The 288,358-nt window shown below is 41.4% G+C and overlaps 4 protein-coding genes and 1 long non-coding RNA gene across 18 annotated transcripts in view; 1 reads left to right on the forward strand and 4 right to left on the reverse strand.

The window, feature by feature from the left end:
* Positions 1-27,498: 27,498 nt before the first annotated feature.
* LOC147148624 (multiple C2 and transmembrane domain-containing protein 2-like) lies at positions 27,499-82,170 on the reverse strand. Of its 6 annotated transcripts, XM_086028689.1 has the most exons (25): positions 82,134-82,170; positions 80,422-80,585; positions 80,033-80,108; positions 79,019-79,936; positions 77,082-77,141; positions 76,855-76,960; positions 74,093-74,235; positions 73,912-73,988; positions 73,035-73,149; positions 72,930-72,953; positions 67,927-68,097; positions 67,188-67,318; positions 66,910-67,096; positions 65,714-65,807; positions 65,538-65,640; positions 65,359-65,461; positions 64,910-65,011; positions 64,757-64,831; positions 64,123-64,242; positions 42,791-42,910; positions 40,705-40,746; positions 35,616-35,725; positions 35,428-35,537; positions 33,156-33,253; positions 27,499-28,421 (listed from the first exon to the last, which is right to left on the reverse strand). In XM_086028689.1, the coding sequence occupies exons 3-25, from the start codon at positions 80,057-80,059 to the stop codon at positions 28,362-28,364; spliced, it is 3,096 nt and encodes a 1,031-aa protein (XP_085884815.1). In that variant the 5' UTR covers positions 80,060-80,108; positions 80,422-80,585; positions 82,134-82,170; the 3' UTR covers positions 27,499-28,361. The 6 variants fall into 6 exon arrangements, 5 of the variants coding, with proteins under 5 accessions (XP_085884815.1, XP_085884817.1, XP_085884816.1 ...); XM_086028691.1 differs by lacking the exon at positions 80,033-80,108; XM_086028690.1 differs by lacking the exons at positions 80,422-80,585; positions 82,134-82,170 and adding an exon at positions 80,290-80,378 and having other exon boundaries at positions 67,927-68,094.
* Positions 82,171-84,340: 2,170 nt separating this feature from the next.
* On the reverse strand, positions 84,341-211,249 carry mef2aa (myocyte enhancer factor 2aa). 8 transcript variants are annotated; one of them, XM_086027635.1, is made up of 10 exons: positions 211,181-211,249; positions 211,043-211,108; positions 146,603-146,867; positions 135,448-135,651; positions 113,083-113,217; positions 110,634-110,850; positions 96,636-96,820; positions 88,686-88,815; positions 88,461-88,584; positions 84,341-86,722 (listed from the first exon to the last, which is right to left on the reverse strand). In XM_086027635.1, exons 3-10 carry the CDS (start codon positions 146,654-146,656, stop codon positions 86,338-86,340), a joined length of 1,434 nt encoding a protein of 477 aa, XP_085883761.1. In that variant the 5' UTR covers positions 146,657-146,867; positions 211,043-211,108; positions 211,181-211,249; the 3' UTR covers positions 84,341-86,337. The 8 variants fall into 8 exon arrangements, with proteins under 8 accessions (XP_085883761.1, XP_085883766.1, XP_085883764.1 ...); XM_086027640.1 differs by lacking the exons at positions 211,043-211,108; positions 211,181-211,249 and adding exons at positions 113,287-113,418; positions 174,958-175,123; XM_086027638.1 differs by lacking the exons at positions 211,043-211,108; positions 211,181-211,249 and adding an exon at positions 174,958-175,123 and having other exon boundaries at positions 84,341-86,719.
* On the forward strand, positions 155,948-158,308 carry LOC147148626 (uncharacterized). The gene is made up of 3 exons (XR_015086577.1): positions 155,948-156,060; positions 158,107-158,167; positions 158,249-158,308. It is a non-coding gene; the product is annotated as an uncharacterized LOC147148626 (long non-coding RNA).
* Positions 211,250-221,520: 10,271 nt separating the features above from the next.
* synm (synemin, intermediate filament protein) lies at positions 221,521-230,510 on the reverse strand. Of its 2 annotated transcripts, none has more exons than XM_086029094.1 (5): positions 229,913-230,510; positions 228,143-228,463; positions 227,012-227,136; positions 225,598-225,677; positions 221,521-225,521 (listed from the first exon to the last, which is right to left on the reverse strand). In XM_086029094.1, the coding sequence occupies exons 1-5, from the start codon at positions 230,390-230,392 to the stop codon at positions 223,648-223,650; spliced, it is 2,880 nt and encodes a 959-aa protein (XP_085885220.1). In that variant the 5' UTR covers positions 230,393-230,510; the 3' UTR covers positions 221,521-223,647. The 2 variants fall into 2 exon arrangements, with proteins under 2 accessions (XP_085885220.1, XP_085885221.1); XM_086029095.1 differs by lacking the exon at positions 229,913-230,510 and adding an exon at positions 229,305-229,382.
* A 4,892-nt stretch (positions 230,511-235,402) lies between these two features.
* igf1ra (insulin-like growth factor 1a receptor) overlaps positions 235,403-288,358 on the reverse strand; it is a 106,185-nt gene continuing 53,229 nt past the window's right edge. Inside the window, exons 3-21 of the mRNA XM_086027687.1 lie at positions 266,988-267,288; positions 266,241-266,377; positions 265,360-265,504; positions 261,872-262,080; positions 261,676-261,802; positions 260,927-261,162; positions 260,191-260,358; positions 258,921-259,128; positions 253,667-253,953; positions 253,453-253,595; positions 252,138-252,303; positions 251,958-252,060; positions 251,804-251,874; positions 251,499-251,728; positions 249,087-249,191; positions 248,842-249,001; positions 248,576-248,705; positions 244,832-244,966; positions 235,403-238,602 (exon numbers count right to left, since the gene is read on the reverse strand). Coding sequence (XP_085883813.1) covers positions 238,107-238,602; positions 244,832-244,966; positions 248,576-248,705; positions 248,842-249,001; positions 249,087-249,191; positions 251,499-251,728; positions 251,804-251,874; positions 251,958-252,060; positions 252,138-252,303; positions 253,453-253,595; positions 253,667-253,953; positions 258,921-259,128; positions 260,191-260,358; positions 260,927-261,162; positions 261,676-261,802; positions 261,872-262,080; positions 265,360-265,504; positions 266,241-266,377; positions 266,988-267,288 — 3,557 coding nt within the window. The 3' untranslated portion in view covers positions 235,403-238,106. The remainder of the gene's footprint in view (positions 238,603-244,831; positions 244,967-248,575; positions 248,706-248,841; positions 249,002-249,086; positions 249,192-251,498; positions 251,729-251,803; positions 251,875-251,957; positions 252,061-252,137; positions 252,304-253,452; positions 253,596-253,666; positions 253,954-258,920; positions 259,129-260,190; positions 260,359-260,926; positions 261,163-261,675; positions 261,803-261,871; positions 262,081-265,359; positions 265,505-266,240; positions 266,378-266,987; positions 267,289-288,358) is intronic.

Genomic DNA, 288,358 nt, shown 5'->3' on the forward strand with positions numbered 1-288,358 from the left:
TTGTCAGACACAGATCAATGCGCGGCAGCGCTCACTCAGACGCAGCCGCTGCCCCTGCCTGCCTGCAAGGGCAAATACACTATCTTGAGGGGGGTCATTGATACGCCTTGGATGCCAATGGCGTTGGCTCGTCGTCTTAAATGGAGCTTCCTAACATTGCTGTGCGGCGGGCTGCGTGTTGACTGGCCACCAGTCCGGGTGGGACATCGCCTCTCACCCAAAGTGAGTTGGGACTATTAGGCCCAGCTCATCCACCCACACACGCGCTATAGAAAGTGGATGGATCGATTATCTGTGGACATGACAGTGGTATTGGAATTAGTCTCCTCTCCATGTACACTGTGTGAGTGTAATGCTAATAGATGAGTTCTAATATCGAAGTAAAAGTGTCGAGGGTGAAAGTCACAATGAAGATCTGCATAATTTGCTAAAAGCTGCCAAGATTCAGAGAGGAAAACAATCAACATGACTTCTGTCTGCACTAAATGAAAGTGCGTCATTATTGTGGAGCTGAACTCCGCTTCAGCCGCAAAGCAGCACTGCGGACAATCATTTATTTATGAAGTGGCCCGTGACTTGAGAGCTCTTGAACTCGGATCCATGAATCTCCTGAGAGGTTTACTGTGCATGCTGTAACAGAACTGATGTGCGTTTAACACAGTGGAGGTCACCAACTTGCTGTTAATAATACTCATTTGCTACATTTACTTTGCAATGTGCAATTTGGCTTTAATGGCTGAACAGAGAATCACACTAATGTAGGGTTTGGCAGACTTCAAACATTGACTGTATAGTGCTTGCCCTCATTAGGTTTGCGGTTGAACTACAACTGCCTTTGGGCGAGAGGCGAGGGACTATCTTGGGTCACAGAAAATTTGCAACAGTGTCATATACTGTAAAGTCTAGATAAAGTCTGTTTTTCAACTTGACATAACCCAAGTTTGCATGCTGAAATTTGTAAGTCAAAATATGCCACTACATTAGCACAGCATTTAAGTCATAATTTAAAACAAATATATGGATTAAACCATCCATCCATTTTCTATAGTACTTGTATAGGCACACTTCATTCAGGATGCATTTGGGCTTGAGTCTATCGCATTCAACTCTGAGCAAGATGCAACATACACCCTGGACTGGTCACCAGCCAATCAAGGGCACATATCGTTGGCATCGGGCTAAAACCTCCTATATCACAATTTGGTAAATGTAATACTTTTTCGCATATCTATACTATTGTTCAGTCCATATGTCTGCCATACTAAAGGGTTAAAAATGACTTGCACTCGTTGATGATGTCATGTTAAGGGTTGAACAAACATGCCATTTTGGGAGTCTCCTGAAAAGTGCAGATTTTGCTGCTGGTACCAGGACGTCAAGACCCGACACCAGCGATATAGAAAAACAACCATTCACGCTCCTATTCGCACACAATTCCACACAGGAAGGCCGGAACAGAGCGTTGAACCCCAAACATCTGGAATGTCAGGAAAACGCGACAATCACTAGAGCACCTGCATGTTACCCCGGAAAGGAACCAAATAAATTCTTGTGCAGTGTCAAAGTACACTTTGAATGTGACATACAAACTCTGGTTCAAAAACAGTTCAATATCATTTCAAACTCATCTTACAACAACATGTATCGAAGACTCTCCATAAATTTCACTACCAACCCAGACTAAACGTAAGATCCTCACAAAATACAAAGCTTGTCTCTCAGTGAAGATGTCTCACTTCACAATATATACTGTCTTGAACTTGCGCCATCTTTGGGCATTTCAGAAAGAGCACAAAAAATGTGAATACCTGGAGACTGGTTCCGTAAAAAACAGCACAAATAGTTGAATTTGTGACTAGTGAACCGTAAATATGAAGGTGATGACCGCATTTGTGAATGGCCTCAAATTTTAAGAGCAGGCCATGTGTCACCAAGTGTAGGCAACAGGAACCTTCAAGGAGGCAGAGTCAAAGCACAGTTGACACGAGGAGAGCATCTGTCAGCACCCGTCATCACCCGACCATGTTGTTGACATGATTGGCAGCGCCGGTCGCTCATCACGGCTCAAAGCACTCTGTGGCGGGAAGGAGTGTAACTTGGGCCCTATTGTTTAACAGCTCCCAAAGGCAGGAGGACACAGAAATTATTCTGAAGAGCAGGAGGCACACGCTGGAAGGTGACCTTTAACTGCACTTCCTTAGCTGAATCTCATCCAATTAGAGGACTGTATATTTTCCCTAATAGCGGCTGATGAGGCCGGGCGTATGAGCCGGCACGCCCGGCCGGCGTTGCTATGCAGCGAGATGGCTGCTTAGCGGCGGAGGAGCGCTGGGGAATAAGTGAGCAGAGAGCTTTAATTTGATAGGGTTAGAATCCTGCAGGCTCCGGGGTCGCGGGTCACCAGGAGCTCGCCTCGCGCCCAATATGAAGAAATCACAAGTAAATTGCTTACATCTGCCGCCGGTGGCTGCGACGGCTGTGATTGGATCCCCGGAGGTGAGGCGCTATCTGACGTGGGGCTTCTGCAGAAGTGGGGGCCGAGGCGCAACACTGCCTTGTAATTGGAGTAATTGGGAATTAATTGTGTGAATGCTTGGAGAACATTCACACATATGTTATTGTGAACCTAAGTTCTTTATATTTATTGTTATTCTCCCCACTTTTTGGTCCTGAGACCACATTTCTGAACCGATTTAACGTTAAAACGTTTCGCTCATTTGGAACAACCATGTTACTACTTTTCACATTCAAAACATCCACTTTTCCCATAATCCCATATTTTTCCACAATATTTTAAACATATTCACCACAAATTTTCAAATGATTAAAGTCATTCTATTTTCTACAAGAAAAAGAAATCCATTGAAATTTATGGAGAAATTTAACAGGCAGCATGAGGGAGTGTTGGTACCTCATTTTCCTCGCAGTCGCGAGGTCTTGGGTTTAAATATTGACATAATTTTTAACTCTTAGAATCATGTGTTTATTATCGTTTTGACGAAACAATCACTTTTACAAGCACGTATATCCTGGTCATGACGCGCTCAGTCGTGCCCCCTGGAAAGTTAGAGAAAAGAAAAATCAGCCGCCATCACCAGTTTCACCGATCCAACACGAAATTGTTTGGACATGTTTGTCATAAAAGGACACACAAAAAAGTTTCAAGGACCCATTCTTGAATTTGAACAGGAAGTTGACATTTTGGTTTGAATCATCCATTCTGGCCAAATTCCAGGCGGTCTTGTACTTTGATGAATTCCTATTAGGGGATTCACACACATAATCCCCATTAAATATATGTGTATGTTTCTATGGAAATATTCCCAAATTAATGAACACATTTAATGAAATGCCAATTTCTCAGCCATTTCAAATCCTTCTACACTAAACAATGCAGAATTTCACATTGTCATTCATGAAAATTCCAAATTAAAGGCACATTTTTACAAATGTACCTCTAACTGATAAATCCAATCTTTTCTTTCTTTATTTTTTAAATCCACATTTTATATTGGAAAACAATTTCTCAACTGATTCAAACCATTCCAATGTCGAAATGTTCAGTTCACTCACAACTATTTTCATGTCAAAAATTTTTCTATTGTTCAAAATTAATAAACCCCATTCAAATAATGGTGAGAAAATTACCAAATAATGGTGATTGTTTTTTTTTTTTTTATATATATATAGAATAAGTCTATACAGTCATAATTCAGCTCGTTTTTTTCCCCAAAGTTTTACATTCAACATTTCTAACTAATTGTACGGCGTTTCAGTTCAGCGTCAGCTGTTCGGCATTCACTTTTTTCTACAGAGATCGGGCTTCCTTGTTCATTTTGAAAATACTTTGAGGGAGGACACACACAAGCCGTTGTGTTGCAATCCCGACAAGCAGCTCCAAAGTCTCCCCGATGAAGCCCGAGCTGACAAATGAGGTGCAACAAAAGCGCCACGTAAAAATGACTATCCATCAAAAATGTCCCCAGTCTGGAACACTGGCAATAATACAGCCAATGAATAATCTTATATCAGGTCAAAGTTGGAGACGCTCCATATTGCATCCTCCGCATTCCCATCCGGCATGAAGCACCTTGTTTGTCTTCTATTCATTGTGATTATACCTCAGCCATTTTGCCCACACCTTCCTCATCCTCGGCTGGCCGGCTGGCGTTGGGACACGGTCCAACGTAAAATGGGCCAGGCTGTGAATTATCGCAAAAGCTCTGGCACATGACACCTCATTGCAAGGTCTTTGTCACCAATTATGTGTCTATTAAGAAACAGTCAATCAGTCAATGTGCAAATAGGCAGGCCTCGGAGGGCCGCCGCTATTGACGGGATGCTGTCAATAGTCCATCTGATATGATTTAGCCCGGGAGAAACTGTTTGCGCCACACACATCCCTTTGCTTATTGACCAATAATTACTTTAACAAGCCTTTTTAATGGACGTGTATTATTATTCACATTGGATTTGCAGTTTGTCAACCATTTGTGTTGCACTTCATCAGCAGTACACTGGTTTACTTTCTGTCCTTGTTATGTAATGTTTTGTCTGCTGGCCACATTTGACTACAGCACACCACAAATTGGATGTCTGGCTGGCTAATTTGATTCCTCCCCACCCAAAATACCCTGAAAGGAAATCCCTGTTAGCCGCTTCTAATGATGGACGCTAATGTTGTGATTTCAGCGTGTTGGTGCTGCGCCTCAGCCCAGCATCCCCTGTTAATCAAAACAGCTACTGTTGCATTCTGTTACCATTTAACGCTTAAATGATTGTAAAATGCTGTTATGTTCGCATGATGTGCAGCAAAATAATTGTTGTACAGCCTCAAAAAAGATGAGAAAGGTTCTTAAGCATACTTAAGCATATGGAACTCTTTAAGTGGACATATTGTGTAAAATTGACTTTTTAATTGCCTGTATCCAAAAACAGTAGTTGGGTCTCCGGAGTGCCTGCCTAACCCTTCAAGAGTGAAATTACACAAGCAAGTAAATATTGTGTGAGCTGCCTAGTTCCCACAATGTGTTAGTAAGTGAGCTGTTCTGAATTTTGCCAAATTGTGAAGTCAAAACTCTTTACTTTAGCAGCAATTATATTGCTTTTTTGATATAACACATAATAGTCACAAATGTTAAATCATCAAGCTGTATCCTGGCAATTTAGCATCACCCATCTGTCTAGGATACCTGCTTGCGTTTGGGGCTCATCAGTAACAACCTTCCGATTTCAACTTTGTCAAAGTACCAGCCGAGGATTTCATCCGAAATGGTTGCTTTACACCAAAAACAGTCAACATTCTGCAATTTTGTGCACGGGTCTTTTTCATAGGTCCTCTTATGATAGGCACACCCACCCAATTTCATGTCCATCAGGTGTTTTCCCCCCTAACTTTCCAGGGGGCTGCTACTGAGTGACTTTTGGCATGTCATATTATACTTTCACCATATACACATCAGGGGCGGAGCCATGGGTGGGCCTGGGTGTGCACAAGCCCACCCAGATTGACAGACTGCCCACCCAGTGAGATTCATGACAAATTATATATTTTTTCCATTTTTAGTAAATTATTATTAAATTATTTTTATTTTTTTATTTTTTTTTATTTCATTGATTAAGAATGGCATAATTGTGGTTGTCTAAGGAAGATCTGAACTTCATATTATTCAGTTCGTCATTTTATTTGAATATACGATGTGTCGGGACATGAGGATTGTGCTCAGTGAGAGAAATGTTCAGGCCCACCCTGATTTTTCCAGGCCCACCCATTAGCCACGTTCTGGCTCCGCCCTTCATACACATGCTTGGTAAAATTGGTGGTGTGTTGCCTGATTTGATCTTGGACTTTATTCTTGTAAAATGACAAGATATAAACCCATTACTGTGACTTTTTCCTCCTTGAAAATAGGCAGTGTTTTCTTTTCTGTGATATCCAGCGGTACACAAAAACAAATACAACCAATTTCCAGAAAAGTCCCTTGAACCAAGAAGTTATGAGAACCACTGACTTACATAGCATCTTCTAGCCGTCCTTCCGCTGGGGAATTGTTTAAAGACCAACAGGGATTATCTTAATTAGTCAAGGATATTGATGCCTTCTTTCTCGACAGTGCAGAAACAACAAAAGAAATTGCGCTAAAACGACAAATTAGCTTTGAATATCAACCTCCCTGGAGGGTTTCTTACTTTTTCTGATATGACTTGTGTGGGGAAAAGCAGCAAAAAAATCAGAAAGCCATTCCTGAGATCCAGCTGAGGTGGCTCACCGAGCTTTGCCGTAAACGTGGTCCCGTGCTAAATGGGAAGATCCGAGGGTCAGTCAGGGTTAGGCCGTCTTTCCTCAACAGGAAATGAGCTTCTGGTGGGCTCTGTTCCCAAGGTAATGAGTATGACAACGTGTGTATTTGTTTATTCTTAGCTAATGTTGTTATAATAACGGGATAAATTATTAAAGACAAGTGTGTCAAGTCCCAAAGACCATTGGTGCAACTTCACTATGTTGCAAGGGGAAACTAACCATTCTCTGTCCCCCAACTGAGGCACTGAAGCATCCTTTGGAGGCTGCATTTGAAGGAGAAGCCATCAGGTAATCCCACTTCAGAGTCTCCTTTGCATAATTCTATTATTTATTTTTTTGCCAGTTGCAATGTGTCCCAATTGAGTCACTTTGGAGGCTGAATCTAAAGGCAGATGAGTTATAAAGCCATGCAAAGGCTGTCCCAACTGAAAAGGTCCTTCAAACGTAACATTACTTTCCATGTTTTTTTTCACAATGCATTGTTTGTGTCTCAATTGAGGGGTTGCATCCTTTGAACAGTGTAAACTGGGATTCATCCATGAAGAGAACACCTCTCCAACATGCCAGACACTATCGAATGTGAGCATTTACCCACTCAAGTCGGCTACGACGATGAACTGGAGTCAGGTAGAGGCCCCAATGAGGACGTCGAGCATGCAGATGAGCTTCTTTGAAACGTTTTCTGACAGTTTGTGCAGAAATTCTATGGTTATGCACGCCGATTGTTTCAGCAGGTGTCCGAGTGGCTGGTGTGGTTATACGTGGTCTGTGGTTGTGAGGCTGGTTGGATGTACTTCCAAATTCTCTGAAACGCCGATGGAGACGGCTTATGGTAGAGAAATGAACATTCAATACATGAGCAATACGTCACATCGTGACCCAGAAGAGGGTCAACATAGAAGCGCTCTCGCAGACGACTCCTGTTAGTATTGCTTGTTTCTGCCCGTTTATCTCAGAAAAAAAAAAGTATAATATATATACTGTCGTTTTACCTTTCGTATCCTGAAATTTCTTTCGTAACAAGAGGCAATATTTTCCTGTTAAGGTGTTTCGTAACTTTCGAAAAATTTCGTATGAAGAGACGTTCGTAAGCAGAGGTACCACTGTATATATATATACACATATACATAGATACACATGCATACACACAGCACACGCAGGCAAACACACACACACACACACACACACCCACACACACGCACACACAGCAGCCTGCATCCAGAAATCAGGGAAGCAAAGGCATCAAATGAATACTTACTTGCATGCAGCTAACTCCAACCCAGACATTTTGATCACGTCATCCCCTCTGGAAAATTGCAATTAAGTTCTGAGAGATAAAACATGCCAACTACTCTGCATTTCAAGGCTTGATTGGCCTATCAGCGAGGCAGCGCGCCGCCATGGTTTTTCATCACTGTTAATTGATCCTTTCTTTAATTAACGTCGAAAGGAAAGCCCGTATCTTGTGCGCCTCGTGTCTGTCTGCCATAACACAATAAAGGCCCTCTTCCTCGCACCCTCGTCCCTCCGCTGGCTGGCCGGCGGCCAAATGGACTATTTATGGCTCGGCGATCTCACCACGACGAGTTCAATGGCCGGCTTCGTTAACGCCACTTTTCGCTGGCAAATTCTCATTTGCATGAGGTGGAGCCTTGCTTTTAATATGCATGTGAAGGTTAGTGGTAGGGCCAAGCCGCTCTTTCTAATACTATTGCTCAGACTATTGTTCCTCTGGCTCCTCCTTGTCCCCCCAATGTCAAAAACACTGACACTTTTTCCCTCTGATTCAATTACGGTCTCTTTTTCTTTTTTCTTTAACATTTCCGTCGCCCTCTCTATGGTCTCTTGCCTGAATTTTTATACAACAATGGATTCACATTCTAATTCAACACTAAAAAGCACACATTTTATACTAAACTCTGTTTAGGATGATTGTTTCCGATTGGGGTTCATCTGGGCCAATTCCCAAGTAGGAGTTAAGCATAAAGATTTTTGCTTTGTCATAAGAAGACAAATTGCCCACATGTTGGGGCATTTCTTGTACTTAAACTGTTTTTTTTTTTTGCATAAATATTTGAGCGTGTCTAAAGCTTGCTTGTACCTCAAATCTTGGCTTGTGACCCTGTGGAAGAAAAAAAACAACGACCAAAGGAAGCCTTGAAACGTGTTGATTATTATTAAGCAGCGACTTTCAATTTAGTGCATTCCTGGTTTATTCCCATGTCAAATTCCAACTTCAAAAGGCCGCAGAATTTTGCTAGCCTGTTAAAAAGTAACTTCAAGCAAGGTGTTGGTAGTCTCCGCATCGTGGGAGTTACCACGCCAGAATTTTCTTTGTTGAAGTTCCCTGGGTGTGGTCTTCAAAGACTTACTTTTTAATACTTGCTTTCCTCCCCTTTTTTTTTTTAGAGTATTCTAGTAGTTAGCCTGCTATTCTGACAACTCTACCTGCAGTAATGGCCGCCTCCAGGAAGTGTGAAGCTGGGTCTTAACACTTGGCCTTTTTCACTGAGCGTATGTGCAGTTGCCATTGGAGCGTAAAGTGTGTTTTTCTTTTTCCTCCCTTCCTCAACAGAAAGGCTGCAGAGAAATGAACATGTGAGTATCTGTTTCTGTCTAATTAAATCCACTGAACAGCCCTCAAGCGTCCTCACACGCGTTCTGTGGGTGCACACTGCCACCTATTGACAAAAAAACAACAACATCCACTCCGTCCTCTCTAGGCCATCTTAGTGCCTTGATTGCCGCTAACTGCTGATGGTGGCATCAGTCACGGCGTGCCAGGATAAAACAACTCTTTTAAGATCACATATCTCTTTTGAAGGCTTCTTTATTACTATTTGTACAACATGCCGGGGCCGCCTCTAATGGCCGCAAATCAGCCAAGCCGGGGGCGTAAATGCAAGCAAGCAAGCAAGCGCCGGCGCTCTTATGTGTTATCATTGCTGCGAGGTGTGTTTTGTGCAAAAGGCCTCCTCATTTGCGGTCGCTTGGTTGGTGTTGTTGCTTTTGGAGAACAAAGCCAAGAAGCAGAAGTGGTGTGGCTGGAGGAGCAATTTTTGTCCATCAAGGGGGCTTGTTGAAGAGTTCAATTATTTGTCTTGTGAAGTATTCCAAGGATGTGGTCAGCTCATCAGCGACAAGATGACGAAGTGTTCACCGCATGGACTTGAAGGGAGGAAGTTCTTTTGTGGAGGATAAGATGAATTATAATAACTCTGTTTATCATGAAGGATATGTTAGGTGAAAATGTACAATAGAGGAAGACCATAATACAGTTTATTTATAGTTTTGACCTTCCCACACACTTTAAAGACATTTAAAGTTATTAAAACACAATTGTTAAAGTATCCTATAGTGTCTGGTCTACCACTTACAGTTCTCCAAATAAGAGGCAGATTGTGCTTGCTTCAAACCGTTTATGAGTTGAAGTTTACTGTAAAGCACACATAAAACAAAATAATTATATACGTTTGAACACCAAAACATCCAACAAAACCATATAATATCCTCTAATGACCATATGAAGCTTAATGCTGACAAATAAGGTGCAAAAATCATAGATGGGTATTTAGCATCGATGTTCCAGTAATTCTAAACAACTGCTACTTTAACACTTTAACACACATGGGGCAGCAACGAATAGAAATAGAGCTTACAATAATATTCACAGTTGTGCGTATACTCTGTTCTGTGGGAACAACAACTACGACTGAAGCATAGAGTAGTTGGGGACCTTCTCTGCCTCTTCCTGTGCATTAGGCTGCATCTCTTCCAGTAGAGCTTGGTGCTGCTTGGCAGTTTGTGGCACAATGAAAACACTGAAAGTACACAGCTATAAATTTGGACTTGCTTGTATACTGTTAAAATGCTAACTTACTATGTTGTAGCCATGTTTCAGTGTAATGTGTATGCGTGCATATGCGTGTGTGTATACAAAATAAAATAACGATAATTGTATACTCCATTCAGATTTTTTGTATTATTCTCTTTTATCAGGGTCATAGGTTGCATGTATTTGCCATTTATCATTTGCACTTTTTTTGTCTTAAAACAACTAAAAACGAAATGCAATAATGACACACTCATGGTGGGATACAACTAAGATTATAAGTATTTGTTGCAATGCGAGTCCAAAGTGTGGATCTTACATCACATCTTTTCACGTTATAGCTATTAACTAGCAAATCTAACATATATAATAAGAAGCTTCATAGACAAACCCTGTATACTGGGCATCATCCTTTCTCTGCACCTTACAATGGAAGCCACGCAATCTGGCTACAATCAAAAGATGGTGATTGCTTCTGATTGGCTCTGAGGAGCATTTTACAGTCTACCAGCCTCAGATTATAGGAAAAGGGGGGCCTCCACATCCCCTCATTGCCCACCATAATTTGAGCCACACACATTGGAGGCAAGGAAAAGAAAGAATTGAGATCCAGCGGAGTTAAAGTGGCTGTTAAAAGTGAAATCCATCACCAGTTTGTCTAAAAACGGATCACTTTCAGAACTCCTGATAATGCCCATCCATTTCTGGCAGTCAAACAGACTCTGGAGAAGTGACTGATTTTACGGCCAACTCAATCTTCAAGAAAGCGTGTGTAGCTTTAAAGCCGCGGAGCTCCAGTGTGCGCATGTTAACACCATTAAATCACCTCAAATGTCTCCATGATTCAATCTTTCCCACAGCCGACGACAAGCCAATTGGATTTCCCCAAAGTGCCTGTCCATTTCCTGTCTCTGTGCGACGACTAGTCGCCCAGCTGTGTGTGTGGGGGATTGGAGTAACCACTTGCTATCTTCCCCCATATCACGTTTGGGGTAAAGCCCATGGAACACAATGATTTGTTAAGGATAAGACAAATGCTACAATGAAAACAAAAGTTTGAATCAAAATATTTGCCAAGTAATTTTTTCTTGAAAAGTCAGTCGCCAGAAGCCAGTGTCACTCGCAACATGAAATTTGGTTGGCATGTCTATCAAGTGTAGACACCCCCAAAAAGTCTCAAAAACCCATGCCCGAAAAGAAACAGGAAGTCTGCCATATTGGTTTAAAGTGACCATTATGGGGCGTTTTTGTCCATTTCTAGGAACCTTCATAGATGAGGTGATGTGGGCAGTAGAGGGTGACAGCAGAGTGAATTTTCATTTCCGTCCCATTCCACTCCAAAACAAGAAATTCTGTACCATCCCGTCCCATAGTGAAAAAAACCCCAAAAAAACATCCTGTCCCGTCCCGGTGAAAACGACTCCCACAAAAAAAGAAAAAAAAACTCCTGTCTCGTCCCAGTGAAAACGACTCCCACAAACAAAAGAAAAGTTTTATTTATGCTATACCATCTCAATCCCGTGATTAAAGGTAAAGTTGACTCCCATCCCGTGGGTCCCGTGAATTCCGTGGGATTTCTGAAAAAAATGTCAGCCTCTAGTGGGTGGACCAAGGGAGCAAAGTTTGATGAGTCACCATAATACACAAATGAGTAGCGCGCCCTGGATTTTCTTTGGGGAAAATTCAACCCCGAATGCCAGTTTCATTTTGCAACATGAAAACTTGGTATGCATGTCAAGTCCCAATGGTATCATTTGTCTTTTCCCTTGTCTCCCCCGAAGCCACTAACACTTACTGTAGCAACATAAAATTTGGTAAACATATCTATCAAGAGGAGACCCACAAAAAAGTCCAAAGAATCCATGCTTGAATGCATACAGGAAGTCTGCCATTTTATTTTGAAGCAGTTTCGGTAGCCCCAATTGCCAGTCCAGGCCTGGCCATGCTTGGAAAGACACAGGAAGTCTACCTTTTTGATTGGAAGCAGTGATTTTAGGCTCATTTTGGACATTTCAGGCATCAAACAAAAACAAACGTGTCTTTGAGATTTTGTCCAACTGCTGCCATGGACAACACTTTGTTTGCGTGTGTCAGTGTGAGTGAGCAGAACATAGTGACAAAGTTTGATGACTTTGACTTGCTGTAAAACATGAAACTCTCATAATTCAACTCCACAAGGTCATCCATCTCTTGACCAAAGTTGTGTGATGAAGCTCAACTGCAATTTTAGGTGCTTTCCCATCCTCTAAACTCAAGCACATTTCATTTGGGGTTGCGGGCATTGCCACCCAAAATTAGCTTTCTCGAAAATGCAACCACCAAAGTCAATGTCACTCATCAACAACAAATTTGAGAGGCACGTTTATCAGTAGTCACAAAAAAATAATTCTTAAGAAGCAATTCCTGGACAGACAGAACTTGGCACTTTGGTTTGACGTGGTCATTTTAAAGACATTTCCAGGCCTCCTTCACAAAAACCTCCTATTTTGTCCAATTCTTATCAAATTTGCAACTTGTATAGTAGACAGGTGGTGGTGGATGCTAAGTTACACTCTTGAAAACACAAAACTTCAATAATTCCATGAGGTATTTTTTATTTTTTTTCAATCTGAGGCTGGTGCTGCATAGATTCTGAATCGACTGACCAGAACGAGATCTGAGGTGCACCACCCGGGGGCGTTGCTATGGAGGATTTTATATCGACCGACTGGGCCAGGTCCTGAGGAAGAACCGCTTTCCTGAAGGCAACGACGACCTGTGGCGCTTCATTTTATTGAATGGACTTCTTAAGCTGTTTTAACTAATGTTGTACAGTATTATGTGATACACTTTGCCCACTCTACAGCCATTGCAGCCTCGTTATCCAGGAAGGGGGATCCTCCATATGTGCTCCCTTCTCTCGAGGCTTCGGAATGTTAAAATGTTGCTTAAAACACACCTGTATGGTTAATAAAGGTTTTATGGTGGCTACTGTTACACATTGCTTATTACATTACATGAACTAGTATGTGACGGAATAGTATCTGACGGAAGTGGCTTCATAGTAATCTTTTGACACATTTTCATTCCAATTCTTCAAGGTTGGATATTTTGGGATGGCTTTCTTCTTTTGTCACAAGGATATCTTTGTCGGCGGCCCATTCTGGCCTAAAAATTTTGGGGGTGGTGCACCCAGATGAGACCGTGGCCTTGTGGAAGGCTGTCAGTGGCACTCTATTGCATGGCGGCTCTTAGCGGCCATGACTCCAATGACCTGCTTTCCAGCTCTCTGCTGAATAGCTGCTGGCACCTCTCCCTGGCCTGTCGACTAGATGAGACACAAGTTTAAAGAGATAGCCCCCCCCTCCTTTCTCTCACCCCCGCCCCAGTACCATTACATTTTGTCCTTGATTATGTTATTATCCTCCGTGTGATGCCTGTGTGTGGCTATTGGAGAAAAATCACACAAATAAAATAAAATAGCTCCTTTTCTGTCTTTTTGATTTCCCTTTACACAACCCTTCCGAAGGCACACTCTGAAAAATGTGATGAAAGTGATGATGGAACAATTATGTATTGTGAGGATTTGTGGAATAAGATGGCTTTGGGCTCAAAAGTTAACCAAAGGTTTTTGGGTTTGGGTTTAGTTTTAGACTTTGCCCTTTGGCGTAACAATCCCATCAGTTGTGTGAATAAAATAAATATAACGGTTTAGGGAGAGTGAGGGGTTTAGGGGTTGAAGATAGTGTTAGGGTGTAGGTTTTAGGGCAGGGGTCACCAACTCGGGTCCTCGAGGGCACCAGTCCTGCAGGTTTTCAATCTCTCCCTGCTGTAACACACCTGATTCAAATGATCAGCTCATCAGCAAGCTCTTGAGAAGCCTGATAACAATCCTGATCATTTTAATAGGTGTGTTACAGCAGGAAGAGATTGAAAACCTGCAGGACAGGTGCCCTCGAGGACCGGAGTTGGTGACCCCTGGTTTAGTGTTTGTCGTTCATGCATGTTTGTTTTAATCATTTGTGTGAAAAAGGGTTAGGGTTTATGTATTAGTGTATTAGTATTAGGATTAGGTTTAGTCTTTGGTGCACTTTGTTTGTAATTGGGTTAGGTCTAGTGCTAGGGTTAGAAATTGGGATTCCAGTTAAGCTTTAGTGCGTGCTTGTGGTAACGGTATTGTTTAGGGTTAGCGAGTATGGGTAATGATAGGAATAGGTTTGGATTAGGGGAGTTCAGATTAGGGTTGGGCCTTGAGTAAGGTTAAGGTTAGGGGTTCGGGTAAGACTCATTAAAGTTTGTTGTAACATGGTTACCAGAGATAGACATTCTGTCCCAGGGACAGAACGGTCCATCCGCCGTCCCGGACGGACACCCATTTTGTGGACGGAGGGTGAGAAGTTTTTTTTTTTTAAAACGCCATTTTGTGAATGGACGGACGGAGGACGAGAAGTTTTTTTTTTTTTTTTTAAAGGGATGGACTAAGCAAGGACGGAAGTGGGTTTTCATCTATCCCTGTAATCGTCCCTTAACCTGGTCAAGTACTGATTGACGTGTTGTGTTGGGTTCTTTTAAAAAGCAAGACCACTGTTCTCTTTTGCGATACCACCTTTATTAAGTGCCTGCACAACACGTGAGCGTTTCCTGCAGTAACGTTGCACAGGCATTGTCTGCCCTCAAGTGGTTCATGTCATACCATGGATTACGACACAGGACAACCATTTTAGTGACGAGGAAAAATGTAGATAGCAATTTTGTTTTGTTAAAATTTAGTCCATACAATACCTTATCCCTGTGCATGCAAAGTACACTTAAAGCTATGACCAAGAAGTGGAAGTCTTACGCTTTCCTCCTAAACTAACATTGCATTATTTTCCAATTTATTTTTTCAAAATAACGCAATAAAAAATATTCTTCTTATTTTTAAATATTCTCAAGACACAAATGTCACACCAAGACCAAAAAACAAAGGATGAGCAAAACACAGATTAGTTTGTTTTACACCACTCTAATCAGTTATGGGATTAAAGACAAAAACTTGGCAGCTGGGTAATGCTTCTATCGCTCCAACAGACAGACTGGACCAGGTTTGCTACCTACTTAATCCTCATCATATTTAAACGGTATTTGGCATAAACACACTGAAGGGAATAGCCAACTCTCGATTGGCAAGCCTTGTCAGAAGCCCCTCAGTAAATTCCCGGCACGAAAGAAAAACCTTCAGTGTCCTCTTCAGAACCACCACCACATCATCATCGCCATCATCTCAAAAAAGCGTTTCAAGGTGAGTGATTATTACATTATTATTATTATAGTGGGGCTCATCTGTTGTAGACAGTGGCGGTCATGAGAGACACGTGTGCCCATCAGCTTGGGGGTATGGGCAGGGTTGGGGTGGAACCAAGCAATCTAATTGACACAAAGACCCTCTGTTCGGTCCAGTGCCGACATTGCAGTCATTAAGTGAACCATTTGAAGGGTGACATCACAGCCAGTACCAGTGGATTACCTTTGTGTGGGGAAAACTTGAGTATGTACTGGTTGGTGTTAGCATGAAACAAAGGTGGGGGAAAGTCAGAATACCGGTGCCGGTCATAAGACTTAAGTCTTAAGGCCCTGATAGACCAAACCGACGTCGGAGGACGTGAAGCGTCGTGGCCTCTGAATGCGCTGTTTGGTGTAGTGGCCACCGTCATGACGTCGTAACCCGTCTGTAAGCGTCTTGGGAGCGGTTACGCATGTTGAATCGGCGTCGCCAGTCGTGACATTTGGTCACTCTGACTGGCTGTTAGCTAGCAAATCAGCACCAAGGGGAAGTGACAAATGCGGAAAAACAGTGAGCACGCCTCTGCTGCCTTAATCTACTTACAAGTACAAGATCAAGGGTTGACAATTTAAGTATTTGACAATACCGTGTCAAGAACGTGATGGTTTACTTTGCGTGGGAGTTCAACGTGAGCGAAGAATATAGCTGAATGCATTGTTTACGTTTTTATAATCCGGCCAACAGCTTTCCGGTTGGATTTTTCTAACCATGGAAATAGTGACTACCGCCGCCGATGGAATGGAAGGGTATTACATCTTATGCATGCGCAGAAGGTACTTTAATGGTCAGCGTCGCTGTCTGTCGTTGCGGTGTATTCCTCCAGCGTGATGTGCCGACAGCGGCCGGACGCCACAGGGGGTAAGCGTTGGTCACAGTTGGCCAGCGTCTTTTCGGTCTATCTGGATCTTTAACTTCCAACTTTCAAGCATGTACAGAACCAAAAATCAAGCAAGTTGACCACTGTAAATTTAGCCACTAATTTTCTTTAGTTATGTAATGGTTTTACTTTATGTAGCGCTTTTCTACTTACAAGGTTTCAATGAGCTTTAACACAGTCTCCTCATTCACTTAGTAATGACACAGCATCAGGAGCAACTATGTCTGCGTGTGTGCGGGTCTATTATTTATTTATTTATTTATTTTTTTCTTTATCTGTCTGCGTGTCTGCTTGTGAAGTGGTAGACATTCTGTCAGTACCGACGGTCAGTCCGTCACTGACAAGACACCCGTTTTGCTGGAAAATGATGACTGATGGTCCGGTGGAATTTACTGACGCGCCCACCACTGCTGTTACACTTGTAAAGAGTTTTTTTTACTGACGGTCCAAAAATAGCAGTGACAAACTGTAATTTTGTGATGACGCTAGCGTGATTAAAAGTACTATGACGGAGTGACGGACTGGGTCGACTTTAGATAATGAGGGATTGACGGTGATGGATAAGTGGCCACAACTGCTAGATGACTTTTCGACCTTCCTTCTTCCAGCTAAGGACCATGCTGTAATACTGAAAAAAAAGACATTTAAAACTAACCCCCAAAGGCTAATGCATTAAATGAATTGTTAAAGCCAAAACGGAAGGACATTTTAGCTCGAATACTAGTTCGTTTTGTAAAAGTATAATGAAGTCTCAGTCTTTTTTTTAAGCATTTTCGTGTTTAATTTACTATGTAGACAAAAATGTTTTTCCAATTTTAGTGTTCGTTATTTCATTTTCGTTAACACAAATAACCTTGCCCCTGAGATGGATATAATCAGAATAGTGTTGAGACTAGTGGGGCCGCATAGAACATATTATTGTCAAGACATTTTTGGATTTGACTTTCTCTTTAAGAGTTAAGAATGGCAAAGATCCCACTTGAAGGCGCAGGCACCAAATGCACTGCCCGCTCCTGCCTTTCAAATTTTAAAACATCAGTAAACATGCCTCTCGCTTTCACTTTTATCATGCTTGGCAGAGGTACAGTAATTGCACATTCAAAGAGGCGGGTTTCACTAAATGAGAGCGTGTGGCTCCGGTGGCCACCGGGTCAGCTAGCAGGCGGGAATGAGACGAAGCAGAGCACAAAAGAGCGCCGACGTAACATGTGGGCCGCATTAGAAAAGGTAACCGTGGCAGTCCTTGGGAAAAAACGCCTTTGAGGGCGCGGGAGGCCGAGGAGCGGCGGCAGGTTAGTGTGTCAGCGGGGAGTCCACGTATGAGAATGATTAGAGGAGCAGGTGCCGCTTTTAGCACTGCTCAATGCACCCTCATTAATCTTACATTGTCATAAGGCATTACAGCAGATGATACTTTACGAGCGTGTCACATTCCTCCTCCTCGTGTGTGTGCGTGCTTTGTTTCATATGGAGAATATTTGGAGCGTCATTACCATTATGGAGCGGTCCTTCATTACAGCCTTGAATGTGCACAGAGAAGAAAGAAGGGGCCTCTTAATCACTCTAAGTGGATTACCTCACCTCACCCATGACATCATGCTACATATTACATACATCATGTATATTGTTTGACATTATCATAGCGGAACAATCATCTGGCCTGCAGATTTAAACGTGAAAGGATCAAGAGGAGCTTCGCAAAGTAACAAATAAAATAGACAAAAGAGAGGCTACTAATTTGGACAAGCGACGGGTTTCGTCGGACATCGTCAGGGTTTTTAGTTAGTTAGTTAGTAAGCCAATTCACTTCGTTTTACACTTGGATGAAAGTTAACAAACAGCAGGTTGGACAAGTGGTTTGCACGTCTGCCTAACAGTTCTGAGATTCAGGTTAGAATCTCGGTTGTGTGGAGTTTGTATGTTCTACCCTTGCTTGTATGGGCATTCTCCAGGTACGTAATCTACTGCATGCACCACATGAACGTATCAGATGCACTCGCTGACATTATGATGAAGTGCTGCTTCCATGAGTGAAAATAAAATCCACACTTTTATTTTCGTCATGGGTGCTGCCTTTTTTTCCTCACCCATGCACTTTCTGTGCAATCTGCACTCATCATTGGCCGTGCAGCAGAGGGGTGGGGGGGGTAGGGGGGCGTGAACAGTGGCTCATTTGCATGATTTCGGACCACTATTAAAACAGGCTGATTTCAGCGAGGGCTGAATATTGGTGAAGTCTCGTGTAATTCTTGATCCTTTGGGTATTTTGACGAAAGCACGTGACCGACATTTGAAGACACATTGTTGAAAACGGTGCCGAGAATTTAAAATATTTGTTTAAGAAAATCTGGACTCAGTTTTGGCCCCACACTACTGATTCAAGATCGCATCAATCCGATTCCACTCTAAAAGGATAAAAATGAAAAAATAAAGTTCAAAGTGTGTTACAATTACTGATCCTTGTGGTATTTTGATGAAAAGTGTCGTTTGATATTTGCTCCTTGGAGCATTTTGACAAAAAGCATTTTATTAAGATATCGGGCAACTGTCTGAAACTGTGAAAAAAAAAAATAAATCACAACATGCCTTGTTTTATCAGTATTTTGATGAGGCTTACAATAGTTCAGTTTATTTTGTGAAGCTGTGTAAACTTTCAACACTTACATAATGTGCTTCTCCCAAACTTTTGACCGAGCGAAACTCTCCACTGTGAGTGGGTGGCGTCGCCTCAGTAATGATTTACAAACAATAAGTGGAGAAATGAACAAATCAATAAATCACACTCTCTCTAGATATTTGCAAGGCAACCTTATTTGTATTTCTTTCTTTCTTTTTTATTTTACCTTTTTTTCTTCATCTAAGGTGTTTTATTTGTTGATTTTTTTTCTTCCCTGGCCTCTGCCAGGCAGGAGCCAAGGAATCCCAAATTATCCAGGGGGTTCGGGGGCGCCATGCTCCCTGAGCCCTGAGCCCCACAGTGGAGGTAACGTATTCAATGGCCCGCGGCGAGTGGAGGAGAGCGGGCGGCCCCGCTGCATACTGATGGCGGCCAGAGGAGCCTCGTAATTGGAGCTGCCGAGTAGAGGGGAGAGGAGGGCAAGCGCGCTGAGATGATTGCTTTGTTTTCTGGCTTCCTGTCGGCGCGCCTCAAAACTCCTCCCCCCTCCCACATCACCTCCCCCATTACTCACCCCCTCCTCCCTACTTTGCTCCAAGTAGCACCATGGAGAAATTGAATAGAGATGCGCGCTAATTGGTCTCTTGCTGCTTGCTTAAAGGACCATAGCCATTCTTTTTCATTTGCCTATTGTAGTGTTTCACAATCTTTATTGAGGCAAAGAAAAATCTCACAGTACACCACCAAACAAAAATGTATATCCAGTAAACGACCTTTTATCGTGGGAGATAAAACCGATAAATACGGAGAAACCATATAAACCATTTTTAAAATGTATAGTTTTACCCCACCTACGCTTTACACTTATCAAAAGGCACTTAGACTTATTTGGACACATTTTTTATATTCCCAAGCACCTTTTCTTCATCCTCTTGTTCTCAAAGTATTCTCTCAAAAAGAGGCACTTTCTGCTTGCTTGAAGCTGTCTATTACTCCCAGATGAAGTGTACTGTGAAACTCACACATAAAAAAGAGAATTGTCTATACAAACATGAAAATGTTCAACGAAACCAAATCATTTTGTAAGCCAGCTCGCTTAATGCTAACATACAATGCGCCTAGCCATAGATGGGCTAGAAGAAATTAGCATCGATGTCGTGGTGATTACGAACCTTCAAACAACTGCTACCTTAACGCACATGAAGCAGCAACATATACAAGCAGAGTAGACAACAATACTCACAGGCATATATTCTCTTCATTGTGGGAATGACAATTGCTATAGCCTCATTTTGGACCTTCTCTGTCTCTACTCCCTGCCGTTAACTACACTACATCTCTAACAGTGGACGCTACTACACTGAAGGCGCGTGACTCGACCTCGGACTTAGCTGTATACCGTCAAAAGCAAAAGACTCGAAGTTGTCCAAAGGTGAGAATATGATTGTGTTGGTCTCGATTCAAATCGGTGAATAGGGAAGTCCTGCATTCCCATACCCATTGTGGCTTTTCACATCGAGCAAATTGGATGCATTGGGACATCAGTGAAAATTGCTTTTAACAGAGATGGGGGACTCGAGTCACATGGCTTGCATCGAGTCATACTCGAGTTGTTATTTTTAGGACTTGCGACTTGCTTGTCAAAAACATGGGAATGACTTTACTTGACTTGGGACTTGGTATATAAGTGACTCGGCTTGACTTAAGGCCTAGATAGACCAACCCGACGTTGGCCAACTGTGACCGACGCCTACCCCGCCTAGTGGCGTAAAAACGCTGGAAAAATATACCGCAACGACAGACAGCGAAGCTGACCATTAAAGTAACTTCTGTGCATGCATTAGATGTAATGCACCAATTCAAGGATGACAGTTTTGATGAAAACTGGAAAAAGAGAATAAGCAACATGCACATTTTGTGCTCAAAGATGAGAGAGACAACATCTACAAGTTTAGTTTCATCTGTCCGACGTACATAAAAATCCAAAAAAAGCATTAGATTGGACACCACGAACACTTGAAACGATACCGTTTAAAACCTCTTAAAGTGAGGACGGCCCACCGAGGGCCCCTCAGTCATCCGTCAAAAACAAATTGCTGATGCACGTCGTCAGCTGAGTACATGTGTGAACATGTGATACATCTTTTAAAAGCTGTGTTTCTGGAGATTTTAATGGTGCCTAACATTTTACAATGCAATCATATCTGCAGAAATGAGTGAGCATTTATGGTAGACAATCGGAGATCAAAGAACAAAATGGCAACGTCATAATCCACACACGGAAATGTCCAACTCCATCAAACATGGTCCCATTACGTCGTGACTGACGCATTGGATAGCCAATAAAATTCCCCAAACGACTATATGGGGTGTGTCATACAAATTCTTTTGGAATAAAAAAAAAAAAAAAAAAAAACTAATTGCGTAACGTCTTTCTTTCGTGCCTCGTTCTCCTTTGATCTGTGCGTAACACGACTGTGCATCGCGAAGATTCCTTTGATGTTGTTTGGTTTTTTTTGCGTGTAAACCTGGCAAAACAACAGCAAAAAAAAAAAAAAAAAAAAGAACTACACCATAGTAGCATAAAAAAAAGCATAGCAGCCTTTTTTCCACAAGTATTCACACAGGTCACCTAAATGGGTGCACAGGTACCTGTTGGGTGCAATGCTCATTTTTTTGGATTATTGTCAAATTTGAGCTGGAACTTGGGGAGACCTCAAGCTTTGATCCTGTAGTGTTTTCAAGTCCCAATCAACATTCTAAATTCATTTTCAAGGCAGATTTTGTGAAATGAAATTAGACGAAAATAAGATTCACCTTTTTTTTTCTGTTTTCAAACATCCATAGTTCAGTGACAGGAGCACTTACACAGATTCTGACTGTTTGGGAGAGAAATTCAAAATGATATCTTCAAAAAGAGACCAGAACTATGCTGATACTCCAAATGGTTCAAGAACAGCTACAAATTTACTTTTGGTGCACCTTTTTTAGGCGTTTTTGGCAAAGTTGCCAAAAAGTTGCCCGCTGCTTAATGGGTTAAAACAGCGTTCATTTAAGCATGGACATCGATACGTAGAGTGATAACATAGAGTCTTTAAATAGAGTCCATGCATTGTAATTTTCTATTCTAGAGTGTATCAGCCATATTTGATGTGGCAGCACCCCTCTAAAATAATGCACGTCAACTTCACTCAACTTCAAAAAGCAGAGCTGGGCATTCTGTCCCAGGGACGGAACGGTCCCGGACACCAGACATTCCAATAGCTTCTTCCCTCTTGTCATCAATTCCCTAAAACAGTTGACTCAAAATCCCATAGTGGCACCTTGCAAATGTTTGCCAATTGTATTCCTGTGTGGCAGTATTGTAGCTTCAGCTCTGTAAATATTTGTATAACTGTTATTGATCAATATTCCACAGCACCAGACACTTTAAGGTGTTCAAAGACTTTCTGCATGAACCACGTTACCCTGACAATATGCATGTTTTTGGGAATGTGGGAGGAATCCTGACCCCCCAGGAACTAAGGACCATGGTGCCCAATCGCAGAGCAAGTTGGATTGATTTCTTAGCGGAAATGAACCCAACCTCCTCCATGTAGAAACTTCCCGCTGATCCGGGGGTTGACGGGACTGTTTTGCCAAGTTGTTCAACAAGGGGTTATTTTTAATCACTGCCTCACATGCAAATATGGAAAAATATACAAACCACCCCCGGCTGTGAATTACAAATGTGTCTTGTACAACTAATAACAATAATGTACTTTTAGTCTTTTGCGTAAATCAGGTCCCGACTGTCATGTTTGTGCTTCCTTCCTGCTGCTGAGCTGTTAATTCCGCCCAGTGCGCTCCTTCCTTGGGACCTGGCATATCCATATTCATCTGCAGCCTATAGAGGTGTCAAATGGAGGCGCCCTAATTGTGTCCTTGATGAAACCTATTAATATTGAACGCTTGTGCACGGCGAGACAAAAAGCGGATGTGTTCACATCTCTAATGATACCTGATTCCCTCGGGCTGTGTGGCCAGACTCACCGCCGCTGCCGCCGATTCATCACGCCCCAAAAAAAAAAAATATATATATATATATATATATATATATATATATATATATGGCTCTGTTTCCGTGAATCACGTTGTGTTATGTCACTCTGTAATAATGAGAGAGAGAACCAGAGCTGGGAAGCGCAACTAGTTCAATATTGTACTTAAAGAGGAAAGTTAACCCAAAATATTTCTTGACAATAATTTGTCCTATGAGCCTCCACTCGTCCAAAGCCTCATTAAAGCGGAAGTCAACCCAAACATATTTTTTTCAACAATATGTTCTATGCAGGCCCACCGCGCGGCATTCTGATTAATATTGTGTTTGTGGAATATAAGTTAAGCAGAAAAGCCACCCCTTTTTAGCCATCTCAGGGGGCGGCCAGTTTGTCACGTCTGTCTAATTGAATTTTCAGTGGACAGAAGTGACAAAATGGATGCCCCCAGAGATGGCTAAAAACTATATTCCAAAAACACAATATTTATCAGAATGCCTTGTTTTAATTAGTGAGCCTGTATAGAACATATTCTTGAAAAAAAATATTTGGGTTGACTTCCACATTTAATATTGCATTTGTGAAATTTGAGTTATTTCACCTTCTTTCTGAAGCTGAGCCATGATTGGTTGTTACCTGATTGGTTGTTGCCCTGAGCAACTGTAAAACGGGTGGATTTTGCTGCTTAACTCACATTCCACAAACACAATATTAATCAGAATGCCGTGTTTAGACTAGAGGCGCATAGAACATAATATTGTAAAGAAAATTTGGGGGTTGTCTCCCGCTTTAAGGAAACCTTTCAGTTGCCTGTACTTTACTTGAGTATACTTAGTACATTTACTCACTATGCTTGAAAACAGATTACATAATTTGTATTCTCTTGATTTTAGGAGTTGAATCACTACTTCTAGAAGATATATATATATATATATATATATATATATATATATATGTATATATATATATATATATATATATATATATATATATATATATATATATATATATATATATATATATATATATATATATTTTTTTTTTTTTACACAGGTATCTGTACTTCTTTTAAGTCTCAAGTGTGAGTACTTTTGCTAGGTCTGGTCTTTGCATTGTTTTCTGACAGCCAGTATTAGGAAGATAATCACGTTCACATGCAGCGGCAGTTGCTGTTTTAATTCTACCGTGCTGACAAGTGCCTCCCATGCGACCTCGTCTTTAAGTGAGCCACTTATGGTCCTCAGATGTCATGGCCGGCAAACCTCTGATCCCGGATCCGACGCTGCCGGGACCGCGGGCGCCATCCCAGCTGTTGTCTTCATTTGAATGCGCTAGGAATAATATTAAAGCAGATTCGGTTGAATTTATTAATGAGCGGGGCCCTCAGAGAGGTGCTTTTAAAGGCCAATGATTTCATGCGGGCACTTAAAGGCCATCGTCGTCTTGGAAGAATTATGGTGTCGTAACACCGCTGTAAACTGCTATTAGTCACCATTTTCCCCTTTTTGTTACCTCTGCTTGGCTCTATTCCCACTGTGAGTGTACCAGACACAAAATGCTACAGCTGCCAATGACAACCCATATAAAAAAAAAAATCTGCTAATAATGCTCACTTTAGATTGACACTCTCAGAGAGACAATCATGAATAGAATTTTAGTTCTAAACGTTATGTGGCAGATCAAATTGAGCCATCAACCCATTTACTGCAGCTGTGGTTCTAAAAATGGTGTCCGCAAGACGTAACCTGGGGGGTCTGCAAACTAATTAGCAATACATTGTCATTCTTTTAAGTGCATACCTACATATGGCCACCGGCACCTGAATAAAACAAACATAATAAATAAAAGACTCCTCACATGCACTCCTGCTATACATACACACACACACACATATTAAAGGCAAAGTTGTTAAACCGCACTTTTCAAACAACACGGAAATATATTTGAACACAAAATAGTGATTTGCAAGCATATAATGTGTAGAAAATACCAGCCATATTGTAGTGTCTGTGGACATAAATGTGCCTTTAGGCGGCGGGGCCTGGTGGGGCGGCATGTGACGAGTCTGCGTGTGTGGGCGTGAGCTGTGGCCGCCAGCAGCTTCTACAAGAGTGTGTGTGTCGTGTTTTACGGCTCTCCCAGTGCTCAATTGGCGGTAAGGTGCATCGTGACTGTGATTCTCCTTTCCCACTTGCAGGGGCATTCATGTCAGTAAACATACTGTAAAAACTCCATAAACATTGGAACCGCGATATAGCTGGGGAACATTGCAAACCCTCGACTAGTCATCAGTCAATCAGTGGGCACGTATTGACAGACAAGCCTTCAAGTCAACGTTTATCACTTTGTCCTACTGCGACAACGATGGACACGCAACCATGACTAAGGATGTGCCTCCGAGACTAGCGGCCCATTCAAATGAAGACATTTTCCAAGCAACACAAGAGGCCTTCTCTCTCTCTCTCTCTCTATCACTAGTTTGATGCCCGCCCTGGGGCTCAACATCAGAGGAACGTCTGCATGGAGAGGAAAACAGGTTGTATGAGGGTCCACACACACACACACACTGACACACACACAGAGTGCCTGTGGTGCTGCCTGAAGGACTGCCATGGAAACAAGCAGTGTGACAGGCTCTGGGGGTGTGTGTGTGTGTGTGTGAGAGGGGGGTGGTCCGCAACAGCTGCAGGCGCTTCCTTTTTTGACAGCCAGATGAAGACATCACTGCCACACCATGAACAACAACTACTGGGGAGTTTTAAACTATGGTTCTCAAAATTGGGCCCCCAGACCCCTGGGGTGCACAAGATAATTTGCAACAAATGATTTTGCATTATTTTTAAAAAGTGCATATCTTCATGGGGACAGGTGTGCAAAAACAAACAAGATAAACCAATTGAAAAAAATGCTCCTGTTGTTGTCATATTTATGAAAAAAATATAATGACATTGATGCCCTGCCTGTGCCTCTGATCAAATTCACCAAAATCGCTTTAGACCAGAGGTCTACCAACTGCGCCGGACTTAAACCTGGTCCCAGCATGTGTATAGTTTAGATGAAAATGAAGTTGTTGTTTTTTTTAATTCATATGTTTAAATATGACTTCCATATCAGATTGTTTGTTTCTTGAAAAAAAATACACCTGTAACATTGGAACCGTTTCTCTCTCGGCTTTGAATTTGTGATCAGGATATTTTAGAATTCCTATGGCACACATGGTAGTTAGGTTTAATTGGTATTAGCATTATGAGGGGGTGCTTGGAAAATATTCCTCCAAAAAACAGACACAAACATACACACATACTCACACGAACAATATTAGTGATCGGGCCCTATTAACTGCTGTGTGGTTCAAATGTTCATTAGCAAGCGTGTATCCAGGGACCAACTCTGAATTCTTGGAGCATATTGCATTCTGGGACTCCATCTTTCCCTTTGGGAGAAAACACATTGATAAATAATTCTCTAAATAAAATGGCATGTCTTCACAGTCTAAGAGCGCCAGTGCGTGCAACAACTGCCGTAACCCTGCTGTCACACTCTTCTTTTATGATCCGTTGGGAGGAGGCAATTGAGTCCCTAATAACCTCAGTGATGCACACTGCACACATCTGACAGCTTTGGAAGCACAACAACTAATTCACATTGTGAACTGTTATCATGTGGCAGCAACCATGTGAGCCATTTGTAACCAATTTAGGTAATATATGCTGGAGTTAGCCCACGCTATTTCGCGGTTCACATACAGTATTGGGCAAAAGTCGTGGGATACCACAAGCTTTATTTTTATGATTTTTTTTCAGAGTAGTCAGTGTGATTTCTAATACATGTACTACAACATCGAGTAGTCTTGGCCCGCATTGATTTTTTTTTTAACAAAAATTTCAAGCTGATCAACCCTCAAAGTATTTGAGTACTATCTCAAATTGGTTACTACTCTTGGGGGACACATCTTGGGGTATTCCGCCAGTGATGTGATGGTACACCCAAAGCCCAGCACGACCAAAACCAGCCCCCTCGGGCTTGTGCAGAGCCACCACCTGAAGGCGAGTTTTGTGCGCCAGTGTGTTTGTGTGGGGGGATTTAGCTAGTCAGAAGCTCCGGGGTCACCTCCACACCTCCCTCTCACTTTTGAAACGGAGCCCTGGTGGCAGTTCCTGGGAGAGCCAAGTGATGTCTCTATCAGCCTGTCAAAAAAAGAGATAGCCCGAGGCTCCATCGGGGTCCCCCCGAGCCAATCAAAGTCTTCACATAGCACAGATGGATGCTCTTTCACCACTGGGCTACTGCTGAGGAGTGTGTGGGGGGGGCGCAGTCCCATCAGAACCCCCCCACCCCCCAGCCAGCAGATAAAAACAAACACCCCCCCAAACCTCAGATCAGCTCTGACTATGTTTATTTTATATTGTCAGCGATTTTTTTTCCCCTTCTGCAATGAAATACAGCAGTGGTTCCCAAACTTTACTGAGCCAAGGCACATATTTTGCATAAGAAAAATCTCACAGTACAAAAGAAAATTGTCACAAAAAGTGTATGTACTGAAATAATGTGGATCTCATCTCAATTTATTAAAAAATACTCATTGACTGCATGTCAACAGGTGGTTACACAGATTAATGTGTGTGCCATTTAGTGGAAGAGTACTAAATTGTTCTTTCTGCCTGTCATTATACATCGCTGGTATACTGTAGATGGAGAAAGATGCATTATCTGTGATGTAAAAATAATTTTTCAGGCAACTTAAACTAAATCAAAAAAATAAAAGCCGCACAATAGGCAATCTTTTGCAGTACAGCGGTTGGGAATCACTGAAATTTTTGACAGACTGTAAGAGATTTTTTTTATAAATAGTAGAGCACGATATGAAAAGTTAGTTGTAGAGATTGAATAAACTGACAGCACTGATACGACATCCTTACCAAAAAAGGACAGCAGTGCAAAAACATAGATCCGCCCCTCCAACTCCATAAGTCTGACGCTCTTTGGCTTTTAATGATATTAGCGCCCGGATCAAGAGGAATATATTGCCATAGTTTGTTTTCCATAAATTGTTAAGTCCGGTATTAACTGTGGCTTGGGGCAAAGATCTGACCAAAACAAATAATAGAGGCTTTCTGAGGTAAGCCACATTCCTCCTCTAAACTACATCTAAAGACGAAGGCATTGCTTTTTTCTTTTCTTTTTTTTTTTTTTTTTTTTACCTCCCGGCTGGTGATTGACGGGGCCGTGAGCTGGCCTCCTCCTCTTCCTCCTCCTGCTGTCAGCCGGGAAGGCAAACATTACGAGTCAGAGGGCGACGTGGGGGGCGAAGGGTGCCGAGTCGGGGCGCTACGGTGGAGCTCGGGTGGCACCGGTGCGTTGTTTGTCAGGCAGACTGGGTCGGACCCCTGCTCTCTTACTTCTTCTTGCGTGGCAGGTTGTGGCTGGTGGGCGCTCTCAGTGCGCTGTAGTGCACCTGCAAAAACAACCGGGAGTTTTTTAGCGGCATGCGGGTAATCCGAGCTCAGCCGAGCGCACGGTAATGGCTCCCCTGAGGAGAAGTCAGTGCAGTGGGGAGAAAAAGCAAGACGGACTCGCAATGTAATGAATCATTTTTTTAAACACGAGAGCAGAGGGGATTAATCACGCACAGGAAGGATTTCAGGAATCAAGGGTTTTGTACTAGCGCCTCATTTTGCACCCAAATCACAATATTAGAAGCAGAAATCAACAGCTGAGATGACCTGCAAAGCTACTGAAACTTACTGCACATCCCTTAAGAAAACTAAACTCCAAAGTCCAAGTCTAAGGAAAACATTTAAGGTGAAAGCAGTGATAAACAGGCCCTCGCAGCCTCTTTTTCTCTTTGAAAAGATCATCAAACTTTGACGCCGAGCTCCGCCCACATTCGAGAGCAGAGGAAAAAAAGCTTGGCCCATGTATCTCAGATATCTGCTTTTGATTGGCCAACTTCTTGTTCCATTTCATGCATGGGTCCTTGAGACTTTTTTGTGCGTCCACTCATGTCCACGCAATTTCATGTAGATTAATGAAACTGGTGGGGGGCTTAATTTTTTGTTTTCTTTTTCATGGTGAATCATTAAAATGATCATGAACTTTGACGCAGTGTTCTGTACACATTTTATGGCATAGGTAAAACATAAATACAAAGTGTCACAATTTAGCTTACCCCTCTGTCTGGGATATGTTTTCAAATAGAGCTCATTCGGGCAAATTCCCTAGTCGGAGTTGGTTGAAGTGAGAGCCCTGGAATTTGCCTGGAAAGCCTGCTTTAGGCAAGCCGAGGCAAAATTACTAAATGAACATACAGTGCAAGAAAATGATTTTGGAAAATTGATTTGGGTAGGGGCGGCACGGTGGTCGACTGGTTAGCACGTCCGCCTCACAGCTCAGAGGTCGTAGGTTCGATCCCGGCTCCGGCCTCCCTGTGTGGAGTTTGCATGTTCTCCCCGTGCCTGCGTGGGTTTTCTCCGGGTACTCCGGTTTCCTCCCACATTCCAAAAACATGCAGGGTAAGTTGATTGGACTGTCTAAATTGCCCCTAGGTATGATTGTGAGTGCGGATGATTGTCTTTGTGTGCCATGCGATTGGATGGCAACCAATTCAGGGTGTCGCCTGCCTACTGCCCCAAGACAGCTGGGATAGGCTCGAGCACGCTCCGCGACCCTTGTGAGGAGAAGCGGTATAGATAATGGATGGATGGGTTTAGGTAGGTAGGTCAACTTTATGTCAATCGTCCTACACCACAACATTTTAGAATACAGACAGAAATACAAATGAACATAAAAAAAACCTTTAAATGCTTTAAATGACCTCAATCATAAATATGGGGAGAAAAAAAGTATAGCTTTTAACCTGGAATTAAAAACATTCACACATGGGATTGAATTCATTTAGCATAACAGGTGCTGCTTCACCATGTTTGCTTTGAACTCTAGGCTCGACTAATTAAACCCAAATGGTCAACTTCTTGACCAATTGTGGGCATGGCTCCTTGAGACTTCTTCACATATGTTTTGACAGATATGTCCACCCACTTTTGTGTCAGTGAATCTGGTGTCTGGGACTGTTATTTCTGACTTTCCAGGGAGGGCTACCTGACCACTTAACTTAACTTAAGGCCCAAATGATGAAAGACTGCTTAGGTTCATAATTTTCCATTAATTCTTCATATGAAATTTTATTGTGTAAGAGAGCCATTGATTTTGGGCCATTCAAAAAACAACCAAGCATGTGTACCCTGGTGCCAATGCATGGATTTTTGGAGTCTCAAAGACGACCCCCCAAAAACGCACTCGGTCGCACCATTTGGGTTTGAAGCAGCTAATTTGGGCAAATTCCAGGGATTGACCCACTACGGCTAGAAAATTCATCCTACGGAGCCCAGATCGGTAGCAGGTATCCATCATAGATGGGCAATGCTAAATTGAGTTGAGGGATGTTTTGTCAATGGCATGTAATATCGACAAAGCGTTGGTGAAAGTTTGATCAACATTACGAGGATACGACTTGAAAAACGAAACTCCGCAGACAGCAGTTTCACCAATCGACATGAAACTAAATAGAAATATCTATCATGAAAAGATGCACAGAAAAGTCTCAAGGACCCATGAAATTGAACCAGAAGTTTTATGTTTTGCTTTGAAACAGGCATTTTGGGCAAATTCCAGGACTCATACTTTGTTGAACTCATCCAAATAAGCCCTAAGGTATCCTAGACAGATGGGCAAATTTAAACGTTTAGAGGAGCATGGTGTTAATGTTTGATGATCACTATGAAAGTCGGCCATTTAAGGTGAATTTCAGGGCTTGTTTTATGACCAAGTTCTCCAAGTGAAGTCCCCCAAATGAGCCCTAATTAGACAAGTATCCTAGACAGGCTCTGTTAAATTGCAAAGGTATTTTTTTTTTCCCACAGCCATCTAATGTCAAAGTTTGAAGATCATTTCAAAGATTTGCAGTGAAAAGGGGGTCTGTCTTTGATGGCTGCAGCTTTAATTATGTTTAAGTTTCCTGGACAAAAGACTTCCGGAAGTAGGGAAGGACATTCAGAAGTCTGGCATTTTTTACTGATGTTTTAAAAACATTTCTATGAATCCTTGGCTATGAAAATTGTTTGATTTGGTGAAAACATGTTTAAATGTAGCATCTTCTTCGGTTCGGTACACATGTCAAATTACCCAAGACTCACACAAGTCTTCAGCATCCCATCTTTCTGAAATATCTAAAATCATTCTTTTCTTGACACTCAGGAGATGTGTTGCGCTGGTGCACGTTTTTTAAGTGATCACGGGGTGTCGTCAAGAAGAGAGAGCAAAAAAACGTGCTAAAAAGTTGCTTTTGAAGTCCTGCGGCAGGCAGGCGCTCAAACAAGGCGGCAAATCTGTTGAGTAAAAAGGTAAGGAAACGTTATGCTAATTAGCCGGGCGGGCCACTATTAGAAACAGGAGATGGGAGTGTGGGAACAAAGTGGCAGCCTGGTGCATCACAACATGAAACTGCGCTCAGAACTGACAGATGCTTCTCATTTCTGCCTTGTCAGAAGTCTCGCGTTTGAGGACGACTTTGTAGATTTGCGCGGCCGCTAATTGCCAAGTCACATTTGCAAGAAGGACAGGAGTCCGTTTGCAGCCTTTGTGGTGTTTTTTGTTGCTTCCGACAATTGTTCCAAGTCAACAAAAACAAAATATGCGCTTTCTTACATGGGGTCTCTTGGGTATATGATGTTAAGGTTATTTCAATCCCCCCAAAGCAAAAATAAAAGGCACATGGGATGAATCTTAAGAAATGATGGAGCAATTTCCAACATGTACTTTCTCTCCAAAAAGTATTGTTTCCTTGTGTGTGCTATTTCAAAGCTGAAAAAAATGTTGTGTCCCGACGGGGGAGGAAGACGGACAAAAGGAGCCGGAATCAAAACAGCATCCGCCACCGTGTTTTGCCAACTCGGCCGTCCAAATCTCAAACGAGACAGGCTCCGGCGACATCACAGACGAGTTGGCCATGTTGTTGCTGCGGGAGGACATCAAGGGTGAGAGAGTCTCGCCTAGATCCGCACTGTCAGGATTTTTTTCCCCCAGGGTTCGGCAAAGGGGTGAGCTACCTGGGAGATGAAGGGATCGACGCGGCACTTCATTTCCTAGCAGAGCTCGATTCTTTTACGAAAGCTCTGCAATGACGACGCCAATGATGCATCAGCCGAGGCTAACATGTCGTCACGCAACACATTCATTGATCTCCGGCACCCTCCAGCAGAGGCAGTGGTGGGAAGTAACGAAGTACAGATACTTTGTTCCAGTACTAATGTAGGTTTTTCAGTTGTCTTTACCTGAGTATTTCTTTTTCTGATAACTTTATTCAACCTCTGCGGATTGATGGCAGGACCATAAAAAAAGACGCTAACAGAGAGGGGTCAAGTCAACTGCGCTTCTTGCTTCTTGATTGATGGATTGAGAATTTACGACCGAGACCGAATGCCATGAGGGTGTAAAGCAAGGCATTAGAGAAGCAAGATATTCACCACCCATGGTGCAATTAAATAGAATTAAAAAGTAGTTTGATGTCATTGTCTACAAGAAATGACTCCTGGCGAATGTGTTGCATTGTAGCAGTCTGAAAAACAAGAGCTTCTGGCATTTAGCAATTATTAGTGTAATCTGCAAAAACACTTCTACTTTTTTCAGTTATCATTAGCAATTCATGAACAAAAATCAAATTGGCCCAAGAAGTTACAATTTCCTAACGGCTGACTATGCTATTATTTTGTTAAACATCATTTGCCCTGAATTCAAAATAACAGATGCTGATCCTTTCGAGGCACTAGCTCTTCACCATGGTGCTCCACATCTCCAATTTTTTGCTGTACTTTCTTCTCTCGCCATAACTCAGCAGGGGGCGCTTGCTTGTTATTTAGGCAGCTTAATGAAGCCTTAACCATGTGTTCGCCCCCTGGTGGTTGGTTAAAGACTGTTTAAGAACCACTCCTTGACCAGACCTGACACATCCGAACATCTCCTCATTCAGGATAATTGGGCCAAGGGGCAGCTTTAAAAAGGCGTCGGCCCATTAATAATCAAACAAAATGAGAAGATGCATTTCCGGCACGCTTGGGAATTAGCATCGAGCAAATAAAGCAAATGTCTTGTGGGAATCCGGTCCCTATTTGTATGCAAAAATAAGGCCTTTTACCTTCTGATCATCAGACGGCATCCGCTTGAGGAAATCCAGCAGCTCATTATTGTCAATTGCATACGGGTTGCGCAGCTTCTTGGTGAATTTGTGAACACCTGTGAAAAAGAAGAACGCTTTCATCAATGGATGACCAACATGTTTTGCACTGCACATGGTCTTGGGGTTAATCCCAGGAACACAAGTTCAGTATGTACAATACAATAACAACATACAACAAATAAACTAATGTACAACAGAGTAATGCCCAGCAGTCTTTATCAAAGTAACACTTCTTTTTACACTTTTTGTACTGTAAACATTACTATGGCTGCGTTAAAAAAAAAAAGATTAATCGAATCAAATCGATTTTCCTTTTCATTGCTTGATATTGATTCATAAAACCATAAATTGATCCTTTTAATCCATATTTTTCCCATAAAATCATGTGACTTCTTGCATCACATGAGATCTCCTCACTAAGAGAGAGTAGCTTATCAAAACATGGCGGGGACACTGAAATCCACGCCAACAAGCCTGAAGGCAGATGTCTGGAAGTTTGGGGGTTTTAAAAAACACAAAGATAGCAATGAACTTTCTTTATGAGAGAGTCACAGGAAATCCTTAACTGAGTTGAAAGTCAATCAAAGTGAATCGTGAATGGTAAATCGAATCGAATCGGGCCCTTAGGAATCAAATAAAATCGATTTGGAAATCTGAATTGATACCCAGCCCTAAACAGTACCCATCACACACTGACCTCCTAAAGTGGGATACACACATACCAACATTTGGTCCTAATCTGACCGAATGAAAGGGGCCACAATTCCTCACCCCCTATCAAATGAAAGTCAGTCAAGACCCATCGGATGTTTCTAAAGATTGTCCTGAGTGAGTATTCTGTGGTGTGGTGTATGTGAAGAGTGATTTATCCTCCCTGATCTACTCAGAAAACAGCCGGGGCTGGAAAGCAACTCCATTGTATTGAGTAAACACCATATAGACAAAAAACTTCATTAACTGGTTAATAAATTAAAAATTCAACCCTTAATCTTTATGATTGATTTCAACCATCCATCCATCCATTCATCCACCCCTCCAATTTCTATAGTGCTTGTACAGTGCTTAAAAGTTTAAACCATAGATACCGTATACGGCACCACTGCGCCTTAAGTGCATGTGAACAGACTAGCTGTAACATACCTGCTCTCTGACATTCAAATATGTGAGTCTCTCAATTGAGTGTTGCAACATCCATAATACTTCTTTCACACCAATTACCACTCTCCAATTAGCCAGGGCTTTGGTGTCATTTTATTGCATCTCAGAGTGGTACAGAAAGAGCACAAAAACACACAAATGAAATGTGTACGATTTCAGTGGATAGCTAAGGGTTGGTTACGCGTAAAAACACACACACGATTCATAAATAGTGAAGAGTGATTAGAAGAGGGTTCACTTCTTCATTGCTTCATTTTGGAAGGACGAGTCACCTTCTGCTTACTTTCAAGCGCAACTCTGCCAGACGCTACGCACAAATGAGTGAGAAACACATCTCAGCAATCTGGTAATGGGACTATTATATTGGCAGCTAGCGAGTGCCTCACCTCAATGTGCAGACAAAGAACCCCAGGACCTAAATATGTGCACGCAACTTGAAAGGCTTGCCTTGAAACCACAGGGATGGAGGTTAACAGGGGAGCCAGAGAAGCATCTCCGTCTGTGTGTTTTTGTTTGATACGATGGGATTTTGGTATTGATTGCGTCGAAGGCTGCGTGGAAACAGAATGCGGCTGTGGGCTGGCGAGCTGGTGGAGGAGAGCCCGTGGAGGGCAACGTATTTCCCTGACCACTGAGATGACGGTCTGCGCTGTATAGCCACACTAGATAATGAGAGGCCTGCAGACCGCCTAAGGATATGCTGTGTTATATACAGCTCTGCAGCTCTCCTTTGTGTTCCCTACAAACCCGGGGCCTTTGCCTGCAGTGGGCTGCACCATGGCAGCCCACACGGCGCCCAGCGCACCTTTGGAGATGTCTGATCTAGTAGCATGTGCAGCGGTGTATGGGAGAGATCTTGAAAGGACTTCACTTCATTAAATGATGGGTATCAAGTTAGGTTGGGCAGTGAAATCTAACACAGCGGTTCTCAAACTGGGGGTGCCCACGAGCCGGAGCTCGGGGTTCCACAAAATAATTAGCAACAATGTTGTTTCACTGTTGCTCAACAGTTCGGCCTTGGTTGTGTGACATTTTCCATTTGATTTTTGCATAACAACGTGAATGCACTTACCCCATATGAGGACTATGTAGCGCAGTGGGATGAAATACAATAGCGAAGTGGCTACGAAGAGTACCAGGCAGGCCAGACACGACATGAACGGAACAGACCAGTTGAACAAGCTGCAAAAGAAGAACAATAGTATCAAAATCCATTCAAAACATTTCCAACAAAAGTGGTACGAAAATGGACTCGTTTACTTCTTTGTCCGCTCCCCGATGTTTGCGAGTTCTTCCAAAATGTTCTGGACGGTCAACACGACTTCCTGCACCATGTGTATCTTGTCCATCAAACCCTTTTTTCCAGGTTCCTTAAAAAAAACAACAACAAATGCACTGATGAGGTCAACTGTTTGGTCATTGGGCCACTTAGACAAAGACCAAAGTATGTCTAGTGAGCTATTATGTGTGATTTGTCTATTGAATGGACATAATGAGAAAAACAAAGTCCATTTGAGACCGTGCTTTTCAAGATCAGACGTGCTGAGGGAAATGTGACTGGATGCCAGACACGAACACACAAACACAAAAGGTGTTCTCAAATTTTGAGTGTGCTATACAATTCAATCCAATTTAATACATTACCAATCAAGACTCCCGGTTAGATGAAAAGTAGTGAAAATGATCAGCTGCAATCAGGCTCCACTCGAAGTTCCATTGTAGCGGCCTGAGTGGGGCACATTCCAAAATATAGAAATCTCTCCATCTTGGTCCAATAACCCGGAGTATGTCTACACTTCCACCATATGAGAAATGCTTTACCCTTTGTCGAGGCGTTATTTATGTTTAACGCACTGACATAATAATTGAGTGTGGCAATGTAGTAAGTCAACATTTGTGAGGTAGAGGGGGCCCGGGGGGATAAGGGGATGGAGGGTTTGTCTTTTTGATCACATCAAGACACGAAATGGAGGACGCGTGAGAAGCCTTCCAGAGGGAGAGGAGTGCGTCAAGATAACGCCGCCTAAAGAGGCCTGAAAAGGCTCACATCAAAAGGAGGATATAATGACAGGAATGATGACAGAGCGGAGGGAGGAGGAGCGCAGTTGCCACGGAGGCTGGAGGATGTCTGCCGTATATGTTTATGATACCAGACAAGCGCATTGACGTGGTCCAGGCGGGACGCCGCTATCACGGTTCGCCGAGGCCGCCCATGGGAGCGCGGCGTCTGCAAGCGGGGAGAGAAGGGAGCGACTCCCCGTTGTCAGGCCCACAGGAAGAGAGCCATTCCCACACTAGCACGTCCTCCCCCACCGGCCGTCGGATCCTGGCTCCGCACTGGAAGCTCGCCGCCGGCCAAAAAAGGCAGAAGCATGGCAAATATGCTTTAGTTGAGAGGAGCATCTCACGCTCTCATCAAGGGGACTATCAGTGTTTGTACTTAAGAGTTCAGTTTGGTACAGTATGCCCTTTTGAATTGTGAGGGGAACCAAACCACTACAGTGAACCCCTGTCTATCGTGTGGAATATATTCAAGACCAACTTGCAGTAGATGAAAACCCTGTGAATCATCATAATTGTGTTAATGAAAACATACAAAATGCTGTGAATGAATTCTCCGGTAAATGAAAGCTGTTCACAAGAAAATAAAAATCACCTTGTGCACGTATTGTGGTAATATTATCATATATTCTATATTCATTATCTTACAAAATATTTTTTATTGATTGATCAGTTAGCGTGGCTTCCCCTTGTCACGTGTTTCGTTACTCCTTGACCTCATTTAGGAGTAGCTAATTCCCCGTTACGGACGCAACGGTTAGTAGCTTAGAAGAGCATATCTTCAGCGGCGAAGTTTTACACTTTATGGGCAGGAAGGAGCCCGCAGCAATAAAACTGTGCCAATCACACAAAATACTGCAACCATACACAAACACACACACACACACACACACACACACACACATGCCCACACACCCCCACACACGCACACACACCCCCCCCCCCCCCACACACACACACACACACACACACATCACATTCAAATGTTACCAATCCCACTGTGGCATTAATAAAGTCTTCTTCTTTTGCACCGAGGAACAGAGAATTGTTAAAGCGGCTCAAACAAGTACAGCTATAATGTATGGAAGTATATATACCGTGTGTAACTAGAAATCATAATACAACTATGGCAGGCGGGAATGGAGAGCAAAAGTGTTAGCTTTCATATGTGAAAGAAAGAAAACAGACAAATAGATGCCCTCTGAAGTATAAATAAATAGGCGGCTCTCTGAAGATTATCATTATTCATTTCCTTTCACGTTAAAAAAAAAAAAAATGGTGAAATGTTCCATCTCCTTGGTGACAAGACATACTTTACATTTCTTTCTTCCTTCAAATTTAAATAAAACAATTTGAAATGGACTGCACAAATCCGAAATGTCTACTGATTAGAAGAAGCTGCTAAAAGCACTCATATCAGCTCAAATTGTGGGAAAAAAAAAACCTTGTGATTATGGACAACTAATTTGATCCCCTGAACAAAAGTAAACATAAGACATTTGTGATGATGGGAGGAAAGCTCATTTGGAGTCCGATTAATTAGAATAAGCGGGGGAAAAGTAGGACACTTGTCAAAGATGAGGCACAACGGTATCAAAAGTACTCACAACTGTGTACGTGAGTAGAAGTAAATATACTATGTAAAAAATTGACTGGTTTAAATCATTTCACTATCTTCGACTGTCAAATATACGCAAATGCCAAATCTGAATGTTTTCTCTCTTTTATTGGTGGTCGTACATTGACAACGAAAAAAAAAAAAATCGCCATGTATGTACGGAGTAAAAGTAAAGGCATCAGAAAAATAAATACTCAAGTAAAGTACAGATACCTGAAGCGCATTAACAAATTTCTTCCCACCACTGAGCAGCACATACAAGCAGATTAATAAAGATCAAATGTGTTCAGAAAGCAGTTATTGTCGCATCGCGTGCTGCAGATAATAGCATGGACAGTCCGGTGCATTCAAGAAGAACCGGCGGTGACTCTCGGCTGAAACATGGAGCAACCGAGCAACCCCCCCGGCCCAGTCTAGCACCCCAACAACCACCAGCTCTGCCCCCCTTTTTAACTCCCCTCTGGGAGCGAGTGCAGCCCCGGACCAGCTCGCAGCCCGTTTCATCTTCCCCTGTTTAGTTCTATTGGAGATCTGTGGACTGCTTTTGCCTCTCCTGTTTCTTTGTGTTATGATTAAATAGCGTCTGTGTGCACAACTGATACCTAAGGCCAAAGGGAAGTCACTTTGCCCACACATAATTTGTAAGCTGTTTCGTCCCACCCCCGAGGACAGATTTGTTCACAGGCCGAGGGTCTGTTGTGTATTATCCTGCTGTAACACTGCGTCGCCTTTCGTCTCTTTTTAACATCAGGCCGTAGCATTCCCGCGGTTCACATATTTCCCTCCTCGGGGGGAAGAAGGGGGAATAAAAAACATATTTTGGGTGGTAATCGCAACCTCCTTACGCGGGGCGGAGGGGGCTTTCTTCGCACGTTAGCAGAAAGGCTTTGAAGCCGTCAAACTTAAAACTGATCACTCTTTAACCCCAAATATTTTAAAGGCAGACTTTGATAGGAGGTGTAAAGCGACACGGGCTTGATCTCGCCGAGCGATATCGCGCTCAAGTGACAGCGCAGACCATAACACCACTTTCAAATAAGCCACTTTAAATTAAAGCTGACAGCTTAAAACAAACACGGGCCGCTGCTTAATTAGTAAATGAAAGGAGATATTTCATTTTTCCCCTCTCGCAGTGTGCGAAAGGGCTTAGGAAGGCTCACGGAGAAGGAAAAAAAAAAACATTTCAGAGAGCTTTAAGATGAGAGGGAGACGCTCGCATCGGAGTTTCTTCGACTAAACTACAAAGACCTTGATCATAAGCGGAGGTTCAAGGTGAAGACAAATGTAATAAATATCCCCTGAAACGTGGCTATTACATTAATTACACTGCGTCAATCCAGTCACACAGCTATAAAAAACAATTTTTAGTGCTATTTTCTGTTAACTCGTGTGTGTGCGTGTGTGTTTGCAGACATATCATGAGAGTTTCATCATCCTTGCAGACAGGATGTGCTGGTGTATATGTTTTTTTTCTCTTTTCTCCCTCGTAGCCCGCGGTCATCACAAAAGAATATATTGAGCGCATTATGGATATGAATGCCGGGCTTAGACGCGCAGCACAAGGGTCATCGCTCGCAGGCTTTGCGCTGGGCCCGCACTTCATTGCCATAAAGCAATAATGCGCATCGCTGTTAACTGTCCCTTCCTTACACCAAACGGGGGGATGAGTGTAATTGAATGTGGTATTCGGTGGCATGGGGAGAAGTCAAATTTTTCAGGCTCCTTAAACATTTCCTGTTGTTTTAGTTTTCCTGCAGACAGTAATAAAGATGCTTTATGATTTTTCTCACCAAGTGAACAAGTGAAAGTGGCTCGTAAGCCCTTTGGGCAAAAACGCAAGTTTTTACAGCTACTTTGGGAGTAAATATCACCCGCTACTATTCCATTTAGACAGTAATGACACAAGAGATCTAAATCAATCCACAAAAGGCACTTCACGAGGCTGGAAAATGTGAATATATGTGTTAGAAAAAGGGTAGCAGGACCCTTGTGGATTTATTTAAGAGACGTTGAATACCGCAAGGTATGCTTGGTAATGCCATTTATAGCGGCTATGAAAGGAAAGATTTCTGATAGTTGATAACGTGAACAGGCAGCATGTTGGAGGAGTGGTTGGGTCGTGTGCCTAACAGTCCACCTTTGTCTAGCGCTTGTATGGCTTTTCTCAGATTTCCTCCCAAAATCTAACTATACATCTTATGAATGCCGAGCATGAACTTGACAACCGCGAATAAATTGCAGTCAGCGTCTCACACCCGCTCACCACAAATCACCCTCGCACACATACCAACTCGCTGTAACGGAAAAACTGCAACCTCGAGTGTTCCTATGGGCGGCATTGTTGGCAGGGTTAGCCCAATTCGTTGACTGCAGTCATGCATTTTGTCAACAAAGACTCTTCACACTTCGCTTTTTAGGCACAGGTGCGTATTACTGTAAACACAATATATTTAGACTGTATATGACGTAATGGTACATCTTAGCAGTGGCTAGAAACTGAATGAAACTTTTCATATCAACATATTTTGATGTGTCTTAATGTTTCCTCAAACCACAGACAGTCATCGTTCAAGGTAAACATTAAAAGATGCGCCTATTTATAAAACCTCGAGACGTACCACCAAAACACATTATCCCGTAAAAATGTTTGAGTGAGACGAGATAAAATACCTTCTCGTCGTCCTCTTCATCCTCACCCATGCTCATGTTCACCTGGGAGAAAATGAAAGGGCAGAGAGAGAGATTCAAGTGAATGGGGCATTTGTGGGACGGGAGCATTTTTAACAAACACCTCGTAATGAAATTTCCTTTGAGTAGATTCACCCCTATTGGGAGAGGCTTGTTTCCATAGAGACGGCATCATGAGGTGACCTGACACAAAAGGGAGAGGTGAAAGAGAGCCTTCTCCACGCGAGCACTGTCACACCAAAGCAATCTCATTTCTCCGCAATGTGAGCGCACAAAAAAAAAAAAAACAGGAGGTTGGGGGAAAAAAACATTTAATTTGGATGTTGTTGCCGATATCACTTTATATCAAGTCATCCCTGACCCTGCTGTGACATTGCCTTAGAACAGCGCTTTTGTCATGCCAGCCGCAGGGTTACGAGAAGGTCTCGGCAACTGGATGTGGAGGGTGAGCTCGGACTTTAACATTGCCCAGGGATGCAACCTTTGCCTGCAACCACAAACACACTCACTGCTGAGGGGGCGCCACTTTGGGGAGGACGTGTGAGCAGGCCAGGCTTCTGGCAGGGGTGGGAGTCGGAAGTGTGAACAGCATTAACCTTCAGAGGCATGTGTAGGGCAAACATTAAGCCCACAGTTGTAGACAGGGTGGAGGATGCTAGCTTACCCACTTACACGATTGTGGAAAACGGATAGATGGATGTTTTGTGGTTGTTTTCATTTTTGTTGCGTTTGTGCATATATGCTCCCAAAACGCTACAAACAACGCACGTTTTGTGCTTTTTTTGTTTAAAAACATTTCAGGAAATGTTGTTTGTGATTTGTAGCATGTCTACTTGGTTGATATGAACACTTCAAAGCCTTGGACTAACTAGGAAATGTATTCTACGTTATCAGTATTGGGCTACAGTGATAAGGAAAAGTGCGCCAATGCAGTAAAACGCGGTTCGATCACTTTTCAGTTTGCGCGATTGCGCGTGCTCATTGAGGGACCACTGCCAACAGCTGGCCGATGGCGGATACACACATACTGTACACACGTACTGTACACACGTACAGTACATACTTGCGCTTGAATGGAATGAGGGTAAAAGTGATGACAAGTGTCCATTTCATGCTTAGTGATGACATTTATTCAACCAATGTGCAAATTCACGGCTTCAGTTATTACGTTTTTTATTTGTTTGTTTTTAAATAAATGACACTAGTTTCAATATATTGTGTATCTTGGTAAAAGGTGTGTGGTTAACTGTTTTTTTTTTCAAAAGCTGACCATTATTTGTGTGAATGCACAGTTCTAAATTTGGTCGCAGTGTACGAACAAATTCAAGTACAAACATATTGAGAAATCACAGATTTGTGAATCATTTGTGTGTAGGCACGATTTAAGCACACATTTCTGCATATGCACGTATTTTGGTTCATGATCTTACTACATGATAAAGAATTTCCTAATCAGTTTTGTTGCATCGTTGTTGAAATTGGCAGGGAAAATGTTTCTGTAGAGTAATGAGTTCATTTCTGAGCAGATAATTTCTTTCTCCAAACTGTAGCCTCTGAATGACTCTGTCAAGGTTTTTCTTCTCATCAGCCGAGAAAACCAGAATTTTAAAATATATATATTTTTTTGTGACAACTTCTGCTTGCTGTGTCATTTACAGGTTATATAAAAATGGCCTCTCCTGTCTCAACATAAATCTGAACATTGATGACACATTTCTATAAGGTTTCAATGTGCATAATATTTTCTTTTTGTGCTTTCTCTCCATCTGTCGACTTTGTCTAACACCCTGTGGGCTTAATTTGAACTTGTTGCACTCCATTTTTCTGTTTGGAATTGCCGACAACCCACACACAAGACTGACACTTTCCCTACCCACACTTTAACTATAATTCAAGTAAATTATGTCAAACTGCCCACTTTTCGAATTGTACGCCAGCACTGAGGGATACTGCTGGTGTTAAGCCTAAAGACAGACTTGTAATAATATGTAAATGACAGATTGTGTAGGTTTCAATGTCTTCACAGTGCAGGGTTACTTATGCAAAGTGCAATGTCAATTTCACTCACCAGGTCCTGGTAGGAGCCGCCATTTCTGGCACGGAGCTGAAGGTAGTTCCAGCTGATGAGCAGTAGCAGGAAGAGGGGAAGCATGAAGAGCTCCCAGTGCCATACTGTCACCAGAAAGATCTGAGGAGACGGGACAGGACAGATGAAATGTGATACAGCTCAAGCAACCTCAAAATCCCCATGTGGCCGTAACCGAAACAAAATCCCAAATTGATTTAAGCACATTTGAAATCTCTCATAAAAGCGCTACAGACTGTAAAGCCTTTTGAGAGTTTGGCAACAGATTATGTCTAAAAATTCAAGAGACAACTTTTTAATACGGTCAAATCCTATTTATACACACGGCGATAGCGCTGTGTTGGCATTGAGCACTCGTGCTGAACAGAAAGTATGACGGATAGACGCGGTATGCCGTCTTTTTTAACCAGCGCGTCAAATCCTCTTAGAGTCGGAGACGGCGAGAAGCTCTGACGAGGCACATATGGCAACCGGAGGAGCATTTGCAGCATTTACCCCTTCGGCTGCGATGATACTGACCCCCGGTAGAAATAAGGCGGATCATGCTGAATGCGTAATCCCTTATAATTCTGTAAAGGAGTAATGCACGAAACGGGACTGCATTTCACAGCGGAGTGCTAATTGGATGGTTGCTTTTAAAGCCACTTAGCAGCAGTCTAATGAGTCTGCTTACAAGTCAAATGATGGGGAATGTGTGAAAACGATTTTACCAGCCGCTTGACAAGAAGGAGGTGGGGAAAAAATGTCCCTGATATTAAGTTGAAGTCCATATAAGCTTGACTACACCATGTATCTGTATTCATTTCCGATTCTTTTGTTAAATGGGTATAGGCATACTGACAAATGCGACCTTCAGTCAGATGAAACTCAGGAAATGCTTGATTGTCAGATTTCACCAATCGTGAAAAAAAAATACAGTTGGCGACCCAAACGAATGAAAACAGCACAAACTGACGAGCTGCAACCGAAAAAATTCTTACACTGCTGAACAAACTACTTCCTTTTTAATAACCTGGAACTGTAAGTGCAGTCTGAGGCTCACTACTTGAGTTTTGTGTTCAATGCACCGATTGTGCCGTAAACCTTTTTGTTTGCCTCTCCCAAAATCCATCAATTTTCTATAGTGCTTGTCCTGATTAGGGCCACTGATGAGATGGAGTCTATCCCAGCTATCTTTGTGAGAGGTGGGACGTATCCTTGACTGATCAACACTGAATCTCAGGGCACATATAGACAACTAGGCATGGGCCGATTACCGGTTTGACGGTTTACCATGGTTTTAAAAAGTCATGGTTTCAATAACCACTAATACTGTCTGTCATCGGTTATGAGCTGAGGGGATTTCTGAACATGGCACAATATGATTGGCTGCTTGCAGAGTTAAATAACGAGCCACATTTTTGAAGTGAATTGCCTCCAATTAACTTTTTTTTTTCTCCTTCTCGGCAAGCAGGGACGGCAGGGGTGAGCAGTTATGCACGGAGGAGCAGGCAGTGAGCAAGACAAAAGAGACACTGCAAACATGGATGCATTTTTGCTTATTTGCACTTTTGCGTATTGTCTTAAAAAAAAGATGGTGCCGGCGGGCACAAGTTGCCCCTAGGACAACATGAGTAGCCAACAGAGACATTCTAAAAATAGCTCAGCAGTGTGGGGCAATGTGACTTACTGAGAAGAATTAAAATTTTCATAACTCTTCTGATGAAACATTGACTTACAATTGGTTGAATGGTACCTTTGTCATGGCCTGAGTGGGTCTGTATCGCTTTTTACTGGCAATAGGCAACTTTGAGGAGGAAACCATAAACCCTGCCACACAAAAAAAACTACAAATATGCTATACGGCATATGTCACTACATCATCAACATTCATCCTAAACACAGCCACTGGAAACAGAAATACAATTCAGTCCAACTGCAGGCGAGCGAGAGCTCAGGATTCCATGAGAGTACACTATGTGCTGCGCCACTGGCGCTCATGGGAAATGTGATTGACTTCACTCAAAACACTGCCACTTTTGTCCACATGCTGCCGCCATAATCAATGAAAACTTAAGGTTACACAGTGTTGCTTTAAAGCTTAAAATGGTACATATTCTTAATATAACACATATTACATATCTTGCTGGAAAACAGAATATAAAGTGCTCAATCAGGAAAAAAAATGCTGTTTTTATTTACCTAAATATAACATTTAAAAAAACATTCTGGAGCTGATATGTTAATGATGTGATACCACTGTATTTTTGGTCACAGTTACCCTTCCATTAGAATCTACCCATGCCTATAAAAAATCAAGCATGCCACTCACATTCATACTTTTGAAATTTTGAGTCTTCGAGGATTCCTAACATGAATGCTTTGGGAGTGTGAGCCCATAGAAAAAAATGCTTTTAGGAAAATAGGTGTAAAAAAATTGTCTTACTTTTTAGGGAGAATACTTCAACTACTTAAACCTATTTTATTTGCTAGCAATGACAGCTACAACCTGTACCCACGCTAGGCCTAGCGCTTTAAAGCTAGAAAATAACAACAGGCTCAAAAGAGCTGCAGGCTGCTTGGAGAGTGAACAATATGTTTGCGTTAAAGCCCGAGACAGGACGTGAAACACAGAGAAAGCGAGAAACGGCTTGGGGCCTCGGTATGGCGAGGCCCCGCAAACAACAGACTGCTTGTGTCACAGTCACCATGCGCGGCGCGTGTACATGTGGATTCCCGGGGGCCAGTCTACCTAGTGCCGCACCAGAACTCAGGGAACAGTGAGTAAATCAGACAAACGCCCCAGAGCCTCTCCACTGCACCACTTAGTATCCTTTGACAGAGCAGTAGGTGAGCTGAGACGACTACAATAAAGAAGAGGTATTCGCAGGGGGATCGGGACTGAGCCCTGCTGCAAATGATGAAAAAAACGTAAGCAATTAAGACCACCCGAAAAAACTTTGTAATTACCTGTTCGTTTAAACCAGATTGTAAATGTGTGGTATAGTGGTTGACCCACATGGTGCCAGTCTGTCCCTCGTTGGCGATAGCCGATTGGCATCGACAACGTAATTTTCACGTCACACGCAGGCGCCGCACAAGCAGACACGCTGCCTAATAAAGAAAAAATATCAAATAAAAACAACAAACACACACACACGCACAGTGTGGTGATTGGTGAAATAAAAACAAAATGGGGTGCATGTCATTGCATCTGTGGGACCGAAAGGTATACAACACTGTTTTATTTTTTATTTGTTTAGCTTGCGTGTCAGGAGTGGGGCACCCGTGTGTGGCGTGGTACCAGTAAAGTCCATTCTCAATGCCGTTTGGCTAACTCGGACCATCCGGGCAATTCTGAAATATAGATGGGAACTCATAGACTGACTAAATCATAGACGAATGCCCGACTCTGCTGTTTCCCATTATGTGTTAGCATTAAGCAAGTGCACGTCAAGGCAGTTATGTGGCTGTTTTAAATAGGCCTATGCAATGTGTAATTCTCTTGTGCTACTGGTTGTGAACTAAGCTGAGTTGAGTTCACTGCCACCACACAGTGCTCGTATCTTAATTTTTTGCTCTCAAGTCAAATAAAAAAAATTGTCTGAATGGCGGATCATATCTTGGAAAACTCATGTCTTGTTACTCATATCTCAGGGCACCATGTATAAGGTGCATTTGCAAATAGGCAGGGGGTTTCTGTACAACAAGTTTCACAAATAGACAATATGTGCCAAAACGTTATTCTTTTAATAGCTCATTTGCATTACAGCGACAAACTAGCACATGCGGGGGGTAAAGATAAAAAAAAAAGGTAAACAATGAATATACATGGTGGCTAGGTTATGAATAACCTGCATCATGTGTTGTCACCTCAGCTCCCGTGAGACACTTCCAGAGCAATGCTCATCCCCTCACCCCCCGAGGAATTCAGTGGCTGGCCGACTGGTAGCTTGTCATATTCCCTCCATATTCCCATTATAGAAATAAAAAGGGAAAAGGGGAGGAAGGGAAAAGTGACACGAGCCCAGCAGGAATGTCGCACCTCCTTGCTCCCGCCTGGCGAAAGCTGCCGCATTAACCACTAAAAGTCTAATTGCTCGGCCTCCGTCTTCTCGCGCGAGTCAACAGAGGAGGCCAATTCATTTCCGCCCAAAGGGGGAAGAGAATCTGTCACAGGTATTCATAATCGCCCACTAATGCAAATTTCTGCTCACCGCGTTCCGGCTCAGCAGACAAGATAAAAGTCTACAGGAAGACAATGCCTGGTGTCAGGAGAAAAGTGAGCGCCTAAATGAGGGTAGAAACCAAAACTGTCAGACATAGCTCCTCCATTCCTCCCTCACCGGTGTGTTCTGCCTTTACAAGCTTTCTTTGGGATGAAAAGTAAAACATCTGGGTGGTAAAAAAAAAGAAAAGAAAAGGCAGAAAAAAAAACTTCACTCAGGTGCTGTCGTCGTCAAGTATCCCAAAGTAATGAGCAGAGGCAGGAGTGTACTTTACCAGTTTCAATGTCTCCTCACATCCTCTAGAGTAACCCCCCCACCCCCACACTAGAAAGGAGACGAGACTAATTCACCCAACTAAGTGGCTTGTGTTTTATTAGCAAGCGGCTGAGTGATTAAAGGACACGTTGGACAAAGTGCAACTGTAAATCTGTATAAAAATAATCCGCATTTTAATTGCCGTCAAAGACGAGCGGAGGCGCTTTTCTAGTTCTCCTGCCCCACCTTCCTTCCATCAACAAATTACATGCAGTGAGGAAACCACAACCTTCTGAAACATATCAAATGCGTTAAGCGCAATAGACAAAACAAAGCAAGGCGATGACAAACAATGTAGTTGAGCACACGGCACAAATGGCTAACACAGGCATGTATTTAAATATGGCCCGCGGGCCACGCATGACCCGCTTCTTCTTCTTATTCGGCCCACCATAATTATAAACAAATAACAGATTATATAAACTTTATTAGTCCCATAAAGGGGAATTCTGAGTTAGGGTTAGTGTTAAATAACATTTGAAAAAAAAGAATCAATTACTGTATTATTATATTATTATTCAAATACACTTGTCCATTTACATATCGGAAATAATTAGCTAAATAGATTTTCATGTAGTTTATTAAATTAGTCTTAATTATTTATAATTAAATTAATTATTAATTATACAACTGATAAATGTACATCAATTATAAATATTTTACACCCGCAATTAATTTATATTTTTTATTTAGGTTTTTAACCTCATCTACAAGTGACCTCACATGTCTACCGGTATTAAAAATCAAATATGGTCCTTCAGCACAAAAATTTGGTCCTTAAGCACAAAAATTTGGACTAACAAGTGCCTTGTATTTGAACAAGCATAAATATTTATGAAAGAGCATCTCTACCAGTTCGCTGAAAAATAGCTGCATGATTCAAGGCGGGGGGCTCGGGGAGGAGACAAAACAATTAGCGTTTAGAAGAGTATTAACTGTAAATATGATGGAAATGCACTCTCCTAAGCCACCTGTAAGTGATGGGAAAAGAGGACAAGCCTGGGCAAGCAACTCTACCAGTGGGGTTAAGAACAGCCTGACAGAGTTGTTTTATGGCGCCATTAATATTATTCCACTAAATGTAGCACACAGACCCCCCAAACCACCACCCTTTGCTTGGCTGCACGAAATTGGGCATATTATAATAAAGCACTCAGAGATTAAAAGTGTGAATAAAACAACTTCAAGCTGAGCAAGCACGGTAGCTCCAGTGCCACCCAGGCTCTCCCGGGAGGGAGTGTGGGGGATAAAAGATCAACAATAGGGACAAAGAAATCCCGCAAAAGAGTTTCTGACATCCTGTAAATGGATTAACAAGGGGAAGAGGCGGGAGGGTGGTAACTAGCTTAACCACGCTAGTCGAGTGACTGGCAAGCGTAGCAGCAGATTGGCAAATGCTTCCCTTTACAAGATGGACACCATAATACTTCGACTGTGAACCCCCACCTATTCACGGTCTGCTATTTACAAATTTACATATTCATCTTCCATTTGCTATTCTCACTAATCACTAATTTATGCACGAAGATGCGACAGGAATGCGCCAAAATCCTGACAAATAGGAAAGTAGTAAGTGGTGACAGATATATATATATATATATATATATATATATATATATATATATATATATATGCATATATACTGTAGTTAAAGTGATACATCTCAACTGCAAAACAAACATATTTGTATGTCTGGGAGGACCTAAGTTTAGCCTGGGTCGTTACTGGAAGTTCCAGAGATGACGTTGCATTGTTTCTAAATTAAATCAATGAGCCATTCATTTATGAGGGTAATGTTATAGGATTCATTTTAAAAGCAACTACCTTGAAAACTACTGTCTTGCCCAATGAAATTGAAAAGTTTAGGTTCTGAAATTTCTGGGTCTGATTTCATAAGCGTTCAATATGTGCACCGCCTGTGACGTGGCTCATGCCAAATCAGTGGTTAAGCTCTTGCCAAACAGAATACTCTTGCTGTAGTATGTCTTCTGTAACATTATCCAGTGCGGAAGTCATTCTCTGCCTGAGTTCATCAATGCTAGCAGGAAGAGTGAACGGGGCATAGACCAGATCAAGTAAGACATTAAATATAACATCTTGATCTGTTTCTGCATATTCTGTAAAAAAAAAAAAAAATGAGGTTAGTTCAGATAGATTTGCCCAAATTATTGGCCTGCGAAATTATGTCAATTTTTTGGGGTACACCCAGTATAGAAAACTGTTTTGGGATCATATGTGGTGGTGTATTTATGGTTTAAACCATTAATATAGGCAGAAGGTGTCGAACTCATTTTTGCTGAGGGTCACATCGTACATGTAGTTATGGTTTCCTCGTGAGGGTGCTTAAGTCTGTGTACCCAAATAAATGTATGATTGGATCATTACATATATACAACAGAAAAACTGTTTGTTTTTGTACATTATAACATTCCTTTTTAAAGATGGACTAGTAATAAAAATATGTGCAATGTCTCAACGTTTTTAAACGTGAAGACAATTGGCAATTTCAATATTTTAGCAAGAAACATTAAGTCAATACACATAATTTGCTTTCATGGGCCCCATAAAATAATATGGCAGGCCAGATCTGGTATTGTTTGATAACTGTGACGTAGACGCATTACAAACAATTTTGAATGAATTAAACATGAATTATTTATTATTTACTTAAATAAAAACTATACGAATTTGTAAAATAAAACATGTTATATTTTATGTAATAGTGGTTGATTATAACTTATAATATAACATTTAAAAATGGCAATGAAGCAGTATGTTATTATTAAAAGTATTTTACATCAATGCGCGCGCCATGTACATTTAAAAGGAACTGCAAGAAGATCTCCACTTGTGTTAAGTTGGCCGCTGTGAAGCGGGCACTTGGACACCGCCTTCTACCCCCGATCATGCATCCATGTGATCACCCCCCAGTGACCCATAGTTGTGTCGCAGTCGGGGAGGTGCTTTAAAAAATAAATTTAAGATGATAATAATAATAATTTAAATCAATTTATTTTTACAATGACTCAGAGGAATTGATGCGCACTGTTGTCATATTCATGAATGAAATACACTGACATCCACCACACACATCCCCCTGCCTGCGCCTTGATCAAATCCACCAAATTCATCATACCACCTGCACCACAACTTAGACCTGTTTTCACCTGGTCTAAAGTCTTGACTACTTTTTTGTCACCAAATTGTCTGGTGTGCCTGAGACCTATAATAGAAAACGCCAGGGCTGGGCACTTAACCCTTTTTTGCCGGCCGTGGCCCTCCACCCTTGACCTGGGTACCCTTCCGGCCGCGACCCCCCGCCCTTATTAATAAACATTGTCGGCCCCCGCCCCGTTCCGCACTTCGGCCCCCCCCCAAAAAAAAGTGAAGCCGCGGGAGAGATGCTAACGGCAGAAGCTTTTTAAGGATCATTAGCTTGCTAATTTACTATTCGAACCTGCTGTGGACATGCTTCAAAATGCGCCACTAGTACTTTACTATTTACCCAACTGCATGTGTTTACTTTCATTGCCAGCCCCGGCGTTGGTTTTGTCGTATTGTATAATTATTTGGGTCCAATGGACGGCCAGAAGTCGCAGTCAACAAGTTACTTATTTTCCACACTTCCCTTTGTTCACGGCCTTCAAAATAAAATTGGCTGTCACTTATATAGCGCTTTTCTACCTTGGGTACTCAAGCATACCAGCAAACCACTGTACACAGCAGGTTTGCTACGGCGTATTTCCGGAAGTAGAAGACGCCAGAAGAAGTGCATGAACTCCACCTTGATGTCATACTTGAGTGCTGCGCACAGCTTAATATACTCCCGGACACAAGTTGTTTTGAAACAGTTACGTTCCAAGTGGGGAGGGCATCGCTTCAAAAAGACAGCGACAACAATGGATATCGTACCTGCTAGAACCATAAAGGACCGAGATGACTAGACTATGCATTTAATTTTATTGCCAAACTAGTTTGCTTTTGCAGCAGCAACGAGCTGCGTGCTGCATCCTCTCTCTCCTCTCCGTGTGGGAAACTGCATGTCATTGCAACGTGTGACATAATGGACCGATCAGAGCAGCATTCCTGATGTGTGCGTGGCATGTGTTTCAGACCTGTCGCCAACAGCACAATGCGTCAGTCACGTGAATCAATGCGGCAGTTGCCGCTCACGCCAACGCGGGAGTAGAAAAAATCCTAAAAAGAAGCCTTTCACCGAGTAGGCTGAGATGAAATTTGAGATGAAACTACAAACACATGAGGGCCGATGAGTGGGCCGAACTAAAATCCACTTCCGGCCATGCTTAGTCCAGCCATTTTTTTTAATTTGTCACCGCCGGCCCACCCGCCCCAAAATGGGCATCCGGCCGGGCAGGAGGGTCCGGCCCAGGGACGGACTGCCCAGCTCTGGAATACGCCCTCGGTCCACCCTCGGAACGCCCGGCGAGGCATAACATGCTCTGCCAAATTCCCAAACACGGAAAACTAGCCCTGGCACAAAAATGAAGATGTGCCGTTTTGTTATTTTAATTTGCCTGTTTCAAAAACCAATATGGCTCTTGTGCTCAAAACTTTACCCACTCCTTGCGGCTTTAACCATGTTTGAAAATGCAATAGAACACTATAGATAATGTTTAAAGGATCCATTTGTTTCTGCCTTGTGTGTAATTGTAAGGTAATGTAATGTAAATGTAATGTAATTAACATGATCAGAAAAGTCCGACAAATCCAAAAGGCACACGCACGCGTCGCTGGTCTTGAAATTGAGGGCCGGCCGCTGCGAAGAATCAGGGTTCTCAAGCAGCAGTAAACGCAGAGCAATGAGACATGTAATGTGTGTTGAGCTTGGGCCAGTGCGGGGACAGGCTTTCAGGGGTCGGGGGGGGTCTGGGAAGTGTAGAGGGAGGGGGTGTCGGCAGGCAGGCGGAGGGAGCGCAGATAAGATTTCTCTTCGGGGCACACAGAGAGTGTGTGTGTGTGGGCAGCCGCGGCGCTCTGAGCAAATCATTTCTGAATAAATATTTCACATACGCTCAGCTCAAGTCGTATCGACTGAGGAGAAGGAAGAGGAGGTGGAGGAGTAAAGGGAAACATATAGTAGAGAGACTGCTTGGTGAGAGTATAAAAAGGGAGGGAAAAATATTTTCAGGTAGAGGTCAGTTGCACTTAGAGTGCAATTCCATTTACAAGAAATGAATGGACTTGTGTGTGAAGTGAAGGTTGGCTTTCAGCAAATTGCTTGTACCAGTTCGCGTTAAAACAAAATTTACAAAGGGTGTTTGGCGCTGCATAGTCACAAACATCACACACAGGTAGCACTCACTGCCTGGCTCACTCGACCTGTCCTGTCCTATTTGCTACTCGTAGTGTCCTTTCCTCACTGTCGCAGCAAGAAAAGGCAAACAACCACCACGCTATTTGACTCAGCAGTGGAACAAGACAATTCGCTACTTGTCACGTCCCTTCCTCACACAGTGTAGGACTGCCTTCCAAGTCCATATACATAGTAAATAAAATACAACTTCCGATTTTTATGCCGTTGTTGTTCTGTCTGACTGCGTTTCCCCAAAATACAAATCTCAATACACATTTAAGTAACCAGGCCTCACAACCAATTTTGGTTGGTATGGTGAATCCCATACCTTGCAAATGACTAAGGCCCGGCTGATTAATTGGCAAGTTGGCCGATGATGGCCGATTGTTTTACGCTTAATGTACCCAAACCGTTTACAATGATACACAGATAAACATGATCTCACATTATACATCGTAGGAAATAATAGCATATCATAACTTTGATTCCTTCAATATGTATAGCTATATTAATTATATACAGTCATTGGATCGGTCTGTGAATTGATTAGTCATAAACTTTTTTACAAGCAATGCTTGGGTCAGCATTGCAACTCATGGAGGAATTGAACAGATGTAACTTGTAACTATTTTGCACACAAACTAAAGTCAGGGACTGGTTAAAAGCAAACAAACAAAAACATAGTAGACCATTAACCAAACATAAATGTGACAGGCATGGACATACATTCAACAAACAACTGGTAACACAAACACACACACTTATGATAAGGATAAACATCCTTATGATGTCAATAATTAAATGCATTTCACCATTCAATGCATTCTGGAACCGAGTGGTTTTACAGTGATTAGCATAACAATGACACAATAGGCCGACATTAAAGCTAGTATGGGGAAAGTGTTGCCGTGCTCCAAGTTAATGCCTTGTCTCGAAAACCAAAATATCAATGACGCATGTTCTGTGTTGACAGCACACGCTTTGGCGTTGATAAAAAAGTACGCTTCATGAAAAGCGGTTGAGAAATGAGCAAGTCATGATTTATTTTCAATGGAAATGTTTTGCCTTTGGTGGTTATGTTGTAGCCACTAATGTCACTGAGCTTATCATGGCATTTGCAGCCCCCGTGCTTTTGTAACAAGATAATAGCTTGCTGATCAGTGATGCGATAGGAAGGGTCACGAGCATTCACATTAGCATTAGCCGTTAGCTTAGTTACACCACTGATCAGCGTAGGTGAAAGCCTTCAATCACCGCAAAGAGCTTCACATTGGGGTGGGGGGGTGTTGTGTCACTGTCTGCACCAGACATTTGGGTTTGGTCGGAGTAATATCCTCAACAATCAGTCTTCTATTTCTTTTTTTTTTTTCACTTTGTGCTCACCACACTGTGCTACAGTTTTCATTTGACATGATGCCAGATTTCTTCTTGGTTTCTTTTCTCTTCTTCTTTCCAAATCATTTATGTCATTAAGTCATGCCCCCCAGTGTACAAACTGAGACATCAGAGAATATTCAAATATCACATTCATTGTTTTATTATCCTTGGAAGAAAGTAATGCTGTATTGTCTTTCATTGCGAATTCAGACAATATATTACTCTGACAAACAAAATGATGGAGGTTTGCACAAATATATTTACCGTATATAAACCCTCATGCTGCTAAGGCTGCATTGTACGAGCTTCAGGTAGTGTTGGTTTTGGCGGCCTGTTTTAGTTTTAGTCTAGTCTTTGTGTCAAACTGTCATTTTAGTTTTTATTAGTCTCATCAAGTTTTATTCGACTGAAAGTCTGAGCATTTTAGTCTTATTCTTATTTTAGTCAGAATTGTCCATGACAGTTTTACTGTAGTTTTAGTTTATGAAAACTGATGACATTTTCGTCTAGTTTTAGTCAAAGATAACTGATGACATTTTAGCTGAGGTGGAAAATTCAGGTCCAGAAAGTGAAAACGCTGGCAGGTAAATGAGCTTATTCACCTGCCGCTTGAGTGGAAGCACCTGCAGCTTAAGCCAAGCTGTGGCAAGGCATTTACTTTCTGAACCTGTGCATTTTAGTCTAGTCTAGTCTCGTTTTGGTCAAAGAAAACTGGTGACATTTTAGTCCAGTTGTAGTCAAAGAAAATTGTATTTTTTATCTTTTTTCAGTTATGCAATTATATTTAAAGAGGAAGTCAACCCAAAAGTTTTCTTAACAATATGTTCGATGCAGCCCCACTAGTCTATAAACAGCATTCTGATTGATATTGTGTTTGTGGAATATGAGTTTAGTACTAAAATCCACAGCAAGTGACAAAATAGCTGCCCCCTGAGATGGCTAAAAACAGGTGGATTTTGCATCACAATGCCACAAACAAACACACAATCTCACACACCCACTTCACACGCACACACGTTAACCCAGGGGTCACCAAGTCCGGTCCTCAAGGGCACCTATCCTGCATGTTTTCCATCTCTCCCCTCTGCAACACAACTGACTGAAATGATCAGATCATCAGCAAGCTTTTCAGAAGCCTGATAACCATACAGATCATTTGAAACACGTGTGTTGCATCAGGGAGAGATGGAAAACATGCAGGATAGGTGCCCTTGAGGACCGGACTTGGTGACCCCTGCGTTAACCCATGTTTCACTCTGTCGTAACAAATACTCAGACACGTTGTCTCATCAGTAGTTTGGGTGGGTTTACGGCAAGGGTGTTCAATCCCGGTCCTCAAGAGCCAGCCTGTTTTCCATCTCTCCATGCCTGGCACACACCTGATTTAAACAATCCGCTCATCACCGAGCTTTGCACAAGCCTGATAACGATTGTGATCATTTGTATCAAGTGTGTTCAGGTAGACAGATGGAAAACAGGCTGGATAGGGGCTCTTGCATGTCACGCAACAAAACGTAATCGTCAATGAGAGGGGAAGCGGATATCCAGAATGTCCATCTTCTGATCCAAACAATATATCGCTCATCGGGACTGAAGAAAGGATATGGTGACTGAAGCAGTCTCATTTTGGTTAACAGAAATGAAAAGACATTTTAGCATAGTTTTTATTTTGGAAACCAGTCTCATTTTTCTTTGTCAACAATATTGCACTATAGATTTAGTTATCGTTATCGTCACGTGACCAGCATTTTTGTCGTGTCTCGACTCATTGACAAAGATATTTTGTCCTAATTTTCGTTGATAGAGCAACACCAGCTGCAGATTATCAGTTTTTGCGATTGGCAATGAAAGGCACTCATCGACATATGACGATCAAATAATTTTCCATGGAAAATGGCCGATCACGATCGGTTGCCAATCGATCGCAGCACTACTAATTTATACCAAGGTAACAGTTGGATTAAACGATGGTTGATTGGTCATGTCTGGAGAGTGAGACACAAGCATGATCAGCATACCATCTCAGATGCTACATTAATGTAGCAACAGAGCTACCACAATACCCCGCATTCCAGATAGATATTAACGATAGAGAGTTATATTATACAATAGACGATTTTGAATATCGCGCTATACTACATATGGTTTGTATGGTATAGCTCTAGGTCCAAGTGAATTTAGCATGCAAAATTTACACTCCGGAACATTTTAAAATTATCTTAACTTAATCTCTAACCATTTTTAAAACTCTCTTGTTGCACATCAAAATTGTTCTGGCATGAAGAGGCATACAGATCCACTACACTGCATGATTGACTGAGAAAAAAAGGAACAAAATTTAGCCGTGATCAGTCATTGTCACTTACTTCAGGGCAATTAAAAATAAACCAAAACTAAACCAATTTGTCCGACTTATACAGAGAGATAAGAAAATGCTTATAAGGATGTCTGCACAGTCTCTTCATCGACAAGCAAAGCATTAGCATGTGCTCCCAAGGGCCAGATCTGGACGTCATCCCCCCAGCCCTCACCCTCCCTGCCTGTCTGACACATGCCAGGGCCACAGCAGCACCAGTGCGAGGGGGGCTGGTCAGCAGGGGGGCCCGTAGTGCCTGTCAGCGGCGGCCATACTGACCTCACACTCGGGCGCTGGCCACTAGTGTTTAATCCGTGTCGGGTGCGTTAACACTGAGCGACCTCCTGGGTGACAGATCTGCCATGTGAGCCTTTTCCCCCTACCCAAAGGGTGGGGGTGGGAGAATGGCATGGACTCGCTGTCAGCTCCACTCACACATACGTTAACACACCAGGGCATAGAGCCCCTTCCTTTCCTTCCCTTACTGGGGCGAAAGGTGGGTCAGCGCCTCAAGTGCCTGGGGTGAGATGTCCACCGTGGCAAAGTAAGGTGGCGAGTAAGTCATTAAAATACGACACACACGGTGGGGTTAAACACAGAGCATTCCTCTGTGAGAGTCGACTTGTAATAAATATTTGAGGGGAAAAAAAAACTAGCGAGAGAAGCTCATGCTAAATTCTAATCTACTTATAAAATTAATCATTCACCGGATAAATAAACACGCTGCTCACATGGGTTGGAAACTCACAGACAATATTTATAACGGCCTATATACAACCACATGTATTGCAGAGGAGAGGTTTCAGAGCAACGGGCAAAAGGTGAAAAATCAAGCGATATTGCGAGACCAAATATATATTTTGTTAAGAGGCTTCCGCTTACAAATGCTTTGGACACATTTAAACGTCTTCACACACGCACACACATTTGGTGACATAGTTTGTTTGGTCACATGCTGTGAGCTTTTTCGAATGTAAAATGTGTGCCTTGGATCTATAAAGGTTGGGAATCACTGGTGCGAGTAACCACCTGGCGCCACTAAGTGAGGATATGCGGTGTATTGAGACTGATTTAATACGATGGATGGCACTTTTAGAAGCCAGCAACAAGTGAAATGTGAATGCTCATCATTTTCACAGCCCTAATGAACAAAACAGTTGCTCTAATAAAGCGGCTGTGTTTCAAGGTTGCACATGGCATTCATTCCACCTCAAGAGCTGTTGCCTGACACCGTGGTTGTAATCTCGCCTTAAATCGGCAAGTGCTGCCGGCGTATTGTTTAATAATTAATAAATTACGGACTCCAATTTCCGTGAGTGCACACACTTCATCGTCACGGCCGTCGTCGTTTTTGTTCCCGCTAGACGCGCTCCCACCGCACAGGCTGTGAGAACTCCCACAGCTCGGGGGGAGCTAGAGAGCATAACCCCCACGGGAGTGAAGAGCGGCGCTCCTTTTGAGGCCTCCAACTTTTTTTTTTTTTTTTTGTCACCCCCACCACAAAGGAGAGAGAAAACAGATGCAAAGCAGAAACAAGGAGACGATTAACAGCCGAGCTGAGCCGCTGGACTCCCAAAGCCTCCACTTTTCAGGGACGGGTGTTGACAAGAACAATTACCACTGAGTCTGATTGCGTCTTTGATCTGGGGTGTTCTGGTAACTGGCCGCCGCTGCCAAGGGTTCTGCACAGGTGGTCACCCAAGACCCCCGGCAGGCCCGAGCTGAACCCTGCCCTCGCCTCGCCGTCGATTATATCGGCAGTTACCAGAGGTGGCAAAAGTACTCGCACTCTGTATTTAAACAGAAGTACAGATTCTTGTGTAAATAAAAAGGACTCTGGTAAATGTGGAATTACTGACTCAACTCCTTTACTTAAGTGAAAGTAAAAAATACAGAGTTCTGAAATGTACATAAGGACAAAAGGAAAAATGTAGTTTTCCTGTTAGTTACTGTATATACGAGGGGTCGGTAACCTATTACACTCAAAGAGCCATTTCGACCTGGTTTCCAGGGAAAAGGAAACATTGAGAGCCGCAAACACTTTTTGACATGTAAAATGAAGATATATGTATACATGTGTGTGTGTACTATCGCCATAAAAATCAACTTTATGCTTCATGTTTCAAGTGGGATAAAATTAAAGTCAAATATAAAGTCATTACGGTTACTCAAAACAACTGCAGAGTCGCTGTCAGCACTGATTCCTCCGCCCGCGCAGAGCGCATTTTGGGCTCCTGACGTCAATGTCGGATGCATGCGACCTGGAGGTTCAGACTGCGGTCGCATTGAAAAAAAGCATTGAAAAAAAGCATTGAAAAAAAATCCGATAGGTATCCAATATGGGACCACGTATGAAAGTGGCCAAAAACGTTGAGTTACTGAGAAGGCATGATGCATGTTTTTGAGACAAATAACATGAACTTCAATCGGTCACTTTATTTTTATTTTCCCAAGCCACGCAGAGCCGCAACATAAGGATGAAAGAGCCGCATGCTGCTCTGGAGCCGCGGGTTGCCGACCCCTGGAATATACTGTACAATACCTGTTTTACAACAACAACCTAAAGAGTAACCTTTTATGTCGGTTATTGTTTTTTCTTTTTTTTTCTTTTCTTTTTTTTGCTGTGGTCTTTTTTTTGTTTTTAAAGGGCTGGCTAGCTTTGGTACAAATTTTAAGGTATCAAAACGATATGTTCTTAAAGCTTTGCTAACATTGACAAGTAACTAACAAAAAAATGCACATTTAGCTAATGATAACTAAAAATATCACCGCATCTGTATATGTGTTTTCGGATTAGCATACAGCACCAATCATTCTTGGATCTGACAACATCAAACCTTTCTCTTCTATAAGGGTATGCATGGGGAATATCTTGCTTCTCCGAATCTGCAGTGTCGTCACTGTTAATGATTCACATTTGTCCATGTTGCTGCTGTCCCTGTTTTTTCCACCTTGTAAGTCTAAACAGTCTCAATCAATCAGTGAATGACTTTGCCTCTCTCTATTTCAGTCTATTATTTATAAACCGTGTCGTCATGCACTGAGGTTGAAAAAAGTAACAAGCCTATTTTGACAAAGGAGTAGACCATGCAGATATCTTTTTTCAAAAGTAGACAGTAAAAGTAAAAAGCTGTCAGAAAAAAAAAACAAGTACAGTAACCTGAAAATTGTTAATTACAGTAACTAGTTACTTGTACTTCCCGCCACTGGTGGTCGTGGCTGCCAAATGCATTTATGACTGCGCTACATCAAATATTCATCAAATGCCAACTTTACAGGGTGTGACGTGAGCCAATCAGCATTTCACAGGCCATCAAAAAAGCGGCTGGCAGGGTCAAAAAGAGAACCCACTCGAGCTATATACAGGTTTCCCAAGCAGCGCTCACGTTGAAATATTAATTCTCCTTAAATACTTTAAGCAGTTCTAATGACAGCGAGGCTCCGAATCAGCTTTCAAGTGCAAATGATCCCTTTTCTCTTTAACTCTCAATCAAAAGTTGAACTTCTGAAGATGATTAATTTGCCTGGCTAATATGTGCTAATTTAAGATTTCTATTCCAACTTGTCTTTTCCGCTGCTCACAAAAGTAGGATCTCACAAATAACTTGTTCCCCAAGTAAAAGATTCTGTGGAGGGGGGAAGTGTCAGATGGCTCTCACTCGCTGTCCAGCAGTGCTATAGCGCCATCTAAAGGCCGTATATTGGCGTGCAGCAAAGAACTCCGCGTGACCCCTCTTGGTGGATGTATAGCATATTCATCTGGCTCTGCGTCTTAGCAGGGAAAAGAACATCTAAAGGAGGTTATTTTATGAAGATATTTAGCTGTTGTCAAAGTCTTGAAAAGCTCCAATCCGAAGCTCATTACAGCAGCACAAACAAACAGAGTTGGAGAGGGGGGGTTTCTTGTTTGTATTTGCGTCCACTTGTGAAAATGTTTAACTTCCAAAATGTGTCTTTTTTTTTTTTTACAGCGTGACATGATTTTTTTTTGTGTAATTTGCGAGAAACTTAATACACAACATCCGCAGTGCTGTGGTGGCAAACTCAATTAGACTTTTTTTACTACTTCCAACATTCAGCGGCATCATAAGGATTGAAAAAATGATTGAGGCTAAGTCAATTCCACACTGAGGTATTCTGACTGAGATTCAAACAGGAGCTCTTGACTGTGAGGCAGACGAGCTAACACTGTAGTGCTGCTGGACGGGTCTACAAATCACTTTTTTTTTTCAAATGCTTGTGTTTTACCTACAAAACACCCAAAAAATAGGAAAAATGTATCACCTTTTCATTTCAGTGTAGGATTTAACAAACTGTCTTAAAATTAGCATTCAAAGGTGACTAAAACATCTGACAACTGATTAATTAAGATGTAGTGTCAGTTAATATTGTTATGAGAAATACTTCTAGGCCAAATGTACAAAACAATCAAATGAAGAATAGTAAATCACCAGTAATTGAGTATGTCATTTTGTACTGTGTGACCACATACTGCGCACATATTGCGCAAATTAATTTACTAGTGCAAAACGCATGAAATGGCATATGTCAGTCCCATTGTAAACCAGGGTCACCCTCTATTTGGATTTTTATTGTGGTACAGATGTGGAAGGGACAGGAAGATAGCTGTTTGAAGCTCGAGCTACTAGTCTCCTCCGTAAACAAATACAGCACAGTCCTCTGTTAACCCAGATTTGTACGCAAGACGTAACATGCCATAAGTAACGAACACAAACACATCAGTTAAGTCCTATTTACATTAAATATTGGTATGAAAAACGTGTATGACATAAATACGGAACAATCAAAAGAAAAACAGTAAGTATGTCAGTAAGTGAGCATGCCTTCGTATTAACAACTTCAACATTCATGCTAATGCAATGTTCCCACCCAAAATGTTCCTTTTCCCATCCTCTTTGTGTACTAGGAGTGATCCGTCATGCAATAATTTGAATACCTTATACACACCACACCACATGCCAATGAGGTGCTTCATAATGCATACATGCATCTACATAAACAGGATAAAAATGGAGGCTGCATGCTGCGCCGAGGTCAGAAAATTGGCCTGTGGGACTGAGTGATATAATAGCTAAGTATTTCTGGTAAAGCACTAGGCGAGCAACATCCCCGCGGTCCCAGCAGAGGCCGCGGCGGCGGTAATGCATTACAGGATGTATGTGGTGTAAAAAGGCTCACGCCGGTCCACCCGACTTGATAAATAATGTATTGTAATGTATATTGAAGTTGCGGCGCAAACTGCAGCGTTTCCTACCGGCGTACCCTGAGAAGCAGACACTAGTGGTATAATTATGCACATCGCAGAGCCAAGCAGAGGCAATCTGTCAATGTCGGAATCAGTTACCTTATTACCACTGCCTAAAGATATAAAGATAGGAGTGGGAGCCGCTTTCATTAGAGCGCACGGGCGGCGTACTACAGCGGAGATGGCTCCAAACGCTAACCTAATTGCAGATGATGACTGGGAGGAGGGGTCGCTATAGAGAGGCTGGCCTCCGAGTAGGCAGGAGCATGGTACACCGAGGCCCACTCGTTAGCCTTTGGAGCTAAGGCGGTCATTTTCTGTTAGATGTTTGTGCAATGGCAATGCGTGTAATGTAATGTATCTACGTATGTTGGGAGTGCAGAATCGCGTGAAGCCCGCTCTTCGAGAGCGACACCCGGAAGTGTTTGAACATGTATGGGAATGTTTAGCCGGCTGATGAGGATTAAATTAAACTGTTAAGAAATTACTCAATAAAGCCCATCATGGTAGTGTATCAACGCGTTTGACGCTTCTTCGCTATTGGCCTCTGACACCGTCGTAGCATAAAGTGAGTTTGCAAACTTGGATGTTGGAGCGGAGAGACGAACCCTCCCAGGTTAGCTTGGCGGCAGCTAGCTCGTAGGATAGAACATGGGTGGATGTTACCAAAAGTGAAAAATCACCCTGGGTCCTGCCACTGGCCAGTGTGCGGCGAGGAATCCTAGAGGGTAAAGTGAGTTATTTTAAACTAAAAAGGAAAACCTTTCCGTAGCGTGACACGGCAGCGTTAGTGTCATTATACACTCCGATGTGTTTTCAAAAAAGTGAATATGGTTCCGTAATGTGCTTTGGACAACATATGGTCTACTATTTAGCATTGTGATCAAATTGCGGCTTTTTCATGTTTTGGACCATTCGTGTTTTTCGTCAGAAGAACAATTAGTAAACCATTCGAGTTTGCTTAAGCAGTAAATGAATAACAAAAGTGAATTTTGGGTGCGAGCCAAGGCTCTAGTGTTGAGTGTTTTTCTAACATGTCTCACAAGTCATTCACCACAATAAAAATGACAAGGAGAAGAACAGTGGCAATGTACAGTTACCAGATAAGCAAACAACTAGCTTGTCTTGTATTGGTTCTCCTATTATTGCACTGCAAAAATTCCCCCGTCGTGGTAGCCAGCCATTGGCCCAGGGCAAGAAGGCTGCCTGGCCGCCGAGGACTGCCTCTCCAGCGGCAGTGAAAGCGTGCACTTCGCTCAGAAAGAACCGGAGAGCTCACACTCAGACAAATTTGGCAAAGTGCAGAAAATGATCAAGTTGAGGGATTTATTTATTGAGGTATCTATTAGGTTTTTCAGGTATTATGCTGTCTTTTGGTGATTCTGTTTTCGGCCTGGGTTTCCCTGTTTTCGGTTACGGCCAAGAATTGTCATGCTGGTGCCTCTCTAATCATATGTGATGTGCTTTTGTGGTCATCTGGAGACACTCATGCTGATTTTTGCTGATTGTGTGGGGTCTGTCACATTTGAAAAATCAGTTAAGATGTCACAAATTGGTACACAGTATGCATACCCTGCCTTAAAAGAATCTACAGTAAATCTACCACCTGATTAAAGTTGCATGTCCCAAAACTAGTATAACTTCCATACCTTCTTGTTTTGGTCTTTTCTCTGACCCGTCACCTGTGAGCCTGCACATCTCCACTGGCAAACATTTTCCTCAATACTGCCTCCCACTCTTCTTACGACCGCCTGCATTATTCTCTACCTTCCTATGTATCTGTGCCTCCCCGTGCCTGTCTGTGCGTCTTGCGATTCCAAGCGAGGCTGGGATACGTAGGTCTACAGCCTAAGGGCGAATCACTCCTTGCGATCAGCGTGAAGGGCTTCACAGGATACGCCAGGTACGAGTTGCATGTCATCCTGAGACGGCGCAGACGGAAAGAAAGGTGGCGAAAGGCTAGCTCTTCACTACACGCCCCGTCTGTGACCGCCTCCTCACCCTGACGAGTGTGCGCTCTTAATCATGACATTACAGCGTGCTGCTCTGAGGGGGATTCATGGGGGCGATTTGAGATTATTTTAGCTTAGGACCTCAGATCACGTCGCCTCATTAAAAACAGCTAAACAGAGACATTTAAAACGCTGGCTCACATCTGGGAGGCAGGCCGTCACTCCTCCACGTGATCCTCCACCGTGATCCCTCCTTACACCGTCCCTTGGGTTGGGAGGCTTTGCTCACAAGTCAGACGCACAAACGGCCCAAACTTCGACTCTAAAGTCATCAGAATTGAAGGAAAGCCATGTGGGGTTTGATTGAAGGATAAAGCGCATACACATGGGACCAAGACAAAAGGGAGTTGTTCTTCATGGGGGGAAAAAAAAAAGGGCAAGCGAGACCAATGATTCTCCCCAATAGGACAAATATGTCTTACCTCGAGGCACAAAGGCAATTCATTAACGTGAGGTTATGGCTTACCAGAAAGGCTATGAGGCTCCGTTGCGTGCTCTCCCATTGAAAACAGCTCTTAATGTACCGCAACGTGTACAGAACTGCTGTGCTGATTTTTCGAACCCTATAGATATTGTGGGCAAGAACCTTTATGGGGAAGAATTGCAACAAAACAACAGTTAGTATCATGGGATACAGGAGACACAATGTTTTTGTTATTTATTTTGTTTTGTTTTTGTGTTTATGACTGAAATGAAGCTTTATCACAGGAGTGGACTAACTTATAATTTACCGCATTCACTTAAAATCGTCAGGTCATTTTGTCGCTGAGGTAAAAAAACAAAAACTGTTCAAAGGTGTGTGTGAAATATCTGCAGTTAACGTTAATAATAAGTCTGTAAATCAGAAGCACTTTTAATTATATAAGTTATAAATAATTGAATTATAACTCATTAACCACTTAGTTGATCAAATTAATATATTAAATATAAATATAAAAGTGTTAATTAAAAACATTATTTATCATATCATTTACAATGAACCAGTCAATCAGAAAAAATATACAAAAAATAAATACAATTTTAGGAAAATGTTCAGTGGGCCGAATTAATTATTTATTTGCCCACCCCTGCTTCCTAATAACAGACTACTATTGTGATACCTTTTTCGAGAACTTTAAATTTTCTTCTGTAAACTTTTCTTCCTTTGGTTGGAAACTTCTAATACCAGCTCGAACCTAGCAGAAGACAGATGAAACTATTATTTCCATACTTCAAACTATATGGTGCATCTTTCAAGATGATTTTCTGCTTACTTTATTATATATAACCTCTAACACAAGTGTGATCGTTCCTTTGGCTGGGCCACTCAAGTCCTCTTTCTTCAAGTAGAGACAAATCTGCTGCTCATTTTGAACCTTTGAACACAGTCAGACATTATGCAAAACTGACTTGAATTGCTTGTATATAAAAACAGTAGCTGCATAGTAACTGATGATTTTGCGTTTGGTGATGAAGTGCTGCCACCATGAGAGAAAATAAAATCCTTGCTTTTACAGTCTCAGGGACTCGCATTGCACTTTGCAGTTTGCAGTCAGGGCTCAACAAGTGGCCCCTCCCTCAGTTGGCATGCACGCAGTAAACAGGCAATACAGTAGACATTTTTTGGGTTTTAAACGTGGTGAGAAAATGCACAATAGTCTCCTTTAAAGAACGTAAAAATGCAGGACAGAAATGTAGTGGCCTACACGCCTCACAAACTTACAGTCAGTAATGGAATGGCCACTTTGCCCAGAAAGCCTGGCGCTTTATCTCCATTTTCATCCATGATGGTCAGCTCCACCACGTCATGAATGTCCTTAACCGGGCTGCAGCATGACAGCAGAACATATGCTGTCATATAAACTATGAGGGGGGGAAAAAATATGCCATTGACCTTCTTACAATGTGATTGCTTTGTTCCACTCCGGATTGACGCTCTTGTAGATGGTGTGAGTTTGAAGTTCGCTATTTCCCATTGCAATCACACAATAGGGGTTGCTTTTCCCTGCAAATGGTGAAGCTGTGTTAATAATTATGATATCAAATCATTGTGAAAAAGTGGCATGGTGAATGGTTACTATTGATGTCTGCAGCGGGAAGATCATTTGCTTTTAAAACCTTGACTTGGAGGAAACCAATTTCTCCCGTGCATTTATACAAGTTACGAAGGCTCTGCAGGATAAAAACAGGGGGAAAGAAAAGACACTCAATTAGGGATGGACTACATCCACTTCGATCAAAGTGAGCAAACATAATGATAAATCCTTAACCTCAGCTTTTGGTGTAAATACAGTTGCTACAGTTTCAAACTATTGTAACAAACGTGAGTGATGTCATGCACATTGTGAGCGCCACAGCTATTTTCAGTGGAGAAGAATTTTTTGTTAAGTTACTTATGATTGTAGTAAAATCATTATGAATGTATGTGTACATTGTTTTGTTACAACTGCGACTGTTGTGAAAGCACGAAAGTAAAGTTGAGTTGAGGGTGAATAGTGTGTCAATTTCTTTGTCCCACTTGAGACTTGCAAGAGCATTTTTATATATTTAATGTATTTTTATGACAGTTTGCTTTTTTTCTTTCGACTCTGTGCTGCAAATTCCAAAAGTAGTCGCCGGGTTGTCATGGTTACACAAGTCATACATGGCTTTGGCCCAGCAGTAGAGTGGAGGTGAGTCCATCCATCCATCCATCCATTATCTATACTGCTTATCCTCACAAGGGTCGCGGGCGTGCTGGAGCCTATCCCAGCTGTCTTCGGGCAGTAGGCGGGAGACACCCTGAATTGGTTGCCAGCCAAGAGACAAACAAACATCTGCACTCACAATCACACCTAAGGGCAATTTAGAGTGTCCAATCAACCTACCATGCATGTTTTTGGAATGTGGGAGGAAACCGGAGTACCCGGAGAAAACCCACGCAGTCACGGGGAGAACACGCAAACTCCACACAGGTAGGCCGGAGCCGGGATCGAACCCACAACCTCTGAACTGTGAGGCGGACGCGCTAACCAGTTGACCAGCGTGCCGCCCTGGAGGTGAGTCTTCTTCTCAAAATGTGCCTGTGGGCGTGGTATAAATTTTGCTGGAATGTGATATAACAGTGGGGCTAATTTGCATAATACCGCCCATTTTCAAGCAACCTGTATTTTCTCCTGCTTAGCACTAAAACTCTGGGCATTTTGATTAAATAAATGCACAGTGTGTCTGACATCTCAATTGCAATGCACATCCCGAAATGTCCTGTTATATTTCTGCAAAGGCTAATACTTACAAATTTCCCCACCACAGCGTCTCTCTCGTCAGGCTTCTCCAAAGGAGCGGTCTCGATGTCGGAGACTGAGACTCCCCAGCAGGGTAGCAGGGTAACCAAAAACACCAGCCTGCCCTTTCCTGGATCCAGCATCTGAGTATAGAGCTGCCTCTCATTAAACACAAGGTTGGATAGGTCAACCTCAAACCTGCGACACACAAAAAGGGGAAAATGGTTCCACTGGGAAGGTAAAGGGCTGTGCTATGGGAAGCTAACATTACCTAGCAGGAAGTACTCACATTCCCCACGATTCCTCACCCTTCCTGCCTCTCTTTAAATGCACCTCCACCTGCAGAGGTTCCTGGTTATCTGCGAACTGATTGAAGTCAAACCGCTCTCTCCACTGGGGATTGGCTTGAATGCAGAGGTTCTGAGGAGCAATAACGACAGACTCATCCCTTGCACGCAGACATTTACTTTTAACGCCTTATCAAACCGAGCAGTGCCTGCATGGCGGGTGGATTAAGTCATCATGCAGGACAACCAGCAGAGAAAACAAGGTGCTCGTGCGCCGTCGTTTGCGTGCGCTCGTACACTCGAGTAGCCACGCTGGGATTGTAAACACTGACAGCTCCAATTAGAATGGGCTTTGTTGGGCAAACAAACAAACAAGTGGTGAGGGACGGCTGAGAGGTTTACAAAGAAATGACACGACAGGAGCGAGACGCTGCCGACTCGCCGGGTTGGGGAGGGTGGGAGGAAAAACAAGTCCAGGTAGATGAACAGAGGCGTGCTGCGTATGCAAATGAAAGAGACAACGGAGCTCGGCAGCTCCGAGTGAGTGGCAGACTGGCCCGCTCTAATGAGCTGCCTGTGCCATGGCCCAGTGAGCCAAGGTGGAGGTGAGTCACAGACGAGTACCCGCTGCGGCGAAGAAGCCCCCACCCACCGTAAAAGAAAAGACTTTAAGTAAAAAGAGTGTGTCACGAAGAGACCGGAGAGCGTGAGAAACCGGGGAGGTTTTTTTGAAAGTCTAACCTTGCTTTTGTACTTCTGATCGCCCAGACGAAAGCGGACATAGATGTCGCCTCGGCCGTACTGCGGCAGATCCTGGCCCTCCACCAGGGTGATGGCGAGAGCCCCCGTCCACAAGCGGCTCTTGAGCTGACTCTTCTGCATCTCAGATGAGCTTGGGTACTGCGTAGCCTTCTGTGCAATGCAGAAGTTTTGTTATCACCATAGGTGAGAAGATGGCGATTTTTTTTCAGGTATTCATTTTGCTGCCGACTATTTTTACTCCTTGCAATTAAAAGCATGCCTGTACTTTTCTACCCTTTATGTTTTATTCGGATAGATGCTTTTCCAACCTCAGAGAATGATGACACAACGCAAAAAAGACAAGTCAAGCGCAGTTGAGTTACTGAAAAATGTAGGGACAGTAGCAACATGGAGGAAGGTGGACCAGGAAGCAACAACATATTGGGAGAAGCATGATATTCCCATTCCATGGCCTTATTAAGGAAAATTATTTGAGGTTGCAAGCTATAAGAATGGCTCATGACAAATGCATTGTCTTGTGCCAGCCTAAAACCCCAAAATTGTCCACCTAATTTGAAAAAGAACAAAAAGTTATATTTTTCCAGTGGTTATCATTAGATAATTTAGCATTTTTTGTTAGCTTGTTTTGTTTTGTTTTGTTGGTGCAGGGCAACGGGAATTTAGCGGTCTGGTGATTTTATTCCTCTAAATACAAGCACCATACAGGTTAATAAAAGAGTGAAACTAATATATGCACACGGAGAAGTTTTTCTTTTGTTTTTGCTGTGCCAAGTTATTAAAACAAGTATTGTGTATATAATGGACAGTAAACATTTATTTGAATTTCTCACTTTGTACATTTTATTCTCTACTTTTTAACTTTTGTTTAAGTAAATATATTGAATCAGTACTTCTACTTTTAGTAAGGTATTTTTCTTTAACACAATGTACTTCTACTAATGTACAGAGTGTGTTTTCCCACCCCTGGTTATAACCTTGGTTTTGGTGGTGTCTAAGCTAGTTTTTTTGTGAGATGTCAGCACAAAAAAGATAAAGACACAAACATCATATGGAAAAACACACATGCACAGTAAATACCTACTATTCAGAAATGTATCTATTCACGTTTCTTTTTTCTTGTGGAGCCTATGCTCAGCTATTCACCAAAAAACTCACCTATTCGCACATTTTGTGCTCTTTCTGAAACAGCCTGGGAAATCACAATATGCTGCCAAAGCTCTGGCTAATAAGAAAGTACAAATTGGTGTCAAAGAAATATAATGAGGGTATACATTCCCAAGGTCTTTGCATGACAGGGAAGAGCAAAGTTTAGCCTGGGTTGTTAGTGGAAATACAGTGCCTTTGCCATGTGTCTGTACAACACTTGCAGCGCATATTTTCAAGATCAAATAATCTGTAAGCCATTCATTTTTAAGGGCAAAGTAAGATGAGTTTTAAATACTATTCAACTGTTTTGGGATTGTGGTGTATTTAAGGTTGAAACTAAATAAATGAGTTTAGTGATAGACTGATACATTCTAACTTCATAAACCAAGGATCCCCTGTATGCTATTTAAACTGCTAATGTGGTTAAATAAGTAAAAATGTACACTATACGACTGAATAATGGCGCGTTATGTCCAGCGAGTTATTTTATACAATTCTACGGTAGTTAAGAATCTTAAAACATTGTTGGCGCGTGTAAGTGTTACACAGTGATGATAGTTTGATGTTCCATCAAAATTGTTACAAATTGGCGGTCGAGGAGGGTCCCGGAAGGAAATTATATTCCATCTTTAAGTTTCTTCTGTACGTGCAAATTGTGCACGCTCCCCACCGTGTAAGTGTTTCCACCTCAGCCTGACACTTCGTCACGTTTCGCAGAGCGTTTTAAAAGTAAGACAAGGCTTTACACTATGCAACACATCTCTGTTGGAGTACATTAGCACATCTCTTTTTTGACAGGCAAGGCTGGCAAAGAGAGAGAGAGGAAAGAGAGCAGGACGACAGCGAGCAGCCAGATGTCCCGGGCTGTGACAGTCCCACTCATCACTGGCTTCCAGGCTGAGTGTTGGGAGTCAGGACACTTGGCACGCTGTACCGGAGACAGCAGGCGGCAGTGAGTAATGATGCACAGCGAGTGCGCATACAGCTCTCTCATCAGCATATTATGCAAAAAATGCAGCATGTATGGCCCACAATACAGCGTGTTCGTATGTGGGTACATCCTTGAGATTCATATACGCAACGGTCACAACATTAGGTACACTTAATGAGATTTAGTGGCATAAATGTAGCCTTTACAAAGAAAATAATACTCAATTTTGAAAGGGTTTATTTAACATTTACTGTGATTTAGTTGGAGTATATTTTTCATTAATGTAGAATAACCATAATATTATTTTTGGTGGTTTTTTTTTTCTTTTTTATCCTCAGCGTTACATTGATTTACAGCATCTCATTAAAGTCAGTGAACAGTTTGTATTACAGTGTAAAGTTCCAATCCCCTCACAATAACCCAACACACAGCCATTAGTGTTTAAACCACTGGCAACAAATGTGAGTACACCCTCATGTGAAACACACGCACACACAAACGTATCTCCACCCCTACGAGGATCTGTTAGACTCTCTCTTACAGCCCAGGCTAAACGTAGCTGCTGCTCCACATTCTGTACAAAGCTTGTCTCTGAATGAAGATGTATCACTTGAAATACTTCCTTGGACCAGCTGTACTACTTCCCTATTAAGGGCTCTGGCATTACTTCCTGGCATCTTAGGGTGTTTTCAGCGAAGAATGGAGGATATCATCCCAAAAAAAAGCAAATAGGCGAAGTTGTGAATAGTAAACTGATTTGTGCAGGGGGTGACTGTTAAACAATCCAATGGAAAAACTTGGAACACACATATGTCTGCCCTTGTTATTCGACAGTGGTTCTGTAGGAGTGTGGGTGGGGTTAGCTGTCACTCATTTTCATCATACAGGACCAACACCTCAAACCGAGCATTTTGCAACGCTTAGAAAAATGGGGTTTAAAGCGTTCTGTTAATTCTTGAGCCTTTGGGTATTTTCATGAAAGAAGATGTGTTATTAAGACACCTGGGTTCTCAATAGAGAAAAAAAACATGATATGTCTACTTTAACATATGTTCTCACGCTTTGCATTAGTCAACATGTCAGAAATTGAGGACAAGCTCTGCAAATGGACTCTTCCCACTGGGCACCACAGAGGGAGTAAGACAGAGCGGCCTTGATACGTTTCCCTGTTTAGAGTTCCCGCGAGGCTGCTCAGTGATAGCACGGTGCTGTAAAAACACAAACAGGAGAGAGGTTGCGCCAGGCCGACGGTAATTAAAGAGCCGGACCGCCATGCGCTCAAACCTCTTTGATTGTGCGGCTTCTCTGGCTGCAAACAAAATCTCCCCCCGCCGCTCCAGCCCCTCCTGCCCCGCTACGGAGGTTACAACCTGCTTTGCCACCCAATCCGGAGGGGATCAAAGCTCATCTCGGGGACCTGAATTAACACGGAATACCGCAGGCGAGGCCCTATAAATATCATCTCTCTTCAAAAGGAGAAAGAACAGAGGGAGTAGAACGGCGATAGAAAACAGGCCTCAGCCAAGTCGTCCCAAGTGTTTATCTTGGCCACGTTTCTATCTCAGCGGCCAATAAAACAATTCCACTTAACTGTAAGTGGCCCCCGAAGAGAATCTATTCCTGGTCCTAAAAAGGGCCGCGCGATGGCTTCCATATGGCGAGACAGCATGGGGACAGGCGCAACGAGCTCAGACCCGGGTCCATTTGGCCGCCGCCGCGCCACTGTCCGTCCACAGCTGCGATATTACTCCCTAACATCTGGGTTATTGCCCACTTTGCCTGGGAATTATCAGCCATGCCGATCTTAGGCATGTTGCTCTGGCAGCGTGCCGCCTTTGACGCCAGAGCCTCCCTACACGTTTGGAAACAGAGTTTTTACTCCCATCTCCGTGGTGGCAACACACGCAACACTGAAAATATGTTTCTGTTCAATTTACTCAATTTTATTTCTTCATCTAGATACAGACACATTTTTAAGAAGACTATACATCTACTAAATAAATGTATCTGGATCCACATGATTTTATTTTGTGCAACCACTTGACGAAATAATAGCGAGTAAATTCAACACACCGTTTTTTTTCAGTGCAGGGAGAAAAATCACATTTACAAAGACAAAGGCGGAGTGGAGCTGTAGAAGCTTGCGATTCAGCACTTCCAGGATAGGTGTTAAACACAGTAAGATATTGTCAAAAATGATATGAGGGAGGTGGGGACAGTGCGCGGGCGGTGGGGGTAGGGGGTGGGGGTGGTGGGGTTGGCATTGTTACATTGTCAAATTAGCACTATGACTTAGGCAGCGGAAAGCCGTGCAGAGTCCCATCACACATTTTCCATCTCCCTTTGAGTACCTTTAACCATCTGTAGTGCATGAAAATGGCTTCATTCCTTTGTCATCTCATTTCAAATTGAGATTGTCTGCTGGACCATCAAGAGACGGAACAGTGGCAGATGTAGAGACTGCATAGGTGTGAATAAAACCCACTCGATGTAGTGCTAGTCAGTCCCAAACAGGCACACAACTGTTTCAACACTGAATCTAATTACGGCAGCAGTATACCGAAAGCCACTTGAGAGGCGATGCAACTTTGTTTACTACAAAACGCAATTACCATCGTATAATATTCATTTAAGAGTCCCTTTCAGGAAAACATGTGGTCAATTCTATTATTTTGGTTTGGATCAGAATCTCATATTGTCCCTTTCTGCTGATAAACGACAGGCAGTGCAAATAGTACGGCACGCTGTGAAACCACCACAGTGGTGCTGAAACCAAGGTTAGAACACAAAAGTCCACAGTCCATCCACCTTGTTCTTTGTTGCTCTATAGCACAGTGAGCTACTGCCCCCTAGTGTTTTCATCAGAAACTCCCATCAAGTTGAAGCCTCACGTTGTAAATCTTACCTTTGTCTTTTTGGCTGGCCATCTCTGCACAAAGAAAACATAGACAAGAGTCAACACAACACCGTTTGAATTGCTGGGCATACTTTTCATACCACAAATACTCACCCAGTTTCGTTTGATGGTGGCGTCTCGAAACATTAGGCACACGTCCACGGAGATGACTCCCATGTCGTCTTCTTTGCTTTTAGGATCAGTGAGGGGCAACTCCAATTCATAAGTTCTACAGAGAAGGGTGATATCTGATTTTCTATTGCTCCCACATCCCTAGAAAACTTGCTGTCTATGCTGTCAAACCCATTTAACAATTTGCAGTAAAATCTCATTGTATGACAAAATCAGTGAATTCAAACTAAATTGAAGGGAGAAAGGTATTTTGAACTACATCTACAATGAGATGATCTGTTTTTCCCCTCATATATGTGTTGAAATTGTGCAGTCAAACAGGAAGCATGTAGTTTTCACAGGAGGTCATTTTATTACCTTTACTTGGACAAGTGTATTGCAAGAAATTATAATATGCTGGAAAGTGTCTTTCATTTAATTTAATTAATTTTTTTTTTTTTTACAAATTCCTACCTAATTTCTATATCAAAATAATATCTTTTTTGAGATGGTCAACTGGGTGATTTCGTTGGTTGTAAGCTATTGCAATCAAGATATTTAATTTCCCTATACACAGTACATTTAATGCCACTTCTTGAATTGAATTCAGAATTAAATGAACTTTTCAACAAAATTCACATCTATTGGGCTCCACCCATATGTGCTCCACTAGATTTTAAAACAGCAAAGCCATATATAACATATAGCAAGCGGTGGCTGCGAAAAGTATGGTTTATGTCTGTGGCGCTAAAGCTGTCAAATAACATTGATGGGGAGTTTTTATGAAATACTTTTTGCTGTAAAACGCATTTTATTGCCTGCACCTGTCTTATATTGTTTTCATAATCCACAACACAGATGTAAAAGGGACGCCACTCACTTGTAAAGTTCGAAATTCTTCAGCGGAATGGTGCAAGAACCCATGAAGTCATCAGTGGTCAGATTTTTATCATAGACCTGTAACGAAATCGAGTAGACAAATTGATCATTTGATCGTGTTTTTCCCGTGTGATATCATGTATTTCCATACAAATCAAAGGTTTGCGGACAACTCTGCCTACCCGGACATCCACAATATGCTCTCTGTCTCGCAGGGGATAGGAAAAGAACTCATTCCACCTGGGATTCAAGTTTTTATAAACCACTTTGCTCTTGTAGAACTGCTTCCCTTCCAGTTTGAATTTCACATAGGGGTCGCTCGTACCTTCAAAGCACAATGGGTACATATTAGCATAATGTATCGCACCGTAGAGGTCGTCGAATTGTCTGATAGAAGAACACACACATGCACTGATTCCAGAGAAGGAGGAGAAGGAAAAAGAGGAGGAGGTGTACCACACACACTGCCGTGTAGCCGTTTAATTGTGAAAGAGCAAAACGCTCACCAGCCCGAGACAAGCAGAAAGCGAAAATCTCGAAGCAACCAGTGTTAATCTCCCAGGCCTGTTAATAAAGTCTGGTCTGAGGGTATGCGACTTCTTTGTTTCTGCAATTGCGGGGGGAAAAAAAAATGAAAGCCATTTCCATGCCTTCATTTGTGTAGGGGTGGGGGATAAAGGGGTGCTGGAAAGAGCCTGCAGGGATGCTTGAATCACATGACAAAGGCCCTGTGGGGATGGGCTGTCAGGCCTGTCAGCTCCCTACTCCAAATGAACATCTCGCAAAAGGCAGGCAGGACCCACAGCAGCTCCACCCTGCCAGCCTGTGACAGGGAAACCTCCAGGCAACTTGACAGGAGGAGAATGTGGCAGCTCGCGAGGAGAAAAGCTCTGGCACAAGCGAGGACGGTGACGATGGAAATTAATAGGGGGAGGTTGGATGGGGGGCAAAACCCAAAGAGTGCGAGAGGGGGCTGGTGGCGTGGGTCCTTTTCAGAATATGTAATGACAATGTATGCCCTTGGTGAGCCTTTGGCACACCGCTGATTGTTGGGCAAACAGGGTTGAAGCACGGAACGTGTGTGGGTTGCATCATCACGGGGCCATCTTGTCAGTGAGGAGGGCATCATGGCGCCCTTTGCTATCACATTGAGATGTGGAACTCCGATACAGTGAATGGCAGGCGATACGCTCCAGATCCACATGCAAAATTGCAATGTAGAAAGACCGTATTTAAAAAATGTATGTATTTAAACAGTTTTACCCCTGTCAAGTTTGAAAACACTTATAACACAAATGTATTCAAACATACTTCTTAAACATATTCAAACATAAACAACAAAAATCGCAAGCATGATTTGAATATAATACTGTCAAGTGGGCAACTAGCGGCCCGCGGGCTGCCGTATTTAACCCACCCCAGCCCCGCTCCTCAATTTTTGTTTCCAACTCAACAAATGTTGATAAAAATCCAATATATGTTTAAGACAAAAACAGGGAAAATGTGTGGGGGGGAGTAAAAATCCAGGAAAAAAATGGGAAAAATCCAAAATATGTAAATATATTTTTAAAAAAGATCAAATAATCTGCAGGTGCCGAACTGAAAATATGCAGGGGATCGACTGTAGCTTTATCTTGTAATATGATATGATGATATGCAGGACAAACATCATACCTCAATAATATTAAAATATCGAGTAAGTTAATATTTGAGAAAGAAAACATTTGTTCTTGCACTTAATGTTAGTTTGCTGTTCATAAATTTTGTTCCGTCCTTGAATTGTATTTTTTATGCAAGAGGGCCCTTTGCAGTATACTGTACCCATAACAAACAATCACTTAGGAAAACTACAGAGGTGCAAACAATGATCCACAATTTAACAGGGTAACACTGTACTGCATACAGTACAGTACATAACCGGTCAACCCCGTTTTTTCATGGACACTGGGTGGTATATTCCCGCTTATTCAAGAATTTTTGGGGTTAGAAAAAAAGATTACATCCATCTCGGCATATATGCAAATCGCTCGTCCACAACGCTGCCTAAACAAGCTTTCTTTTGTTTTTAATTTTGTCAAGCCCTTACATATTACATGTTTTGGCCCTGTAACTTAATCTATATTGTAGTATTTTCAAATTATGAATCCTGTGCTGTAAAAGCTGCTAATTTTATTTGTGATTATGGGTGGTTTCAGCATGACGGATGAATGAGAAATTCCAAAGATTGTAAACATGATTTAGTTGGTCCGTAAACAAGTAACACATGCATGCAAGTTTTCAGATAGTTGGCAATTATATTTAAAACCACTGGATGTCACTGCTTTCACTACATCAATTTTACAATAGCGATGGGGAAGAGGTCACTAGGCTCACCTGGAAGTACAATTCAGATTTAGATGTGTGCCTCCTGCTGGTTTTTCATTGATGAGAAATTGAACTAAATTGATTCAGCACTTCATTTCAAACACCAAAATAACACAAAGCACAAAAACATGAATGTTTGATTAATTTCAGACAGTCAATTGCCAGTGGGCGTGGATGTGAGCCCGACTGGACGATCTGTCTTGATGTGTCAACATTGGAATTGACAGATGACCAAACAGGACTAGCATTGACTTGTGAATACAGTTTCCACCTCTGTCAATCTGAATTTGTGGAGTTTCAATATTCCGGTGAACTAATTTCTTTATCATTCTTTGTTCTCTCATACTGGTCTGACAGCATGCTTCTCAAGTGTGCTGACTGCACACGACCATAACCTATGACAGGAGACAGCCACTTCCCACCTTGCTTTCAAACACTTTTGACACACTTTGAAAAGGGCCCAATTGGCCAAAAACAAAGCAGTGAAACTAAAAGTAGTATGACAGGTGTTGAGCCATCAAGATCTAGTTAGGTCAGGTTGTGAATCATCCAAATGTTTAATTAAGTAGTCTTCACCTACCTCGTTTGTCTCGGATGACCAGGTTTTGTCCGTATTTCAAACTGATGCAAAGCAGGTACCTCTGGAGCGGGACTGGGACATGGACGTCCGACGATGATGTCGAAAACTGCCCGCAACACCATTCACATTTATTTATATTATTTTATATTACATATATTATTTGTCTACATATCATATCAAGTGATTTGAAAACTTCATTATGGCAAAGCAGACAGGTGGGCACCTACTGAGGTTTCCAATGGGTCAGGAAGAATTTCCTCAAAGAATTCACATGGTTCACTGGACATCTGTATAGGGGATACAAACATCTAAGAAGTTAATGAACTGAATGCAATGTGAGATGATGTTTTCTGCATTCTAAGATTGCGGCCCTCTAAGCCATGGACCATTTAGTGGGACTCTCCCGTTGGTCCAGATTTGAGTTGGTTGTCCGTTTACAGCTTTACGGACATGCGTTTTCAGGTTCTGAACGGCTCGCAATGAACTAGATTGCGTAATGGTGTAAGAGTACGCGGTCACATGGCACAAGAAGGCATGTTCAGTAACTGCTGTACATACTAGTTGTGATTGTTTTACATTCATGGCCTACAAAGTTTTCATCCAAATATGTACTTATGACTTACTTATGATTGGAAACAAATTTGGCATGGAACTCCACCATAAACCGAGCACTACTGTATGCTTTTTGACTATTTGGGACAGGGGTGTCCAAACTTTTTGCAAAGAGGGCCAGATTTAGTGAGGTGAAAAACGACCATACAGATTCCAGTTGCTTTTATTTTTTACGGCGTTTGTTACCAGTCACCTTGTCATAGTTTGCATGGATTTGTGATATTTAATTTCTTGAAAATAGTCTCTTAGATAACTAGACAGACACAGTTGTTTTGTAATTAAGTGAAAGAAATGTGCCAATTTCCACTTGTCCTGGAAGCAAGTCTCTATTTTCAAAATGCGCTGGAAAAGGGCCCCACAAAGGTCAAGTGGCGAGGAGTTCACTCTGACGCCTAACACGATAGAGTGGTGTGTTTGGAGAAGCGCAGCACGCTCAGAGTGCATTTCTGAAATCACGCAAGAGTGCTGCCATCTTCAGGTGAAATATAAAATAGCTTTTACCACGTGTGTATTTTCTACTGTGGTCAACAGCACTGACACACATTATTAATTTTATGTCAGAGGCTGCGGGCCGGTAGAAATTTGAGCACAGACTGCATTTGGGCCCCGGGCCGGACTTTGAACATGCCTGATTTAGGGCGACCGTAATTCTTGCATGTTTAATGAGCCACATTAAGTTTGTCGCATTGCTGTCCATTCACATATACAAACAATGCAAACCACGGATATCACTGTGTCTGCAGGTACTAAAACAGCCAACTGAAATAACGCAGCCACAAATGTCAATAACCAATAACAATAAAATTACACACAAAGACAGTTTAGCTGACATGGGATGATACAGGTAACCTCAACATTACTCCAGTGGTCGCCATTTGCATACTTTTGGGTGAGGCGCCTCTAATGTAACACATTTCGACCATATTTAATGGGCAATGCTTTCGCTGCAGGTTACTTTAAACGCATCTACTTTTTTGTGGCATTTGTGACGGACAGTTTGAGTATATGTCTGATTGGCCTGATTGCAGTTTTATCCACATTTGGAAGAGGACTGATCCCGATCCTGATGTAGGGAAAATATACAGCCAAACCCCAGGTGGTTACTTAACTTGACAAGAATCACAGACTTGTTTTATTAGGTTGCGCCAACACAACACACACAAAAGTATACACCGCCGAGGAATAAAGTGCATGGGATTAAGTGAAATGAAAGCACAAAAGAAAACATTAGCATCAGCATGCCAAGAACTACTTAACAAGTGCATCTCAGAGCCTGCTATTTGCAACATGCTTTTGAAGAGCAAATCAAAGCCCACTCGCGATTGATGCAACCCTGCTACGTAAGATTTGGCCACCACTCTGAATTTTATGTTCGACACCTCTTCAAACTATCTAGGTGGCCATGCAACCCCAAAACTAACTTCTACTGATCTTGGACTAAACTGGAGCAAAAGGGTTTATTTTTCAGTCCGTATTATCCCTGTTGTTGTCATTGACACTAGGAGTAGTCACTGATTTCTCAACTGCATCTACGAATGTATATCAGACTGACCTCAATTTCCTCCTGAGTGCCCCCTTCCAGTGAAGATTCCTCAATGCTGTTGTCATTTGTGATGGAGGAAAGCACAACATCCGGGTCCACTCCCTCCAATTCCTTCAACCACGGCATGGCCACCTGGTCCCCGGCGGACCAACAATGCTCGTTGCCACAGTCAGCGCTGTCAAGAGGTTTGCCGAGAGAATCCAACGTCACAGACATTTCTCTGTGTTCTGAAAGGATCCCTTTTCCAGACGGTGGCCTGTCCTGCTTGAAGTGCGCAGCCTTTGCATGTGCGTTGACGTTTGCTTGTTCTCCCATTGAGTTCGCTCTGGCCAGCGCTTCAGTGATTAGCGCCCTGTCTGCCGAGATGTCCTCGGGCAGCCAACATCGTTCAGAGCTCATAGCATAATTCGCCATTGGTGAATTGGCTGGTGCTTTGGTAAAAACGGATCGTGGCATTGGGTTAGGGTCAAAGTTTAACATAGGTCCTTTGCTCTTGGCTTGCCTTTCAGCGGGTGTGTTTGCTTTCTTTTCTATGCTTGGAATTACCGCATTATCAACTTCCTCATTGGGATTTAGCAAGTTAATTGGGGAAGTAGTTCTATTGGAGCCTAATTCTGCGGGAACCCTGACACTAATATGGTTGTTGAAGGAAGTCGAGCCATCCGGGATGGAGCCGCTCGCGACAGAATCGCTATCGCTCAATCCAAAAAACGTAGCCTCAGACGTTTTTGGCAAGGCACTCTTCAGAGGAAAATCTTCATCCTGCTTGGGACTCAGGTCTGGTACAGATATACTGCGCCTGATGCCTACTTTTTTCTTTTGCTTGTCTGCTGCCTTCTTACCCGGCTTCATCAGATTGACCAGCTTTGTTTTCATGCGAATATTGTCCATTAACTTCTTTTTCTTGACCTCCATTTTGAGTGATTCCTTGGAAAAGAAAGAGTAGACATCACTGACTTGAAATGTGCACATACCAAAGAAAACGCAGTGTTGAATGGTGACGACCAGGTAAAAGTGACTCACATGGTATCTTAAGCTTGAAAGAAACATTCTAACAATTTATATGGACCAATAAAAGCCACTGGAGCTGTATTCTACCCTGAAACAAAGTGAAACTACAATGTAAAGCAGCAGCCAAAGTCATAGCATAATTAATATACACATCATTAATAAAGTATTTAGTTTAATTAGAAACAGAAACATAGTCATGATAAATCTTAAGCATTATCTCAAGGCCAACATATTAATGACAGTCAGAATAGATTTCTTCACAAACTTACTCCACTAGTGGACTGATGTTAAAAACAAGCTATCTGTTCTGTCAAATCTCGTCCCAAAATCCAAGTTTTCAATGAGGCAGTGCTACCACATTATGTCTTTGATTTCAAAGGAGGACGTGCGTCAAAACGTACCAGTCGGAGGTCGGTCATTGGTGGGAGTGGCCCTGCTGGCTGAAACTGGCCATACCTGTCCTACGAGGTGAGTTTCAACACCTGTAAGAATGCAACTGTTGCATTTCAGAGCCGAGCCGTAAAAAGGTACCTCCCAAAGGTTACGAGGTGTGATGAAATGATCCCTGAAATGATGTCACAAATCAGCTTCGGGACTGGGGTCGATCTTCACTATCCAACAGGACATCACGGAAATACAAATATACTCATCCAGAATTAAATAGTTGCATCTTAAAACATTTATAAACTGTTAGGCAATCTTTCTAAGAAGATTTTAACATTCTTAACTATACTACATTTGAGAAAACATTTTTGGTTGAAATAGCCATATTGTGCTGAGCATGCAGGGCACCGATACATCTCAAAGGTGAGGTGAACAAGGTGGGTCTCACATTTATGTAAATATTTAAATTATTTTTATGGGACAACATTGAAGAAATGACACTTTGCTTCATTGCAAAGACATCCGTGTACAGATGGCATAACAGTGTAAATTTACTGTCCCTCATAAGGATCAGCAAAATTGAGTGGTAATGTCATCAGAATAAAGTCATATTTTTATGTAATAGAAAAAAATAATAATAATTACAAGAGTAAAGACACATTTTGTTGGGCTTAAAAATTATAATCCTATGAGAAAAATGTTTATGTACTCATTATTTGTGTTTGCAAAGTATAATAGTATGTCTTTCCACTTCCACACAAAAAGTGAATGTGAAAGACCCGGTGTTGTTCAACTGTGTCTCTCCCTATTCTACGCCGGCAGTAGATTGGAGACTGTATGACAACAGATGCGTTTTGAGTCTGGGCCCAAGCTTGTTCAATATTTGCCCAAGTCTTAACGGAGGATCAGGACCACACGAAAGAACCCCAGCTTGGCTCCCGGTTGAAAGGCGGGATTTGGGAGGATTGGAACAGGGCAAGCCCCTCCGGCAGGTGGCCCGTAGCCCCTCCACGCACAACTCAAACAAGGCACAAAGCCCACTTGGTTACTCTACACATGCACACTGGAGCAGTTCCCGCCTGCTGCACAGCTGGTCCGAGGGACGGCGAGCCGCGAACACTCACCTGATAGCATGAAATAGAAGATTTGACATGATAAATACACAAAGGATCTGTATAAACCCCCTTATTCCAATGCTTTGTATGTTCAAACTTATTGGCGCATAACTGCAAGCAACATAGTGCAGTTTAGGTTCCAGGTTAAAGCTTAAACCAAACTGTCGATTTGTTTCCATCTTGAAAAGAACTACACGCATACAGGTAATCATTTTCTATAGCACATTTACCTCACAAAATTACTTCTATAAAATCATTCAAATTATGACCAGTAATTCTACTTTGACAACGAAATTAAATTGTAATTGTATTTTAGCACTGTCCAATGAATATGTACAAATTGTTTAATTAGCTGTTCACTGTCTACTACGTATATTACTGTGGTTATACAGTATCTGCTAGTGTTCTGGAATATAGTACTTTTAAGTACTTCAACTTAATTAACATTGTGCTCATGGTGGCTGTATCCCTGTTAAATTTAGAACAATTGTCGCAGTGATAGTTTAGTAAAATCATAAATTGAGTGGTTTGCATTTCGATTAAAAAAAAAAAAGAAGATAAAGCAGTTGCTTTTATTTTACCCTACGTGACTGCTCGTTGCCTTTCTTACTCACCGTCAAAAAGAGTAAAATTATTCATGGTCGCACCTGTAGACCGGGTGGTGAACTACAAGAAGTTTAACCTTTTATCTTGACCATTCCTTTCTTCTTCCACATCGCAAAAGTGGTGCAAATTATTTGTGGTGTAACAGCGCCACTAGCAGGCCGGTTACTGAAAGTACAACAATATGACAGGAAGGCCTTCTTTCTGTGGGTCAAACCATTAGGTACACCTGTACAGAACAATCGAATACCAGACGTTCACAAATCTATCAAAATGTTGGTAATTCATTTAATCAATGTAATCATTTAAACAATTAATAAATCATTAAATAAATGATTCTTTCATTTGGGTGTAATTTGCATTGGTTACTGGCAAACAAATGGGTATTATTTTTAAAAGCAGATGTTGTAAACACATTGAAGATTTTTTTTGTTTTAGTAGCTCAAGTACATTTTAATTTTCCTCAGACCAATAATTCTTAGACCACATTAAATGAATATAGAGCATTTTAAAGAAAAATGTCACTTTCATTGCAGTACTGAAACAAATGATTCTCACTTATTGAAATGCACCTATAGCTTAGAGAAAAGCATTAGAATGGGGCTCTTATTGACTATGTACACAATACTAACGTTTGTGCATTTATGTGCTTGAATATTCAAAATACATATAAAAAATCTTAACGGATGCAGTATCATGAGTTCACACATAGTGCTTCAGGCCAATAGATGCATTTAATGGGCAAGTCAAAGATGAATTAGACACTACGTCCAGACTGAACATACACTGATGTGTTTAATCAAGTTTGTTACTCCGTGTGTGTGTGTGTGTGTTTGTGTGTGCGCTTCTTCACAACAAGAGAACAAATGCCATGTCAGCGTTTGTCATTTTTTATATATACTGTATATACACAGAAAGAGAAAAATAACCTAAATGACACATTAAAAGCCAATATATGTACTTTTCTGAAAATACAAATTTTGTACAACAAATATCTAATAGCATAGTATTTGAATTGTTCAATAAAAACTTCACTTGAATATTTTTTTTTTCTTTAAAGAATGAAAATAAAACAAAACAGTTTAACTTAACATTTTTTTCCTCTCTTTTTTTGGGGGGGACAACAAATAACTTCATCATTGGCAACAAAGTCCAGCTTGTGCCGCCAAAACGGTCCGAGAAGTCAAACCGAGAAAACAGCTTTTTACTGAATAAGTCAACTAATTGGGACTACAAACACTGAGCAAACACACACATTTGTGTTTTTTTAATATATATGTATATATATATATATATAAAAGCCAGCAAGCAAAGCAAAGTGTGATTCCTTTCACATTCGTCATCCAGAGAGGAGGAAGAGTGTATCACTGTGTATTGGCCGTGCGCTTTTTTTTCTTCTTCTGAGGTGTGATTTTACTGAGTGGTGTTGTATTTCTTTGGGATAAGGCATTTCCTACATGTGCATATAGATACTAGAAAATTCCCTGATAAGAGTACAATGGCATGAAGTGCTAAAAAAAAAACTTGTGCTATGTTTGGAGTCCCTTTGTTATTGCTAGTTTCGCCTGCTATGTACTGTTTTAACCTCCCACGGGGAACTAATGACTTTACTTAATGCAATGAACAGCATCATTGGAAATTTGTGATATAAATAAATATCTAAATTACCACGACATATATATCAAAGTGTCTGGCCGTTGCAACCACATATTATTTTGACGTAGTAGTTTTGATTAATTGTTGGCTTTGCCAGTGGTGTTAACAGGATGCCAGGTGTGGGTGGGCATTAGTCTTAGCTGGGGGGGGGGGGGGGGGCAAAAAAGTGCTACAATGCTCAAGTAAGTCGAAATCCAGCGTAGGGCTACTGCACCTTAAACATGTTTTGTTTTCTCCTTAATTGAGATAACTTTTGTTGTATTTGGGCTAAACAAATAAAAGTTGATTTGATTTTATTTGACTTAGAAAATAACTGAACAGTAGGGACATGCAGGCGACAATGTTTTTTTTTTGTTTGTTTTGTTTTGTGTTTTAAGGTGAAAGAGATTGTAACAACACAAACAAAGGTTAAAACTTAGAACACAAACATAACTGAACAGTATGGACATGCAGGTGACAATGTTTTCTTTTTTGTTTTGGGTTCTGCCATCAGAACGACATCCAATTATCTTTGGGTGGGCAGAGCGTGTCCATCCATGGGTGGGCACTGCCTGCCCCTGACCCCCCCCCCCCCCCCCCCCCCCCTCGGTAACACCCTTGGGCTTTGCACTTGTATAGCTGTTAAAGATGTTAAAATGTTGCTTAAAACATAGCCTGTACAGGTAACAAACAATTAGGATGGCGACAGTCAAATTAATTGAGTTTACGTAATTTTATATGTGGAAATTTGAATTGTGTTGGCCTTTGGAGGTTCCACTTATACCATTACGTGGGTTTATGTGTAATTGTGTATTAAATCATATTATACAGCAGTGGCACCTACGAGGCTAACAGTCTGCCTGTGGGCCCTCCTTATGCATTGACATCATACTATAATGTGAATCATATGTGGCGTGTGAGCTTCAAAACTGCATAGATCACCGCGGGGCTGTGTACTGAGGACTGAAGCGAGAAGCACACGGCCAATGCACAGCGATGCCTCCTGAGAGTCGCTCGATCGTTTGCCCAGGATGTTGATGCCGAGTCACAAGTGTGCTGATAGAGGTGAAACGAGTCGAGGCTGTGGCACAGGATCCGTTTGTAATGACATCAAAGCCACTGTGAGGCAATTAATTATTTGTTCACTCCAAATACTCTGTATCGATGTCATTGACATGCAGTGACAGGCGGAGCGATTAAATGCTCTTCCACTAGATGGTAGCAGAAAACAATTAACCTGTGTATCCACCTGTTGTCGTTCATACATCAGAATAATAGCTTTGTGTTCAAGTAAACAAGCCCAGGTTTCACACTAAGTCCATTTGTAAGTAAAGTAAGATCATCATTATTCATGTATGTATAGGTTTTGTAACATTTTTTGTTTATGGTCTGCCATGATATATTCGTAATGTGTGCCTTGGCTTGATAAAAGTTGGAAAACTCTAGCTGAGATGGTAAGTCAAAGTGCGATTGACAAATTTATGATAATGAACAATCTCATTAGCCACTAAAAGATCAGAATTAAAATACGGAGCAGCACGTGATCACCTTTTAGGTTGTAAATTGCAATAAACTTGGTGCTCATCCACAAAAATATGGCGATTTTTTTTTTCAGTACACACTCCAGCGAAAAACAAAATTAAAGTGGCTATTTACACAATAAAAGCAAAGGTTTTGCCTGAACAAATTTGAACGAATACGACAACACAGTTAACAACTGAGTGTAACCGAAACGCAAAAGACAAGCTTTGGTTTGTGATGACAATTGGGCAAGTTGATCTTCATTGTACACTTAACCTACCAATTTCCTACTCTTAACTTTAAAGGAGACATAATATGCATTTCCACACCAAAGATTAAGAATATCAGCAAACATTTCTTTTTAAGAATAATGTTTGAAGATGTGTTTGAAATGACATGAAAAGGTTTTGGAATACAGTTTGGAGTATGTTTAAATTTCAAACTATCAATATTTTCACTTATTACAACATTTTGGGAGGTTTTCATTTTCAGGGCTCGGTCCTTCCCCTCTTTGAATAGCGTGAAGGATTACTGCTCAAGCAATTCAAAAGTCTGTCTTTGTCGAAAAAAAGAAACGCACTTAACGAATAAGAAGACAAGATGAACATTATTGCATTGCATTAATTCAAAAGTCTGTTTCCGATAATATGTCCCCTTTAACAGTTACATGAACACCCCAGCATTTTTGCAACCGATTACTTCATTTGATATTCTTCCTCCACTCCATATTTTCAACATCAATAAATTAGAGGCCACTTGACATAACTACATATACGCGAGTGTGTGTTTGTGTGTTTACAGCATGATTCTAAAAAAATGTGGCCATCAGCCTGCTCTGATTGTTTGCGAGCACAACAGCGACACAGCAACGACATAATATAATTGTCAGATGACTACAAACAATCTATTGTAACGTGTGTTTGTCTCTGAATGCCTCTCTGTTCCCGCCTGACAGTCAGTACCTGCTTCATTGACAAACTGAACCCGGAGTTGTTGAATAATGATATCATAAGCTAGAAGGACCCTTTGCTCTTGCCTGCTCCACACCCGCCGGCCGCTCTATGTCACCCACGCGTCCATGCGCAGGCGCTTGACCGATGGGCTTTCCCTGTCGCCGGCCGCCGGCGCTCTGCCCAGGCCGAGGGGCGAGTGGAAGTCCGCCCGGTGGTCCTCGCGGTCGCTGCCGTCGTAGGAGCTGCAGGAGGAGCTGAGGCTGTCGGCGGGCGAGCGTCCCAGACCCTCCTGTTGCCGGCCGGGGCCCTGCTGCTGCTGCTGCTGCTGCTGCTGCTGCTGCTGCTGGGGGTGCGGCGGCGGCTGCTGGGGTGGGAAGCCGGAGGGGGTGACTCGCTCTCGCGGTGGCGAAATGGGTTCCGACTTAATGCTGATGCTCTGGCTCGTGCTGATGGAGAGGTTGGAGCCCTGAGGTAGGTGCCCTCCGCCGCTGCTGGGAGGGGCAACATGTTAACAACATGCAACAGTGGTCTTTCAGGACTTGTTTACATACAACAGATATACATGTCCGAAAGTGCATTGGCAACTCTGGCTCTCCTTGCCCACATGCGAGGGCATTACGTTACCTTAATTACTTTTTTTTTGTATTCACGGTATGGCTGAAAGATTAATTGCATTTGCAATGTAATCACAATTTGCGAAAATGAGATTACGTAATCGCAAAGGCTGCAGTTTAAATGGTCATTACTTTATTGACAGCGGAGGGGGTAGGGGGATTCACCGAACGCTAAGCTAACACTGCCGCAGTCACAGGATGCTTGATCCTTTTCACCTCGCATGGTTAAAACATCCCGCGTGTGGGGAAAAAAACCTCACCGTGTATGTGTGTTGTCTATTTTGGGATGTTTTGGCTGCTGTCGGAGCACGTGAGTGTGTGGCTGATTGAGCCACGACAAATAAAAACCCTTCCGTGCAAAGTTGTCAAGCGGTCAAATATTAAGAGGATGAATTCGGCCGTATGTCCCGTAATAAAAGACAGACGAAAATATTTTAAATGATGAGACGCCGCCGAAGTGGTAATGCCCGCTGGCGTCATAAGTAGGCATTATCTTACATTTCCTTCTGGGCGGCTTGTGTGATGTTACTAAATGGAGATCGGGTCAGCTTTAATTTTATATCTGTATGTTTTATCAATCCGTCTATATGTTAAGTTGAGTGAGTGATTTAAGATGTGCATTCCACGTTTACATATCACTTTTCATGAAATTAAGTGACGTGTAGAAGTGGTAGAGCCACTGGTTTATTGTTTTTCAGTCTATATAAGAAGTTGAGTGATTAACAAATGCAGTCCATGTTTCTTGAAACAAAGTGATATGTAGGAAGTGGCAAAAGTACTTACTTGTTTACATTATTGTTTTAATCTGCACTTGAGTTTGTGCCTTTACAGTATAGTATCAGTATAGAATGTACTTACTGTATGTTTACACCACACGTGTGGCAGAATTCTGTTGCCATGGTGCACGCTTACCAAACTGCACATCTAAATATTTAGTACCAATACACATCTCTAATTTTAGTAGATGAACTGTCTTTTATATTAAATTAATGCTTCATTTGCATTTACCTCAGTATACTATAATGCACAACAGATCTGATATTGTTTGTTGTAATAAAGATTAATTGATGAAAAATACATAAAAAGTAACTTGAAAAAAAAATCGCATCTCATATCGCAATCACAATTATTTGTAAAAAAAATTGCAATTAGATTATTTTCCATAGCCGCTCAGCCCTACTTCACATATACATATAAACACAAGCAGCATCTTATATTAAGTTATGGCTCGCAAGCAGTGATTCATAACGCAAGAAACTCACAAAGTAGGGCATTTGTAAGTCATGATACCACTGTATTCATTATATTTGGGGGATTTTAACTATATTCAATGAATATGATAACATTATTGAGTTTATAACATCCATGAATGTGGACTTTTAATAGAGACACACACTTCCAAGAAACAGTAAATGGGGACAATTTTCCGGCATGCCTTGAATAGGGGGAAATGCCACCATCTAGTGGACTAATACACAAATTAAACATTTACATCCAAATCTGAATGCCCAGTCCACATAGAATTTGGGATTTTATCAAATGTTGGAAGACACATGTGCCTGAATAATCTCAAATGCTGATGTTTGTACTCTTTGTTGGGTAGAGAGTTACTCACACCAAAGAATTAAGCGCCGCTTGGCCCAGTTGATGCTGTTGCCATGCTGACATGGAGCCCAGCGAGAGCCCAGGAGAGCTGAAGCCCTGCAGGGAGGAGAGTTCTGCACTGCTCAGGGAATACTCTGCAAAAACAACAAACACAAGTAGAAACTCCTTAATCATGAACATGAAAGAACAGCCATCCAACACAGTCCAAGTGAGACTTCCGGAGGGCCAGGCTTACCAGCAGGGTTGTAGGAGGTGGGCATGCCCGAGTAGACCAGGCCTTGTGGAGGTAAACTGGGTGTGGTGACAGAAACCACTGGAGTGGCCAGTGGCTGGGTCGACTGGGAGCTGCTTATCCTTTGAGTGTTCTGCAAGGAGAAAAACAACACAGAAATATAGTACAGTAGGGGCGCAGTAGTAGTATGCGGCATGCATGCCTTTCTCTAGGGTGACTGTTTTCATTGCTGATTGTGTGTTTTAAAAAACACTGAAATTAGATGTGGATCACTAAATATTACATTTACATTTTTCCAAACAATATATCAGCCTCATATGATGTAAGATGTTATTATCATTATTGTTATTATTATTATTATTATTATTATTATATTTTATTCATTGTCATTTCATTCTACAATATCAAAAATTAAACATTTATATTATCATTAGAAGGCGGCACGGTGGTCGACTGGTTAGCACGTCCGCCTCACAGTTCAGAGGTCGTGGGTTCGAGCCCGGCTCCGGCCTCCCTGTGTGGAGTTTGCATGTTCTCCCCGTGCCTGCGTGGGTTTTCTCCGGGTACTCCGGTTTCCTCCCACATTCCAAAAACATGCATGGTAAGTTGATTGGATACTCTAAATTGCCCCTAGGTGTGATTGTGAGTGCGGATGTTTGTCTCTGTGTGCCCTGCGATTGGCTGGCAACCAATTCAGGGTGTCCCCCGCCTACTGCCCAAAGACAGCTGGGATAGGCTCCAGCACGCCCCGCGACCCTTGTGAGGATAAGCGGTACAGATAATGGATGGATGGATGGATATTATCATTAGATGTAGTTATAATTGTGTTCCATTTATTATAAGTCGGTATATCATGCACTTGTATTTATTTATTAATAAATGTGATTCTAATTAAAATAATATTAAGGATTACAAATATACTGTATAATACATTTATCTGAACAGTAATAATACACAATATATCTCCAATAACAATAACAATGATACCAATAATAATAAAGTCAAGGGAGGAAAAAAAAAAAACCTAAATGCCCCTTTCCAAAACAAATAATGTCACGTTTATGAAATTATTCATAAAAATAACAGTAAGTAATTGTAGTCATAGAAAATATATGTATATATAATAACTATTGGGTTGAATTATGCAACTACTGGCATGCTGTCATTCAACTCTCAATGGATGTAATATCTGCTACCACACGATGGTGCTCTAGACATCTGGTTTGGTATGTTTATGGCCTAGCACACGTCACCCAACTTTTTTTGTTTAAAATGTCATGCATTGAAGTGCAATACGCAAGGGACACTGATGAAATTATTGGCATGGAATCGTGTAATATCCAACTTTGGCTATATTTTAATGCAATGTCGTATAATCCACAACAAAAAACACAGCATACTGCAGCCATACGGCAACAATCAAAAGCAAACGTGATGGCCAATCTAATGTAACAAACGTGTGCAACGGCCATAATATCATCATCATCATCATCATCATCATCATCATGCTGACAGCTTCCTTGCTTTATTCCAGCACTCGGAGGCCAAATGCCTTCAACACGTATCTGACACAATGATCTCAATCCAGATGATGTCACTTTATCTTCCTGATGAAAAAAATAATCTGTTCTGAAAATGCTACACAAAAACACAAACAGAAACAAGCGCACAACAGTCCTTCACAATCCTTCCGGGTGTGGAGTGGCCTATGTGAATGCAGAGGAGCCATTTGAACAGGCTGAGGCCATTTTCAAAAGCCAAAACATGTAGTGAGAATATGGCTTCTTTCTCAGTGGCTTACTAATATAGAGTACACACTAGGGGTGGGAACGATAGTAGTCTTTTCGATGCGTCGTGCATTTTATTAAAATGATGAAATAAAAAATATGTGCAGGCGATTACGTGCGTTGGTACGTCAGACATCTGGAGCGGCGCAATCCTCGTTAAAAGCATCGGTTTGGAGACATTCCGTTTCTTTATTAAGTGTGAGACGTTGATAAAAATATTTCGGGAACCCAACAAAGATGACACGTTACCACCCAGAGTTCATGCTGCGACCCGTCGGAGATGGTAACAGCCGATTTACTCTGTCAGGTGCTCTCGCAACTCTCCCACCAAACTCCGAAAGATTAAAAAAAAATTACCAAATCCATTGCAGAGTACATTGCATCAGATTTGCGCCCGAATCGGTTGTGGAAGGAAGGGGCTTTTGCAGCCCTGTTGCAGACACTGTATATAAAATTCCCGTCGCGCAGTAAAATAACACCAGAGCATGTAGATTATTTCTTTCCTCACACAAAAACCTAGAATATGCACACCTTCTGCAAGATTAACAGTTTAAAGTATGTTATTTATTGTTACAAAATATGATGCGTTATATTTCGAATGATAAAAATGTTCTGTTTGATGGCAATTTCTCAAGGCTTAATGTTAGTGTTAATTACACCACTCACAGTAAACTGTGGAACGAGCTCGAACTTTTTATTGCTCTTAACAGAGAAAATACACAGTACAGTACTTCTACCAGTCATATCGCTACAGCACCGCGTTGCCTTTTTCTTTCTTCGGTAGTCTCGTCCTCTTTTGTTTTTGTCCGCCCAGGGACATTCTTGCTCTCTGGTTCACTTCGCCAACAGTCATTTTTCACACAATGTTCAACACTGACCTCTGCTGTAATGCACAATATCACGTCCAACATAAACTACATGTGAAATAAAGGTCACCAATTGAAATATCATCCATCCATCCATTATCTAAACCGCTTTATCCTCACGAGGGTCGCGGGGGTGCTCTCTTCGGGCAGTAGTACACCCTGAACTGGTTGCCAGCAAATCGCAGGGCAAATTGCAGTAGCATTTAAAAGAAAATATACTACACCGGGCACTACATTAGGTTAAATAAAGGCAGTGTTCATTGCTAAGTTACACAGTAATGTCAATCAGACGATGCATATTGCACTTAAAATATTAAAATACAGGTTACGCTGAATCAGATTAAGTTCAAATATGCTGTGATCATTTTTTTGTTATAGGAGAAGTTACAGACATTTGTTACAACAAATGCTGCCATTGGCACTTTTAGAAATTTGTGTTGACACACACGTAAACAAGGTTGCCTTGCTACTTTAATAAAAGTTAAAGAGTGATAAATCCTTACTCTTCCTTGAGTTATGCAATTGTTTTTTTAAAAAAACTTACCAGTGTTTTAGATTAAATATAAAATGTAAGCCATTGTAGTGATGCATCGGAATCGAATCGAATCGTAGGAATCGGATCGAATCGCGGGCCTCTGAATCGGAATCGGATCGAATCGTGAGGTACCCATAGATTCCCACCCCTAGTACACACATTGATAGCCAGTCTGATTTTGAGCATTTTCACCCCATCCAAACAATGACAGTAAAGGCCTGATTGTCAAATGTCTGATTCCTAACTATTTACTATAGTATTATTTCAAAATAACTATTTTCAAAATTCATGACTAAACATGCAGTGGCACAGTGGCCTGCTAGCATGTTTGTCGTGCCAAAGAAACAAATGTAACAGGAGGCTTAAAGAGCCTCTATGAAAGAAAGGATGGGGAAAAAACAGTGGTACAACCATACCTGCTTGTCTCAACTTTCGTCCAGTTTGGTATTTCCTTTTGAGGAGGAAAATATTCTGTAAGAGTCTTCTGTGAGTCAAAGTCTTGGTACTACAACATACTTTTTTGGGAGGGGGAGGACACTGGTGATTGTCTGTGGAAATGGTATGTGTGCGGTGCACTCTAGACCAGTAAGCAAACACACTTGCAGATTTTTTCTTGGGCATATGTTTCTCACTAACAAAAGCAAAAAAACACATTCAGCTGTCGAAAATGTGTTTAAACTGCTTAAAAACATCTTCAGTCCGAGCACTATGCCTCAAAGTCAGCCAGTTGCCCAAGCAAAACTCATCAAATCCATTTCCGCGTCCTCCTCCGACTGCCCTCAACAAAACCAAAGGATTGGAGGATAATGAACGCAATAGTTGAGAAAAGTGCTGCAGCACTCATTTTGTTTGTCACGACACCGCCGAAACAAAAAGCGCCAGATGTGCATCTTGACTTCACACGCGTGGCCACAACAATGGAGCAATGTGTGAATGGCTTGCGAGGGTGTAAGAGTTGCAAAGTTGTTTGGAGGCCCGCAACAAAGAAGACAAGCGACAGCACAGATTGCAAAAAGACAGCAAACAAAGTGTTCCAGCCAATATTCCTTCACCTCTATCCTTTACATACCACAGTGGAAATGCTCAAATAGGTGTTTCTGCGTTGATAGGCCACTTGAACAGACACGTTGTCCACTCAACGTGTCCATGCTGATGAAGCCCTCCCCGAGAGGTAATGTCCAATAACTAGGGATGTCCCAATCACGCTTTTTTGGCACCCGCGTCCGAGTCTTTGGTTTTAAGTGTCTGCCGATACTGAGACCCAATCAAATACCTCAACAATAGAGTACATGAACGTGTATATGTTATATGTTGTTATATGTATTTATATTATATGGACCATTCCAGCAAATATGTGTTATTTGTTCTATACATTTTATACAAGTCTACCATAAAATGTACATAAACAGTCAAGGACTAAGAGGGAGATTACCATTTTAAAATGTTTCATATCTGTTCATTTTGAACTAAAATTGCCAGTACAACAGTGATACTGGAATTTGTCCACTGTACAATACACGTTTTGTAGACAAGCAAAACAAAGAGACAACTTTGGGAGGAAAATCCCAAAGTTGTTGTTGTTGTTGTTCTCTTTCTGCTCAAAACGCAGAACGAAACCATCCCTAGCTATTGCCCAAAAACCCTTTACAACCCAAGTGCAGACTCTGATAATGTAACTTTGACACATGTGTGGGCCAGATTGTTTAGTCCACAATAAAGTGCCGACTTAAGTAGGGAACAGGTGGTTCCTACAACTGCACTGCACCCTTCCCTGACACAAGCATTTATTCAAATAAAAGCCACCTCTGAAATAGACACGTTCAAATAAATGTCAGGTACTTGCTGAAGATGCTTTGAACTCTTATTTGAGGAAATGCTACTTGTACTCACACTGTACTGTGCCCACTCCATTTCTCCTTTGACCGGGCCGGGACTGCCTTAATAAAGGCACTCAATCAATAGCATGCGTAAGACGCGACAAGGGCGACAAGATATTATCTGGCTCACACCCTGGCCCCCCTGATTAAGTCTTCATCTACACTCTGTCATGCCAAGATGTGATTAATTTAATACCATTACGGTCTAATGACAGGCTGTCTGCAGACCAGCCACAGCCGCCAACCTCTGAAAAGCTTGTGAGCGTCTGAAAGGCTCAGACACGACCGAATAGCCTACTTCTTAAAACACAACCTAACTCACTCCAGTTTGGAACACAGGGGCTACGTGCTAATATGTGTGTGACTAACAGAACATCTAAAGTCAATTAAACTCCAACCCTAATAGATCATTCTTAAAATGAATGCATGTACTTGAGTATTAGGTGGGATTCACACTGCATGGTTCAAGTGCCAATTCATTTTTTTTGTTCAAGTGGAATATGTCAAGGTAGCATAAAGTGCAAAAACCCATTTGATATCATTACATTGGAATCAGGCCTCTTCCAAATATGATTAAAAATCTGCAAAGTATCACATAGCTGCCAAAGCGACTGATTGATCATATAAACTGAATTTGAGAAGGGTCCAAAGTTAAATTAACAAAAAACAAATTGCAGAGGGTGGCCACTGGTCAGTTGAGAAACGTATACTTTCATTTAATAGGGGAAAGAGTCAATCCAGGCCAACTAACACTATGTAACCACTATGGCGTTTATACAGCAGAACCCTGGTTTTGTATGCGCTAGTTTATGATGATTATGATTGACTTTTCAACAAGTTTTTTTTAAACCAAATTTTGCCTGTTCCTAAAAAAAAAGTGTTACTCATCCATTTATTTCTTGGAATCGATGCGCCATGCCACATGCTTGTGGCTGGCTTTGTTTCTCGTTAAGTGAGCATTATCCAGCATGTTCATCCGAAGCATTTCGTTAATTGTGTAAAAATTGCTCAACCAATGGCAAAGCAGAGATGTGAGCTTTCTCTCAGGCAACTTTGGCATAACACATCTTTTCAGAAGTCACGGCTTCAACATAAAAGGGCCATAAAAAGTGGGGTGGAACTGTGTTATTATACTGACGTGCATTTATTTCAAAGCCACACTTTTGACAGTATGTGTTACCGGAATGTTTCCTCAATTTGCCCAGGTGTGGTGGAGCAGACCGGGAGGATTGTTTATTGCTTTGAGTTATTAAGAAATGCTTGAATCGTGGAATACACCTTGACATCTTTTAGGGATGTCACGATATCCAAATGTCAAAATACGATAATATCACGATATGAACCTCGTGATACGATGATTATCACGACCTTGTGGAGAGGTTGGCGATATATGAAAAGCTCACGATATTGTAAAAAAAAAAAAAATCACAATATTCTGTTTTTGTACATAACATGATTCACAAAGAAATAGGCTTGGCCAGTCATGCGCTCCTATTGGCTCAGCTCAGCAGCGCAAAGTATCATGGTCTATGTACTTCACAATGCTGTGTTCAGCTAAAGATGTTGAAAAATATTTGCTGGTATGACTGATTTATGGGGCCTTTTATTAGATGGAGCATAGTTTTGTTCATGTGAGCAATAATCTGTTTAATTTCTGTTTAATTTGGTTGTGTTGTGTGTGTATGGTTTCTATAGAACATAAAATACAAATACAAATAAAATATACATGAGCAGTTGTAAACGTCCCTTCACAAAACAGGCATAAAATTATACTGCACAAATAACCTAACTACCAGAGGGTGCTGGAACTGCACAAATGGAAAACAACTTGGACTTTTAAACAGATCGTGACATGGCAACAACGATATCGTGGCAAATTTAATATCGCGACATCACACTATTGCCAATATTGTGACATCCCTACCATCTGTTGGATCCCTTTTTATAATATTCGAGAGAAAGTTCAAGAGTGCCAACCATTTGATAAATATGAGAAGCATAATAGAATTTAAGAAAGAATTGTCAGCAAAATACAAATTTGTCCCCCCCTCTCCTCTCTTGTCTTCCATGTGCCATCAAGTCTTCACTCAAGGTATAAATGATGTTAAAACCTCATTCATCCACACCATTAATCATTTACAATTATTTGATGCTCTTTTCTGCATAAGTATTTTTTGTTGTGTTTTGTGAATGTAAACTTTGCCACATATGGATATATGGCACTTGAAATGTATATGCCAATAGCGAGTCAACATAATTGGATACAGACATTAAATGGGGTATTGGGCACTTGGACCTGAAGTGTAAATCCAGAATAAAACAGAGTCAAGTGTAGCCCCAGGTGTTCCATGTGGTCAAGGTGCGCCCCATCTTCATTATCAGGATTAGATAAAGCCTGGTGTTTAGCTGTGAATAACTGATTAAGCGTTATAGCACTCCAGCAGCACAGCTTCTCGATGGGGATCTTTCGGACAAAAACAGCTCTGCTAAAATCTCCTAAAGGTCTGAAAATCTAATACAAAACACAAAACAAAGTGTGACAAACCTGTTAATCAATGAAATCAGAGATCGCACAAGACCCCAGATGCCGAAGCACAGAAATGGTGAAAGACATGCCATACTAAGCGCATCAAATGCACGTTAAAAATACAACAATGGATAAGAATCAGGTTACGACAATGCTGAGTTTTCATTTTTGGCTTCCAACAAGCCATTGCCATTGGTCCGTGGCAACATGTACGCCTGTAGCCCAGAAGAACTTCACAAACTCAGATAACTGGCAGAAAGTCTCAGGGCTTGTCTGGAGCTGTAATAGCACCATACTTTAGTCCATGTGGTGCATATTAAATTTAGTCCGTGTGGTGCATATTAAGGGTCCATCTACTCACCAGCGGGGGCATCATCCCTTTGCTCGACGGAGGGATGACAACCCTCAGGTCTGGCTTGCGGACTCCCATTCCCATGCTCCCTCCGGGAGGTGGCGGTGACTTGGTAGGCATGACTTTACCCAGGCCGTTGCCGCTGGGTGCACAGAGGAGGCCCGGGGAGCCCCTGGGGTTGGTGAAGCCATTCCCTGCAGAGGCAAACACAGCAACAGCAACACATCGTCAAACAGCACAAAGCGTGACCGACAACCATCGTCGTCATCAAGGCGAGCGTGCGGCCCGCCTTGTTTTTTTTTCCATGTGGCGGTAAGTGTTTTCAACCCTCTGGGAAGTTTTAATGGACGTGGATAATTATCCCGAACAGTTACAAAAATAAAATGTCCATTTCAAAATTGATGAGCCTTTTATGTTTTAGTGTGAATGATTACATTAAGTGGCTTCTTTTTGCAACTGGAGACACGGGGCAGTTTCCGAGCAAATGTACCGTGACCGCTTAAAAGAAATAGCTGAAACCATTACGGCCGGATAAAAACAATTAAAAGAAAAAGACAATGAACACGCACACGCTGGACTCTCACTGTGGCGCTCACACATTTACTTTTGAACACATTTACTAAATGAATACAATTACCTGAGTAATATACTGCAAAGTTAGCCTTGCCAAAGTATTGTAAAACACAGTTGTTATCTAAAATAGAAAATGCACATTTACATCTATAACATCCATGTTAACAGACTAAAAAACTGAGGTTTGGGTTACTTTTTGGCATGGTCTTACAGGCGTGCAGCTGTACTCGAATACCGTTTATTACTCTAAATCCCTCCGGAATATAAATTGCATCATTAAAAAAATGCAAAACCGAGAGCTCGTACTCGTGCTCAAAATGCCCATTCCCTAATCGCGTTGACGGCAGCAAACACGTTTAGGTTGGATTCTAAACTTGTGCTTTTAACGACGGAACCCGCCCCCCGGGAATAAAAAAAAACAAGAGGAAGAAACAGACCAAGATGATGCCACCTCTTAAGGCAACGAAATGTACTTCTTCCCCATCTAGTCGCCAGTTAAGCATATGAAATGTGCCACCATATGGGGCTTACTATTTGCAGACCCAAACGGCGCAATAACTGACCAGGATTCTACCATTAGACACAATGTGGCATGGGATTCTAGATAGGGTAAGCCATTTTAAACTAAAGAGAGTAAACCTTTCCGTAGTTAGAGGTAGACATTTCAAAGTCAAGCCGTACTCTTTTGCAGCCATCAACACGATTAGGCAACAGGGATTTTGGGTGCCAGTCTGCGCTCAAATTTTAAAATATACAAGTCACCCCTCAGTCTAAGTCGCAGGAATAGCCAAACTATGAAAAAAAGTGTGATTTCTAGTCCGGGAAATACGGTAGATGTAACTTTTTAAAGTCACTGAGTGAAGCTACACTATTACATAAAACTAAGGGGGAAGAGAGAATGAATGGTATCTGGCACTGCATCAACAGATCAGTAACACTTCACCAAGTCGCTGACTTTTGGCTTCTATTGTGTGCGGCGTGACCAAGTGTGTGTGTGTCCGCAACCAGGAGGCTCTTTTGCGTTAGGAACATAATGGAACAATAGCCGCACGATAAGGACTGGGCGACAATTCCCGCTCAAATAAACAGTTATGAAGACCACAATGGTATCTCACAGCTGAATCAACAGTACGTACACAAGCAGCTGTCAGCTGGGACTTTGATCACGTAAGAACTGACTGCAGAGTTAAACTGCCGTGTAGATGGCCCTGAGAAATAGCCACGCTCTGACAAGCGGTGAAAACAAGCATTTCAAAGCAATGAGCGGCGCTACTACAGACACTTGGTTATTCAATTATTGGACTGTCAACAATAAAACTGCACGAGTGCTACAAGATAAGAATCGGTAGGGTGTTGACATATTACAGTAAATAGCACTTATGTATATATATGTGCCACTTGGCTGTTGCTTTTTATGGTTTTTTTTTTGTTTTAAATTTTCAAGTCCAGTAGTAGTCCAGGGAGTAATATTAACTCACCTGCAGAGCAAGGGAGCAAAGCCCAAAAATTCTTATAACACACCAAAACACAAAATTTTAAGATTATATCACAGCCATCTAAATATAATTAAAGACAGCGGTACTTTGAGATACGAGTGCTGGGTGTTTCTAGCTATAAGCCGTAGAGACAATAAAAAAAACACTTGAAGCTGAATTTCCGCAAATTATTTGGGAAGAATACTCTTTTTCAATGGCTGAGCTATAGTCCTTGTCCCCTATTTCCCCTCCTGAGTTTAAGATAATGAGCAATTGTTAACATGATGTGTTTTATGTCTTTATAATAGTGTATGTTCACTTTTTTCTACAGCATATTGCATTTTTTTTTTAACTGACAAAAAATAAGGTAAGTATAATGTAGTATTGGGGTTGGAATGGATTCATTGCATTCCACTTAATTTCAATGGGAAAGATTTCCTCCATTTATTAATGTTTCAGGTTAAAAACGGGCTCACAAAGCCAATTAAGTTTGGAACTTGAAGTTCCACTATATCAGGGATGGGCAATTGGTGGTCCATGAACAGATAATTCCTCAATACCATTCAAATTTTGAGTGAGTTTTTTTTTTTTTAATGTAAAAATGTTCTTGCACTTAATGCTGTTCAGCAGTTTTGTTCCATCCTTGAATGGTAATTTTTATGCAAGTGAGCCCTTTGCATTGGAAAAAAAAATCACAGTATGTGGTTATTTTATTTGTTAGATTCAAACCCTTTGTTGTTGGGTTAGGACAGTGGATCTTTTATACATGCATTGAAAAATGTATTATCACAAGTGAAATATTAAATACGCACAGATTTCATCCATTTGTAAAAATAGCATTTTGATCATGCAACTGCTTAGGAAGTGTGTGATCATATGTGGCCCGCTCCAGCATTTAATGTTGCCTATCCCTGCATGATAGCAGTATATATATACTTTTTGTTACAGTATGAAAAAGTGTTTATTTAATTTTGTTACAAATAGTGATGCCTAAATCAAAATTATTCATGTCAAAATATATGTGAGGTGAAACTGTGGCTTAATAATCAACTTTTTATTTTTCAAATTGCAATAATTTGTTGAAATACAACAATGCTCTAGTTGCAACATTTCAAGTATAAAGTTGTCATACTACAATTAAAAAAAGGTGTATGATCGGAAGTTTCATTCTATCTTGCGGCATCTTGAGTCAGACAGGTTGGGTGTTACTGTTTCAACTTGAATAACCTGAAGCCACCATTAAACAGACAATTGTTTTTGACGCTGCCATGGACGCGCTGGCATTCTACTTGAAACCGGCAAAGACTCGTATGCACCTTCGTCATGAAGACAGATGGCAATGATTTGCATTTGGCACGGCTGCCCTCCTTCCTTCTGGACAACTCTCAACAAGCTCTTTATTTTCATTTGAAAGGCCCTAAATTGTTTAGCATTAAATTGTGACCAACTTCTTATAATATTTAAATATTTCACTATTAGTGTTTCTATTTAGGGATTTAAACTCCTTATTTGATAGGAGAATAAATGCTATGCTGTGCAATCCCATTAAGTTATTATGTGCACAGTGCATATGCTGTGGATGAAAAGTGAGACAGTCAATGTAATGTTAGCATCTCCACATTCCTGGTATTTATTTCAATATGAATGAAAATTAAGTAGCACTGCCGTTGTTCACCACAGGCCAGAGGGACACTCCTTGACAAATTAGCAGGTGAATTTAGACACAAATCAACATTCCATGATGACTTTATCATTACATACATAGTATTTGCAACATTAGTGAGAATAAGTGGTTTACAAGATCGCTGGATGCATATAGTAAGGTGATCTCTTTACTGCGTCAGGTTTGCCAAACAACTAGATTAGGTCCGCATTTTACCAAGATCACCACATGTGAAGTAGTTTGCTGAGTGGTGTAAGATTATCTGTTCTTGCTAAAATACTGACATACTTAATGATTTTCACTGATTAAAAAAATATGAAGGAAAACAGATTCCATTGTGTCAGAAACTATAGGGGACGTACAGTGTTAATTATTCTGTGCTTCCCAATCAAATTCGAAGCCGACAGTTGATTTGTGTGTTTTTTCGAAAATGAGATGGTGTGTCCTTCCCATACAACAAATTAAGTCATAAGACTCCAAACATTTTAATTTTACGAGGAAGAAAACCCACAACATTTTCAAGAATAAAGTGGGAATGCATAAACAGGCTGGATTTACACAGCATAGCTCAAGTGACATAAATCATGATATTTTGCTCTTAAGTGGCACAATAAGGATCGGGATTGGAATGGTCGTAGCACCGTGAACGGGAATTAAAAACAAATGGAATCAGATATGGTCAGATCAGAATAACGTCTCTTTCAAATGTGACTAAATATCCCAATATGTGTTGGTTATCTGACAATGTGAGTGCAGTGTAAACACCCCATAACACTAATAATGAACAGCGGCAAAATAGCGAAAGGATAGATAATTAAATATTGTGTAAATACGCTACATTTGAATTGTGTTCATTATTGAATAAGCAAAATAATTGCCAGCGGCCCATGGCGTAATGTGTCAGCCAAGACCAATTGAACGCTTTTAATACTGGTATTATTTATGTCTTAGTGTTTACATTCATGCTGTCACTGCTCGGTGTTGACTCTTGTGGAGTTACAGTAAATGCAGTTTCAGTGTGTCAACACAGCCATAACATATATTTGTCATCATGTACATCATCATACTCGGACCTATAGGGTAAATCATGGTTTCACTGTGTTACGTTTGTCTACGCAACCACCCCCCACCCAACCACCGAAAAAAAAAAAAAAAATCACTCAACTTCACTTTTGCTTCCATAAAACCCAAACTACAAAAGATGCTCTACAGCCTTAATCTGCGGATTCACCACAACTTGAATTTGACTAGGACTGGGGTGCAGTTTGGGGTGCAATCGTATGCATTGTTGAGCTCCGTTATTGAATGGCACTCTGGGGCATTGATCTAAAATTAGACAGGAGCAACAGCAGATGGTTATTTAGAGAACAAAAGAGAGGGAAATATATTTGTTCCCCGACATTACGCACGACACCTTGTGAGACAACACTGTGTAAGAAAAGCTTGTCCCAGTAATTAAATGAGTCACCAATTCTCCAAACAAGGAAGCTACTTGAAAGTGGACATTAGTCCAAGAAAAACATATTGATGGTGAGAAGGGACAACCATTAGGCACCACAACAGCTGCCCTTTGGTAAAGGATTTTGCTGTGGTTATAAAGTGAATCCCTCCCTTGTCGTAGTTCGCTATTCACAAATTCAACTATTTTCTGTGAAACGTATACTCGGTTATTTGTTGCCAAACTCAACTAATCACAAACTTTGGTGCTCTTTCCATGATGCCCTAAGATACAAAAAGATGGCCCTACCTAATCGTAAAGTAGTGACTGGTGTAATAGTATATAGTAATAATTTCGAACGAGAGTATGTTGGGGAGGGGCTAAGCGCAGGCCAGTTAGCTTTTTGGGAAGATTACATTATATATTATAAAGATTACATGCCATTAAAACTTCAGCCATGTTTGGAAGGACACCAACTAATTAATTGATATATAATAATAATAAATAATTAATATCGAGTAAAGCTTGGTTCCTTTACCCCGTGAATAGAGGGGTTTACTGCATTGCAACTTGTGAAAAGGGACAGCAAAGGTCAGGAAAGGTCCTTTGACAAAATTTTCTTTTTAAAAAAAGTTCTTGGCGACCCCAAACTTTTGAACGGTAGTGTAAATGGCACCTTTAGAAGAAAAAAAAAAGTTACAGAGAAAGAAAAACAAGACTCCCATAAAAAAGACATACAGGTTAAATATAACACTTAATGTAAAAGTCCTATACTCAGGTCTAGGTTACAATAAGACAATCATAATTTTTTTTTTTTTTTAAAAACAACAAAAAAAGGTATACAGATTAAAGTAACGGTATGCGCAGGTTAAACTCGTTTACTTTAGTTTTTTAATCAGGAAAAACGTTTTTGGGTTAAAAAAAAAAAAAAAAAAATGAAAAGTTGGGCACGTTAAAATAAGAGTACTGTAAAAATAGGACAAGTTGCATAGGTTAAAATAAGTGTAAAGTCCCCGAATTCTGCAGGGTAAAAATTAGACAACTTTAGAAAACATCCAAAAATGCAGTGGTGAAAATAAAATAACCTTCAAAGTCCCTAACATTGCACAAGACAAATTAAGACGACAGTAAAAACACCCAAAGTCACGGCAAACAGAAGAAAATTCGAACAGGCTAAAAATCAGGCTACAACAAAAGCATCAAAAGCCGTACAATAGTTCCTGCCACCCTAACCTCTCCACTCATCTCATTAACTTGGTGGGGAAAGCCGCATCGGCTGTGTGCACATGTACTTAACCAATGGCGTGACTGTAATACTGGTTTATACAGTGGCTAATTAGCCTCTTATCACACTTGTTTGATAGCTGTAAATTGAATTTATCCTGAGGTTGGTCAGTATCCTGGAACAAATAACTTCTGGACCTTTTAATTTTTTTCACTACATAATCTTATCTGTACAAACTGAGTTTAAGGTGCTGAGTGGCCCTTATGCCGAGCTGAGTGGCAGGGAAAGAGTTAAAAGCCCACCTGCCAGCGCTCCTCACACAGCACATTGCAGCCATGACAGGCTGTCCGGTCATTGTGTACTGAGGACTTAGAGGGATATCGTGGCCTGAATACCTCCAGGGTTATGCTGGTCTGGGCATCTTATGGGCCCTGGCCAGCCTTATAAGGCCTGTGAGGGTAGATGCACCTGTCAACACAGGGAAGGAAACACCATGGGGGGATTCAGCCTGGGGGTGGGGGGTGTTTTTAAAGGAAAATGCTGCGTTTATTAACCATGTCCAAACACTCACGCATGTGAACAACAAGCACATCACAGCAGGCCCTGAGTTTGCAGTGACTATATAGCCAAGCAGAAAAGCCCGACCCCCAATCCAATGCTGAGTTGTCTTGAACCAATCACAGATGGATCAGAAAAGCATCCAAGCTCAAGTGCTAAGCAGGAGGTCCAGTGGGCAGAGCTACAGAGAGCACATAAATCTCGTCGGAAAGGACTTACCCGCTGGGCCGGAGCCCACGCCGCTTGGCAAGGGGAGCGCTGCGCTATCAAGCAGGCCACCTAATGAGATGCGCAGAGTGATATGATTAAGCATCTGCACAGCTTGTGCACATGCACACACACACACACACACATACATACACATAAAAGAGCAGCACACATGTCAAGGGTTCTGGATAAGACATGAAAATCATGTCGTGTAGATTTATCTTCACAGTCTGTAAAAGGCAAGGTCTCTCATATCAGCGTCTGAGGTGAAGGGGACAGTTTTGGAAAACATCAAGCGGTGTTGAGGAAGGTTTAAAGGAGACAGTATTAGGATTTATAATAGTTCCCAGGTGCCTTAATATGAATAATATGTCTATTTTGCTAAAATACCACAAGGATTTAGAATTATAGCAGACTTTACAACAAGTTTGTAGTCCACTGAGCATTTATACTATTAATACTATCCTGTGTTGTATTCTAAAGAAGGTGGCAGTAATGCACCAAAAGTATATGCCAACCACCAAAAGAAAGTAGAAGCAGAAATGGAAGCAGAGGAGAAGAACTAGAAGATGAAGAACTGTTGTCATTGTAACTATTGGGTAACGTAACTCTGCTGCCGCAACACGCATTTACTATTTACAGCACTAAACACAATAACCGACCAGGATTATACCTTTGGCCACAATGCGATGCATGATTTTAGTTAATGTAAGCCATTTTACTAAAACGATTAACTTTTCCGTAGTTAGACATAGTTAGAAACTGATGTTTTGTTCAACCGGAAATCGTCTGCTGCCATCAACAAAGTTTGGAAATTCACTCTGACAGCCTGACATCACTCAGAGTATGTGTGTTCAGAGAGGCAGAGTGTCCGCCCCTCCCATTAATTTCTGAACGCAGTCTGTTATAAAGCAATCAGGAGCTCATAGCTGAACTGTTTTCCATCTGTACTGCCTGACACACTGGGCGCCGGTACTCCTTTTTAAAGGCACTCTGAATAACGGTATGAGTTTCCCAACGGTCAGAGTAAAGCAACGTGTGCTCTGAGAATATTTCCGAAAAAATTCACGATTAGGGAACGGGACCTCGGGAACGTATTTGTGCTCCAATGTTCTTGGTCTTTGCAAAAACGTCTACATTTCCGATTTTCTTCTGTCAAGATGGGGTGCTGAGTGTACATTACTGAGGAATAAAATTAACTTTTTTGATTTTGGCAAGTGGCTGCGATGACACAGAAAGTGAAAAATTTCAAGGGTTCTGAATACTTTCCGTACACACTGTAAACTCTCCTTTGTATGGCTTTTTAGCTTATGTAGTGTTCAAACCTCCAAGCAAATTGAAACAAGTGCTTCATAAATTCTGGGAACTGTGTCATAGAGAGCAACTTGTGCTTGCCAAGTTCAGTCCCCGTTGGAAAATTCCTGTTTGATGTTTGCATGGAGGGAACTGAAATACCACTGAAGATGTGAAGCCTTGCTCAAATGATGCCAAACATATGAGGCAGAATGACCAAGCAAAAAAAATCCCAGATAAATCAGCATATGAGCTCACAAGATAAGAGTGTTTTGCTGTGTATTTGTGCTGGTGTTGCTGTTTTGTTCTTGTTGTTTTTTTTAGTGGGGGTGCCATTACATTGAATTAAAAATATTAAAATGTCCTGTGTTAAACTTCATAATTTTTTATGCTCAGATTTTTTTTCCCCTCCCATTTTGAAAGTGAACTTGGTTGGCAACACTACTCAACGTTTTTTCCCTCAAACTTATTTGCGTCAAATTGCATGCGTGAGATGCACTTAGATGGTATCTCGCTTGCTGAATGTAATCTGTTCAATCGCCGCGTTTGGACAACTCCTTTATCATACTCGCAACACCATGCCCATATTTGGAAGTACTGCCATAGCAGCCAACCAGGAAGTAAAAAGTGAGGCTTTTCCCACTGGTTTACAAAATGTATATTTCATTGTTACAAAAGAAAATCCAGTCTTTGCTCATTTGAAAAAGGAAAAGCAAGAAGAGACAAGATGGATCTTTCAGTGTTGATACAGTAAATGCACTTTTTTTTTTATCAAGGCTTCCTCCATTGTCCTCATGCCACCAAAATAGCAGTAAATCGCTTTCCAGCCCCTCTCCTATAGGAAACGCTTTCTGACATCACGACGGTGCCACCATAAAGTAGAATATGTTTCAATCCGAGGACATTAGCCGTCATGTCCGAGCACGTGCAGCGCCACCCAACACACCATATACACAATGAATGGGCCAGATATAGCGCCTCCATAGTGGCGAATGCTTTAACTGCAGTGAAAATATGTTACTGCCGCAGGGGAACATCAATCGCGCTGCGTTGAGCAATATCAATTGCTCTGGCTGGAGGCGGGCACAAATCAGCTGGAGGTGGCCACCTTGGAATTTTGAACGCAGGAAAAACCCTGATACTGTACATTAAACAAGTTGACTATCTTTAATTTTTTCACAATCAAACACTTTTTAAGCCATTTATTTTTAAGGGTAATGTTATTTTAGCGGGACACAACCTGGACTTGCCTCCAGTCAACTACGGGGCACATAGACAAACAACCACTCACACTCACATTCACACCTATGAGTTGAAGCCAGGACCTCTTGACTGTGACGTAGACGTGTTAACTAGTCCACCATGCCGCCCTCTGTTTTCCAGTATAAAAGTCATCTCTTGTCGTGACTGACAAACACATGCTGAAAAGTAAATACCAGGGCAGATTTCCAAAATGGATTTGATTTGCTCCACAAAGGCCTGCTTCAATTCGATTCCTGATTCATCATTCACTTTGATTGATTTATATTCAGTTAAAGATTTCATGATGTTGCAATTTTACTTTCATATGGAAGACATTCTCAGAAGAAGCAATCAGTCCCTCCAGGATTTCATGACGTTGCAATCGCAACTATTAATGCAAAATCAAGAAAATCCAGCAAAATCGCACTTTCCCGCAACTTTGTTTAAACACTGCAACTTTGCAGCAACAACTACGTTTTAAAAATGAATATTTCCCGTACGTTCGGGGGTAATTTTGTCTGACTCCATGGGAGCCCTACTGGAAATGGAGGGGGAGCCGAATTTACGAAGAACAAAACCCCTACGTCACATCCTGTTTCAGACGATAAGCAGCGTTGATGGCAAAGAGATGTAGTGCGGGGAAAACACGAAGCATTTACTAACCAAAAACATGGCATAGGAGCATGCAAACTAATATCTGGACCTCCTGCACGAAAGCAGTGGTAAACTACTTTATTCTAAATGCAGTGAAATAATACATTATAGAAGAACGTCATCCATCGACTAGCAGTTTCACGACTGTATCGTTCCAATTACACCTGAAAACTTTGAAACTTTGAAATCCTCATGGAGGCGATGGAAGCGAGGCCTGTCTGAAGCGCAGAAGGAATTAAGGTGAGAAATGTAGTTATACTAAATGTGTATGTGAATAACGCGTTAAGCCTAGAGTTGGGCAATATGCTGACGTAAATCAATCGCTAAACCTGTCTTTAAATGTGTTAGTTGAAGTTTAATCATCAGACAAATTTGAAATACTGTATGTGCAAAATTATCAACTGAGGTATCACTAACACCCTTGTGTACAAAATGTTACTTGTGTACAAAATGTTACTTTATCATAATCACACTAAAAATGATTGTAAATGTACTATTACACGTTTTCACATGCTCCTAACAACATGAACAAATTGTTTTGAAAATTTGATATATTGCCCATCTGTATTTATTTCACAGAACAGGCTGATGATGTGAGATTACACTTTATCAAGGCACGCAGTTGGGGAAAAAAAATGACAAATGCTGAAAGTTTTTGCTTTCTTGTCAGATCTGTGAAGCTATCACCATCCCACTGTCTGTTAGTGACCACCCAGTTATGAGAAGATCCCAGAGAGAGAAGTCATCAATGGAGGAGCCATTCTGGTTTATCATCAGCTTAAAAAAATATTTAGCTGCAGTCTACCAGAAAGAAGAAGCACTGAGGAGCCACATTGAGAAAAAAGACTGTTGCCGTCATCAAAAAATGGAAACTGAGGCACTCAAAGTAGTTTGGATTAAAAGGCCTTTATTTTAACATGGCCAGTTGGAGATAATGCCTACGCGTTTCAGCCTTGGTAGGCCTTCTTCAGGGCAGGCTGACTTGACTGTTGCCGTCATATTTGATTCAACTCCAGATGCAGATAGATGTGTGCTAAATATTCTTTTTCAATACAAAATTAACTGTTGCTTTTTCAAACAACCTTTGTAAAAAATCCACTTAAACTTCGTCGGAAAGGTTTGCCTAATTGTAAACAATTGTAAACAAATGAGATTTTGAGCAAAAAAAAAAAAAGGTTCAACTTTTCTCGCAACTTTTAGGAAAAATGCCCACGAAATCAGGCATTTTAGAATGCAACAATCATAAAAAATGCCTGCGAAATCCTAGAGGTACTGAGCAATGCTGCAAATAGTAGAAACTGCTTGTTCTAACTTTGTGCATCAGTAAATATTTGAATATTTACATTAAGAATTGAACTCAATACATTTAAATTAATCATGTACATTTTATTGAATATGACTTGATCAAAGCATCCGTCCATCCATCCATCATCTATATCGCTTATCCTCACAAGGGTCGCGGGCGTACTGGAGCCTATCCCAGCTGTCTTCGGGCAGTAGGCGGGGGACACCCTGAATTGGTTGCCAGCCAATCACACGACTTGATCAAAACAATAAATAATAATTTAAATCAATTCCAACCATAGGACAGGCTGTGTAAATAAAGTGGCAAAAACACACTGTAAACTCATGACATCTACATCCCTGTGACTGTCTCACAAAGTTTCAGTTCATTGCAGTCTTTGTGTTTTTTAAAACCCCAAAACTTCCAGACATCTGCCTTCAGGCTTGTTGGCACTGATTTCAGTGCTTCTGCCATGTTGTTTTGATACGCTACTCTCGCTTGGTGGTGAGATCTCACGTGATTTAAGAAGTCACATGATTTTTTACGGGAAAAGACCTATTAAAAGGACTGATTTAAGGTTTTAGGAATTGATATATTGCGCGATGAAAAGGAAAATAAATTCCATTCGCTTAATCGATTTTTTAAACCTAGACCTAGTCCATCCTTCCATTATCGATGCCGCTTATCCTCACAAGGGTCGCGGGGCGTGCTGGAGCCTATCCCAGCTGTCTTCCGGCAATAGGCGGGGGACACCCTGAATTGGTTGCCAGCCAATCTCAGGGCACACAGAGACAAACAAACATCCGCACTCCTAGACCAAGTAAATACTGTTATTGTTTTTAAAATGTCTTCGAACCTGGGAGGCATAGTTGCTAACCACTAGTTCATCCTGTAACATCACAATTAGTATAAATATAGGATCTCTCACAGACACATTTTCAGAAATGGGCAGACAACAAAAGAGTCACGTGATTGTTTAATACTGTATCTCTTTTGATGGGTGGGCAGGCGCTCTACAAGCAATTAAAAAGTGCAGTGGTACCTCTACTTACGAACGTATCTTTATACGAAATTTTCAAGTTATGAAATGCCTGAACAGGAAAATATTGCCTCTTGTTATGAAAGAAATTTCAGGATACGAAAGTCAAAAATACAGTATGGGCTGCTACTCGCAGCTCCAGAGTTTCTTGAACGCAACATACTCATAGCTGCTTTACCACTTCTAAAACAGGTACCCCATTCAAGTTTACAGATAGCAAGGGTAGGATTCTGTCCGAAGGTTTCACTTGCAGGGAGCCATCAATCACGCACTTTGAAAATAAAGCATTTATCTTAAAAGTTTTATGAATGTGGGTGAGGACTTTTCACAAGAGTTGAAACAAACTCAAATCGCGGCACATCGAATCCCACGCCGGCAGCATTAAACTAAAATGACACGGTGGGGAAAAAAAAGCGTTATGTGAACTGGAAGGACAAGGCGTCAGACACTTGAAGTCACGGCGGAACGAGGCATTTCACACCTTACTGCATGTACTCGTATCATATGCAGTGTGGCCAAAGCCATCTGGAACCACAAAATCGCAGCAGTCATCCCAGAACCAGAAGACACCTTGTTTTTTTTTTTTGTTTTTTTGGTTTTTCAGTAAAGGTTACAAAAAAAACAATAGTCATTGTAAACTCAGTCATAAATATCAGATTTACATAGAAAATCCATTTTTACTCAACCCTATCCCCAATTAATCTGGGTGCCATGAACCAAATTACCACTTTCCTATTAAACTCCACAACAAACTCCATCTTTACAGATGCTGTGTAACTTCACATTCTTTGGGCCTAGAAAACCAGGTTTTATTTTTTTTTTCTGCCCAGTCTTCCCAATTACATCTGAGTCAACGTTGAAATCAACATTTTTGCTTCCAACTCCAAAGCCAATTTCCGCTTTTCAGATGGAACATCTGCTTACAGTACTTGGGACTAGAAAATCAGATGATACTGTCGTGCTGTATTTTTTCCCTAATCTTCAGAATTATTTCCAGGTCAATGCTGAAATCAGCACTTTCTTTTTAAACATCACACAAGATTTCAGGTTTACAGTTGCCACCTATCATTCTTTGTGACGAGAAAATCAGGTTGTTCTTCGTTTGTATTTAATGTAATTTTTAATTAATATGAAGACATGTGGTATATATGGTTACCTGGCATTATGATTGTGAAGGCGGTGTGTGGAAAAAGAAAAACAAGAAATCTCTCCCGTAAGTGGTCCCTGGATGCAAAGAGTTTAAGAACCCCTCTTAGATACATAAAAGTGGTTCAACAAAACCAACAAAAGTTTCACCATTGAACGAGACACTTTGATCAGCCAGGTTTTTAACGGGCCGGCGTCCACCAATTCACCTGTGCTGGTGGGCCTCTGGGGGCCTCCGCTGGAGCCCATATTCCTATGCAAGGAGGCCTGCGGAGGAGACAGCATCCCGTTGTCGCAGAGGGAGGCTGCGGCGGCCGCTAAGCTCTGACTGCCAAGAGCCACGCCTCCCGGCTGGTACATGACATTGGGGTTGGACACGGGCACGGCCACATGCATGGAGAAGTTCTGCTGAGGCAACGCCGTGGGCTGCGAGTGGGACACCAACACACACATCCAGATAATTACACACAAACACAATCCAAGGTCTGATGATTATGATCAGTGGTTGTCATGGTATTAGCAACTGAGAACTACCCCTTGAGGGTTTGTTTTAATAAAAAGGCACTGATTCATAAAACAGCCTGGCATACATGTGACAGTAACAATAGACAGAAACAATCATTTCCAATTAATGTGTAGTCAAGGAATGTTCAAAAATGTATTTGACAATAATTGGCGATACACCAAAACAGTTGTCAGACATTCGGTCAAGCCCTGAATGATTCATCCGCTAGCCACTACCTGAGAAGTGAATTTTTATTTCTTAAATTTTTCCTTCCCATCCCCACTTTTTTTTTCCCATTTCCAATGCTTTTACCAATGATCTTTTTCAACAATTTTGAGGATTTTTTTTCACTATGAAATTAAAACAAAAGTTGACCAGACAACAATAAAAACTCAAACTTGTGCAGGTCAAAATTATAGTACTCCAAAAATATTTGCATAGATTGAAATATGATTTCTGTAAAAGCCCCCAAAACTGTGCAGACGAATAAAGGGTTGCGGGGGTTTAAAAAAGAAAAAAAAAGAAAAAAAGACAACCCTTAAAATCACCAAAGTTTGCATAGGGGAAAAGTAAACTTACTGTAAGAAAACAAAAAGTTGCACATCTTAAACTAAGAATATCATAAAATCCCCAAAGCTAAACATCTTACAGTGTTTTGCCTATTTCTTGTGGTATTTCCCCCCAAAAAAGACACTAGAAATTCACATTAACTCATCATTTGTCCAGCGTATGAATCACTTTGGGCGATAAACACACTTCATAGTAGATGAAATTTCAGTGCTAAACTAAACAGACAAATCTTGGAAGAAAAAAATCAACATGCATTCAGGTGATCACTTTGACATTGCAGCGGTCAGCACAACAAGCGCACATTTTGCCTTTTAAAGCATCTGTGCGTTCATTTGTCAACATGGATTGTGACAGCTACAAGAATGGTAACGCACTTAATGACCATGTGCTGACTGCAAAGCGGCAATGACAATGGCACATGTCAGTGATTAAAAAAAAAAAAAAATCATTACAGCCTTCATCAAATGGGTCAGTCGGTGCATTATTGTGACTTTTGTTAATGGCAAAGTGGTGATCTTCATATCAGGAACAAAGAATATAGTGAAAGCACATGTGATAAGATCACAGTCACTATCAGTTATATGATATTGTAGATCTCAGTTACGTTATGTTGCTAAGACAATTCGGGAGCTGATGTTTAACCCTCTTGTTGTGTTTGTTTCATTGCCGCTCAACAAAACTGTTCATGGGTTAATGTGATCCGCTGTCACTCAAGAAAACTGTTCATGGGTCGGTGTGACCCGCTGTACGTTTTACCATCATAAAAGTAAGTCAATATACATTATATACTGTAAAATTGCTAGCTTTTTGGCACATGAATACAGGAAACCCCCAGAAATCCAATCAATGAGTTTTAAATAACCTTTCATACTTAACTATGAAATAAAATATCGATACCTATGTATGCTGTGTGTGTTTGCAAAATAATAATAACAAAAAAACCCAAATACAAAATATTTTTTTGCCACTACTCAACTATCATCAATTTTGTTATACAATTTTTAGGAAACACTCATTATAAGTGATTCTGGGAGCATCACTGAGAAAGACTAGTACGTAAACTCGCCTAAAGTTGAGCAGGTTGCTAGTTGGTCAAGAAAAAAATAAAACTACTACGTAGTAAAAATGCTCCAGAATAATTTTGTGTTTTATATTCTAAATATGTTTTCTAAAATTATGTTTACAAAAAAAAAAGGGGCGGGGGGGATGCAGTCAAATCAGCCTGCAACAGAACAGGAGGGTTTTACAATGAAAATGCACTTTCACATTTACATTATGTGATAAACACCACCCTCATGTATCGAATGCAGCTTAATGTTTAAAACATGACAACAAATATGACGTGATCTGATCAAGGTGCTCTGCAAATCATTAGCAGCACAAATTAATACAACAATCCAGAAGTGGAGGTGTTATTCTTTATAAAAAGCAAACTTCTGAAAGAGATTTGGGGCAGGTTAACGAAAAGAGAATAAAGTTAAATGAACAAAAAAAAAAAAAAAAAAAGAAAATATAAAGAGAGAAAATCCTTTGTGGCACACAAAGCCAAGCAAAAAAATGTCTTTTTCTTTTACAGTACTTACGATTTTATGATTTCTCATCATATTATCAAACTCCTCATTAATTTTTTTATACTTTTCTTCAGTATGAGGAGTGAGGACATACGAGGCATCGGGGTCCGGGCTATCGCAACCTCGGTGTTCTTTCTTGTTTAGCGCCTGCAGTGAACATCGACATAGAGACAGCCATCAACACAAAACAGCAGGGGACAGGAGGAAAGTACTTACACCGCAGCGCTTGTACATTAAATCGCTCTCTTCGCTTAGTTTGCCGAAATGGTCGTCGGTGAGGGGGCTGTGCCCAAAACAGTCGTCGGGATCTGGGCTAGCACAGTCATTATGGCCTTTGTTTCTTAATTTCTGAAAGGAAGATGCACAATTGGGAAATAAAAACAACATAAAACAAGTCATGTCTGTCGCTTTGCAGAACAACAGAGTGAACAGTGTTACATGGGCAGCTAAAAAACCATGCTAAGCTAATTGCAGTTGATGGCTTTGTGGAGGGAAAATGTCACCCTATCCCAAATATATGCCAAATTTCTTCGATGAAAAACAAAAACATTTGGAAGATGGAGGGGGGGAAACGAGACCATACTATGCTCCTGTACGCGAGGGGCATAGTATTGGGTTTAAAAAAAAAAAAAAAAAAAAAATCACCAAACAGCAACACAAAACAAAACAAACTAGTGGTTAGCCAGTATGCCTCCCAGGTTCGAAATCGAACACTTGTACGTAGGATGGAGGGCGGTGGGGTGGGACATAACAGGCCAGGCATATTGACAAGTGACAATGTGTGATTGGTGAAACCATCCATCCATCCATCCATTCATTATCGATACCGCTTATCCTCACAAGGGTTGATTGGTGAAACCTTTTTTTCTTTTATTAAGAATGTAGGACTCCTAAAATTAGCTTTAACTCCAAATCTAAGAAATCCACAAATTTTGTTTTCTGCATGTCCTGCCCTCCTCACTTTGACCCACATGTTTCCTCCTTTTCTTTGACAATGGGGTTAGTTTTCTTATTATATTTCACTTATCAGAAGTGCAAGCCCTTGTTTGAGAGGATCTTACAAAAGAGTGTTTTCCCACTATTTAACTCACCATGGTAGGCTCTTTATCCCTGCTACAGTGCAGCTGTGAAGCAGTCACAGTGCTTCCATTTTTCCACATTTTATGTTACAGCTTAATTCCAAAATGGATTATTTCCATTCTTTGCTTCAAAATTATACACACAAAACCCCATTATGACAACATAAAAGTTATTGATATTTTTGCAAATGTACTAATCTGATGCGAATACTGGGGGTTCACTTAACATATTTCTTTTTTTCAATTGATTTGCAAAAAACACAACACATTTACATCGTTATAGAAAAAGTGAAGTACTCTGAATACTTTCCGAATGCACTGCAAATGCTGCAAAAGATTAGCAGTGGTTAAATTGTGTTGCGAATATAAGCGAAGCAGTCTCACAACAGAGTCAAAATAAAAAAAATAATAAAAAAACGCACGTGCTGCACTGCTCCTCATTACCGCAGCGCTAACAAGGCAGGCTGACAGCATGTGACAGCTTGTGATACGGCGGCGGACGCACATCAAAACATGATTTATGGCCGCCTCTCAAGGTTCCTCTATCGGGCGGCTGCAGGCCCATAGCGGCGAGCCGTTCGTGCCAGGCGGGCTGCCGGGGTGGTGGGAGGCGAGGATGTAGGCCTCGTGCATGTACAGGAAGGTTGCTGACTCCTGCACGTACCGGGGTCACGGTGAGACCACCCTTACACACACTAATGAGACCTCACTCTCGGCTTCTTGTCTTTATCACCCGACAAAATGATGAAACAACTAGGCCGTGCGTGCGTGTGCATGCGTGTAAATGTGTGTGTGAGAGACATGCAGGCGGAATAAGAGTGAGTGTTGTTTTGGGTGAGAAGGTGCAAGTTTGGTGCGAGATCAACGGGGAGGAGCGTCAGCGCACTTGACGGAAACGTGACAGCAGGCCTCATCCGTGCAGACCACGCAGCTAACCTCCACGGCGCTCGCCAAAACCTCACTTTTTACAAGCGTTTCCGAAAACGCTGAGACACAGCTTGATGGGATTACTGCAAAATATTGCTCCAAAATCTTTCTCCCTGGCTCTCACGTTTACCTGACAGAAAAAGGCTTTCAAAAGGGCACCTTTGCAAAAAACAATCTGTAAAATCCACTTGAAACCTGCAATGCAAAATGTACATTGCTATATCAATAGATGCAAACTTTCATTGACTGATTCATTTAAAGGAGTTTCTGTCCAAAAAGTGGAGAAAATTAGATTCCCGCACAGTCGGCATCGAGAACACCATTTTCGTGTCACACGCAAGAGCCACACAAGCAGACATGCCGCCAAATAAAGAAAAATATCCAATAAAAACAACACACACACACGCACAGCGTAGTGATCAGTGAAAAAAAAAAATGGGGCACATGTTGCATCTTTGGGACCTAAAGGTATACAACTTTTTTTTTTTCTTTGTTTGGCAGCGTGTAGACAGACATAAGCAGGGGTGCCCATTACGTCGATCACGATCGACCGGTCGATCGCAAAGGCATTGTGGGTAGATTGCCAGCCTATCATCCGTCCACACTACTGTTTTGCTACATTCAGCTACGTTCACACCAACTGCGTTGGGAGCGTTTCTGGCGGCGCGTTTGAATTGGAGTCAATGTAATTCGCGCGGGTTCACTCGGCGGCTTTTTTTTTTTTTACGGTTCTTGAACTTTACCAAGACAGGAATATTGTTAGCATTAGCATAGTGTGCAAAAAAGTTGACTTGTTTTATACGCCGAATGGAGCAAATGGGCGGATTGTTGTTGCCGCAAATCTGCTTTAGGCTGGCTATCGGCAGCTACTGTCCGGACTATGCGTCCCTGGCTGATTCCATTCAGTGCAAGTCATCAGAGTAAGGTAATTACAAAACAGTTTTTTTGTTGTATTGTGCTATATAGGTTGATGCAGTCATGCAAGGTACACCAGCATATACAGTACATATAAAAATAATTCTCACTATATTTAAATAAAATAAATAAATAATGTGTTTTGCATTTTTAGTAGGTGGTAGATAATTTTGACTCGGTCATGTCATAAGTAGCTCTCAGGCTGAAAAAGTGTGGGCACCCCTGGCCTAAAGCATAGACCCTTGCCCAGCTCTGGTTTACACCATCCATATACATACCCTGTTGGTGTGTGAGGTGTCTAAGCCTGAATTTCATGGACAAGTTGGGCAAGACCCTGTTCCACGCCTACCCATTGTGTAGTGTACTTGACGAATAACTGTAACCCCCTAACTTCAAAAAGTTCTTGACTAAAATACTGCTGTAACACTAACTATAACCTCCCACCATTATGTTCAGAGTGTTTGATGCTAAAAGTGACTGCTTTAACCTTTAACCCCATAACCCCTAACCCTGATTCCCTAACATTAACATTTCTGAACATAAATTGGCGGCTACAAACCTAACCCGCTAACCGCCAAAACCCAACCCCAATTCTAACCCAAACCTTAACTTCCGAAGGGAATGGGCCAAAACTGCATGATAACCCCAACCCTGAACCTCCTGGCCCTTAACGTAACTTCTGAACGTTCTGGGCTAAGGCCGACAGCTATAACCCTAACCCTCATAAGTCCCTCCACTCTGACCAAAAAAACAAGCCGAAGCATAAAGCCCCCACTCTCACCTGACTTTGTTGGGGGCACAGCGTTCTTCTGCTGTTGTGTTTGTTTCTGTTCATCCTTGGTTTCCACCCACCATAAGACACCCATTTGAGGTCTACTGAACTCAAGAGCTACTGCAGATACAATAGATAGGTTGGACCGGGATGTTCCCAATCCCACCCAGTTCTTCCCGACTAGAGAGGCCACAATGAGAACAACAGACAAGCGGCCCGCATAATGACTGGGTCTCACTGAACCGCACAAGCAATAAGACCAGTATGGTACAAAAGCGGTGACATTCCACTGGTTCTAAGACAACGCCTTGCTGCTTCATTTCCTGTTTACCGAGCAAGCGCTCTTTATAGTCAGCCCTCCTTTAAAGGCCTGTGTGTTTTTCTGGCCTTCCACCATGCACTTTCTTCTACCGCCTGCCAAATAGTCTGATGTGAACCTGCACATTTAAAACTCCATCCTACTCATTATGGGAATATCTTGGTTGTGCTGGTCCGTGCTCCTCTTTCACAACAGCATTCTGCACACACCCACAGGCCTGAGTCCTGTAGGGAGGGCTTCACAGCAGAGGAACAAGATAGAAGGACAACCAGTTGTGCACAGACATTCAATATAAATCATGGTAATACATATTATCTTTTAAAAGGCTATATATAAAGGCGTGATTCAGGGTACTGCATATGCAAGACAGCTGCTGTGCATTAGTTCATCAATGAATGAGTTCCAGTCAACTCTGCTGAGGCATCCTCATGCATGTGAGTGACTGACGGCTGCAGGGAAGGTTGTGGGTGGGGTGGTGAGCGTGCCTGTAAATCTTTGCCGAATGACTTGGCATGTTCTGCATGTCACGCAGTGACCGCCCACAGTTCGCAGTAAATGGATCACTAAAGCAGCACATGGACAAACAGATGTCTCACCGTCAAACACCTGTTAGAACCTGGCACCCCTTCCAGCCACCACCACCGCCAATGCCGCCCAATCTAAGTCAGCTGTGCAGAGACATGACCATTTAAGGAGCAACTTGCAGCACCCAAAGGCTATCTGCGCAGCACCCAAAGGCTATCTGAGAACGAAAAATGAACTGAATCTTACACGCAAAAGTTGTCTATCACCACCAAAACATAACCAGACAAAACACAACTGTTTATAAACCTATACACAAAAGGGCGATATAATCCAAATTTGTATGTCAGCCAGTCCTCCCTCAAGCCTCTCCAGTCGGTCCAAAATACTGCTCGCTCGCCTCTTAACTGGAGCATGCGAGGAACAAATAACTACAAATTTGGCCTCCCTTCACTGGCTCCCGCACATTTTACAGTTCATTTTAAGATTATTTTATTTGTCTTTAAATCTTTAAATGGTCTTATCCCATCATACCGCTCCTCCACTTCCACATAGTACCTGCCCGGTGCCTCAGGTCAGCGGACCAGACGCTACTGGAAGTATCCAGGACTAAGTGGAGCCTCAGAGGGGATCAAGCTTTTTCCGGTGCAGTCCCTCCCTCTGGAATGACCTTCCGTAAAACGTTAGGCAAGCCCCCTCTTTCTCCATCTTTCAAACTCGCCTTCAAACACATTTTCACTCTTTGCCGACTCAGCATGAAACTCTGCATAGTTTTAGTGGTTTATTGTGTTTACAGTTCTTGTGTTATTAAATTAACTAGTTTTAAGTATTAAAACTAGAATTAGTATTTTAGTAATTACTAATATTTACTGGTATTAGTTTCAACTTTGTTATGTCTGATTGTCATATGTCTGATTTTTACTTGATATGCAGCTATGTTTTTAAAGTGCTCTTTAAATATCTGAGTAATAAGTCGTAATGCACTGGGCAGTAGGAAAGGCAGTAGGAAACTCATAGAACTTTCACTAAATATTTGTATGAAAAACACTTCTCACGACTATCAAACAATGAATTGAAAAACAGTATGTAGGGTAGTCACTGAGCATGCATGCCTTCTTTTGCTCCCTCTGCTTTGCAGATGCCATATCATCTACCACAACACATGGTGGTCTCGGTCATTGTAAAGCACAAGTTTGTGACACCAATTGCTAATATAACTACAGGGAGCCCTTGACTTGACTGGCTACATAACCCGTATTTGGAGTCGGAAATGTGCAGTACAATAATCTACACTACCACAGTGGTAAAATCAAATTATTGTACAGAAAATATTTGTATCAAAAACTCTTCTGTAAATATGTAACAATTAAATAAACACCAAGATTTACTGTGCCTTCTTCTGTCATATGATCACATATTCTAGCATATTCCTTTCCATTACAAAAAGACCATGAAATGGTTCAGGCCAAAACAGCAGAAATTATGTTCATTTTACGACATTATTTCTTGAGACCTTTTAGTGGATCTCCTCATGATGGATGTGCCTACCAAATGTCATTTTGCTCAGTAAAGCTGACATTGGAGGCTGAATTTTTGAAAGTTTCCAGGGGCTACAGCCAGCAGTAAAACAAGAACAGCAGTACAACAGCATACAACAGTACACCCGCCTATTCCTTGAGAGGAGTACTTAAAGAACATTTCACTTAGATGCTCTTCCTTCCTTCATGACGAGAGCTTTTATCACTGTAACTTATTCATGTACTGTACAATGCTAGAACTGCACTGAAGGAATGGGGAGAAGAGGCATATATGCAGTAGTGGTGGGGTGATAAAAGGTGATGATAAAGGCCAGAGAGGTACGGTCCAGGTTTACATATTCTTTTCATGAAACAAAAGTTGAACTGCCAATGCCACAGATTTTTTTTGCATTCTTAAGTTAACAATTCTAATTGAAACAGATAAATGGTCTTTAATATTAATTCATGGCTCATTTAGTCTTTATTTTAGTGCACGGCTAACCAAAAACGTTATGTATAATCCATCCATCCATTATCTATACCGCTTATCCTCACAAGGGTCGCGGGGAGTGTTGGAGCCTATCCCAGCAGTCTTCGGACAATAGGCGGGTGACACCCTGAATTGGTTGCCAGCCAATCGCAGGGCACACAGAGACAAACAAACATCCGCACTCACAGTCACACCTAGGGGCAATTTAAGTGTCCAATTAACCTACCAAGCATGTTTTTGGAATGTGGGAGGAAACCGGAGTACCCGGAGAAAACCCACGCAGGCACGGGGAGAACATGTAAACTCTAAACACGGATGCCGGGGCCGGGATCGAACCCACGACCTCTGAACTGTGAGGCGGACGTGCTAACCAGTCGACCACTGTGCCGCCTTTATGTGTAATAATAATTTTTTTAAAATAATAATCCCCCCCCAAAAAAGCAATCGCATATTAAATTGCAATCGCAATATTGAGGGGAACAAAACTATATTATTTTAGATTAGATTAGATTATTTTTCAAAATCATTCTGACCTACTTTTTGGTGTTTCAGGATTCTGGAATGGAAAATCAAGTTACAAGATAGGTCATGGAACAAATTAAGCTTGTAAGTCAAGGTACCACGGAAAAAAGGCAAGCATCCTTTGTGTTAGATGCGACCACAATCTTTCCGCCTTGGCGGAGGTCTGCGCTCTAGTGATAGCCTTTTTATTTCACTGTGTGTTTCAAGCATGTTCTTACAAACACTGGCTGATGTTCTACAGCCTTTAACCCAGCAGTGCCGTGAATTGGCCCCTGGCACCGGGACTCGCAAAGGTAGCATGCTAATCCTCATGACATCACCATTGTGTCGGGGCGGTTCCGTCTAATGGGCTTATCAAAGGGCTCCTTTGAATGCAAAGGCACTTGGAAATCAGCAGCTCGGGAGGCAGCTGATAGAGGAGACTTTTATCTTGCCAAGGAACATTGCCATGCTTATATAACACCTTAAGAGACTTTCACCAGAACCGCCTTCCAAATTCCCCTAGCGGCGCTGTGGTCCTCACTTTAGGGGAAGAAAACAAAAGATTTCTTTGTATCTTTTTTGGGGGTTCTTCGGGCCACCGCATTATAAAGGCCAACCTTAAAAATGTTTGGCTATTACACAACAACAACAACATTGCCAGACACATCTCGTTCAATCTCACGGTGTTTATGAATGACTGCGTGGACTGATATCAGGATATGGATTCATATTCTTCCTTTTGACTCGCTCAATTGTCTCAGTCGTTAGTGTCTGGCAAGAGCTAAGGGAGGGGCCAAGTTCGAAGCGCAAAAGTTTAAATTTCATTTGGACGCAACAAATGATGACTCAAAAAATTCAATGAGACATGCTTGCCATCTATTTTGGCCTTATATTTGGACACAAAGATGATCCACAAGCCTAGGCGATATTCAGGGATCACTATTCACCAACTTTTTTTTTGTGGGGTGGGGGCATATTTGCACCTCTTCACGAAAAAACTCAACTATTCATATGTTTATGTGCTTTCTTTACCCTCTTAACTTGCTAGCAAGCAAATCCCTGACTAAAGAGGGAGAGTAGTAATAGGTGTCAAGGAAGTATTTGAACTACAGTACAGTATTTGAAGTGATACATCTTGACTGTCCTAAGATGTTTGCATGGAATGGGGGGGTTAGGGTTAGTTTAAAAATTGCATCAAAATGTTTGGGGGTCATAATTTGTTGTTTACAATTGTATTTGATTATTAATTTAAATGATTCATGTAGATTATTACAAAGTATTGTTAGGGAACCGTCTAACACTCCGGGGGGTTTTCTTTATTTGCGGCAGGGCTATCTGCCACGTTTAGCAGGGGTTTACTGTACCTGGATTTGATCGACAGGATTGACAATTAAAATGCAACTGATTTGATTGTGGACTGCGAGAGGATACAGCTGTTCTGAGACTGTGATGACTGATGCAACAAAGCTATTAGCTCCCGCAGCCGCCGAAAGTACCGTAATCATCGGCCCGCGTGTGTGAGACGGGAGGGAATTCAGCTGCAAATGAATGAAAGACACACCAATGTCATCAGGAGAATGAGATCACGGACTGAGCCAAATAGAAATTATGACAAGGTTTAGTTCCTACAGCAGCAACATAACCCGAACTCGCAGCAAGTCGGAACATGCTGCTGTCTACCACGACCGCTTATACCGTAGTTAAGTCATAATTACAGAAAACATCTATATGGCTAGGCCAAGAGTATAAAACAAATGAAAACAGGCAGTATGGCAGTAACCGAGTGTGCCGCGTGACCTCACATCTCTACGCTAGTTCGTGACCTCGACATGTCATAATTACAGTAAGTATTTGTATAAAAACATTTCAAGGTCACGAATATTAAACAAGTAAAGGAAAATACATATGTGCAGTGCCCAGTGACTGGCTGGCGACCAGTTCGGGGTGTAGTCTGCCTTGGCCCGTTGACGGCTGGGATAGGCTCCAGCACCTCCCCGCGACCCTGTATAGGATAAGTGGTTTGGGAGATGATGATGACATATGGGCAGCAATAACTTCTTGTGTTACATGTCTATGTAGTTTTACACAATGTACTGCCATTAACCTCAAAGTGGCGTAATGTTAAGTTGGGAACGGCAACGGGAATTCAAAACAGCAACATTTATCATTTCAATTTCATTTTCCTCCATCTTCCCTCCGCTGGTCATTGAGTGGATCATTAGCTGCCAGGCCCCTTGAAACCATACCCCCCGCCCCGAACTTCAATCCCTGCTGGCCTCTAAAATATTCATAAGGACAATTAGGAGTTCCGATTAAGTGAATACAGTAAGCCAGTGTTGGGCAGCAGATAGGGCAGGAAATGCCAGCAGGACGTCTGTTCTGCAACACTCTACACCCTGACCGCAGACCCGAGTCCTCATCAATCTGAGGCAACCTCCGTTTTCTGGCCCCGGTTGGTCCAGATTGTTGCGACGGGGGATAGGTGGCATGGCGCCAGCCATCCCAGCAGGCTTTGCTCCGTCCTCGCCCCTGGGCAGGAGGAGGTTGGCTGCACAGTGGGAACACCAGGAGGAGGGGGGCACAAGGGCGAGCAGGCTGTTGCTAACTCAAAAGAGACCACTGTGTATTTCAGCCCCTCATTGAAGGTCGTAGAAGAACACAAGGGTGGACCTCAGGGCTTGTGGTTTAATGATCTTTTAACAGCTTCGCTAACATCGCTCCCACCCGACTAGATCCAATCAAATTAGGTCAGCTCGATCTTGACCTATTTCATGTGGTTCATAACACACAGGTTTACGACTGGAGACACACTGCTTCCAGTTAAGTTCAAGACCCCACAGTGCTGTTGTGGCTCACGGGTTAATTGTGTAGCACGTGTCCTGTGTTTCTGCTCTGTAAACAATACTGAACCACACACATCCATCCATCCATCCTTTGTCTATACCGCCACATCCTGATCAGGGTTGTGATGCGACTGGAACCTATCCCAGCTGACAGAGGGTGACAGGTGGGGTACACCCTGGAATGGTGGCCTGTCATTCACAGTACTGACACATACAAAACATCACCTAACCACCACCAAGTTCCCGTCTGCATATTTAAATGACCCACATGGAGCCAGTCTGTCCGAATCAGCCAAACGGCGTCGAGAACGGACTTAATATGTACCACATCACAAGCAAGATTATGTTCTCAACGACAATTGGCGCCAACGAGGGAAGGACTGGGACCATGTAGGTTGTTTAAATATGCAGACGGGAATTTGGTGGTAGTTTGGTGATGCCCAGCTCTGCAAAACAGAAGCACCAAAACCAGTCATTGAACTGTAGTTTGGGGATCCATAAAATAATTTGCAATAAATAATGTTGTTTTTCAAAAGGTGCATACCTATGGTACATATGGAGACCAATGTGTGGGAAATTCTTCATACAACTATTAGAATTCATTTTATTACTGAAATAAACGTCCATCCATTATCCCAACTGCTTATCCTCACAAGGGCCAATTTTAAATATTTTACATACATATTATACCTTTTTTTTTTAGAAAAAAAATTGTCCTGGATTAGAATGTTTGTTTCATGGAAATCAGTTATCGTCAGCCTCTTAAAATAATCAGCTGCATCCTTAGTTAAACAGATCATTCAATTTTACCCCTGAAATGAAATTATTAATACATATAGGATCATCAGAATGTGGTTCAGTTTTAAATGTTTTCTGAAAAAACTGAAAAAATGAATTGAGATATTATTTTAAGGGGGTGACGTTATATAGTACTTCCATCATTATGCAGTATAAAGTAACCTATGTAAAATAAACTGACATAAACTGGATTTTTTTTTAAATAACCATTCAGTGAAATGTGCAGAGAGATAAGAGTGATATTAGTTCCATATTTGGAAACAAAATAGATCCTCCATAAAGCATTAGCGTCACTGCTAACTAATGTTTAGAAGGGGGAAAAAAAGACACTCAGATTTGTGCATCCTTTCATTCTGTGCTCTGCAAAGAGACCCTCTGTGTGAAATGAGACATATGCAACATCATTGACAGTGTGCAAAAGAAGCACTGACGTCAATGATGCATGATGTGTGCCAAAAGCAGAACTCTCTTGGCAGTAACCTGGTAACAAGCATCGTAATATAGGCTGAGACATAACACCTGGTGAGGCACTACTGGGTGAAAAAAATGAAAGTTCTGCAATTGCAAGTAGGAGATGCATTTGCTTCTTTTACACACCGCTTTGTGAGATAACCAGAAGAACAATCCAATGACTGTCTCATTGCCCTCAGATAACTACATTGGAGGCTGATGCATTCTTTTTTTTCACTAAAAGCTCAATGGCAAAGCAGTCCCAATTAAAAATGACATTAGAAAAAAATTGGCTCACGATAGAATCATAAGGGCGGCACGGTGGTCGACTGGTTAGCACGTCCGCCTCACAGTTCAGAGGTCGTGGGTTCGATCCCGGGGACGGCCTCCCTGTGTGGAGTTTGCATGTTCTCCCCGTGCCTGCGTGGGTTTTCTCCGGGTACTCCGGTTTCCTCCCACATTCCAAAAACATGCATGGTAGGTTAATTGGACACTCTAAATTGCCCCTAGGTGTGATTGTGAGAGCGGTTGTTTGTCTCTGTGTGCCCTGCGATTGGCTGGCAACCAGTTCAGGGTGTCCCCCGCCTACTGCCCAAAGACAGCTGGGATAGGCTCCAGCACGCCCCGCGACCCTTGTGAGGAGAAGCGGTACAGATAATGGATGGATGGATAGAATCATAAGCAAAGCAAAGTGAAAACACACCAGATGTAAGACAGTCATCATCAACCTTTTTTAATTACCAGATTTTCCGGACTATAAGTCCATCCGGAGTACAAGTCGCACTAGCCATAAAATGCATAATAAAGAAGAAAAAAACATATAAGTCGCGCTGGAGTCTTCTTTTTGTTTTGATTGTTGACTGCCAATTGAAAATGGAAAGAGATGATGAATGGATTATTGGCGATAAAGTTGGAATTTTGCTCTTGTTACACATTACCAATCACTATTGACCAAAAGATGAATTGGAAATATCAGTGTTTCATTAAGACAAAAGTATATTTTTGTTTTAAATGATGTTATTGTTTTAAATTGTTTGCTAAATTTGCAATGGGATACTTTTTGACGTAGAGGATATTCTCTTATTGCCGTGACGTGAGATTGAGGCTGGAAGTCCAGGTTCCGAATGCCTGTTTATTGCCTACATACATAATTACAGTAAATATTTGTAATTAAAAACAACTCTTGGTCATGAATATAAAACAATCCAATGAAAAACTGTAAATATGGTGGTAATTCAGCAGCTTTTCATGTACCCTGCAAGTTATGTCATTGCACGCCGGACGTTAACTGAAAATGTCCTATCAGAACCCTCATGAATCGAGGTAAGACAGAACAGCACCATGTTTGATGGCTGTTAAATTTCAGTCAAAACTTTTTTTTCCCGGAAAATAAGTCTGAACCTACACTTAACACAGTAGTAAAGTTCTATTTGCAGTAAATTAGTATGAACAACACCCCAGGTCATATATATAAAATACTCAAATGAAAAACAGTTATCACGCCAGTAACATGACCACATATTCTTACGTCGTTGTAAAAACTAATTGCTTGCCCTTCGTGAACTCAAACTCAGGACCTAATATACTTGTCTCCCCTTTGAAAGAAGCATCTTTCAGTCTTCTGGTGGAAATGACAACAGTGGGGTTACATATGACAATTTTAGACTGTTTTTTTATGAACTGCTTTCTGATTGGCCATTTACAAATGGCCCCCTGAATCTCTGTCATGTTCATTCAAACAACTTGATTTCAATGCATCAACAAAACACATTATCAAGTGCATGTAAAAAAGAACAGTTTCTAAATGTTTGTAAGGGTCCCTTTCTACTCTTTTCAATGTAATTCTCACTCATTGTTTTTCATTTCCACCCTGCCCTTTCATTTTTCTTCCTGCGCTCACCCACCTCAACCGCCCCCATTTCCGTAGAGCCACCAGCACGAGGATAATTGATCAATCACACTAATTGAAGAGTCCGGACAGCTAGCCCGCCATAGCAGATGTGCCAATTTGCATTCATTAAGATAGAAATGAGCCTTAATCACTCTAGCGCTCAGGTTTTGATTGACAAGTTGAACCCCCGCCCACCACCATGTCCCCTACCTCCAACCCTCACGATGCTCATTCAGTAGCATGAGATGGTTGGTCAAATACATTTTTTTTTACAATCTCACAATTACAGTATACATAGAATGTTGTGTTTATTTCTATGCTGACAATGTTGAATTGGCATTAGTATTAAACTTGCCTTAAGTGCATTAATGCCATCATTGTGAAAAAAAAAGAAGCATGTTTTCATTTCCATCCAAAACAAAATAATAAATAATAATTTATCCATCCATCCATTATCCGAGCCGCTTATCCTTACGATGGTTGCGGGTGTGCTGTAGTCCATCCATCTTTGGGCAGTAGGCTAATAACTGAATAATTTAATAAAAATAAGTGAATCTAAATAAATCACAATATCATATGGTAGAAAAGTTCACATATTTCAACTCAAAAAGGCAAAGTCATATGCTGATTCATTAAAATAGTCATTCTGAAGGTAATTTCCAACATAATTCCTACATAAAATCAATGTCATTATTTTCTTTTGTAATACTCTAATTTCTTGAAATAGTTAATTGTGTGCGTGTGTTTTGTAGCTGTAAGCTATTGTCAAAAAATTGGACAAACTAAAATCATAAAATATTTCACTTTGTGTGGAACAAATCTTTGTATAGAGTTTCACTTTTTCAATTAATCTACCTTCCAATAATTTTCAATTTTATATTTTATTTTAAAAAATACCAGATTTGGATATACATGTATTTCATAGAGCAGTAACAGTTCATAATATATAGATTACTAACTATGGTAACAAATTTCAATTTCCAAGGCAAAATGAAATATATTCCATACTACTTTAAGTAATTTTAAGTCAACCCAAACATTTTTTTTAAGAATATGTTCTATGCTGGCCCACTAGTGGAAACATAGCATTATGATTAATATTGTGTTTCTAGAATATGCGTTAAGCAACAAAATCCACTCGTTTTTAGTCATCTCTGGGGGCGGCCATTTTATCACTTCTGTCGACTGAAAAGGACATCACACACCCTCAGGGCTCAGATAACGAGCAATCATAGCTCAGCTTCAGAAAACAGGTGAGCCGGGATTGGTCGTTATCTGAGCCCTGAGGGTCTCTGATGTCATTTTCAGTCGACAGAGGTGACAAAATGGCCGCCCCCTGATGCTAAAAATGAGAGGACTTTGCTGCTTAACTCATATTTCATATTAATCATATTGCCTTGTTTCAACTAGTGGGCCTGCATAGAACATATTGTTGACAAAAAAATATGTTTGGGTTGACTTCCCCTTTAAGCAAACTGAGTCCACTATTCATGTTTGTATTGGATAATTATAGATCTTAAATGTTATGAATGTAGTAAGTAACACAAATAAATAAAAGAGGCTCTGTGCTTGCAAAGACAAAGTATGGCTGACATTCTGTAACGGTCAGAATTTACATTTTGTGTTGAATGACTTATCACATGACTTATGACAAGTCCATTTAGAACAAAAAAAAATAGTTGATAGCAATCGTGATATGAAAGCTAATGGAAGCTGCCTGATAATTATATGCTCATTTCCTCTTACTGTAGAGGTCATGTGAGAGGGAGGCTCTTCTTTCATGAAAAGAGAAGGAATTGTCCATTTTCCCCCAAGGAACAATGGCCAGCTCTATTTATTATGAAGGAAGATAAGCCAAATTTCCCTATGAATGATCGCTGCGTGTTTACGTTCACAATTCATCAGGATAGAAGACATGAAAGCGCGCCATGAAATGCAAAAATCTTTGAATAACAGTGAAAGCCATTCATTTGTCCCAGCAGATTATTTGACATTTTACTCATGGTGGGTTAAGGTCCATCCACTATTGCCTAATTTCTATGTGATTAAAGTTGATGCTGACTATGTGTGCCTGCAAATTGTTTTACTTCTAAGATGCAACATGTACTTTGATAGCTTTGAGAGACTTCTGAACAAACAAAGTGAAGTTTGCAGCGCAATTTAAAAGGTTTCCCCTTTACACAGGCGTCCCTCTGTGTCCACCATCACGGTGTGAGGTTAGAAGTGGAGCAAGGGCAAAATCTCATTAGCTCCACACAGGGAGAGATAGAGCAAGATAGGGGAGGCAGAGTGAATATTATTAGATTAATCTAATGACTAACTGCAGCATTTTCATTTGTGGCATAAAAAGAATTCAATAAGAAACACAATTGGGGCAGCGGCGTTAAAAACTGTCATGGGGGCTTTCCTGCTTTAGGGACAACACGAGGCAAAGAATAGCCTCACACAAAATATTTCTTCCAAGAAAACTACGTACCTACTTAAAAACATTCAAAGAACTAGTTCCACCAAAAAATGTCCTTGTAGGTCTGTAAATTTGTATCATTTAGGCAGCATTCCTTAAAATCCAACATGACTTTAGAAACAACTGCCTCACCTCGGGCTGGCACAATTTCCAAAACCGTTGTCAATAAAGGCTTTTGTTTTTCCATTTACAAAAGCCAGTTAAGATTCTACCACCAGGCCCCAATATCCAAAGGAGACATTGACAAAAAGGGCTTCTTAATTTGTTTTATACAAATTGGTTCTCTGGAGTGCCTGTCCACACATCAAATTAAAAATACGAAACCAAGAAAAAATGTTCGCAGCTATTTCCCAAAATGTCTGTGAGTAGCGCCATTCTGTGAGTAGCGCCATTCTGAATTTTGACAGAATGTGACTTAACAGTGCAGCTAATTTACATAATAACTGCCTCTGTACCAAGCCGCTATGCGATTGCAATGGGCAGCTAGGCTCCAAGATCTGCCATTGTCAGAAGGACAGCCATACAGGAATATGCCTAAATTGGCCAGTAGTGGATTTGCGCAAGTGTCATTCATTTGTGGTCTGGAAACATGAACAAGGGGTTTGCCAACTAAAAACAGTATTTAAGATTCTATCATGAGGCCCAAAAGCCAAATACTATTAAACCAAACATACAAAATTGACTTTTAAATTGCTTTTAAACAAATAGTTGGGGATCTGAAGAGCCGAAAATGAAGTTGTGAGCAAGCCAATCTGAATTTTGCCAGACTGTGATGTCACAGTGCAGTTTATTTCGACCCACAACAAGTCTCTCTGCCCATGACTTGGTAGCTGGACTGGGATAAAATCTGGCATTTTCAAGCAATGGCTAGACAACAGAGGGTCAAAGGCCAAGCAGAGCTGCAGTGTCGGAAGCGTAGATTAGCATTAGCTAACAGCATTAGAAGCATTTGCTTCTGGTAAGCGGCAAATACTCGAATTGGCACAAGAGATCATTCTGAGACTTGCTGATGAAGTGCTGCTTCCGCGAGTGAAACTACATTAATATCTTAACTTCTGCTTTTTTGATTACACTATGGGCTATGAGTAGAAGCCTCTCATCTGATCACAACACCCAAGCTCCGCCCTCTGTCATCATGGTAGGGAAAGTCGCTCTCTGTCATCATGGTAGGGAAAGTCGCAAACAGCAGGCCGAGTTAAAAAAAAATACACAAACAAAAAAAAAAACAATCACAACCTAAGAGCCCGCCTGTAGTCCAGACTTGTTGGCCAAAATAAGAGTCTCATTACTCATTCAGGGAAGATAAAAAGCTGAAAGTCTGGACGACTGCTGTACAACTGATATCAATCAAGAATGAAAGGAATTTTCCTTTGTACTGTATTCCTTCAAAAATAGGTCAAAACGCTGTAGTTCTGCATCCCAGTTCTATCTTTGCTTGTAGTTTGGTGAACGTAAAGATGGAGATTTTCCTCTGGAGTGCCTGTCAAGAGTACGACTGACGCACATGAAAGTGCCCATCCATTATCACCCACAAACTCACACGCAAAGGAAAAATCTGCTTCGCTTTGGATTGCGAGCCAAGTCTGAGACAAAGTCCACAGTCCTCCACAGGGTTATCAAACTGTGTTCCAGACTCACATCCATCCATCTGTGGGAAACATGGAGACATGTTCTCCCACTTTGTACAGTTATCTGCAGATGCTACTATTAAGTAGGAATGTGACCTTTTTGATTGGGTTTCTCACTAAAGGCTGATTATTCCTGTTAAAAGTTGGGAGACTACGAGGATCACATTGACCCGGCAGCCTACTTGCTGTGGACAAACAGGCACATGATTGTTAACACGGCAAAAGTCTGCTTTAACGCAATAAAAAAAGATTTAGATTAAGTGTCCAGGAAAATTGCCCTCATGTGAGGCTCATTTCTCTTGACAAACAGGGAATTTGGATTCATATCGTAATTGCAAGTGGGGAGCCTATCTAAACGGCTTAAAAGGCTTAAGTTTGGATGCTGTAGATGAATGTGCGAGAGGAGTGAATTTCAACAGTCGATCGGCCACCTTTGACAGGGACGAGTGAAAGGAAGTTGTGTGTGGTGACGCTCTGAAGTGGAATGGCTAGGTTATTTCTGCTCTGCTTCTTCACTTCTGAACGCTGAGTGTGTAGCCGGTAGGCAGATGGGAGGATAGGGGAGGGTTTGATTTGTCCCGGACAACGCTGCCTTGTTGTCGCCTTTTGTGCAGCGGGGAGAAGCTTCCTTGAGAATAGCCAGAAGGGCTGCAATCAGCTATTTGCTTGTGCATGTGGTGTACTTGAGAAATCGCGGTGTGATGATTGACTTGGACCTGGATTATAAAAATGCCCCAAAAGCTGTGATTTGCCCACTTATTACCACTCAAAGAACCAAAGACTCAAAGACCTTCTGTACAAATGAGATGAGCTGACGCATTCATTTTCAGTAGATTGGACTATTGTGGTTTTTACTGAACAAAACTCAATCTGACAGTTACAACTGGTCCAGAAGGTTGCTGCTCGGGTTCTTACTGGTACCCGGAACTAGTCCACATAAAACTGGACCTGAAAGCTTTACAATGACTTTCTGTAAGTCAAAGAATAGATCTTAAGATCTTACTATCAGTATCATTATTAGGCTTCTGCAAAGCTTGCTGATGAACTGATCATTTGAATCAGATGTGTTGGAGGAGGGAGACATCTAAAACCGGCTGGATTGGGGCTCTGGAGGCCTAAACATGGGCACCACCAGTCTACGGTATTGGAGCTAAATAAATACCCTTTTAGTTCCCTATGAGACTTCCAGACACCTGATAATTAATTAATTGAGTGCAAGATTACTTGAGTGTTTTCAGAGCCGGAATAAAACGTCACACAGCATTTATTTTCTATGCCCCTCAATTTTGGAACACACTTTGCAAACCGCAAATTTCTACTCAGTTTGAGTAGATGGTATATTCAAATCTGGCCTGAAACCATTATTGTTCGCTTCTGCTTTTTCTAAAAAATCTAAATGTTATTTATTGTTTTATCAACATGCTTCAATGATGTGATTTTTCATTTTTCTGTTTTTCGTCATTTTACTATTTTTGTTTTATTTTTGTCCAATTATGCGGCTTTTATGTTGGGATTTTATCTTAATTCCCATGTTTTCATTTAATCTTGTACTACTTTTCTGCCTCTGGAAAGCACGATGAATTTGCCTTGTGAATAATGGCTTGCCTTGCCTTACACCGTTATATTGACACAAACAAACCTCGATGGACCACAAATATGTAAAACAAAAGCTGTGGTTGGATCTGATCAAATTTTGGTCTTTAACCAAAATCTAGCCAAGCGATGGAGAAGAAATCCGAGGGTACCCTGATGTAAGTAAGGCATGCATCCATTTATTTTTTATACAGGTGAGCCCTAGCCTTTTTGCTACAGGGCCCCCAATGAAACAGTGACTGCACGAGTCTACTGGCTTGCCAGAGAGCACTCTGCTGCAGCTCTGCCAAGCAGGTAATTCACAAGCAGCGGCATGAATAAAAGATAATGGGCCACAGCTGACTCTTCTGTGCTAATGTAATGTCTCTAATTTCACAGAGTAAAAGCCTTTCATGAGGTGCAACAGGCCACAGATTTCCTCCGTTAGAACACTGATAACTGCTAACTGGCTAAAGAGAATTATTACAGTGATGCATTCTGCATTTTTGACAAGGGAAAAACCCAGTATGTCTATTTTGTCAGTCGTGACATGACGTTTCGAGGTTACGAATGGCATGCAAAGAACTCGTATGTGCATCAGCATAATGTGACCTCACGGCACAAGAGGCATGCTAAGTTAACGCCATACTGGATTGTTTTACACCTATGGGCTATAGGTAGAGGTTGGCGGTACAGCGGTATAAATGGTATAAGTAGTGTGCTGTCCAAATTTGGCCCAAGGTAGAGATTTTCATCATACCTGTATATCACAAGATGTTATGACGTCAATGAAATGAGCATTTGTCAACAATCTAGTAATTTTCAATTGTTTATTGATTTTGTTGCTTTTGTATAAAATACACCTGTTTTCTATTAATTTTTTGCATTTTTATATTTTATATTATTTAAGAAAAGTGAGGGGAAAAGGCAAAGCAGTGTTTTGCACTACAGTAATGTTTCATTCAAATTCCATTTTAATGTTTCACACTGTTTTTAATTATGTTTTTCAATAATTATAGTTTTACACAATAAATCTTTTGGAACTAGCATTCTTGAATATTGTATGTTTATAGTTAAGAAAACTTCCAGCTACAATGCCTTTTCTATGAACATTATGGTACCCATTCAGCAGAGGTGGGAATTTTAAGTTTGCCGGTCAGCAGCCTGGGTACCTGTCCGTCATCCGTCAATCTGTCTATTTTTCAAGCCGAACCAAACTGTTATCGTCTGCCGGTCAGTCTGTCATGTTATTTTACCTGTGCTTCCGTCAGTAAACATCAGGTGCAACAGATGAAAAATCCATCCATCCATCCATCCATCCATCCATCCATCCATCCATCCGTTATCTGAACCAATTTGATTAAAATGGTAAATGGAGTGCACTGTGTATATCATGTGTCGGCTTGTTGCTCACAGCTTTACACTCACATAACATTTGCGATTTCACACAACCTACAATTATCTGCCAATGTATTGAACTGTAAGTGGGGGGCCTGCTGCTGCTTTAACCCAAATGTTTTACATTTTAAAGTTTTGCTTCCGTTAACCAGAGTCCCGTGTCACAATGTTGCCAAAGGTACAATCCTAGTGGATTAAAATGCTTCCTAGTCCTTGAGCAAACCGAAATAAAGTAAACATTACAAAAAAAGAATGTTTTTTTCCGTTGAATTTGTCTTCTTCTTCTGTCCTTTAGCGCTTGGCAACACATTTTGGTAACAACTGCTATCTTCTGAAATGGAGTGAAGGGGGCTGCAAAATATCCTGCCACAACCTCCTAACCCTAATCTCCACAAAAGGAAAAATAGAAATGTAAACCCAAACTCACAAGAGGTTCTCTGTAAAACTGTCTCTTTATTCAAAGTCACTTTATTACCCATTCGATCATTGTTGTTGGTCTCAGCCTGACTAACACATGATTCTCTCTTTGGTGCATATCGCCAATTGCTGTACATATACAGTCAATGCAGTCTGGGTCGCGTTTCCATCTCTTGTCAGCAAAACGGGTGTTCCTCAATGATGCACTGTGAGGTCCGTTCGGACTTCACCAGGTTAGTGATGATTAAACAGAGAGACAAAAATACACTTCCGTCTGTGCTTAGTCTTTTTCTTATGTGTCGCTTCTATCGTTTAATGTCAGCAGAACGGGCAGACAGAATGTCCACCTCTGCCATTCAGAAACAGTTAACATTTAAATCTACACACCATGGCAATATATACCATTATACCGTCTATGGTTTCAATTATACTGCAATATGAATTTTAGGCCATATCGCCTAGCCCTAGCTTGAAGTATTTTTCATACATATATATATATACATATATTTACTGTAATTATGAAATAACAACTGTGTTAGCGTCCGCTGATAGTGTAATGGTACACACGCCTGAGTTGTGTGCGGGCAGCGTGGGATCGATTCCCGCTCAGTGACAGTGTCTATGTGTGCCCTGCGACTGGCTGGCGACCAGTTCGGGGTGTAGTCTGCCTTCGCCCATTGACGGCTGGGACAGGCTCCAGCAACTCCCCGCGACCCTATATAGGATAAGCGGTTTGGAAGATGACATGACATGACATGACAACTGTGTTAGCGAAGCATAACGATAAAACTCAGCATGTTCTAACCAGCACAAATTACCATCTTTCTTGCATGATGTTATGAGTCAAATGCCTCTTTTGGGCCACTTTAGGACTGTATTCCATCCATCCATTTTCTATTGCGCTTGCCGTCATTCGGATCGCAGGGGAGCTGAAGCCTGACCCAACTGAGTTGGGCAAGAGGCAGGGTACACCTTGGACTGGTCACCAGTAAATCACAGGGAACATATAGATGCCTATGGAGTCACACTCAAAATTCACACCTTATGGCAAGTAAGTGTCTTTAATGACGCTAAAAATCATATCTTTGAAATGTGTGAAGGAGATGGGAGTACCCAGAAACTCCAAACAGTAAGGTCAAAGCTGAATTTCAAACCCTATTCTCAGAAGAGTTAAGCAGAAATGCTAACCACTAGGGTGAACTGGTGTATTTTTCCTGAAAATGTATGTCAAATTCCCAATTGTTGCAGTTCCACCCGGTCATCATCTTGTTAAAGAAGGCCTAGAATAAGATCTAACCATGATTAATGTCATTTAGCTCACTGTTTAGCCTTTTGGTAGACCATTCTCTGTGCTCGCATAACACTGCGGTCCTGCCATTTGTGGGGCACACAGTCGCTGCCAGAACCTTTTTAAAAGCATGATGAGCAAACGCTGAATTTCTAGGGTACTTAACAGCAACTAAAAACTCAGGCTGAGGACATGTCAGCAACAACAGTGACGGTATCTTTCGGGAAACAGGATCCTCATAGTGGTCAGATAGGTTTCCTCCACCAGTTAGTGGACATGAACTTATCAGGCAGTGCAGACTTCATGTGACCTATACTGAAAAAAAGAAACCTTCACATATGCCTCATGTCTAAAGAATTAGCAAAGCACTGTTTTCTGGATAATGGGTGATAATGAGGGGATATTCCAAGGCCTTGAACCCAGAACAAAAATAATTATTCCATGTTAAAAGAGATTTTCTGCTTTTTTTACAGCTACGTGAGCAAAAGAATCGATGGGAATGAGTGGAGATGCATGGCTGGGTTTTTTTTCCGCACGTGAGGTCTGTTAACGCACAGACAAAAAAAAAAAAAAAAACGCTCACCTCCACAATGTCGGAGTTGGTTCTGCTCTCGTGGGGCTCATTGTACTCAGTGTACTTGAGCAGCACTTTGTCCATGTCCGTGCTGGCATACTGGAACAGCTTGTTGGAGCTGTTGAAAATGATGAGGGCTATCTCACAGTCGCACAGCACGCTCAGCTCGTAGGCCTTCTTCATCAAGCCGAACTTCCTCTTTGTGAAAGTAACCTGATGGAGAAACAACAAAATAACCGTTGGTTGCAGAGGATTTTACAAAACACATAACTCAAATACAACAATACTGTTAAAGTTGAGAGAGGCTCAAAAGCAAATAGGATTGATACAGTTTGATCTTATAAGCATACAGTGAGAGTATTCACAGTGCTTCAATTTATCCAGTTTGTTGTTGCAACCTTATTCCCAAACTGATTAAATTACAAACCGAAGACCCCCTATAGTGGGGAACCTCGAAGGTCCATTCAGATGGTTGTAGAATTCTGAATTGAACCAAATTCCAACCACCTTCATAGCATTCCTCATTTCACTAATGAGTATCCAAGAACTGCCCCTCAACCTATGTTTTTCTTTTTCTTGGGATTTTTTATGATAGCTATTCAAAATGAATCAGCCTCACCAAGGACAGTAAGGTGAAGAAGAATCGAAAATAGAAGAAGGCAAATAATACCCATAACGGAAGTTGTATTAAATAGGTGAACTCCCATTAAAAGTCTGGAGCAATCTTAACATAATAACAGTTTTGATGAGTGATGTGACAGGCAACAAGCTATGTTGTCCACTAGAAGTTATGGCATTGGTCCAAAATGTCTAGTTAAGAGGTCAGGGAAAGACGCGCAAGTCAGCGAGCTGAGTCAGAAGCATCCATACATTACTGTAGCCACTGTCTCCATATACGGAAAGCTATCTGTGTAGCGCAGCACAAGCCTTGTAACTTGAGCCCTCGGATGGGACATCAGGTCATACATCACTCCAGCTGGTAATGTAACCCCCCCACCCTAAGCCCCGTGCAAAAAAAAAATGCCCCCCAAGCAAAGTGACTATGTCCTGAATGTCTGCAGTTCTGTTTCCGTGGCGCACACATGTCATTTTGTTAGACCGCCTTTCTACACTGTGCTATCACTCACATCACAAAAACACACAAATTCTCTAGTTGTAAAGTCTGTTCCTGAGGGGCAATGGGGGAACATACATAAAATAACTTTTCAGTAGGGCTTGACCAATATGGTTTTTTTTAGGGTGATTCTGATACTTGGCAGGAAAAAATGTGTAGCTCAATGCAGCAGAAACTTCGCTAAACAAATTTTGGATTAAAACTACTATCTTCTAATAGAGGGAGTGGAGTTTTTTTAAACATTTAGTTGCGCAACTGAAATTTTGCAAAATAAATGCTTTTCCTCTCCCTTAAGCTTAAACACTGCAAAACTAAAGAAAGATATGACCACTACTGCAGGCTGAAACAGGCTTATTTCAACTAGAAAAATAGGGTGGAAACTGTACTGTTGGTCCTTTAAGTAGCATGTCACAGATTTATTCTTGAGGCCCCCGGTAAACTGTTTTGAATTGTATGGAAAAGACGTGCCTCATTTGAAAATATTTACATATCAATATAGCATGTTTTCTTTCCGTAGTGTTTCTGCAATTCGGTCTTTGCGAATGTCACCCCGATGATGGCCTCAAAGCGGATTACCATATGAAGGCAGACAAGTGGACATGCGCAGAGACCAGCATCAGGACACTTTCCACCTGCTGAGAGCACCTTGCACTCCAAACCAGCTCCACTGAGAGCTCTGCACTCGCTCATCTGCCCGTCTGCGTGTCTGTTTGTTTGCTTAACGTAGCGGAACGTGCATATAGGGGAGGGTAGGGTAGTTCACATGAAGGGAGAAACTATTAACAAATTGTCCGCTCTTAGCAGATGAATACGGGGCTTTGAGCCACAGAGAGAAGCATCTGTTTTTCTGCGTGTTAAAATGCCGAAGCAAAGGGACTTCGTTCCACCTGGATGAGTGGCAGAGTGGCAGAGTGCTGAGTGCACGGCTTCTGAGCCAGTCACTTCACTTGCTCCTTGCCACAGACTGACACCACAATAATCTAACACTGCCGTAATAGAAGGTCTTCTAGAGTACATTGGTACCAGTTGTGTACTTACACTCTTCAGTAGCAGTCACCAACGCGATGGGACATTATTTTCTAGCAAAGTTGTAGAAGTGATCTAAAGTGTGGCATATTTGTTTCCTAATAATTGTAAGAAATCATTAACATGATTGGTGTCTTCACAAATGAATATAATTAATAAAAAAGGTTATTTCAGCACATCAGTTATTTCAGAAGTGTTTATCAAATTGGTAGCCAGAGCTAGGCATCATCTAGCCGTCACAAAGTTCCCGTCTGCACATTTAGCCAACCCGCGTGGTCCCAGTCAGTCTGAGTCAGCCAAACAGTATCGAGAACGGACTTAAACACAACCACGTAACACGCAGGTGACACACAGCCAAATAAATAAAAATTAAAAAATAAAACTGTGTTGTATACATTTTGATCCCACAGACGCAATGACATGTGCCCCATGTTGTTTTTATTTCACCGATCACCACGCTGTGCATGTGAGTGTGTCTTTGTTGTTTTGATTTGATATTTTTTCTTTATTTGGTGATGTGTCTACTTGTGCGACACCTGCATGTAAAGTGTACAGTAAGTACTCGTCGCCGATGAGGGACAAACTGGGATCACGTGGGTCGGCTAAATATGCAGACAGGAACTTTGTGACAGTTAGGCGATTCCCAGCTGTGCTGGTAGCCCTTCGCATTAATCAATATCCAAGAAGTAGCTCTCGCTTTTCAAAAAAGTTGGTGAGCCCTGCTCTACAGTGCACTTCAGCTAATAAACGATGGAGGTTGCCGCTTGAAAATTGCTATTTTTACGCACTGTCAAGGGTTGCATTTTTTCTGCAATGCAACCATTTATTTTTAAGCGTAATGTTGTAAGAAGCACGTCCGCCTCACAGTTCAGAGGTCGTGGGTTCGATCCCCGGCTCCGGCCTCCCTTTGTGGAGTTTTCATATCCTCCCCGTGCCTGCATGGGTTTTCTTCGGGTACTCCGGTTTCCTCCCACATTCCAAAAACATGCATGGTAAGTTGATTAGACACTCTAAATTGCCCCTAGGTGTGATTGTAAGTGCGGATGTTTGTTTGTCTCTGTGTGCCCTGCGATTGGCTGGCAACTGATTCGGAGTGTCCCTCACCTACTGGCCAAAGACTGCTGGGATAGGCTCCAACACGCCCGCGACCCCTGTGAGGATAAGCGGTATGGATAACGGATGGATGTTGTAAGATGTGCTTGAAATTATATCAAAGTGCTTTGGGATCACAATATGTGATATATGTATAGTTTAAACTATTAGAAACATTTATATTGTTGGCATCAATGACTGGGATTGTCACTATTCAAGAAAGGATAGAATAGCTAGGGCCGACTTTATCTATTGCTGAAGGTGGTGTGTGGTTCTGACCACATGACAACCCTAAATGTTTAAATGCATCGTATCTATTTATACATAAAAACAAACAATTAAAACCTTTACTATGGCATCTGGATGGAGACTGTGGGAAGAAACACACACAAATATCCGAGGGGTAAATGGGAAGCACAACAAGTAAAACACATGCACAAACACAAACACAATGTGAGTGTTTTATGCTGCGATAGCCACAGCATTATCTGCTGAGGACTATTTAGTCTCCTAATATGTGGATGGATGCGGTGGATGGATGGATCATGGATCTTATATTCTGTACCTCTACACTACACTTTCGGCAGGAATGTTGAGTTTTCAGATATGTTGAGGTTTGCCAAAAGGAAATTTGTCAAAATAATCAACACAGACTCCAATCCCTGATGCTCAGCCTTTCATATTTAAATATAATCAATCAAGGATTTAGTCACATTCCCATCACTATGTGCACTACATATAGGTACAACAAAGCCACCAAACACACACAGTTGATGTGTCAGTCAAAGGGTCTATCAATGTCATTCCTCAGGCAGAGGCACCAAACAAGACAAACAAGACATCTGGGGCTGTGATTGCAGCTGTGACTGAGCCATGGTTGAAGACACCTGAGTTGCTAACCTTCGAGGGGTGAGGAGCTGGAGGCCTTATTAGAACCTCATGTCAACCCTGATGGGAGACATTTGGATTGAGATGCAGAGAAGAGAGAAGAAAAGAGAAGAGGAGAGAAGAGAAGAAAAGAGAAAAGACGAGAGAAGAAAAGAGAAGAAAAGAGAAGAAAAGAGAAGACGAGAGAAGAAAAGAGAAGAAAAGAGAAGACGAGAGAAGAAAAGAGAAGAAAAGAAAAGAAGAAAAGAAAAGAAAAGAGAAGAGAAGAGAAGAGAGAAGAAAAGAAAAGAAAAGAGAAGAGAAGAAAAGAAAAGAAAAGAGAAGAGAAGAGAAGAGAAGAGAAGAGAAGAGAAGAGAAGAGAAGAAAGGAGAAGAGAAGAGAAGAGAAGAGAAGAGAAGAGAAGAGAAGAGAAGAGAAGAGAAGAGAAGAGAAGAGAAGAGAAGAGAAGAGAAGAGACAAAGGGAGGTCTAGCACCAGCTGGCAGAGTGACCTTGGCCCTCTGGCTGCTGTAGTGCACAGTCCACCGTGGCTGTCGGTCTGGATCATCTCTGCTGGAGACAGTAACAAGCCCCCAGGATCACCATGTGGACAAATGAAGGTGTAAAGGTCTTGTCCTGGGTGGGAATGACCTTGAAAGGGTATCCTCAACTGATCTTGAAAGGAGATGAATGCCATGTCATGCCAATTTGCAAATTACAGATCCATGATGAGAATGTTACATGGTTACATACAGAATGTGACATGATACAAGACAAATAAGAGTCAATACATGGCAAATGCACCTGGAGTAAATACAACTTGAACTTTGAGATTTTCTCAAATTTAAGTTAGAGCCAAAAAAACATGTGGTCATCTGTTGCGCCATGACAGTTTTCATTCTGGATTACCACCGCGCTTTTTCGCCGCTTTGCCACCACGCGTTCTGATTGGCTACACGTCACTGTCAACCGGCTGTGTTCTGGTTTGTCCTCGGGGCACAGCACACACGATGTGAAGTCGGGCCCAAAACAATCCAACATGTTGAATATCCCCGATTTGAGATCGGACATCCGAGAGAGCGGCCGAGATCAGGCTACGCACACCAGACACGGCAGGATAATCTGCTAAGATTATTTTTGGAGCCATTACAAAAATTGGCCCGACCTACAATTGTCGGGGGGGTTGGGATTCGTGGCTAAAATCGGGCCCATTATCTTGCCGTGTGAACCAGGCTTTAGGTTGTAGACCATAAACTACTCAAATGTGACGATCAGCCTTTGCCAAAGTGAACCTTGAGACCAATAACAGGACAAACCAAAGGCCACCTCTTCATAAACTTGCAGTGCATTTGTGCCCAAGCCAGACAGAAAATGAGACTGGCATTTCCCAAACTTTGGTTTGAGACCAAAAAAGAGGGTAACGTGAATACGACCTTTCACAAATTTTGGTCCAGGTCGAATAGCAAAATCAGGTTTTCCTGAACTTTGCTTTGAGACAACGAAAAATAGCTCAACGACCTCAAAGACCAACAAACAGGAAGAACAGCAAATATAGGTTAAAGATCAAAAATGGGAACACCAGCCTTTGCCAAACTTGGATTTTGGAGCCACAAACATATAAAACAGAAATACCTACAATTACTGTTTAGCATCTTGGCACAATTCTTCCAATATGGAACAAGTTAACAGTACTGCCTCTACTGACATTTGTTCTATTTACCAGTCAAAAAGGTCACATTCACGATCACCGTGAAGGAGAAGAATCAAGCATTGCCGATGCTGCTGGACGGTCATTATGTAGCATTGATTGGCAATCAGTGTGACAATCTGGCTTGATGAGTGGTGCTTTGCTGCATGCTGGAATATCACGCATCAATAGAAGACAAGATATCCAATGCATCCTACCATATCCGTTGTGTATGACAAGACGTCTAGGCCTCAAAGACTTCAAGGTAGACAAAGTACTTTTACTTTTTTATTACACACACAGTGATGATGACGTATGCTGCCATGGAAGGGAGCAGGTATCTTGTTTAAGGAACAGGGCTGATCAAACCTGCAACTTTCACTCTGCCTTGTCATGTGTTCACATCAATGAAACCAAGCCTGTCTAATGACGGCAATTACAAATCTTAGTTTGAGCCACATGCCGCAACATCCTGTATACCGGCATTGCCATCGCGCCATACAGCACAACATGGGACTGACTTTGAAACGGCATCCTGAACTGAGATGACGACGAGGTCAAGCCCACTTAAAGATTACAGATGGTGCCTAACACAATAATTCCTAATCACATCAGTACAGGCTAAAAGCTAAAAGCTAAATGTTGCTGTATTTACAACAATTTCAATTTTAAATCAGCCTTTCTGAAATGCAGGCTCGAGAGAAAAACGTGAAAACCAGCCTCGATCAAACTTACAAGTCAAACAGTATATTCAGTAGGGCTGGGAAAAAATATCATACCGGGATGTATCGTGATACTTTTTTATGCCTATACCAAGTACCGATACGTTGATCAGTATCCTCTACAGCACTATACGTATGGATACGTTGATACGTTGATAAGTATCAATACTTCTTACTGTTATGTTATGTTATGTTTTGCACGTTCTATAACATACTTTTGGAACATTTGAGGTCCTTAAAGTTGAGCTTTGTGAATGGAGTGTTATTTCACAGACAATACCAGAAGACCTACTTGAAATATGGATTTACGGCGACAAGTGATTCCTACGCAGGAAGGAAGCCCGTTCTGCACAACAATATGTGCAGTCAATGCAGACTTCAAAACTGATTTGTCAACAATTGTAAGTGCCTTGAGAGCATCATACTTGGTGGCTAACCGCTTTGCTCAGGCTAAAAAGTCATTCAATATTGATGAAAAAAAAACTGTGGATTTGCGAAGTAGGTGGAGCTGGTATCATCGGAGTCGCCGCCACCATTACACAAATACTGATCCCATACATCAAAATAACAAATATCTAACTAACGGGTTATACTGCATTATGGGTGTTTTTAAATAATGTATCATGCCGTAATATGATCACAACAGCACTATACTTGCACAAACAGCAACAACAGAGCAACAACAAAAGCCAAGCATTCTCTCTACTGTGTGGAAACAACGACTAAGGTCTATCTCTTCCAGTAGGCCTCAATGTTGCCTTGCCTGTATAATGTAATATCCAGCCAACATAACGATTGCTTGAAAATTTGCGAGATAGCAGGCGTGTGAATAATGAATCATGACACAGTGGGGTTCACAATTGGCAAGTCAAGGCAAGGCAGCTTAACTTATATAGCGCCTTTCCTTTAAGTTAACTCAATGTGCCTTGCATAATTAAAAGTACAACATTTAAAAGCATTTACAAATGAGTTAAAGACACTTAAAAGCCAAGTAAAGAAGTACAAAGTAGCTTATTAAAAAAGAATACAGTGCAATGGTTGTTCGCTTGTATAGCACTTTTCCAGCTATTAAGACACTCAAAGCACTTCACACTGAGTTCACATTCACCTACTGATCGCACAACATCAGTAGCAACTGGGGTTCAGTATCTTGCTCAAGGACACAAGGGCTGGGTATCGAACCCACAACCTCTGGGTTGGGAAACAACCACTCAACCACTGAACCATGCCACCCACAAATAACAAAATAAGAATAAAAAGATTGTGGAAAAAATTGTAAAAATCCTTTAAAACTCTTAGCTATGGGGAAAAAAAGTACAGTTTTCAACCTGGATTTAAAAGCATACTGACCTAACTGGCCCCCACACAGCCTGAGCTACGATGCTGTATATCACATGTGTCAAACTCAAGGCCCGGGGGCCAGATCTGCCCCGCGGCATAATTTTATGTGGCCCGTGAATCATGTATGTTGACTTGACATGTTTCTTTCACTTTTTACACTACATACAAGATATTGCAAACATTTGTTACCATTTGCTCCTTAACAATAAATTGAAAAAGAGATGAAGAAACAATTAACTGGCTTCAGATTTCAAAACTAGCTATCCATCAATTTGTTGTTGCGATAATATAAGGCGATCACATCTTTCTATGGGTTCATGGTCACAACGGCCCTCCCAAGGGACACCATACCTATGATGTGGCCCACTACCTATGATGTGGCCCAAAACAAAAATCAGTTTGACAACCCTGCTGTATATAGATATAGAAATACAATATAGATATGGAAACTGGACAGGCGACCAATACAGACTGCAGTCCACCATTTGAGTCAGCGGGGATAAACTCCCAACTATAGCTAAGATATGTAATTATTGTACTTTATAGAATATAAGGCACTATTTTTTTTCCATGCGTTGAAATCTGCAGATTTAAATGTGATTTATGAATTTTTACTTGCCGCCTATAAAATTCCCAGATAGTCTTGTCGCATATAAGCAATTAAATTACCGTATTTTACGGACTATAAGTCGCGTTTTTTTTTCTTTCATAGTTTGGCCGGTGGGCGACTTATACTCTGGAGCGACTTATGTGTGAAATTCTTAACACATTATATCGTATGCTTTTCCTTTTCAAGGTCAGCAAACAATACACCAAACAACTACAGGAGGGCATTCAAAGGCTGCAAATAAACCTGCCTTACATATTGACTTTACAACGGGCAGAATAACGACTTATACTCCAGTGCGACTTATATATGTTTTTCCTCCGTATTATACATTTTATGGATGGTGCGACTTGTATTCCAGAGTGACATATAGTCCGGAAAATACGGTACCAAACACATCACAGTGGACCAATTAAATTACCAAACACATCACAGTGGACCAATGATACTGTCCTGGTCCTCAAACTAAATATTCAGATCAGTCATTTGCAGGGATGGGCATTCCGTTCCAGGGACAAAACGGTCCGTCCTGGACCGGACACCCATTTTGTGGACGGACAGACGGAGGATGAGAAGTCTTTTGAAAAGGATGGACTAAGCAATGACGGAATTTGGTTTTCGCCTGACCCTCTATTCATCCATAATCAAGTCAAGTACCGACTTACTTACCGTGTTGGGTTCTTTTAAAAAAGCAAAACCACTGTTCTCTTCTGCGATACCCTGGAGCCCCCCTTTATTAACTGACTGCACAACACTTCATGTGCGCTCCCTGCAGTGGATCCTGACATTAGAATAGAATAGAATAGAATAGAATAGAATAGAATAGAATAGACTAAAGATGCATTTTCTTTATATATAGTGACTTGGGTACAGTCCAGGGTGTCTACCTTTTGCCAACAGTCACTTTAGTGAGATCCCAGCTTGCTTGCGACCCATAGCAGGAAGAATTGATCAATAACCAACCTCCAAGTTCCTTGTTCTTAAATTTAAACTAGTGCGCCTCTAAGAATTACTGAGCTCTGCGGCTACAACGGATCTGAGTAGCCGAGAAGGATGCTGCGCTCCCCGCTGACCCGCCCTGCAAAATGAGAGGGTGCTGCGGTGCCGCGGCCGCTCCTAATTGCTACCAAACACATTACAGAGAATGGAGGTGGAACGGGGTTAAGGGGAGGGGGGGGATTGGCAGCCCTACTGCCAATGCCTGGGAAATGGGGTGGAGGGGTTTGACTACCACTGCTGCCCAGCACTTCTGCTGCCTCAACAATTCTTCTGGCTGAAATTGCAGGGTGGCAGGGGAAGCGCGTCTGTAAATATGACAAAGAAATGTCTCGGTCCTCGTTGAGCTGGATGAGACTTGAGGGAGGAACGTCTCTCTACATCAATGCAAACAAAGACAGATGCCGGACTCTGGATGGAAGTAAAGGCACAAGGGAAACCTGGGATGTACTGTAGGTAGGTAGGGAAAGGCATTTTGATGACAGAGACACTTTGGAAATCATATCATCAATGTACCATGTACATTAAGAGCACTGAGTGCAGACCTTCCTAATATATATCATATATACATATATATTTACATTTTGTCTACTTTGATAAAGAAGAAATTTACTTCTTAATATTCCGTATAAACACTACAAACTATAACCTAATTTTGTGACAGTTGACAGCGAATGAGTTTTCTACTCTGTTATTTATTTATGTATTTTATGTGAAATTTAAATTAGGCCGTTCAACATACTGGCTATCGGGCCACGGCACTGCCTCCTGCCCCAAATCAGCTTGGGTAAACTTCAATGGATCAGAACAGTGCCCAAGTTTGCACATACAGTGATCCCTCGCTATATTGCGGTTCACCTTTCGTGCATTCCCTACAACATGGATTTTGTTACAGTGCTATTTTGTATGCTGTTTTTTACAGCGTACGAACCCGTATTGTGTCATAATTGACTGCCTGCATTTTTTACAGTGACCAATTTGAATATATCTCTCCCTTACCATGTCTCATGTTGTTCATTAAAATTAAATTTGTTACGTCAAAAATTTGTCATCGTTATTTGTATGAAACTGAATATGTATTTTATACATATTTCCTCCAGATGTTTGTTTCCTGTTGTGATCATTTATTATCATTTATTAACATTGTTCATGGGTCAGTGTGACCTGCTCTAAAAAAAATCTCAAAAAATGTGAATGGTGATGTTTACAACCTTAAAAAATACAGCATAAAAACTGTAAAAAAAAAAAGACGTTTCCTACTTCGCGGGTTATTTTTTTAAATGTGACCCCCGCAATAAGCGAGGCACCACTGTACAGCAAATTTTGATCAAAATCAAAAGTAAGAATCAAACATGCACTGTTTTTGTTTTTGAGCAGCATGCGTGTTAGTAGTTAGCATGTCTACCTCACAGACAGGAGATCCGGGTTGCATTCTCTATTGGAACACCTCCCAGGCAATATTAACACTGCATTGTATTATTATCCATCGGTCCATTTTCTATAGTGCTTTTCCTCATTAGGGTCACACCTTTGTACCATTTCAGGTCTTCAATGTCGATATTAAGTCTTCAAGCACAAGAATAACATTGCAACTTCATACAGAAAGGCCAACCCAGATATTCAAAACCCGAATCTCAGCGTTTTGAGTCAGATGTTCAAACCAATAGTGCACGGCGGCGCCCAAATAACAAATTTAGTTTTTGAACATGTACCTGTCTGTTCCTTTCATCCATTATCCTGGTGATCTGTATCTTCTTCCGCCCCATGGCTCCTTGTCCTTTTTCCCGTCTCTCTGACACTTCACGGACAATATTCGACAATCGAAAACACACATACACACACGCATACACACACACACACACACACCCTCTTCACGTCCACCGCCCTTCTAGCACATTGTGCAAGTCCTTCTTCTGGTATGCGCACTTTCACTGGTCTCCACGCACCATATGCTCTTCAGCAGTCACCCGGCACAATCTACAAAAAAAAAAAAGACGACCATAGCGAGTGAGCAAGAGAGAGAGAGGGAACACAGTTAACATGACACTCGGTAATGTCTCCTTAGGCACTTCAAAGCACAACTGTCTTCTGTTCTCAATGTCATTCCGAGTATGAAACCCACATGTCCGGGGCCTTATCTCCTCATGTGAGCCGCAGCTGAAGTCAATGAAAGACAGCCTGTGACAGCGGGGCACATTAACAGACTATTACATCACAGTTTAAAAAAAAAATGTTGTTGATAAGATGACACGACTGATTGCTGCTTTGTCCAGCGCGTTTAGCTGCACGTTCGATCATTTTTAACTTCTTATTTATTTTACTTTCTGTTTACTCCAACTTGCAAACCACAGTAGAGAAGGGAAAGCTGGACTATGATTGGCTGCTGTCACGCATATTTCCACCACGTCTGACTGCTCACTGATGCTCACCGTAATATCACAATTCTTGATCATGTAATCACCGAGCCCTCTGAAAGGTAATCGACAGAGTTGGGGGGATTTTGGGGCTGATGTATATGCTTCACAAAAAAAATATAGCCATATATTACATATGACACAGTCACACTGTCTGAATTGGTTTGATGTTTTACAATGTTTATCCATTAACTCTTAGTAAGAATGTAAACATACAATTATTTAAAGTTTTAACCACGTCCACAGAAAAGCATTTCTGCTTGCAAACAGAGAGAGTTGACATCGTATTGACCTTCCCAAGCTGACCACCATGGCAACTTTGTTCTCAAGATGATTAAGACAGCGCCCAGTCCCAGGCTAACGCCGGTACAAGTCTCCTGGGCTGCAAGGGGGAACACGGGGTGAAAAAGTTGGGAGTATATGTTCACAGTATAAATATATATTCCCACATGAGCGTGTAACCTGGCCACTGTTCCCTTGGGAACATGCATGTCCGTCCGAACTGCCTCCCTAAAAGAAGAATTATAGCCCCTGTCCTGGAGCCAGATCAATCACTTAGTTTGAGCAGTGAAAAAATGTCTGAACAACTACATTCCCCCTTACGGGTGCCAAAAAACTGTGACAATTAGATGCAGTTAGTAGTTGTGAAGAAAGCAAGCCAAAGGAAGAATTGGCAGTGTCAATGAAAATGACCACTTCCCAGTGGCACGCAGTCATTATGGCTTACAGATGAACTGAAATTATGGTGTCTGGCTTTCTGGACGGGGCAAACCTGACTGAGTTCACCCAGCTAAGGAGTCACAAACGCCTGCATAAGCCAGGATAGCAAAATGTGTTAACTTGATTTTGATCTCGAGCCAGTTTACTCAAAATTGTACAGAGTAGCATGCTACAAGCTCTTCGGGTTCCTCGGTTTATGACAGAGTTTTGTTCCTATTGCAGCAACATAATCAAAATATGTACACGAGTCAGAACTCACTTATAGTCTTTTAATAGGCTATGCTAAAGCAGTAATGAATTCAATATTACAGTAAGCATTTGCAGTTGCATTCAGGTTCCTCATTTATTGAACAGCAGAGCTGGGCAGTCCGTGCCGGGGCCGGCCCGGTCGGACCCTCCGGCCCGGCCGGATGCCCATTTTTGGGGCGTGGGGTGGGGGTTGACAAATTTTAAAAAAGGAATGGACTAAGCATGGAGTGGATTTTACTCCGGCCCACTAATCGGCCCTCATACATGCGACGTGGCCGCGAGGCGGCCAAATTTCATCTCAGGGTTTCTTTTTAGGCTTCTTTCTACTCCCGCATCGGCGCGAGCGACAACTGCCGCATTGATTTACGTGACCTACGCATCGTGCAGTTGGCGACAGGTCTGCAACACATGCCACGCACACATCAGGAATTGTTGCTGCGCTAATCTGTCCATTATGTCACATGTTGCAATGACATACAGTTTCCCCCAGAGGAGAGGATGCACCACGCAGCTTGTTGCTGCTGCAAAGCAAACTAGTTTGGCAGCGGCGTGGGTGTTATGTCACGAATGTGTGTGTAAAGAAGCTATTCACCACGTTCCTCCTTAGCCACCACCTTCCAGATCGTTTTGCAAATTAACTGCATCATCTCGGTCCCTTTATGGTTGTAGCAGGCACAATATCCATTGTTGTCGCTGTCTTTTTGAAGCGACGCCCCCCCGACTTGTAATGTAACTGTTTCAAAACAAATTGTCTCCACGAGTATAGTCAAGCTGCGCGCAGCACTCAAGGATGACGCTGGCACATCAAGGTGGAGTTCATGCACTTCTTCTGGCGTCTTCCCTACTTCCGGAAATACGCCATAGCAAACCTGCTGTGTAGTGGTTTGCTGGTATGCTTTTATTTTGAAGGCCAGGAAGTGTGAAGGAGGGGAAGTGTGGAAAATAAGTAACTTGTTGAATACTTGCAGACTTGTCGTCTGTTGGACCCAAATAATTATACAATACGACAAAACCAACCCCAGGGCTCGCAATGGAAGTAAGCACACGCAGCTGGGTAAGTACTAGTGGCGCGTTTGAGCATGTTTGAAGCGTGTCCACAGCGGGTTTGAATAGTAAATTAGCCAGCTAATGGTCTTTAAATAAACCTCTTCCGTTAGCATCTCCCCCGCGGTGGCGTCATGCACTTTTTGTTTTTGTTTTGTTTTTTCTGGGGGCGGGGGGCAGAATGGGGCGGGGGGTGATAATTGTTATGAATAAGGGCGGGGGGTCGAGGCCGAAAGGGTACCCAGGTCAAGGATGGAGAGTCGCGGTCGGACCTGCAAAAAAGGGTCAAGTGCCCAGCTCTGTTGAACAGCTATTTCAAGTAACCACAAAAACAAAAAAAAATTGCTATCAAATGTTTCTCTGGTTTTCCGTTTTACCATGTACAGTGACCTTTTCATAGTAATCCAACTGAATACACACATTTGCAAGTCGTCAGTATTCTACAAATACTGGCACCTTTTTCACACATAATCCTCCTAAATAAAATATCCATATCCGAGCATTAGGGATAGTGAAACAGCAAAATTAATGATCACTTAATCAATGTTCTAAACAATTTACTAAACCCCTATTTATGCCAATGATGTTAAATGGACTTAACAGACGCTTCAGGTTCTGTGCCCAAGAGCCATCTTTAGCTTTAGCTTTGGACTAAGTTTTGCTCAGTGTATGCAATAAATTGAGAGTGTTGCACACCTGCTGCCTGAATTCCCTCTCAGCTTGTCATTTCACATCTGTGTAAGAGAAATGTCATGGCAGCGTCCATTATTCCTCCAGTCTTGAGCTGCCCTGCTGTGACAGCCGGGATAATGATGTGCACATGCTTGCACACTCGATTTGCAGGTATCACTATTCTTGCATTTGGCATTTGCCTTGATTACCTTGATCAGCCACCGGGGATAATGATTGGTTAATTGAGTAATCCATAAGAACAGCTCGCAAACCCAAATAGCTCAATTTGAGAGGTCGATGGACTATTTGATTCCAAAAAGATTTGTTTGTGACAGCCCAAATAGAAACGGAATTCTGTCATAAAGCAAGACCCAATCTAGCGGCTTTTCTTTCATGAAACAAGAAAAGAAAATAGGTTACATCACTAGGTGTCGCTGTAAGTATCTTTAGAATGACTAATACCATAATACATAATAATTAGATTTACAGACATGGCATCTGTTCCAAGAGTTTCAAGGGGAAGTGTAGTGTTTTGAAACAATTTGGGATACGTTGCCACGGTTGGAACAATACTCCATCGTAAACAGCAGACCCCCTGTTCTGAGAAGTGGCACAGTTTGAGTCGGATATTTGGGATTAGTACCAAACAGTATTGCTTGGTGGGAACGGGGCTATAGCAACAGATTGATCTAAAAAAATGTGTATGGAGGTGTGGGTAGGGGCAAAGTTTGAAGCCATTCCTGGGAGAGGAAATCATAAGAAGTGTAGCCAGAGAGCCTGGCTCACGTTACAGCAGGAATTCCAACTGCTTATCCTCACAATCCAATTGCAGGCCTCGAGTAGACAAGATTCCACTTCCTGCCCGTCCACTTCCTGTTATTCTTCTGCACGTCTGCATGTTCTCTGCGGTCAAAGGCGAAAGCTGGAGAGAAGGAAAGGGAGGGACCACCTCGGGGACTCCCTTCCCATCTGAGCACCATTGTGATGATTAGTGCGAGACTAAACAACCACAGAGGGACTCATCTCTGGTGGCTACTCTTTGTGGGCTTATTATGCTTACTGGAAGGTTCATTAAACAGGCTCGATGACGTGCACAAGCTTACAATTGGTCGGTGGAGAGCTTTCCCTCATTTTTTACTTTCCAAAGCACTCATCTGGTTGGTTATATAAGAATGAGTCACAGGTACACATTAGCATTGTGCTGGAGGATGAACTATCCATCCAAATGTTTTCTATTCCTCTTTGGTAGGTGTGCGGGAGCCTATCCCACCCACAAATATGGGCAATTTAGAGTCTTCAATGAACCCAACAGCATGCGCAGTACCTGGACAAAACCCATTAGAGATTGAAACGTAGCTCTCAAGACACTGAGCCAGACATAAGATCCACTACTGGTTGCCATTCAGCAATAGGAATTTGGGATTTAAATTTTCTTTTTTTTTTTTTACAACCCCAAAGAATTTTTCAAGAAACACTGACAACCATTTGATATACATTTTCCACCCAAAAAAGAGGGGAGGGGGTCGGGTGGCTGATGGAGGGGAAATATCCTGGAAAAATGGGGAAAAATCCCAAGTATGAAAAAATACTGAAAAAAAAAATGTGCGAATATGGCAATCCGCAGGTACCAAACTGTGAATATGCAGGAGTCGACTGTAGTTTTAAGTTGTAATGTCAGCAATCACCACTAGTTGGCAGACGTCTTAGTTGAGCTTACAGTGGGTTTTAAACTGCAAAATATTACGTATTGGAATGATATGCAGAACAAATATCGTACCTCAATAATAACATTTGCAGGATCTTCTTTTTGTGACAGAAGTGACAAAATGAGTTCTTGCACTTAATTCTGTCTTATTGTTCAGTAGTTTTGTGCCCTCTTTTAATGGTGATTGTTATGCAGGGGAGCCCGTTGCACAGGAGAAATAAATGACAGCATGTGGTTATTTTTTTTGTAGTTTGCTTTAAACCCTTTGTTGTTGTTAGGATAGTGTTTTTTTTTCCATCAATGTATTATCAAATATGAAATATATTAAGAGCATGTATTATGCATGTATGCGCATATTTTGTCCATATTCAAAATATTATTTTGGTCATGCATCTGGTTAGAAAGTGTGTGGTTCTATGTGGCCCCCCAGTAGTACTGATGACAGCATTTAAATCGCCCATCCCTGGTATAGACATAGAAACACTCACACTCCCAATCACACTGAATGACAGTTTAGTGTTCATGAACCTAACGTGCATGTTTATGGGATCTAAGACAGAATACCTGGAGAAAACCCACAGAAGGAGGGGAAGAACATGCAAATTCCACACAGGAAGGCCGGACTTGAACGCAGAACCTAATAATGTTGCAGACGTGCTCAGCAGTAGGCCACCATGCTACTTCTATACACAACAATCCAAGTGGTGACTGTGACAGTGTCAACACTGTTTAGGTAGCATCAAAACAAAAGTTAAATCCCAATTTCAACAATTTGTTTCAATGACACCCATGTGGTAGGAAACAAGCAATCACCTCAGCCCCCCATCACCACCAGCTTGCTCTTGGCTTTCATCAGGAGTTGTTGTACCTCTAAATGCGGCTGTTGGCCTAAGGCGATCAGAGGCAAGCCAGCCCTTTCACGCCACACATCAGCCGACCTCTTTGAGGCCCTGTCTACACACACGTAGCCGGGGTTTATGAAAACGCCGGCTATAAGCCTGCGGTTAGCCCTATCATCCACACGTCCCCGGAGTTTTTTCAGTGAAAACGCAAAACTCAGTGGAGATTTGCAGATATCTCCGGATATCTCCGATCCGCGTTTTCCTGTGGACGCTTACACCTGGAGAGTTACGTCGTCACCGTGCGATAACAATGCTTTGACGTCATTGCGCGACTTGTGTTTTCATGCGAGCCAACATGGATTCTCGCGGCGCTGCGTTGGTTATTGCCATTCTCGATGCGTTTTTTGCTTACTTATTTGTCCGCAACCAACCACTGCTTCTCGTTGAAAGGTTTAAAAGCAATTCCGACCTCTCGTCGGTTCTCCCGAACGAGTTTACCGCCGTGTTTTTGGTTTCGTAGAAGTAACGACAAAGGACGGAAGTTCCTTCTGAATGGACAGTATTTGGTTAACTACTGCCACCCAGAGGCTTCGCGTGCATTTGAAAACGCACTTCCGCGGTTTCGTGTGGATGCGTTTTTTTTAATGTGTATTCTAACGCTATGTGTAGACAAGGCCTTTTACTCACCACCTACCACCCAACCCCAACACACACACACAAACACATATTTTTGTGATCTTATCTCCCTCTCCTGTGGTGAAAAGGCAGGATTGTGGCCCTTGCAGCATCACTAGTGTTAATGTCTCCTGATGATAATCTGGTGTCGGGGCTGATCCTTCGACAACAAACAACCTCTCCCCGTGCTTCTTTTCAGATGTGATTTCACTCTTTGTCGAGTTCCCTGCATTCTCATTTCAAAGGGCTAATGCTATATCACAACAGTTTCCATAGCAACTAATGAGACGTAATTAATAAACATCATTGTGGTAGTGCAAAGAGCAAAAACGAGTGAAAAGGGAAGCGTTGTCAGAAAAATATAGAAGTGTAGGAAGTAGAGCTGGCAAAAGGCCTTGAAATAAAACCTCCGATTTTCTTCACAAAGATCGCATTTCCCAGAATAATTGTAAAATTGAAAAATGTTGTAATTGTGAAACACTCAGCAGTAGAAGGAAGGATGAGCAGTGGTTCATTTGCATGAGGCAGGACTGCCCCCTCAAAATAGGCTGATTGCAGCTACAAATATTGGGAGTAAAGCACACTATCCCTTTAGTAGTATGACGTAAGCATTTTTTCACCGACACCGGGAAATTATATATATTCTATAAATGGTATAAACTGATAGGAACAATAGCACAATACAGGTTTTCCCTGCTATTTAATGGGCCGAAGAGATATGCAGTTTATAGCAACTGTTGTGAGTTTTTACAGTTAACTTACTGTAATGCCCTGACATGGGACGTGGGAAAGCAGACACAATCACTGATGCACTTTTCAGCAGTTTATCGAACGCCATGATAACGGTAAAACATGAACACAATGAGCACCCTCATGCAGGAGCTGCTGTTGGCCACAGCTCACCCCCGAGACACTCACACGTAGTCTCGCTGACATCACACACCGCCCCAACCAGCACATTAGGCACAGACAGTATCTAACACAGAGACACTCCCTTGCTTAGAGTATTTTCTATACATTTTGTGCTTGCAATTTTTTGTTTGTTCAAAAGTAGGTTTGAATGAGTTTAAATGTTTTTTGTTGTTGTTTTTTAAATAATGCCTCAGTAGATCGCTGGTTAGTCTGGAACGTATAAACGGGAGTTTGTGGTATGTCTCTAAATTCAAAAACAATTTTAATAGGATAAAAAAAAGAGGAGGTAAAACCGACTCTGAACACTGGAAACTTGAAAGTGATACAGAAGGTCGTGGCATATATTCCTTGCCTTACTCGATAAAGTAATATATATCCTCCCCACGCGATGAGTCAGATTGATCTTAAAAGAGAAATCAATCAAATGGCATATAAAAATTTATAGTTGAAAAGGAGAGCGTGACCTAAACTAGCACAAAAGCCCAAACGGCAGCCGAGCAGGCAGCGAGTGGTTAATCTGCCACCATGACAACGGCAGCTCGGCCCAACTCTCCAATGACCCAGCTGTAATCCCTCACTGAATCAATGCAAGTTCAAACAATCCTTCATGCTGCTCGCACCTTGCGCGAGCTGGGGAATGGCGAGACGGGAAGCTACTTATCACCTCCCGAATGACATCAAAAGAAAGTGAAGCCCCCAAAGGACGTGAGACAAAATGTTTCACCGGTGGCCAATTGACAACGCTGTCTGAAAACCACGCAGATCTCCGCATCATTTACAAAAAAAATCGGAAAATAATGACATCGACTAACAACCAAATAGGACATACTGTAGTACGCTGACAGCGCTAGTACACAGACACCTCCATCTCACTCTCGCGCAACTGTCAGGAGAAGGGAGGACTCTGCAAGGTGACTTTGACCGAGTGCCCTGGGGTTTCACGAGAAGACGACACTACATTAATTTCATGTCTCTTTTTTAAGTGACTTAGTACCACGAAGTAGCGTATTGGGGGAAAAAATGAAAGACGCGCCGGTTTGAAGTCAAAGGCAAGGCAAGGCAGTTTTATTTATATAGTCATTTCATACACAAGACAACTCAATGTGTATCAACCATTGATATACAGAATATATTTGAGAGAATATATCAACCAAATTAACAAGCAATTACATGAAAATACATTTTTATAAAGCATCCTGCACAAGGATATGCATTGTGTTTAAAGTTAACATTCAGTTACCACAAAATGTCACCGCTATAGTGCCTGTATTTGCAAATTTTATGCTAAAACCCCACTAAGAATACCAAAATCTGACATGGTAAAACAAATTCTGAGATGGACATTGAGTTGTTCAATGTGTATCATCAAGTTTAGTGCTTAAAAAAGAGAAGAAAAATATAAATCCTGTAGAATATTGTAGAATGTCATTACCTTTATATTGTAAGGTGTTGGTCCGTTCCAAAAAAAAAAAGAAAAATCTGAGTTGAAAAGAGATAATACTGGCTGAGTAATTAAAAGTCCTATAATGTCTATTATTCATTCATATATTTATGTATGTATTATTAAGAAGAAAACGAAAACTTTTCTGGTACACTTCTTGTGTTTGATAGCAAGTGTTTTGAGAAAATGAGATTCACAAACTTGCATGTGGAAAAGATGGCTTGACTGTGTTAACGTGAGGGAGGGTGGTAGAGGGAAAACCAGACTAAAGGCAGCATCCCGCACCCATGCCATCCTACCTCAGAGGTAGTGTGTGTGGCGGCGTGGTAATATAATTACTGCTGGGACACTTCTATTCCCAATGATCCATTTGCGTCAGTCAGGTTCTCGTGGCCCCAGCCAATGAATGCATTCTCAGTTTCTCAAGGATAAAGAGATGACCCTCTCCTAACGGTGGTATCCATTTCATGTGGAAGAAGCTCCTCTCATTCTCGAGGTAAATCCCTTGATGGAAACTTTTACCCAACTACCAAATGACAACTTCTTTGATGCGAGGGTAGAAGTGATGATTTATGGCTCATTAAAAATGAATGCAAATGAGAAGTCAGACACATAGCACAGCTTGTATAGTTCCCCAGCTGCCCCACTTTCTGCCTCGTTTTTAGCACTGCACAAAGCCAAGCGTCTGGTTTTCCTCAAAACAAATGCCGGATCATCTCGAATCTCTTTAAGTCACAGGTCAACACAAAACTCTTCGGTCTATAACGATGACTATATGCGCCGTCTGTCGCAGGATCGCAGTCATTTTAACTCTCCCGAGTTGGATCTGTGAATCCATTCAAAGAACCCAAACATAAATTATCAAGCACGTCGCCGGTTCCCCGTAGTTAATCAGCATATCCGCACCCAAAGTAGATGTCACCTTTCACAACTCAGCGACAAAAATAAGACGGTGGTGCCAGTAGGTTGCTGTCAATACCTGTACTATAGGACACCTAATAGCAATGTGTCAGTGGCATCTGTAAAGAGAGGTTTAGCATTCTGGAGCAAAAGCTGCTAAAAATTTCTGTGTATGCAAACGAAGAACCATAAAAACGAGAAATGAGAATCACTTCATCAATGCAACAATTGAATCAATCAATAATCAATCAACAATGAATTGCTCTACCCTAAATAAATTCATTTATTGAATTGACTGGTTATCAACTGAGCTGGGTATTCCGTCCCACGGATGGAACGGTAAGTCCATCAAATAATAGAATTATCTCAAACTTCTTCAAGTAATTTCTAGACTTTCAAGCTGCAACTAGGTTAAAACTGTGTCGTAAATATAAGAGAAATTTGTATTAGGTTTGCCACTTGCGCCTCTTTGCAGACATTCCTACATGTCCTGCCATGTCCAGTAAACAGATGAACAGGTTACTGGCACAAATCACGTTAACAACATGGGAATGCCTATTTAGCAAGTTAGCGCCTTGGCATCGTACGCCAGGAATAAACTGTCTTCGTGACTGTTTGTAACACGGTGCTCCCACATTTACACGTGATGTACAGGGCTTGGCGGTTTACATTGGTACGACATACAAAATTTTGACATTATAAAGAATTAGCTTGCATTGTGGCATAAGAATATGTGTATGTCCAACACAGTTACTACCGTACTTACTCGTTTTCATTCGATTGTTCGATATTGAAGTGTTTTTCAGACAAATGTTTACTGTAATTATGACTACTAATACGTTAGCATAAGTTATTTTGTGAATAAAATGCAAAAAAAGTAAAGTCTATGTTGGATTCATTCTGTTTTGTGTTGAACAAAATGCAATACATGAAACAGGTCGGCAGCATGGTGGGATTGTGATTAGCTCATCTGCCTTACAAATAATTACCACAATTACGATTTAATCACTCCAAAAGCATAGGCCGACTTATATGGTATGTTTGCTTGAATTTAGTTAGGGCCCAAGCCATTCCTTTGTGGGCCTTAACACGTCTAAAAACTCAATATTCAAACTCAGGTTACATCGCCATGGTAGGAAGACAAAGGGAAGAGGGCATTGAAATTTTCATCGGAACTCCGTCATAAACACAAACAAAAGTAGGTCTGTTCCTGACCATCACCTTTTAGCAGAGCTGGGCATTTTACTAAAAAGTTGCGGTCCGTTTATCGCCTTCCGCCTACAGCCGGGGTACCCGTCCGCCATCCGTTTATCCGCCATTTTGTCTGGCCGGACCAAATGGTAATCACCTATAGGCCGGTCCGTCTATCATTTTAAACGGGCTTCCGTTAGCGTTTGCGTCTACTAAGTTCGCCAAACTACCACTAAAAGGTCCTAAAAGGAGACCTATATGGACCTTTGACGAGCTCGGCCGCGACCGACGGGAAACAAAGCCCCGCCGCGGCCATTGAAGCCTCATCGCGAAAACAGACGATAGACGATTACATCGACTGAATAAATGGGCTTCTGACTGCGCTTAGTCCAACTATTTGTTTAAGTTTACTGTCTATCTTTTTATCACCTACAAAATGGATCTGTCATAGGCGGATTGACAGACGGGTCCATCGCATAGGCAGAATGCCCATCTGTGCCTTTTACTGATATGTAAGTGGCACATATAGTTCCCTTGAATTGCATTCAGTGCTGCTGGTTGGTGCATTGATTTGCATGACTGTCTATCATCAGATGGACCTCTCATTGGGGAACAACGCCAACGCCATAGGGAGCGACGGCGCCCGACCCTCCCAGGAAGCCTGCGAGCTGTGTTAAGTGCGACGGCAGCCTTTTGATGTTGCGCGCACACCGCAACGCCGAATTCGTAAACAGTGACGATGAACTGAGATCTTCCTCCGGGGGGAATTTACAGCGTAAGGATATTAGGGGTTGTCATGCATAATGTGTCTCCACAGCTGCACAGCGTTTACGCTGATCTTGCAGCGTGGCTGGAAAACACTGATGAAGATCAGATTAGACTCAGATTCCAGATATTCACTACTTCCACATTGTTTGATAACCGGCAGGCTGTTTAAACCCAATGAAGAGAAAGTGCCAGGGAAAGAAAGACAACAGTTGGTACTATATGATCCAAGAGAGTCTCTGTACTGTTTTAAGTGCATTTTTTGCCTGTTGTAAAGAAAAAAATAAAAAGCTAGTTATAAATACTTGATTTTCTCTTCCCATTTTTATCCTCCACTTAATGCCTCATTCTACATGGCGTTGCATAAAAGCTTTATGCAATCTGGCCACCCAGAATGGCCCATGAGTCACATCGACACAGAACTGGACTAGCACAAGCAGCCGTGATTTTTCATTTTCTATAATAAAGAATAGATACAGTACATAGACGATTTTGTTGGTATGGAAGAGGCAGTGTTCACACAGGGTCAGCTGAGTTAACCCTCGAGTTATGTTGCGGGTCAAACAGACCACTATTAACATTTCCATCTATCCATCCATTATCCAAACCACTTATTCTCACAAGGACCGCGGGCGTGCTGGAGACTTTCCAAGCTGTCTTTGGACAGCAGGCGGGGTACACCCTGCCAGCTAATTGCAGGGCACACAGAGACAAATTGACATTACTACTGTTAAAGTTTAAATTATGAAAAGAAATATTGGCAATAAAACCTCTTCTGTTGGTCACTTTTTTCTCTTCTATTTTTTGAGTATATAGTTATTTAATTATTACCTTTTTACATTTTTGCACTCCTCTCCTGTTACATTGGAGGTCAAAATGACCAATTATAAAATGGATAAATACATGAAAACGTATTTTCTGTTCTATGGGATCATACTGGCAGCTGTCTTTTTTCTCTTGTTCTTTCTTTAAACAGGATTTTCAGATAATTTTTTCATGACTTCTATAACTGACATCTCAGATTATATTTATTTTTGTATTCAATTATCTCACTTAAATGATTGCCTGATTGATTTATTGTAAAGAATGATTTATTAGCACATTATAAACGATTTTGATGTAATTTCACATCTTTATTTTATTTTATATTATTAAGTAGCTGGTAATTAATCATAGTACAATTAATGGGTGTCAAACTAATTTTTGCCACATTTGGTCACGGTTTCCCCCGCAGTGTTGTTACGAATGTGAAACAATATAAATATTTAATCACCTCCTCATATTATTACAGACACAGTACACCATAAAATGATGGATAACTAAGTTTCAAATCAGAGGTCAAGAATAATTGTATGTTCCACTACTGTTCAAGTTACTGTAATAACAAGAAAATGCTTGGAGTGTCTTAATGTTATTATTTATTCCATATGACAATATGAAATTTTGGTACAGATTTTAGCAAGCATCATGGAAGTTGAGTTTACATGTAGTATTTGCTTTCACTGGTCACATAAAATAATATGGTGGGCCAGATCTGGCCCTCGGGCCTCGGGTTTGACACCAGTGGTATAAATTGAATTAACTATAAATACAATACAAAAATGAGACTTAATTTGATTAAAACAATTATTTTACATTATACTTCATTTGTACTATTTTTATACAATCAATGAATGAGCTAGACAAACTTTCCATTTTAGAAATCAAAGGTGGCCACAAGTACAGTAAATCATAAACGCGGCCTAATTCTGTAATCGTATAAGTGGGAAATGTTTGGTTGGAATATTTTTTTTTTTTTAAGTTCCAAGACTGTGATCCAGAGCAGGGTAAGACACTTCATGCCTAACTGCAAACATCATTGTCGCACAGTCAACTACAGTGACATACAGTGGGAGCGGTTGGAATTTCCCACCCAAAAGTCTGCCTATTTTCTGTTCTTTCTTACTTACATCACACAGAAGGAGCGTTTCATTTTGATCTGTGAACAATGATTGAGTAATTATCAATAAAAAACGCAGCGCTGACTCAAATCTAACATCTCTGAATAGAATGGCGATTGGGGGTTTGCCTGCTGCGACAGCCACAGAGTCTTCTTGCAGTTTCTTCCTCACATCCACACCCAAATCAGATGATGCTATCTCACTGTCACATGAACACTGTGTCCAAACACCATGATAAAGAGAGATGGAGTGAGACAGAGACAGAGACAGAAGGAGCCAAGGAGAAAGAGACAGAGACAGAGAGAGAGAGAGAGAGAGAGAGAGAGAGAGACCCCCAAAGGCCCTGCTGCTTTCCTCACCACGAATCTTCTCCATCAAACTGTTTCCTGGTAAACTCTGGTCTCCATCCCATAAATAACTGACTACTTGACACCCCACTTAAAAAGAAAAAAAAACCTATAAGGGTGGTTCTTGGTCTACGGCGGTCCTGACATAAGACCGTTCGTGGTTACAAACAGTGATACATTGCCCCATACAATTGAGAATTTCACCAAATAAACATATACAGTACAGGCAGACGCCTTGTACACTCTTCTACACATGCAAACCAAAAGAACGCCATCTGATGTGATCGCAGGCTGCCGACCGCTCACTGGTGGAGAAGCCGACATCATTTTCACCTCAACAGGCAAGCAGAGGCGCAATAATCAGCGGGCGGACTCGACACCTCGTAACAGAATCACGGGCCCCCTAGATTGTCAGATGAACAGAGTAGAGCTGCAACAAAAATATCCAACCCGAGCCCGAACTGCTCTCTCTAAATCAGAAGTTGGATTAAAGGCCTAGCTAGACCAAAACGACGTTGGCCAACAGTAACAGACGCTTACCCCCTGTGGCGTCTGGCCGGCTGTCGGCACGTCACGCTGGAAAAATACACCACAACGACAGACAGCGACGCTGACCATTAAAGTACCTTCTGCGCATACATAAGATGTAATACCCTTCCATACCATCGGCGGCGGTAGTCACTATTTCTCATTGTTAGAAAAATCCAACCGGAAAGTTGTTGGCCGAGGGCGGATTATAAAATCGTAAACAAACGAACTCCCACGCGAAGCAAACCATCACGTTCTTGACACGGTATTTGTGAAATACTTAAATTGTCAACCCTTGCTCCTGTACTTGTAAGAAGATTATGGCAGCGAAGACGTGCTCACTGTTTATCCGCATTTGTCACTTCCCGTTCATGCTCCGTGCGCTGATTGGCTAGCTAACAGCCAATCAGAGTGACCAAATGTCACGACTGGCGACGCCCTCCCAGACGCTTACTGACGAGTTACGACACTACGACGGTGGTCACTACACCAATCAGACGGCGCATTCAGACGCCACGACGCTTCACGACCTCCGACGTCGGTTTGGTCCATCTAGGACTTTAGAGGTGCTGGTGCCAAGAAATTGAAATTGACAGAAGAGTCCTCAACTTATGGACTGCAAGTCAGACCCCAGCCGTTCAAGTGGCGTATGTGTGTGCGCGTGTGTGTGGGGGTGTCACTTCCCTTTGCTGTCGTAATGGTTGATGTGTTTTGCTGAATAAGGCGAGGACTCATCTTACCACCCGCCGCCTCCAGCTGTCTTGGTTCACAAGGCTCCTCGGACAGACAGAAAAAACAAGGATATCGCAGGCCCTTCCTGCGGGGCTCCGACTCTTCCAACAGAACTAGAGTACGAACAATTGGTTTGTTTGTCTACTCCTTGACAAATAAAAAATAGTAGCTTAGTGTGACCGAAATAGGAGTTTTAAAGGGAACACCTACTGGGTAATTGACTTTTTAAATGTTGTTGCTGTTCTGTTCCAAGTCACCATAATAACAAAACATGTACCGGTACTTGATATTGGCCTTGAAATAGAGGGCACGGAGCGACCAGTGCTTGATTTGCATGCCCCCAAAACAGGCCAATTTCACTAAGGCACAACACAGAGGGCGGAAACAGTGCATTTCTGACTTTGCACTCGGGGCTCAACGAGTAACCCTAGCCCCGGTCGTCATAAGTGACAAAAGTGAATCCCGCGTAGGTGTTGGAGGTTTGCATTTGCATGTGTCGCGGCCATACACTTAAAACAGACTAATTTCAGCCAGGCACCAAACGGGTGTATTGTGCGTTATAATTCTTGGGGTATTTTGATAAAAGGATGTCACAGTCACATGAGGAAGAAATCTGGAACTGGTTTAAACAGCACTGGGCAAGAATTCGACCTTAATCAAAAAAAATCTCAACTCTTTTGATGAAACATTAAATTACAAGTAGTAGAATGGGACTTTTGTCATGCCCTGGGGGCGATCTGTGTCGTTTTTACTGGCACTAAGCAACTTTGAGTTGGATGGGAGCACCCCTGGCACACAAAAATAACATACAAATGTCCTGAATTGCTTTACGGCATATTCACTTGGATTCGAACGTCAATGCGCTATTACTAGTGTCATGGCAGAAGCACCAAAACAAACAAAAAAAAAACAAAGTATTGTTTAAACAAAATTAGATTAATTACCTCATCTCTATTCATCTTTCATACAGCCACTGGAAATAGAAATGTAATTCAGTCCAACTTGCAGGCCAGCGAGAGCTCAGTATTTCACCACTACGCGTTTGCACGCATGGGAAATGTGGTTGACTTTTGTCAAAGCACAACCGCTTTTGTCCATATGGAGCCGCCATAATCAACAAAAACTGACATGTGACACAGTGTTGTTGGTCAATTGTGTGCTAACGTCTAGCATTGCATTCACTACCATGGCGACTAGGGGGAGATCAACTGTACCTATTCAGCAACTTGTCTAAAAAAGCATGCACGAATCCCATTTAGACTATAAAACCGTAGATTGCATTTTCACTCATGGAAGCAGCACTTCATCACCAAGCTCCCGAATAACACTTGTTAACTAGCATACTAACATCGCCAAACACACCAATACCTCGACCTCAAGTGTCATTACGGCCTTGCTTGATTCATCACTCCAAAATATGCATGTAAACATTCTTAATGTCATGCCATTTCTTTACACTCACATACACTAATGTCACGCTAAAGTGAATGATTGTAAAGCCACCACTGTTGTGACGTGACATTTCAATTCACTTAGATTAGTGCTCGGCCTGCAACAGTAACAGCTTCATCCATCAGAACTCAGTCGAACTTTGAAGAAACTTTTATACGTTCACAATCTAATTGTTCATCTGCGAGTACAATGTCTTCGGTTTACCAACAGAATACAAAGCAGGAATTCAAATCTCTAGAGTGAGATGCTTTATAAGATCTACATAGTCGGGCATCAGGAATTCAAAACAGTAGGGTATATTAGTAATCACGCGGATCTTTTGATGTAGTAAATTAGATTATAATATATTCCTTTGATTTATGTTTTTTTTACTTCCCCAAGTCTCATTAAAATTCTGTTAAAATGCAACTCAGCAAATAGATGTCTCTTCTAACTCCTGTTCCAAGAGTCAGTTTCAATGACATAACACTTTAAAACGAAATAGTACTACCAGTCACCAGTTTTTATGATTGATCTCAAGGTTTACAGGCTCTGTTGGAGACAACAGATGTGAACCAAACCGCAAACTCATTTGGGCTTGTTGGTTTTCTTCTTAGTGAACCCGCATACTCTTGCAATGATGCAGAGTGTGATCGTGCGGTTCCTCCTGCACACCCAGAAAGTCAAAGTTAGTGGAGGTGACATCTCACAAAGGTGCTAAATGACTTCGCAAAGTCGCCACCTCACGCTTACACAGTTTCCACCACAAGTCAAAACAGAGAAGGTAACTATGAAAACGTCAGAGACAGATCAAGGAATGGACTCTCAATCGAGAAAACTCCATATACAAGTCTTTAAATGATCTCATGTTCTATCAAGTATGCGTGATGGCCAATGTGGATAAGGGGCTGCTGAGGCACACTACAGTTCGGCCCACTGTCTACCACGAATCCCAGTAAGTTCCATTCCGGGCCATCACATTCTGAAATGGTCACTCACGTTTCTAAGGTTCTGATTAACATCTGACACATTTTTCATGTTCTGTCAAGTCTTTCTACAGATGATACATGAATGCCCAGAAGCTTTGAAGCATGTTTGTTGCTATGTTGTGGCTCCCCTGCGTGACCCTGCTTTATAAGACCTACCAGACTAAGCGTGCCTTGTCAGGCTCTAGTACAACATAACACGTTATATCGCACATACATACCGTGATTGAGAGCAATGAAAAGGCTACCTTACCGCGCAATGAAAAGGCCGCCATACCGCGAGAACAGAAACAAAATATGGCAAACCAGGACAGAGCGCGCATCACACATAGCAGAACAAGACAAAACTGGAAATCACTTTGATGTGCTAGGGAAATACATTTGCTTCCCGTCCCACAAAGGACCATCTCCAAGTTTTGTTCCTGCCTACTACATCACGTTCTGTTCGGTTGCGTTTTACCATGGCCGACTAGGTTTCTCATATGTACCTTGACTGTTGTGGCAAATTTTTGCACAGTTTAAAAAGTCCTGTGGCAGGTAAGCCGGACTTCGGGGAAAAGGCGGACGACTCCCTGGACTAGTCAGCTGTCAGTCGCAGAACACAAATAACAAAAAATATTAAAACATAAACATTAACTCTCACATTCACACCATCACTGAGTGGGAAATGAACCAAACTGCCTGCGTAATAGTCAGGCATATTGTACCAGGACACTTAGGTCACTTTTCTAAGAAACTACATATAATTTAGACTATTGTCGTATTATATATTTTTGTCTATTCATCATAAACAATCCATCCAGGAGTTTTAGCAGGGAAGCCCAGACTAACCAGATGCCCAAGCCGCCTCATCTAGCTCCTCTCAATGCAGAGGAGCAGTGGCTCGTCTCTTGAGTCCAATGACCAAGCTTCTCGCCTTTGTATAAATAATGTTTTTTTGGGGGGTTTTTTGAAAATCAAAATTGTAATTTCAAAACTATTTTCTATATAAAATCGGGCTGAGCTGAGTTACTTTGGGTCCACAATCACAAAGCATGTTGACAGAGATGCAGGATTGTGGAGGTTAAAAGCAGATTAAGAGCAGATTTAGAGAATGGTTCCGCTCCAGGATCTTCCAAGCAAACTTGAAAGTGCGGTCCAGTCCAGACCTCTTTTCAGAATCAGTCGCCGGAGACAGAAGGAAACGACAACCCCGGTCCTTAAGCTGCTCTGCCCTGCTCAGCAGCACATTTGCTGAGTGAGCCAAACCCAGTGGCTTACCACCAGAGGTCTCAGTCAAGGGCAGGACAGTTGAAAGGTCACCGCTTGCCATCTTGCTATACAAACAGGGCCTCTCACTGACTAATAAATTCACCCTCAAAGTTCACGTCAAGCTATTAGTGGAAAAGTTGCTGGTTGGAAGATCAATTTTCTTGTCCTACTATTCTTTTGGAATTGATGGAATTGATTTTTTGCAAGACTGACGTCACTCTTGTGGTGTGGTCTGCTTGTCTGAGGAGCATGACAAAAGGACTGGTTGCAAAACTGAATTGAAATTAGTATTAGTTTATAATCAAAAATGAAACTGTGCAAAACATAACATAGGTATTCTGCCCTCCCTGAGCAGACTGAGTACAGTTTGGCAGATAGCGAATAGTCCCTTAAAAAGAGCCCTATGTTGCTGGTTTTAAGCGGTTTATTACACTCCAGTTGAAGTTAACTGTAAAACTAAACACACAAAAGAAAGAGAATTACACATAGTGCATATTCGAACATAAGTCACAGTACTTCGTTTTATTTCCCGAATGTAGTTAGCTCATGGCTAATGCACAATGAAAATGCCATTAACTCGCTAACGAAAATGCGCGTGCTAATCGCGGCACTTGAATCCCTCAAACAACGGACACTTAATCGTATCAAACGTTGCAGGAAGGCACACAAGAGAAGCATCCAAACAATACTCACAGGCATATGCTCTTCCTACACTGCCAACAACTGAGTTGTAACTACGAAACTCGATCGTGATTTTCTTCTACTCTTCAATGTAACAACACACATCGCAATACCCACATTGCCCCGAAGTGATCAAGTCGTGCACAACTTGAATAGTGCTCCCATCCCATGTACACACACACACACACACACACGCACACACACGCACACACACACCCACACACACACACACACACACACAAATAGGGCAATACATAGGGTACCTAAAGTATCGATACTTCATCAACGTATCGATACTTGGTATCGGCACAAAAAAGTATCACGATACATCGCAAAATGATATTTTTTCCCAGCCCTAATATTTATATTTCGCACATTAACATGATCAAAACATTAATCTGTTCACTTTCCATATCCACTTTCTACTATTGGTTGGGAGGTTACAATTGGCTCAAAAAACCCTTTTATTTATGATGTGATAATTTTGTAAATATTTAGAATATGAAAATATGACTTATTTTTATTCATACATTTTTCAAAATATTCTAATTATTTTTTACAATAGAATGTTATTTTTCTCCCTTTTACATAAAAGGCAAGTGTTAACATTTTATTTTCATTATTTACATTTTATTACACTATGTATGATATACAGTATGTACAATACACATTGTTTTACTTTGTGTTGTTTACTACACAAAATGTTTATTTTCATATTTCATATTTGTTTTTTTGTCAGATATTCTATATGTATTACACTCATTTTTTAAATCTGCAAAATATATATATATTGTACAAATTACAAAATGTATTTATAATTTTTAAATTACTTTTCTGTATAAAAAAAAACCCTAAAATCTTTTTTTTTCTTTTAAGAAAAAAATGTGTGGAATAAAGTGTGCTTGTTACACAAACACGAGGCAGAAAGGGAGGCCGGAAATTGAGGACTTGCTGTGAGATACCAAAAGCCTATAGTGCTACCATGACACACTGCACACATGGTGACCCATTTAGCATCAACCCCAAATTGTTAATTATGAATATGTTCATATAAATTATTGTGATTGTTTATCGTCAAGCAGCGGGAATGATTCCATATGATACAACTAATTTATTTAGAGATTTTTTGGGGTAGGAGATGGCGTCCAGAAAACCGCATTGTAAAACGTTATCTGCCAGGCTCAAGATTCTGCATGTGACCTCCAGGTCTCACAGTAGAACGCTGGAATCTCCATATTGATGATCGCGTGCCAATAAACAATGACTCATGTTACCAAATGCTTTCCTACTTTCCTTGTCAAAGGGGGGACCAAACACTAACTCACTAACTGAGCGAGCTTCATATTGTTTCTCCTGATAGCAAAAGTGACTTTGCTTTAAAACAAAACAAAAAAATAAGTTACGTATTTACATTCAGCAAACATTTAAGTGGACTCTTGGAGCATTCTGTCTTTTTTTTTTTTTTTTGCAAACGATCAACTCAGGATTCTGTTTAGTTTGGACTACTTTTATGACAGAAAAAAAGCAATAATTTTTAAGTTTAATCAGGTTGACAAAAAAAGGACAACTGCTAAGACTGTACATTTTGTTGGGTTTTCAAAACAATTTTATTTCAAAGGCAATAATGAATGAAAATAATCAATTCAAGTGTGATATATTACCAACATAAAATATTTAACTCAACAGGTAATTTAGATTAAAAAAAAAATTAAAAACAGGATATTAAAAAATAAATAAATAAAACATGCCATTTTAATGATGAAGTGGAATGTGCTATTGTCCTATTTTAACAATCCTGTCAAACAAGTGTAAAAAGACTTGACATTAACTTTGTTTTTCTTCATAAAATTCTTCTTTACTTTTGAAATTTAAAAAAAAACAAAAAAAACAACATGGCTTTTCAGTCATGGCTTTGTCAAATCTCATGTTGCTAAGTGACACTGGCTGTGTGGGCAGAATTTTCCCAAAATTCCAGTGGGAATGCTACCAAGCCCATGGCAAGTCAGTAAATTAAACGCCATGCTACATCCACAAGTAGAGGTGGGCGATATATATCGTCATCGATATTATCGTCAATCTTGCTTTCACGATGTGTAATTTTACATTATCGAGTATTAATACTGCCTGGAAAAGCGAGTGAGCCGACAGCCGCAAAGTACGAGGAAATGCTGAAAATCAGTGTGCATTGACGGCAGAGGGGGAGGAAGTGATAATCATTCGCAGAATCGGCGGGCAGGACCCGGTCACGTGTCCGCACTGCAGCCGAGCTACGTTTCAAGTATGGAGGAGTGTCCAGCGGGGAATAATAGCAAGGCGCGAGTCCACGTCGTCCGTAGTCTGTAAATGGTTTGGGGTTGACAAGACTGACGTCGGTGGGAATAATATTGTTGGATGTGCCAAAACGGTCACATCGAAGAGCAATTCTGTTGCACCACGAGCCATATGGGTTACGAGGAAAACTTGGCGACCGCACAAGCACACTAAACAAAAGCTTAAACACACACACTCAGAAAACAGTCGCTGAGTTGAACCAACAAATATAAACGCACTCACGCACACACACACTCAGTACTTTAGCGAGCAAGTCAAACCTCCTGGATGATCGGTTAACATTCAGTTTACACGCATGTAGTCCGCATCATTCATAACTAGCCTGTATTCCCGAGGAGTTTGTTGCACAAAGTACGACGCGGCTTATTAGTGTGACGCCAGCATACAAGTCACATATAAAGTCAAAAGTCTCCATACCACAGCGATGAATGAGTGGGAAAATGCACTTTTCGGTAAATTGCAGTTTTGTTATTCAACTTTATTCCGAATACGGTGGCCAATATATGAGAACTGGTGTTGTCATGACGACGTCTTTTTTTTTTTCTCTCGCTGGGCGTCACACGTCACATATCAAATACATTTATTTCCCATTCTGATTGCTGTATTTAACACCCTTTTTTCCTTCTGATTGCTCTAGAAGTTGGCAGTGGTACACCAGTACTTACTGCAGCTCAAAATGTCACATCATTATGAAATAACAGCAGAGACATTTCAATGACATAAATATTCCCAAAAATCAATGTAAGTCTATACATCATTTTTTTGTTCTTTATTGTAAAATATTGTCGTAGAATATCATTATGTTTTGCAGAAGCTGCATTTAGCAATTTAAAAGACATGTTGTTCACAAACGCTGTCTATCCACAATTGGTCTGTGACGCAAGTGCAGATTTTAAATATTTGTTGTAGAATATCGTCAAATTATCGTAATCGGGTTTTTTTTTTTAAAAAACATCAAGATATTTTCTTTTCACCCATATCGCCCACTCCTATCCAAAAGCAATGAAGAAAACTCAAATTCTACAAAATTTAGTGCCCCTCATTTGTCTAGTATATTTGCTCTAAATTTAGCAGCAATTGGATAACAATCTCTTGGACGATTTCATCTTTGGGAGGTCGTAGTAAAGCCTAAAGTGCGTGCTTTAAACCAAAATCGGAGACTTCCTGTCTCTTTTTCGGCATGACTTCTTGAGACTTTTATTGTGGGTCGACACATGATAGGCTAACAACACTACATGTTGCCCAGTGAAAAAAAAATGCAGGAACTGCAGTACTCAGTCAAGGACTGGGTGTCGTGTCTGCAACCCTTGCCAAGTGATAATTTTCACCAGGCTGAACACATTCAAATTTGATGAGTTTTTGAGTAGAAGAAAGTCCTTCATAAGGCAGATGTTTGGCCTAAGAATAACAACAACGAACAAATTCACATTTCTGGCAACGGGTCATAATTCTGGTCCTTATCGGGAGACTTGCGATAAGAAAACACTGTTGGACCACAATGACAACAATGAAAATATATCTTTTTCAAGCTTTTTCCAGTGCACCCTGGCTTCCAGCTTCCCTTGTACTCCTCACAGAGAACATCCTGCCAGCAGAAAAACGGAGGAGAAGGTCGTTTTCGTTCTGTGTTAAACGCCCATTTTCTCTTTCTGACAACCGGCATTAATTGCAGATCCGACGCGCCCACGCACGCCACATTTGCGATGGAAGGAGAACGCTGAAGCGCCGAGATTAAAGTGGGGACTGAGAGTGCCGTGAGAGGATGCTGCAGCTGCCCCGTTCCTCGCACATCCTGTATCTCCCTTTCAATTAGCTTTCAATTAGGAACTCGGGCAAAGACGCTGACAAGTACTAAATGCACATTACTAGAGACTAACCTATGGCATAATGAACTTTCCAAAAAAAAAAAAAAACGGAATATTTGCGTCATGGAAAAGGCAGAAACTGAGGTTAGACCAACAGCTCATATACAAGAGAGACACTGACGGCAGCTCCATCGGACTTACTAACACAGCCTATAAATTGTTCAAATGATACTTGATCATGTGATTCAGATCATGAGCAACATTACCGCTGAAGCCCGGAGCAGCGTGCGAGGCTTAATGACTGAAAATTGGAGGTTGTTTTACTGCTTCGCCATCAAAACCGAGCGGCAAACAGCCAGTTGCGAATGTGCTGCAACGGCCATCATGACCAAAGATAAATACGCAACAACTCTGAAAACGCCGCTCAACTCACGCTGGGAATTGGACAGCTCATCTGGGCTTGGAGTTTGACCAAGACTTCCGCCAAGATGTTCGCGTACCTCACGAGAGCTCACTTCAAATTATAATGATGAGTTGTTCTATTTATTGTATTGTTTGTAAAGTGCTTTGTTACAGCTGTAGCTGTTATGAAATGCGCTATATAAATACATTTGTATTGTATTGTATTGTTTTGTTTGAAATTATTTAGGCTGGAGCATAGGGACCAAGCCCTGCCACGAATAGCCAATATCCACAAGTGACACCCCTCCTTCAAAGTTTGGTAACTTCCCGTAGATTCCACAAGGTAACAGCAAAGCACTACTTGTCTACAAATTAAACTCCTCAACTCACTTCAACATACTTCCTTGACACAAAGTTACCAGCAGACGGCGCACCTGAGCATAAAGACAGTAAATTGCTGAGTGAGCAATCCGCAATGTGCGAGTTTTTTTTTTTTCTTCTCATGTAAATTTGAGTTGACACATAGCCAAGATAGCTGTGTTTGTACTGACCGAACACATGTAACGACATGTGCGCAGTTATAACTCTACAAGGCTTCGGACTGCCTCTAAATAGTGGCATAATTTGAAGCAATTTCAAGTCGCACAAGTGTGACTAAGGTTGGACGATTATGGAAAAAATAATAATCACCATTATTTTGATTGAGATTGAAATAAGGATGAATAAAACAGGATTAATAACGATTATATGCATTGATTTCAAAATTTATTAATTCAATTAATTCAACAAAAAAATACTAAACTACTTTAAACTATCATCATTGCATCATGCCATTCATCCCTGCATGTTGAACATTTTATTCTTGAGCACTCTATATTCTCTTTGTCAAGTACAATATGACTTTGTAAATATCACATGAAATTCAAGCCTCTTTCATTTTCTTTCTGCTGCATCCACGCCTTTGATGCCTTTCATCGTTGCACACATTGAATCCTTGAATAAGCTTTACGCTATCTCTTTATTATATTTATATTCATCTTAGTCTTAGGCCTTACTGAGCTAACCTGGGACCTCGGGGATTGTATTTTAAGCCATGTCCTGTGGAAAGGTGTGATGGTACGACAAAACAAAGTCCCTGGATCTTTGTTTCCTTGAATTTTGAGAAATTAAAATTCCTTGAATCCTTGAAAATTCAACTTCAAATATAATTTGAAACGAGAAAATAAATTGGTAAGAAAGTAAAATACGAATATACTAAAAGAATACAAATTTCAAAAATATATAAATAAAAACAAATACAGGCTGTTCCTGGTCGTTTTGGCCTCTTAGGGGCAGTGTGTTGCCATGCATAGATACAATACAAACTTACAATGAGATAAGAAGACAGTTGCGATTGAACTCGTTTTTCACAGATTGGGAAGACTTTGTGCCTTTGAGAATTGTTATGTTGCCTGTGTGGATGTGTTTCTACAGCGTTTGTATGTGAATATTCGTAATTTGATTAAATATTAATCCCGAAGTCAATGCTAATTTCCCGTTAGCTTTGAAAGGGCTCCTCCATTGACTTAAGTATTAATGGTAGCGATATTTTAAAAACGAAGCATGTTTTGTATCTAAATATACAGCGTGAAATATTACTCCCGAAGTCAATGCTAATTTCCGGTTAGCATTTGAAAGGGCTCCTCCATTGACTGAAGCATTAATGGTAGCAATATTTTAAAAACGAAGCATGTTTTGTATTTAAATATACAGTGTGTGTAATTCTTTTTGTTGTGCATTCAGTTTTATAGTAAACTCCAACCGCTTGCTATGCAAGCAACGTGTTGCATTCAGGGTCAGGAACACACGGTGCCATTCTACACATTAATCCGCTTTTTTTTCTTTCAATTACAACGTTTTAAAAATCAAGACATCACAATCGGAAACACAATTAAATGTAGATTAATCGTCCAGAACTATGTGTGACCAGTAAATTTGAAGATTTTTTTTTTTTTTTTTTTTTTTTAATATCTTTTGTTATTGAAAAAATTCTGCTCTACACTTCAAGCCACAGCAGTAATACAGCGAAAATGAATGGAAATGTGAAAATGTACTTCGCAGGTCGATTTATAGTGTGCACCCCTAAAATTTCAGGTTAGGGGTCACCGTGCTCCTAGTTAAAAAATATATATTTTTAATTGTCTGGAGCCCTGATTAAAGGTTACATAGCATGGCCTGGGATGACTCTTCCTCCCCATTGATTTAAATTACTCCACAGTGCACTGTTGTCAATTATTTTGTTATTCTAATGTTGATGGACACCAATTTATTGTGCCATATTTAGACTATATTTAATCGTCTACCACCAAACGTTATATTTCGTTGACATCCAGCTGGCTTTAATGGGATATATCCGACCTGCACTCGCACGGGCAGATATCCCGTACATTGTGTATCCATATTTGGAAGAGGCAGACCTAATTCCAATCTGGAGTTATCCGATTTCTTGCAGGGTGGCTGGGGAGTCCCAATTGTGCCACTTGAGGGCAAAATCAAAATCTGAATTGTGTCACTTGCAATGCAATTTAAATACAGCCTATCAGAGCTGGATTCAAGACGCCGAGTTAACTTTTGAATTGGTTGGCATAGTGTGTTTTCTTGATTTAACTGGTTAATTTCCTTCCTCCCTTCTTTGCTGCTTATTTGGAGGTGTGATCATGCCATGCATTACGCCCATGGTCATCGAGAACACCAACAAAAGCATTGTGATAACAAATCCACAGTAGGAAGACTTGAGTTGATATTAGAACCAGAACCTCTTGACTGTCAAGAAGATGAGCACCCTGCCCATACTCACACATATTCAGATATACTTAATATGTTACTGTGAACATATACGTTCCATGAAAGATAAGCTTTCAAAGCTACAAAGTTAGTACAAATAATAGTGCCTGTAAAGTAAATAACAGGCTCAGACTACTTCAATTTCCATGATCTCCATTTTGAAATCCAAACAAAGCTGACAGCATTTTCCTTGAAGTGCTTGCAGTTGGGAGCAAATCTCTTAGCGTGACTAAATAACAACAAGACCAACAAGACCAGGAGCTCAAACCACCAACTGTGATGTCAACTTGCATGCACAAAGCAGGTGCTGCTGTGTTGGTTGGCACTGTTAATACCACACTTACCCACTTACCATGCAAAGACGCCAAAGCGGCCTAAATGTCAATCAGAAATAATGAATGATGTAAGGTTTTGTCATGGCTACACAAGAAAAATAACGGCAGTGCTACTATGCAAAAAGCAGGTGCTGCCATGGTTAAGACGCGTCCCATCAAAAAGTGGTCCCGTGCGCCCATCAGATTAAGAAGTGGGATTTGTCAACTTTTCTTTGGTCATGATAAACAGACCAAATGGGTTAGTGGCAACCCGACAGGTACAATCACGGCAGACTGCTAAAAAGCATGCAAGTTAAACAATATCAAGGAAATTGGAAACAAATGACTAGTTTTACTTGGTTAAGAGAACTATTACAATTATTTCTTTTGGAAAAAAAAAAAAAAAAACAGAGGGAGGAACAAAATGGAAAGCAAAAGTCTGCGCTGTTAACTTATATGCACAAAGTAGGTGATCAGCACTGTTCATAGACGTAAAAAATCACCAACTCTGCATGGAAAAAAAGCAGGTGCTGCCATGGTGATTGGCATTGTGCATGAGACATTAATCATCAAAGAGCGGCCCAACTTGAGCCAAACTGACCAAAATGTCGACTTTAATCAGGTTAAGAGGGTTGAACTGTCAAGATTTCTCTCGTCATAACGCACATAACAATTGTTTTAGGAGGAAAATAACTGGTAGAAAATGACGTCCTGCTGCCGCGCAAGTGAACCGCTATCAGAAGCGTTTAGTACGAGTTGCTTGAAACTCGTTGTCCGGGAAAAAACTGTTGTTTGTTTATTTATTTATTTATTTATCTATTTTACGTGTTCCAATCGCGACGATCCACTGTACTGTACTGTACAGTACTGTACGCCTCCCTCTGGTGCTTCCCTGGCGTTACTAACTCGCCCTGGTCCGTCACGGCCGCCTTTCAACAACAACTATTTCTATTTGCGTTCACTCACCTTTTTCGTCCCGGGTCGTGTTGTTGGAGACACTCTATCGACAGCTCCGCTGAACAAAACGTAATTTCGGTTCACATTGAACACGCTGGGCAGCTATTTTCGGGGGTGTTGAGAGGGAGGAGGGGGGAAGCTGACAAACTCAGAAAAAGCCAGTCTGCCTCTTGACAGCAAGGCTCCGCCCCTATTTCAGACGTCATCACACTTCACCCACGCCCACTCAACGCACTCGCTCGTTATTGCGCACGCGCACAACAACGAAGGAGTAAATGTTTTTATTACAAAAGTTGGCAGTGGATTTTAAACTAACAGTCTTCCAACGTAGATTATCAGGAGGGGACGCAATAGAGACAAAAATGAACAGATGGACAAAAAACATTTAAAAAAATGTCCTTTGACGTCACATTGCTAAGACAACAGTGGTACTTATGAGCTGCGTGCGCAGCGTCCAATCGTGACACGCAGCGCCTCAAGGGAGTGGCCAATCGGAGCAAAACGTAGGCGGGAACATGTCACGTGTAAAGGGCCAAAGGGGAGGCGTGGTAGTGCCTTTGGAACATGACAGCATGTTTGTTGGTCCTGTCTTTTTTGGGAGAGGAGAGCAGGTGCTGTGAGCTGCGACGTGACCACACAACTCAGACATAATAATGACGAATGCAAGTCTATCTGCAATTTAACTTACTTTTTTTTTTTTTGCTAATTCTTGAGCAAAATAAAAACAGGGTGTTTATTGTGGGGGAGGACCATTACTAATACAATGTATTTAAGCTATGAAATATGTTTTATATTTTTCCAGAAATATCTCATAATATTGAATGAAAATCACAAATTCCAAATATTAATTATTATTGGTGGGACAAAAATAGGTATACACTTTTTAAATTAACTTACTTAGGAAACGAAGAAGATAAGGATAGAAGGGAGGGAGGGAGAGTGATATGTATGGAATGAAGGAAGGAAATACAAATCATATGAAACAAAGGAACAAAGAATGGAAGGAAATAAGCAGAGCTGGGCATTCCGCCTATGTGACGGACTGGTCCGTCTATCCACATAATGGACACTGATTTTGTAAGCGATAAACGAAAAACGGGAAACTTAAATAAATGGGCAGACTAAGCATAGTTGGAAGCCATTTTTTTCCCGGTCTATGTAATCGTCTATCATCTATTTTCGCGATGAGGCTTCAATGGCTGCGGCGAGGCTTCCGTTTCCCGTTGGCTGCGGCCAAGGCTTTTTGACAGCTCTTGGGTCCTAAAAGGAGATGCATTTTGTCCGGCCTCGATGAGGTGGGAGGGGTTGTGCTAGGAGCTAGTTGAAGTTAGTAGACGGAAACACTAGCAGCAACCCGCTTAAAATGATAGGTGGACCACCCTATAGGCGATTACTATTTGGTCCAGACAGCCAGTCACAGGGTACACACAGACACTGCCACTGAGCGGGAATTGATCCCACGCTGCCCGCTCACAACTCGGGCGTGTGTACCACTACACTATCAGTGACCCCTGTTTTGAAGTCATGAAGAACAAATACTTCCTAACTGCACTAAAGTAGACCAAGTATCTGTATTAAAGTATTTATTTTTCTGATGTTTTACTCTCTGTTACTCCCTATATATTGAAACAGATAACATTTTACTAACTTTGTCAAAATAGGCTTGTTAGTGTTTAACTTTGTGGCTAACCCCAATTCAAAAAGGGCGCTAACAAAGAGAGGTAAAGTCAGCGCGGATTAATTGAAGAGGGAGACAAAAAATATTATCTTTAAAGTTATCAAAAATGTATTACAGTATGCACAATTGACATTTTACTTACAAACTGCACTTTTATTCACTTTGAATTACAAGCATCGAGTCAGTTCTTCCACTTTTACCACAATTGTGAACACGAATGTATGTGTGTGAGTACTTTTGCCTTTTCTGGTCACGACCGATGTCATACAATAAAACAATGTAGCAGTAAGTAATGTGCTTAGCATGATCCCGTCCCTAACTGTTCAGCATAACACTGTTAAGACTCATCTTAACATCATGAGACTGAATCACGCCGGTCATGGGACATGATAGACACATTCATGATGAATTCAAGTGGTATTTCTATATCATAAGATATAGACAAAAAAGTAACTTGAACGTGAATGTACTTGTCAGGACACTTGTGTAAACACAATCAGTATTAACTTGGCAAAGCCCAAAGAGTTTAATCAAAAATGCACTACACCTTAAAATTAGCATGATAGTTTAGTCGGTTTGGCGCCCCCAAAAAAAGCAGTCTGTTTCGCACATGGACTGAGAGGCCAGTATCAGATAACACAAGAGGAGAGTCATGGTGAAAACAGTTGGAAACAAGCACCGTACAAGCGTCTCAGACTAACTGGCCGTGTCTGCATTGTTCTGCTCTTGGCTTTTGGCCACGTGGCCGTCCAGGTTAAATGAAACTGTGCTTTATGGCCAGCACGGGGCGAGGCAGACTGGCTCTTCCTGCAGTTTTTCTTCATCCTCTTTTGCTTTGCTGTGCAAACTCAAGCTGTACAAGGACAATATTATGGCAAGCAGAAATTCCACATGTCAGGTATTGGGAGAAAAGCACATACGCAGTATTAAGTTGCTTGTGTCAAAAGGCTCCAAGAACTACACCGGGCTTCGCTTGGAAGTGTCTTATCGACTTTGAAAATCAAAATCACATTTCGATGCTGACATTATTGACATACCAATGGTACACTACACTTCTACTACATTGCATGTTTTCTACTTGAAATAAATGTTTACAATTCAATATAACTTTCAATAAAAGCATGTGTAAATCTGAGAAAAGTGTAAAGAACCATGTCAAGCACATTCAAGCAGTGCGGTTTGATTACGTTTCAACATATGTTTGGTATTTCCATGGTCACGAGTTGTGCAGGGTACCAAAATGTGTACTATACAGCTTGTTGGTACTCTTCGATCAAGGTACTGACCACAGTGGTCAGGTCCCACTGTGAGGTAAGTTGGTATGTTAGACTGATGTCCACCGTTATAATGTGACGCTGTAAAAGCAGCTATTGCTATATGGCCAACGTAACCCAGAGTGGAAATGCAGAATCTGAGATTACCAGTACAGAGTTAACCAAATAAATTGGTCCAGACCACCTGTTGAAACGCAGGCTTGGAGTCTCCATTTGATAGTACAAATATAAAATATTATATCCACTTAGCACATTTCTATAGCTACATTCCTGCATTCACGTGTCGATAAACACACTAATTATACTCAAAAGTACTCATTTTTAATATGTGGTATTACCACAAAATATACAGACTGTGGATTAGAATGCTGTGCGGCACAACAAGAGAATATAGGATACCAAGCAAATGTTAGCATATGCATTTAAGTGTGCATTCTCAACTGTTACAATAACACGACTGTAAAAAATCCAATTCAACAATGAGCAACCTGCACTGGTATCAGTTCAATTCACTTGGAACACCAGCTCAGCAGCTACAAAAAATAGTACATCGCACCTGCTCTTACAAATAAAAACATGGAAATAGATGAGTTTGTACCCAATACTGAAAAAGGGGTCATCATCAAACTGCCATGTGCCACCCACATTAGTTGACGTAGGCAAAAAGCCTGTGAGAATTTAAGGTAGCCAACTGTGAAGGATACCTGGATGTAATTGGACATTCCGTCACTGACTGACACCCATTTTGCTGACGTTTGATGAATGACAGGACACTTTTTACAAGTGACGAACTAAGCACTGATGGAAGTGGATTTCCATCCATGAAGGTAATCATCATTAACCGGCACATCACTAAGGGTTTTATCACTGACGGTCCGTCATGGATGGACACCCGTTTTTCTGACGTTTTTTGGTGAGACCAACTGACGGACCAACAGACCTCTGACGGACCACCTGACGGATTTAACTGATGGACTGACCAACTAACGATTACAATTCTGTTACCCTGGTACCCTGGCCGCTGACGGATGATGAATGACATACCAGCAAAATTTTGCAAAATGCCCACCTCTGTGGATTACAACCCTCACCCTAACCCAAAATGACTACTTTGAACCACAATTGGAAGACCTTTTGTTTGATTTCAGGCATGGGTCCTTGAGACTTTTCTGTGTTGTGTTATGAAAGACGTGTTCACCCAATGTCCTTCTGGTAAGTGAAATTGGTGTTTGGGGCAGATTTTTTTGTCCACGGGGCACTACCAAGTGTGTTTTGAAGAGGCAGGGACGTATTCAAGACACACACATTTGAAAATGTATGTGAGTTTTAAACATCGTCGAGGTCCCAAAAAATTAGATTCTGATTCTTATTCTAACCCTAACCTTAACCTTAACCCTAAACTCATTTGGGTGAATTCCCTTGTAGCAGTACTATATTACGAGCCCTGGAATTCAACCAAAACCCGGAACCCGAACCCTTAAAACTATAAAATGCTCTGTCTTCAACTTGTATTTGGGATCTCAAAATATGTACAGTATATATTTTCAGCAGGATATACACATTTTCACAAATTGATGACTATTCAGCCAACAATAATTAACACAGTGATTCCCTCATTATGTTCACAAGTGAATTGCCTACTCTGTCACTATTCTTTTGTCGTATTTTGTCAAAATGAAAACCAACACTAATTTCATGATGTTCAGAAGCCGACAAAATCTAACCACAGTTTACTATTTGGTAAACAGGCACATCTCAATAATTTAGAGGTGCAGCGATTAATCGATTAATCCACAACTAATTTGATTATCAAATAATCTATAATTATTTTTGATAATCGGTTAATCATTTAGATACCTTTTATTCCAATTAATATCGTTCAAATCCTCTGAAGTTCAGCTTCTCAGCAATAAATATTCTCCAATTTCTGCAGTCCTCGAAGAAAGCAGCTTTGTGTTGAACCAAAATAAAACATTTACTTTTACCTTTGAAAACAGCCATCAACATTTTTTACTATTTTGGACAAAACCAGTAACTGAATCATAAATGTTTCTGCATTTTATGCACTGTCAATGTGAAATAATGTCCTGTTTTTTAATAAAGGGATGGAAATTAAAACATTTTTTAAATTTGATTTATGATTAATCGACAAAATGACCGACAGATTAATCAATTACTAAAATAATTGTTAGTTGCAGATATACAATAATCACAATAAACAATCACAGAACACTGTAGTAAATACAGCTCAAAGTTACCCTTGGTTGGCATCCAATCCCTTGTGAATCGAGTGAAGTTTCTGACACCTTGCCTTTTTCATGTTGCCACACAAATGACTTCACAGAACCTGCTGTTACAGTCTCCACTTGGCCTCCCTCTTGCCTGTGTTCATCCCTTTCCTCGCGCCTACAACTCTTCGTCTTTCTACAGCCGTGGTTTCACTCAGCCCACTGACCTAGCCCAAAGCCAGACCAGCTGGCTTTGAATGCTTCCCCGCAAGCCTGAAGAGGCCCAACCTCGAACCCTCTTTCTCCTTTTGTATCCATCTGCACAGAGCCAGGAGGGTGGGGGCCTTGGCTTGAACCCTTGTCGGGGACACGAATTTGTCATGCATGCGTATATCTGTGGACTCGTCACAAGTGTCCATCATGATTCAAGCAGGTGTTCTCCTCACTGAGGTGTACAGAGGACACAAAAGAGGTTTTCAAGGTCTCAAAAATGAAGGCATTTGAACCTGCAAAGTTGATTGCTATAAATAAAAAGAGACATATTGTGGAAAATTGTATTTTTAAATTGTATAGAAAAATTTGGGTGAGTCCCGGCTCACTTTAAGTGTGAAATGACATTGAGCACATATTCTGTGAGCTGCCTCTTTCTGAAAATGTGGCTGTGAGAATCCCCTTCTAAATTTTTCCACCTTGTGATGTAACAGTGGGGCTAATTACATAATCACACTTCCACACAGAGTTGATCTGCCCATAGCTTAGCAACTTGGCTGGGCAATGGTCTGCCATTTCGAAGTGATTGTCCAACTACATGGAAACACTCTCATTTAAAATCTAATGCTAATTTATCATACTTAATACCACTTTCAGAGTACACTATCATGTCAAAGCCAAAGGCCAAACAGAGCGACAGTGTTCATGTAAGTTAGTGTGAACTAACAGCATAGCTTATGATTACCAACACATACTCGTATGTTCAACAACGTCGCCGAGGTTAGAGTGGCGGATATTTGTGTCTGCATGCACCACATGCACAAAGCTATATACACTATTTTACAAGTGCAATTGGATGGCTTGGTGCTGAAGTGCTGCCACCACGATTGAAAATAGAATTTATGCTCTTACAGTATTTACTACTAGTTTAGAGTCTAGACTAGTAGTCAGCACAGTCTCATCAGAACCCACTAAATCTGCTCACCACATGTCATGGTCGCAAATCGATAACCCTTACTCCAAAAAATTTGCTTCTATCTAGAAATGAGTCACAACCGTACAACACAGAATTTGTGAGTGAGTGGTTCTAAAATTGTGACGCAATAACGGGGCTAATTCACATTATGCACAAGCTGCACAAGTGTCATTGGGCAGCTTTGTGATTAAATACTACCTTCGCGAGTAAAAATACTTAAATAGTGGCACACGCTTTATTGCAACTCCTAGCTCTGCCTCCAGCCATCATCGTAACCAATCCTATAGTGGAAAAAAATGGTCCAGAATTCTGAAGCATTTTTTCCCTAAAAGTTTACAAATGTAACTAAAGGAACCATTACCCATATGTGACAGAAATTACATCAACAAGAAGTTACAACTATATGAAAAATACAAAATTCATTGCAAGCATTCCAACAAGTGGCATACAGCTTGCCGAATAACTGTTTGTTCCAGCACAGCCGTGACATGACAGCTGGCATTTCCAACACTGCGCCACACCACAAATAGACCCAGACACTCTTTCCCCCACCAATTAAAAAAGAGCCCAAAACAGAGTTTGATTAGGCTGCATAAGTCTGGTTTGATCCTCAATAGCACTTCAGCGAAAGACATAGATGTTTATTTTGTAAATGAGAAAAATCAATGAGTCACCCCCCCCCCCCCCCCCCAAAAAAAAAATTTCTTTGAAATAACACTTCATTATCTGAGCCATTATGAGGAGGCCCTCGATGCCCCTCGCCAACCTTTTTCTCGTTTATTACTGTCAACATAACAACATTTACTTTTCACTACTCATGCCTGGAATGAATCACTAATTGGTTTTATCAAATGCATGCACATGTAAAGTGGAACACAAAGCAATCCATGGCACTGCTTGATTTACAAATAATTTCAAAACATCTCCCAAAGGAAATAATGTGAAGTTAATTCATTTGTTTCAGGCTTGATCTGTTGCCATCATTAAACATGTATTAAGTGTACATTAACTGTCAAACATGAGAAGTTGTTAATGGCGAATCCTCGACATGATCACACTTTGACACCGTGTTCCTCTAGATGGTGGAAGCAATAATGTAGCGTCGTCCATCTTTCTAGTAGACCTGCATCCAACTGAGGCTCATTTGGGCAAATCCCCCAAAATCGCATTAGGAGTTTGTCAAACTACAAGCCCAGCAATATACCGAAATTGCCACTTATTACCAAAATGGCTGACTTTCTATTTCAGACACGTCTTCCTGTGACTTCTAAGATCGTTCAATACCAGCCATTGTCAGAAACTCCTTTGCCCTCCCATGTGAAAAACCGTAAAAGAAATAAAAATATGTACCTGGGGACCGAATGTCTTGATTCTTAAATGACATAATAATATGGCCCAGGGAATTAATGTTTCCTGTTATGATAGAAATATCCACTCAATTCTGTGTGGATCGATTAAACATGTGTTAGGACTTATTTTTTTTAAACTTTGCAACACTAAGTGAGTTTTGGGAGAATTTTAGCAGATTGAGGCTGACAAAAAGCCGATGGGGCCATAACAGAGTTTAAAGAGGAAGTCAAACCCCCAAATTTTCAAGAAAATGTTCTATGCAGCACCACTAGTTTAAACATTCTTATTAATACTGTGTTTGTGGAATATTAGTTAAGTAGTAAAATCCACCCGTTTTTGTCCATCTCAGGGGGCGGCCTTTTTGCCACTTTTTGTCAACTGAAAATTACATCACAGTTGCACAGGGCTCAGGTAACGACCAATCATGGCTCAGCTTCAAAAAACAGGTCAGCCGTGATTGGTCGTTAGCCCTGAGATGGCTAAAAAGGGGTGGATTTTGCTGCTTAATTCATATTCCACAAATGCAATATTAATCAGAATACCATGTTTAGACTAGTGAAGGCCCATAGAATGTATTATTGTCAAGAATTTTTTGGGGTTGATGCCTTTAAAGCCGCCAGACACACAGGCAATGGCAAAAGCTCAGGAAGATATTTGTAGAGCGATACAGTCATGTAGTCATCGTTTATTGACGCAGTGGGTTCTGTTCTAAGGCCGTGACACAATACAAATTTGTAGAAAAGTCACAATCACTAAACTACCGGTATGCTAATTAGTAAATCGATGGTGTAAGTGTTCTTGGAAGTATTTGATAAAGTCTGAATAGATGTAACTGAGTCATCAATTCAAGGTGCAAACACTGCTTTGTCATAATGACTTCATTCATATCGATGACTCAAAAAGTATTCCAAAGAAATCTGGAAATGTTTCCCTGTGATATAGTTGAGCTCAGACATAAATAAGCCACATCTCACAGTCTGTATCTCCACTCAATTATTGTTGTAATTAAAACGTAACAGACGGCCTGCTGACAGCCCAGAATAACACACAACTGCTAGGCAATGACAGAATGACATCTGAATGACAGTCAGTATGTACTGGCAAGTTATAGCAACCAAGGATGGGCATTTGTCTAAAAGACAAAAGTCCACCATGATTTAATCAATTCATTATTTTAATATCAATGATTTCTTTTATTTTAGATGGACCGATCTCTCTCTGAATGTTGTGAACTCCCATTTCCATAACAGTGTTTCCTTGAGCAAAATACTACTGCCTGGATGGAATGTCTGCATGAATATAGGCCATAGCTCAGTGGCATATATGTTCTCCTTTTACAGACCATAAACTAATTGGAACAACAGTGGCTCTGCTGGCGACAGCTAATAGCTTAGCCTGATTTGAGGGAGGCAGTCCTGTCTTATGTAAATGACCCACTGTTCACCTTACCCACCTCAGGGTGAAGCTATTGCATGGCCATTTGTTGAGACAAGAGTTTTTTAAAAAAAAGTGTGAACTGCAAAAAAAAAAAAAACCCGAAAACTATGGACTATATTTTAACTTGTGGAGGCAGCACTTCGTCACCCAGCTTCTGTCAACACAGCATTTGGCTTTGACATACAGATGTAGTTCCATGGTTCCACAAAGTCAGAATATCATTGGAAAAGCAAGCAAAGTCATTGGCAAGAAATTCAAACGACTCGTTACGTGGACAAGTGGCAAAATTCAGAACGGCTCGCTCACCGCATTGTGGCAAATTGTTGTCTAATTTCATTCTTGATGGGAAGGCAGGCATTCCAGAGATGCACTTGTTTGTTTTCAAGCCATTTAAAAGTCACCGTTCCATTATATCTCCCCTTAAGAACAAGGACTGATGTTGTAATGTGGTTCTGAAGACGATTTTGGAAAGTATTACTGACAAGAATCGTGTTTGTCTCTCACGTCGCAGACAAGTTTGGCTTCTTCCCGAGGCAGAGAACATCAGCATTGAAAAGGTCTTTTTGTGCTGATCTCTCCTGGGAACAATAGTCTCAGGGGTGTCTTAATATATTCCTATGTGTGTGTTCACCATGCTCCATGACTGCCTATCAGCTGTGAGCTGCAGTATACCAAACACAGGGCTTACTTTGCTCGCAGATGTCCAAAGATCTGGATAATAAGGAGACAATCTTTAATTATCTGCAGTGTTCGCACGAGCCTCTAGCTCCATTTATAAAAATGGATCTCCATTGTACCGAACTCATTAAAAATTGAACAAGGTCAGGAATGAAGCTGTGCTCGCCATTATTCATTTCATCCCTAATTTCAACTATTTTTTAATTAATCACCAAAAATGACAATTTGCTCGGTGATATTAGCAAATTCCGCCTTCATTTAAAGTGACTGCAAAAAGACCTGAGGGCGCAAAGTCCCATGGTTCCGTTTAATAAAAAGAACAAGCAACATTTCTTGAGAAGGACTCCCTTTCAGGAAATCTTACATTGCCATTGCCTAATTTTTCTATGTATCTGACTAAATGATTGCATCATGGACTGATGAGGAAGTTCAACAGGCAGTAGGTACCATCTCTGTTAATCCTTCGTGTTTAAAAAAAAACACAAGGGCCAAGCATATTCAAGAGAAAATGCCCCGAAGGAACATGTGGGCGAACCTCGTTTCTGCCTTTCCGTGACATTTCATCCGTTTCTCCACATCAAGCTAATACCATACTGTATAATGTATTTTGTCAGACTATACTGCAAGAAAGCCAATTATGTACCGCTCTTCACTCACAACATTTTAAGTGTCCCGCAGTCCTTGAAATTTTAAACAGGCTATCAGACTCAATATAAACTTGATAGAGACTTCATTAGGTACAAATGGTAGTAAAATGCCTCTCAGGATGATGAAAACGCAAGTCTAAACTACTGCAAGCTAAGATCCAAAATAAACCTCCAGTCTGCTTGGATTTTGAAAATTCATAAAACATTTATTAACAATGTTAAAAGCCAGAACCCACACTGAGCAACCAGGCAGAACGCAGCTGAGCTATTCAGGCACACGCATTGCAAGTGAAAGGTTCTACAATGCCATGCAACAGCACAGATGGTTATGGCATGCCAGGTTATATCACATAATCTATCACATCAAAAATTATTTTTGTGGGTAAGTGAGCTCCAGCACGCCGCCGTGAAGCCAACACATTAAATAACGTAGTGCAGTGGTGGCTTGAAATGCGAGTGACCATATTTATCAAGACACGAGCCCTAATTCGGTTGATCTTTTGCTTTGACCTGCGAGCGCAAACTTGAGATACTAGCATTGTATGGTGGTAGTGGTTCAACTCACATTTTGTTTACTACCCTCAGTTGAATTGTGGCCCCGTTCGCTTAATACTAACACATTATGGAAAATGCTATTGACTTGCTAATGAATAGCATCGACAGCCGCACTGGTAGAACTCTTTAACCAACTGATATTTGAACATAAACGGTGGATCATCACATGAAGACAGACAATATCTCTATTTGTAACCATTGCAAAAAGCAACTACCATAATTGCAATTTACAAGGTCACTATGTGGTGACTATTTTTATCTGTCTGAGTGTCTATAATGCCACTCTGTGTTCAAGGCAGTAAAACCAGTAGAAGCACAATGAATTGAACTGATTATTATGCATTAAATCATGATGCCCAACCTGTTTGACTATAATAACTCTTTATATTCTATTTAAATATGTTATTACTCTATGTTTTTATAAAATAGAATATTAGAGAGAGCTATTTTCCTTAATAAAAAAACAGATCTATAGACACGTATCATCGACACATAACATATTTTTGGCACAAATGGAACCACATAGATACGTATCATCGACACATAACATATTTTTGGGCGCAAATGGAACCCCATACCTGCAACTCCGTAATATCATAGAGGAGTGGACGAGGATTCCACTTGCAACCTGTGAAACTTTGATAAACTCCATGCCCAAGAAGGAAAATAATGGTGGGCACTCAAAAACGCAATTTGGACATTTTCACTTGTTACCAGCGGTTAACACATTTATGGTTGCCTGTTGAGTTAGTTAGAGGGGACAGTAAATGTACACAGTGATACAAACTGTACACTGCCTATGTTACAGTGTAGCAAAGTATAATTTCTTCATTGTTGCATGAAAAGATAATAAAATATTTTGAAATGTGAGGGATGTACTCATTTTTGTGACATTGTGTATATAGCTACATAGGCCAGGAAATCAGTTTTTTCCTTGACCTAATAGTGCCATTTGTTTATGGTTCAATAAAATAACATACAGCACAAGCCACTTTAAAATGTTGTTCTTGATAAAAATGGCAGTATTTGAATATTTGGTTTACAGCGAATTTTGGATAGCAACCATCAGTGGTGCAATGGTCTTTCAGATGTAGCATGCACCTTTACCGTACAGTCATTGTATCTTGCAATATCGCTCACCCTGAACTTTTAGTATATGTTTAGTCAGACACTTTAAAAAGTTGCCTTTGAGCACAGAGCAGAACTTTGCACACATACAGTATTTCCTCACAATTGTTCTTCCAGAAAAAAAAAACGGATTGAAAGCATTGTGACGCACTCCAAGCATATGGTACTGCTATTCACACTCCAATTCACAGGAGATCATTTGCTATTCGTGTTTTACAAATGTGCTTGAGAAAAATCCCTAAATCTTTTCTGGCAAAGTAGCACAAGCATGTCATCCAGCATGAAAAGACAGCGGGTGTGTTGGGAAAAGAAAGGCTTTGTCTCCTGAATTGCCGTCGTCAGCTTCCTTTGTGGCAGACTTTGTCTCGACAGTATCCTACTGGTTCCTCAAAGGTAAACAGAGGATCCACTCAGAGGGGGCAATCGCACTTTTGCCGACAACAGGTAATACATTTGCATGTCAGGCCTGTGCGTCACAGATTAAACCTGCTTTGTTGAGGGTGATTTATGGCAGCGATGGCGTGCTGGGTGCGCTTGGCTGTGAGGGGTTTGATGGCTGGCGTGCAAGGGCAGTAAGCAGGTGGGGCGGTGGGTTTGGTAAGTGTCGGGTTTGTCTAGTAGGGAGACTGATCTGTAACTACTCCTTGGGTGCTGAACGCAACGTACACCATCATCAATCACACTGACGAGTCAAGAGCGTTTTGTCTTTTACTACACTCACGCCGCCATTCCCACAAAGAAAGATATGAACACAATCTCCCAACATTTTTTCCTAAGACGTTTCTCGCACCACGCCAATGTTTAGATACCACGTGACATTAACTAATTCGAGCCTGTGAGTGACAACCAAATCATCAGAGTCTATACTGTGTCCACTAACTTGGGTGAGTGAACTCATACAACAGAATCAGAGCCTGCAATGCTACGAGTGAGCTTGCTAACATGAATCAGTGAGCAGATACAACTAACCTCAGTGGGGACCCTCCAAACTAATGATACAGTTGTCTCAAGTTCAGAAAGTCGGCAGCGTTTCTGGCGAGTCCACAGGGAAGCAAGACCATTGAATTATCAGAGTTTGCAGTGTATCCGGCGAGTCCTCTGACCCAGTGAACCGTGACAACCAAACCAAATTTGTATCGGTGAACTAAATAAGGTAAGCAGGCTCACCGGAAAAACTGCAGTTGATGCTGAGATGATTTGGTTACATCTGGTCACTGATTCAAGTCCGAAGACTCACTGGAAACATGACGAAATAAGATGACTGGGTTTTGTTTATTCACTGACTCATATTTGCTCACGAGTCAGTGTTTGAATCTTTTAGGTGGAAAAAATGATAAAAATGACTTGGTTTTCATGTTTTTAAGAATTTGTATTCACAAGACTACAAGATTGTTTTATTGCTTAGGCAGTAGTGTCATTGAGTCTATGGGTGCGGGACATACTGTAGAAAGACTCAGTGACCTATAGTCCCAACACTGTGTGCTTTATCTACAATATCTCTGACAGGCCATTTAAATCGGTGTATTTTCTTCTTTGCTTTTGATTCCACACAGGAATCAACATTTTCCTTCCACAGAAGTGCGGCATAATCATCACCACGGAACGTCTCCATATCATAAACACTCTAAAATAGCTCTAGGTGGTCAGGAAGTGGGAATAACGGCGTGTCAAAAAAAATGAAACCCACATCCACAAAGGCATGCCTTCAGTATATACTGCACAGGGTCGGTTACATGAAGTGTATAATTGCACTCACTGTTTAACATTCATTACATTCGGCGCACGCCATTGCAGTTTGTTTGTCCATACACGCTGGGCAAACAGCGCTAATGTGTGCCTGGTCAAATATTTGTGGTACTATATCAAATTCGGCTGACAAATTGGGGATATCAGAGAGGCCAAATAAGGTCAGGTGTGTGAAATAACAGAGTTGTTAGGCCCTCCCCAGTTCCGTACACAGATTGGCCAATCACACATCGAGTGCTTCAAATGTTTGCACACACACGTTTGCAGAACTGCATATCACACTGTGGCTTATTAAAAGCTTGAACAAGATCTAGCTTTCTCTTCCTAGCCTCCTTAGTTGCCACTCTGAGACCAGATCCCTGCAGGAACTCCATGTGGCCTGACTAAACACCTCGTTGCACCCCCCCACCCCCACAGCTCCTCACACAAGATGAAAGGATTGTACTTGTGCTCCATAGATAAAGAAGCCAAATTGAGATAAAGTGACAAGGCAGTATAAATCAGAGCAGAATAGCTCAAAAGTGATTTCCAGATTTTTTTTCGCACTATTCTGTATAGAAAGGCAAACTCTACAGGATGTCATGGTTTGCCCTGCATATTTAGACACACTTTAAATTGAACACAGGACATGGTGATCTAGTGGGTAGCATGTCTGCCTCACAGGAGAAAAGTCTTGGGTTTGAACGCTGGCTCTGGCCCTACTGTGTAGCAGAAGGATGTTCTCCTTGTGCTCACATACATCAGCTTCCTCCCACATTCCCGAAACAAGTTTGAAGACTTCATTGTCCAAAGGTTTGAATTGTTGTTTGTGTACATGTGCCTTGTGATTGGCTGGTGAGCAATCCAGGGTGGAGCTTGCCTCTCGCCCAAAGTCAGCTGGGGTAGGATCTAGCTCACCCGTGGCCCTGATGAGGACAAGCACTTTGCTCAACCTTGGCCACATTTACCACATATCTGTGGTATAGTAACCTAAATCTGGAATTGAACCTGTTTCTTTTGGTTTGGATTGATTTGCCTCATCACCAACACCAACTGAATTCTTAGGATGATTACACCTACTTTGGATATGAACAAAAACCACAGACTGTCTCCACAACAACCATCTCACTTCTGATAACATTTCTCACAGAACTCTGCTTAGTTCCCTAAATCTAGATTTGGACTTGTTTTTTGGGGGGTTGAGGCCCTTGAGGCCCTTTCGCCAAGGCCTGCTGGGTTGAAAGATAGAAATGCCCTTTTCCATCATCCCAGTGGCTCACTCATTTCTGCGGACTCACAGGGAGGTCATCATACAGATGACATCCATGATAGCCATCACGCTTCTGATACAATTGGTCATATAACTCTATGAATTAGATGACTAAATCTGGATTTGAATCTGGGTCTATTAGCTTTGGATGATTTAACAATATCTGGAGTCGATCACACAAGAGTAATTCCAAGAGTCCACCAGCTATACCACTTATAAAACCATTTGTCTCATAATTCAAAGGTTATATCTGTAACTACGGTTCTATGATCCCGATTGACCGGCAGGACACTCTGTCACTCAGAACCCTAGTGTTCACGTGAGAAGATTCCATAGGAACCTCTGGTTCCACCAGGAATTTTACACATCAGTGTCATCCAGGTGTCACAGGTGACTAATTTGGTATGAATACTCTAATTGCGCATGCGCAAACGGAACATTCAGTGCTTTAAGCAGTCAGCGGTCAGGTAGGGATGAAATAAAACTGTGAATAGTTCCCTAAATTTGGATTTTAACCTGGGTCTATTGCGTTAGGTTGACTTACTGCATGCCTACTGTCACCTGTCCAAAGACTACCTGAAGCAATTTGTTTATACAAGACTCTGAGGTGTACTCTAGTAACTCTGGTAACCAGATTACGTACTCATCTATAGTGATTGCTCTCTCCGCTCCACTATCTCCAGCTTCCGGAGGTGGGCCAAACTAGCCATTCCTCTTTTTACACCATTTAACAAACAACTCAGAGTAGTAGAGCACTTTCAACACATTCAAGCCATCAGAGAGACGTTATTTCAAGTTTAGAGAGAGGGAGAGAAATGTATTGTGTTTGCTGTCTGACCTGGTTTATTCGCCAAACATAGAGGAGTTGATCATAGCATGCTGGGAATTTCCCTCCATTTCCTCATGCTCTTGACCTCCTACCCTATATTGTATGTGTAAGAAGGAGGAGGCATGAGGCCTAGCACAGTTTGTACAGCTTGACCAGGCTGACAGATCAGCCAAACTGCAGCTCATACTGCAGCATAGTTCTATTGTCCGGTTTGCTGCCACTGGGCAACTCCTCGCCATTGTGTCTGACTGACGTGAAATGTGATACCAAGGCACTGACACTTACCAGTATTCCTATGGAACATTCAAGTAGCATGTGAAATGTGCTCTTGGACATGAGTTAGGTTACTGTATTTAGTTTTTTTCCACATATGTATGATAATGGCTCACACACACATAGACAAAACAAGTTCAAAGTGTTCCAGCTGCTTTCGCTACCCTTTCCCTTAGAGATGGAACACCTTTACAATCAGGGACTCCTACGAAAATAAAAGGGAGGAGGCGCAGGAGCCGGGCAGAGGGTTTTAGGAACTGTAACAGTACACTTCCCTGCGCTCTCCTTGCAAGTAAAAAGACAATATCGTGTCGAGTGTCTTCTCTCCTCGTTGTGTGCGTTGTTTACTAATGTCTCACTTGGTGTGAACCTGACAGTTACAGTTCCAATTGTTTATGATGTTTTTCCCCAGCAAATACAGAAATTGATCCTGGATGTGGAAGATCATAGGACTTTCACCACCATAAAACAATGAATAACATCTAAAGTAAGAATGGGCATTTAACTTTATTTCCATGATTGACTCTGAGGAACATAGTCAATTAATCACTGTATTGTATTTTTATATACAGTATTATTTAATATGATGGGGGAAATTAATCATCATCGTAACTCCAGTTTTCATATCAGTGTTGCACTGAGCATAATAAAATTGCCTGTGGGGGCACTATAGTCCCAAAATCAGCGTGGATGATGGCTAACCTCTTATTGCTAACCATGATTGGTGTCCCACATTTAGAAGACAAAATAGTTAAAAGACACATATTGTGTGTTTATTTTCCAATTAGTTCAAAAGTTTGCAGGTGTCCTAATGAATGGTCTATGACATTCTTTCATCATAATAGCCTGAGATTCAAGAATTATACCACACTTTTCACCCTCTTTTTGACCTTATTGAAATGAACAAGTTTTGAGGGGGCGGTTCTTTCCCATGAAAATGCTGAGTAACACTGTAGGGATCGCAATGCGCCAAGGCGGCTACTACTTGCAGAACTGGCAGCCCATAGTAAAAAAAAAAAAAGAAATGAAAAAGAAAAAAAACAAGTGTCCAGACAGTAAAAAAAACAGGGGTTGTATTTTCATTCATGAAGGTAGTACTTCAACACCAAGCTGCTTGTGACGGACGCAGCATGTAAGGCATGAGAAATCTGGTGAAATGCCAGCAAACATAACGCTACTAACTTCAAGTTAAAGGTTGTACATATTTTGTTGTGGCGCCCTAGAAGCATTTTCACTTTTGTGTTAGTTTGTGTCATTTTCACTTGTCTTCCAGGTGTTTATTTCCTAGGGCAATATTGACAGCTTTTATTTTCTCGCATACTTCACTGGCATCAGGTGAATTGTCCTATGTAACAATTTTGCTAGATTTCAGATTTTTTTTCACAAAGCTTATGCTATTGGTCAGTCCACATATGTGGGTGTTGTTTTTCCAAATCATTGACCTATCAAAAGTAATGAAAATGGCTAGTGCTCTTTGATGATACGAAGTTAATGGTTGAACAAACATGCCGCATGTCGTTTTCGGGGGTCTGCTAAAAAGCGATTTTGGAGGTGCAAGGATTCTGCTCAATGCCACAGACGTAGCAATGTTTTTGTGTGAACGCATCTTCCAAAGAACTGAAGGGTGTGGCTTATACTGTATACAGGTACAATCACGAGACCTAATTTCACAGAACAGTGATGGGGACCACACTCTGCTACTAACAGCAATAAATAAACAACACAAGTGATGTCCCTAAAAATGTTCATAATTGTCCATTTTAATAATCTAAGCCAAACTATGATCCCAAAACTGATCAAAATCAAAAATCCTATATTTTCATCTAGTCATGACTCGCCTCAGTGTGCACACAGACTTTTGGCACAAAAACAAACTTGCAAGGAGATGTTTGTAAAGCTATTGCAGCCCTCGCAGTCCCACTGCAACCAGCCAACGACTAACATTTTATCTCACTTTGGAGAAAACTAAAGGCAGTAGCATAGTGCAGACGCAACACAACACAACAGCCTGTGCACATCAAAGTGAGACCTGAGCAAGCCGAAGATGCCGTCGTGGGTGTGCGTCGCAGAGGAATAGTCCTTGTTTTATATAACACACACAGATGATTAAAGAGTTCAACACAGCAAGCAGACTAATGACTCCACTGGGCTGTGGGGGAACTCTGGAGAGAAGGGCCCTCTGGAGAATATTCACTGAAACAGGCAATGTCTTGTAAAATATACAAATGCGTTCATCACAACAGTGTCTTTTTCGATCAACGCCGTGCACACATGTAGGTGGGAGAGAGAGAGAGAGGATGAAAAATGACAAAGTAACATTGAGATAACATCTGTTATTTAGCAGAGGAACTAAAACCAGAATTCGACGAAATCCTGGAAAAATTTGCCTCATACATTATCCGACGCAAGAGATCAGTTCAATGAGCCACTAAAGCAGGTGTGGGCCACGTACAACCAGATCTATTCTTGATTCCGAACCACAGAGCATGTCACCTGTCACCTTAAATAATTAGTTAATTCATTAATAGTCAATAAAGGACAAGCACATATTAAACAATTTCATATATGCATTGAATGTATTTTTTTTATTTATCTGAAATGATTGGTTAATTAATAGTAATTAAAATAATTAAACCATTACAATAAGAATTAGTAGGGAGATTAGTTTCTTCACATGATCACCAAACATCAATAATGATGTCAACTTAGTTTCACTTTAGCCATATTGTACTGAAAAGCCATGAACACTCATGGTTCTATACGGTCTTTGGTGTTCCAAAAAAGAACCAAAGAAAAAGATAAACCCACTTGCGGAGGTAATCCTGATTCCAAAGAATCACTCTGCAAGAAGATGTTTCTTTTGATTTGGCTCATTTTGTTAACAGTAAAAGAAAGACAAAATGCGACATAATTTCAGTTTGTGTTACACAGTAGTTAAGTTCTCTTTACACGTTTATGGCTTGTGTAACAAATGTTAAAATGTTGCTGAAATATTGCCTCCCAGCTTCTTAACCTTTGACCTAAAAACGGATTATTTCCTATCAAATATATTCTATAAATGTTTCTCAGGCAGATAAATGGACCCCAACGGGTCCCTCCTGAGGGGTGACAGAGTGATGAATGGCTGAGTTGTCTCCGGGACAGAGTGCAAGAATTATTGTCAGCCTCAATAGGAGGAGGGATTAATAACCACAACCTCGTGACACAGGGTAATCATGGGAGATTAAGGAGGGAAAAAAAGTCCTCAAGCGCGGGAGGTGCAACGGTTGACCTTTAGTTAGATAAGCAATGATGAATACTCAGTATCCATAATTGTAAGGCAGATTTCTGTGTTGTGTATTTCCTGTATATTTTTCTATTAAATATTAATAAGCAAATGCCATGTCTATTATTTAGGGGAATTTAGTCCCAGGGATCGAACCCACGACCTCTGAGGCGGATGTGCTAACACATTATATATATATATATATATATATATATATATATATATATATATATATATATATATATATATATATATATGTAAAAATGCATCAGCCACCTAAATGCACTCAGTGGCACCGAGTGGAGATTTAAAACAAATAGCCCCAACACCATTTGACAAGAAATTGGGTACACGTCTATCATAACAGCACCTATGAAAAAGTCTCAGAGACCAATGCCTGAAACTGAACAGAAATTCAGCCATGTTGGTTTTGAAGCAGCCATTTAAGGCAATTTCCAGGGCTCTACTTTGACAAACTCCTAGTAGGGAATTCGCCCAAATGAGCCCCAATTGGAAGCAGGTCTCCTAAATAGAGGAATGATGGGTTTTTTTTGTCTATATTGTCTAATGTGAGTGGAGCATGGTAACAATCGTTTTGAAATAAATAAATAAATAAATAAAAATAAGGAATTGGCCATTTTGCTTAGAAATAACCGTTTTGGCCGAATTCCAGGGCTTGTATTTTGAAGAACTCCTACAAATGAGCCCCCAATCGGAAGGAAGAATCCTAGAAAGATGTTATGACTTTCGGCTTGTCCCATTAGGGGAAAATAAAATCCGTTTTTAATGTATGTGGGCAAATTCTATTTTTTCACTGTGGATTGTGGATTCAGAGTTGTAAAAATTCTATTCATGGAAACACGGTACTGTAGCCTTATCACAAGTACATGGGACAAAAATACATGGCAATTCTATTCAGCTTTTTTGATATGTTATTGTACTGTACACACATTTGCATTGTGGCTACCACGAAGGTCCTTGAGGGTGTTCAAGTCCTTTCTATTGGGAGTTCCTGTGTTCAGCAAGGCTAAGGTGGCCTCCCACTCTCCAGAGAGTGGTCATATTCATTGTCTGCTGCCAAGTAGAAGGCACACATTGTTTTGCGTGGCATGTTTTGATGCTGCAAAGCACTGGTAGCTTGCCTCATTGTCGCTGTCAGAGTACAATAACAACTACGTACACAATGTATGAAAACATTCAATCTATTAAAAGACACGGTACATTGCATCCATCACAACGGTCGTTTTCATCACAAGAGCTACAAACTCTCTGATATGTATTTTTTGCAAATTATTGATTGTAATTATATCTAATTTACACAGAGGTCCAGTCAAGATTTTGGTAACCACACATTCATTTGATCAGTCATGAATGGCAAGAGTGAAGACATGAGTGAAGGCATCTCACTGAAAAACTGGGACGGGCAAACGTTATGCCTCCGGCCGCAGCTGCTGCTGGCTCAGGCATATTACAGAAATGTCTTATTACTGCATGTTGCCTAGAAGGAATCGAAAGACATACATCGCATATCATTTGAATAGTTCAAGTGCTTGCTAGTGTAGAATCTGTTTGACGGTGGTTTGAAATTATTACTACATTCAAAATACATCAAATACTTTTAATATCTTATCTTTTTTTTAATCCTATTTAAATGTTCTTTCACTTTCACAACTACATGAGCAGAGGTGGCAAAAGTACTTTGAAGTGAAGGTACAGATACTTGAGTAAATAAATACTGAAGTAAAAGTAGATGGACTTATTCAACACTTTTACTTTAGTAGAAGATAAAAGTAGAGACATTGTTTTGATAACGTGGCACAGTAAAAAAAAAACCTCTGCACACAAAATACTCCCACTTTTAATTAAGTTACGTAGTGCTTGTACTAAGAAAAAAAGATAACGTTGGGTCAGCCATTTATGTTATCAAAACAATCTGTTCTCACAGATGTGCTAAGAAAAATAGTCACATAATGTACATAATGTGCTGTACAAATGGCTCAAAAAATCTGTTCAAGTACAATAAAAAACAAGAGCCGCAATCCTACATCCTTCTTAAAAAAAGGAATCCAAATCGTGGGCAACAGATTTCTAAATGCAGGCGCACTGTGCAATCCAGCAGGGATGACAACATAAACAATAGCACAAATAGTTGTTCAAAGCGGCTGCATGGTGCTGTTTTGGGGATTAGTGTGTTAATCTCGGGGCTCAGAGAGCAGTCTGGAAACGCACCTCATCATCATCTGTCTGTCTCTGTATGCATGTGTAAATTATTCACATGCATTCTGAGATATTCTGTTATTCTGAGATTGACATTTAGATTAAGAGGAATAGATTTGAGACTGAAGAGGAAAAAATATGTACTACATGAGAGGCGGTAAAGGAGATCTCAGGTTTGTCTGGACGGGTAGAAGGCCTCCAGAGGTGGACCTGACAGCAGCTGCGGCCTGCCTTTATGTCTGAAGGTGGTGTCTTGACTCTGCCCCTCTATCTTCATCTCATGTTTTCAATCAGTGGGGACCATAAATTATTGTCAGAAGTAATCCCAGCTGTCCACAATGGGCCTGCTTCTGGCTCCCAGCCTGTCCTGATGTATCAAGTCACTGCATTCTGCCACTGCTGATAGCAGCCATGTCGCAGGTCAGTCAGGGTCGGTTTGCGTTCTGAGACATATACAGTAATCCCTCACCACTGCGCGGTTCGAGTTTTGCGGGCTCAGTGCATCGTAGGTTTTCAAAAAGCATTCATCAAAAAATAAAAATGAAAAATACTGCCATATCAGTAGCCAGATTGCAGAAAGACGCGTTGTTTCAGAGATGAGTTGACTCGGCGGCTTTGTAGATACCCACGGCCAATCACCCGTAATTGGTTCCCGGCGCGAGATCGACCAATGAGAGTACTAGTGGATTTACCCCGTGAGCTAATTGGCTGCGGATCATCGCAGCCTCTCGCTAACAAAAGAACAGCACTTTCGGAAACTCATAACGTTATTCGAATGTGCCGTTCAGTTAGTCAGAGTCAAGCCGGATAAGCGGATGGTAAACAGCTGTGTTCAGAAGTTGTGAGCGGAGTGCGCTCAGCCACCCGGCGAGCATGACAAGGACAACTAAACATCGACAAATAAAATGTTAAAGTGTTTCCTAGTTTTGTCTTAAATTTGTCTTAAAACAGCTTACGTTAACTAGAATCCCACGTTGCATTTTATCCAAAGGACCTTGTTGATGCTATTGTGCAAAGATAATTATTACTTCCGGCGACTGTGCTTCTCCTTGGTTTTAAAAGAAGAGGAAAGGGCAAAAAAAAAAAGACGACAACAAAGAAGAAGGAGACAGCAAAGAAGAAGGGCAGCAACAACAGCAGCAGAAGTATTGACACTTTTGCTTTGCACAACAACGGCGACAAGGGTTTAAAAGTGCATTACACCAGGATTGTGCCTTTGGATAGAATGTACCACAGGATTCTAGTTAAATTTTGTGTGAGATTACATCAGATTCCAACTTGCGCACAAAAAAAGTAAGGATGTAATACAGTATGTACGAGAGGCACATACATACCGATTTTTTTTTTTAACCACAATCGTAAATATTGAACAAGTTTAATTATGAATATCAGTCTTGATCATTTTCAGAGGGTTTTGGGGGGTGGGCAAAAAAAATTTCACTCGCCAACAAGACTATTCTGATCAATTATCTCACGCAGAAGATAATCTTGTAGGGACATCCCAGCCTTTGCTGAATTTGATCACAAGGGAGGGAAAATGCTCAAATTTGGCACATTTGGTGACATGTGCATTTTAGACCTCTTTAACAACAATCAAAAAAACGAAAAATAGGACTTTCAGCAGCGCTAGTACGCTGCCCCCGAATGGTTTGAAAAGTGTCATATTGAGTACTGGTAAATTACCAAGTTGCCAGGGAAACAGTTGTTCTTAAATCTTTTGGCTAAACACCACAAATAAAACACACTTGGAAGTTGCTGCAACTGTAATAATATTATTTCCATTGTTCTCAATGGTGTAATTGTTGGCTGAGATCGAACATTCCATGTTTATACCTCCTTTCTGTAACTTTGTAGTCTATGATGAAAAGAGTGGGCGAGTTGTTAACCACTGAATATTAAACATTCACTAGAACAATTCCTCATATTATGCGAAGTTGGAAAGCAACACAAAAGGCAGACTATGTGCATCTGTGATCAAGTGTGACTGCTCATTGCAGAAAAAAAAGATGTGCTTTCATCACTGAAGGAAATGTGAGCACCACACCAGTCAGAAAAGTGGGCTTCTCCTTTTTTCTTCTGTCCGCAAAATATTCATCTGGCTCGTCTGGCAAGTTGCCCGGGAAATCGTGGCACACTCTGCGTTTTTTCCACGACGGTGCTGTTATTTTGCTGTGAAAACTCCCGGCACGCAGCGGCGCCCCCACCTCTGGCAAGACACTGCTGTCAGAGCCCATCATTGAGAGAGGGGCTGTCCCTTTCAATTAGCCTCGTCTGTCTAAGAACAGAGGCCCGGTGAAGGAACAGCCAGGAGAGCAGGTGGGAGGCAAAGGGAGTGCCGGAAAAGTAAGCCCCAAAACTCCAGACGGGGACCGAAAAATACCCACCATTGCTGTGCACTAAGCCCCTCTGTATCAGTTAAGGCCCTTGCCACGACACAGCACTGTAAAAACGAGCGGGCTCCACGGAAATGTGGCCATTTGGCACCGTCGCTGGGAATGCGCCACAGCACAAATGAGGCAGATAATTCCCCAAATAACTATATCTTCCTCTCCTCATGTGCAATCGACTTGAAGAAGAATGAGTGTGAGAAAGAGCCAAGTAACACGGTAAAAGGAGCTACTTAAGAACACCAACAATTTATATGGGGTAATTCAAGTGACAAATGAAAGATGGCTGCAAGCGACACTAAACGGGATGGAAGTGGCGTGTTGGGAGTCAAAAAAAAAAAAAAAAGAAGAAAGGGCAGCAGCCGTGCCTCCAGGTTGTTTATTTCGAATGCCACATTCAGGTGGGATTTGCAGAGTCGCACCCTAGCTGACATCTTTTTCTCAGTGGAAAGAGCCCGAGGTGGAGGATGGTAAACATGGGCAGCTGTAGCGCAAGTAGGGAGGTCCCTGTGGCGCTCGGACTGGGATTTTCTAGAAACCAACTATGGAGTGCAATGACAGTATTGATAACGCACATATCTGGACTTCGAAACATTCAACGATTCAACTGCAGATTTCTGGACTGATCAAGATTTGGTCAATGAGAAAAAAAATCGAAAATACCGAGCCAACCAACTAAATATCCTTGCTCAACTACAAAGTATAAGGAAAATTAAAATCAGTTGTTACATCTATAATTTTTTTTTTTTTTTTTTTTTTTTTTAGGAAAGGTTGGAGTCAGTCAGGAAGGGAATCTGCCCACAGAAAACGTAGCCAAAACTGCATCCAAAAACAGCGCCACTGAAAAGGAAAAAGCTAGGAAGTGAAAGTGGAATTCTGCCATAGTCTCAGGAATGTAGCTCATGTTGTTCTCACATTAGTAGAGACTACATCAACAGCACTTCTCCTGGTTGCTGCACCATCATGAATGCATTTTACATCAGCTTCAAGATGCAAAAATCCAGTCCACATCATCAAAACAAGTCAGATCAAACAATAATTGTGCACATCCATAGAAACATACACATTTCATAAAAATCTTGTTGCAACTTAGCTGACGTAATAACTCTCTCTCTCTCGTGTGTTTAGAGAGAGAGAGAGAGAGAGAGAGAGAGAGAGAGAGAGAGAGAGAGAGAGAGAGAGAGAGAGAGAGAGAGAGAGAGAGAGAGAGAGAGAGAGAGAGAGAGAGAGAGAGAGAGAGAGAGAGAGAGAGAGAGAGAGAGAGAGAGAGAGAGAGAGAGAGAGAGAGAGAGAGAGAGAGAGAGAGAGAGAGAGAGAGAGAGAGAGAGAGAGATTATATACTGTATACCTATTTATACTGTACGGTTCGAGCGGTTGAAGAATTGAGGGGAAACTACTGTAAGTGACTCGGCCTCTTGCCAAGAATCTATAGAATCTATAATTCTACTGGTTCAATAGAAAGTCAGACTGACCAGAAGCCATTGAAAACGTTTTGGTACGAGAACCCCAATTGCAAGTCGGGAACCCCTCATCCCATGTCTGTGACCTTGTAAGGAGACGAAGTGAGCGAGTCAAGATTATTGTATTTTAACTAATGTTATTTAGCAGCGGTCATTATTTATATATCGGTGAACCGGATTTAAGAGACGCCAGGTCCTCGGAGCGTTCCCATTGGTCATCCTTCCAGGCTGCTGATTGGCTCGTTGGCTCGTCGGCTCTCGCTCCGCTCCCGGGGTGCTGACTGCAAATACACCAGTTTGTGTGTGGAGGGACTAACCATGCGGGGACAGTTTTGGTGCTGCTACAAGTACTCTCCTGTTAGAAAGTCCTTGGCCAACAAAGTTCGTGAAACAAGATTTTTTTTTTTTTTTTGGTAGTTCCGTGTGTCTACAAATCTTAATCGAATACACAATTTAGAAGATGAAGCACATATAATGCTAATGAAACACCAAATCGTTAGATGAACATCAGTATTGGAGTAGATACTTAAAATAGATTAGCATGAATAAGACTTAATGTCTGTATTTAGCAGAGTTGGGCAGCGACGCTACGTCCCCGGTTTCCGTCCTGCATATTCAATCGACCCACGTGGTCCCGCCCGTCCTTGCGACAGCCAATCGGCGTCGATTACATAATCTTTACGTCACACGCAGGTGCCGCACGAGCAGACATGCCACCAAACAAAGAAAAAATATTAAACAAAAACAACTGACACAGACACACGCACACCGTTGTCATCTGTGAAATAAAACGAATATGGGACACATGTCATTGCGTCTGTGAGACCGCAAGGTACACCACAGTCTTTTAATTGTTATTGTTTCCTTACTCGACTGTGTGTGAGGAGTGCGGCACCTTCATGTGACGCGGTATCGGTAAAGTCCGTTCTCGACGCCGGTTGGCTGACTCCGACCGACTGGGACCACGTGGGTCGATTAAATATGCGGGACGGAAACCGGGGACGGAGGGTCGCTCCCAGCTCTGGTATTTAGTAGGGATGTTTGATACCACTTTTTGTGAGACCAATACCACTCTTTGAGTACTCACCAATAACACGAAACCACTAGTACTTTTCATATATAACATTTCATTCAACACAATGACAAAAATTGTGAACAAAGGCCTTTTTTATGACGAAAATTATGATTTGCCAATATGTCAAACTGAAGGAGTATACCGCCAGCTACTGTCGAGGAGGACTTACTCGATGTCAGTTGGGTTTTTCTTCCTTAAGTATCAGTGGATGGTAACGGCAGCCTCGACGAAAACCCAATAACACACACACACACACGCATACACGCACATACTCTACACATGTGCAGCTCTGGATGCTTATTGATGAAGCAAGACAACCCACTTATCCATGTGCATTGTAACTTATAAGAACATAATGCTATTAGCAGCACAAAACTAGGGAAGAGCTATATAATACCATAAAGCATATCTAATAGGCTATAATTATAAGTATCAGAGCACAAGATCAGAAAGTGTATGATTGTTGTACATGAATATGGAGTACTCCACATTCTTACTTTATTTACAGCAGGATGTCCCTAGTATGTCAGTGCACTTTAAAGTAATGCCAGACACTGACATCCAGCTGCTTTTTAAAAAAAATTTTATATCTTATGTCCCATATGCATCCGGCTCTATCCATACGTAACTCAGGATATGACTGTCTCTTTGTTCTCTTACCATTCACAAAAGAGCGTTTTGACACTTAATATTGTATTCACTTCCTTTCATCCTGAGTCAGACATGTGCACAGTGACTTGGATTGCCTGGCATAATTCTTCCCCCCCCCCCCCCAAAAAAAAAAGATTTGGTTGACTTAGATGACAGGATAAATGTCTATAATACAGCTTTTTTTTTTTTTTTTTAATCTGGTAAAACCTTTTCATACATTGCGTGCTGTAATGGAACAATAATAAAATCTTAATGATTGTTTGAGCCAGGAACAATACTGAGCGGAAAATGTACTAAAAGGCAGAAGAATCATGTGATTTCTTCCACCAGATGAATGATGAGTAATGATGATAATAAAAAGATGATTGGAAAATTGTAATACAACATGTCAGGAAAAATGAAGGGTTCAAATTTTGTTGGTTTGAACAATGAAATGTTAGAATTTCATGTGAGACTTTTGCAAATCTCACAAGACCTTAGGAAAACTCATCTTGAGCCACTGCTAATCGATGACCTCCCCATAAGTATTTATCTATTTCTTTGACCTTTTTTTTGTAATATGCTTTTCAAAAGAGGCATCACAGTGGTTCATGGTCAGCGTATTAGCCTCACAGTTTGGGGGTTTGAATCTTATTTTGTGAAGTTTATATGTTCTCACCTTGCTAGCATAAATTTTCATAGGATATCCCCCCCCCCCCCCTCCAACATACACTTTCCAAATCCAAGCAAACATGTTAGGTTACTTGAAGACTCTAACCTATCCAACAGTGTGAATGTGAGTGTGAAGAGCTGGTTTCCTATATGTTCCTGGTGAGTGACTGCCAACCAGTTCAAGGTGTACCCAATGAAAACAAGTAGTAGTGTAACACCGGTGGATTATCATAATGTTTAACCCCTGGAAACAGTCACAATTTGAATTGTCAAGTGCAGTATATGGAAGAGGTGTAGACTCAACTTTCCGGCCAATGAGACCCCTTTTCGACAGCACCATTGTCAGCCGAGACAAAGTGCGGCTCCCGGGAGCGCCCCCGATCTGACAGAGCAAACCCCCCCTCCATCAGTCACGTCATCGGAAGTCAACGGAGGAGTATGCGCCCCCCTCGCGGTCACGCCAACTGTGAGACGCAAGCTGTTCTTCTCCAGGTGCTCATTAATGCACTTGTCCTTGATATCTTTGTTGTACAGCAGCAAAGACAAACACATGGGTGCCATGTTCTAATTAGACCACACACACGCTCACATTTCACAAACAGACAAGCAAATGTCAGACAACTATTTTACTTTCCTTCTACTGTTGTTGCTCTTGCTTCCCTTTTTATAGAATATATACATATACAGTTACATTGTGCTTAGTATACTGAGATCCAGTCACAAAATGTGAATTTTCTTTTTATTAAGGCCGCACAAAATGGTAATTTGTGGAAATAAAAATGCTAATTTCTGGCAACAAAATGATACATTTACAATTTGGAATTCTAATTTGAGGGTTTAAAAGTCATTCCCATGAAGAACTTCCATACTTTTGGGTAAGCTAATGCAAGAAAATCTAAGAAACTGCAAGTGATATCTTTAGGATTGCACATCCACCCATAAAACATGCATTTAAATAATTTCTATAAATCCCTCCAGTAATAATGGTTCAGGATGTTGTAGTAGCTGCAACCCCAGTCTAAAATAAAAGTTAATCATACTATCCCAGTCAATTTTTAGCCTCTGCCTGTACCGAACCGTTTCAAGAGAATGTGTGCTTGATTTGTTCACCAACTGTCCAGTACGGAGCCACAACTACATTGTGGCCTCAATGGCATTGGCACAGTATTTCATGGACACAAATTAACATATGTTTAACAAAAAATACCATATTATGCACACATTATATATTGTGGCCACATTTTTTTTCTCTCTCTATGTTTTGTCTGAAGCTTTATAATTGTAGCTACACAGTGATAGGTGAATGCAAAGATGGTTGAAACCTTTCAAGTGGAGGACATACTGTAGGCACACTTGCAAATTAGCATAGTAGCATAATTAGCACATGAAAATGAACCGCCGTAACATTACCATTTTTTTCTGTCTCTGCTTCAACTTCCAGTCCGTCAATATTATCACCCATTTCTGGCTGGAATACAGCATGGTAGGATGACCTGAGTATTGTCTTTTAGCCCCAGCTCTCTGAGGCCCACTCAAATGTCTGTCGTCGTACCACCAATGGTCCTTCTTTTCCATTACGCAGTTATGCTAGACAGTTAATTATCCAAGAGCGGAGAGACTGGGTCTCTTTTGCCGGCTGCGATAACGATATGCTTTGCTGGGCAGAGAATGAAGAGGGTCGGCCCGTGGGGAGCCTCGCTGATGTCAGGCAATATTTCAAAAATACAAAAAAAATAAAAAAGCCCAAGCAATTAAATGCACCAATGCTATCAGGGATGACTCGTGTTATTGAGGATACTGGCTAACTCCTCTAATGGGGATATTTAGGGCAATTATGGTAAAGATGTAAAGGCAACCTCCTTGCAATTGCTGCCCGTACAAGGGCTACTTATAGTGTAAGTGTAGGATCATCATGAACAAAAAAAAAGGTTGACTAAGGACATGGTCCAGTCCCACGTGGAATTCTTAGTTCCACCACTTAAGACATGTCTCGTGTGAAAAATGTTGTCTGGAGATGGTAAATGCGCTAATGTGTCCTTGGAGTTGAGTTTTTAAATTGGCATTCCAATGCCCATAACGACAGGTCTTAAGCAAACAAACACTCAGGTGGTCAATTATAGACTAAAGACAAGCTGATTTGTTCCCATTGGATGTAGCACATCTGGTCCGGGGAGAAGATGGCAGTGCTTCTCTTATTTAATGGATAACGGAAGCCAGCCATCTGTAAGGTAGGTGCACAAAGAGCTCTTTCATGTGACCACAGCTTGAATGGTTTCCACTTTTGCCCATGCGTTACCTTTCTGACACTTCACATCAAAGTTGCTTGTCAGGGACATGATTACGAGCTACTGGTCGCCACACCTATAGTACAACAAGCCAGCTCCATTGAAAAGTTAGCATATGCCATCCACATGGCTGGCATGACACCACACAAGATGACTGCTGTTTGAAGTGGGTTCAAGGAAGCAAAAGGGAAAAGTGCAATGTGGAGGCAGCATGTAAAGTCTTTTCTGCTTTGAACGTGCCAAACAGCTGCTTATGCTCTGTCTGAACCCAACACTCAGATGATGGTTTATAAAGTGTGTCCGTGGACAATGCACTGTGATGCCTGGATCGTGACCGATATTGGACATTGATCAAGAAGAAACAATCCAAAAATCCAGATGATGAAAAGCTCTCCTGTGAAGCACACACTGTGGATGTCTTGCAGTCCTTGGACAAAGGTCAAGCTAGCCAGAGTATCCTGAAATGAAACACTTTACTGAATGCAAGAGAGGCCCGTTTAGTTTTGGACACAGGTAGTAGTTGATGTACAATGGCTACTAAAACTACCGGTATAGAGATGTATTAAATAAGTTAAGAGGTAAGGGAGCAATAAGTCTGAGAGCAATGTATTCAATTCGAGTCCTTGGATTACAATGGTACCAACCTCCAATGTTATTTTTGTTACAATTTTTCGATTTTACGTTTTTTCATAGAAATCTTTACTGTTATTATGATTTACCTAATGCGTTTGCATACATTAGAGAGACAGACTATTAGTTCCAACTTAACAGGTTACGTCGGTATTGTAATAATTTTAATAACAGAACCTCTAGTAAACCTTCAATTGTGATTTATTGTTTGGTTTGTTAGTGAGCAAGACTATAAAATACCTACAAAAAACCTCCAACCACAAATATAAATTGAGTTCAGTTGGTCTAATCACAAAGTCTTTTTACTTTTAATTTGTCGTCTAAATTCTTGCACTTCGAGTCTTTGTTCCCCCTACACCAAATTCCATCTAACCATCAATTTTCAAAGGAGTTTCTTCTTAATAATGTTGTGATTAAGGAGCCATGTGACTTTGGGCAAGAGGCGGGATCCACCCTGTAGTGGTCGGCAGTCAATACGGACCCAAAAAACATTCACACTAACATTCACATCTATGGACAATTTACAGTCGTCAAATAACCTAAGAAGCATGTTTTAAGAATGTAAAAGAAAATCTGTGTACCAGGACAAGCAAGCCCGGAGCACAGTCCTCCAGTAGAAATTCAAACATGGAACTACTGACTGTGGAGCAAACGTGCCAAACAGGGTGTTAAAAGTACACACTTGGACACACATTTTGTATCCTGCCCTTGAGTCATTGTGTAACCTTTTCCTCCACCCTAGAACAAAAATAATCATTTTAAAAAGGTCATCACATTTTACTTACACTATTGTGGTAAAATGAATCAGACACAATCAAAATAACCATAGAAAAGGCAAAACACCTTTTGGATCGTAAATTGCACATCCATTAGGGTGTTAGCATAACTATATCCGGACAAATTTTCTTGATAAATATCTGCTTGTTTTTCCACTTAACTCAAACTATGAATAGGGGCCAACATAGTGGACCAGTGGTTACAGTACTTCACTAAATCAGGAGGTTCTGGGGTTGGACCCCAACGTGGAGTTTGTAGGTAGTCCACGTTGCGGGTTGTTGGTGGTTGTGTGGGTTTTGTCCGAGTACCTTCAGTTTACTCCCATTTCTGTTTATTGAATTGAAATGTCCATGGTGTGAATCATGTGAGTGAAGGTGAACAATGCCTCACATCAAAGAAACCTAAGATTGGCTCAAGCTCACCCGCGACCTCAATAAGAACAAGCATTATAGAGAGTAGATGGACGGAATGACGGTTAGCAAAAAAAAAAATCATCAATTAGGTGGTCTAATAGCATTTGAATAGGTCTCAATTAACTCCATCATTACCCCCTCTTCTTTCATTCGGAGCAGTTTTGTTTTTCATTACATTGATTCTCTGTGACTTTTGGCCTCACGTGCTGCGCGTATCTGTCTTTACAGTCAACCAAGTGCGAGCAACATACCTGTATTTCACGAAAAATAACATGTCTGTGTGTGTGTTGGAGCAGGGGGAGTGCTTCTTTGAAGCACAAGCCAATCAATCAGGCCAGGTTTGTCCTTCTGAAGCAACAAGACCCCATGCTTGCCGGCCATCACTCATGCACTACCTCTAGTTGTCCTCCTGCCTATTTTCACACCATCTTTTCACGCCGCAGCCAACAAGATGACTTTTTGTTTTGTTCTTTCCAGCTCGATTCTCCTTGATGTTTGCTCTCCAGCTCTCCCACCATACGTGAGTTACGTTTCTCCATCGTGAGAGGCAGAAAATTACCTCCAAATGTTTGGCCACCAGTCAAAAGAAAGCAGCGGGAAGTTGGAGAAAAGAAGGAGTACTTTGAATACTTATTTATATGACTGCCATTTGACCTTTTTAGCACTACAGATTTTAAGAACCGATGGTATAACATACCATCAAGTATTTTGTGCAAGGTCAGTTCAAGACAGGAGTTTGACATTGCCACACGACACATAACACAAGTACAGTGGAACATCCAATGTCGAACACAATCAGTTCCATTGTTCTAATTTTAAGAGAAATAGGAAAAAAGGATTAAACGTTATAATAGACCCCCCCAAAAAAAGAAAAACACTGATGTATTCGGTGAGGTTACAAGTTTTGTCTGACTTCTGAGATATATTTTTCAATGAAGTTTTGTTTGAACTTCAAATTGCACGATTTTTGGGTGATATGACTTCCATAGTATGAGGTACTACAATGTACTAAGTACTTTGGGCTGTCTTGTGGGACCAAGGCTTAACCCAGTGCAATAAAAATCCTGCAGAAGCTGAGTGTCATTTGGACTACAAGGTCACCTTTAAGAGGTTGGCTCCTCATCAATTTACAGTTCCATAAACCCTTAAAGGGGGCATACACAAAATTGACTTTTAAAGTGTTTGTATACAAATAGTTGAGACTGTTTTGTGCCTTTCTAATCATCAAGTGTGACTTTAATCCAAGTAAATGTGCCTATTTCCGATTTGTCAGGCATGTTATTAAGACTCATGGGGCTGTTCCAAATTGTGGAAAAAAAGTTCACAGTCGGTCTACTTTAAGGATTGCTGTCAATTTTCAACTGAAGTGTAGGAATTGTCTTCACCAGCCACCTTTTACTCCTGACAAAAAATGAGTTAGAGGACATCACCTTACAGCATAAATTGTACTTCAAGTCTTGATTCAGAGAGAAAACCCAACAGATCAGTCATGCCATCAAAAGCAAAGTATAATCTTACAAAGTGCAACGGTGTGAGTTATTGTGACCCATCAGTATTATACGTTCCCCTTCATGTGCATCAGGCCTGGGCTATGTGGGAGGGGGGTGGATCGTGGTGACCTGCAGTATGCACATAAACCACAGACACAGTGATGGATGGCCAGCTTGTCAGTGATGTTCAACTGTGAAGTGGAAGACCCCTCCCGTGTCTCCCATAAACACACAAAAGCCTCAAAACTCCACATGTATCATTCATTCACTGTATAAGTGAAGTTGCGTGACGACAGCTTTCCTCTTGGAAAATATCGTGGGTGTATTTGTATGATCCATAATGCAAAACCAGGGAGAAAATTAGTCACCTTTTCATTTCTGTGTGCCACAGTCTGCTTGCTCAGTGGATTGGCCATAAAGGAAGAAAGCATCAGTGAGAAGCTCGCCACATACAGTAGGGATTCAGACGGGTTTGAGGCAGTGAAAAGTAGTGCTAATTTGAAGGTCATTTAAAGAGCGCCAGGCGATGCGGCTCTGGAGGGGGCCACGGAACAAGTGCAGGGGGAGGCCGCCTGTGTCGCGCCGCTGTGAGGTAGGCGCTCCAAACCTCTCCCCGGTACCCCTCATCAATCTCCTCCATCCACTGAGACCCGCCTTTGACCCACATAGCCGCCAGGGGGGTGAAGGGCTGGGGTGGTCGCCTTTATTTTATTATTGATACCTCTGCATCACACGAGCTCAACAGACCTGAGCCAAATCAGCAGAGAAGCCACAAAAGGTCAAAGAACCACGGGCGGACATTTTATCTCTCATTCACAGGCAAAGTGACAGAAACACCCTCTGACATTGTGGGCTCTATTTTCGTGAACGGTGTAAATCCTGCACGGCGCATGGTATAACTCGGCGCTGGAGGTGGGTTGGACCCGGTGTTGGTAATATCCAGAGCTGGGCATCGCCTAACCGCCACCGCATTCTGTCCTGCATATTTAATCGACCACGTGGCCCTGGTCCATCCCTCGTCAGCGAGAGCCAGGCGGCGTCGAGAACGTAATCTTCACGTCACAAGCAGGCGCCGCACGAGGAGACGCCACCAAACAAAGAAAAAATCCATCCATCAGTCCATTATCTATACCGCTTGTCCTCACAAGGGTCATGGGCATGCTGGAGCCTATCCCAGCTGTCAACGGGCAGTGGGCTGGGGACAACCCGAATTGGCCAGCCAATCGCAGGGGCACACAGAGACAAATAAACATTCACACTCACAATCACACCTAGGGGCTATTTAGAGTGTCCAATTAACCTGCTATGCATGTTTTTGGAATGTGGGAACAAAACCGGAGTACCCGGAGAAAACCCACGCTGGCACGGGGAGAACATGCAAACTCCACACAGGGAGGCCGGATCGAACCCAAGACCTCTGCACTGTGAGGCGGATGTGCTAACCAGTCGATTGTAGCCCCGACTACTCAAAGATAGTGTTATTTTGATATCAAGTAAGTTGGACCAGATTCTAGATTCTCGAAGGCTACAATAGGGGTAAGGGCAGGTGTGCAAATGAAATAGCTGGAGACAGAATTGAGCAACAAAAATAAATGTATTAAATGTAAACAACAAAACTATTTACAACTTAACAGCCGGCATCTATATACATGTGGTACCATAGTTCACAATTGTAAAAAAATAATACCAGAGTCCTACTGAGCTCAGTAATATTCAGTCTTTAAGTCAGTCAGTCAGTCAGTCAGTGTCCTCTTTTGTAGTCTTAGGTAGTCCTTCAAGAAGTGGTGTAATAGTGGTAGTTGGGTTTGTTACCACGTGATGTTTCTCAAAGGGTAGTGAAGAAGGTTTTCTTATCTCAATTGGGGTTCTGGGCACAGGCTCGCCATCTCCATCGAATGAGAATGAATCTTCTCAAATCTTCTTGTACAATGTCTGTACCAAGGTAAAAAACCTATCCTGCATAACAATAATTGTATTATTGTATGTAGCTAATAAATGTATTATCGATTTGCAGTCTTATCAGTCGCTATAGCTTCACAGTAGTTCTCAATTTCTCAAACACTGCATTCAAATATCACATTCGAAAACAGTTATTCATATACATACATGCATGCATGTTTTCCAAAATATCATTGTTACACATGAAATTAACCAATGCAATAACAATAACACATTTCTCTATTTATCTTCAATTCCTTATCAACCCTCTGTTTTATGATTAACATATATCAATCATTTGAATCAAGAAATAATTGTATTACCAACGGGTAGTTGAGTAATTCAATATTGCACTTTAAACTCACATTACATAAAAATAAGCATTTAACATCCAGATGTCATATAATTCAACAAAAACATATTTACACATTCATTTGTCAACTTAAAACTTGCTTTAGAAATACCTTTAAACAAGTACAATCAAGTTTCTTACAGAAAATAAGCAGTATATTAACACTCGCGATTAGCATTAGCTTAACGTTAGCTTCGCGTTAGCCTAGCATTATCATTTTTACGTCGTAGCACATGGCGACTCACCAAGACGACGTTCTAGTATGAACACGGTCGGACTGTCATGGAGCCCAGTCCCCGCTGGGATTCACACTTTTAAAATAAAACATTTCCCATTTGAATATTGGTCACATTTACTTCGACTCCAATATGTTTCTCACTCACCGAGACGGTATATTAGCAGTAGTACTCATAAGAAATTGTCACGCAACCTTTCAGTTGGACATCCAAGCAGAAAACTACGAAAATACAAGGTGAACTCGAGACGGCGTCTCGAGTAGGCGGGACAACTTGACTTTGTCCAATTAGAAAGTCATTATCACCAAGGTGACATTACACAAGGGAAATTAAGTAAGGTAGAAGATGCACACTTCCTTTTACCAAAATAAATGTTTTTCAAAATAAAATAGTGCATTGAAATAAAATATAACGTTTTCTCTACTGGGTTACACGATCACTGTGCTGCCCAAAGAAAAAAATATCAAACAAAAACAACATACACACACACGCACAGCGTGGTGATCGGTGAAATAAAAACAATATGAAGCACATGTCATAGAATCTGTGGGACTGCAAGGTAAACAACACTGGGTTTTTTTTTCCTTATTCGGCCTTGTGTCAGGACCTGCGTGTGACGTGGTACAGGTTAAGTCCGTTCTTAACGTCGTTTGGCTGACTCGGACCAGCTGGTTACCACGTGGGTCGATTGGATATGCAGAAATAGGCGATGCCCAGTTCTGGTAATTTCACAGATGAGTGCTGGCCAGCAGACTGAGAGAGGAAGTTTTGCGCCTCTGTGGGAGTGATCACAGCCGATTTCAATGATGGCCAGCCAAAGCGGCTTCATTCCCTTAAAATGCAGTGCGACACTGACAATCTTGACATGGCAGAGCGGGCAGATGGGGGTCCAAAACATTTATGGTGTGAGGCTCACACTTGGACATTACGCCACTGCCCCCAATTGTCCGTGTGTCGCCCATAGCTATTATAATGATAATGACAATAATAATAATAATAATAATAATAATAATAATAATAATAATAATTGTTGAGTTGTCTGGATCCCCGAGTGCAGTTTATTTTGTTTGTCTATGATCATGACATGAGCTATCTAGGTTAATGAGCACATACAATGAACTAGTTTGCTGCGTGGCCGAAGAGTAAGTGATCATGTTGCACACAAAGGCACGCTCAGTTAACACTGCAACAACTGCCACTCAGATGGTAGTTGGGGAACACCAGTGGTTGGGACCCCTGTTTTATCTTGACTAAAAGTGTTTGTCATGAAAATATTTAGTGTAATTATTACTTTATTCCTGCGTTAGCATAGGCTGACTCACTATGTTGCATTCGAATTACATTCATATTCGGAGACCCTCCAGGACCCTCCGGGAGACTGAGGGCAGCCAGAAACAGAGCACTGATTAATCTGCTAGACTAGTGAGCATCACAGTCTGTATGTCTATATATATGCCCTGCAAGTGCCTGGCGTCCAGTTCTGGGTGTATCCTGTCTCTCGCCTAATGTCAGTTGAAATAGGCTTCAGCTCATTTGCAACCCCGCAACCCTAATGAGGACAAGGACTGCAGAAAATGGATGGATGGATGAAAGTAGTGCAAAAAGGAAGCTGTATTGTTGTAGTCGATGCTCCAGGGGGAGCGTTTACATTCAAAAGCAACAACAATGGCCGTTTTTGTTTTGGTTGTGACGTACTTGCGCATACAAAAGGAAATAAAAAATCCACATTAAGACCAGTTTTTTAATGTTTGCAATTGCCCGCTGCAGAATTCACACTAGAAAAGAATAAAAACACAGACATTGCCTTGGCAGCAGCACAGCTGTTGAAGCTTCACGCATTCAGATAATTATAAGCGTGATGTTGTCCGCACCAGCGACAATTGCTTTCGACACAAAGGGGGCATGGCCAATGAGTTAAACTTCACACTATGGTTGCAATCTCTTTTCCCTTGCACACTGGTGTGGCAGGCCCTGACCACCTATCCTTTGAACGTCAAAATCGGGCCACTAAAAACTTTAATGATTTATGATACAGATCAGCTTTCACAATATGTTGTAGCCACGACTCACCTTCAGCAATATTATTGTGGCGTTTGTGGAAATCACCTAAAAGCAAACCCTCCTTGGCAGAAATTCAAGGCTCCGGTGTCTGTCTTATCAGTTAGAGTCTTATCCATGGAAATGTTTCCGCATTTTTGCTGCATTTGTGTTTTTACTTGCTGGGACAAAGAAAAATCAGCTTGTAAACGTGGTGTGGTGAGTAGTTGTTGATCCGTGTTCCAGTCGCTTAAGTGCTGAAAGAGATAAAGCGCCTGCCGCCACAATGCAAAGCTAAAACTTCAATTATGAGGCAGTGTACATGCTGTCAGCACACAAAACAGTTATTGGTTTAGCGTACCATTGTCTGAACAAAGAATGGAACATCACCTCCAAAGCGCCTGCTAATCTTTGATTTTGACACTCAATAGAAAGGCGAGAAGAAGCATTAGGGGCGAAACAATTGCAGATTTGTTTCCCGCGTACGCCTCAAATTAGGCCAAGGTTTGGAGAGGGATAGACGCAAGTCTAAGCCACAGGGAGTCTTTGCCTCAGCAGAGAACAATTCTGTGTGAGTGCAACACTATTGTTTCACACTAGCACTGGCATGGAAAGATGCCGCGGGATGGAAAGAGAAGCTTATCTTATCGTGCTTTGACTACAGTGTGTCTTTGTTTTGGACAGCCTCAGTGGACTGGGAAAAAAGGATGGGTGCCTGGCTCTTATGGCTAGCTTTGTTTCCGCCTCTCCGAAACAGCATTACATGCTTAAAAATGTTCAGATACGAAAAACAGGAAAACAGAACAACATTATGGAGGGTGTTGGAATGTTTTGCAGGTCTCGAGGCCATAAGCCCAATTAGCAATTTACAAAACAACTACTGACTCAATGCGTGTTCGTTTTATCTTTCAAGAAGGTATCCAATGTAAATAAGGACTCACACAAGTCGATTGAATTTTCTCGTCTGTTTTCTTTTCAGACTCTGAAGTTAAGGAATCATACAATGATCAGATCTGGGCAGCAGTTCATGTTTGATTGCTTCCGCACGGCGAACTATGCACCGACATTCTAAAGTCAAAACGATTCCATAATGTTATTCCCGTTTCAACTCGATTCTTAATGCCTAACCTTGCTACTAACCATTTGAAATGTTCTCAAGGTTTATCCCCAACCCCTGAAGTATTTTGTCCCTAATACAGAGGAAATATTAAAAACCATAATGTTCATGGTGGTCATGTTCATGATTGAAAAAGTGTTTGTGTGTGCGTGTATGGGGTGGGTGCTTTACACAGGAAGTGGCAACAGCTGTACAAATTCTTGACGTGGGTGTGTGGTTTTAACAAATAACAGTGACAGACTTGAATGGGATATTATAACGACTGCAACTCTAAGTTACAAAAAAAATGCAACTCAAAGTGCTGTCCAATAAAAATGTCCAAAACACAACATAAAAGGAAGACCCGCAAACACACACCCAAAGACATATATCCGCCAGTATATCAGCACTCGCACATACACACACACCCACACACACACCCAAACATACAAAGCACACAACCTTTGTTGTGTGTTAAAATGATGAAAAAAAGAATGGAATAAAGAGTAAAATGCCAGTCTTGATTTACTGATTACTTTGGAATTCAAACCAGATTATTTAGCTTCTCGCCGTCTGTAGAAGCCGATAACATAATGACCAATAATGTACGAAAAATCCTGACCTATAACATAATAACTTTTGGCCAATATGTTGGCCTAGTAAAAAAAATAAAAATAAACATTTTTTTACACTAAAATCATTCATTTAAATTTTTGTTGAAAATGCATATTCTCTCTGTCTGTCTGTCTCTTTTGCTCTCCCTCTCCATGTATTTGTCTATTTAACTTGACGGATAGCATGATCTCGAATGCTTTCTGCTGCTCTTAGCCTTGCAAGCTATCTCAAAATGTAGTGGAAGCACATTTACAAAAATATACAATGGCATATCATGTATCAAATGTTGGTCTTGAAGAAACAAAATCTGCATTAAGGATTTGACCATTGCCAAAGATTTTTTTTTTAACAGACCAATAATATAATAATCATCCAATTACGTCATAAGTTATTACGTTATTGGCAAAAAGTTATTACATTATAGATTCAGGATTTTTATTACATTATTGGTCAGTTATTAGTTATTATGTTATGGGCCTATTACATTTAAAAATGGGCAAATGTTGGGCCGTTACTATATTATGGGCTGTTATTATGTTATCGGCTTCTATACCGTGTTCAAAATGAAATGGTAAACAACTGTGCCATTGCTGTGGTTTGTTACAGGGATTCACCAATACCACTTTTTTCAGGCCTAGTACAAGTATTCTATTTACGCTTGTGTACTCGCCAATAAAGAGTACCAGCACTTGATAATACTATAGTCTTGCAATTTTGATAAGAATACAGCTTGTAGCTTGTTACTCAAGTCATTTCAGTTTTGGGGTGTCTCAGTCTAAACACTGGGAGGCAGTATACTTTGTAGAACAGATGAAGATGAACAGAGTCTGGTGGATATAGCCATCAGATGCCAAGTTGCCTCTGTCTTTGAACTACAAAATACAGCAAAATGATAAACAAAATGCAAGGACAAATTGTGTTATTTGATTCCAATAATATTTTTGATTCAATTCATTAAAAAAAAAAAAAACATCACGAAAGTAAGTTAAGCAATTGGATATACAGTAGGAGGGACAGCAACAGGGGAATCTAAATCTCAAGGTCAAAACATTATTGTAAGTGACGTTATGTAAAATCACAGAATATCTTGTGACACTTCAACATTAAACGGACCCACTTCATGAGTTGAGTTTCGATTTTCCTTTTTTCTTTCTTTTTGTCATGGAAAAAAAAAAAAAATTCAGGCCGATTGTCGGTCAACATGTTCCCTACTTGAGGCCTTCTTTACGACTGTTTTCCCAGCAAATCAGTGGAGGGAAAAAATCTCTCTTACACACAAGATGCCACAGGATAATTACCCAGAATCATCTTTAAGAGAAAGCAAAAAATTGTGGATTGCTGAGTGACTTCACTCAAAAAGGGAGCGTGGGGTGCATTACCAGTACGTGTGTACCTCGCTTTCCAGTGATCGCTGAAGCCTGGACGTTCAACCGCTGCGCGTTTGTATTTCTCTGGAGAAAAACATGCGCGTGATTGGAAGCCTCAGAATTCACTTTGGCCAGTGTGACAAATGTTAAGTGCTTTCCTTTAACCCATCAGCCTCCACCCCCACACATCCCCTGATTGTCCACAAGTGCACACCAAACACACACAAATGTCTGAGAGGCCTGAGACTTTAAGCCCTGTCACTGAGGGCCTGCTGTGAACCCCCACCCACCGCTCTGTTTTCCTCGCCCCCTCCGCTTCCGTCGTCTCTGGACGCCAGCCTGACATACCAGACCTTGTTCGTTAGCACATATTTTTACCCACCGTTACTAAATTAGGAAGCCAGAGGGAGCAAAGAGCTGTGCGGCTGCCAAGGCAGAAGAAGAAGGGGTCTGATCAGGCCTGCGTTTGCCCAGGGCGCATGCCAACCCGAGCAGCTTCATTACCAGCCACTTGGGTTGCAGGAATAGACGGCCCGGTAGGGAGCGTGGCCAAGCGGGCCTCAATGGCCGGCCTCAATGGCTGGCCAAAAGCTCACGGGACAAACAAACAAATAAGCGGCTCCTCTCATGGCCTGCCAGAATCAACCGACGGCAAGGAGCCGTAAGAAGTTATCTTAGGCAGTCTTGCGCATGATGGGGGCAAGTTGAAAAGTGGCGACAGACACACTGCTAGACTAATATAGAATACATTTACCAAGAAAACCGTCTCCGGAGTCCAATTTCTCAAAGTAGCCACAGAGGCATAACTTCTTGTTTATTTGGCATTGATGTGTGGCGCTATGTACATTTCCTCTTCCTAGTGGCTTGAAGAATTTATGCTTGTGAAAGGATAGAATGGTGCGAACGTGGCAATTTATCTGCGTTAAATACAGCATTCAGGCATTAAAGCTACTAACTTTACTTTTCACTTTCATGGCTACAAAATTGGAGACATTTAATAAATACTTCTCAACTTAGGTTGGCTGATCCCGTGACTTATATTCAGGTGCGAGGTATATGCGTATTGTACATATTATAATTTGAGTTCGGTCTATCTTTGGTCATGGCAACGTATGTGTGACGTTACTTTAGCATGCATGCGACTTCCTTGTGCCACAACAAGGATTTACAGAATCAAAAGGTGCAATAACTGACCAGGGTTCCACCTTGGGCCACAAAGTGATGTGGGATTCTAGTTAAGGTAAGCCATTTTAAACTAAAACGAAACTTTTGAATAGTAAGGAGCGGAACTTTCGGCCGACCAGAACTCGTTTTGCTGCAGTCAAAACGGTGTGTATTTTGGAAATTCACTTTTTGGGGCATTCTGAATAACCGAATGGCACATTTGAACAATGCTCTGTATTTATGTACACACCCACAACCAAAGAGTCCAAGCTCCACTGTTCTTGGTATCGTTCTTTGTAAAAATAAATTCCCCCCCCCCAAAAAAAGTGACTTACAGAGTGACTTAAATATGTTTTTTTTCTTCATCATGGTGCATTTTTTGACTGGTACAACTTATGCTCGAGAGTGACTTATAGTCCGAAAGATATGGCACTTGCTATTCAATTTTAGAATTAATTGAGTGAAGAGGTATGCTGATTTGTATGTAAATTTTCAAAAAATTATCTTTCAGGTTCATTTTCTTTCTTTCTGCTTTTCACCTTATGACAGATTGTAAATACATGTAATGCATTTTGATATGCCCATGAACCACAACCACTGTGCCGAGGCACTTCAGTGTGCCATGACAGATAACAAGGTGTGCTGCGAGAAATTATCCTAGTTCACTTAATTGGTCCAGAAATAACTACTTATTTGCTACAAATTTATATGTATTCATCTATTTATGTCAGTGATGTATAGTGACAGGGAGAACAATTAAGTCCATATTTCACTCTAAATAAGTATTTGAGTAAACTCAGACAAGAAAATCATCATTTTTGGTGTATAAATGTTTTGTGGCTTGTTTGTGGTGTGCTGTGAGATTTTTCCAATGTGCTTTGGCTCAAAGTACAGTGAAACACTGCCATACGCAGGTCATCCCGACACTATGTAGTGTATTGCTTAAAAAGGCATCACCATTCCCCATTTCTCAAGTTGGTACCGTACAAAAACACTTGTAGTATACTGACATCTTGAGGTTGTTTGGGAATATTACAACACACAGCCTACATCATCGTCGAACGACAAACAGGTAGAATTTAGATCCATCCATTTTAATTGAACAAAAATATGTTAACTAAAACGTCGTCCTAATTTGGGGTAATATGGGTGTATTTTAAGGGGAAATATAGCATCCTGTAAATTAAACAACATGACTCAAACTGCGTCTGACTGACATTAAGACTTGAATTGAGATTTTTGACCACTAGGGGACGACAGTAATGTATTTTTGGAAAGAAAAAGTATTAAAACAAACTGAAGACGACTGTACTGAATGCGTCGATTTTCATCAACAGATGAGTAAGAATTTGGCATAACGTTGAATCTAATCTAAAACTAACAGTGCACATGATGGAGGGGAATTTTAACTCCAAAGCCTGGAACAATAAGCAGATTTGGCCCAAAACATTAAACCTCATGCTTCAGGGGTTTTGACACGGTCAGCCTCACGAGATAGGTATTTCACTGTTTCTTCCAGGAGAGCACTATTCGCCAAGCACTGAAATGATCACAACCAACTCTAGGTTGTTGAGTAACGGAGTCATCGTTGCAATTACTTTGAGTTCTTTTAGTAGTACTAAAAGGTCATGTCATGTTATGTCATCTTCCAAACCGCTTATCCTATATAGGGTCGCAGGGAGTTGCTGGAGCCTATCCCAGCCGTCAATGGGCGAAGGCAGACTACACCCCGAACTGGTCGAGTACTAAAAGGTGTGTTGTTGATATGTTGCTATGTACAGTACTGTTTTGTGTCAGTACTGTAGTACAGTATTATAGTGGTGCCCCCTGTGAGATAGGCAGCCTCCTTGGCAGGACCTCTGTATTAAATTTAGAATCCATTACAAGACTTGAAGACGTTGCCTGATGGATTCTGTGTCCTTGCAAATGGTAATGGAGTCAAGGAGTCACCCTGACTCGCTGGTCCGCTTAGTCAAGGCATGCATTTTCACAGAGAGAGGGTGCTGTTTTGTTTTTTTGTTTTTTAAATGCAGCCCCAACTAGGCCGGGATAAGCCATCAACACATCATACGCAGTACAAACAAGAGTTTTCCCCTATCAAGCAGTGTTGATGATACCGTATGTGAGCTCACTTGTTTCATGCCATTGCCGTGAGTCATAGCCTCAGGCGTTAAGAGGGGCCTCACATCTTCATCAAGTCTTCCCTCATCCCCACTACAGCAGCACAATAGTGTGTCTATATTCACTGATATGTGGCAGACCTGAGTGACATGCACAAGGACTTCATTAGGAGTTCTATGTTGTCTTCCTATATGTTTGATTTAATAACATGTTGTTATGGTAACCAAACAGCTGGATCTGTTTATAATCCAGTGTCAAATCTATGATCTGTTCTCGGGAATCACATCAAGAAATGATTAACAAGTCACTATATGTTACACATAATGAGAATGCAATCACAAGATACAAAATAAACTGTACAATATGTCAACTGCTCACCACTGTGTTTGGGCCAAGCTGCAACACAAAAGGATGACCGTCAGGCTATATTGGCTGAGCTCCATTTAAGGTCAGTTATTCATTATTCATACAAACAGTGTTGCTTCCACAGTTTCTTGCTTTAATGGAGAAGAGATAGAAGGCCCCGTATATTTTTGCCTTGGCGTCTGGACCAAGATGGTGGCAATATTTGTTTTACCCGACAACAAAAGTGCTGAAATCTGATTGGATAAAAGCAGTGACATCAAGAATTCTGGATGTTTTTTTGTTTTTTTTTAACTTTCAAATATCTATTTATTTCTTCTATTGTAAATAATTATATGGTACATATATATACATATATTAAAATTCCTTCTTTGAGGCATGAGAAAAGGTTTCACTTGCCCTGACAATTTCCCCCCTATTTAAAGTACATCGTCATATTGTGATATGGAGATAATCTATTTCTACCAACCTCTCTAAAGGAGTGCTATCAGAGTCACAAGCTAATCTCGGAAGCTTGCAGTGGGCAACGTAGCCCTCCCTGGTGTAAAATATCATACAGGGTGACTTTGTATTTCTCCAACCTGGAGGAAGCCAAACAGATGGCACAACACCCTTTTAGAAAGTTAAAGGCTAACTACTGTGCAAAGTGTGCATTAGAGAGACACTGACACCAATTAGTGTGGAATGCCATTACTGTCCTTCCTACCGCCCTTGGCAAAAGGTGTTAGGTTTCTTTACCTTTAAGACAAACCGCTGGATTCAGTCATCTTCTTCTTTTTCACATTTAGAATAATATAATGACTTGTTTTCTGTATTTGTGTTTCTTACACACATCAAGAAATTCTACACAATTTCCCTCTCGTGGCCACATGCCTGGATGAGTCAGTGAGTAAATTGTGCCCCGTTGCTATGGAGGTTTGTTATTGCATCCAAGTAGAGGGTCCTGAGTATGACAGGCAGTACTCTCTCATTACTATGCTTGACGGGACATTTTTTAACACTGACAAAGAGGAAATATGCCTGGACTCTCTTTCACTCCTGCTGACATGTCACTATCAGCACACAAAGTTCCTTTTCCAAAGGATACAAAGTGATACAAAAAACGAACAATGAAACTAGTCTACATACATACACACATGCTGACATTTCCCCTCCTCTTCCCGCGTTGTGCAGCCGAAAAAGGGCCTTCCATTACATCAACCCTAGCAACGGTGAAAACATCCAAGAGGCCAGATGGAGCCAATCCAGATTACACAATGTTTGCCCAGAGCAGAGGAAAAATTAGCTATGTCCCTTTTCATGCTTCAATACGTTTTTCCACTAAAAATAATCTAGTGATTTAAAATCTGTGTTTTTTTATAATCCCGTTGCGCTCTCTTCTTGACCAAAGAGGAGAACACAAGTGTTTTCTGAAGTGCTACAGTGGTTATTTATGGGACGTTTAGTACATTCCCATAATCTTTGTAACTGTTTATTCCCTTCTGAATATGACTCACAATGCTCATATTTCACTGTTTTATTTTTAATTTGAGTACCCTGGAGACCAAGGTTGTTGTTAAGAAGAAAGTAAAAATTAATCTTGGTGTAAACCCACAGAATTTGTGTCTATATTTTACAACAAATACAATTGTATTTTGAGTTCTCTGGTTCATTTTTAATGACTTGAATTTGGATGATGTAAAAAGAAATCTATTAAACTGTAGGAAAAAAAATACAAACAAACGTTCTGAAAACATACCACAGTATTTTTATTAAGTGGAAATGTGTATTAAGTCAAATAATATCTTAATAAATAAAAGTAATTGCAACATGTTTACCATTATGTCAATATGAGACATGCTGATTTTTAAAGAATGGGCTCATTTAACAGCCCTTAAGCATTGATTTTCTTAATGTTGAGTTGCTATGGAATGACACTAATACATAATCTCTATGTTTTGGTTTGATTCAAAGAGGCTACTGTATTGTATCAGCAAACCATTTAAAGCACTGATTCAAATCATGTTTAAATATGTTGTGTGTGTCAACTTAAAACAGGAAATAAACACAAACCATACCTTTTGGGGACATTACTTGACCTTTCAAGGTGTACACAACACAACAAAACCTTGTGACCGGTCAGCGCTGCTAAGCCGATACAAAAATAGTCATCTGTAATGAACACACTCTCTTATGTAAGGATCCGTCCAGCCAGCACAGATAGCACAAAGTGTCAAGTGAACAGTGTCCAGAAACCGCCACCGTTTCCTCTTTGTGACATTGTTATTATGGCTTTCTTTTTCATTCTGAATGAGTCACATTTCCTGACAAAGATAACTCAAAGGAAAACTTAACAAGTATATAAGACACCAACCTGCAAATAGTGCACATGGCACCTACACCTGGCACAAATAGTTGTGAAAGTTGAGTGACTCGATGCTGTGAATGGCACAACCAACATATTAAACCAGCACAGTTAAAGGTTAGGACAAATAGTGACAACCAAAAGCAGACAGACACATATCAGCTATAACGTGTCTTTGTTTTTTTGGTTTTTTTTTTACCATTCACCAGAACTATACTCCATTTCTTTAAACTACTTGAAAAGATAAAATAGTAACTATCATTCTGTGAAAATATTAGTATTAATTGGTATATCTCAACTAAACTGTAAGTGCAGTGATATACAACACATGCATTCAGTGTTAGAGACATTAGTAACGCTTAAGTTTTTTTGTTTCATACAATTTAAGACAGTGCCCACAGGTCTTTGTAACATGTTTGTGACATGCTTTCATCAAAATACCTCAATCAAGGATTACAACACACTTTAAACCCTCTCTCACTAGCTTCACTGAAGTCATCCTGCCACTTCTATTACACCCCCCGCCCCGCCCACCGACAACTGTGGAGTCTGTCAACAAGTGGATGGCTTTCATAGAGCTAGGGAGTAGCAACTTGTTGAGCCCAGAGTGTAAAAGCAAAGACAATCAAAGCATAGATTGAAGTTTCACTCGGGGGCCCAACACTTTATCACTAAAATGCCAAATTAAAGTTGTCAATTAGTGTGTTGATGCGTGCATGTGGCACAAGCAGTGGACTAAACACACAAACACACATAAAGGAACGGCAAAAATATATTGGGAAACCGGCACCTCACAAAAGATTTACTTGGCCAGTCACTCCAGAGACCAAATTATTTTCATACAAGCAATTAAGTAATCAACTTTCCCTAGTATGTCCCGAAATGTGCTCTGAAAGACAGTATCTTACAGTCCTCACGAATCAATCACAGATCAGCAGTGTGGGAATAAATTGCATAACTTTCTATTCATAGATAATCTACTGTTAGGATTCAGGCTACAATATATTGAGAAAATAAAATGGAACATAATTGAAAACCAATAGTGTTGATAGACATCAGGATAGTATGGACTATGGACACAACAGAAAAGTAAATATTCCACACTCATGTTAAATGTCATTCAAAATCAACAGGGATCTTTTCTAAATCAGTCGTGGATGAAATTTATGCTCTGAAGAGAGCTTGACCATACATCTACAAATTGACATTTTGAGCTCAGCTACCTCTCGGGTTATGTTGTCATTAAAATCCATAGAGTTCTTAATTTGAAATTTGAGGAATAATCCCTGAAAGACTATAAAGGACATAAATCTATAATGTGACCACTGATAAAATACCTCCATACGCAGCTACGGGCAAATGTCAAATCCCCACAAGGTTACTGGCATTGAAGAGTTGACACTATGCGGTGAATCTACACTTGCACTTGGAATCAATGCATACATTGATAAATACAATATTCTGGATCAACTGTGGGGCTTTTCAATTTCCCAAGAGAATGTTTCATTCAATCTTGATCTGCGCTTGTGTCAGTATGGCTGCTGTGTCCCTCCATCTGAATGGAAAGCGACCTCTCAGATGGCCCCAGTTCGATTCGTTTCTCTGTGACAAGGGACGAAGACTCGCCTTCTCTCGCAATGTCAAAATCATCAGAGAACACGACATGCTGTTCTTTGGAGATCCTGAAGCTGTATCCTTCTCCAGCTCCTCCCTGCAAGGCACTCCCAAGGTTGGAAGACCTCAATGCGGCCATGATCTGTTCCTCCGATAAATTGTCGTCATCCAGCAGCCCAGAGTCCTCCAGTGTTTGCGAGACGTTCAGCTCCGCAACAATGGTTGTGGTTCCGCTGCCACTTGACTGCTGCACTTTTTTGATGTCAACTGCGACGTTCTGTGGACTTTCACTGCTTACTTTAGTGAGGAAAGCCAACTCCTCCCTCAGTGGGGCTGACACAGAGCCTTGTAACTTCTCCAAAGCTCCCCTCAATTGCTCTTTGGGCTCCAATGAGTCCTCTCGCAGGAACTCGAGCATTGACTCCTGGACTATGGGGGAAACACGGATCTCCTCTTCGATAATGCACTCGGGAATGTTCTCTTTGAGAAAAGGCCGATCTGACATAACCCTGTACTCATCATTTTCTTCAAGGATGGTTCTGGTTTGTGGAAGTCTGTCATCTTGATAATACCTCTCATCAGACAAGTCATCCACCATGCCATAATGACCGTATGAGGTAATGCTGCAACCCTCCTCAGGTTCCGAGAGATTATCGTCTGGTGTGGACACAAAATACTCAGCGGGCTCTTGATCATGGGTGAAATATAAAGACTCACTCTCCTCCTGAACCTGAACAGATCCAGATCCTGTCGACCTTTTAATTGCATCATCACTGCTCTTCTCAACTTGCATATCTTGGTCTTCTTCCACCTCCTCAATTTGGAAGTATGCAGAGGGCTCATAAGAACAAGATCTGGACTTCTCATTAGCATCTTCATCGTAAGACTCTACTGGCTGCTCAATAATTTCCACATTGACAGATTTATTTTGCAGCTTCCCTTCCCCCTGTAGGCCACTGAGCAGGTTCCTGATCATGCTTCCTGTTGCTGTGTCCTCAATGTCCTCCAGAGTTACCGTCTTCACACCTTGGCTCAACAGCTGATCGAGGGCAGATTCCTCTGAAACATCCACTTCCTCCTCCACCTTAGACTGCAACACAATCTGAGTCTTCATCGAGCCGTCCCCCTGTTCGGTTTTCTCCACGTGATAGGTAATCTTTGATTCTCCAGAGGAGCAAACCTTGGCTTCCAAACCGGCTGGTTTGATCACCGTCTCAATGATCTCCTCAACAGACACACTGTCTAAAGCCTTTCTCTGACTTGACTCAACTGTGGACTTGATTTTGCCTTCATCCTTAGACTTACTTTCACATAGATTTCCTTTATCTGCTTCATCTTCTCCTTCCATGCTCCTTTCCATCTCTAGTTTTGTGTTGAGGATCCTCCTTGGTGGTGATAGCACTCTACCTGATGGGGTCTCAGCGGAGGACTTTGTGGAACTGTTTTGGTTCTGTACCTTAGAGAGGTGTTCAGTTTTCTTTATTTGCTTTGATGACGATGAGCTACTCTGGATTATTTCTTTATCTTCGGGAACAGAAGAAGTGGCAGCCCGGGATTTGGTGAATGAGATCATGTCCCTTCTGGAGGCTGGACTTTGATGCTGACCAGTACGAGAAATTGGAATGACCCTGGAGGGACTTCTAGACCCTGTGGGAGCTACGGGAGATCTTCTCAAAATAGACGTTGATGGTGTGAATCTGACGGCCATATGCTGTCTGGTTGTGGTGGAAGTTCTTGGAGCATAGGGTTGGCCGGGCATCTTGATATCTGAAAGAATTCATGAGTGACATTTATTCATAATGTGTTTAATTTTAAAATTAGGACAGCACGTTCAGACTTTTACCTATGATCCTTTCCCTCTGGTGTTCGCTCATCCTTCTGTGAGCATCTTGAAGCCCAACTCTCTCACCTTCCAACAGCGCTCTAGACAAACACAAGGATAGTTAAATCTACAAGTAGCAATGAACAAGACCTTGTACCACACACCCCTTTTATATGGCGAAACTTTGAAATCCGCCTGTATTAGATATCACGGGCAATTTTTTTTCAAAGTTTCCAGGTGGTACCATTGAGTGAGTTTTTGGGGGCTTGTGTTTTGGATCTCTTAAAACACGCACATTTACATGAGGATATGTACACTTGCAAAAATTGGTGAGATTTCTAGCATGTTAAGGCCCCAAATTAGGTGATTCAGAGTAACCGTAAACAACCAGAGGGGAACACTTAATATTTTTAAGACAAAAGCATTCACCAATTGCATATCAACACAGTTCTGCAGATCATAATTTCTCATGTAAGCAAATATGAGACCAAAGATAATTACCGTGCAAGGCGTTGTACATCTTCCTGCTCTTCCATCTTAAACCTCTAAAGCTAAACAGTCTTAGAAGACACTATTAATCCAAGTCCTGGCTGTATACGGTAAAAAAAAAAAAGAAAACTAGCCAATTGTTGTAATCTAATTGATACCACTTTGTAAGCATTTTAATCTTCATTCCTGGGCCATGTTTCAAGTAACAAACATGAGCAGATAACAGAAAGAAGCTCTCGCGGAGAGTGCTCCCCAACAGACTGAGGTAAAAATAACAGCAACAATGCAGGGCTGTTCTTACTTCCCTTTAAATTCCAATGCAAATTCTGTCTGGTGACACTGCCACCACCAAAACATTTGGCCCGGTCCACCTTCTGACTGACAAGGACTGGATTTACTTTGCATGCTTCATGTGACACAATTGGGATATGCGTCATGGCAGCATTAAGAAGAGAAAAAATACATGTTATCTCATATCAGCCTATTCTAAATGGAGGAAAAAATTTGATGCGTAACTGCTGATGCGAGTGCAGCATAAACGCAAAGATCCTTGTCGATGCCAGCTTGAAGTCATCGAAATACACTGATTGGTGACACTCGCTTTTGTCCAAACAACACAAATAAACACATTAAAGGTAAAGTTGAAATTAAACAACATCAAAAGCATATACAATTAAATATGGTCTATTTAAGTTCATTAAGCAAACTATTATAGCATAATGTGGGGGTTACCTTCCTTTAAAGAGGGGAAGTGTCACCCCAAGTCAACGATAAGCTTTGTAAATATTTCTTTGTATCCTATACTGCACATTCTTGACGCTTACATTTGGGTGTCTGCACAGGCGGGTTGTTTCATGCGTTCCGTCAGTGCAAACACAGCCATATGGGATATGTGCAACTTGAAATGTACGTGGAAATAGAAAAGGTTATAATGAGGGCTTATCACCTGTAGGCTGCCACCTCCATACCCAGATCCATCTTGACCTGCAGCAGATGCTGATGGTCCTGCATCCTCTGGGTGATGGCCTCCCCCATGGCGTTCCGTTCCCGTTCCAGCTGGTCAATAATCATCTGGCGAGAACAACAAAGATAATATCTTAAGTGGTGGGTTGCTTTTTTTTTGGGGGGGGGGGGGGAGGGGGGCTTTTGTGTACTGTATGATTTTTCCTGCAATGACGAAGAGAAACATGTTGGCCACGAACAAACAGATTTGAACTTATTCAGATCTCACGACCAAGTCTTGAGACTGTGTACAAAACGGCAATGATCTAAATGTGTTTTTACTGTAAATGGTTAACTTACTGATGTTGTCATTTGATTGACCAGCTTGTAGAGCTTTATCTTTAAGAGCCTGCCTAATAGGGATTTTTCAGTCTGAGATCTAATTGGCTTAAAGGGACACTTGGATGAGCTTAACATTGGCACTTATATAAAAGGTTTGCATGTAAAAATGACATCAGTACTAAAATGCTCCGCCCAAAAGACTCTGTAGTGATTTAAGGGCTTTTTTTTTTGTGATTAGATTTACGACAAATTCTCGTGTCAACTCTCAGGAGGCAGACGGCGACTGGCAGCGGGCAAGCAATCAGGCAAGCATGGATCTTTATTCATGTGGGTAGCTAGCGGACACGCCCTCGAGATGTCCGAGCCTTAATAATTGCAAGCCATGATGAAGCTACACGCTTTTGATAACTGTGATGACACACAGAAGCTTCACATTACTGCCTTAAAAGACAGTGCCTTTGGCACAAGGGTATTTTTTGCACATTTTCAATGCTATCTAAAAAATATATATATATAATTTACAGTGAGAGCTCTTTTGCGGAAGGCGTGGCTCACATTGAGCAATCCTTCGTGAAAATGGGAAACTCAATACTGTTGTGTGTTGTTCAATCCGGCAGGGCGGCTTTGTCCAACAACTCTAATCTAGTCACACACCAGGTTGGCTGACTCCTGATTAGCTCTTACTATTAGAGAAGTCATTGGCCAAGGAATTCACATTCTTTTTCAGTATTCTGTTCCGTTTTATTGTCTTTTATACTGGATTGTACATGCGTACCTAATCTGTTGACCTCACCTGATACTCGCCCTCATCCTGACTGAATTTCTCCTGCATGTGCAGGAGTTGCTCCTCCAGACGCATTTGCAGCTGCCCTTGTTTCTCCGCATCCGTGTGTAATTTTTCCAGTTCGGAGGTGTGTAGCATCTTCTCCCTCTGCAGGTCACCCAGCATGGCCTGGTCCTCCTGGATGGCCCGTTCCATCTCCTCCACCTTCTGTTGGTACATCTCTAAGGTTTGCATCCAGCCCTCGGACATCCCGCGGGCGTACTCCTGCACCTCCTCCATGGAGGCTGGAGGAGGCCCACGGTAACTCTGCGTTACCACCCTGGCGTTCACCTAGGACAGAGGTGGCAAAGGTACTCACATTCACATTCTGTACTTGAACAAAAGTATACTTGCTGTTGTCCCTCGTTTTTTCCATCATAAAATACCCCAAGATCTCTGTCAATCAAGATCTCAACTGTGGTTGACTTTGACTTTCCCTCGTTTCAAGTGAGCTTTAGATACCTCACCGCTCGAGTTAAGAGGAAAAAACAGTTCTGCAGGGAACAGCCGTATACACACAAATAAATACAAAATGAAAACACTCACAAAGCGCATTGAGCAAATGCTAATCCTGAAATGTGTACATACTGAACGTATAGTAAATGGCCAACAGGAACAACTGTAATTCCTGATATCACTCACAAGGTCACACCCCTTAGGCACACATCAACACAAGAACGTACGAAAGTGTGCGTGGGTGTGACGTACGGTTTGAATCCACTACAAAACTAGTTTATTTCTTTGCATTCTCTTTTGTCGTGTGGATAAGCGGTTCGGATAATGGATGGATGGATGTGTACAGTGCTACTTTTCTTTATGAAAAACATGTTAATTTTGGGGGGGCGGAGGGGGTTGAGGCGGTGTAAGAGATAAATGTTTCCCCAATGTAATTTACTTCCATCATCCATCCATTTTTTTTATTGCACATTATGGTCCAGGGTGAGCTGGAGCCTATCACAGCTGCCCTTGGGCGAAAGACAGGGTACACAATTTAGTAAATTTCATATTTTTTCAAAAATCTATACTATTTGTCAGTTCATACTTGAAGATGTCAGATGTCTTCAAGATGTCATGGCAGTACAAAGTTTCTCCCCGATGCCAGCGATCGAGACAAACAAGCATCTACACTCACATTAACACCTACGTATAGCAGAGATAGGAAATTCAGGTCCAGAAAGTAAAAACCTTGCCACAGGTGCTGCTACTCAACTGAGCTCGTTTACCAGCCGGTTGAGTAGAAGCACCCGTGGCTAAAGGATAACTGTGGCACGGTTTTTACTTTTCTGGACCTGGATTTCCCATCTCTGCCTAGGTAATTTTGTCTTCAATTAACAACTGGACTTGTAAATCGGTGTACCATTAGTCTTCAGATATTTGTTGTCAAACATAGAGAATAGATATACATTAAATCCATCCATCCATTATCCAATCCGTGCCCCACAAAAATAAATACTGAAGTTGCTTTGACTTACAGCTTGTCCCATCAGAGGTCGCCACAGAGAGTCACTCGCATGATTTGTTGGGCCCTTTTTTTCGCCACATACCCTTCCCACCCATTTTTTAATCCAGGTTTAATCGGTTGGATATTGCATAAAATGCAGCAACATGGACCACTACACTTCCAATGCAAACACTACACTTCCGATGCAAACACTCACTTAAAGTACAGATACCTGAAAAGGCACTAACGTACAGTAACGATGAATGTGTAGTTGCGTACAAGTACTTCCTACCACTGACCTGGGAGTCAATTTGTTGTCTGAGCTGTCCCATCTGCTGCCAGTGCGTCTCCTCCAAGAACGCGTACTCCCTCTGCAGCTCCACCAACCGCTGCTGGAGCAAGGCATTGTTCTGGTGGGCCGTCCGGAGCTCTTTCTCACGGCCGTGCAGCTCCCCGCCGATGTCCCGGCACGCGTCGCTCTGCTGGCTGCACAGCGAACGCACCGTCTCCAACTCTCTGCACAGCCTCTCGCGCTCCATCTCGGCGCGGGACTTCTCCAGCGCCACCCGCTCCATCGTCCGCCTCAGCTCGCGCACCTCGGCCTTGTAGCGCGGCTCCCTCTCCGCCACTTGGGCCTGTCTGAGCTGGTTAATCTCGGCCAGGAGACGCGCGTTCTCCCGCTCCAATTGCTGCGTCCTGGTGAGGTACTGAGCCAGCCGGCCGTTGAGCTGCTGCAGCTGCTGCTTGTCGGCCTCAAAAGTTCTTCTTGAAGGCAGCATTGTGGTGTCAAAAATGGTTGCCAAACAAATAAAATGTTTTGTCTCCGAGAGCTCTTTTCTCAATGTGTCCGTGTGCGCAAGTGTGACGTCACATGCCTTCGCTAACCCTTTGACAAGTGCACTTGGATGGGCGTGTCCGCCTCTGAGAATCGCCCTGCCTGAAGGAGAGGATCTGGCAGATGCTGCGGTGCGTTTACGGAATGACGGACATCTGAACACTCACTTGCACTTTGATGAGGTGGTTAACTATCTATCAATCTAGCTCCATCAATCCATCCATTTCACACTTTGTGTGCATCTAACAATGCGATTAAAAGAATGCTGGTCCACCTGGCACAGGAACGGGTGACTGAAACTCCCAGCCTTGAAGCAAAAACAGCCACAGACATATCTTTGCACTTTGAAGTGGAACAGAATCATGTGACTGAAACCTCTGGGGGCTGGGATAGAACAGATTAATGTGACTGTGATGCCTCCAGTTGCTAAGGTGGAACAGGAACATATGACTGAGATATCTCTGGGAGCCTAGCTGGAACACGAACATGTGAAGTGCCTCTGGACGCTCAGCTGGACCTGGAATGGGGATAACCTCTTGGCTCTAAAACACAACAGGTGACTCACTTATTTGCAGGCTCTTAGCAGGAACAAGATAAAAACAACTGACATACCTCCAAACCCAGCTGGAAAAGGAATAGGTGAATGACATACCTGGTACAGGAACATGTTAGTGACATATATACTCTGAGTTGCTCAGGTGGAACAGGAACCGTGTTGGACAGACAAAGAAGAGGAAGCTGAAAAAGAAATACGTGAATGATGCACCCTTGGTGACTCAGCTGGAACAGCGACAGGTGACTGACAGACTTCAAATTGCTCTAGTGGTACAGGAACATTGACTGTGTTTACATGCAGCTAATACATATTTTAAAACCTGAATATTTGCACTATTCGGGTTTTTAAAAGCCATGTAAACACAATAACCCGGATAGGCCCTTATTCAAGTTTTTAAATTTCTGAATATCATGTCTGGGTTATTCCCTTTCCAACCCGAATATGTGTGCATGTATACGACTTTCGTAATATCCCGAATGCATGCTACACTCTGCGCATGCTCAACCGCAAGGATTCTTGGTGTTTGTAGTACAGGAATTGATGGTATGCACGCAGTTTGGTGCACAACTCACCGGAAATATACGTTTAGTGATAAACAAAACATGGCGAAAGCTAGAGTAAGTAAAACACCACACTGTCTGCTTTATTCGTGCGGTGACATGAATAGGTGTTTTATTGACAGAAGCAAGTAACAAGTGGAGATATATGATATAATTGCATCATGACGTCCATGCGTCGCCGTTTCAATCGTGTGATTTGAATGTGTCTATCCGCTCAAGCCATGTAAACGGGTTATTCTAAAATGACTAAGAAATCGGATTATTGACCTTGACCCGAATATTGACTGCATGTAAACGAAGTCAGTGATTGACATACCTCCAGGCAGGGCGCGGCTAATGAGTGGGCCTGGAAAAATCAGGGTGGGCCTGAATGTTTCTCTTACTGAGCACAATCCTCCTGTCCCGACACATCGTATATTCAAATAAAATGACAAATCGAATAAAGTTCAGATCCTCCATACACAACCACAATTATCCCATTCTTAATATTCAGTTGAATAAAACACAAATAATTTCATAATTTACTAAAAATGTTAAAGTTTTTTTCATGAATCTCACTGGGTGGGGAGTCTGTCAATCTGTGCACACCCAGGCCCACCCATGGCTCCGCCCCTGCCTCCAGGTGATCAGCTGGAACAGGTGACTGATGCACCCTCAGTCACCCAGCTGGAACAGAAATCTGTGACTGACATACTGAACCTCCAGCTAAAACAGTAACAGGTTACTACTATACCTTCACATGCTTAGCTAAAGCAGGAAGAGTTGACTTATGCCCCCCCGGCCTTATGAGACCCCCGACCCGGATCAGCCGGGTGGACCCCACACAAAGTGTAGGGGCCCCCGGCCACCCGGACCCAAGGAGCCCCTGCGATGACGGCCCCTGCGGGAAGGGCAGCCACCACCCCCCAACGCGGAGGGCCCCCCATGAGGAAACACTGGAGCTAAAAGCTAACAACAACAGTAATATAATTGAAGAACTAAAATCAGTAAACTAAGAAAAAGATAAATTACTTAAAATTAGGTAAAAGCCAAACTAAAAAGGTGTGTCTTGAGCTTCCTCTTAAAGACATCAACAGTCTCTGCGGACCTGACGTCCTCTGGCAGGCTATTCCAAAGTTGAGGACCAAAATGGCTGAATGCTGCCTCGCCATGCGTTTTGGTCCTCACCCTTGGAATAATTAAAAGGCTTGCGACAGAGAACCTCAGGATCCGCGAGGGCTGGTATGATAAAAGCAAATCGGATAAATAAGATGGCCCAAGACCATTAAGACATGTATAAACTAATAAAAGTACCTTAAAATCGATCCTGAAACGCACGGATAGCCAATGCAACGATTTTAAAACTGGTGTAATGTGCTCCCGCCCTCTGGTTCTCGTCAGCACCAGAGCTGCTGAATTCTGGAGTAGTTGTAAAGAAAAGATACTCTTTTTGGGGAGGCCAGAGAGCAGGGCGTTACAATAATCTAAACGACAGGAAATAAAAGCATGCATAAGCACTTCCGTGTTAGACTGAGAGAGAAACGGGCGGACTCTGGCGATGTTCTTAAGGTGATAGAAACCTATCTTGGTTACATTTTTAATATGAGGAATAAAACTGAGCACAGAGTCAAAGATGACGCCCAGATTCTTCACACAATCTGAGGGTTTAAAATCTTGTAGTTTTGGTAAAAGTTTCTCTCTCTGACCTTCAGGGCCGATATGATGCCATCATCTACCTCCTCCACACTTCACTCTCCCACCTGGAGAAGGCGGGGAGCACTGTGAGGATCTGCTCTCCCGCCGTGCTTTTAAAAACAAAAACTATCCGAAAGTACATCTTACATTTATAAAACTAACTCTAAGCAAAAAAAAGTTTTTTGTTGTCATATTTCTATTTATTAATATTATACTTGAGTATGATATGACTAGCAGTAGCCTGAAACCTTTATACAGCAGTAACACACGTGAAATAATAATGACACATTATGACTATCATCATCATTATTATCCATCATGTGAGCGAGAGCGTTGTCTCGCTTAAAAGGCTGGGTTACAGAATTTACCGGATGCACATGAACGCATCAGTGGGTTACCACACTGGACTGGAGAATGGCGCCACCCGGTGGTCTACTTGAATCTCATGGTCATTTATCCAGTCCAACTGTCTTAATGAACACGAAGCACGCTAAAACTGAAATACAGTTAATCACAATTGATAAATAAAAGGAAAAAAAAAAATCCATCAGTAAATTGAAGCTAAGTGAGAGGACATAGCTCGGAGACTATTGAAATATTACTGACTCTATATTATATTCAAATGCTAACTGAAAATTGTAATTGTAATTACTTTTTTTTTTTTTTTAACTGCTTGAGAAAGGGATCCGTAATGTCTAAATCAGGGATGGGCAACTTAAACTCTGAAGGGTGCCACGATTTTCATAAATGCTACTGTAATGGCCACATAGGACCACACACTTTCTAACCATATGTATGACAAAAATGCTATTATAAATATGGATAAAATATGTGCATATGTACAAAATACGTGCTCATAATATATCTCATTTTTGATATTTTTTTCAATGGTCCACTATCCTAACCCAACAACAAATGTTTAGAAGCAAACAAAATAACCACGTACTGTATTTTTTTCCACAGTGCAAAGGGCTCTCCTGCATAAAAATTACCATTGAACTGCTGAACAAGAAACCAACATTATGTGCAAGAACTTATTTTGTACAAAAATTAACTCACTCAAAATGTTAATATCATTGACGTACTATGTTTGTCCTGCATATCATTCCATAGATGAAGAAAAATTTTTGGCCTACTCATGTTGTAGGATAGAGCAGTATAAGTCCCAAACCCAATACCCACACTTACACCCGTGTGCCCCTCACTTGCGCATTCCCGCATTGTCCTAATCATGCGAAGTGCTCTGTTACCCCAGGGTCATAAGTCGATGACGTCACACGCAGTGTCCCAATTCTGAAGTTTTTGAACACTCGTAACTTGCGCCCTCGACCCCTTCGTGCACTTTGACTACGTGTGCACTATAGCGAAGACCGTAGGGTGCAAGTGTAGGCACTGGGATGGGCCTAAGACCCAGTGTAAGCGCAGCTAAGACATTTCTGCCATCTTGTGGTGATGAGTGATATTACAACTTACAAATACAGATGACCCCTGCATGCATATTCACAGTTTGGCACCAACTGATTTGCATATTTGAAAATTATTTTTATTTTCTAAATATTTTGAAGGGTTTGTAAAATTAAAACAAACAAACATACATACATATATATATATATGTATATATATATACATATATATATATATATACATATATATATATATATATATATATATATATATATATATATATGTATATATAAATATATATATATATTTTTTTTTTTAATTAATCAAGGGGCCAGAGTCAGAGTGCGTTTGCTGGCCGCATGCCAGTTGCACATCCCTAGGCTAAATAATTTAAAATTCTCTTTATCTTGATAAAAATATATATTCTAAACAATTGTATGGTCTTTTATTTTTATAAATAGTAACATAGCATGCATATTCTGTATGGATATACAATCTCGCTCTCAAACACACCCACACACTATTTTTGCACGTTAGGTTTTGCGTGATGATTGACGTTTTTTCTTGTGTTTTCTCACACGAAATAGCAATTTAAACAACTCAAATATACATTATTTAAATATATGGTGAATAAAATCAGCTTTTTTTTCCTTGGTGATTTTACAACTGTAATCAAGAAAAAGTCTTTTTTTTCCCATTTGAACTTAGGGGGGGGATGTGTTGCAAAAACGAAAAAAACAAAAAAAGACAACAAAGAAAATACCCCAAAAAATTTATCTTTATACTGAATCATGGGGGCATTTATACAGTGATTTAAACTGATATCATTGAAGAAAGAAAAAAAAAGAAATAAAAAAAATAAATAAATAACACATCTAAAGAATAAAATAAGGGAAAAAAAGCAACATTTCCAAAAATAAAACAAAAATCAGGAAAAATCCTTCAAAATTACATATAGCATCCATTTTAAGACCTTTTAATCAGTAAATCTTTTCCGCTCTTGAAGCCATCCTTTATTTGGTTTGAGAAGAAATAATAACACTTGAACGGGGCAGCGGGTGTGTCGTGCTGACTAAAAAAAAAAAAAAAACATGATTAAGGCAAAGACAAGACCCAGTTAGCCCTACACTGCTTTGACTGGGCTTTAAAAACAATACAAACATTTGGTTAATGTGGCTAATTAAAAAGGAGGCACCGACAGAACGGAAGATGACGGAAGAGGAAAAGGATGAACTTGGACAATAAGAGAATGTGTGGAGGAAAGAAGAAAAGCCTTTTTTTTCCGAAACTTTGACCTGAGTTTGAGTCGCACCCTAAGGCGCAGTGCTAGACCACAAAAAGTACAAAAAAAGGGCGCAGAAGAAAGCTCACACATGGAGCTAAGGTGTCCATTCCAAATAATAATAACAATAATAATGATAATAATTCAGTCATCCAACAAACAAATACTGACACAAACGTCTAAAAGAACACATTTGATGACTAAAATCTTTTTTTTTTGTCATTTTACCATATATTTCTAATAGATTTTTGTAGATAGGAAAGTAGTGGAGAGAATAGCAAACCTGAAGGATTTCAGAAAAAAGAGAATAAATAGCAGCTTTGTCGTGTACAGACATACACACAGGCACACAAACAAACATACACTCATACAGACAGAAGCAAATGCATCTTAGAAATGTAAAAAGGTGACAAACTGATGACGCGTGTGGAGACCAGCTTGAAAATCGGTCCAGTAAATTGTAAAAGTCAACCATAAGATCTGTCACATGCACTTCCTGCCTCCTGTCTGCTGTGTCAAGTGCATGCTGGGAGATGATGAAAAAGGGTTGGGGCTATTCATGAATAAAGGTGTGGAATTGATTGTTGAGGGCCGGGTTGGTCACCCGCAATGACTTTACTGACTGAAGAAGGCAACTCTGCTAAAAAACACGAGCTTAGAACATTCAGAGATTCTCCCATCCCACAGAAAGTGATAAAAAAGACAAAGAATCGATTAATCAATCTGACATTGTCCCCTAAATGATGCTCAAGTGGTTGTTGGGATGAGTCTGACCGAGGCTGTGCTTCAGAATATTACATGCAGAAATTTAAACAAAATGGAGAATAGAATACACCCAAGTTGTGCAGAAAATGTTTTTCTTTTAATTATGTCGTAAATTTTCGTTTGGATTTGGTGATGAAGTGCCGCCTCCACAAGTGAAAATAAAATCCATTGTTCAACTGTCTTGAAGATTAATTGTTTGTACTCCGAAGTCTGCGTTTTTTGTTTTTAGATTTGTGGCTAAACAGCAGCTTTGCCCAGGGGGTCACCATGGTAACGAAAACTGTACTCTGAAGGGGGTAGGGGGACGCAGGGTGAAAAGTGACTCATTTGCATGAGACATGACGGTCCCCAAAAAACTTTTGTTTGAAACATGACAGATTTGCAATTAAGAGTAAAAAATCTAATTTACATATAAGATTTGTGAAATGAAGTTTCACCAGTTGTTGTTACTGTCACTTTAGTGAAGGTTTTTGCATTTTAGAGGTACCACAATTAATCAATTAATTGATTAACAAAACATTTGAGAATTATTTTTGACAATCGAATAAGTGTTTAGACACTTTTTTCTTAACTAACTTTGTTGAAATGCAAATTGGACAATGAAATTTCAGCTTCCCAACCGTACATATTATCCAATTTCTATAATAGTCTGTGAAAGCAGACTGTTTCTTTGTGTTGAATCAAAATAAAATATTTGCTTGTTCTTTGGAAACAATGATCACCATTTTTGCCTACTTTCTGACATCTTATGGACCAAATCGGCACCTGAATCTTAATTCATTTGTTTGTGCAATTCCTACACTGTCATTTTGAAATAACATTTTGGAACAAAGAGATGGAAAGAATCAACAGATAATCCATTATTAAAACAATCGTTAGTTGCAGCCCTACGTTAATTTGATGTGTTAAAATATTTTTTTTATGGGGTTAAAAATAAGGCTTTCACTTTGTTATATTTGTAGTTGATCTCATTTCTCACCATGGACGTTGACATGTTTAATGCGAATGCATTCTACTCTGAAGCACAGTCTCCACTTGGCAACTTAGTGTTATCTTATTTTAAATACACAACACGCCTTCCAGTCACACAATTTTTTGTCTGAAATGTCCAATGAAAGCCCACTGATGTGAATAGTTACAAAAAACTAATAAAAGCATTTATATTATAGAGAGAAATGGTGTATAAATACACACTCCACAACATCCTCTCTCAGGAAAAAAAGTGCTCTTCTGTTGACTTTTACTGGCAGATATGCTTAAAAAAAAGTTCTTTAGTCTGTTTAAGTCTTCTGATTTCCTTCTTGAAGGAGTGATGCAACAAAGACACCGAATCTCTCCCTATTGTCGAAGTAGTCACTTCACAGAGACGCAGGAGAGATTTGGGTTACCCTGTGTACGAGGATGGGGGAGTTCGATATTAGCAGGCCGACGATTGGGGCAGGGGTAGCGGCCTCTCGTTCTTCCTGCCGCCGTTCATGTGCGCGTAGGGCTGCAGCTCGTCAAAGTTGGGCCCGAGCAGCACCACGGGCCCGTTGGCCGCCACCAGTCCCGCGTGCTTGCTGTCCGAGGGCCCCGCGGCGGGCGAGCCGGGTCTCAGAAAAGGGCTGGCGGGGAGCGGCGCGGCGGGGAGCGGCTGCTGGGCCGAGGAGGGCGGCGGCGTGCCGGCGGCGCACCCCGCCGACGGGGCGGCGGCCGGGGGCTGAATGGTGGCGGCGGGGTCCAGCGGAATGTTCTCCATGTTCTCCACCTGCATGTCCAGCTCCTCCGTGTCAGGCGGCTTGTTCTCCTCGCTGTAGAAGAAGCTCACTTCCCGGAAGGGCGGTTCCAGCTGCTCCTTGATGCTGCTGATAATCTCCAGGAAAGACGGACGCATCTTGGGGTTGTACTGCCAGCACATCCGCATCAGCTCGAACCTGCGCACACCAAAGAGCAGTCCGGTCAATACGTTGCATTCTGACCACGGCAGGAAACAATAGAGGGAGGAGCCTCAGTTTAGGACCGTGTTCCATTCCATCCTAAAAATGCATTGTCCCTGGATGCCACAATGTACAAAATAGCTCTTCCTCATAATGTCATAATGATAATAATAATAATAATAATAAATAGAGTAACTCCAGGCGGACATTGGCGTAAAGCAGGGGTGGGCAATTAATTTTGCCAAGGGACCACATGAGAAACTGGAACATTTGCCAAGGGCCAAGCCATCATGCTAACCTCAACTTTGTCTACATTATTTTTAATGCATTAAGAAAAAGTATTGTCTCGCTACACGAATTTGCTACGTGTGTAGATATTGTATGTATTCCTACAATTAGGAAAAACTAATTATAAACAAAATTATAAGCCGTCATTAAAATCAAATCTTTAACTGGAACATTTGCCAAGGGCCAAGCCATCATGCTAACCTTAACTTTGTCTACATTATTTTTAATGCATTAAGAAAAAATGTATTGTCTCGTTTCACTAAATTGCTATGTGGAGATATTGCATGTATTCTTACAAGTAGGAAAAAGTAATTATAAACACAATTATAAGCGGTCATTAAAATGAAATCTTTAAACTCTAAAAATGAAAACACTTTATGAACCAACCGCTAAGTTAAAAATAGCCGTTCCTAGTCAGGACTCCAAGCGGGAAGTATACAATTATTGACAGTGATGTATAATGACAATGATGACTTGTAACACAGCCAACACTTACAGTATAGGAAACTGTAGATTTACGTACAGTATTATTTTACCAGCATTCACATGTGTGCACATAAAATAAAAGCACAACTTTCAAAATAAAAGCACCACATATTTTACTTTGACTTCATGGTCACTATGAGGGCCAATCAGAGATGGTGGGCGGGCCGGATGTGGCCCCCGGGCAGAACTTTGCGCAGGTGTGGCGTAAAGGAATAATAACTGCAAAACTATTGACTCCTGATTATTGGTCACGTTATCTTTGCTTGATGACTCGCCGCATCGTTTGCACAGCTGTCATTGGTCGGTACTACAGCACAAACGGTAACCTTACATTACGTAAACACTCTCTGTACTTATGTCTTTGTTTTTTCACAGTTGCTAACAATTTAAGTTATAGGACATGAGTGCATTATTGCATTGAAGCTTGACTTTAAAATGCCACTAAATGTTACCAATGATTGACTGAATGGATCTTTGCTTCTCTTTTTCGCCTGCAGATGGCAGAAGAGACTACATTTGGTAACGATGTCCAGCCATCAGCACAACTGAAACTCAATAAACCATCCAATATGAAAAAAATCTGCCTTTCGCAAAAAAGAAAAAAAGCTCCATTTTGAGAGGCATTCGTGTAGTGATATCCACTATGATACAGTTGCACTTCAAGTAAGTGCATATTATGTATATAGTTATCATAATTTTTAATTCCTTTGTCTCCAGCAGAGTGCCAAGAGGGATTATGTGAAGGGTTTTAACACACCCTGGGGGTGGGGTGTTTACGGAAGAATAGTTTCTAGGCAAGTGTGACGTTGGAGGCTGCTCCAGAGTTACCTGACAACAATCCCGCCATCTGTTGCTACGTGTGCAATTTTAGCAAAGAATCAACACTTAGAGGCACATTTGCAGGCCTCTCTTCATCATCCCTAAGAAAGCATCCAAACTTTAGACTTTTGCTGTAGATATTAATCTAATTTGACAAGAAAACAAGCTCTAAAAAGCCTAATGTAGCCCTTCATGTTACTGCTACTGAAGACATTGAATTATTACAATAAAAGTGCTCTGACAGTTATTTATAGGCCCACTTGTTGAAATTCTGATTAATTTTGTGTTTATGGAATATAACAAAATCCACCTGTTTTAAGCCATCTCAGGGGGCGGCCAATTTGTTACTTCTGTCGCCTGAAAATGACATCACAGTTGCTCAGGGCTCAGATAATGACCAGTAATGGCTCAGCTTCAGAAAACAGGTGAGCTGTGATTGGTCGTTACCCGTGTCCTGAGCAACTGTGATGTCATTTTCAGTCGACAGAAGAGACAAAATGGACGCACCCTGGCTGGCTAAAAAGGGGTGGATTTTGCTGTTTAACTCTTATTCCACAAATGGAATATCCATCCGAATTCCTTGATTCAACTAGTGAGCCTGCATAGAAGATATTCTTGAAAAAAATGTTTGGGTTGACTCCCACTTTAAGGATCCTGGTAATATGGACATTGAAAAAAAATTAAACATGAGATGAACATGGGATAAAAAAAACTGAAGTAATGCATCACACTTAATATTTTATCTTGGACTGTAATTTTCAACTTCATGTAATCTAAATGTCGGATTAAATCCCCAATTTCCTGTGTCATTTCCAGAAAGAAAAAAAAAAAAGACTTAAAATGAGCCATTTTATGTCTACATTTGTACTTAAGCAGCGATAAAACGTCCGTGCAGTGCTCATCCTCACATATTGGACGTGACCCAGTGAGGTCCATCCCCGCTCGAATTTACTTCAGCGAGCAATGACATGACTCTCCGGCGTAAATCATTTAAATGTGAGTCCCGTTTGGCACGTCTCTGCGAGGGAGGTTGGAGTCGGTAACCCCGAGCTATCTGTTCCTGGAGAGGACCCCGGACAAGGAGGAACAATTTGAAGCTCTCCCTTCTTTGTTCCAACTTTAAGCTACTTATTTAAGCCTGACTTGTTTGCCGCTTAATCGGGCACCACAATTACCACACTTTCAGAAATGATTATTATTTTTATTAAAAAAAGAAACAAATTCCACAATGCTTTTGATTTGGTTATTGCTTCTATATTTAGAAAAATATACTTATTATTAGTGCGGATATAATCATTTTAAAGCATTAGTGGGTTTCTTGAGGTTGGATATTTTCAAATTTGATTTTCTTATTTTTGTGTGTGTCCATTTTCAAGGATGTTTAGTGGCGATGAGTGGTTCGCACGTCCTCAGATATGAAGACTACATACACCAGCATGCAGTAGCAGCCCGGCTGACTGATGTGCCTATGTGGCGGCCATGTTGGCAGGGTCGACTTTTCCATCGAAGGCAATACATTGACATTGAATTAAGTCTGAACTTGTTCATTTCTCAATCAATTTTCATAAGATTTTGTTTTTGTCAATACCAAATGTGTGCTATCAATATAGAACAATTGAGAACAAAAAGATAATTAGTAGTAGCTCCGCCTGTCCTGTGTGGAGTTTGCACATTATCCTCTGCTGTGTAATTTGATGTCTTAATAATGAAGTGTTGCCTCCACGAGTTAAAATATGATCCATGCTTTTACTGTTTGTATGTGCTTTTTTAAAACTCGGGTTTAACACGGATCCACCACGAAAGCCATGAACCCCGCAGTAGAGGGGCTTTTACCGTCTTTACAATCTGGGATGCCAAACTTCCATTTAGTATCTGCTCACCTTGCCTTAGTGCCCCTTTGTCCCGGTTACCATGGTAACTAAATAGCTGTGATCGGCATTAAGCCTGCATTAGAGCAGGGTGAGTGGTAGGCTCAAAGGCGTGAGACGGGACAGGCTGATTAAAGCGAGGCTAGAAAATGAGGGTGAAAAGTGCATGGTATTCCTAGATCTTTGGGATATTTTGCCAAAAGCCTACCATAGATACTAGGTGAAAAATTCATAGTATGCCTCATTTCAATACCTTTTAATTGTTTTTGAAAGCTGACATTTTTGCACTGAATCCCACCTCCCATCCTCATGCCCCCAGCACACCACCTCTGTAACACAATCCACACACTGCTGTAATCAGGGCAACACAGTCAGGCTGCCATAGAAACCAGAAGTGTGTGTCTGCACAACATTAGCTTGTGCTTTTTTTTTCTCTCTCTCCCTCCCTCTCTTTCTTCTTCCACAACTTGCTGTCTCTCTTTCTAAGGTGAGGTCAGCCATAGCAAGTGGTGGGTGGGACGCTGAGGGTGAGCAGAATGCCTTCTCGTTGAGGTCAGAGACACGCATGCATGCACCGTGTCCGCTGACGCAGAGGTTTTCAAACTGGGGTCCCCGGACCCCTGGGGAGCCGCAAACTATGGCTTGGTGGCCCGCAAAATAATTAGCAAGAAATGATCATGTAGTGTGATATGAGGATAAAGTTGTATTTTTGAAATTCACCTGTGAAAATATTATTTTCTTACCTCAATAAACTTTGACTCTAACATTAGAATATATGTATTTTTTCTTGTAGATAAAAGATTTTTTAAAAATAATCACATTAAAACATTTTTCAGAAAAAACATGCATTTGTTACCAGAACATTTAAACTTTTTTCACAAAAAAATCAACAACTTTTTCATTCCTATGGCATTTATAGATACATGTGGTAGGGTCGCACAATTATGGCCAAAATGATAACAATTATTTTGCTTAATACTGTTATCATGATCATTGATCCAATTGTTCATCGTGTTAGGGAAAACGTCAGTATTTTTCTTGCTCTATTTTTCAATAAAAAATATGTAATATAAATACAGTTTTTAACGCAACAAGAAACCTTAAAGCAAATAGATATCATTATCATTTTCGAATACATTTTTGAGTTTTTCCTTGCCCTCCTGGGGTCAAGTTAAGGGATGTCGTTAATATTTGTCAAATGTAAGCATGTAAAGCCCTTTGAGGCTTTTCTATGATAATGGTATATATAAATACATTTGTCTTAAATTAAAAACAATGACATTTACTTAAAGGGTAGTAATCCACCCCAAAAAATTATTTTTGCAATAATATGTTCTATGTGGCTTCACTAGTCAAAACACGTCATTCTGATTAATATTGTGTTCGTGGAATATGAGTTAAGCAGCAAAATCCATCCCAGTTGGCGGCCATTTTGTCACTTGTTGACTGGAAATGATATCACAGTTGCTCAGGGATCAGGTAACAACCAATCACGGCTCACCTGTTTTCTGAAGCTGAGCCATGCAAAGTGAAAGCGCAGAGAACATATTATTGCAAATATTTTTGGGGGGTTGAACACATATATATATATATATATATATATATATATATATACATATACATATATATACATATATAGATACATATACATATACATATATACATACATATACATATACATATATACATACATATACATATATATATATACATACATATACATATATATGTATATATATTACTGTATATGTATATAATATATATACATATACATATATACATATGTATATATACGGCCTCCCTGTGTGGAGTTTGCATCTTCTCCAACGTAGATAGGTTGATTGGATACTCTAAATTGCCTAGGTGCGGATGTTTGTTTGTCTCTATGTGCCCTGCGATCGCCTGGCAACCAATTCAGGGTGTCCCCCGCCTACTGCCCGAAGACAGCTGGGATAGGGTCCAGCACGCCCGCGACCCTTGTGAGGACAAGCGGTATAGGTAATGGATGGATGGATAGGTATCTTAATGAAGCCTCAACCACATAGTTGACCCCTAGTGGTTGGCTGACCACTGGATGGATGAAAATGCTTTCAATGAAAGATTCTAACGATCAGGTTAATATTATTGTGCCAAAATTGTCATTGTAATGAAAATTGGATTAATTGTACATCCCTATGTGATAGTTAAGTGTAATTGGATTTAGGATTATGAGGGGGTTCTTGGAAAAATGTCTCCCCTGGACCCAAATAATTTGAGAACCTCTCTGCCAGCAAGCGAATAATGAATGCATGAGCAAACACATTGGCATACAGACAGGAATGCTTGGCATGGACATTTGGGGGGCGTCCATTCTCTGGCCACAAGCCGGCGTGTGTCGCGTCATCAACGAGACGCTTTTAAGCTGTGACGCCAACACCGGGCCTCGTGCGCACCACATGATAGCTTAACAACGAACCGCAATTTAAAATAGGCAGAATATTAACAGGAGTTAGGGGGTGTGTGATTAAACACACACTTAGATTAATACAGTGATCACCAAACTTGGGTGTGCACACCCCTGGAAGATTTGTTGAATTTTCGTTACTATTTTGTCAGGTGTCATTTGAGTGAGTGAGTGAACAAGAATTTGTTAAAAACATGCTTTTTTTTTCATTCTTTCTTTCTTTTAGTTTTTGAGGGGTGAGCCAACTCTGTGTGGATTAAAAAGCTTGGAAAAGGCTGCATTAACCTGGAAGGGAAAAAAAATGAATGGAAAAACGACTCACAGCATGTCGGGACAGTTATCAGGCTTGTCCAGGAGTCCTCCCTCCATGACGAAGCGCAGCACTTGCTCATTGGACATTCCCTGGTAAGGCTGCTCGGCCAAGGTGGCGATCTCCCACAGCACCACGCCAAACGACCTGTTTGCAAAAAAAAAAAAAAAAGATAAAATAACATATCCTCACGTTTAGATTTTGATCCTTGGACATGGACTTCTTAAGGCCCATCTAGTATGCTGCATGAACGGTCTAACAAATAAATCGAAGCGGAAAATAAACGAAACTGAATTTAATGTCATCACTCAGGGATTTTTTTTCAAATGCTCAAGACAAGTATAAATAAAATCAGAGAGCCCTCGCACCCCATTTTAAATGGGCAAATCCTCGAAATAATCATCAAACTTTCACACAAAAAAGCTTCTGGTCGGGCTTCGCTGGGGCAAATCCCTAAGTAGGGGTTGCTCAAAGTAAGAATTCTGCAATTCATCCAAAATGGCTGCCTCAAACCAAACTTGGATGCCATACTTCTCCCAAATTAGATACTGCAGGCAAAAAAGATTGGCAATTGGGCAACAACCATCAGTCTCGAATTCATACTTTTGATGAGGGCTCATTTGGGCCTATTATTTAAAGTACAAGCCCTGGAATTCACTGTTTCAAATTCAATTCCATGCATGGATCATTGAGACTTTTTGTGTGCCCTGTGATGATCGACACCCAAATTCACCTTGATCGATGAAACTTGTTGTCAGCAGCGGATTTTTTTGGGGCGTTCGTATTTTGGACCACTTAAATACGTTTCTGGGCATGGCGAGACACAAAATTGTCAAACAAATTATTACTACTTTTACTACTTACTTTTGGTGCTGATCAGAATCTGCCTTTGATTTTTTTCTAGCACGTCAGGTTTTCAAAATAATAATAGTAATAATAATAATAATAATAATAATAATAATAATAATAATAATAATAATGTCTTTGCGCAGTAAGCGGGGTTCACCCTGAACTGGTTGCCAGCAATCGCAAGGCACACGTAGACAAGCAAACATTCACACTCATAATCAGAGTGTTCAATTAACCTACTATGCAGAGAAAATCCATGTAGGCACAGCAGGACGGCTGGGGCCCGATTCGAAGCCACGACCTCTGCATTGTGTCGCCCATACAGTCATATATTTAGTAATATTTCTGAATTAAGCAATTGTCCAGCAACAGGATGAATTTTTTTTCTGAAACATAGCTATAAATTACAACACATGGTAAAAGCAGTTTTGCGCAAGCTTTTGTAAGTCAAACTAAAATGAAAATATCTCAAAACCCTAGAAAAAATGTAAGGGCAGTTTTGAAATTAGCGTCAAAAATACGTTTTGGGACACATAAGGACCTCTGATTAAAATTTGCTGTTGACCAGTGTTATTAGCCAGAATAATGATAACACCTGATGTTTGGGCCCTAATTAATTAGAATTTTATTCTGTATTTTTTTTTCCGATTTAAATCATCTTGTACACTTGAATATCTAATTTCGATCACAATCGCCCATCCATCCATTTTGAAAGGCAGATCATCAGAATTGTGAGGCATACATGCTAAGCACTAGGATACTACATTGCCACTTAGCATCCAACTATCAATTTTCTATAGCGCTTGTCCTCATTTTTTTTGCAGGTAACAGAAGCTTTTCTACTTTGGGCAAGAGACAGGCACACTAACAACCTAAACTGGACAACCTAAACATGCATGTTTTTGAACGTACACTGGTAAGCCACAGAAAACTTAGGCAAGAACGGTGAGAATACAGACAGCTGAGGTTCAAACGCAGAACCCCAGAACTGTGAGGCAGATGTGCTAGCTACTAGCTCACTGGGGTTACTCGTCACGATCAATTGAAAATCATGTTACAAAACGTTACATACACTGGTGCTTTGAACAATCTTTAGCTAGTTACTATTTATAAACCGGCACACAAAAAGTGACAGATGGCAATATTGCGAATAATGTTGGCTTCACTGCCGAGGGACAGGAGTTAGCACCGCGCTTACAGTAAACGTGACCTCAGTTCGCTCGCCAGCCTTCTCACCGATGAAGAAATTCTTACCGTGACTGACACAGACCACAATTTTTGCTCGCCCTCTCAAGTCGTGTTTTCACCAACAGGCACAACCGAGTACACACAGGCTTGAGCTAACAGAGACACTCACATGAAAATACTCGGGCACTTTAGAGGGGGGGCCCGCGCGCCAAACTTTATGTGCTGCGCGACATCAAACGGGGAAGATGCATTTTCGCGATGTGGAAGGGGAGTCTGCGCTGGCGCAGCAACCCGCTCATTTGGGGAAACATCTGGAGCCGTTTAAGGCCATTCTTAAGGACTGACACATGGGACATTTGGAGTTGGGAAACAAAAACTTTTGCAAACACTTTTAGTTCCCCGCAATCATGTTGCTGTTCATAGAAACACTATAAAATGGCGCAATACAAGCATGAAGATGAGAAAACAACAGAATGGCTTTCAAGTGATTAATAACCGATACTTTAGACTGAGCCTGGTGTTTATCTTCTCTTCAAATAAATGAATCACCTTTGCTGGGTCCTTAACATAACTGAAGACTCACCAAAATTTTGCATGTGTGTGTACCCTGGTAAAAATGTTTGTATTTTCAGGGGCCTAACACGACCCCCTCACAAATACTCAGTCAGTAACTTGAAAGTTACTGTAGGGGGGGGAAATAGTGTCCATCAATAGCAGGTTAGCCAAAGAAACAAGCCCTTCCTACGTGTTAGGTGTTTGCAGCTTCCAAAATGCAGAAAAATGGCACCGTTTTTAATTGTCTTTTTTTGTGTGTAAATCTTGTACTATTACACATTACTATAACACTGACTGGGGAAAAGTGGTTGATGGAGTGATGCGGCAATGACATTATTAAGAGTCCTGTAATAATTGTTGCATTAATTTAGCCATTTACATATATATGTATATATATGTATATATGTATATATGTATATATATATATATATATATATATATATATATATATATATATATATATATATATATTTATATATAGCATGAGCTGCGGGTGATATATATAAATATGGAGTTTTCATGTTCTCCCCATGCCTGCGTGGGTTTTCTCCGGGTACTCCGGTTTCCTCCCACATTCCAAAAACATGCATGGTAAGTTGATTGGACACTCTACATTGCCCTTAGGTGTGATTGTGAGTGCGGATGTTTGTTTGTCTCTGTGTGCCCTGCGATTGGCTGGCAACCAATTCAGGGTGTCCCCGCCTACTACCCGAAGACAGCTGGGAGAGGCTCCAGCACGCCCGCGACCCTTGTGAGGAGAAGCGGAATGGATAATGGATGGATACATAAATATAAAGTTAACTACAATATATTTTGAAAAAATGTTGATTAGGTACTTATTTGAAATAAAATATTTTAAAAAATTGCCATCATTAATTAGCCATAATTAAATTACTGTAATAAAATTTAAATATAAGAATACATTATGTTATAATGACTATTTTACATTCATATTTGAATGAATAAATAACCTAGCACAACTTGCTTGCAAGTTGCTTTTCTGGGCTAACAAGCTCACAGGTCAGTGTTGTGCCTGCGAGTGCATAGATTATATTTATCATGTGTTGCTGTCATGTCATAACAGTTTTAACAAACATGACAAAAGGTGACTTTTAGGAAAATGACTAATTCCTCTTTAATGCAACCAACAGTGTTTTCTCTTACCAGACATCAGACATGGTAGTAAACACGCCGTCTTTCAGCGACTCGGGTGACATCCAGCGGACGGGCAGCAGGCCCTTGCCTCCTTTTCGGTAGTAATCTGTCTCGTAAATATCTCTGGTCATGCCAAAATCTGCAGAAAAAATGATGGGGAGGGGGGTTGTGAATGAAGCTCATCCATTCAGCACGGCTAAAGGCAGTCACTCAAACCTTAGTATTTATTTTGAAAGGACATCTAAATCACACAGAGCCCACGAAGCTTCACTCACCTCCAATCTTCACCGTAAAGTCTTCCGCCACCATGCAGTTTCTGGCCGCCAGGTCTCTGTGGACAAATTTGTTGGCATTCAGGTACGCCATGCCGTCGGCGATCTCCCCCGCCATCTGGATCATTTTCTTGAGTGGCGGCAAGACCTGGACGTTGGTGTTCTACGGGGGAGAACCACAGGTGAGGTGAGGTTTTCATGCTAGAACTCCAAAACAGATCAGAAATAAGATTAAAAATAAAGATTACTTCTTTGCGAAGAGAACGGAGATGGCTCTTGAGATCTCCACTAGTCATCAGTTCCATAATCACCAAGGTGGGTTGTCCCTGCGAGACCACACCCAGAAGCCTCACCTATAAAATAGCAACACAAGTCAAGGCTAGAGCGCAATATAGTATCGTTGTCAGTCAGAATAAATAATAGCATCAAGGGCAGATAAGTGGAGACTTTGGAGTATAATATCACAACTTCCAGAGATAAGGCACAGTCTCAGCAAATGCTGGCAGTTTATTTTGGTGGGAAACATGTAGTGAGAAATGGGAATAAGTGGTTGCAGAAGAGGGAGCCAGGGTGCTTTCCAAAACAAAACCTTAGAATTTGGGTTAGGAGTTATGGTTATGAGCAGAGGCGGGCATTCCGTCTGTATTTACCATTTTAATCAAATCGGTTCAGATAATGGATGGATGGATTTTTCATCTGTTGGACTATTTTTTTTTTTCCTGGATTGACGATAGACGGACTTGGCAGACCTTTGATGTTTACTGACAGAAGTGCAGTTAAAATAACACGACGGACTGACCGATTAGTTTGGTTCGGCTTGAAAAATAGACGGATTGACAGATGACGGACCGGCGCACTTTTGTTAAGTGCCCACCTCTGGTTGTAAGACTGTTGGATACGTCATAGAGACTGTTTTTTTTCCCTCTTGTTTGTGGTGCTTCACCTCCAACTGCAAGGAGCTACTCGCTTGCCTCATGCAGTGTCTCCTCTGGAATGAGGGCTGGCACCGAAGTGAAGTAAAGTGAGAGAGAGAGAACTAATTGGGACAGGAGATTTGAACTGGGAATGCGAGGTTACATGCCAACAAATGAGCTAACGGCAGTTGGAAAACTGCAGTTATTAGTGCAGATTTACCCAACGCGAGTGATGTTAGGTATGCTGATTACAATTTCAGGATCAGTCAAGTGTCTCTCTCTGCATTTACTAACAACTTAACACAACATGTACATTGTCAAACAAGAAGGACTAAAACTCTGGACCTCCTGTACACCAATTGTGAAGGGAGCACGTGGCTCTTCTTTTCTCCCTCCTCTGGGGAATCTGAACAAACTTCATAACAGACGAAACCACCGAAAGGTTGCTGGCGTGACAGCAGACAGCCAACATACTTTTAGTACTGTGACAGTTTGAACTCAAGACAGAGGAGCCACTGCAGGATCTTGAGTCCCTTTTTTTATGACTTTGTTTTATGTTTCATCTTTTTTTCACACACACCATTTTTTTTCAGTTGTTTTTTAAAGTGCTCTATAGATAAGTTGAAATGAGTTGAGTTTGGGTTTGGTTATGTTTGAGGAGTTAGGGATGGCTAGGGGGATAACTTGTTTTAACCTCCCAATCCCAGTTTGACAACAGTGAGGGCTAATAAGGTAGTGTTAGGGGGAATTTTATGATTACGTTTTACTCTCTATTCCAAAACACTGAAGGGGTAGGGTAAAGGCAAAGGAAGGGCTACCCCTAGGGTAAAGGTATAATTTTACAGTGAAATGTTTTAAATTCTCTATCCCAGTCACAAAACACAGCAGGTATACTGGCACAAGCCCCGTCAAATTGAGACTGTGATCAGTAAATTTCACAAGGTCCATCTTGGCAGCATTGCGGGGCATGCGGTGACCGTTTTGCATCACAGACAAAGGTTCGTAACTGGGGTCGGGCGATTTGAAGACGGAATGTTTAAATCACTCTATTCCAGATTGAAAACAAAGATGGTATAAAAAAAATAACATTGAGTAAATTCAACTACCATTTGTTCAGTGTAGAATGGTTGAAAAAGGGTTGGGGTTAATTTGCAATGAGTTTGCGCTTCTGCTTCAGTCAAAAGTTCCTTATTCAAATCTTGGCTCACAGTTTCCATATGGGCTGCGTGTGAGTACACTGTGATTCAGTTCAGGATGTACTAGTGTACGGTAGAGGGTGATAAATCAGGGTTGACTTGAGGTAAAATCCAGCGAAGCCTGACTTCCCGTCCCAATCCAATCACGCCTGCTGCCAAATTAAGGATGAATGCTAATTACATGCCTCCTTCACGCTTCTCAAAAACGGTAATCCACACACAAAAGTGCTACGGTTGCCTGTGATTTATTTCTTAAAGCACAAGCATTTTAGAAGAGTTGTAAGCGAATCCTTCCGCGGGGACACTGTATTACAAAACATCTTTAGTAGAGTTGATGAGACAGGGATCACGCTGATTAAGGGTTGCATCTCCAGGAGGATGATCCTTGCCCCAGGCTGTAAGAACTGGAATGATTGTGACCCGCCGAACTCCTGCAACATCTTGAGACTGCGTTTGATGTCACGTTTATTTATAGTTACGCCACAATGATTCATCCGCACGTACGTCAGTTGCTTTTTTTTTTTTTTTTCTTTCTTTCCAGGGTGCTTACCACATGGTGGCAGTTGAATTCCTTCATGACGGACGCCTCGTTCAAAAACTCGATACGCTCCCTCATGCTGGCCGACTCGTTGACAGTCTTGATGGCCACTCGCGTCTCGGGCTCGTCCTTCACCACTCCCTTGGCGATGCCCTCGTACACCATGCCGAAGGAGCCCTGGCCCAGCTCCCGGTGCATGGTGATCTTCTCTCTGGCCACTTCCCACTCGTCTGGGACGTACACTGCCGCACCACAGTATCAGGTCAGAGTCACGTACACAAGATAAGAAAATGTTACGTGTTTGGGATGCTTCTTACTCTCCGCAGCACTGAAGTACTCCGGATTGACTGAAGCGTAAAGGACTCCATTCCCCAGTCGGTCGCTATTCCTGTTGACGCAATACACAACGGTTTAAATTTTCGTTCCCCTTATACAGCAACATTCTGCCCTCAGCTCATGAAAAATACTTGCCGCTTTTTGTTAACAAAGAAGAGGATGGTGGTGAGTCCGGCGAGGAAGAGAATCACAATGATAGGAATGATGATAATCAGATAGAGCGCCACACCATTGTCTCCTGTGATGACACGGCAGGAATGATCAGCATGGTTGGACTACCGCCCTCACGATAACCGTTTTACTCCATTATATTACGTTTGGGTGGAGGCACGTAGAAGGACACGCTTTCCGTCCAGGAGCCGTTGCCCGCCAGAGACGTGGCTCGAACGCAGGCCGTGTAGTTCCCCGAGCCCAGGTTGCTGAGGCGAGCCCCTCTGTACTTGCGGTACTGCTCACGAGATACGCACTCGTGCTTCTCGGGCTGAAACGCAGCAAAGCACATGGAGTGGTTTACTTAAAAAAGTTTAATTAGCTCTGAGACCAAGCTTGTAACTCATTGAAATTCATTGAAATGTCTTTAATCCACTCCAGCCCCTAAACAAAAATACACCACAATTTTACGTTTCATCCATCCATTATCCAAGCCGCTTATCCCCACGGGGGTCACACAATCAAGGACAAATAGCAGCGTATTGTATAATGTAAAGAAATAACCTGGTTTTACAAAGTGTAATTTCTGTACACACTGTAGGATTTGTGATTTGAACGAAATATTACATGGCTTAGCACCTTTCTATGTTTCTGATTTAGTGGTACTTCTCTTCTTTCCCTTCCATTTACTTTCCCTTTTCTTGCTAGGAGGTGATGACCGACTCTTATGCTTTTGCACACTGGATCTGCAGCGATCGACCATCACAAGATCTGAGGTGGACCACTTCAGTTGTTGGCTTTGCAACATCCATTGTAGCCTGGTCATTCCGGAAGGCGGATTCTCCCATCCGTCCATGATTTTAAGTAGGTGACAATTTGCTATTAATGCATTACAGCATCCTAATGGCTCCATTATTATTATTTTTTTACTTCACACAAACGGCGGCGCATCCGAAGCTTGTGTGGACCTCAGATAGTGACTCACGATATGAAACACAATTTGAAAAAAAGAATAAATAAATTAACTCATTCACTGCCATTGATGTATGTATTTGTCTTTTCACAGTCCAGCCATTAAATCCCAGGAATTTATTGAGATCTTTTCCGAATTTTTATTGTTATGGTAAAAGAGGGTCTGTGAAAATGTCTGGCAGTGAATGAGTTGATTTGAAAAAAATTAAATTAAAAATTAATCGACCAAGAGATAGTTTGTAACTCAAAAAGTTTCGGTTCGGGCACTCTTGAATCAAGGTGTTGTCTTGTGCATTTGTTCCCACAAGCATTCACGCAGGTTGAAAAAATAAACAAACCTGTTTTGACAAAGTAAGGAGTAGAAAGTACAGGTCGCTGTTTTCAATTGTTGGGAGTAAGAGTAAAATGTCTTCTGAAATATAAATACTCTAAATCTGCATTAGTACACTAACCAAGTATTTGTACTTTGTTACTTCGTACCACTGACTAAATGTGACTTGTGACTCACCTCAGCACCTGAACGGTACTTGATCTCGTACATCAGGATGAGGCCATTTGGCACGACGGGCTCGGGCCAATGCAGCAGCACGCAACCTTCCATCTTGTCGTTCCTCTCGTAGAGCACTTTCCCGGGAATGTCGTCGGCTTTGTCTTGTCAAAAAATAATTGTAAATATCACAAAGACATCCCAACAAGGCTCTTCCATTCCTATAGATTCCTACCTGCAGGCTTGGTCCTGGCAAAGACGAAGGCTCCAACGCTACAGTGGCCAACCTCCTCATTGCACGCGTGGATGTCGATATGGTAGACGGTGAAGGGCCTCAAGTTGGAGATCTCCAAGCCCTCCGAGGGGCTCTTGTCCTCAGAGAAGGGGTACTCCATCATCGGAGGGATCCCATCCGTGCTGTTAACGCTAGGGCCGAACGTGCTGTTGCCCCTGCCGGCTCGCTCGCGCAACTCGGTGCCATTTGCCAGGCCGAAAAGGTCCCGACGACGACGCTCTTGAGGTCTGAAAAACAACAATACAGTCACAAATTTGAGAGGATTTTCGAAAATATTTTCAAGGAAAAAATTTGATAGCGTATATATTTTAAAGATTAATGCTATAATGTTACAAAAATAAAGTTACATATCGCCGGCATCGGGCAGATTCTTTTTACCTCCGAAATCCTTTGTACAGGTCAATAATTTGTGAAAATAACACTGACATGTGTGGACTGACCATAAGTACAGATTTGCGAAAAATTGTTACATTTACCAACTTGTGATAAAGGAAGTTTCAGCCCGGCGCCAGTGATATTTCCGAGATAAAAAGTTGTAAATTTTCAAAATTAAAGTTGTTATATTAAAAAACTAAATTTGTATTTTTTGGGAGATTTATTTTACATTTTATAGAAAAAAATAAATATATAAATATAATAATAAATAATATATATATATATATTTGAGGATAAAAAGTAATATATTTTCAAGATTTATGTTGTAATATGAGAATAAAGATATATATTTTCAACATAAAAAGGTTATAGAAAAAAGGGGAGGAAGAGAGTGGTGCCGTGGATCAAAAGCGTTGAAGGCGTAGTCATGACATGAAATCTAGAAAAACGTATGCATAACAGATGCTCTTCAATCTTGGTGGGCAAAAATTATGACAAGGCATGGAGAAGCTGAGTCACTCTGTTACAGAGGAGTTTATTGTTGACACGTTTCAACTCAAAGAGAATTCATGAGATAAGATTGATGAAGGAGTTTATTGTCGACATGTTTCCAGAGATGGGCATTTTACTCATATTTTGCCGGTCCATCCTCCGTCCGCGACCTGGGCACCTTTACGTCAACGTCCCTGCCTCCTTATTCATAAAAATAACCGTCCTATCAAAAGAACTCAACACAACGCGTCAGTCAGTACTTGACCCGGTTAGGGACGATTACAGAGACGGAAGAAAACCCGCTTCCATCCTTGCTTAGTCTGGCCTTTTTAAAAAAAAAAAAATTCCCGTCCTCCGTTTGTTCCATCCCAGAGACGGAATGCTAATCTCTGCGTGTTTTGACTCAAAGAGTCTTCATCAGGTCGAGACGCGTCAACAATAAACTCTGGAAGGGAGTGCCTCAGCTTCTCCATACCTTTTTATAAAAAGGTTAGACTTTCGAAATAAAAGTACAATTATGAGAATAAAGCACATTGGAGAAAAAAATATGTATTTCGAGATTGATTCTAATCTTTAGAACATGTTTTTTATAGTGAAAATACACAACTTTCTATTTTGAAAAATATTTTTTTTCCCATCCAAAACTATATAACTTTTTGTCTAAATAATACACAGCTTTAATTTTGGAAATATGCAATTTTATTATTGAAATTATACAACTTTCTTCACTATACACACAACTATCTTAAAAATACGCTTTTCTGACTTTCTTTTCTTGAAACATGTCATCTTATCATAAAAAATATAAGATTTTCCCCTCAAAAATACGCAAGTTTCAGCAAAAAGAAAAAAATATTTTTTTTCCCAATAATGTACAACGTATACTATGCCTTTAATCACCTGGACAACATGCCATGTTTTGTTTCAAAAATCAAAAGCAGACAACTTCTATTTTGAATATACTGTACATTACTTTTTATCTTCAAAGATTTCCTTTTTAAATCTCTTTTCTTTTCTTCCTATTTTGTAATTTTTAAGATTCTAATCTTTTTTCTCTTTTCACGGTGGTCCCTCTACTCTGTTGTAGAAAATGACTGCAAGAGACAAGGCCAGAAAATCAAATTATAACTAATCATAATTGCCTGTTTGGAGCGTTTTACACAAAGCTTAAACATCCCACTGGACATACTTGCATGACTCTGTTTGTTTGTGTGCGTGCGTGCGTGAGTGTGTGTGTGCCATTTGTCCAGATGCTGCATACTACTCCCCGCGGAGCAATGCAGCCGGATGAGGTCAGACGGATCATAGCGAGGCAGACAGATTATTTGGTAGTACGACAGAGGGGGGAACAAAACACGAAGGCTATTGAATCATAATGACAAGTTGGAAGTGGCTGAATGGAAACGACAGCCGACTGGAGCCAGGCTTGTAGCGCCAAGCCGCCAGAAGCTGTAGGCAGGGCTGGGCAATTCATTGAATTTAGATTGTGATTTCGATTTTGGCTTCTCACGATCATAAAAACATTAGGATCGAATAAAAACGATGAATATGCCTAATGATGTGGTGTGTGTTGCAAGTTCCTATGTTGTGAAAGCACCCTGAATGCACCATGTTGCTTGATCAGCAAACATGTTATTCTGCCCTACCCGGCCGTGCTTTAAACTTTTTAATGACACCCCAGTTGGAATTTACTATAAGACTGAACACACAACAAAATTAATTACATATTCTATTTCTTAATAAAAGGAATACTTCGTTTTAGAAACATCGCCAGTGTTAATGCTAGCAGTCAATGTAGATTCCCATTCACATGCTAATAGAAAAGTAGCATAGAGTTAAGCGATAAGCTTTCAAATAATGAATATTCAAACACAAATGCTGTAGTATATACAGACAGGTAATACACCAATTATTCCTAATCTGTGAAAAATGACTTATGCTAATAAAGACACAACTTTCTTATTCTACTCTTTTAACATCAGGTATTTATTTTTATTGTCTAACTTTTATTGCTATTGTTTTGATAGATCATTAATTTAAGTTGTTACTAATGTATTTTCTGGTTGTTCTTTCAAGTTTTATTTAACGTTTTGGTACTTATTATCTTTTCCATGATTGTCTAGCCCTAGTTTGAGACTGTCATTATGGAGCTCAGACAGGTGCTGGCGGCAGAACGGCTCAGACCTTACAGTTACCTGTGAACACCGCAGAAAAAAGTACTTATTTCTGACCATTTGGAAAAAGCTATACAGATCCCAGCAATGACAAAAAATTGACACGTGGTCATTACAGAACACTTGGACAAGAAAGTCATGTTTTTTTAATCTGGTCTTGTGATAAAGAGATGAAGTTGACAAATGGCAAAAGTATTTTCAGTGTTTATGTAACGTAGTGAAAATTTGTGCATTTTAGGGGGCCATAACTCTCCCAAAATCACTCATTGGCACCCCTTAGAAGAGAAAGTCTTAAGGACGCTTGCTCAATATTGAACAAGGAGTCGGCTATTTTGCTTTGAAGCATTTTTGGCAAATTCCACGAATGGGACTTTGACAAGCTTCTCTAGGGAATTCGCCCTAATGCACCCCACTTTAAATTGGGAATAGTGTAATGACTGCGAGTCAAGTGCAGCATGGAACATCTTTGAAGAAACAAGAGGACGATTGATGCCTGAGAGTAAACAGTCTCTCACACACACGCTAACATTCCTCTCTGGCAGTTATAGCTGGTGTGGTACAATCCAGAGAAAGTCACTACAAATATAACATGGTAGTGAAGTATATATTCAAATCCGTGAGTGTAATCTAGTCCGGGCTGAGGGACGATGCGCCCCTTTTAATAGTGTCGGGTTATCATGAGCGGGTTTGTCAGCTGACTGCCGCCTGATCTTACAGCTAAGTGACTTACTACAGCCTGTGTCGTGACCTGGCCCGCTAAAAAAAGAGCAACCTTTACGTAATGGAATCCTAGGAGGAAAGCCGTGACGACACCTTCCATCGAACAGGGAACACATTATTAGCGCTGGGCCTTAGTTGCACACAGCCAACATCTTTGTCTGTTTTTCCTACTTTGTGTTTGTCTTCTAGAGTTCACGAGACATTGCAATGGGGCTCTTTCCTCATTCTTTTACAATCCAGATGTACATTTCTTGGAAATGTGTCAGCCCCAGCAGGGGAAAAAAAAAGGATTTGCTGCCAATGGACAGACACATGAGGCTGACCTAAGAGAAGAAATGCATGGTTGTAGATGACTACAATGAATTCCGATACAGTTTGGATAAAGGCACCCTTAGAGATGTTCAACACACCAGCCAGTTTGCATTAAACTCCATTTTAATGACATTTAATACATGAAAAGCGGGACGGTGGTATGTCGTGGTGTTTGGGTTAGGGTTTAGGTTCGGTTAGGTTTGATCTGGGTTTGAATTATCCATGGGCCGATATTGAATTCTGACGGCATGATAACCGTGAGCAAAAATATCGCAGTGTCACAATATTAAAATGAAAAACTTTTTGTAAACGTTTGGGTAAATAAAAACAGTATTTTTTTTCACAGTAAACACAATCTATTTTATTTAATCAATCTAATTTAAAAAATGAACAAAGAAATGTTCAAATCCGAATGGAGCAACTGGATGCAGACTGGACTTTCGTCCAGCCTTTGTGTTTCCCCACAAGAGAGCATCTATACTGTGACACATCCAAACAGCCAGCCAGGGATGAAGGATATGAGTTCATTTACAATAAGAAGCCACATTTTTATCGTTGCTTCTTCGAAAGCCACATCGATCCAACTCCACATAGGCGTCGAGGGAGAGAGAGAAAAAAGGACAAGACTTGGATGAATGATCTTAGCGGTGCGGTGGCATCGCTTACAATATGGATTTATAAGATACCTACTGAGTGCTCATCGGATTAACCGACAAGTGCATCGAGGCTGTGATGGATTGAAGCCATTTGCAGACACCTGCACTGTTTGTCCACGTCTATGTGGAGAGTGCGAGAGCGGACGTCTTTGAAACAGCGTGAAACATCCGCAGCCACCAGCAAAGTTAACACAACACAGATGTCGGTGGCTGTTGTGTGAGAACAAAGACGACTGAGCGGTCTTAAGAGCGAGCAGCCAAAGTAGACCCTTCAGAATGTTTAATCACCGCTCTGTCGTCGCCTTTGTTTGTGTAGCTCCCCGAATCTGCCACGTCTAAATGCACTATGCGCCATCTGTTGTCATGGCAACAAAAGGCAGCTAAAGAGGGCTTTTGGAGCCTGCTCAGAATGTCTCATTATCTAAAGGAAGGACCCCACCGACAACCCCCCGACTGTAACTGTACCTTTGCAGAAAAATAGCATTGTGGAGGAAGTTCTCGAAGAGCTTTAAAAATACACGGTCGTCTTTTTCCCGGTCCTTCTCCTCGGGCGTCTTGGGACAAACACAGCAAGGGCCCTTCTTGGGCCCTGACAGGTCCGACTTGGTGGGCTTGGTGATCTCCTCCATGTCGGCAAATCCCATTGCTGGGATCCGGATTGGGATCTTCAGCTCTGGTTTGGATGAGAGAAAGTGAATTTTTTTCAGTGGTTTCCTGTAAGAATTGGATCAGAACATCTCGACTGGCTGTTTGGGAGCTTCAAATCCACAGACAGCGAACGAACCTCAAGTCAAAATGTCCCTGAAGTCATACAAGTTGGAATTCCACTGGAACATTTGGGGAAAATATGTCTCAAAAGCCTCTCTTGTTTGCATTGGACATCAAAGGATTCCTTTGGGCCAAGTTTTGCTTTTTGTGGTTTTTCTTATGACATTTATTCCAAAAGAAGGGCCAGCCACAACAAGGATGTTAAACGGGACCTCATATAAAAAAATGACTTTTAATTCCTTGTATGCAAATAGTTGGGTCTCTGGAGTGCCTGGCCACCCATCAATTCTGAAGTTACATAATCAAGTAAATCTTTTGTTAGTTGACAATTTCCAAAAATGCGGCTGTGAGCAAGGCGGATTGTGACTCAACAGTGGGGCTAATTTACATAATATTGCCTGTTTGAAAAATACATGACTAAGGATTTTAAAAGATAGTCTATGTTAATTATATCCTCATATAATGTATTGTTTTAGTGTGAGGATAAGAAAGGACACCTTGTTCCGTTCTCTCTGATATTGTATTATCACTTAACTGCAAGACATGTCCATGGTTAGGGGGGGCACGAGTTGCACGAGCAGAAACAGACTTTTAGGCAGCAGCCATCCAGGGTGTACTTAAACTATCTCCTTGAATGCGAGTATTTATCAAATTGCATATTGCTATTCTTCCCGCCCGCACGGAGCGCATATTTGGCTTTTAATGATGTATAGGTCGGATGTGTGCGGATGGCAGTTCATACTGCAGACGCATCACATACATCCGATTTACTGTATATATCCACATACGAAAGAGGCCCAGGTCGGATTTGACAAATTTTACTCTTCACAGTTCACACTGCATGAAAAAATCTGATAGGTGTCACTTATGGGCAACAAATCGGAATAGAGCTTCAGTGTGAACAAGGCCTATTTTGGCCTGAATGGTGGCATGTGTGTAGCCTGCTTTAGTTGGGAGTCATACTGACCTTTGGAGCAGTAGTTGTGCATGTATAGTTCCCGGTCTTCTGGCTGCTGCTGCCAGCGTACCAGGTAGTAGGTTAGGTTGCCGTTGGGAAAGAGCGGCGGCGACCACTTGACCAGCAGCTTGGTGGAGGAATTGGCAAAGGCACGGGGGTCTTTGGGCACAGTTGGCACTGCAGTGGACAAGGGGCATTGTCAAGAGCAGTGATTCCCAACCACTGTGCTGTGGCGCATGAGCGTGTTGTGAGAGACGATGATACATAATGTGTCTACATACATACAAAAAAATAAAGCTGACTGACCGACTGAAATGAAGGAGGGTTTTCTTTTTTTTGTCTCCCAAATTGCAGCCTTTACAATTTGAAAATTGCATTCTGCGACATTGCAATGTTGATTTCAATTCAATGAATTGTTCAGCCCTAGTTTCTGCCGTATTTCCTTTCCGCATTGTTAAAAATGAGGACTTGACCTCAATGATCTTTCAAGATTCAGACCAAGGATTGAAATACATTTTTTTTTTTTTTAAATCCACCAATGTACCAATACATTTCCAAGGACGTCCAATTTTAGGCCTTTCTGTGACCCGTTCAGTCTCGCTGTATCTCTGTTGCAACCTGCTGATCACACCTCTAAACTTTGGGAGATTTTTCTAAAAAAATTATGGGCCTAAGTTGGGAAACACTGATTAAGAGTGATAGTAGCATGCCAAAGTGGGATGTTAGTGTTGCATCTGGGACTTACGCGATGGGCGTGTGCGAATGTATATGATGTCACTCTTCGCACCAGGAATGTGTTTGTCCTCCACCCGCAGGGTAATGGCCTTGACAAAAATGGCATACTGGGTCCAGGGTTTGAGGTGATGAATGCCGACTTTGGGGTCAGTATTATTGTCCTGAGGAAGATCCACGTCCACCGTGTGCCAGCTGTTGGAGCCGCAACCATCCTGACCGTCGAACTCGGTGATGTTCTGAGAAGGGCTGGCGAGGGAGCACAGAAACATGGGCCCGAATGACATCTGCTCGTTCCTTGGTTCGAAAATAAAACTAATTCTAGGGTATGTTTGCAGACACCATCCGACTTGAAAGATCTTTTCTTAGCTCATTATTTACAAATGTGTATTTGCTGTCACTGCCAAAGGAAAAGAAAAAAAAAAACATTCCAAACTTCCAGGCAGCCCTGGCAAAATTCTGAGCAGTAATCACTGTCGGGATGTAAGAAAATAAACACTGATGGTGCAAATATCATGGCAACCATTCTGAAATTAGAACAAAAAAAAAAAAAAAACTCAACCAATGGCGTTTTTCTTTTCTTCTGGTTGCCAGTTGGCAGTACAACATGCATAGTTATGCAAAGCAAGCATAAACAAATGTTGTCCCAACACAGAATAGGCCTTTGTATCGAAAACCCTTCATCAAGCCTCAATGTTGAGCTATTTATACGTAATGACAGTGTGTTATATAGGATAATGAACCGTCTTTCGGAGCACTTACGCCTCCTTGTAGTAGACCATGAAGCTGATAAGGCCTTTGTAATCCCGCGGATGGTAGCGCTCCCATGTCAGACGGATGGTGTAGCTGGACGTGCTGTTGGACAAGATCTTGAGGATGTGACTTTCACCTGAAATGATCACAGAGGGCAATCAGTTCACCGACCACCCATCCCGTCACGGATGCCCCAAAAACTCACAGCTGGCTCTTTCGCCGTTGTTGCGAAAGTCGCCCTCCTCCGGCTTGTCGGTGACGCCGGCCTTCTCCCACATCGTGTGGATCTCCGACATGCAGAGTTTGGGGTTCAGGCGGAAGAAGAGGCGTCCCGCTCGGATGGTCAGGTTGTGCTGAGTCCAGTCCCACAGGTTGTGAAGGTGCTGGTTGTTGATGGCAGAGAAGGAATACAACCTAATGAAAGACACAAAGATACCTTTAACAGGGACATACTCATACACTCATATTTTTTGCTTTTGTGATACCTCAAATTATAAAGCAACAAAAAAGACTGAACAATGAAACATGCAGTGACCACCGCTGACTCACCACGTGACCCGAGTGTGGCTTTTTTTTTTTACATGGCCTTGGCCATTCACTCCTTTTCTCATGATCCCAACACTCTTACTAACTACCGCAACACATAGCTACTCTGTTTATATCATAGACTATGATCGAGCATCAGGTGACTAAACTTGTTCAACTTCCAAGGTGTTGGCATCTTTTCGCCTTATAAACAACGTGGCCAGCTGAAAATAACCTACAAATCTTTATCTTCAACTCAAAAACTGTGCTGATCACAAATCATACTCCGCCATCTGCAAGGATCTGTTAAGGCATAGATAGACCAATCCGACGTTGGCCAACAGTGACAGACACTTACCCCGTGGAGTCCGGCCGGCTGTCGGCACGCCACGCTGGAAAGATACACCGCAACGACAGACAGCGACGCTGACCATAAAGTATCTTCTGCGCATGCATAAAATGTAAGACCCTTCCACACCATCGACGGCGGTAGTCACTATTTCTCATTGTCAGAAAAATCCAACCGGAAAGCTATTATCCGAGGTCGGATTATAAAAACGTAAACAATGCATTCAGCTATATTCTTCGCACACGATGAACTCCCACATGAATTAAACCCTCACGCTCTTGACACGGTATTGTGAAATACTTACATTGTCGAACCTCGCTCTTGTACTTGTAAGAAGATTAAGGCAGCAAAGGCGTGCTCACTGTTTATCAGCATTTGTCACTTCCCATTGGTGCTCCGAGAGCTGATTGCTAGCTAACAGCCAATCAGAGTGACCAGATGTCACGACTGGCGACGCCAATTCAACATGCGTAAACGCTCACCAGACCCTTCCTGACAGGTTATGACACTACAACGGTGGTCACTACACCAATCAGACGGCGCATTCAGACGCCACGATGCCTCAGGACCTCTGACGTCGGTTTGGTCTATCTAGGCCTTTAGTCATTCCAGGGGTTAACAAACCTGAATTTCATATATTATCCGGGTGAGACCCCCTTCCAAACCTACTCAGTGAAAAATATATTTGACAAATATATTAATTGGTGGCAGTAAATGGTGAGATTCCGGTTGTAGAAAATAAATGTCCACAGCAATGAATGAGTTAACTGCTTTAAAACAAAACAGTGATGCTCTGACCTACAAGTTTAATTTGTGCATAAAATTGATGTGCCCGATTTCAACTGCGTGAAATTCTATATATCCGTTCCAGCTCCCCAAACACTCCACAATTTTTTTAATAAAGAAAAACAGCACTGCAATGTATTAAAAAATGCTTTTCCTTGTGTGTGGATCATTTCAGCGCATTGTGGTGATTGGTGCAGGCCTCACCCTGAGCAGTGTTTTAGATTTACTGTGCCAGCAGCACTAAGCACTAAAATCATGGACTATAAGTCTACATTTGCATAGGAGTGGACTTGAGATGCAGTTATGCCTTCACTCCACTCATAAGAGCCTGGAACGTACGATAGCGCAAGAACCGCGGAATGAAGGGAATGACTGCCATCCTCAACAGCCTCCCACGGAGTGAAACTCTACCCAGGAGTGACGACGTGAAGGGGGCAACAGGCTTTCCCATGACCCCAATGCTTCTTTTGCACTGATAAACAAACTAAGTTATTTTTACATCTTCGATTGAAACAGTAACGATTAATACATTTGGGCCAGTTTGAAAGCCACATCTCTAACCTTTCAATTTCTTTCGGAATTACATTATCTGTTACAGGGGCTGAGATATTCATTATTTTGTAGGTGTTGAATTTCCGGGAAAACTTCAGGTTTTCGAGGGTGATTCCAAAGACGATCTTAGGTTTTGGAGAGATGTTTAGAAAGGCGCTTTCAGGCCTTAATGGGTTAATGTTTAGTTGTACACTATGTTCCGCTTTTATGCAAAAAATATATACGTACATACATGCATGCATGGCGCTGCACCGGGACTAGGGGGTGCTATAGCCCCATCAGAAATCTGTCTAGTCCCCTTTCAGCCCCCCCCCCCAGCAATTTATTCATTTATATATTTATTTAAGTTTAAACATTTTTTCAAAAGTTCACAAGTAAGTAGCCATTCTGTTCCAATACAATTTTCCCGTTTCCGTGTTTGCGTTTTTTTCCCCAAAAAAATCTCCCAGTCTTCCAGGGGGGTAAAGATGAAGAGGGCGTTTGGAAAAATAGGTCGGTCCAACTCCTGAATGAGCTCAAAAGTGCGGAGGCTTCAGAATAATGCTCAACAAGCGCTCCCCAATAAGAACGGGGAAAACAGCGAGGTACATACGGGCTTACAATTTGGGCATTATTGTCACTGCGCAGTGCGCGCGGAAGGGGATAGATACAAACACATAATCAATTACCGCGATTGAAAGGTAGGGTTCAAATCTCTTTCTTCAAGCAAATTCATACCTAGCTTCGGGAGAGAAAAATTCTGCCGCCGTGCCTGCCTTTCTGAATAATTAATAAATATTAAAAATACATAATGTTTCGGTAATTGTAAACAGATTTGGAAAAATGACAAAATATTTTGGGGAGCTTTTTTTCCACATGATTTGTATTTAATTGTGCTGGATTTGCTTATGTCAAAAGGGCTACTTCAATCAGTCAAATTTTATATATGGGGCACTTTTCATACAATGAAACACAAAGTGCTTCACGTTATTGTAACACAAAAAAAAATGTGATTTATTCAAAGTATTTTACAGAGTGATGTACCCACACCATTAAAAAAAAAAATAAATCCAACACAATAAATACAAATATACAGTAAGTGAGAGGCTAAATTTAATTTAACTTATTTTACAATTAGCTAGTCAGTCAGATGGCTTCAGTATTGAAAAAATTGTTGTTGGGCATTAAACAGCACTCTACATAAAACATCGACACCACAAACCTTAACATGCAATTTCCAGGACCCACAGGAGCCTTGGAATCAGTTTGATAAACAATTGGATGTCACCAACAACAAGAGCTGTCAATGTGACGGCTGCTCAACAAGCAACAGGCATACATACACACTTCACTCGACAACTTGATGTATCTTCTTTGATAACATTGTCAGAAACATCTTCATTCGTGTACCTTGATAGCTCCAGGCCCCCCATACATGCACAGTTGCACACACGCAAGTGCGCTCAGGCGCGCGCACTCGCACGCACACACACGGGGCCTACTTGTCCATGAGCTCCTCCCCGTTGATGTAACGCAGACTCTTGAGGAAGGACAGCGATCCAAGTGTGTGGGAGTGACGAATCCTCACGTAGCCCGTCACCGTCTGGATCAGGCCCATGAAGCTCTCCAGCTCAGACGCTATGTTATCTGGAGACCGCAGATACACGCGCACACACACACAGCATAGCCATATTAGGACAACGAGCTGGGGACTTGTGTTGCTGTGACGCCAACGCTCAATGCAGATGCCCAATTAGGCACTCGTGTTTAAGCTTCATCACATGAGACGAGTTATACTAATAAAATCATATGATACATGTAGCACAGTCTATCAAACATGTAAATGTTGTGACCCTGCGGCTTGGACAGAATTGTGTGCTTGTCAAATGCCACACGCTTGCTACGCAAGCAACATGTTGCGTTCATGGTACTTTCACAACGTTGAGAACTTGTAAATGCACTGCGCCATTCTACACGAGAATATTTTTTCTTCAATTAGAACATTTTGAAAATCAAGAGAAGCCAAAATCGAAATCACGATTTAATTTCGATTAATCGTCCAGTCCAAGGTAGTACTAAGTTTGCGACCCAATGGAATCTACACCGTCTAAAGCATAATGTCAAGTATTGCAGGTGAGCTCGAGCCAATCCCGGCGGGGTACACCCTGGACCAGCCAATCGCAAGCCAAATTCCAAATTCCAAATTTTATTAGCATTTTCAGCCATTTCATCAGGTATGCATCTGCATTTGCAAAGCTAACTTATTTTTGTTTTCAACAAAGTACCGCAGACTTTTATAGACTGCACAATTTGGCGCTGGTCAGTTCTTGGTGAGGAGATCTGCGTCGTCGTCCCAAGTGAGCGACTACCGCGTATCACTCACTTCCGTGGCGGATGTTGATGTCCAGATTTCCGGCGATGACGGTGCAGTCCTTCAGTGACTGAGCAGCGTTCACCGAGTCGATGATGGAGGTTGAGCAGATCTTATCGCATAAGCCATTGCAGGCGCTGCACATCATCCTGGAAAGAAAAAGAAAAAGAGCAGAAATTCAGCGGAGGGGTCAATAAGTAGCCAAGAGCAACGGGTCAACGTATTAATAATCTCGTCTGTATATGACGGGAACGTTTGTGCCTTACACTGAGGACTCTGGTCCAACCCCTTGGGTGCTAGTAGGTCTCGGTAAATATGTTTATTTCATGTTCACATCTAATGCTCAGACTTGGATCTTAGGACACGAGCAAGCAGTTGAAGGCTCTGTTGAAATAGCTCCATTGTGATACTTTGGTCAAGGAAACCTTATTTTCGAAGGATTTCATATACTCAAAGCTAAAATTTTGCAGGTGTGTTCATCCTTGTGAAATCTTGAAAAAAAATAATTAATTAAGTCCCTGGAGCCAGTGTCACTCACCAACATGAAATTTGGAAGACATAGCTATCATGGGAAGATCTACCAAAAAGTCTCAAGAAGCCATTGCAAAAAATCACATCTGTAAGAAAAATACATTGTTTTGTGTGTGTGCGCGCGTGTGTGTCTGTGTGTGTCTGTAGTCCGAGGAAACCCAGGACCCCAGGCATGGCGTGTTTAAAAGGACACCACCTGAAGCGGGAGCAAAGGCGTTTCGTCCTTACCGGTTGCTCTCATTGCGTGCGAAGCCTGAGGGGCAGTCAGGCATGCATTCGCCCTCGTGGATGACAAAGTGAACGTCGCTGGGCAGGTGCACTTGAGAGCACAGGTCCATAGTGATGCAGCGCCAGCCCTCAAACTTGTACGTGTCTGGCGGGCAGTCGGGCACGCAACGGCCTTCGTGGTAGTAGTGGATGCAGGCGGAGCATGCCGTGTCGCTGTTGGCTTCCGTGCAGCTGCCCAGGCACTGGCTGTGGCAACACTCGCCCTTGTCAGTGCATGCCTGCTTGCAGCGGCTGGGACATACTGGAGGAGACACAGAGAGGACGGAGGGAAGACGTCAGCGAGGCTCAGAAGAAATTAGATGGCAACACAAGCACCTTTGCTGTAAATATAGTCGGGAATATCAAAATATTGGCAGGTTGATGACATAATCCACATGCTGTATCACCCTTTTCTTTCAAATAAAGTGAAAAAAGTGTACTTGTAAGCGTGTAGACTAAAACGTCAGTGGAGTGGCCCTCTCTTGTAAATAACACAATAATATTCCTGCAGGGACCAAGGGAAAAAAATAAATAAATCAATGACCGTGTGTGTTTGAAGTAGAACTGCAAGGCGTCATGAATAATAGAAACTTCTCATTTGTTTGTTCCGAGGAGCGTGGTCGGGCGTTATCAATAGCACACTTAATTGCGCTTGCTGAAGGGCATTGACACAGGATGTAAAATTACGAGTAATGTGTCAGCCTGGATTCTCCTGTCACAGGACACATGCCGCAATATCCAATAAACACAAAGGACGATGACGCAGAAGAGGTTGAAGAAGACTTCAGAGTTCAGAGTTATGTTACGAAACATGGTGGAACGCAGATGAGGTGAGGGATATCTTTTATAAATTATGCATAAGTTTTATAGTTTTTGTTGTGAGTAAGTATTAAAATTACCGTGGGTTTTTTTCACATCTTTTCACTGTATAGTAAAACTATATTGATATGCATTTCATATTTCTGACTGATCATTTAGGTTTTTGTCAATTATCTTTACTATTTTCAAAAATGTTCATATTTGTCTAGATTTTGTTTTCTACCATATATCAATAAATATATATCTATATAGTATTAGTCACTGTTGTTTAATCTTATATTGTAAAATATTTTTGTAATGTTTTGTATTTTCAATTTTTAATAAAAAAAAAAAAAGTCTAACACCTTTATATTTTTCCCCCATGGTTTTGGGTGTTATTGATCATTATCATCATATATTGCTAACATAGGTTTTTTTACTAGTATTTTTTCTAATATTTTGGTAATTGTCCTCTAATATGTTTGTATTTTTCTAATAATTGTGCATTTTTAATTTAATATTTTTAGAGATTTCAAGCATTATTTGTTTGGCAATTGGATCACCTAACGTTTGAATTTGTGCCATTTCCATTCAAAAATCTGTGATGTTTTACTTTTGGTAATATTGGTATATGATTGTTTTGCTCTCAATGATTGTCGGTTAAATGCTCAAAAATGTATTAAAATATGAGAACAAATATTATTCATACATAAATTCTATCCATCAACAACTGGTCTGTGCGGACCAGCTAAAAACAACCATCAGGGAAAGGCAAGAGTTGAAATGTCTTTTCCGCAAATGTAACCGCACCCCCCCCCCCCCCCACCCCCCCCATGTAACACCACCCTTGGGAGTAGTTGGTGTTGTTGTATGTATGTTTATGGTTTTGGGTTATTACTCCAAGATACATTTCTCCACAGGGCCAATAAAGCTGAACAACTGCTTCCTGGTGAAAGGGTAGAGGCAAATACACACACTTACACCCACACACATTGTTGTCAAAAGCCTCTTTTACAGTGCTTGGAAAAGCCAGCATTTTTCCAATTTTTATCCTGGAATGACACTGAATTGAGACTTTTTTTTTGCATAAAAGATGCAACACTAATTAACAAGTGAAAGCATGCCGCTTGGTGATGAAGTGCCACCTCCATGAGTGAAAATTAAAATCTATGCTTTTAGTGTTGTATAGGCTCATGTCATAAATTGCCTTACACTAGATTCACCCCTAGTCGCCATGGTAACAAAACCCATACTTGGCATTTGACCCATAATTGGGGTGAGCAGTGTCTTATTTGCATGAGACACCATTGCCTCAAACCCAAAAAGTGTGAATAGTGTACTTCACTCCTCAATCCTTGGGGTATTTTGATGAGAGCATGTCGTAGGGTCGCGTCTAGTCACATAGCAAGGCGGAAATGAGCCATGCTCATTTCCTCGCTTTGAAATGAGAGTCAGCTGCCGAGCTAATCGCCAGATGAATATTTCATGCAGCTTTAGAAAACATCTGTGTGGCTTCGCCATGTGACGGTGCACTACAGCAATGCTGCCGACTCCCAAATGTGTCAAATTCACTTTGGCCTCACAGAGCGGGAACAGGGGACTTGTTGGAGCTCTTGTCAGTTTTCTCTAATACTTCCATTCTTTCTTACCATGAGTTAAATCAAATAGTACAGATGGGGAATTCCTAAGCAGCGGAAAACCGCAAACATATCTTATTGAATCTAATTTCATATTCTTATTGATCATTACATTGCATTCCATCCCTAACAGTATAAAGTATGCCTATTTCACACAGCGAGTCAGCAAAATCAATGAGCGCATGATTTTTATGCCATACACGGTTTTGAGAGTGACTGTTTCGACTACAAGCATTTGCAATTGTTATGCCACTCATATCTTTGTGAGTGTCTGTTTCAACGACACAAGAGTTTGAATGTTCAGCCACACATGGCTTTGTGATTGTTTTGTCAACACAGGTGGATGGTTGTTACACCACACGTACTGTAGCTTTGGGAAAGATTGTTTCGACTATATGAGCGTGGGATTGATTGGCCATCATACCTTTGACTAATTGGTTCTATGACGTGAGTGTGTGATAGTTACACCACACACACCTTTAAAAGTTACTTTTTGGACTACATGAGTTTGTTTTTGTTGGATAATACAGGTTTGCGAGGGATTGTTTTAACTATACAAACGTGTGATTGCTATGCTATACATAGCTTGGAATAATTGTTTCAAGTACACAAGGATGTGAGTGAGTGTTAGGCCACACATCGTTTTAAGAACCACTGCACATGAGCGCATGGTTGTTCTGACACACGTGGCTTTGACATTGCTATTTGGACAACACAAGTGTGTGATTGTTAAGCCATACACAACTTTTGAGAGTGACTGTTTCCACTACACAAGGGCTGATTGCTGTGCTACACATATCTTTGAGGTTGATTGCTCAGACAACACGGTTGAGTGACTGTTATGATGCACGCCGCTTTGAGTAATTTTTCAAATACATGAATAGGTGATACTTATGCCACACATAGGTTTAGGTATGACAGTTTCAACTACACCAGATTGTGGTTGTAGCATCACACAGATTTGCTTTGAGACTCACTATTTTGACTACACATTCCTGTGGCCGCTATGCCATGCCACACATACTAGATTTATCAGAAAAATTCAAGGACTGGTGTCACAAGAGATATAAATCAAATTTGATTAATTCTTAAATACAAACTACAGTTTTCCTCTTCAAAGTAATCCCTCTAGTAATCTAAGGCACTTTCACAGCCTTTTCTGCTATGCCTTCATGCAATCCCAGAAGGATTCTTCCACCAGGATCTTCCACAGCTTTGTCGTCATGGCCATCTTGATGGCATTGATGTTTTTAAAACGGGACGTATTGATGATTTGGAAAGAGGAAAACATCCCACGGAACAAGGTTGAGTGACTAAGTAGATTGAGCCGGCACAGCAATGTTCTTCTTTGTCAGGGACTGTCGGATGCTCATCGTTACAGCACACTGCAGTCCATCATAAATTGTATTGGATCCAACAGACGCATTTGCTCACTGTAAATACCGGTCATCAGCTGTGCTTTGATTAGACACTAGTGTGTTTAAAGCAGCTAGGTCAAGCTTCAGTTTTTTTTTTTTATTTCTTGGAAATCAACCAACAGAGGGCAGCCAAGGCAAACTGTAATGAACCTCCTTTGCTGGAGGCAACCCCTCACCCCACCTTTTTTTTTTTTTTTTTTTTTAATGCAGCATCATCTGCGTAGATTCCTCAAGCGATAGACATTCCAAACATTCACAGCAGAAGAAAAGCGGAACAAAGTGTACAAGCCCTAAATCCATATAAGTCTACCCGGTTTCAGTGTGTCACCAAACAAGCCGCGGTGTCAAGGATACAATCCTCTATTTATGGACGTGCCAAACGCAGTCCCTATTTCCACACTGGACACGGCCGGGGCATTGTGGCTTTTCCACTGCTTCAAAGGAGAGGGACGTCCTGAGTCACATAAGGTGACATCCTTCCCTGTTACGACCATAAGTGGAGGTTTGATTGGAGAGGGATCAAATGCCAAGCATCAGCAGCTTGGTGGAAGCTTGTTTTGTTTTTCTTTGCATTTTTGCCCCAATATTTTAATATTTTCTCCCCAATATTGCAATATGTTTTTTCTAGTATTAGTATTTTATGTAACATGTATTTAGTAATACAGTGGTACCTTGACTTATGAGTGTTCCAACTCGAGTTGTCGCTTTGTCAATGTTTTAAGTTGTGTTGCTGGCCAAAAATTGAAATACAAGCAAACTTCAGCGACGTTGCTGCTCAAGCAACGTAGAAATATTAAGGTAACGTAATACCTTTGCATGTAGGCAAGGACAGTTGCTGATGCATCGTTAGCCTTTTATTGAATGGGACAACCAGTCAATCATACAAATGCGGAATGAGAACACTCGTAAGGAGCTAAACAGGTCAAATCTCTTGCTCACACGCTAACTAATCAGCCAAGTTGGGCAAACATGACTCCAGCTTCTGAAGCCAGTCCTGAGACGACACCCCTTAAAGAAACATTCAACACACAAATACTACAGAACAAACTACACTACTGAAACTGAAACTAAACTACTGACACGGTATATATTTATTCCTAGTATGTGCTGCGACTTTTACAAGAATCTTGAGCATCAAATGTTTACGACGTTATTCCTCTCGTACGGTGGTTGTACGACCCCCACCCACAATCCTGCAGCAAACATAGTCGGGCCAGATGCCGACCCGCACCTGCTGTTCGCCACAGTGTCACAATACGAGCGTCAACTGGGTCCTTTTCATCAAGGTCGGCAAAGGGAGCGCAGAGTTCCCTTTCTGAGGAAGTGCCATTAAAAAGGAAAGTAAGTGGGGACGGGTGGGGGTGCCAGAGTAGAGGTTTTTTTGTTCTTTTTTTTGTTTTATTTATTTGTTTTTTAGAAGAAGGTTGAAAATCTATCACCCAGCCAGCCGACTATGTGAAGAATCTGTAGAATGTTCCGGACTGGGGAGAATGTTAATCCCCTGTTTGACTACAACAACACAGAAATACGAGCAGCTTGTCCCGGCAATACAAGCAATTGAAAACAACCAGCAGATGTCAGGATGCATTTCAAAGTACGGGGGCGGGGGAAACATTCCAGACCCACCTGCAATAGGTGAAAAGCCACAATATGGAGAAGATATAACATCTTTTTTTTTTTGTAGTTCCCTCATGCTTTAACCCATTGAGGCCTAAAGCGCCTGGCGCAACATCTCCCCAAAACCTAAAGGCAACTATAGAATCACCCTCTTAAATGTAAGGTTCTCCCAGAAATTCGACACCTACAAAATAATTGATATCTCAGCCCCTGAAGCAGATACAGAAAAATAATTCCAAAAGAATTCATATGAAAGGCAATTTCGCTACTTCAATGTGAGTATTTAACTTACTAAACACTTTGACTATCAGTCCTTTTAGTCTTTCTATGACAACCAGAGCTGGGCATCGTCTATCCGTCTATAACTTCTGGGAGGTATTCATGGCTGACCGACGTGGTCCTAGTCAGTCCCTCGTCAGCGACAGCCAATCGGCGTTGAGAGCATAATTTTCACGTCACACCCGCAGCCTCCGCACATGCAGACATGCCGCCAAATAAAGAAAAAAATATAAAATAAAAACAACAGAAACACACGCACAACGTGGTGATCGGTGAAATAAAAACAAAATGGTTCACGTCGTTCCATCTCTGGGACCGAAAGGTATACATGACTGTTTAATTTATTTACAGTATTCATTTTTGTTTGGCTGTGGGTCAGGAGTGGGGCATCTCGGCTAGATTACTGTAATGGACTTTATTTTTGAAGTCCTCCCTCGAGCATCTCCAGTTGGTCCAAAATGCTGCTGCTCGCCTTCTAACTGGAGCTTGGACGAGGGAGCACATAACACCAATTCTGGCCTCCCTTTACTGGTTCCCAGTGCGTTTTAGGGTTCATTTTAAGATGCTTCTGCTGCTTATTTCTTCCAAACTTTAAATAGCCTCTCCCCAGCGTACCTCTCTGAGCTTCTCCAACGCTAGACACCTGCCCGGTGCCTCAGGTCTGAGGACCAGACGCTACTGGAGTTGCCAAGGACTAAGTGGAGCCTCAGAGGGCGTTTTCTGTTGCCTGTCCTTCCCTCTGGAGTGGCCTCCCGTTAAATCTTAGGCAAGCCCCCTCTCTGTCTATTTTTAACTCATTCACAACCAGACATTTTCAGACCCTCTTTTACCCTAACGCTTGAAAAAAAATTGAAAAAATATAAATAAGTTCGTGGGATTGAATGGCTGGAATGGCCATTTGTCAATGGCAGTGAATGAGTTAAAACTTGCATTGGAAGACACATTTTTATTCTCTGGATTTTGACCCGGTGTGAGACTGACCCTTTTCTGCTGTTTTTTGGTGTCTACTGTATATGTTTTAGTATCATTAATTTGTGTTTTAATGTATTGCCTTCACTGTCTTTGTTGTTGTATTATTGCTATTTGTCTTTATGTAAAGTGTTTTGTTACAGTTGCAGCTGTTATGAAATGCACTATACAAATGTGGTACCGATAAAGTCCGTTCTCCACGCCATTTGGCTGACTCGGACCGACCGGGCTGTCTGAATCACACAGCTGGGCATTTTACTAAAAATTGAGCGTCCGTTATTCATCATTCGTCTGCAGCGTGGATACACTTCTGTTGTCCGTCGTTCGCCCTATTTTCCGGGTGTAAAAAATAGTACCCAACAACCAAATTGCAGCCTTTGCCATTTGAAAATTTTACTACATTCTAATATTGATTTGAATAAGTGTTCGGTCCTCTTTTAAAGACACTTAAACTTATTTACACACTTTTTGAACACATTATAAATGGATGTGAATACTCACACAAGCATGCAAGCATAAAATGTGTGGAGAATACTGTATGAGTGTGTTAAATACAGTAGAGCATGTGCCATTAAGAGGCGGGGCCTGTTGGGGTGGTATGTGGTGTCGGCAAGTCTGCATATGAGTGTCTAGGCATGCGCTGTGGCCAACAACAGTTTGTGTGTCTGTGCTCACTTCACTAACTACACAAACATCTGAAAATTGCACTGGCCACTGTGGCTCTCCTTTCCCACATGCAAGGGCATTATGGTAGGTAAGTGTACTGTAAATCTCCATGAAAAACAACTGCTTAAAAAAATCATGATGGATTGCGTGTGCAAACTAATAACACTTTTTACCCAACAATAAGGTAGATTCTAGATTCTGCAGATTCTAATAAGATCTAGCACAAGAGTTCCTTCTAAACATGATTATCACAATGCAGCCACCATTATGAACATGGTTAACTTATAAGCAGTACAATTGATTCATCACTTTTTGCATTGGATCTCATATTTCTATTGGGCAGTTTGTGTTACAGCTGGATGGCCTCCTTTATCTCCTTTATCCTGACACTGTTAGGCTACTACATTGTTTACTCGTACTTTAGGTAGGCATCCTATTTTAACAAATGATTATATGCATCTACTCATATGAAACTCACCCCCAGAATAGAGAAAAACTCAGCATGTCCTAGTGGTGGCAGAAGGAAAGGTGACAGACAGTTGGGAAATGATTCATTATTTACAATGGCCATAATAGAGGGAGTCTGGCAGCGTAGTGGGGCGGCCGGGTGTCAGGAAACGAGGGCAGGAGCTCCCTGTGGGGCCCAATGGAGAACGGGCAGGGGAGGGTCTAATCCCGATGACTGACATGTTATTGAGTCTGGCGCAGAGGTGGTAAACAACTCTGGTAGGGGTAGAGCGAGTGCAGACGAGGGAGGAGAGGGGGTTGCGGGTGGTGTAACCATGGCGATTAAGCACGGCTTTTCCACAGATTTTAGTGAGAGAGTAAAGAAAAACCTGGGAGGAAGGAATCCAGGAAGAAAAAAAAAACAACGTTGAGTCTCCCACTGCTGTTTGAGCTGATGGACTCAGGTTACTAGTAGCAGACAAGTGGGACGTTAGAAAAAGTGCAATACAGTTGCAGACAGCAGGCCTATCTGGAGCCCCCCCCTTCCTATTCTTCATCAGGCCACATCCTTATCCAGCAACCCAATCCTCCCCGAGATCCCCCCACAGTGGATGGCCCCCGTTGCACTTGTTTTAAAACCACATCAGATCAGACAGCCAGCAAAGAGGGTGCTTCCTCCGCTCTGAGCCAAAGGGAAACCACATCAGAGCTGATGGTTCAGTAGTGCATCCTGGCTCGTATTTCAGGATGGACGGATCCCATCTCAAGTGCGCTTTTTCACCTCATCACATCAAGAACAGCGTGTGACGCACTATAACGCAGTGCACTGTGTGCTGTGACAGATCATAAGGTGTGCTGTGGGAAATTATCCCACTCAAGTATTCCAAAATACAGACCGGAGTAATATGGAGACAGATAATATAACAATTATCACAGGCAGAAATTCTTACAGTAATTTATTGAAAAATGACCAATATTTCAGCATGTCCTTGAGTCGCTGACAGTAGTAGTGGAAAAAAAGTAGAAGTACGATGCTTCTTAGTTTCTAGCTTCCTAGCTTCTTAGGAGCAGCACAATGAATTGAATTGCAACATTTAAATGATGATACACAAACTGTTTAACTCTTTGCATTCTATTTAATTTCATTATGCTATGTTTTAATAAACCACAATTTTAAAGAATGCTGTCAGCAGACTAAAAAGTTTATATTTTTTGCTATGGGGAAGGCATTAATGGCTTTTCCATTCATTTCAATGGGGAACAATGATTTCAGATATAAGTGCTTTGAGTAGGGCCCGACCGATTAATCAGCCAAATTAGGTCTATGAAAAGCTGCAAAAAATTGGTCTTTTAAAAAAGACATTGCAACAAAGGCAAAGATAATGACATTCAAACACCACCACCCAAAAAACAAATCAGCCGACTTTTCTCTCTGTTGCAGAGTTAAACAAATACGAGAGGACACAGTATTGCAAAACAGTCAAATATTCTTCCTGTAATTCATATCTTTATTGTTGTAAGCCTCCAGGGATGTAAAATAATTCTCTCTTTATATTTATTTAATTAATCAGCTGATTAATCAATTTTCCAAATGTCATTCTGCCAAATCAGCATTGACTTAAAAAATCTGCATCTGTGCCCTTATTTTGAGTGTGATCATGTAATGAATTAATAAACCTGTAACTGAAGATTTCTCACCCCTTGAAGAATAATAACACCATATTAAAAACAAAGATTTTTTTTTTAATTTTATCTTTTATTTAGTGTGTTTTATACACTACACTGCTATTTTTTCTTTAAATAAAAGGAAAAATGTGGTGTTTATTGGAGGGCTGGAACAGAATAAAAATATGGCATTCGAACAAAATGAGTTACAAACTAAGTCATAAAGTAGAACGAATTAAACTCATATGTCAACATACCACTGTATGTACTTTCTGTGATTTTTTTTTTCTTTGGGTGGCATGTCTTTAGATATTTAGAATATATGCCTTGGCTCAATAAAAGTTGTGAAACACTGCTGCAATGATGTGATTTCCTGAGGTGTTCCCGCCTGGACTCAGTGCGGCCGGGGTCTCTTCCACTCGCCTGCCCAATAAAGACCAGCAATGTGTTTTTCACCCAACTATGTGCTGGTGCTGTGTGTGCAGGCATGCGTGGCATTTCCCCCCTCAGTCACAACAACATACACACTCGCACACACACTCACTGGTCAAACCTCTACCCTCAGGCCAGGGCCCACAGTGCAGCTGCTTGCTTTGATTGCACCCGGTAACAGGATGCAGGTAATCAACATGGTCGCACAGCAAAAGTATTTCATCAATGAATGTGTTCCTTTTTAAAAACTATGAAATCAAAAATGACTTCATTTGAAGCAATGAGCAACCCCTGATTGTGAGGTCGACGCCGTGGGCAGATTTCACTTTTACTGTGAGGTCCGGCAGCGGGTGTTGCTGCTAAGGTGACTACTGTGAGCCCAGAGGATGATGAAAAAACAAAACCAAGACCCCTGATAAGATATATTTTTAAAAAAGGCATTGCATTTTCACTTGTAGAGGCAGCGCTTCATCACCAAGCTGACAAATCACACTTGTCAATTAGTGTAAGGTCAATACCTTCAAGTGTGTGCCGCTCAAGTGAATGCTAATCTGCACAAAAAAAACAACTATTAGTACACCAACAAGTGGAAAGCCAATTTTTCACAATATGTCTCCTGCTAACAGCAAACAGTGTTGACTGCATAACTGCATTGACATTTAGTGTGATATATTTTATAAGAAGGTTTGCAATGCATTCAACTTTAGTCCTACTAAAAATAAGCTTCTGTCTCCCATAGAAAGTCTGCACTTGTGAATCCCTGAAGGTCTGACTTGGCAGAATTGTCCAGAAGAGCAGACTCGTTTCCTGGAGAGCGATTGCGCAGCAGTCAAGCTACTCGCACAGAGATTTTCCTCCGTGGCAAACGGCCACCATTGGATACCCCCTCAGTCCGAAGATTCTCGATGTGTCTTTTAATAGTTGCCGTGACTTTTACAGGCAGATTCAGATTACAACTCCTTCTTATTTAATATTGCTTTTTATTTTGCAAGTGTCATCTGAATGCCATCTGCTAGTGATCTGGTTATCTATGTCGACCTGCTATGCACTCCCATCCCAGGTGGAATGATCTGGCCAATTCCTTTATTTTGCTGTAAACTGAATCGCAAAAGATGAGCTAAGCTTTTATTTCCAGGTAATTACATCTGGATCTTACAGAGTACCCTTTCTTTGACTCCAAATCAAAATTATCCAGTCATCCAAATTTTATAGCGGTTGACTTTATGAGGGTTTGATTGATCTGCAGCTCATCCTGGCTGGCATGGACTGGTTGGTTGTCAGCAAATCACAGAGCGCCCAGAGAATTCACACAAGCATTCACACCTACGGACAATTTAAAGTCTTCAGGGAACCTAAAGTTCGAGATAAACCAATCCGACATTGGCCAACTGTGACCGACGTTTACCCCCTGTGGCATCGGGCTGACTGTCGGAACGTCGCGCTAGAAAAATACACCGCAATGACAGACAGCGACTCGGACCATTAAAGTACCTTCTGCGCATTCATAAGATTAATAACCCTCCATACCGGTAGTCACTATTCCTCATGGTTAGAAAAGCCAACCGGAAAGCTATTGGCCAGGGGCGGATTATGAAAACGTAAACAACGTATTCAGCTATATTTTTCGCTCACGATGAACTCCCAGGCGAAGCAAACCCTCACACTCTTGACACAGTATCGTGAAATACTTACATTGTCAATCCTCGCTCTTGTACTTGTCAGAAGATTAAGGCAGCAAAGGCATAATCACTGTTTATCTGCATTTGTCATTTCCTGTTCTTGCCCCGTGCGCTGATTCTCTAGCCTACAGCCAATGAGTGTGACCAAATGTCACCGATTCAACATGCTGAAACGTCCACCAGACGCTTCCTGACGAGCTCCGATGTTACAACGGTGTTCGCTACATGAATCAGACGGCACAAACAGACACCCTGACACTTACCGACGTCCGACGTCTGATTGGTTTATCTAGGCCTTAACATGCATGTTTTCGGAATGCGGGAGGAAGCTGGAGTAGCCAGAGAACATGGAAACGCTAGAGATTCAAACCCAGAACCTCAGAACTGTGAGGCAGACATGCTAATCACCAGCTCATCGTGCTGGCTGTGGACAAAATAAATTAAATAAATAAATAGCACTAAATATCTATGTCCGTTTCAGGATTTTGGACAGCTACTTTTAGACTAGTGAGAGGCGTAATCAACACAAAAACCAGGGAACTGTGGATGGGTGAAAAAGCAACAATTGTGAATCACAGACAAAAAAGGAATTGGCATCTGTTTGAAAACTTTTCGAGGAGATTGGAGAGACAACACACACTATAAATTAAGGGTGGGAAAATATATGATATTGCAACAAAAAAACACATACAGAAATAATAAAGAATGATAAACTGAAGCCCCGATAATAATGTGAAACAGAATTTTGAGTTTTGTGGCATATTTTCTTACACTAACATTTACTCCTGTTTTGTCAATCCAAAACATAAGGCCGTTTGCATTTTATTGACACAATGTAACAGTAGTCGGCCACATTTGCTCCTAATAAAACAACATACAGACACAAATTGCCGTAGACAATCGTCCCATCTCCATTTTCAAATCTTTTAACACTCTGGTGTTCCAGTGCTTTTGTCCACAGAACGTCACTAAATCGAGGGCATGAGCTAAGCACCTTGAGAAAGAACTGTTTTCTTTTCCACACATTTGGAGGTGCTTCCTCTTTGCTTCTAAAAATACCTGACTTCCCAGATTTGCTTCATTAAATACAGTGTGTTTCCTGGCAAGCACTTGAGCACGACTGGAGCTGGATGGGGTGCAAAACTGGCAGTTGGCCACATTGCCGCACCAGTTAGTGTGGGTCAAAGCCTTTGGCAAATCACACTCTAATTACACACCTCTGAATGAAAACCATCACAAAAGATGGTGCTTTCAATTGAGCACAGGCTCCATGTTGTACTGTATGGGAACTGTACAATGTGACAATTTTATTGCAGCCACCTGGCTGTGGACGCACCTGTGACGGGACAAGCAAACTACCCAGAGAACCACAGGTTGGGTGGACCAATGTGGACTCTAACACTTTGACTGAGCAAAACACATTCAAGATAAACACATCCGTCCAAGAGAAAATACGTGGAAAAAGGTTATAATTTTTAATCAAACAGGTGCAGGTGTCTTGAAAACAGTCTGTGACATGCTTTCGCCAAAATACCCCAACGATGAAGAATTACAGCTAACTCCACACCCTCTATTCTAGGGGTGTCCGCAGTTTGCGCCATTCCCAATACACCAGGTTTTGAAACTAGTTTCTGCTAGCTTGTGCAATGGCATAAGAATACTTAGCTCAGTTAACACCGTTTTTGGATTGTTTCATATTTATGATGTAGAAATGTTTTTCATACAAATATTTACTGTAATTCTCACTTCACTACTGTTTTCCCGAATGGTAATGATAGACTACCGTGCGTTCTGACTTAAGTACAAATGTCATAAACCAAAGACGCCAACCACTGGTCTCAAACACAACAGATGTAAATCATGAGGATGAAGTCATAAGCAAGACAGTGGCTCAAACAGAACATCGCGATGGCATCCACTGCAGTCTGCATGTTCTAACTAAAGTCTTTTTTCAGGAGACAGAAGGTAGATTGCTGGTGCATGGAGGCAGACTGCGGCGATAAAGCATCCCTCCAGAGCCACCCTCCACACAACCTCGCCCCAGCCTTTCCCTCTTCTCACTGTTATCATCAGTCTGCCACCTCAGTTCTGTACATTCATATTAGCCAATGACATTTATGTATAGAAGGCAACAAACACAAGTATGCTTGATGCGCTGCTGTCGAGCTTCACATTCACATCTGTTAGTGGTACTCGAAGCGCCATTGCTTGTCTTTTCAAGTGTAATGGTCTGATAAGATAACACACTCCCACATGGAAAGAGGAAAAAGACAAGGCATCGATCCGACGTGCTTAGTACACAGTGCCTTATTCCATACGGGGGAGACCCATCAGCAGTTTGTCTTTTTCCTTAGAAAAACATCAGCCTTGTTCTGACAATGGTCAATCAGTGTAGGCAGCATGAAGCTTGTAGTCTGGGGGTCTTCTTGACATTGGCCCCGTTCAGACCTGAAATGACTAGTGCAAGCTTGGTCCAGTACAAGGACAATCCAATTGATTGCATTTCACCCATGATGCAAAATGCCTTGAACAATAATCTGCTTTCCCTCATTCTTTACATGCCTAAATACAGAAAGCCAGGAGTTTAGTTTCACTGTTTCCATTTAAAAAAAAAAAAAAAAAAGATTTAAAGTCAACATGAAGGCGCAATTCCAGTAAAACATAATTACGGAGTTTGACATACGGGGCTCGTGATAGCCAAGTTGTCTTATTAGTAATTGGGCAACAACGGTGCCAAATATGACAGCTAGTTAAAGCCTGTTGCAACAGGCAACTGTTGCGTCTCCTTCAGTCAAATTGCGCTTGCATGGCTGGGCACAGGCGTAGCACTTAAAAAAAAATCAATGTCATTCTTAATACAGACAGTGCAGAGGGTGCACAAACCACTGGCCTATTTTTTATGTTTTTCTTTATTTGGCTGCGTGTCAGGTGTGCAGCACCTGATACGATGTAGTACCGGTTAAGTCCGTTCTCGACGCCTTTTGGCTGACTCGGACCGGCCGCGATCACATAGGTCGGCTAAATATGCAGACGGGACCTTTGTGATGGTTAGGCGATGCCCAGCTCTGCTGATAACATTGTTTTTTTTCTATTATAAATACAATGTTTTAGGTATGGGATTTTAACGCAAACAGTCCAAGAAGAACACTGCAAAGAGAAGACATCAGGTACATCCAGTGTCTCATTATAAAGGTAATGGCTTTATGCAGCGCTGTTTGGCATCACGTTTCTCACTCCCTCTGTTCGATTCATTAGTATATTGCATTGTGTCACACTCTGGCTATTTTGTCACATGGTATTTACATAGCTGAAGCAGCTATCACGCCCTGCAATGGAACCCAGATGAGTGTTCCAAAAGGCACAAAATGAAGTCAAAGTGGCTATAGGCTGACGTCTTTGGAATGAGTGGTCGAAATGCTGGGAAAGAAGCAGAAGAAGGAACTTGATGTGGATGCAGCCGGACAGCTGACGGCCTTAAATGCTCCATGGTCCGCACTTCCAATTGGGTCCCGGTGACATCATGGCTCCAACCCCATTTTTCACCTCGTCTTTTTCAGAGATCACTTCCTCCTTCCTTGTCTTTCTCCCCACTTGATCTGGGTGTTCCTGTCTTTTTTCTCTAGGCTCCGTCTCACAGCTCACAAGCACTCTTTCATTTTGGCTGGCCCCCTCTTCTGGACCTCAGCGGCTCACATGGCCACCCTTGTTCAACGAGTAGGAGGAGGAGGAGGAGGAGGAGAGAAGAAAAACAAGAGCAAACTATAAAAGAGAGTTGTTTCGTTCCGGCGGGAAGAAAGCTCCATGCTGAGTGCAAGTGTTTGCGTAACACTTTCCCCTTAATGATACTGTACTCCATTGTGGAAGGTGACATTTGCTTTCACACCTACAGTTGTCTACTTTGAGTCACTTGGGATCATAAAGTTGGTCTGTTTCCCATGCCCTACACTGGTTCAGTTAGTTTTGAAGAGAACCAAAATGCGGTATACAAACCACACGAGATCGCTCTCTGCTCTTATGGTCAGTGGCGGTGTCAGGTTGTAAACAGGAAGTACAGTGCATCGACAAATACCATATATAACCTTTTAAGCAGCTCATATTTGAACGCAAACGTTGCAGCAACACATTTTTGCATTCAGTATAATCGTACCCAGTGTCACATATTATGTATCCTTTGAGCTGAGAGGAGCTGAGAAATCTATACTGTACATATGTCTACCTAGAGTACATCTGTCTGTCTGTCTGTCTTATATTGTCCCCAGGGGGCCAAGTAAGGCAGCAGCACAATGGCCATTCAATAGACGCAAAGTGTGACAAAAATTATTTGGTCCTCTTTTACTTTGTCATCAGCTGGCTGATCCTCACCTTCTCGCCGGCGCAGTAGAAAAACCTGAGGGGGACTGGCCAAGGTGATTGTTTGTTCACTTCATCTGTTATTCATAAAACAAAAAACAAAAAAAAACAGTTTGGGACATTAAGCAAGCCTCTTGGTAGCTTGGATTACAGGCGCGCGCCCCAAACACCAATTATGTTGTTTTTTGCAGAGGCTGGAACAGATTCTTAACATTCATATTCATTTCAATTTGGAAAGATTGATTTGAGATACGAGTGATTTGAGTTATGGACATTTAGATGGAACGAATCAAACTCTTGTGTCAAGGGACCGGTGTAGTTGGATCGCTGGCGTTCCTATCCACCCATCAAATGTGAAATTACACAACAAAGTAAAGCTTTTGCCTGTTGCTTATTACCTAAAATGTGTCAAAGGTAGACTAATTTATGTACTAGCTACTTCACAGCTACAATTAGGTTTGGGCAAAGATCTGGCATGGGATAGTTGGACTAAATGGCTGCACTATTGTGTCGAAGCCAAAAGCTAAATCGAGCATCAGTGTTGTTGGATGTACAGCTTAGCGTTTATAATACGGCGGGCTGCTGATGCACACGGGACACTGAGGCCCTTCAGAATCGCAATAGGTCAATTGTAACCAGGAGAACAAGCCTTGGACCAAAGTACCTTCCATGAACCTTGACCGTCAACCAAATCATGAAAGCACAAACCCAAAGTTTGATCCCAAAAAGTATGAAATGAAGCCTTAAGGAGATGGCACACTTGCGAGGAGAATCAAGGATTTGGGCATGACATCAAGCGCCCCCAACCACAGGAAGTGCTTAGCCCCCGCCGTGTCTAACACAAGACTTCCAGAAAGGAATGAAACAAAATACCCGATGCTTTCTCCCCTTACCAACCCCCACAACCCCCAAACAAACAATGGCCTCCATTGTGAAGCGGCGTGGTACACTCATAGTCAAGAGAGACATAAAGACGCAGTTTGAAAACAGTGGGCAAATTTAACTCCCCTCCTCTTCCTCCTTCTGTCTCCAGGTCGCAGACAACATTGAAAATATGTCTTTGTCTTTGCACCGTAATAGACCTCACGCAACTCAACGGGCAGAGCTGCTGCCGTATTAGTGCAACTGGGGGTCTCCACGCGGTGGCGGGGGACTTTCAGGAGGGCAGCAGACTGCAGTGCAGAGACTCGGAGAACGTAAACACAAGCCCGAGGGGCCATTCACCATCCCCCAACACTCCCCCACCCCACACTCGGATGGGGATCTCAGCTACAAACCTTGGGTCTTCAAACAAGAAAACAAGCCTTCATCTAGTCGAGGCACATAAGAAAAATCTTAGGGCACACTATTCCACAAAAAGTCACAGCTAATATATAGTGACTACATTTACATGCAGCCAATAAACCTTTTAAAACGCAAATATTGGCAGTGTTCGGGTTTTTAAAAGCCATGTAAAAGCACGCAATAACCTGAATATGCCCATATTCGGGTTTTTAAAATTCTGAACATCATGCCTCGGTTACTCCCTTTCCAACCCGAATATGCGTGCATGTATACGGCAATCAAAATATCCCGAATGCACGGGACACTATGCGCATGCTCTACCACAAGGAATCTTTGTCTCTTTAGTCGTAGTAGTAGAAGTGCTTGTAAGCACGGCATCTTCTCCGTAGCAAGCCTAACTTGAATACAATGATTCCATTGTGTCTTTTCTATCTCTATGGCAAATATGACACCTTGTGTATATAGACACATATATACATGTGTATAAGTCCGTATAACTGGTGGCAACTAGCCGGAAATACACAAGCATAGAGCTAAACAATCACAGCGAAACTCAGAGGCGCAACGCAGTGGCACAATTTTGGAACGCGGAGGAAACAGACTGCTTTACTCCTGTGGCGAATGACATGATTACAATACAGTATTCTTTATTGACGGTAGCAAGTAACAAGCGGAAATGACGTCTATTTGCGTCACGACGTCCGTGTGTGGCCTTTTCAATTATTTTTATTCAAATGCAGGCGTACCTCTGTCCGCTCAAGCCATGTATACAGGTTTTTCCAAATGACTCAGAAATAGGAACTTTGATCTTACCCCGAACATTGACTGTAAACGTGGTCAGTGTTAACTTTGTATATTATCAATTGCCTCCAGTAAAATTTAAATGCATTTAATCCATTCCAGCACCCGGGAAGTCAGTCCCTTTGTCATTATAAATTATTTAATATTGTCGCACGCACTCTATTTTAGAAGGTAGCGGTAATGCATCACAAGTATTTGCCAACTGACAAAAGAAGACGAAGTAGTCATGGCAACTAATGTGTGATGTAGCGTTTTAACGTTCATCTTAGCAAAAAGAAACTCCAAACCTAATGTGTGATGTATGTTGTTATTTTGCTGCCGCCTCTAGCCACAACAAACAAAGGGACTGTCTCCCCAGCTAGCTCGCTGATTTAGCATGCAGGATTCACCACAACAAGGATTTACTATTTACAGCACCAAAACACCCAATAACCGACTAATATTCTACCTTTGGCCAGAATGTGATACAGGATTTGAGTTAAGGTAAGCCATTTTAAACTAAACAGAAAAAAAATGTCCGTCCTTAGAAGCAGAAGTTTTGAATCCAACCGGAACTCGTTGGCTGCTGTCAACACGATTAGGGAACTGGGATTTTGGATTTTGGATTTTGGATGTGAGTCCGAGCTCTAATTTTAATATTTGCAAATCGCACCAGAGTATAAGTGGCAGGATGAGCCAAATTGAAAAAATGTGTGACTTATAGTCCGTACAATATAGTATATAATACATAAAAGCCCCAAAAGCCCATGAAAAAGCAAACCATAACCAGAATTATTCTTCGCACGCTCTCCAAATTAAGGTCAAGGTCTCATAGTGTTGCAAGTGAACAGGAGCCTATCTCAGTTGACGTTGGGCAGCAGGTGGGGTACACCCTGGACTGGTCACCAGTCAATCGCAGGGCACATATAGACTCACATTCACAACTATGGACAACTCAGAGTCTTCAACAAACCTACGGAATCATGGGGAGAACATGCAAATCCCACAGTGGTAGGCAAGAGCTGAGATTCGAACCCAGAACTTCAGAACTGCGAGGCAAAATTGCTGCCGCGATACCCTTCAGTCTTAGATGATATTCTGATCTTTCAAGCTGCTTTAAAGGCATGCTTTGTTCAAATTCCAAATTATACAACCTTAGGAGAGTTTGACTCTTAATGGTTCAGCTGTATGTATGTGTGTATATCACTGAATGCATATTTCTTTCATGTCCAATTGCCTGAACTCTCCACAAAGTTTCACGGTAAAGTCATTTTTGAGTTACAACGGGCTAAAACACAACTTCCTGAGATGACAGAGGCAATTAGTCTCAAACTTGTGATTGCCTCCTCTCAGACCAAGTGTCTCTTATCTCCCTTTACATTGTTTCCAAGACAATTCATTTTTTCTCACAGCTAACAAAGAGAGGACACTACACCATCGATGAGAGCGGATTTTGATGCAAACTTCTTCTGCTGAGCCAAACAAATGTGTTGTTAATTACTATTCGTCTCCGCCTTTGTTAAATTACACACCATAAGCAGTCACAAATGACGGGGGCTACGTTTACAGCTCAGAAGCTCTACCCAAAAAACCATTTGTCTAACAAAAAACAAAGAGGGACTATATGTGCCAAAAATTTAAAACATAAATGCAACAGTCCTCAGCTAAACACAAAGTCTGGATTTACACTGCAGGACCAAGTGCACCAATTCCGATTTAAACCTTGTATCCAATTTTGGGACTGTCTGTTTCCATGAACATTTCAAGTGACACATCTCATACGGCTGTGTTTACACTGACAGAACATGTGAAAAAACCTGCATAGAATGCGCCCAAATTGCATAAAAATGACTCAACAATTGTTACCCACGATCAGTGAAAACAGAAGTAAACATTAACACATACCAAATGTTAAACCTGACAGATTTAGTTGACCGTGAAGGGGGTAAACGCCATGTTACTCTACTGGCCACCGTTGACAATTACTTTGCTTATTTCATGATGGACACGCCACTAATGTTAGTATATCGTCACCATTCTAAAATAATGGTCTTTCTTCCTCCGAAAACATTAATAACTGAACCAAATATTAATTATATTATATTGATTAAGAATTTCTTTGGGTTCTTTGGGCTGGTGCGTATACGTCATCATTAGTGTATTTATGATCTGCATTTCTGAAATGCACTCACATTGACAGCTGCATCTCCAATTTTTTAAAGTCTTGTTCTGACCTAAGACATCTGATTCCATGCGGGGGGGTTTCATGCTTCCATGACACATATGCAAATTGTGCCACATGAAAGCGAAAAACAGAATTGTGTCACTGCGCCATGCATCAAAAACCCAATCATTTCCATTAAAAGAAATGCTCCCAGCCGCACTGTCACACTGACATCTCAAGAAAAATATCATCTTAACCTGCTGTTAAATATTTCCTATTGGTGAGTTGCACATTGTGTAGATTCACAGCTACTGGATCACCAATTATTCTCCAGGAACATTTGATTGTGCACACAACACACACTTTGTAAAAGGCCACCGGGGGCTGGCGAATAGCGAGAATGCGAGCATGCTGCTCAATTGCTGAGCCATCAATCACACACACAAAGTCATAAACGCACGTATACACACAGCGAGACGGCGTAAACACAGGAAACAGGCAACCATATCCTTTAACTAGCACTCCAAAGAAAAGCTATCAAAGGGCCGCCTAGGACTCCAGGCTTTTTTCCACAGCCACATTTCCAAGCACTTTTTCCTGTGGAGGTTTGATTAGGGCGCGATTGCTCTCCCCTGACCCCCACCGAGGAGTTCTGTGTGCGTGTGTGACAGTGTGTGTTTGTCTGCAGCCCACTGCTTCAGGGCTGCACTGTACTCCACTAAGGTCATGGTCTATCCAATTATGATCAATTTTTGTTTTTTAACATTATGATATCTGGAAAGTACCTGCCCATTACCCCAGCATATCACGAGTCTCACGTCTGCTACATGGAGGGTTTTACTGACAATATCATTTTGGGGATGATAGCGCAAGTTAAGAATCAGAGCCTGAATCGAATGGTGGGCGTTCAACTTTGATGATTTTCCCACTTCGATGATTCTGCACACATCAAGATTCAAATAACTTACTAACAATAAGAGATTACTTTATTAAGTTCTCAGTCTAGCGCAACCAAGAACTTCATGCTCTTTGGTCAAGTACAACTCTGGCATGCATTCTAAATTAAAAAGTCCATCTCAGGTTGTGTTTTTTTCGAGCCACTGTTTGAGTGCTCTTCCAGACGACCATAAGAGAATCAAAAGGAACA

The sequence above is a fragment of the Filicampus tigris genome, chromosome 4 (assembly GCF_054856515.1).
Source record: "Filicampus tigris isolate MCC_2025a chromosome 4, RoL_Ftig_1.0, whole genome shotgun sequence".
In the NCBI taxonomy this organism is placed as follows: Eukaryota; Metazoa; Chordata; class Actinopteri; order Syngnathiformes; family Syngnathidae; genus Filicampus; species Filicampus tigris.

Bases quoted from the DNA above. Each gene is read 5' to 3' on its own strand.
- LOC147148624 (XM_086028689.1), bottom strand. From the start codon at position 80,059: ATGTTTCTTTCAAGCTTAAGATACCAT. The intron at 68,098-72,929 runs GTAAGATTTACA...TGCATTGCACAG, and splicing joins GGCCAGCCAAAAAGACAAAG to AAGGCTACGCAGTACCCAAG. The intron at 67,097-67,187 runs GTGAGTACTTCC...TGTGTGTCGCAG, and splicing joins GGTGAGGAATCGTGGGGAAT to GTTTGAGGTTGACCTATCCA.
- mef2aa (XM_086027640.1), bottom strand. From the start codon at position 146,656: ATGGGGCGGAAGAAGATACAGATCACCAGGATAATGGATGAAAGGAAC. The intron at 96,821-110,633 runs GTGAATTGGTGG...TTGCCTCTGCAG, and splicing joins CCAGAGGCCCACCAGCACAG to GGAATGGCTTCACCAACCCC. The intron at 86,723-88,460 runs GTGAGTAACTCT...TGCCCCTCCCAG, and splicing joins GCGGCGCTTAATTCTTTGGT to CAGCGGCGGAGGGCACCTAC.
- synm (XM_086029094.1), bottom strand. From the start codon at position 230,392: ATGCTGCCTTCAAGAAGAACTTTTGAGGCCGACAAGCAGCAGCTGCAG. The intron at 227,137-228,142 runs GTGAGGTCAACA...TGTTCTCGCCAG, and splicing joins AGGATGAGGGCGAGTATCAG to ATGATTATTGACCAGCTGGA. The intron at 225,522-225,597 runs GTAAAAGTCTGA...GAATTCTTTCAG, and splicing joins CCAGAGGGAAAGGATCATAG to ATATCAAGATGCCCGGCCAA.